This window comes from Rosa rugosa, chromosome 6, assembly GCF_958449725.1.
Source record: "Rosa rugosa chromosome 6, drRosRugo1.1, whole genome shotgun sequence".
NCBI classification, from domain to species: domain Eukaryota; kingdom Viridiplantae; phylum Streptophyta; class Magnoliopsida; order Rosales; family Rosaceae; genus Rosa; species Rosa rugosa.
The window spans coordinates 16,356,399-16,644,756 of NC_084825.1; the positions used below are offsets into that span (position 1 = coordinate 16,356,399).

General features: G+C 38.1%; 2 protein-coding genes and 1 non-coding gene across 3 annotated transcripts; 1 reads left to right on the forward strand and 2 right to left on the reverse strand.

Moving 5' to 3' along the window:
• Positions 1 to 42,123: 42,123 nt before the first annotated feature.
• LOC133716298 (uncharacterized) lies at positions 42,124 to 166,766 on the reverse strand. The gene is made up of 7 exons (XM_062143003.1): positions 166,323 to 166,766; positions 165,116 to 165,173; positions 164,661 to 165,016; positions 163,781 to 164,525; positions 142,003 to 142,742; positions 42,203 to 44,361; positions 42,124 to 42,134 (listed from the first exon to the last, which is right to left on the reverse strand). The coding sequence occupies exons 1-7, from the start codon at positions 166,733 to 166,735 to the stop codon at positions 42,124 to 42,126; spliced, it is 4,482 nt and encodes a 1,493-aa protein (XP_061998987.1). The 5' UTR covers positions 166,736 to 166,766.
• LOC133714411 (uncharacterized) lies at positions 56,419 to 79,559 on the forward strand (the record flags this gene model as incomplete). Its single annotated transcript, XM_062140521.1, has 5 exons — positions 56,419 to 56,457; positions 56,557 to 56,912; positions 57,048 to 57,792; positions 67,151 to 67,890; positions 78,680 to 79,559. Coding segments are annotated over exons 1-5 (2,760 nt in total), but the record flags the coding sequence as incomplete, so codon positions are not given.
• Positions 166,767 to 203,815: 37,049 nt separating the features above from the next.
• Positions 203,816 to 203,922, reverse strand: LOC133719092 (small nucleolar RNA R71). The gene has a single exon (XR_009850821.1). It is a non-coding gene; the product is annotated as a small nucleolar RNA R71 (small nucleolar RNA).
• Between the last annotated feature and the right edge of the window lie 84,436 nt (positions 203,923 to 288,358).

A 288,358-nucleotide genomic window follows, 5' to 3' on the forward strand; every position in this document is an offset into this window, starting at 1 on the left:
CAAACCAAAAAACTAAGAAACAAAACAAAACAAAGAACTAACGAAAATAAACTAAGTATGGAAAACGAAAAACACAAAGACACAAGACTCAAGAAAAACGTCAAAAACACTTAAACAAAATCAACACAAAAACATCACAAACAATAACTCCAACGTTGACACACACAATGACTTCTAAGCCCTTTAACATATTGTCTCAGCAATCTCATACTTTCAAGTCACCAAGATTAGCACTTAACCAAGCATCACATCTTCAAGATATTCAAGAGCTAATTACAAATTATAATCCACATATAAGCATGTAAGACTTGGGAGTAAACAATGGTGATGGTTTATCTGATGCGGCTAAAATAGCCTCACAATTTAACCCTGCAAAATGTAGTTGTCAGTATAGGATAAGCAGGGATCGTTCAGTCCGGGGATTGTAGGGTACACCTACACAAAAAGGTCAATTGACAAATAAAAGAATAAAATGGGGGTTTTGGAATTTGGTTCCTAATCTACTTAAAATAAAAACAAAACAAATAAAACTATATACATTGATCGACTTCCCTAACCTAGACCAATACCACTCAGAAATTACTAAGTGTAAAAACAGAAAATTCATTTCAACATGCTACAAGAATGTGCCCATCTTAAACGCTTAGATAAGAGCTCAAATGAAAAGCCTCAGCGGATCAATCCATTTATCTAATTCGTTCTAATGTAGGCTTGGATCGGAAAAGTCCTTACCAAGCCTAATACTACTAATTTTCGAAAACACTCAGCGTAGTTCTCTTAACTAGTAGTATTATCTAACCCTCGAATCAACTCACACGTGCAAATTAACCATTACACATAGAATTTAACACGTAATTTCCAGAATCGTTTAATCATTAAAGCATGATTTTTACCACTTTTTAGAACTAATTACTACTTGTTTAACTCAGCGTCTTAACAAATAACAATTACTCTTGGCAAATTAAGCAAACACACAAGAACTCTCACCGTTATTCTAGCATGCAAACTTATGAACCTAACTCTGAAAATTACCTAAACACATAAAAGGGCACAAGATTGTAACATGCATCATAAAAGAATTCTCGAAATTAACTCAATAATAAACTGAAAATCTCAAAAATATTAATAAAAATATTCTGAAAATTTCATGTCTCCAATTACACAACTCGCAAATCCAAACACACAAAACCGAAACAAAAATTGTGAGTAGAGTCATAGTTACACTTTGAAGCTTTCCTCAGCGGCTTGGCAACAAGGTGATGAACTCGTCTCTGCTATGGTGGTGGAGCGTCCTTGACTCAGCGCCTAAGAACTTCGTAGATTGATGGATGGATGGTGGTCACGGTCTTGTAGGTGATGGAAGTTTAAGGAGTGAATTGGGCAGAGTCTTGGAATAGTTTTTGGCCAGGAAGTGATAGACAAGGAACTGATCTTGGTCAGGAAGTGATAGAAATTCTGTTCTGGACGTTGCCTATTTATAGGGGAGCATTGGTTGGCTTTTGTCGATCATACCCTTCATCATTGGACGGATGGGATTGCATCATAATTCCTTTAATTTTCCAACTGAAAACGTCTCCTTTATGGCCTTAACTCCTCTCATAATGGGGTCTTTTAACAGCTGAAACGTCTTTCTCCTTTATTTATTTTCCAGCTGAAACGTCTTTCTCCTTTATTTCCCTTCTTCATTGCTTGGTCAAACGTCTTAAATTTCCTACAAAAAGGTGGAGAATATCAGATTTTTTTAAGAGAAAATAAAGGGAATTAATGTAAAGACCGCAAAAACGTCGACGGTAAGGAATCCTGATCCCGTTAGGATTTTTTTCATAAATTTTCCATTTTGCGCCTATTTTACGCCAAACACTGTACAAGACTCTTAAACTGACTCGATGACTCAAAACACGAAACTTAAGGGAGAAACAAGTCTAAAATGGGGCATATACTCAATAATATCGTCGCACTTTATGCTCCTATCATTATCTCAACACATTTCAAACAAGTCATGATTCAACCTCACATAGATATATCACTCTTTCTTCTCTCAGATTCAAGGCTCATGCTTAAAAGCTTATCACTCAAGTATATGTGAAAGATTACGAAGTAGATCACATACATAAGAAACGAAAGCACATATATATTTTCTTTTAAAGATCTCATGAAAGATATCAACCACATGCACGAATGAACCCAAGCCATAAGTTCAACAGTTATAACTCATCTCCACATCAAAGGCTGTCCCATCTTAAGGATCAAAGAGGTCTTACAATTAAGGTTGTAATGGGGCCAAGGCTTAAGGTTTAAAGAAACGAAGGGATAGGAAAATCACAAAGTATCCTAAAAACCTAGCAGAGTACTTGCTGATGTAGAGAGACCACTTCGAAATCCACCAAGCTTGCAAAACGTCGTGTATCCTTCTTGGGCTTATAAAAGGGCCAAGTGTCATCATGTTGGGCCCAAACTTCATTCTAACCTTCTGTTGAACAAGTGTGAACAGGACAAAGACCAAATTTTTCAACAATGGGCCTTCAATTCAAAGAAAACTCCAAATCCACTAAGTATAGGGGACTAAAATCCATAGAACTTAAACAATAATAACACATTTTTTCTTTTAATTGCCGAAAACATATTCTTGTTTTTTTTTCGATTTCTTTTTTTTTTTTTTTTCTTTCGGCAATTACTTACAAATATTCATATGGACAAGTCTACCCCCACACTTGAACTTCTTCATGCCTTCAATATTCTTCCTTGACGCCAAAACTCCAAGCAAAGTCTCGAAAATATGCTCCACTAAGTCTTTAGAACAAAGGGTACGGATATAACTATACTAAGGTTAAGGGTTAAGGAATTTTGAGGGTGATGAAAGAAAAGGCTTAATGTAGGCTCAAAATGGTTAAACTAGGGGGGTCCCACGACGGGCACAAATGGGGACACAGGCTATATTTGGCAATGGTGGTGAAAATCCTAAGTAAGTACCTTTATCCTTTCCAGAATCAGGGCCATGTATTGATCATAAACGTCTCAACAAGCATAACAGTGAATTCTAGCATTCTCTAGTTCATTAAAGAGCTATGGCATGTAATCAATCAAGATGAAAGAATAATGAGATCAACAAAATAATCGCCAAGAAAATAAGAGTATAATTCATTTTTTTCATTAATCACTCACAAAGAAAGGGCACATGGCTCAAATTCTCACAAGGGTTTATTTTGAATCATAACTTATCTTCCACATGTTCATATTCTGTACCAAAGTTACGCATGCACCATATCTACTACACATTCATATGCTTTTCATAAATCATAATTAACCAAAGAATATCATCAAACATTATCCCAATTTTGTGATCCTCTTTTAGCCTTAATTTCAGAGATATAAACTCATCTTAGACAGTTAAAAGGGCATCCTATGACTCGATCACAAAACAAAAACAAACATATAAAGAAATAATTTTTTTTTTTTGGGTGAACAGTGACGATTTTTTTTTATTTTTTTAAAAAGTGACGAAAATATTTTTTTATTATTTATTTTTCTAATTTTTTTTTATTTTGTATTTTTTTTTTAGACCACAAAAACTAGCTGATAGGAGCATTTTAATGCGACGTTTTAACTGTTATTTCCCTACATTTCTTGCGTTATTTCCTTAATAAAACTCTGTTTAGGAAAGTTTCCATCCTTTGATTGGGAAAGTTCCTTATTGTAGAAAGTTTCCATTTTGTAGTTTCTATTTTTCATTTTTAGAAAGTTTCCCTTTTTAGTTTAGGAAAGTTTCCGTTTTTCATTTTAGGAAAGTTTCTGTTTTTCATTAACAGTTTCTATTTTCAGGTACTTGGAATAAATGAGCTGAAATGAGCTCATAAATGGAAAGAGGAGCTAGAGAACGTTGGAGGGAAACAAGATGAGATACAAAGGGATGCACAAATGAGCAGAAATGAAGAAAAGAAGTTTTCCTGTTTCAACCAGGAAATCCTGTCCAGGAAAGGAAATGACTCCTTAGGCTGTCCAAGAAGTGTGATCGAAAATATTGAAGTCATGATGTTGAGAAGCTTCTTGAAGACATTAGAAGATGACATGGCTTGAAGGTGACGCATAAAGGCCCAAGAACTCTCAAGAGAAGTTGGATTTTCAGCAAAATGGATAAAGGCCCATGGAAATTAGGGTTTGTGACGTAATGGAGATATTTTTGGAGGAATTAAATCTGATTTTGCCGTGGGAAATCATGAAGATAATGTGAAAAATCAAGAAGAAATCAAGGAAAAACGTTGGAGATATTCTAGGGAGAGTTTCAAGGGATTGTGCAACAAGAAAAAGCTCAAAACAAGTCCAGATTCGTTCCTAAATCCCCTCAATATATTTTGGACGAAAATGAGGAATAAAATCTGTATTTTGTCATGAAAATCAAGAGAAAATCAAGGGGAGACATTAAAGGAAGTCCATGGAGAGATTTAAGGAATAAAAAGTTCAAAAACAAGTCCAGATTCATTCCTACAATTCCTAAAGGAATTTTGGCCGAAAATAAACAAGAAAATCAGAATTAATTCATGGATATTCGGCAATAATATATTTGGGACTTATTTTGAAGGCTTATGATTGGTTGGATGACACACCAGGGCTTACATGGCAATTTGTGATTGGTTGAAGTTATGTGGCATTTTCTGATAATTCCTTGGAAAATAATAGAAGATTCATGAAGACTTGGAGACCAAGGCCAACGTCCCCTATATATACTCCCCCTATGCTAGACGTTTTACACAACCCCATAATTCAGAAATTTACTATATACGCAAAAGCTCTCTCCATCCTCTAGAGCAAGCCACGAAGTTCAAGCAAGGCCGAAGAAGAAGAAGAACCAAGCCGTGAGCATCATCATCCATTCTCCACCTTGAAGCTTGCTTTCGAGATTCAAGACTCCATACGTTTTATCTTTCATCCCCATCTCCATCTCACGGTGTAATTCAACTTTTTTCTTTGTAACCTTGTTTGATTTCGTTGGAATTGTTTCTAGTTGACATATATGTTTGAACAATTGTTAATTTCTGGAATTTTATGATTAATTGAGAATTTTCAGATTCATATATTGTAATTCGAGAGTTGCTTATGTGAGTTTGTTTAATTAAATTTGCTTTACAGAAAACTTTTATATGTTTATCTTATTTGGGTCGACACTTATAGGATTTGCATGTAATTGGTGCTAGGTTTAAGTACATAAATCAACTTTTTGCTTTGTGTGACTTGAATCAAAAGTAGTAAAGGTTTTGGACAAAGATCGAATTTAATTAACGAGGATTGCAATTAGGTGGACTTTTCCATACTAAGTTGTACACTTGAGTTGATAGCCTTTCTCTATGTCTAATGCGTTAAACATGTCATGATTGACTAGCTTTCTAGGGTTTGATTACATGTTTGATAGGATTAATCTAGGTGCTTTCACTTAGGTTAATTAGCATTGAAAAGTAAAATATGGGAAATTGTTTGCTTTCGAACGTTTCACATGATCAACTCCTTTCTCATGACTTAGATGAACAATATTAGGGTTTGAATCGATTTTAATCATGGTTTCGGTTTTGATCTTTGTTCTCTCATTCCATCATTATCTTTATGTTTTTGCATTTTATTTGTTTTACTTATTTAGTTTTATTTTCGAAAATCAAAACCAAAAATCCCCCCTTTTCGTAAATATGTATATATTTTGTTATATCTTTGTAAATATTATACTTTGTTTTAATTTTAATTGTTTAATTGTTTGACAATGACAGGTGTACCCTCAATCCCCGGAATAGAACGATCCCTATTTGCTTATACTACTAACGATATTTTCAGGGTTAAATTATACGCTTCCTTTTAGCGTATCACTAGCTATCTAAAAATAAAGTGAAACGTTATACCCTTCCCCCACACTTAAATCATGCATTGTCCTCAATGTATAAACAATTATAAAGCATGCAAAGCATCAATCAAGCATAGAAGAATAGTTAACGCAACAAATCCTAAAAGAAAAGCAAAGTTGACGAAAATAAAAGAGAAGGGAAGAGTTCAAGAAAGCAAATCTGCGTTGATGGCTCCTCCACAGCTACGGATGAAATGGGTTGCCTCCCATGCAGCGCTTAATGTTTAAAGTCTTTCAGCCTAGACTTGTACCTCCATTTATTCCAATGTATAGAAACAACAAAACAACACAAGTATGAATATATACAAAACCAACGAAATTTTATGTACATATTTACAACTTTTACAATTTTTACAATCTTTAAGTAGTTAACTTCAATAAGGAGTCGTGAATCAAGGTTTAGACACACGGCCCAAAGATTCTAGTTTTAATACAAGTCTCCCTTCCCTTTATCTTTTGGGAACTCTTTTGACACAGAGCCAGGTAGTAGAGGAACGATTTTTGCGGAGCTCAGCTCACTTGATTAGCAGGGGACGAGACCCTTTGCTAGCACCTCTCGTATCCAATCAATCTAGACACCCTATGCTAATAAGGCGCGCCTACTTGATAAAGAAAACTTTGACAAGTATTAACAAGAGAATATTTCACCTAGTCCATTATGACTCACAACTTCTTACCAAACCCAACTATTTCGAAAATTGTCTAAGTATATGACTTCAACAAGACATCATGAACTATTGTTTTGGACGTGCGGCCCAAGTCCTTGCCTCCACACATATTTCTTCTCAAATCCTTTGGGCAACCTTACTGAAATGGCCAGTGCGGGGGAGGACGAGCACGAGAGGTAGAAACCATTTTGGCACAAGCTACTCCCACATAGTGGTTTACGCTCGTTTGTATGCCTTTCTGGATTCAAAACCCATCATGAACGTTGTCCCCTTCCTAGTCACCATCTCACATAGGCTATACTTACTTAGATAAGAGAAAACCTAAGTGCAAGATATTTTTCAAGTGTTAACAAAAGCCGCCCTCAACCTTAAGAGACCTGAATCAGGCACTAATAAGGGGTTAAGGCTAATGCCAACAAAAGAGACTTCACCTATTCCATAATAGTTCATAATCCCTTACCAAAATCATACCTTAGTGGCGTTTTCATCACATGAAGACTTTTCAATCCCCGGCAACGGCGCCAAAAATTGATACGCGCAAAAGCATCGCCAATTTAAACCCTGAAGATGTCGAGCGTTAGTATAGAGAAAGCAGGGATCGTTCTAAACCGGGGATTGATGATACGCTCAAAGCAAGCGCATAATTTAACCCTGAAATGTCATTAGTAGTATAAAGTAAATAGGGATCGTTCTATTCCGGGGATTGAGGGTACACCTGTCATTGTCAAACAATTAAACAATTAAAACTAAAACAAAGTATAATAATCACACATATATACATTATTTACGAAAAAGGGGGGTATTTTTGATTTTGGTTTTTCTGAAAATAAAACTAAGTTAACAAAATAATTAAAATGCTAAAACATAAAAATATAAATGGAATGCAAGAACAAAGATCAAAATCGAAACATATGATTAAAATTAATTCAAGTTCATCATTGTTCATCATAGTCATGCAAGAGGAATTGATCATGTGAAACGTTCAAAGCAAACAATTTCCCATATTTTACTTTCAACGCTAATTAATCTAAGTGAAAGCACATAGACTAATCCTATCAAACATGCATTCAAGCCCTAGAAAGCTAGTCAATCATACATGTTTAACGCAATAAGCATCTAGAAAGGCTATCAATTCAAATGTGCAACTTAGTATGAAAAAGTCCACCTAATTGCAATCTTCTTTGATTAAATTCGGTTTTTGTACAACACCTTTACTACTTATTGATTCAAGAACACAAAACCAAAAAGTTGATTCATGTTCTTAAATTCGTAGCACCAATTATATAAAAACCCTAGGTGTTTGCAACCACATAAGATTAAAATACAAAAGTTATCTATCATGCAAATTTAATCAAACACTCACACAGAAGCAACCATAAATCGCAAAACATGAATCTGAAAATTAACAATTAATCATAGAATTTCAGAATTCGAAACTTGTTCAAACACATGTGTCAACTAGGGCATAACCAACGAAAATTACAAAGCAAAGGTTACAAGGAGAATCGGATTACACCGTGATGAAGATGGGATGAATGGTCTCTTGAATTTCGAAAGCAATCTTCAAGGATGGTGATGGATGATGTGCACGGCTTGTCCTCTTCTTCCTTGGCCTTGCTTGAACTTCGTGGTTGCCCTAGAGGATGGAGAAGAACACGGCTAAGCTAGAGAGAGTTTTCTGATTTTTTCTAAAGTTGTAAAACGCAAAAGTGGGGAACCCTTGACGTTGAGAATGTGTGAGAATATATAGTGGACGCCTCTTTGCTTTCCAAGCCGTGTAAACCTCTTAATATCCCAAGGAATTAATATGAAAATGCCACATAATTTCCTCCAATAATAGCTTGCCAAATAAGCCCTATGACATGGTTCAACCAATCACAAAACTCCATTTTAATTCCCTAATATTTTGGCCGAAATATATAAAGATATATTCTGATTTTGTAGTTCAATTTCGGCCAAACTTCCTTAGAGAATATAGGGAACGAACCTAGACTCCTTTTTGGCCGTTTCTTGGTCTCCACACATTGGCTTTCCTTAAAACTCTCCCCTAGAATCTCTCTTTGCCGAATTCTCTAGGGTTTCTTCATGAATATCACGGCAATTCCTTCTTTTCCTCTTGGTTTGGACGGCAAAAGATCTTCTAGGGTTTATCTCTTGATGTATTTCCATAAAAATAGCCCTAGAAAATCTCCCTAGAATATCTCCTTTTAATTTCTGATTTTTGGACGCCAACTCCTTGTTTCTCTCTTCATTTTGGACGGCAAAACTCTCCTAGGGTTTATTCCATGCGTCACAAACCCTAATCTCTTGGGCCATGATGGGCCATGATCCATTTTGCCGAAAATTCAAAGTGCTCTTGGGCTTCGTTGCTTCATCTTCAAGCCTTCTTATTTTCCAACGCAAAACACTTCATTTTCTTCATTTCTTTTCATAGTTACGTTGGAAACTTCATTGGTAAGCTCTCCTCCATTTCGCAGGGTTTCCTGGTTGCACTAGGAAAGCTTGTTTCTTCATTTCTGCTCAAATGTGTGGGCCGTTATCTCTCATATTTGTTCGTCTTGATGTTCGCAGGCTCCTCTTTCCATTCGTGCGTTCATTTCCACTTTTTAGCTCGGAGGTCCTGAAAATAGAAACTAGTATGAGAAATAGAAACTTTCCTAATTTGAAAAATAGCAACTTACCAAAAATGAAAAATAGAAAGTTACTAAAATGAAAAAAATAGAAACTTGCCAGAAATGAGAAATGAAAACTACAAGAATAGAAACTTTCTAAAAATGGAAAATAGAAACTAAGAAAAATGGAAACTTTCTACAAATAGGAACTTTTCCAATCAAAGAATGGAAACTTTCCTAAACAGAGTTTTACTAAGGAAATGACGCAAGAAATGTAAGGAAATGCAGTTAAAACGTCGCATTAAAATGCTCCTATCAAATTCCCCCACACTTAGCTTTTGCTAGTCCCTTAGCAAAATCAAACAAAGACACACACTAAGACTCAACGAAAATTAAAGACTCAAACAAACAAAGACTCTATTGCCCTTCAACTATTTGTCTCAGCAATCTCTTACTTTCACAACACCAAGATTAGCACTTTACCAAGAATAAATGTTTAGGCATTCGAGAGTTAATTAAAACACATAATTCACATATACACAAGTAGGACTTGGTTGGAACAATGGTGATGGTTTCTGTTAAGCATGCTTCAAACAAGTTTGATTCAATTCCTCACAAGGTATATTCACTCTTTCTTCTCTCAGATCATGGCAATGCTTAAAAGCTTATACACTCAAGTATATGTGAAAGATAGCAAGTATATCACATAATGCAAGAAACGAAAGCACAAGTATAATTTTCTTTAAAGATCTCATGAAGGATATCAACTACTTGCACAGATGGACCCAAGCCATAGGTTCAACTCTTGCAACTCATCTCCACATCAAGGGCTGTCCCATCTTAAGGATCAAGAAGGTCTTCTCAAAGGTTGTAATGGGGCCATGGCTCAAGGTTTAAAGAAACGAAGGGTAAGGAATTTAACAAAGTGTCCTAAAAACCTAGTAGAGCTCATATGAATGTAGAGATCTCGAAAAATCCACCAAGGCATTTCAAAAACGTCACTTCCCCATATAGGTCACATAAAAGGGCCAAATGTCTTCATGTTGGGCCCAATCTTCAATGTAAACTTCCCTTGACTCTAGTGAAATGGACAAAGGCCAAATTTTTCTGTAGTGGGCCTTCAATTCAAAGCAAACTCCAAGATCACTAAGTATGGGGTACTAAAGTCCATAAACATATTCTCTTTTCTTTTTCTTAGCCGTTTACATATTTTCATTTTTTCCTTTTTCTTTTTCTCGGCTTTTTCATATATTTTTCATTCATGGACAAGTTTACCCCCACACTTGAACCTTCACCTCTTTTTATTCTTCAAAATTGACGTCAAAATTCTTCAAGTAAAGTCTCAATTTAGCTCCACTAAGTCCTTAGGACAAAGGGTAGGGTTATAGCTATACTAAGGCTTTAGGTTAAAGATTTTAAGGGTGATGAAAGAAAAGGCTTAACGTAGGCTCAAAGGGGTTTATCTAGGGGAGTCCCACGACGGGCACAATTTGGGACACAGGTTCATTTGGCAATGGTGGTAGTTCCTAGGGTGCCTCTATCCCTTCCAGAATCAGGGCCATGTATTGATATAACGTCTCAACAAGCACAAGAGCGAATTCTAGCATTCTCTAGTCCATCAAACTTAATCTATGGCAAGTAGTCAATCAAGATGAAAGAATAATGAGATCATCAAAACATCGCCAAGAAATTAAGAATATATTTTCATTTTCACTCCAAGAAAAAGGAACATGGTTCAATTATCTCACATGGGTTTATATGAATCAAAACTCATCTTAACATGCTCATATTCTGTACCAAAGTCACGAAATCCATATCCACTACAAGGCACATCTTTTTCATATATCTCAATTAACCAAAGAATACCATTTTAAGTCATCTCAATTTCGTGATCATCTTTTAGTCATGATTTCAGAGATATAGAATCATCCTAGACAGTTGAAAGGGCATCCTAAGACTCAAAACAAAAACAAAAGCAACGAAATTTTTTTATTTTTATGACATTTTTCGATTTTTTTTTTTTTTTTGTATTTTTCAATATATATGACTCAAAACAAAAATGTAAATCCCTTCCCCCACACTTAAATATTGCATTGTCCTCAATGTAATCAATTATAAGCATGCAATGAAACACTTAAGCATATAGAGATGGAATTTACGAAAGTAAAGTGCAAAGAAAAACAGAAGTTACAAAAATAAAGAAGTAGGGAAGAAGAAGAAAATCTGCGTTGAAGGCTCCTCCACAGCTACTTCTGAATTGGTTTGCCTCCCAAGCAGCGCTTAATGTTTATAGTCTTTCAGCCTAGACTTGGTTTCCTCTCGTCCTCAGTTGGGTGGGCCTTCAGAGCCTCCTTTTGGGTTTGGAATTGTGTTGCTCGGAAGCCTACCAGTTTCATGAAACTTGGTCATGAAGTCCACCACTTGTCCCATCTGCTTTTTGAGTTCAGCAATGTCCTTGGTGTGGTTCTGTTGTCCTTGTAGCAAAGCCTGTGTGGCACTAGTCAATGCCTGAGTGGAATTAGTCAATGCCTCAATCGTCTTATCATAGTGGGAATTTGAATTCCCTACGTTCTGTTGAGGAGGCATGTAAGGCCTTTGAAAAGAAGGTCCTTGGAATGAAGGTCCTTGAGGACGTTGGAAACTCCCACCAAGAGGGTTCTGAACATTCTCATTGTTGGTCCACTTGAAGTTGGGGTGGTCCCTCCATCCAGGGTTATAGGTATTCGAATATGATACGTGCAAAAGCATCGTCAATTTAAACCCTGAAAAATATCATCGTTAGTATAGAGCAAATAGGGTATCGTTCAAAACCGGGGATTGAGGGTGCTAACATGTGAGAACAAATTAAAGAGAAAGAATATACACATTTACGAAATTGAAAGAACACTTTACAAGTTTTACAAAAATTAGAATTTACAAGTTACAAGCATGCTTAGAATTAGAACAACAAAGAAAAGAGAGAGAACACTTACATTTAACATACGAAATTAGAAGACAATGAACAAAGAAAGCAACGAAATCACATATATATACTCACACAAATCGAAACAAACAAAGAAAACCAAGTTAGAATGGGTTTTGGAAATCCTACTCCTATTTATACACAATTACAAATCCATATCACATAGGGAATCCATATACAACAAGGAAACAAATTATTGACCAAGTCAAACAAGAAATCCTAGGTCAAAACTAACTCTAACTACTTTTCCTAAAAAACACCAAAGAATCCCTAAAAAAAAATAGGAACACCTAAAAAACACAAAACAAAATCCTAAAAACCTCCAAATTAATTCCTAGAAAACACAAACACATATTTACTATTCACGGAGACACTATTCACGAATTTAAAAACATTTATTTATTTATTTAATTATCTAAGTTAACATGCTACCTAAAAACTCTAAGTTAATTTTAATTATTTACAAATATACAAAAACACATAACATAAAAGATAGGGGGGTTTTTTGAAGATTGAAAACATAAATTTTCAGAAAACAAATAAAAGATTAAAATCGTTTCTATACAAAGATGGGAAAAGAAGAATTTTTGGAAAACAATTCATCAAGAACAATTCAAGATCAATCCATTCATGCATCCCTTAATCTTGTTAATTACCATGGAACGATATCAACCAAGAAACAAAGTTACAAGCGCCCAATGTCCCTTATATGACTTCCCTTTACACAGTTGATCAAGCAACGCACTTAATCCAACATATTTCAAACGCAGGTATCACACAATCGAAACGACTCATAATCTCATGCATTCGAATCATTAAGAGCAAGTGAAAGTTTAGTCAATAAACATGCAAATTCAAGTACTCAACGCAAGCCAATTCATCACATGCATAATCTGATTTCGACCTTTGTACAAAGCCTTTACTACCATATTGAATTAGGGTTACAACGCATAAACCTAATTACTAGCTCCAATTACATGTAATCACTCTAAGTTGGCCACCAAAGAACAAGAACATGCAAAAGTTTTCTATAAAACAAAACCAGATTATCAATCCATATTTCGGCAACCTACAAGCATCAAAGACACACAAACACATCAATCATTAAAAAGAACATCAAAATAGCATCCAAAAATCAGAAAGTTAACTCATGGTTTCGGTTTTACACAAAGAAAATCAAAACAGAAATTTCTATCTAACAAGTCATAAAACCGAGAAGAATACATATGAAAGGTGGTATGAACAACCCTTAGTTACGTCCCAAGGTCCAAAGCAGCTCCTTAGCACGGCAACAAGTGATGAACATGGCTATGGAGGGTGATGGCACGGCTAGGAACTTGCAAGATGCGAAAACCTGAAACTCAAGAGCAAACCGGTGAGAAACGAAATTGTGGAGAATAATATTGTCCTCTGAACGTCTAATACACAAGGTATATATAGGAAGACGTCCAAAGCACTCCCAATTCGTTTCTACTTGGTTTCTCCAAAGTTGTGTTGATTTAGGACTTCTTTGGCACAAAGCAGATTTCCGGCAGACTTGACCTCAGTGCACCAAAACGGCCATAACTTCCTCTAGAAAATAGATATCGACAAGCTGTAAAACGTTCTGGAAACTAGACATCTGTAGCTTTCCAATCATATAAAGATCATAATTTTCTGAGCTCTGAGAAATTTTCTATGCTCCGTTGAAGTTGACTGATCTGCACAAGCAGTAATCCGAATCTGTAATGGATTTGACTTTTAAAGCACAACTTAAGTCCAACTCGGTTTTCCTTCACATCACATGCCTCTCACATGTCTTCCACGCCTTATTGAAGAATGAAACGTCAAGAACTCCCTAGAACCTTCAAGAATCTCACGGCAATTCCAATCCATACTCAACTAGAAATCCAAACTCCACATTGCTTTGAAATCCGAATTCCTTGTTGCTTTCTGTTCCATGTGCACGGCATATGATCTTCTTGAGACTTCTAGATACTTCATGAACGTTCCAAGGCTCTCCTAGTATGAGTAGAACTCCATATGCAAGTAGGTTTCCTAGTTGAATACTGCTTTCTTTTCCGAGATGCTTCTACACTCTTCCGGAACCTTCTTGAGTAATCCTTATCCAACAGGGACTCCTTGTCTTACTAGATTTCCTTATCTGAGTAGAATTGGGTTTCCTTATCCAAGTAGAACTCCTAGTCCAAGTCAGCTTCAGACTCCTACTCCAACTGGGATTCCTTTTCCTAGTCAAACTGGGAGAACTTCCATTTCTTCATTTTTCTTCATTTCTGCGCCACTTGTGCCTTCCTTAGCCATTTTTGGATTTTGAGACTCCATTTACACCTGTAAAACACTAACTAAGTTAAATTGATCAAGATAAAGGAAATAACTTAGCAAAATATAGGGTTTAAACATTATAAACGTCGCATTTTATGCTCCTATCAGAATATGGATCATACCTTGGACGTTGGGGACCCCCTTGGTTCCCTTGATAGCCTCCTATGGCATTCACAGACTCCCAACCACCATTCTCACTTAGTTGAGGACATTGATCCGTAGGATGTCCTTGGGTAAAGCATACCCCACAAGCAGAAGGTCCTCCATGGCCTTGAGTAGTCGCTACCTTGTTCACAAGAAGGGTGAGTTTGCCTAACTGATCTGCAATGGCAGGACTAGTGCTCACCTCATTGACCCTACGAGTGGTCTGTCTCACACCCTCATACTGTTGAGTGTTTAGGGCACGATTTTCAATAAGTTCCTTTCCAGCTGCAGGTGACTTGTCCACAAAAGCTCCTCCAGCTGCAGCATCAAGCATTTGCCTCTCTAAGGGTAAGAGTCCCTCATAAAAGCATGTAAGTAGGGTCTCATCCTTCATCTGATGTTGAGGACATTGGGCAAGTAAGGAATTGAACCTCTCAAAATAGGCAGAATAGGACTCATCTGGGGCTTGTTCAATTCCACTGAGCTTTTTCCTGAGTGTGATGACCTTTGAAGCTGGGAAGTATTTTTCCAAGAAGGCCTTCCTCATTGTTTCCCAAGAGGTGATACGTCCAGCAGGAATCTCATATAGCCAATCTTTGGCTCTGTCAGCTAAGGAGAATGGAAATGCCTTCATCTTCAGAATGTTCTCATCTGCTCCTTGTGGTTGCATGTTAGAACACACAACCTGAAATGCTCTAAGATGCTTGTTGGCGTCCTCCATTGGAAGCCCATGGAACATAGGGAGTTGGTGCAATAGTCCACTCTTCAGCTCAAACTCTGCATTTCTGCCTGCAGCAGGGGCAGGGTACACAATGCCTGTAGGGGGTCCTCCCTCGACTGTTGCTGTGGATAGTTCCCTAATGGATGCCATTCTCTCTTCTTGAACTTCTTCAGGTGGTGGTGAAGGTGGTGGTGTAGAGTTAGACGAAATCACAGGTGAAGGTGAACGTGAAGGAGGAGATGGGGTAGGTGTAGGTGATGTAGATTCCTCAGAAGGATAGATTCTCTTCCCTTGCTCGTTAAACTTGTACTCTTTGAATTGCAAGGAAGAAGGTCTTCTGTACTCAAGTGTAGGAGGATTTTTCAAACGAGCGAGCCTTTCTTCAATCTCTTGTATGGAAGGGATTTTAGAGGACTCGGACATTCATGGAATTCCTTAACAACATTAAGATGTACAAAAGTGAGTAACTTACGAAAATAAACAAAATACAAGTTAATATTTTCATACAAAAACGTCACTATTCACAATGCAACAAAAGAGACTTACAAATTTTGTACAAGTAAGAGAAGTAAGAAAATAGACCAATTTACAATTGAAAGTTATGTACAAGTATTTAATTTTTTTTTGTCATGGAAATGTCATAAACAAGGTTAATAACTCAATTGATTCCAAGTTGTAAGTCGAGCCCAATAGAAACCACTACTATTGGTGAGCTACGATATAGGGATAGTCGCTTAGACATAAGTCACTTTCCTTTGTTTCAGAAGGCCAGATAGCCAGATTAAGAGGTAAGTGAGAGGGAGGACTCATTTTGGTGATACTACGGAGGCTACTCCCTCATTGAGGTTTACGCCCCTATCGGCTACTTCCACATTGTGGTTTACGCACAGTCTGTAGTATCTCTGAGATCCAATTTGAACCCATCACCCAGGGTCTCAACCTAAGACACCATCTGTAATGCCCCTTACTCAGCTTGGAAATTACTCATGTGTTAAACTGTTCTCCAAGTGTTAATAAAGGCCGCCCTCAACCTCATACGACCTTAGAAAGGTACGAATGAAGGGTTAAGGCCAATGTTAACAAAAGGGCCCTTGTCTACTCATACGATTTTACACACTCACAACAATTAAGTAATGAACAAAATTTATAACTCCATTTTATTTTCTTTAATTCTATTTCTTTACAAGTATAATTAGACAAAACACAAAACTTTCACACAAAGTACAAAACGGCACTATTCACATCTAATTAACTTTTTTTTTTTTTTTTTTCTTCTTCTTCGTTTTCTTTTCTTCTTTTTTTTCTTCTTTTTTCTTACAATTATTTTCAACACTTAGGTACGGGAACAGGGAATCTCAGAGTGCAATGGGCTGTAACAGCTTCCTTTCCGAGATTATGTTTAATCCAATATACCTTAAGTGTCACAACAATTTCTTACATTTTCTTTTGTCATAAATATTATTGATATCAAATTTAATTCCAAGCGGTAAATCAAGTGGACGTGCGGCCCAAGTATAATCGTCTAGACACTAAGTCCCTCCTACATCCTTTGGGCAACCTTACTGAAATGGCCAGGTAGGGGAGGGCGAACACAAGAGGTAGGATCCATTTTGGCATAGGCTACTCCCTCATTGAGGTTTACGCCCATTTGTAAGCACTTCTGAGTCCAGAACCCGTTATGAACGTTGTCCCCTTCCTAGACACCACCTCACATAGGCTATACTTACTTGGATATAAAAGGTCCTAAGTGTGAAGACAGTTCAATGAATGTTAATAAAGGCCGCCCTCAACCTTAAGGGACCTGAACTAGGTACCAATAAGGGGTTTAGGCCAATATTAATAAACACGACTTCACCTATTCCTTCTTTAATTTACAACTAACAATTAAACTCGTGTTCAACAATAAAAATAACAACCTAAATAATTAATCTAAGTAAATTTCGACAATTACAAAAAAAAATTTACAAGTAATATTTTTTTTTTTTTTTTTTTTTTTTTTCGGTCACATTATAAACAAAACAAAACAAATATTCACAATATGACAAATGATTTTTTCAATCCCCGGCAACGGCGCCAAAAATTGATACGCTCAAAGCAAGCGCATAATTTAACCCTGAAATGTCATTAGTAGTATAAAGTAAATAGGGATCGTTCTATTCCGGGGATTGAGGGTACACCTGTCATTGTCAAACAATTAAACAATTAAAACTAAAACAAAGTATAATAATCACACATATATACATTATTTACGAAAAAGGGGGGTATTTTTGATTTTGGTTTTTCTGAAAATAAAACTAAGTTAACAAAATAATTAAAATGCTAAAACATAAAAATATAAATGGAATGCAAGAACAAAGATCAAAATCGAAACATATGATTAAAATTAATTCAAGTTCATCATTGTTCATCATAGTCATGCAAGAGGAATTGATCATGTGAAACGTTCAAAGCAAACAATTTCCCATATTTTACTTTCAACGCTAATTAATCTAAGTGAAAGCACATAGACTAATCCTATCAAACATGCATTCAAGCCCTAGAAAGCTAGTCAATCATACATGTTTAACGCAATAAGCATCTAGAAAGGCTATCAATTCAAATGTGCAACTTAGTATGAAAAAGTCCACCTAATTGCAATCTTCTTTGATTAAATTCGGTTTTTGTACAACACCTTTACTACTTATTGATTCAAGAACACAAAACCAAAAAGTTGATTCATGTTCTTAAATTCGTAGCACCAATTATATAAAAACCCTAGGTGTTTGCAACCACATAAGATTAAAATACAAAAGTTATCTATCATGCAAATTTAATCAAACACTCACACAGAAGCAACCATAAATCGCAAAACATGAATCTGAAAATTAACAATTAATCATAGAATTTCAGAATTCGAAACTTGTTCAAACACATGTGTCAACTAGGGCATAACCAACGAAAATTACAAAGCAAAGGTTACAAGGAGAATCGGATTACACCGTGATGAAGATGGGATGAATGGTCTCTTGAATTTCGAAAGCAATCTTCAAGGATGGTGATGGATGATGTGCACGGCTTGTCCTCTTCTTCCTTGGCCTTGCTTGAACTTCGTGGTTGCCCTAGAGGATGGAGAAGAACACGGCTAAGCTAGAGAGAGTTTTCTGATTTTTTCTAAAGTTGTAAAACGCAAAAGTGGGGAACCCTTGACGTTGAGAATGTGTGAGAATATATAGTGGACGCCTCTTTGCTTTCCAAGCCGTGTAAACCTCTTAATATCCCAAGGAATTAATATGAAAATGCCACATAATTTCCTCCAATAATAGCTTGCCAAATAAGCCCTATGACATGGTTCAACCAATCACAAAACTCCATTTTAATTCCCTAATATTTTGGCCGAAATATATAAAGATATATTCTGATTTTGTAGTTCAATTTCGGCCAAACTTCCTTAGAGAATATAGGGAACGAACCTAGACTCCTTTTTGGCCGTTTCTTGGTCTCCACACATTGGCTTTCCTTAAAACTCTCCCCTAGAATCTCTCTTTGCCGAATTCTCTAGGGTTTCTTCATGAATATCACGGCAATTCCTTCTTTTCCTCTTGGTTTGGACGGCAAAAGATCTTCTAGGGTTTATCTCTTGATGTATTTCCATAAAAATAGCCCTAGAAAATCTCCCTAGAATATCTCCTTTTAATTTCTGATTTTTGGACGCCAACTCCTTGTTTCTCTCTTCATTTTGGACGGCAAAACTCTCCTAGGGTTTATTCCATGCGTCACAAACCCTAATCTCTTGGGCCATGATGGGCCATGATCCATTTTGCCGAAAATTCAAAGTGCTCTTGGGCTTCGTTGCTTCATCTTCAAGCCTTCTTATTTTCCAACGCAAAACACTTCATTTTCTTCATTTCTTTTCATAGTTACGTTGGAAACTTCATTGGTAAGCTCTCCTCCATTTCGCAGGGTTTCCTGGTTGCACTAGGAAAGCTTGTTTCTTCATTTCTGCTCAAATGTGTGGGCCGTTATCTCTCATATTTGTTCGTCTTGATGTTCGCAGGCTCCTCTTTCCATTCGTGCGTTCATTTCCACTTTTTAGCTCGGAGGTCCTGAAAATAGAAACTAGTATGAGAAATAGAAACTTTCCTAATTTGAAAAATAGCAACTTACCAAAAATGAAAAATAGAAAGTTACTAAAATGAAAAAAATAGAAACTTGCCAGAAATGAGAAATGAAAACTACAAGAATAGAAACTTTCTAAAAATGGAAAATAGAAACTAAGAAAAATGGAAACTTTCTACAAATAGGAACTTTTCCAATCAAAGAATGGAAACTTTCCTAAACAGAGTTTTACTAAGGAAATGACGCAAGAAATGTAAGGAAATGCAGTTAAAACGTCGCATTAAAATGCTCCTATCAAATTCCCCCACACTTAGCTTTTGCTAGTCCCTTAGCAAAATCAAACAAAGACACACACTAAGACTCAACGAAAATTAAAGACTCAAACAAACAAAGACTCTATTGCCCTTCAACTATTTGTCTCAGCAATCTCTTACTTTCACAACACCAAGATTAGCACTTTACCAAGAATAAATGTTTAGGCATTCGAGAGTTAATTAAAACACATAATTCACATATACACAAGTAGGACTTGGTTGGAACAATGGTGATGGTTTCTGTTAAGCATGCTTCAAACAAGTTTGATTCAATTCCTCACAAGGTATATTCACTCTTTCTTCTCTCAGATCATGGCAATGCTTAAAAGCTTATACACTCAAGTATATGTGAAAGATAGCAAGTATATCACATAATGCAAGAAACGAAAGCACAAGTATAATTTTCTTTAAAGATCTCATGAAGGATATCAACTACTTGCACAGATGGACCCAAGCCATAGGTTCAACTCTTGCAACTCATCTCCACATCAAGGGCTGTCCCATCTTAAGGATCAAGAAGGTCTTCTCAAAGGTTGTAATGGGGCCATGGCTCAAGGTTTAAAGAAACGAAGGGTAAGGAATTTAACAAAGTGTCCTAAAAACCTAGTAGAGCTCATATGAATGTAGAGATCTCGAAAAATCCACCAAGGCATTTCAAAAACGTCACTTCCCCATATAGGTCACATAAAAGGGCCAAATGTCTTCATGTTGGGCCCAATCTTCAATGTAAACTTCCCTTGACTCTAGTGAAATGGACAAAGGCCAAATTTTTCTGTAGTGGGCCTTCAATTCAAAGCAAACTCCAAGATCACTAAGTATGGGGTACTAAAGTCCATAAACATATTCTCTTTTCTTTTTCTTAGCCGTTTACATATTTTCATTTTTTCCTTTTTCTTTTTCTCGGCTTTTTCATATATTTTTCATTCATGGACAAGTTTACCCCCACACTTGAACCTTCACCTCTTTTTATTCTTCAAAATTGACGTCAAAATTCTTCAAGTAAAGTCTCAATTTAGCTCCACTAAGTCCTTAGGACAAAGGGTAGGGTTATAGCTATACTAAGGCTTTAGGTTAAAGATTTTAAGGGTGATGAAAGAAAAGGCTTAACGTAGGCTCAAAGGGGTTTATCTAGGGGAGTCCCACGACGGGCACAATTTGGGACACAGGTTCATTTGGCAATGGTGGTAGTTCCTAGGGTGCCTCTATCCCTTCCAGAATCAGGGCCATGTATTGATATAACGTCTCAACAAGCACAAGAGCGAATTCTAGCATTCTCTAGTCCATCAAACTTAATCTATGGCAAGTAGTCAATCAAGATGAAAGAATAATGAGATCATCAAAACATCGCCAAGAAATTAAGAATATATTTTCATTTTCACTCCAAGAAAAAGGAACATGGTTCAATTATCTCACATGGGTTTATATGAATCAAAACTCATCTTAACATGCTCATATTCTGTACCAAAGTCACGAAATCCATATCCACTACAAGGCACATCTTTTTCATATATCTCAATTAACCAAAGAATACCATTTTAAGTCATCTCAATTTCGTGATCATCTTTTAGTCATGATTTCAGAGATATAGAATCATCCTAGACAGTTGAAAGGGCATCCTAAGACTCAAAACAAAAACAAAAGCAACGAAATTTTTTTATTTTTATGACATTTTTCGATTTTTTTTTTTTTTTTGTATTTTTCAATATATATGACTCAAAACAAAAATGTAAATCCCTTCCCCCACACTTAAATATTGCATTGTCCTCAATGTAATCAATTATAAGCATGCAATGAAACACTTAAGCATATAGAGATGGAATTTACGAAAGTAAAGTGCAAAGAAAAACAGAAGTTACAAAAATAAAGAAGTAGGGAAGAAGAAGAAAATCTGCGTTGAAGGCTCCTCCACAGCTACTTCTGAATTGGTTTGCCTCCCAAGCAGCGCTTAATGTTTATAGTCTTTCAGCCTAGACTTGGTTTCCTCTCGTCCTCAGTTGGGTGGGCCTTCAGAGCCTCCTTTTGGGTTTGGAATTGTGTTGCTCGGAAGCCTACCAGTTTCATGAAACTTGGTCATGAAGTCCACCACTTGTCCCATCTGCTTTTTGAGTTCAGCAATGTCCTTGGTGTGGTTCTGTTGTCCTTGTAGCAAAGCCTGTGTGGCACTAGTCAATGCCTGAGTGGAATTAGTCAATGCCTCAATCGTCTTATCATAGTGGGAATTTGAATTCCCTACGTTCTGTTGAGGAGGCATGTAAGGCCTTTGAAAAGAAGGTCCTTGGAATGAAGGTCCTTGAGGACGTTGGAAACTCCCACCAAGAGGGTTCTGAACATTCTCATTGTTGGTCCACTTGAAGTTGGGGTGGTCCCTCCATCCAGGGTTATAGGTATTCGAATATGATACGTGCAAAAGCATCGTCAATTTAAACCCTGAAAAATATCATCGTTAGTATAGAGCAAATAGGGTATCGTTCAAAACCGGGGATTGAGGGTGCTAACATGTGAGAACAAATTAAAGAGAAAGAATATACACATTTACGAAATTGAAAGAACACTTTACAAGTTTTACAAAAATTAGAATTTACAAGTTACAAGCATGCTTAGAATTAGAACAACAAAGAAAAGAGAGAGAACACTTACATTTAACATACGAAATTAGAAGACAATGAACAAAGAAAGCAACGAAATCACATATATATACTCACACAAATCGAAACAAACAAAGAAAACCAAGTTAGAATGGGTTTTGGAAATCCTACTCCTATTTATACACAATTACAAATCCATATCACATAGGGAATCCATATACAACAAGGAAACAAATTATTGACCAAGTCAAACAAGAAATCCTAGGTCAAAACTAACTCTAACTACTTTTCCTAAAAAACACCAAAGAATCCCTAAAAAAAAATAGGAACACCTAAAAAACACAAAACAAAATCCTAAAAACCTCCAAATTAATTCCTAGAAAACACAAACACATATTTACTATTCACGGAGACACTATTCACGAATTTAAAAACATTTATTTATTTATTTAATTATCTAAGTTAACATGCTACCTAAAAACTCTAAGTTAATTTTAATTATTTACAAATATACAAAAACACATAACATAAAAGATAGGGGGGTTTTTTGAAGATTGAAAACATAAATTTTCAGAAAACAAATAAAAGATTAAAATCGTTTCTATACAAAGATGGGAAAAGAAGAATTTTTGGAAAACAATTCATCAAGAACAATTCAAGATCAATCCATTCATGCATCCCTTAATCTTGTTAATTACCATGGAACGATATCAACCAAGAAACAAAGTTACAAGCGCCCAATGTCCCTTATATGACTTCCCTTTACACAGTTGATCAAGCAACGCACTTAATCCAACATATTTCAAACGCAGGTATCACACAATCGAAACGACTCATAATCTCATGCATTCGAATCATTAAGAGCAAGTGAAAGTTTAGTCAATAAACATGCAAATTCAAGTACTCAACGCAAGCCAATTCATCACATGCATAATCTGATTTCGACCTTTGTACAAAGCCTTTACTACCATATTGAATTAGGGTTACAACGCATAAACCTAATTACTAGCTCCAATTACATGTAATCACTCTAAGTTGGCCACCAAAGAACAAGAACATGCAAAAGTTTTCTATAAAACAAAACCAGATTATCAATCCATATTTCGGCAACCTACAAGCATCAAAGACACACAAACACATCAATCATTAAAAAGAACATCAAAATAGCATCCAAAAATCAGAAAGTTAACTCATGGTTTCGGTTTTACACAAAGAAAATCAAAACAGAAATTTCTATCTAACAAGTCATAAAACCGAGAAGAATACATATGAAAGGTGGTATGAACAACCCTTAGTTACGTCCCAAGGTCCAAAGCAGCTCCTTAGCACGGCAACAAGTGATGAACATGGCTATGGAGGGTGATGGCACGGCTAGGAACTTGCAAGATGCGAAAACCTGAAACTCAAGAGCAAACCGGTGAGAAACGAAATTGTGGAGAATAATATTGTCCTCTGAACGTCTAATACACAAGGTATATATAGGAAGACGTCCAAAGCACTCCCAATTCGTTTCTACTTGGTTTCTCCAAAGTTGTGTTGATTTAGGACTTCTTTGGCACAAAGCAGATTTCCGGCAGACTTGACCTCAGTGCACCAAAACGGCCATAACTTCCTCTAGAAAATAGATATCGACAAGCTGTAAAACGTTCTGGAAACTAGACATCTGTAGCTTTCCAATCATATAAAGATCATAATTTTCTGAGCTCTGAGAAATTTTCTATGCTCCGTTGAAGTTGACTGATCTGCACAAGCAGTAATCCGAATCTGTAATGGATTTGACTTTTAAAGCACAACTTAAGTCCAACTCGGTTTTCCTTCACATCACATGCCTCTCACATGTCTTCCACGCCTTATTGAAGAATGAAACGTCAAGAACTCCCTAGAACCTTCAAGAATCTCACGGCAATTCCAATCCATACTCAACTAGAAATCCAAACTCCACATTGCTTTGAAATCCGAATTCCTTGTTGCTTTCTGTTCCATGTGCACGGCATATGATCTTCTTGAGACTTCTAGATACTTCATGAACGTTCCAAGGCTCTCCTAGTATGAGTAGAACTCCATATGCAAGTAGGTTTCCTAGTTGAATACTGCTTTCTTTTCCGAGATGCTTCTACACTCTTCCTGAACCTTCTTGAGTAATCCTTATCCAACAGGGACTCCTTGTCATACTAGATTTCCTTATCTGAGTAGAATTGGGTTTCCTTGTCCAAGTAGAACTCCTAGTCCAAGTCAGCTTCAGACTCCTACTCCAACTGGGATTCCTTTTCCTAGTCAAACTGGGAGAACTTCCATTTCTTCATTTTTCTTCATTTCTGCGCCACTTGTGCCTTCCTTAGCCATTTTTGGATTTTGAGACTCCATTTACACCTGTAAAACACTAACTAAGTTAAATTGATCAAGATAAAGGAAATAACTTAGCAAAATATAGGGTTTAAACATTATAAACGTCGCATTTTATGCTCCTATCAGAATATGGATCATACCTTGGACGTTGGGGACCCCCTTGGTTCCCTTGATAGCCTCCTATGGCATTCACAGACTCCCAACCACCATTCTCACTTAGTTGAGGACATTGATCCGTAGGATGTCCTTGGGTAAAGCATACCCCACAAGCAGAAGGTCCTCCATGGCCTTGAGTAGTCGCTACCTTGTTCACAAGAAGGGTGAGTTTGCCTAACTGATCTGCAATGGCAGGACTAGTGCTCACCTCATTGACCCTACGAGTGGTCTGTCTCACACCCTCATACTGTTGAGTGTTTAGGGCACGATTTTCAATAAGTTCCTTTCCAGCTGCAGGTGACTTGTCCACAAAAGCTCCTCCAGCTGCAGCATCAAGCATTTGCCTCTCTAAGGGTAAGAGTCCCTCATAAAAGCATGTAAGTAGGGTCTCATCCTTCATCTGATGTTGAGGACATTGGGCAAGTAAGGAATTGAACCTCTCAAAATAGGCAGAATAGGACTCATCTGGGGCTTGTTCAATTCCACTGAGCTTTTTCCTGAGTGTGATGACCTTTGAAGCTGGGAAGTATTTTTCCAAGAAGGCCTTCCTCATTGTTTCCCAAGAGGTGATACGTCCAGCAGGAATCTCATATAGCCAATCTTTGGCTCTGTCAGCTAAGGAGAATGGAAATGCCTTCATCTTCAGAATGTTCTCATCTGCTCCTTGTGGTTGCATGTTAGAACACACAACCTGAAATGCTCTAAGATGCTTGTTGGCGTCCTCCATTGGAAGCCCATGGAACATAGGGAGTTGGTGCAATAGTCCACTCTTCAGCTCAAACTCTGCATTTCTGCCTGCAGCAGGGGCAGGGTACACAATGCCTGTAGGGGGTCCTCCCTCGACTGTTGCTGTGGATAGTTCCCTAATGGATGCCATTCTCTCTTCTTGAACTTCTTCAGGTGGTGGTGAAGGTGGTGGTGTAGAGTTAGACGAAATCACAGGTGAAGGTGAACGTGAAGGAGGAGATGGGGTAGGTGTAGGTGATGTAGATTCCTCAGAAGGATAGATTCTCTTCCCTTGCTCGTTAAACTTGTACTCTTTGAATTGCAAGGAAGAAGGTCTTCTGTACTCAAGTGTAGGAGGATTTTTCAAACGAGCGAGCCTTTCTTCAATCTCTTGTATGGAAGGGATTTTAGAGGACTCGGACATTCATGGAATTCCTTAACAACATTAAGATGTACAAAAGTGAGTAACTTACGAAAATAAACAAAATACAAGTTAATATTTTCATACAAAAACGTCACTATTCACAATGCAACAAAAGAGACTTACAAATTTTGTACAAGTAAGAGAAGTAAGAAAATAGACCAATTTACAATTGAAAGTTATGTACAAGTATTTAATTTTTTTTTGTCATGGAAATGTCATAAACAAGGTTAATAACTCAATTGATTCCAAGTTGTAAGTCGAGCCCAATAGAAACCACTACTATTGGTGAGCTACGATATAGGGATAGTCGCTTAGACATAAGTCACTTTCCTTTGTTTCAGAAGGCCAGATAGCCAGATTAAGAGGTAAGTGAGAGGGAGGACTCATTTTGGTGATACTACGGAGGCTACTCCCTCATTGAGGTTTACGCCCCTATCGGCTACTTCCACATTGTGGTTTACGCACAGTCTGTAGTATCTCTGAGATCCAATTTGAACCCATCACCCAGGGTCTCAACCTAAGACACCATCTGTAATGCCCCTTACTCAGCTTGGAAATTACTCATGTGTTAAACTGTTCTCCAAGTGTTAATAAAGGCCGCCCTCAACCTCATACGACCTTAGAAAGGTACGAATGAAGGGTTAAGGCCAATGTTAACAAAAGGGCCCTTGTCTACTCATACGATTTTACACACTCACAACAATTAAGTAATGAACAAAATTTATAACTCCATTTTATTTTCTTTAATTCTATTTCTTTACAAGTATAATTAGACAAAACACAAAACTTTCACACAAAGTACAAAACGGCACTATTCACATCTAATTAACTTTTTTTTTTTTTTTTTTCTTCTTCTTCGTTTTCTTTTCTTCTTTTTTTTCTTCTTTTTTCTTACAATTATTTTCAACACTTAGGTACGGGAACAGGGAATCTCAGAGTGCAATGGGCTGTAACAGCTTCCTTTCCGAGATTATGTTTAATCCAATATACCTTAAGTGTCACAACAATTTCTTACATTTTCTTTTGTCATAAATATTATTGATATCAAATTTAATTCCAAGCGGTAAATCAAGTGGACGTGCGGCCCAAGTATAATCGTCTAGACACTAAGTCCCTCCTACATCCTTTGGGCAACCTTACTGAAATGGCCAGGTAGGGGAGGGCGAACACAAGAGGTAGGATCCATTTTGGCATAGGCTACTCCCTCATTGAGGTTTACGCCCATTTGTAAGCACTTCTGAGTCCAGAACCCGTTATGAACGTTGTCCCCTTCCTAGACACCACCTCACATAGGCTATACTTACTTGGATATAAAAGGTCCTAAGTGTGAAGACAGTTCAATGAATGTTAATAAAGGCCGCCCTCAACCTTAAGGGACCTGAACTAGGTACCAATAAGGGGTTTAGGCCAATATTAATAAACACGACTTCACCTATTCCTTCTTTAATTTACAACTAACAATTAAACTCGTGTTCAACAATAAAAATAACAACCTAAATAATTAATCTAAGTAAATTTCGACAATTACAAAAAAAAATTTACAAGTAATATTTTTTTTTTTTTTTTTTTTTTTTTTTTTCGGTCACATTATAAACAAAACAAAACAAATATTCACAATATGACAAATGATTTTTTCAATCCCCGGCAACGGCGCCAAAAATTGATACGCTCAAAGCAAGCGCATAATTTAACCCTGAAATGTCATTAGTAGTATAAAGTAAATAGGGATCGTTCTATTCCGGGGATTGAGGGTACACCTGTCATTGTCAAACAATTAAACAATTAAAACTAAAACAAAGTATAATAATCACACATATATACATTATTTACGAAAAAGGGGGGTATTTTTGATTTTGGTTTTTCTGAAAATAAAACTAAGTTAACAAAATAATTAAAATGCTAAAACATAAAAATATAAATGGAATGCAAGAACAAAGATCAAAATCGAAACATATGATTAAAATTAATTCAAGTTCATCATTGTTCATCATAGTCATGCAAGAGGAATTGATCATGTGAAACGTTCAAAGCAAACAATTTCCCATATTTTACTTTCAACGCTAATTAATCTAAGTGAAAGCACATAGACTAATCCTATCAAACATGCATTCAAGCCCTAGAAAGCTAGTCAATCATACATGTTTAACGCAATAAGCATCTAGAAAGGCTATCAATTCAAATGTGCAACTTAGTATGAAAAAGTCCACCTAATTGCAATCTTCTTTGATTAAATTCGGTTTTTGTACAACACCTTTACTACTTATTGATTCAAGAACACAAAACCAAAAAGTTGATTCATGTTCTTAAATTCGTAGCACCAATTATATAAAAACCCTAGGTGTTTGCAACCACATAAGATTAAAATACAAAAGTTATCTATCATGCAAATTTAATCAAACACTCACACAGAAGCAACCATAAATCGCAAAACATGAATCTGAAAATTAACAATTAATCATAGAATTTCAGAATTCGAAACTTGTTCAAACACATGTGTCAACTAGGGCATAACCAACGAAAATTACAAAGCAAAGGTTACAAGGAGAATCGGATTACACCGTGATGAAGATGGGATGAATGGTCTCTTGAATTTCGAAAGCAATCTTCAAGGATGGTGATGGATGATGTGCACGGCTTGTCCTCTTCTTCCTTGGCCTTGCTTGAACTTCGTGGTTGCCCTAGAGGATGGAGAAGAACACGGCTAAGCTAGAGAGAGTTTTCTGATTTTTTCTAAAGTTGTAAAACGCAAAAGTGGGGAACCCTTGACGTTGAGAATGTGTGAGAATATATAGTGGACGCCTCTTTGCTTTCCAAGCCGTGTAAACCTCTTAATATCCCAAGGAATTAATATGAAAATGCCACATAATTTCCTCCAATAATAGCTTGCCAAATAAGCCCTATGACATGGTTCAACCAATCACAAAACTCCATTTTAATTCCCTAATATTTTGGCCGAAATATATAAAGATATATTCTGATTTTGTAGTTCAATTTCGGCCAAACTTCCTTAGAGAATATAGGGAACGAACCTAGACTCCTTTTTGGCCGTTTCTTGGTCTCCACACATTGGCTTTCCTTAAAACTCTCCCCTAGAATCTCTCTTTGCCGAATTCTCTAGGGTTTCTTCATGAATATCACGGCAATTCCTTCTTTTCCTCTTGGTTTGGACGGCAAAAGATCTTCTAGGGTTTATCTCTTGATGTATTTCCATAAAAATAGCCCTAGAAAATCTCCCTAGAATATCTCCTTTTAATTTCTGATTTTTGGACGCCAACTCCTTGTTTCTCTCTTCATTTTGGACGGCAAAACTCTCCTAGGGTTTATTCCATGCGTCACAAACCCTAATCTCTTGGGCCATGATGGGCCATGATCCATTTTGCCGAAAATTCAAAGTGCTCTTGGGCTTCGTTGCTTCATCTTCAAGCCTTCTTATTTTCCAACGCAAAACACTTCATTTTCTTCATTTCTTTTCATAGTTACGTTGGAAACTTCATTGGTAAGCTCTCCTCCATTTCGCAGGGTTTCCTGGTTGCACTAGGAAAGCTTGTTTCTTCATTTCTGCTCAAATGTGTGGGCCGTTATCTCTCATATTTGTTCGTCTTGATGTTCGCAGGCTCCTCTTTCCATTCGTGCGTTCATTTCCACTTTTTAGCTCGGAGGTCCTGAAAATAGAAACTAGTATGAGAAATAGAAACTTTCCTAATTTGAAAAATAGCAACTTACCAAAAATGAAAAATAGAAAGTTACTAAAATGAAAAAAATAGAAACTTGCCAGAAATGAGAAATGAAAACTACAAGAATAGAAACTTTCTAAAAATGGAAAATAGAAACTAAGAAAAATGGAAACTTTCTACAAATAGGAACTTTTCCAATCAAAGAATGGAAACTTTCCTAAACAGAGTTTTACTAAGGAAATGACGCAAGAAATGTAAGGAAATGCAGTTAAAACGTCGCATTAAAATGCTCCTATCAATTGAGGGTGCTAACATGTGAGAACAAATTAAAGAAAAGAATATACAAGTCACGAAATTAAAAGAACACTTTACAAGTTTTACAAAAATTAGAATTTTACAAGTTACAAGCATGCATAAAATTAGAACAAACAAAGAAAAGAGAAAGAGCACATACATGTTTACACGAAATTAGAAGACAAAAGAATGAGAGAAACGAAAATATACAAATATATATAAAGGCAAGGACGAAATTAAAGAGAAAACAAAGTTAGAAAAGGTTTTGGAAATCCTACTCCTATTTATACACAATTTACAAATCCATATCACATAAGGAATCCATATACAACAAGGAAACAAAAATCCCTAAGAAACACAATTCCTAAAAAACACCAAAGAAGAGGGCGAACACAAGAGGTAGGATCCATTTTGGCATAGGCTACTCCCTCATTGAGGTTTACGCCCATTTGTAAGCACTTCTGAATCCAGAAACCGTTATGAACGTTGTCCCCTTCCTAGACACCATCTCACATAGGCTATACTTACTTGGATATAAAAGGTCCTAAGTGTGAAGACAGTTCAATGAATGTTAATAAAGGCCGCCCTCAACCTTAAGGGACCTGAACTAGGTACCAATAAGGGGTTTAGGCCAATATTATTAAACACGACTTCACCTATTCCTTCTTTAATTTACAACTAACAATTAAACTCGTGTTCAACAATAAAAATAACAACCTAAGTAATTAATTAACTAATTTTCGACAATTACAAAATAATTAACTAGTAATATTTTTTTTTTTTTCGGTCACATTATAAACAACACAAAACAAATATTCACAATATGACAAATGATTTTTCAATCCCCGGCAACGGCGCCAAAAATTGATACGCTCAAAGCAAGCGCATAATTTAACCCTGAAATGTCATTAGTAGTATAAAGTAAATAGGGATCGTTCTATTCCGGGGATTGAGGGTACACCTGTCATTGTCAAACAATTAAAAAATTAAAATTAAAACAAAGTATAATATTCACATATATACACTATTCACGAAATAGGGGGGTATTTTTGATTTTGGTTTCTTTCGAAAATAAAACTAAGTTAACAAAACAATTAAAATGCAAAAACATAAAAATACAAATGGAATGCAAGAACAAAGATCAAAGTCGAAAGTCATGATTAAAATTGATTCAAGTTCATCATTGTTCATCATAGTCATGCAAGAGGAGTTGATCATGTGAAACGTTAAAAGCAAACAATTCCCCATATTTTACTTTCAATGCTAATTAATCTAAGTGAAAGCACATAGACTAATCCTATCAAACATGCATTCAAGCCCTAGAAAGCTAGTCAATCATACATGTTTAACGCAATAAGCACCTAGAAAGGCTATCAACTCAAATGTGCAACTTAGTATGAAAAAGTCCACCTAATTGCAATCTTCTTTGATTAAATTCGGTTTTTGTACAAAACCTTTACTACTTATTGATTCAAGAACACAAAACCAAAAAGTTGATCCATGTTCTTAAATTCGTAGCAACATTCACATAAAAACCCTAAATGTTTCGAACCATTCAAGATTATCATACAAAAGATTTCTATCATGCAAATTTAATCAAACACTCACACAAAAGCAACCATAAATCGCAATATATGAATCTGAAAATTAACAATTAATCATAAAATTTCAGAAACCAACACTTGTTCAAACATATGTGTCAACTAGGGCAAAACCAACGAAAATACAAACAAAGTTACAAGGAGAATCGGATTACACCGTGATGAAGGTGAGATGAATGAAGTGATGATGTGGTCTCTTGAATTTCGAAAGCAATCTTCAAGGTGGAGGATGGATGATGTTCACGGCTTGTCTTCTTCTTCCTTGGCCTTGCTTGCACTTCGTGGTTGCCCTAGAGGATGGAGAGGAGCACGGCTAGGCTAGAGAGTTTTCTGAATTTTTTTCTCAAGTGTAGAACGCAAAGAAGAGGAACCCTTGACGTTGAGAGGAAGAGAGACTATATAGGGGACGGCAACTTGGTCTCCAAGCCGTGTAAGTCTCTAGGGTTTCTCACGGCAAAGTCTTGATAACTCCACATAATTTCCTCCAATGAAATCTTGCCAAGTAAGCCCTATGATGTGTCTCAACCAATCACATAATTTTCTAGAATATCTTCCTAAATAAACTTGCCGAAATTCCTTAAGATATTTTCTGATTTTGCACTTCCAATTCGGCCAAACTTCCTTTAGGGTTTCAAGGAATGTATCTAGACTTCTTTTGAGAGATTTTCGAGTTCAACATATATTCTCCTTCCTTTTATTTCTCCCTCAAAAATCTCCACCAAATTTCTCTTTAATATTCTGATTTTCTACGGCAATTCCTTGTTTCTCTCATTGCTTTGGACGGCAAACATCTTCTAGGGTTTCTTCCATGCGTCACAAACCCTAGTTGCTTGGGCCTTGATCCATTTTGCCGAAAATTCAAAGTGTTCTTGGGCTTTGTTGCTTCATCTTCAAGCCTTCTTATTTTCCAACGCAAAACACTTCATTTCTTTCATTTCTTTTCATAGTTGCGTTGGAAACTTCATTGGTAAGCTCTCCTCCATTTCGCAGGGTTTCCTGGTTGCACTAGGAAAGCTTGTTTCTTCATTTCTGCTTAAATGTGTGGGCCGTTTTCTCTCATATTTGTTCGTCTTGATGTTCGCAAGCTCCTCTTTCCATTCGTGCGTTCATTTCCACTTTTTAGCTCGGAGGTCCTGAAAATAGAAACTAGTATGAAAAATAGAAACTTACCTAATTTGAAAAATAGAAACTTACTAAAAATGAAAAATAGAAAGTTACTAAAAATGAAAAATAGAAACTTGCCAGAAATGAGAAATGAAAACTACAAAAATAGAAACTTTCTAAAAATGGAAAATAGAAACTAAGAAAAATGGAAACTTTCTACAAATAGGAACTTTCCCAATCAAAGAATGGAAACTTTCCTAAACAGAGTTTTACTAAGGAAATGATGCAAGAAATGTAAGGAAATGCAGTTAAAACGTCGCATTAAAATGCTCCTATCAAATTCCCCCACACTTAGCTTTTGCTAGTCCCTTAGCAAAATCAAACAAAGACACACACTAAGACTCAACGAAAATTAAAGACTCAAACAAACAAAGACTCTATTGCCCTTCAACTATTTGTCTCAGCAATCTCTTACTTTCACAACACCAAGATTAGCACTTTACCAAGAGTCAATGTTTAGGCATTCGAGAGTTAATTAAAACACATAATTCACGTATACACAAGTAGGACTTGGTTGGAACAATGGTGATGGTTTCTGTTAAGCATGCTTCAACAAGTTTGATTCAATTCCTCACAAGGTATATCCACTCTTTCTTCTCTCAGATCATGGCAATGCTTAAAAGCTTATACACTCAATTATATGTGAAAGATAGCAAGTATATCACATAATGCAAGAAACGAAAGCACAAGTATAATTTTCTTTAAAGATCTCATGAAGGATATCAACTACTTGCACAGATGGACCCAAGCCATAGGTTCAACTCTTGCAACTCATCTCCACATCAAGGGCTGTCCCATCTTAAGGATCAAGAAGGTCTTCTCAAGGGTTGTAATGAGGCCATGGCTCAAGGTTTAAGGAAACGAAGGGTAAGGAAATTAACAAAGTGTCCTAAAAACCTAGTAGAGCTCATGTAAATGTAGAGAGACTTCTAGAAATCCACCAAGTATGCAAAAACGTCACAATCCCATGGGGGTGTTATAAAGGGGCCTAATGTCTTCATGTTGGGCCCAATCTTCAATGTAAACTTCCCTTGAACTCTAGTGAAATGGACAAAGGCCAAATTTTTCTGTAGTGGGCCTTCAATTCAAAGCAAACTCCAAGATCACTAAGTATGGGGTACTAAAGTCCATAAACATATTCTCTTTTCTTTTTCTTAGCCGTTTACATATTTTCATTTTTTTTTCTTTTTCTTTTTCTCGGCTTTTTCATACATTTTTCATTTATGGACAAGTTTACCCCCACACTTGAACCTTCACCTCTTCTTATTCTTCAATATTGACGCCAAAAATCTTCAAGTAAAGTCTCAATTTAGCTCCACTAAGTTCTTAGGACAAAGGGTAGGGTTATAGCTATACTAAGGCTTAGGTTAAAGATTTTAAGGGTGATGAAAGAAAAGGCTTAACGTAGGCTCAAAGGGGTTTATCTAGGGGAGTCCCACGACAGGCACAATTAGGGACACAGGTTCATTTGGCAATTGATAGGAGCATTTTAATGCGACGTTTTAACTGCATTTCCTTACATTTCTTGCGTCATTTCCTTAGTAAAACTCTGTTTAGGAAAGTTTCCATTCTTTGATTGGGAAAGTTCCTATTTGTAGAAAGTTTCCATATTTCTTAGTTTCTATTTTCCATTTTTAGAAAGTTTCTATTCTTGTAGTTTTCATTTCTCATTTCTGGCAAGTTTCTATTTTTCATTTTTAGTAACTTTCTATTTTTCATTTTTTGGTAAGTTTCTATTTTTCAAATTAGGAAAGTTTCTATTTTTCTTACTAGTTTCTATTTTCAGGACCTCCGAGCTAAAAAGTGGAAATGAACACACGAATGGAAAGAGGAGCTTGCGAACGTCAAGGGGAACAAAAATGAAGAACATTGGACCACACATTTGAGCAGAAATGAAGAAACAAGCTTTCCTAGTGCAACCAGGAAACCCTGCGAACTTGAGGAGAGCTTACGAATGAAGTTTCCAACGCAACTATGAAAAGAAATGAAGTGTTTTGCGTTGGAAAATATGAAGACTTGAAGATGAAGCAACGTGGCCCAAGAACTCTTAAGAATGAAGTGGGTTTTCGGCAAAATGGACCAAGGCCCATCTAAGCCCATGACACTAGGGTTTGTGACGCATGGAAGAAACCCTAGAAAGGTTTGCCGTCCAAAGCAAGAGAGAAAGAAGGAGTCTTGCCGTGAAAATCAGAAAATAATAAGAAGATTTCGTGGAGATTTTATTGGGAGACTTTTAAGGGAAGAGAATATGTGTTGAACACAAAGAGCTCTCAAAGGAAGTCTAGATACATTCCTATATTCTCTAAAGGAGTTGTTGCCGAATTTCAAGAGATAAAATCAGAATATTATCATGGTATTTCGGCAAGAAAATCAAGGGAAATATTCTAGAAAATTATGTGATTGGTTGATACATGTCATAGGGCTTACTTGGCAAGATTCTATTGGAGGAAATTATGTGGAGTTAGACATGGTTGCCGTGAGTTTCTCTAGGGTTTTGCACGGCCTTGGAGACCAAGTTGCCGTTCCCTATATAGTCTCCCCTCTTCTCAACGTCAAGGGTTCCTCTTCCCACACAATTACACTTGGAGAAAAAAATTCAGAAAACTCTCTAGCCTAGCCGTGCTCCTCTCCATCCTCTAGGGCAACCACGAAGTGCAAGCAAGGCCAAGGAAGAAGAAGACAAGCCGTGAACACCATCCACCCTCCACCTTGAAGATTGCTTTCGAAATTCAAGAGACCACATCACCTTTTCGTTCATCACCATCTCCATCTCTTGGTGTAATTCGATTCTTCCTTGTAACTTTGTTTGTATTTTCGTTGGTTTTGCCTTAGTTGACACATATGTTTGAACAAGTTTTGGTTTCTGAAATTTTATGATTAATTGTTAATTTTCAGATTCATATATTGCGATTTATGGTTGCTTTTGTGTGAGTGTTTGATTAAATTTGCATGATAGAAATCTTTTGTATGATAATCTTGAATGGTTCGAAACTTTTAGGGTTTTTATATAATTGGTGCTACGAATTTAAGAACATGAATCAATTTTTTTGGTTTTGTGTTCTTGAATCAATAAGTAGTAAAGGTTTTGTACAAAAACCGAATTTAATCAAAGAAGATTGCAATTAGGTGGACTTTTTCATACTAAGTTGCACATTTGAATTGATAGCCTTTCTAAATGCTTACTGCGTTGAACATGTATGATTGACTAGCTTTCTAGGGCTTGAATGCATGTTTGATAGGATTAGTCTATGTGCTTTCGCTTAGATTAATTAGCGTTGAAAGTAAAATATGGGAAATTGTTTGCTTTGAACGTTTCACATGATCAATTCCTCTTGCATGACTATGATGAACAATGATGAACTTGAATTAATTTTAATCATATGTTTCGATTTTGATCTTTGTTCTTGCATTCCATTTATATTTTTATGTTTTAGCATTTTAATTATTTTGTTAACTTAGTTTTATTTTCAGAAAAACCAAAATCAAAAATACCCCCTTTTTTCGTAAATATGTATATATGTGTGAATATTATACTTTGTTTTAATTTTAATTGTTTAATTGTTTGACAATGACAGGTGTACCCTCAATCCCCGGAATAGAACGATCCCTATTTACTTTATACTACTAATGACATTTCAGGGTTAAATTATGCGCTTGCTTTTAGCGTATCAATTTTTGGCGCCGTTGCCGGGGATTGAAAAATCATTTGTTATATTGTTAAATGTTTTGTTTATATTGTGACCGAAAAAAAAAAAAAAAAAAAAAAAAAAATATATTTATATATATATTACTTGTTAATTATTTTAATTGTCGAAAATTAGTTAATTAATTATTTAGGTTGTTATTTATATTGTTGAATACTAGTTTAATTGTGAGTTGTAAATTAAAGAAGGAATAGGTGAAGTCGTGTTTATTAATATTGGCCTAAACCCCTTATTGGTACCTAGTTCAGGTCCCTTAAGGTTGAGGGCGGCCTTTATTAACATTCATTGAACTGTCTAACACACTTAGGACCTTTTACATCCTAGTAAGAATATCCTATGTGAGATGGTGTCTAGGAAGGGGACAACGTTCATGACGGGTTCTGGATTCAGAAGTGCTACAAATGGGCGTAAACCTCAATGAGGGAGTAGCCTATGCCAAAATGGATCCTACCTCTTGTGTTCTGATACGTGCAAAAGCATTCGCCAATTTAAACCCTGAAAATGTCGAGCGTTAGTATAGAGCAAATAGGGTATCGTTCAAAACCGGGGATTGAGGGTGCTAACATGTGAGAACAAATTAAAAGAGAAAGAATATACAATTTACGAAAATTAAAGAACAAACATACAAGTTTTACAAAAATTAGAATTTTACAAGTTACAAGCATGCATATAATTGGAACAAACAAAGAATCACAAAGAGTTAGAGAGCACATACATGTCACACGAATTTGAGAGCAAAAGAATGAGAGAAACAACAAAAATATACAAGTATATATAGGCAAGGACGAAATTAGAGAGAAAACTAAGTTAGAAAAGGTTTTGGAATCCCACTCCTATTTATACACAATTTACAAATCCATATCACAAAGGGAATCCATATACAACAAGGATTACTAATTATTATCTACTTAGAATTACTTAATCTACAAGAAAACAAAATCCCTAAAAAACACCAAGAGAATCCCTAAATTTTAGCAATCCCTAAAAAACACAAAACAAATCCCTAAAAACCACTAAATTAATTCCTAGAAAATACTAACACATATTTACTATTCACGGAGACACTATTCACGAATTTAAAAACATTTTTTTATTTTATTTATTATTTATATTAACATGCTACCTAAAAACTCTAAGTTAATTTTAATTATTTACACAAACAAGAAAACATAAAGATGGGGGGTCTTTGAAGATTGAAAAGATAAATTTTCGAAAACATTAAAAGATTAAAAACAAGAAAACATTTTATTTACAAAGGTGGGAAAAGAAGAATTTTCGAAGAATAACTTATCAAGAACCAATCAAGATCCATGTTTCATGCATCCCTTAATCTTTATTAGTTACCAAGAATGCCATCAACCAAGGCACAAAGATCAAAGCAACCAATGTCCCTTTTTACTTTCTTTCTTATGTTAATCGAATTAGCAAAGCACTAAATCAATTTATTTTGAAAACCCGAACACACACATACGTTGCAAATTCGTTTTCAAATCATTAAATTCAAGAAAGAATTGATGAACATGCAAATCCAAGCGCGTCACAACTATTCATCACATGCATAATCTGATTTCGACTCAAAGCAAGCCTTTACTACTTATTCGAATTAGGTTTCACAAAGCATCAAACCTAATTACTAGCAAGTTACATGCAATTCATCCTATTATGTTTGTCAGACCAAGTGAATCGTTGACATGTAATGAAGCACAAAATTCAGATTATCATTCTACACATTCGGCAACTAAGCAAGACCAAGATCACATAAACACATCAATCATGAAAAGAACATCAAAATTATACTTTGAAAACAGTTTTGTCACATCATAGTTTCGGTTTACACAACAGATTTTCCAAAGCAGAAATTCTAACTACAAGAAAGCAAAAACCGTGAAAATACATGATGAGATTATGGTGAGGACAACCCTTGATCACGTCCCAAGGTCCAAAGCAGATCCAAGATGATGCACAAGTGATGATCACGGCTAGGAAGGTGGATGGTCACGGCCTTTCTCCTTGAAGATTGCGAAAACCTGAACACTAGAGAGAACAAGTGAGAATACGAAATTGTGGAGAAAATTCTGAACCTTGAGACGTCTAATACAATAGGTATATATAGGAGAACGTCTCAAAGCACTCCCAATTCGTTTCTACTTGGTTTCTCCAAAGTTTTGTTGATTTAGGACTTGTTTGGCACAAAACAGATTTCCGGCAGGATTGACCTCAGTCCACTAAAACGGCCATAACTTCCTCTAGAAAATAGATATCGACGAGCTGTAAAAATCTCTGGAAACTAGACATCTGTAGCTTTCCAACCATATAAAGATCATAATTTTCTGAGCTCTGAGTGATTTTTTATGCTCCGTTGAAGTTGACTGATCTGCACAGGCAGTAATCCGAATCTGTAATGGATTTGACTTTTAAAGCACAACTTAAGTCTAATTCGAATTTCCTTCACATCACATGCCTCTCACATGTCTTCCACGCCTTATTGAAGAATGAAACGTCAAGAACTCCCTAGAACCTTCAAGAATCTCACGGCAATTCCAATCCATACTCAACAAGAAGTCCAAACTCCACATTGCTTTGAAATCCGAATTCCTTATTGCTTTCTCTTCCATGTGCACGGCATATGATCTTCTTGAGACTTCTAGATACTTCATGAACGTTCCAAGGCTCTCCTAGTATGAGTAGAACTCCATATGCAAGTAGGTTTCCTAGTTGAACACTGCTTCCTTTTCCGAGATGCTTCTACACTCTTCCGGAACCTTCTTGAGTAATCCTTATCCAACAGGGACTCCTTGTCATACTAGTATTCCTTATCTGAGTAGAATTGGGTTTCCTTGTCCAAGTAGAACTCCTAGTCCAAGTCAGCTTCAGACTCCTACTTCAACTGGGATTCTTTTTCCTAGTCAAACAGGGAAAACTTCCATTTCTTCATTTTTCTTCATTTCTGCGCCACTTGTGCCTTCCTTAGCCATTTTTGGACTTTGAGACTCCATTTTACCTGTAAAACACTAACTAAGTTAAATTGATCAAGATAAAGGAAATAACTTAGCAAAATATAGGGTTTAAACATTATTAACGTCGCATTTTATGCTCCTATCAAATTCCCCCACACTTAGCTTTTGCTAGTCCCTTAGCAAAATCAACATAACAAACCAAAAGACTAAGAAACAAAACAAAGAAACTAACGAAAATAAACTAAGTATGGAAAACAAAGACTCAAGACTCAAAAACGAAAAACAAAGACCAAAAACAAAAACGTCACAAACACAATGACTCCAACGTTGACTCACAAAATGACTTCTAAACCCTTTAACATATTGTCTCAGCAATCTCATACTTTCAAGTCACCAAGATTAGCACTTAACCAAGCATCACATCTTCAAGATATTCAAGAGCTAATTACAAAACATAATCCACATATAAGCATGTAAGACTTGGGAGTAAACAGTGGTGATGGTTTAGCTCAACACATTTCAAACAAGTCATGATTCAACCTCACATAGATATATCACTCTTTCTTCTCTCAGATTCAAGGCTCATGCTTAAAAGCTTCATCACTCAAGTATATGTGAAAGATTACGAAGTAGATCACATACATAAGAAACGAAAGCACATATATTTTTTCTTTTAAAGATCTCATGAAAGATATCAACTACATGCACGAATGAACCCAAGCCATAAGTTCAACAGTTATAACTCATCTCCACATCAAAGGCTGTCCCATCTTAAGGATCAAAGAGGTCTCACAATTAAGGGTGTAATGGGGCCAAGGCTTAAGGTTTAAAGAAACGAAGGGATAGGAAAATCACAAAGTATCCTAAAAACCTAGCAGAGCACTTGTTAATGTAGAGAGACCATCTTCGAAATCCACCATGTATAGCAAAACGTCATGTATCCTTCTTGGGCTTATAAAAGGGCCAAGTGTCATCATGTTGGGCCCAAACTTCATTCTAACCTTCTTTTGAACAAGTGTGAACAGGACAAAGACCAAATTTTTCAACAATGGGCCTTCAATTAAAAACAAACTCCAAATCCACTAAGTATAGGGGACTAAAATCCATAGAACTAAACAATAATACACTTTTTTTTCTTTAATTGCCGAAAACATATTCTTTCTTTCTCTTTTTTTTTTTTACGATTTCAATCTTTTTTTTCGGCAATTACATACAATTTTTCTTATGGACAAGTCTACCCCCACACTTGAACTTCTTCATGCCTTCAAAATTCATCCTTGACGCCAAAACTCCAAGCAAAGTCTCGAAAATATGCTCCACTAAGTCTTTAGAACAAAGGGTATGGATATAACTATACTAAGGTTAAGGGTTAAGGAATTTTGAGGGTGATGAAAGAAAAGGCTTAATGTAGGCTCAAAGGGGTTAAACTAGGGGGGTCCCACGACGGGCACAAATGGGGACACAAGATATATTTGGCAATGGTGGTAAAATCCTAAGTAAGTACCTTTATCCTTTCCAGAATCAGGGCCATATATTGATTATAAGTCTCAACAAGCATAACAGTGAATTCTAGCATTCTCTAGTCCATTAAACTTAATCTATGGCATGTAGTCAATCAAGATGAAAGAATAATGAGATCAACAAATCATCGCCAAGAAAATAAGAGTATAATTCATTTTTTCGTTAATCACTCACAAAGAAAGGGCACATGGCTCAAATTCTCACTTAGGGTTATTTTGAATCATAACTTATCTTCCACATGTTCATATTCTGTACCAAAGTTACGCATGCACCATATCTACTACACATTCATATGCTTTTCATAAGTCATAATTAACCAAAGAATATCATCAAACATTATCCCAATCTTGTGATCCTCTTTTAGCCTTAATTTCAGAGATATAAGCACATCCTAGACAGTTAAAAGGGCATCCTAAGACTCGATCACAAAACAAAACAAAAACACACAAAAGTGACGTAACAAACATGACAAAAACGTTTTGGACTTAGGGTTATTTCTCTTCTCCTTTCGGTAACTCCTTTGGAACATGACCAGGTGAAGAGAGGAACGATTTTGGCGGAGCTCAGCTCACTTGATTGACAGGGGACGAGACCCTTTGTCAGCACTTCTCATATCCAAACTAGACCTTAGACATCACATCCCATTGGATGCGCCTACGATGAAGAAGATATTTACCCAAAATTCATTTTGACTCTAACAATAACTAAACAAAACAAACAAACACACAACATATAAAACAAAACCGAAATATGAAACACAAAACCTAAAACAAAGTTAACGCAAATTTTTTTTTTTTTTTATTTTTCTGTATTTTCCGATTTTTTATTTTGTTTTTCTTTTATAACCACAAAACTAGCTAAGTGAAACGTTAAACCCTTCCCCCACACTTAAATCATGCATTGTCCTCAATGTATAAACAAGTTAAAAGCATACAAAGCATCAATCAAGCATGGCATAAAAGATAACGCAACAAATCCTAAAAGGAAAACAAAGTTGACGAAAATAAAAGAGAAAGGAAGAGTTCAAGAAAGCAAATCTGCGTTGATGGCTCCTCCACAGCTACGGATGAAATGGGTTGCCTCCCATGCAGCGCTTAATGTTTAAAGTCTTTCAGCCTAGACTTGCACCTTCAATTATTCTTCTGGTTGTGGCGCCTCTTGGAGGGGTACATCCTCCACATTGTGCTCCACAAACGCCTCATAGTAAGGCTTGAGACGATGGCCATTCACCTTGAACTCAGCTCCAGTAGTGTTACTTCTTATCTGTATAGCACCATGAGGAAAAACATTAGTAACAATAAAAGGACCAACCCATCTAGAACGCAACTTACCAGGAAAAAGTCTTAGTCTAGAATGAAATAAAAGAACTTTTTGACCAACTACAAAGGTCTTTCCACGAATCATCTTATCATGAAAAGCCTTTGTCTTTTCCTTGTAAATCCGTGCACTATCATAGGCTTCATTTCGAATTTCCTCAAGTTCATTGAGTTGCAACTTCCTATGGAGTCCAGCTTCATCCAAGTCCATGTTAAACATCCTCACGGCCCACCAAGCCTTATGCTCTAACTCCACGGGTAAGTGACAAGCTTTCCCATACACCAACCGAAATGGTGACATCCCTATTGGCGTTTTAAAGGCTGTCCTATACGCCCACAATGCATCCTCCAATCGTTTGCTCCAATCCTTCCTTGAAGGTCCCACGGTTTTCTCAAGTATCCTCTTGATCTCCCTGTTTGAAACTTCGGCTTGTCCACTTGTTTGAGGATGATAAGGTGTAGAAACCCTATGGTTAACGTTGTACTTCCTAAGTAAAGCCTCAATGGTCTTGTTGCAAAAGTGAGAACCTCCATCACTAATGATTGCTCGAGGCATGCCAAACCTACTAAATATATTAGATTGTATAAACTCTGCAACAACTTTAGAATCATTAGTCCTGGTGGCTATCGCTTCCACCCACTTAGAAACATAATCAACAGCCAAGAGAATATAAAGACAACCATTAGATGAAGGAAAAGGACCCATAAAATCTATACCCCAAACATCAAAAATTTCGACAATGATTATAGAATTTAAAGGCATTTGATCTTTAGGTCCTAAGTTCCCAGTTCTTTGGCATCTATCACATGTCATACAAAATTCATATGCATCTTTAAACAAGGTAGGCCAATAAAAACCAGATTCCAACACCTTTTTAGCAGTTCTATTAAAGCCAAAGTGACCACCACATTGTTTAGCATGACAAAACTCAAGTATAGCTTTTTGTTCATTATTAGGCACACATCTCCTTATTAACTGATCAGAACAATATTTCCACAAGTAAGGATCATCCCAAACAAATTGTTTAGCTTTAGACTTAAGTCCTTCACGTTGAGCATGCAACATATCACTAGGGAACGTTTTAGATGCCAAATAATTAACAATATCTGCATACCAAGGCTCACTTACCTGAATTCCGAAGAGTTGTTCATCCGGAAACATCTCCACTATAGGTATGGCGTCCTCCTCACTCACAAGTCTGCTCAAGTGGTCCGCCACAACGTTGTCAGAGCCCTTCTTATCCTTGATCTCCACATCAAACTCTTGAAGCAAGAGTATCCAACGAATTAGCCTAGGTTTTGCCTCCTTCTTGGACATTAGGTACCTTAAAGCTGCATGATCAGAATAAATTATAACTTTAGTACCCAATAAATAAGATCGAAATTTTTCTAAGGCAAAAACAACAGCTAAAAGTTCTTTTTCAGTTGTGGAGTAATTCAGTTGAGCATCATTTAGTGTCCTTGACGCATAGTAGATGGCATAGGGCTTCTTGTCCTTCCTTTGGCCTAGCACGGCCCCAATGGCATAATCTGAGGCGTCACACATGATCTCAAAGGGAAGAGACCAATCTGGTGGAAGCATGATAGGAGCAGACGTCAGAAGCTCCTTTAAAGCATTGAATGCATCCTTGCAATCCTCCTTGAATTCAAACGCCACTTCCTTCTGTAGAAGACGACATAAAGGCCTTGAAATCTTGGAGAAGTCCTTGATGAAGCGCCTGTAGAAACCTGCATGTCCAAGAAAAGAGCGGACCTCCCTCACACTTGTGGGGTATGGTAAGTACTTAACAAGATCTACTTTAGCTTTATCAACTTCTATTCCACGTTTTGAAACAATATGCCCTAAGACTATTCCTTGTTTCACCATAAAGTGACACTTTTCCCAATTAAGCACAAGATTAGTCTCTTCACAACGCCTAAGTATTAATTCTAAGTTATTTAAGCAATCATCAAAGTCTTTACCAAAAACCGAAAAGTCATCCATAAATACTTCAATAATTTTCTCAATAAAATCAGAAAATATACTTACCATGCACCTTTGAAACGTACCTGGAGCATTGCAAAGTCCAAAGGGCATCCTTCTGTAGGCAAACGTCCCAAAGGGGCATGTGAATGTCGTTTTCTCTTGATCCTCATTAGCAATGGCGATTTGGTTGTACCCAGAATACCCATCCAGAAAGCAATAGAACTCATGGCCAGCTAACCTCTCAAGCATCTGATCAATGAATGGCAAAGGGAAGTGATCCTTCCTAGTGGTGGCGTTTAGCTTCCTATAATCTATGCAAACTCTATGTCCAGTCACAGTCCTCTGAGGCACTAACTCATTTTCTGCATTCTTCACAACTGTTATCCCAGACTTCTTTGGCACAACTTGAACTGGTGAAACCCACTTAGAATCCGAGATAGGGTAGATGACGCCACAATCAAGAAGCTTGATGACTTCCTTCTTCACAACTTCCATCATAGGTGGGTTCAGACGTCTCTGAGCCTCCCTAGTTGGCTTGGCTCCCTCCTCAAGCAAAATTCGATGCACACAAGTGGTGGGGCTAATTCCTCTGATATCCGCTAAAGTCCAACCAATTGCAGTCTTGTGTTGCTTAAGCATCTCCACTAATCTGTCCTCTTGAGGTGACGTCAAAGATGATGAAATGATGACAGGTAATGTTTCGTTTTCTCCCAAGTAAGCATACTTCAAGTGATCCGGTAATTGCTTAAGTTCTAAAGTAGGTGCCTGAATCACTGAAGGTAGAGGTTTATTAGTAGAGGGAGAAATAAACACAGAAGAAACATCACCTAGCTCGAATGGTGTTGCCTCAAGAAAAGCAACATGTTCCATTATGGAATCACTATGAATGGCCGTGAGCTCCTCCCTAGGGATGGTTGTGTCATCCTTCATGATTCCAACGCCATTGGCAATGGTTGAAACCAAAGTATCCTCATTCATCATCTCCATGAATTTCTGCGCAAGTTCATCAAGAATATCAATAGAAAAACATGATGAAAAATCAACCAAGGGATACCTCATTGCTTCAAAGATGTTGAAGCCAACAATTTCACCATCGAACTCCATTGTTAATGAGCCGGAATAAACATCAATTTTAGTCCTAGCCGTCCTCATGAAGGGGCGGCCTAGCAACAATGGCGTTCCACTCTTTGGGGATTCCTCCATCTCAAGGATATAGAAGTCAGCTGGAAAGATTAACTCACCAACCTGCACAAGTACATCCTCAACTAACCCCTTAGGGTATGCATTAGATCGATCTGCCAACTGAATAATAACATTATCATGTTTAAGCTCACCTAGACCTAGAGTTTCATAAACAGAATAAGGCATGACATTGATGGAAGCACCTAAGTCTAGCATGGCATTTTCGAATCTACTTGTTCCAATAACACAAGGGATAGAGAAACTCCCTGGATCCTTACACTTTTCTGGCATTCTGCGTTGGAGCACAGCTGAGACATTCTCACTTACCTTCACCACTTCTTTCTCACGGTTTTGTCTCCTTGTGGTGCAAAGCTCCTTCAAGAATTTGGCATACTTAGGAATTTGCTTAATGGCCTCAAGGAGAGGGATGTTGATTTGCACCTTCTTAAAAGTTTCCAAGATGGCCTTTTCGGCCTCATCCTTCTTGGAATTAGCATATCTGCTTGGGAAAGGCAAAGGAGAAGAAGATGGATTAGCAATAACCGAATTGAAAGAGTTAGAAACTTGTCCTTGAGGTTTCGGTTTTGCATTGGAAGGTGGAGACGTCACTTGAGCCTTGGACGTTGCAGGGTCCTCTTCCTCCTCTAATGTTGACGTTGAGTTCTTCTTGGGAGGCTTAGGGAGGTCTACAAGGGTCTTACCACTCCTTGTAGTAACGGCTTTTGCTTGCTCAAAGTGAGGATTAGGGATAGTGCCACTTGGAAGCTTTCCTTGCTCATGAAACTTACCCATAAACTCCACAACTTGACTCATTTGCTTCTTCATCTCATTCACATCCGTGGATATGGCATTGATCTGATTCCCATGATGAGTTTGACCTGCAATCAAAGCTTGAGTAGACTTAGTTAGAGTTCTGATCAATTCATCATTAGAAGAAGAAGAAGAAGAATTTGAATTATAATTAGAATTGAAAGGAGTAGGGTTAGGAGGTTGAGGCTTTTGATAAAAGCCTTGAGGACGTGGTTGGAACCCTTGAGGTGCACTTTGAACATTCTCATTGTCCTTCCAACGAAAATTAGGGTGATCCCTCCATCCAGGATTGTAAGTGTTCGAATATGGATCATTCCTAGGACGTTGGAACCCTTGTTGAAAACCTATGGCGTTGACACCTTCTTGTCCTCCTTCCTCCATGAGTTGGGGGCATTGGTTAGATGCATGCCCTTGCATAGAACAAACTCCACACACCATGACTTGTCCTTGTGCTCCCTGAGACACAAGAGTAGTAAGTTTGTTAATTTTTTCTTCCAATTGAGCTAAAGTACTTACCTCATGGACCCTTTCACATGTGGTGGTGGTCTTGGACCTAGAGTTCCCATATTGTTGTTGATTCAAGGCCCTATTCTCAATAAGGATCATTCCAGCCGCAGGCTCCTTGTCAACAAAAGATCCACCAGAAGCAGCATCTAACATATCCCTTTCCAAAGGTGTGAGACCATCATAAAAACAAGTGAGCAAGGTCTCATCCTTCATGCCATGTTGAGGGCACTGAGTGATAAGAGACTTGAACCTCTCATAGTATTCTGCGTAGGACTCATCTTGCCCTTGTTGAATGCCACTTATCTTCTTCCTTAACATGATGATGCGAGATGTAGGAAAGTACTTCTCAAGAAACGCCTTCATCATGTCTCCCCAAGATGTAATTCGTCCACTAGGCAACTCGTAGAGCCACTGTTTTGCCTTGTCAGCCAACGAAAATGGGAAGGCCTTCAACTTCAAAATATGCTCATCAGCTCCTTGAGGCTTCATGCTAGTGCATATGAACTGAAATTCCATCAAGTGGTTGTTTGGATCTTCCATAGGGAGTCCATGGAATGTAGGAAGACGATGAAGCAGCCCAGACTTCAACTCAAAATCAGCTGTTAATCCCTCAGCTGCAGCAGGGTAGGTTATGCAGGTTGGCACTCCCCCAGGTGGGATGACGGATGTAGAGAGTTGCCTTATGGTGAGAGCCATTGGTGGTGGTGGTGGTGGTAAAATCAAAGGGAGAGGGGCGTTGGGTGGTTCTTGATGTGGTGAATGTGGGGTATGTGGTGGTGATTGATCCGATGAAGTGGTTGAAGCTTCTAATCCTCCCTCTATTCTGTTCCCTTCACTATCCAATTCAAGTTCACGAATTTGAAGTGGAGTAGAGACTTGAACGTCAAAGATGTCCGAGTTCTGCTTTAGCTTTGCAATTCGTTCTTGGATGACGTGAAGGGGCGTTTTGGTGTACTTGGGTGGTTCAGACGATCCAGACATTCATTGATCTGTAGTAAAACGAAAGAACAAAGTTAGTAAGGTATAAACATGACGTGGACCAAGGTATACACATTAAAACGTCACATATATGCAAGTACACACAAGGCCAACAAAAATTATATAGTGGTTAGTTACAATCTTTTACAACTTTCGAAATAATCAACTTTAATAAGAGAATTGTAAGTCAAAGTTTAGACGTGCGGCCCAGAGATTCTAATGTTAATACAAGTCTCCCCTCCTAAATCTTTTGGTAACTCTTTTCACACAGAGCCAGGTAGTAGAGGAACGATTTTGGCGGAGCTCAGCTCACTTGATTGACAGGGGACGAGACCCTTTGTCAGCACTTCTCGTATCCAATCAACCTAGACACTCTATGCTACTAAGGTGCGCCTACTTGATAAAGGAGGTTGCTTGACAAGTATTAATAAAAGAACTCTCACCTATTCCGTTATGACTTACTTTCTTCTTACCAAAACCAATTTTCTCGAAAATTGTCTAAGTATATGATTTTAATAAAACATCATGGACTATTGTTTTGGACGTGCGGCCCAAGTCCTTGTCTTTACACATATTTTTTCGCAAATCCTTTGGGCAACCTTACTGAAAATGGCCAGTGCGGGGGAGGACGAGCACGAGAGGTAGAAACCATTTTGGCGTTACCGTTCTGATTTCAAAACCCGTCATGAACGTTGTCCCCTTCCTAGTCACCATCTCACATAGGCTATACTTACTAGGATAAGGGAAAATTTAAGTGCAAGACATTTTTCAAGTGTTAACAAAAGCCGCCCTCAACCTTAAGAGACCTAAATTAGGTACTAATAAGGGGTTAAGGCTAATGTCAACAAAAGAGACTTCACCTATTCCATAATAGTTCATAATCCCTTACCAAAATCATACCTTAGTGGCGTTTTCATCACATGAAGACTTTTCAATCCCCGGCAACGGCGCCAAAAATTGATACGTGCAAAAGCATTCGCCAATTTAAACCCTGAAAATGTCGAGCGTTAGTATAGAGCAAATAGGGTATCGTTCAAAACCGGGGATTGAGGGTGCTAACATGTGAGAACAAATTAAAAGAGAAAGAATATACAATTTACGAAAATTAAAGAACAAACATACAAGTTTTACAAAAATTAGAATTTTACAAGTTACAAGCATGCATATAATTGGAACAAACAAAGAATCACAAAGAGTTAGAGAGCACATACATGTCACACGAATTTGAGAGCAAAAGAATGAGAGAAACAACAAAAATATACAAGTATATATAGGCAAGGACGAAATTAGAGAGAAAACTAAGTTAGAAAAGGTTTTGGAATCCCACTCCTATTTATACACAATTTACAAATCCATATCACAAAGGGAATCCATATACAACAAGGATTACTAATTATTATCTACTTAGAATTACTTAATCTACAAGAAAACAAAATCCCTAAAAAACACCAAGAGAATCCCTAAATTTTAGCAATCCCTAAAAAACACAAAACAAATCCCTAAAAACCACTAAATTAATTCCTAGAAAATACTAACACATATTTACTATTCACGGAGACACTATTCACGAATTTAAAAACATTTTTTTATTTTATTTATTATTTATATTAACATGCTACCTAAAAACTCTAAGTTAATTTTAATTATTTACACAAACAAGAAAACATAAAGATGGGGGGTCTTTGAAGATTGAAAAGATAAATTTTCGAAAACATTAAAAGATTAAAAACAAGAAAACATTTTATTTACAAAGGTGGGAAAAGAAGAATTTTCGAAGAATAACTTATCAAGAACCAATCAAGATCCATGTTTCATGCATCCCTTAATCTTTATTAGTTACCAAGAATGCCATCAACCAAGGCACAAAGATCAAAGCAACCAATGTCCCTTTTTACTTTCTTTCTTATGTTAATCGAATTAGCAAAGCACTAAATCAATTTATTTTGAAAACCCGAACACACACATACGTTGCAAATTCGTTTTCAAATCATTAAATTCAAGAAAGAATTGATGAACATGCAAATCCAAGCGCGTCACAACTATTCATCACATGCATAATCTGATTTCGACTCAAAGCAAGCCTTTACTACTTATTCGAATTAGGTTTCACAAAGCATCAAACCTAATTACTAGCAAGTTACATGCAATTCATCCTATTATGTTTGTCAGACCAAGTGAATCGTTGACATGTAATGAAGCACAAAATTCAGATTATCATTCTACACATTCGGCAACTAAGCAAGACCAAGATCACATAAACACATCAATCATGAAAAGAACATCAAAATTATACTTTGAAAACAGTTTTGTCACATCATAGTTTCGGTTTACACAACAGATTTTCCAAAGCAGAAATTCTAACTACAAGAAAGCAAAAACCGTGAAAATACATGATGAGATTATGGTGAGGACAACCCTTGATCACGTCCCAAGGTCCAAAGCAGATCCAAGATGATGCACAAGTGATGATCACGGCTAGGAAGGTGGATGGTCACGGCCTTTCTCCTTGAAGATTGCGAAAACCTGAACACTAGAGAGAACAAGTGAGAATACGAAATTGTGGAGAAAATTCTGAACCTTGAGACGTCTAATACAATAGGTATATATAGGAGAACGTCTCAAAGCACTCCCAATTCGTTTCTACTTGGTTTCTCCAAAGTTTTGTTGATTTAGGACTTGTTTGGCACAAAACAGATTTCCGGCAGGATTGACCTCAGTCCACTAAAACGGCCATAACTTCCTCTAGAAAATAGATATCGACGAGCTGTAAAAATCTCTGGAAACTAGACATCTGTAGCTTTCCAACCATATAAAGATCATAATTTTCTGAGCTCTGAGTGATTTTTTATGCTCCGTTGAAGTTGACTGATCTGCACAGGCAGTAATCCGAATCTGTAATGGATTTGACTTTTAAAGCACAACTTAAGTCTAATTCGAATTTCCTTCACATCACATGCCTCTCACATGTCTTCCACGCCTTATTGAAGAATGAAACGTCAAGAACTCCCTAGAACCTTCAAGAATCTCACGGCAATTCCAATCCATACTCAACAAGAAGTCCAAACTCCACATTGCTTTGAAATCCGAATTCCTTATTGCTTTCTCTTCCATGTGCACGGCATATGATCTTCTTGAGACTTCTAGATACTTCATGAACGTTCCAAGGCTCTCCTAGTATGAGTAGAACTCCATATGCAAGTAGGTTTCCTAGTTGAACACTGCTTCCTTTTCCGAGATGCTTCTACACTCTTCCGGAACCTTCTTGAGTAATCCTTATCCAACAGGGACTCCTTGTCATACTAGTATTCCTTATCTGAGTAGAATTGGGTTTCCTTGTCCAAGTAGAACTCCTAGTCCAAGTCAGCTTCAGACTCCTACTTCAACTGGGATTCTTTTTCCTAGTCAAACAGGGAAAACTTCCATTTCTTCATTTTTCTTCATTTCTGCGCCACTTGTGCCTTCCTTAGCCATTTTTGGACTTTGAGACTCCATTTTACCTGTAAAACACTAACTAAGTTAAATTGATCAAGATAAAGGAAATAACTTAGCAAAATATAGGGTTTAAACATTATTAACGTCGCATTTTATGCTCCTATCATGTTCGCCCTCCCCTACCTGGCCATTTCAGTAAGGTTGCCCAACGGATGTAGGAGGGACTTTGTGTCTAGACGATTATACTTGGGCCGCACGTCCACTTGATTTACCGCTTGGAATTAAATTCGATATCAATAGTATTTATAGCAAAAAGAAAATGTAAGAAATTGTTGTGGCACTTAAGGTATATTGGATTAAACATAATCTTGGAAGGGTAGCTGTTTCAGCCCCATTGCACAACGAGATTCCCTGTTCCCGTACCTAAGTGTTGAAAATAATTGTAAATAAAAGAAAAAAAAATAATAATAAAAATAAAAAAAAAATAATAATTGTGAATAGTGACGTTTTGTACATGTGTTTTGTGTGAAAGTTTTGTGTGTAATTTGTCTAATATACTTGTAAAGGAAAAGAAAGAAAAAGTAAAAAAAATTTGATTTATAAATGTTGCTAATTATTTGATTGTTATAAGTGTGTAAAATCGTATGAGTAGACAAGGGCCCTTTTGTTAATATTGGCCTTAACCCTTCATTGGTACCTTTCTAAGGTCTTATGAGGTTGAGGGCGGCCTTTATTAGCATTAGGAGAACAGTCTAACACATGAGTACTTTCCAAACTGAGTAAGGGGCATTACAGATGGTGTCTTAGGTTGAGACCCTGGGTGATGGGTTCAAATTGGATCTCAGAGATACTATAGACTGTGCGTAAACCACAATGTGGAAGTAGCCAATAGGGGCGTAAACCTCAATGAGGGAGTAGCCTCCGTAGTATCACCAAAATGAGTCCTCCCTCTCACTTACCTCTTAATCTGGCTATCTGGCCTTCTGAAACCACGGAAAGAGACTTATGTCTAGGCGACTATCCCTATATCGTAGCTCACCAATAGTAGTGGTTTCTATTGGGCTCGACTTACAACTTGGAATCAATTGAGTTATTAATGATGTTTATAAGTTCTAAAAAAAAAAAATAGTAATAAAATACTTGTACATACCCTTCACATATAAAGTGTTTTGTTTTTACTTCTCTTACTTGTACAAAATGTAAGTCTCTTTTGTTGCATTGTGAATAGTGACGTTTTTGTATGAAAATATTAACTTGTTTTTTTTGTTTATTTTCGTAAGTTACTCACTTTTGTACATCTTAATGTTGTTCAGGAATTCCATGAATGTCCGAGTCTTCTAAAATCCCTACCATACAAGAGATTGAAGAAAGGCTCGCTCGTTTGAAAAATCCTCCTACACTTGAGTACAGAAGACCTTCTTCCTTGCAATTCAAAGAGTACAAGTTTAACGAGCAAGGGAAGAGAATCTATCCTTCTGAGGAATCTACATCACCTACACCTACCCCATCTCCTCCTTCACGTTCACCTTCACCTGTGATTTCGTCTAACTCTACACCACCACCTGAAGAAGTTCAAGAAGAGAGAATGGCATCCATTAGGGAACTATCCACAGCAACAGTTGAGGGAGGACCCCCTATAGGTATTGTGTACCCTGCCCCTGCTGCAGGAAGAAATGCAGAGTTTGAGCTGAAGAGTGGATTATTGCACCAACTCCCTAAGTTTCATGGGCTTCCTATGGAGGACGCCAACAAGCATCTTAGGGCATTTCAGGTTGTGTGTTCTAATATGCAACCACAAGGAGCAGATGAGAACATTCTAAGGATGAAAGCATTTCCATTTTCCTTAGCTGACAGAGCCAAAGATTGGCTATATGAGATTCCTGCTGGACGTATCACCTCTTGGGACACTATGAGGAAGGCCTTCTTGGAAAGATATTTCCCAGCTTCCAAGGTCATCACACTCAGGAAGAAGCTTAGTGGAATTGAACAAGCTCCAGATGAATCCTATTCTGCCTATTATGAGAGGTTCAACTCCTTACTTGCTCAATGTCCTCAACATCAGATGAAGGATGAGACCCTACTGACATGCTTCTATGAGGGACTCTTACCCTTAGAGAGGCAGATGCTTGATGCTGCAGCTGGAGGAGCTTTTGTGGACAAGTCACCTGCAGAGGGAAAGGAACTTATTGAGAATCGTGCCCTCAACAGTCAACAATACGAGGGTATAGGGCACTCCATTCGAAAGGTACATGAAGTGGGCAGGAATAATGCCATTGAGGATCAACTGAATAAGCTCACCTTGCTCATGAACCAAGTCATAAGTTCCAAAGGACCTAGTGCATCCATAGCTTGTGGGGTATGCTCTATGCAAGGGCATGTTACTGATCAATGCCCTCAACTCAATGAAAATGGAGGTTGGGAATCTGCCAATGCTATTGGAGGATACCAAGGGGGATTTCAAGGAGGATATCAGGGAGGACCTCAACGCCCTAGACATGACCCTTATTCCAATACTTATAACCCAGGATGGAGGGACCATCCCAACTTCAAGTGGACCAACAATGACAATGTTCAGAATCCTCTTGGTGGGAACTTTCAACGTCCTCAAGGGCCTACTTTTCAACGTCCTCAAGCTCCTTACATGCCTCCTCCTCAACAGAACTCTGGGAATCCCAATTCCCAGTATGATAAGACGTTGGAAGCCTTGACTGCTTCTACACAAGCCTTGACAAACTCTACTCAGGCTTTGATCCAAGGACAACAGACCCATACTAAGGACATTGCAGAACTCAAGAAGCAGATGGGCCAAGTTGTGGATTTCATGAGCAAGATTCATGAGAATGGGAAGCTCCCTAGTGTCACAATACCTAATCCTAAGGGTAATGTGGAGAATGCATCAGTTGTGACTACAAGGAGTGGAAGGCCATTTGTGGATCAACCCAAGCCACCCAAGAAAGCCCAAGTAAGCATAGAGATTGAGGAAGACCATGAACCCACAAAGTTGGGTATTGAAAAGGACCCTGCAACGTCCAAGGAAGAAGTCAAGGCGTCCTCACCACAAAAGGCCAAACCGGATATTCAAGGTATTAATTCTAACTTATCCAATTCGGTTATTACTAACCCTTCTTCTTCTTGCATGCCCTTTCCACGCAGATTTTCTAAATCCAAGAAGGATGAAAGTGACCAAGCTATCTTGGAAACTTTCAAGAAGGTACAAGTAAACTTACCCCTCCTAGAGGCCATCAAACAAGTCCCTAAGTATGCCAAGTTCCTTAAAGAGCTTTGCACTACTAGGAGAGTGAACCATGAAAAGGAGGTGGTAAAGGTAAGTGAGAACGTTTCTGCCTTGATTCAGAGGAAGATTCCTCCAAAGTGTAAGGATCCTGGAAGCTTTACTATTCCATGTACTATTGGTAACTCCAGATTTAAGAATGCCATGCTAGATTTAGGTGCATCTGTTAATGTTATGCCCTACTCTGTTTATGAAACCCTAGGTCTAGGGGAACTTAAATCTGATAATGTTATCATTCAGTTAGCTGACAGATCCAATGCATACCCTAGAGGTTTGTTGGAGGATGTGCTTGTGCAGGTTAACCATCTTATCTTCCCAGCTGATTTTTATGTGTTGGAAATGGAGGACTCCCCTGTGAGTTCCACTCCTTTGCTTTTGGGACGTCCTTTCTTAAGGACAGCTAGGACAAAGATAGATGTGTATGCAGGTTCTCTCACCATGGAGTTTGATGGTGACGTTATTGGCTTCAACATTTTTGAAGCCATGAGGTATCCTCTTGATATAAATGACTGTTATTCTATTGATATTTTGGATGACCTTGCCCAGAAAATGTTTGAGGCCATGAATGAGGATACCCTAGCCACAACCCTCGAACAAGGAGTAGGGTACACAAAAGGTGGTGCCATTATCTCAAAGGAGGAATTGAAGGACACTTGTGAAGGAAAGATAATTGAAAACGTCTCCTTCCTTGAAGCATCCCCTTATGTAGGTAAGTCTAATTCTCCTTTGTCCATTCAGTTATCTACTAACAAGACTTTACCTTCAGTGGTCCAGGCCCCAGAACTTGAGCTTAAACCTCTTCCAGACCATTTGAAGTATGTCTACTTAGGAGACAAGGAGACCTTACCAGTGATAGTGTCCTCTGCGCTTACGACTCCACAAGAAGAGAAGTTGGTGGAGATGCTGAAGCAACACAAGACCGCCATAGGATGGACATTGGCGGACATCAAGGGAATTAGCCCTACAACTTGCGTCCATAGGATACTTCTAGAGGAGGGGTCTAAACCCACTAGAGAGGCTCAACGTCGTCTCAACCCTCCAATGATGGAAGTTGTGAAGAAGGAGGTTATCAAACTCCTAGATTGTGGGGTGATCTACCCCATTTCAGACTCCAAGTGGGTCTCTCCAGTTCAGGTTGTGCCCAAGAAATCTGGGGTAACTGTGGTGAAGAATGCTGAGAACGAACTGGTGCCCCAAAGGACAGTCACAGGTCACCGAGTGTGCATTGATTATAGGAAGCTCAACGCAACAACAAGGAAAGATCACTTTCCTCTTCCATTCATTGATCAGATGCTTGAGCGCCTAGCTGGACATGACTACTACTGCTTCTTGGATGGCTACTCAGGCTACAATCAGATTGCCATAGCCAATGAAGATCAAGAGAAGACAACCTTCACTTGCCCCTTTGGGACGTTTGCCTATAGACGTATGCCCTTTGGCCTTTGCAACGCTCCAGGTACCTTTCAGAGGTGTATGGTAAGTATCTTTTCAGATTATATTGAGAAAATCATAGAGGTATTTATGGATGACTTTTCAGTCTTTGGAAAGAATTTTGATGATTGTCTTAATAATCTGGAAATAATTCTAAAACGTTGCATGGAAACTAACCTTGTACTTAATTGGGAGAAATGCCATTTTATGGTTAAACAAGGAATAGTTTTAGGACATATTGTCTCTGCTAGGGGAATAGAGGTCGATAAGGCCAAGGTTGATATTGTGCGTTACTTACCCTCTCCCACTTCTGTGAGAGAGATTCGTTCTTTCCTTGGCCATGCAGGTTTTTATAGGAGGTTTATCAAGGACTTCTCCAAGATTTCGAGACCTCTATGTCAACTGCTCCAGAAGGATGTGCCCTTTCACTTTGACAAGGAATGTCAAGCTGCTTTTGACAAGCTTAAGGAGTTGTTGACGTCAGCCCCCATCATGCTACCTCCAGATTGGTCCTTGCCCTTTGAGTTGATGTGTGATGCCTCTGACTATGCAGTTGGAGCTGTTTTGGGGCAAAGGAAGGACAAACGACCCTATGCCATCTATTACGCCTCAAGGACTCTAAATGATGCCCAAATGAATTATTCCACTACAGAGAAGGAGCTCCTTGCAGTTGTCTTTGCCCTTGAAAAGTTTCGTTCCTACTTACTTGGTACCAAGGTAATTATTTATACTGACCATGCAGCTTTGAAGTACTTGATGACCAAGAAGGAGGCGAAACCAAGACTTATCAGATGGGTCCTACTCTTACAAGAGTTTGACGTTGAAATCAAGGACAAGAAGGGTAGTGAAAACGTGGTAGCTGACCACTTGAGTCGTTTGGTACATGCAGAAGACCCTCTCCCTCTGGTGGAGACGTTTCCAGATGAGCAGCTTTTTGGACTTCAGGTAAGTGAACCATGGTATGCTGATATTGTGAACTATATTGTTTCTAGGAAGATTCCTGATACCATGTCACGTGCTCATAGAGATAGGCTTAAGAAAACTGTTAAGCAATATGTTTGGGATGAACCTTATTTGTGGAAATATTGCTCTGATCAACTGATTAGGAGATGTGTGCCTGAACATGAACATAATGCCATACTTTCGTTTTGCCATTCTAAAGCATGTGGGGGTCACTTTGGGTCTAAAAAGACTGCTTTTAAGGTGTTAGAGTCTGGGTTCTTTTGGCCAACATTATTTAAGGATGCACATGCATATTGTTTAACTTGTGATAGATGCCAACGAACCGGAAATCTAAGTTCTAGAGATCAAATGCCATTGTCCAATATCATAACTGTTGAAATATTTGATGTCTGGGGCATAGATTTCATGGGACCTTTCCCTTCATCTTTTGGGTTTCTATATATCTTACTTGCAGTGGACTATGTTTCCAAATGGGTGGAAGCAAAGGCCACTAGAACTAATGACTCTAAGGTTGTTGCAGATTTTATCAAGTCTAACATCTTTAGCAGGTTTGGAATGCCTAGAGTTCTCATTAGTGATGGTGGATCCCATTTTTGCAATCGGACGATTGAGGCCTTGTTGAAGAAATATGATGTTACACATAAGGTTTCTACACCTTATCACCCCCAAACTAGTGGGCAGGCTGAGGTCTCAAATCGTCAGATCAAGGGGATATTGGAAAAGACTGTAAACCCCAACAGGAAGGATTGGTCCCTACGCTTGGAGGATGCTTTGTGGGCCTACAGAACTGCATACAAGACTCCCATAGGTATGTCCCCATATCGCATTGTCTATGGCAAACCTTGCCATTTACCTGTGGAGTTAGAGCACAAAGCTTGGTGGGCTATGAAGCAGTTTAACATGGATATTGATGAAGCTGGGCTTCATAGGAAGCTGCAGTTGCAAGAGTTAGAGGAGATTAGGAATGATGCTTTTGAAAGTGCCAACATTTATAAAGAAAAGACTAAGGCATTCCATGATAAAATGATTCGAAGGAAGACTTTTGTTGTGGGCCAAAAAGTTCTTCTCTTCCATTCTCGTCTCAAACTCTTCCCAGGTAAACTTCGTTCTCGTTGGATTGGACCTTTTGTTATCACTAATATGTTTTCTCATGGAGCTGTGCAGATAAAGAGTGAGCAAACAGGTAACGAGTTCAAAGTGAATGGCCATCGCTTGAAGCCTTACTATGAGGCGTTTGTGGAACACGAAGTGGAGGAAGTACCCCTCCAAAACGTTCCACCTCTTGAGGATTAAATGGAGGTACAAGTCTAGGCTGAAAGACTATAAACATTAAGCGCTGCTTGGGAGGCAACCCAATTCAGAAGTAGCTGTGGAGGAGCCTTCAACGCAGATTTGCTCTTTTCCCTCCCTACTTCTTTATTTTATGCTTTTTGTTTGTCTTTGAACTTTATTTTCGTAAATTTCATCCCTATATGCTTAAGTGTTTCATTGCATGCTTATGATTAATTACATTGAGGACAATGCAATATTTAAGTGTGGGAGAAGGGATTTATATTTTGTCTTTTATTATTTTGAGTCATATATATTGAAAAATACAAAAAAATCGAAAAATGTCAGAAAATACAAAATTTCGTTGCTTTTGTTTTTGTTTTGAGTCTTAGGATGCCCTTTCAACTGTCTAGGATGATTCTATATCTCTGAAATCATGACTAAAAGAGGATCAAAAATTGAGATGACTTAAAATGGTATTCTTTGGTTAATTGAGATATATGAAAAATATATGCCTTGTAGTGGATATGGATCTCGTAACTTGGTACAGAATATAAGCATGTTAAGATGAGTTTTGATTCATATAAACCCATGTGAGATAATTGAACCATGTTCCTTTTTCTTGGAGTGAAAATGAAAATATATTCTTAATTTCTTGGCGATGTTTTGATGGTCTCATTATTCTTTCATCTTGATTGACTACTTGCCATAGATTAAGTTTGATGGACTAGAGAATGCTAGAATTCACTCTTGTGCTTGTTGAGACGTTATATCAATACATGGCCCTGATTCTGGAAGGGATAGAGGCACCTTAGGAACTACCACCATTGCCAAATGAACCTGTGTCCCTAATTGTGCCCGTCGTGGGACTCCCCTAGATAAACCCCTTTGAGCCTACGTGAAACCTTTTCTTTCATCACCCTTAAAATCTTTAACCTAAGCCTTAGTATAGCTATAACCCTACCCTTTTGTCCTAAGGACTTAGTGGAGCTAAATTGAGATTTTACTTGAAGATTTGACGTCAATATTGAAGAATAAGAAGAGGTGAAGGTTCAAGTGTGGGGGTAAACTTGTCCATGAATGAAAAATGTATGAAAAAGCCGTGAAAAATGGAAAGAAAGAAAAAATATATACGGCTAAAAAGAAATAAAAAGAAAAGAGAATATGTTTATGGACTTTAGTCCCCCATACTTAGTGATCTTGGAGTTTGCTTTGAATTGAAGGCCCACTACAGAAAAATTTGGCCTTTGTCCATTTCACTAGAGTTCAAGGGAAGTTTACAATGAAGATTGGGCCCAACATGAAGACATTTGGCCCTTTTACGTGACCTATATGGGGAAGTGACGTTTTTGAAATGCCTTGGTGGATTTTTCGAGATCTCTGCATTCATATGAGCTCTACTAGGTTTTTAGGACACTTTGTTAATTTCCTTACCCTTCGTTTCTTTAAACCTTGAGCCATGGCCCCATTATAACCCTCGAGAAGACCTTCTTGATCCTTAAGATGGGACAGCCCTTGATGTGGAGATGAGTTGCAAGAGTTGAACCTATGGCTTGGGTCCATCTGTGCAAGTAGTTGATATCCTTCATGAGATCTTTAAAAGAAAATTATACTTGTGCTTTCGTTTCTTGCACTATGTGATATACTTGCTATCCTTCACATATGATTGAGTGTATAAGCTTTTAAGCATTGCCATGATCTGAGAGAAGAAAGAGTGAATATACCTTGTGAGGAATTGAATCAAACTTGTTTGAAGCATGCTTAACAGAAACCATCACCATTGTTCCAACCAAGTCCTACTTGTGTATATGTGAATTATGTGTTTTAATTAACTCTCGAATGCCTAAACATTTATTCTTGGTAAAGTGCTAATCTTGGTGTTGTGAAAGTAAGAGATTGCTGAGACAAATAGTTGAAGGGCAATAGAGTCTTTGTTTGTTTGAGTCTTTAATTTTCGTTGAGTCTTAGTGTGTGACTTTGTTTGATTTTGCTAAGGGACTAGCAAAAGCTAAGTGTGGGGGAATTTGATAGGAGCATTTTAATGCGACGTTTTAACTGCATTTCCTTACATTTCTTGCGTCATTTCCTTAGTAAAACTCTGTTTAGGAAAGTTTCCATTCTTTGATTGGGAAAGTTCCTATTTGTAGAAAGTTTCCATATTTCTTAGTTTCTATTTTCCATTTTTAGAAAGTTTCTATTCTTGTAGTTTTCATTTCTCATTTCTGGCAAGTTTCTATTTTTCATTTTTAGTAACTTTCTATTTTTCATTTTTTGGTAAGTTTCTATTTTTCAAATTAGGAAAGTTTCTATTTTTCTTACTAGTTTCTATTTTCAGGACCTCCGAGCTAAAAAGTGGAAATGAACACACGAATGGAAAGAGGAGCTTGCGAACGTCAAGGGGAACAAAAATGAAGAACATTGGACCACACATTTGAGCAGAAATGAAGAAACAAGCTTTCCTAGTGCAACCAGGAAACCCTGCGAACTTGAGGAGAGCTTACCAATGAAGTTTCCAACGCAACTATGAAAAGAAATGAAGTGTTTTGCGTTGGAAAATATGAAGACTTGAAGATGAAGCAACGTGGCCCAAGAACTCTCAAGAATGAAGTGGGTTTTCGGCAAAATGGACCAAGGCCCATCTAAGCCCATGACACTAGGGTTTGTGACGCATGGAAGAAACCCTAGAAAGGTTTGCCGTCCAAAGCAAGAGAGAAAGAAGGAGTCTTGCCGTGAAAATCAGAAAATAATAAGAAGATTTCGTGGAGATTTTATTGGGAGACTTTTAAGGGAAGAGAATATGTGTTGAACACAAAGAGCTCTCAAAGGAAGTCTAGATACATTCCTATATTCTCTAAAGGAGTTGTTGCCGAATTTCAAGAGATAAAATCAGAATATTATCATGGTATTTCGGCAAGAAAATCAAGGGAAATATTCTAGAAAATTATGTGATTGGTTGATACATGTCATAGGGCTTACTTGGCAAGATTCTATTGGAGGAAATTATGTGGAGTTAGACATGGTTGCCGTGAGTTTCTCTAGGGTTTTGCACGGCCTTGGAGACCAAGTTGCCGTTCCCTATATAGTCTCCCCTCTTCTCAACGTCAAGGGTTCCTCTTCCCACACAATTACACTTGGAGAAAAAAATTCAGAAAACTCTCTAGCCTAGCCGTGCTCCTCTCCATCCTCTAGGGCAACCACGAAGTGCAAGCAAGGCCAAGGAAGAAGAAGACAAGCCGTGAACACCATCCACCCTCCACCTTGAAGATTGCTTTCGAAATTCAAGAGACCACATCACCTTTTCGTTCATCACCATCTCCATCTCTTGGTGTAATTCGATTCTTCCTTGTAACTTTGTTTGTATTTTCGTTGGTTTTGCCTTAGTTGACACATATGTTTGAACAAGTTTTGGTTTCTGAAATTTTATGATTAATTGTTAATTTTCAGATTCATATATTGCGATTTATGGTTGCTTTTGTGTGAGTGTTTGATTAAATTTGCATGATAGAAATCTTTTGTATGATAATCTTGAATGGTTCGAAACTTTTAGGGTTTTTATATAATTGGTGCTACGAATTTAAGAACATGAATCAATTTTTTTGGTTTTGTGTTCTTGAATCAATAAGTAGTAAAGGTTTTGTACAAAAACCGAATTTAATCAAAGAAGATTGCAATTAGGTGGACTTTTTCATACTAAGTTGCACATTTGAATTGATAGCCTTTCTAAATGCTTACTGCGTTGAACATGTATGATTGACTAGCTTTCTAGGGCTTGAATGCATGTTTGATAGGATTAGTCTATGTGCTTTCGCTTAGATTAATTAGCGTTGAAAGTAAAATATGGGAAATTGTTTGCTTTGAACGTTTCACATGATCAATTCCTCTTGCATGACTATGATGAACAATGATGAACTTGAATTAATTTTAATCATATGTTTCGATTTTGATCTTTGTTCTTGCATTCCATTTATATTTTTATGTTTTAGCATTTTAATTATTTTGTTAACTTAGTTTTATTTTCAGAAAAACCAAAATCAAAAATACCCCCTTTTTTCGTAAATATGTATATATGTGTGAATATTATACTTTGTTTTAATTTTAATTGTTTAATTGTTTGACAATGACAGGTGTACCCTCAATCCCCGGAATAGAACGATCCCTATTTACTTTATACTACTAATGACATTTCAGGGTTAAATTATGCGCTTGCTTTTAGCGTATCAATTTTTGGCGCCGTTGCCGGGGATTGAAAAATCATTTGTTATATTGTTAAATGTTTTGTTTATATTGTGACCGAAAAAAAAAAAAAAAAAAAAAAAAAATATATTTATATATATATTACTTGTTAATTATTTTAATTGTCGAAAATTAGTTAATTAATTATTTAGGTTGTTATTTATATTGTTGAATACTAGTTTAATTGTGAGTTGTAAATTAAAGAAGGAATAGGTGAAGTCGTGTTTATTAATATTGGCCTAAACCCCTTATTGGTACCTAGTTCAGGTCCCTTAAGGTTGAGGGCGGCCTTTATTAACATTCATTGAACTGTCTAACACACTTAGGACCTTTTACATCCTAGTAAGAATATCCTATGTGAGATGGTGTCTAGGAAGGGGACAACGTTCATGACGGGTTCTGGATTCAGAAGTGCTACAAATGGGCGTAAACCTCAATGAGGGAGTAGCCTATGCCAAAATGGATCCTACCTCTTGTGTTCGCCCTCCCCTACCTGGCCATTTCAGTAAGGTTGCCCAACGGATGTAGGAGGGACTTTGTGTCTAGACGATTATACTTGGGCCGCACGTCCACTTGATTTACCGCTTGGAATTAAATTCGATATCAATAGTATTTATAGCAAAAAGAAAATGTAAGAAATTGTTGTGGCACTTAAGGTATATTGGATTAAACATAATCTTGGAAGGGTAGCTGTTTCAGCCCCATTGCACAACGAGATTCCCTGTTCCCGTACCTAAGTGTTGAAAATAATTGTAAATAAAAGAAAAAAAAATAATAATAAAAATAAAAAAAAAATAATAATTGTGAATAGTGACGTTTTGTACATGTGTTTTGTGTGAAAGTTTTGTGTGTAATTTGTCTAATATACTTGTAAAGGAAAAGAAAGAAAAAGTAAAAAAAATTTGATTTATAAATGTTGCTAATTATTTGATTGTTATAAGTGTGTAAAATCGTATGAGTAGACAAGGGCCCTTTTGTTAATATTGGCCTTAACCCTTCATTGGTACCTTTCTAAGGTCTTATGAGGTTGAGGGCGGCCTTTATTAGCATTAGGAGAACAGTCTAACACATGAGTACTTTCCAAACTGAGTAAGGGGCATTACAGATGGTGTCTTAGGTTGAGACCCTGGGTGATGGGTTCAAATTGGATCTCAGAGATACTATAGACTGTGCGTAAACCACAATGTGGAAGTAGCCAATAGGGGCGTAAACCTCAATGAGGGAGTAGCCTCCGTAGTATCACCAAAATGAGTCCTCCCTCTCACTTACCTCTTAATCTGGCTATCTGGCCTTCTGAAACCACGGAAAGAGACTTATGTCTAGGCGACTATCCCTATATCGTAGCTCACCAATAGTAGTGGTTTCTATTGGGCTCGACTTACAACTTGGAATCAATTGAGTTATTAATGATGTTTATAAGTTCTAAAAAAAAAAATAGTAATAAAATACTTGTACATACCCTTCACATATAAAGTGTTTTGTTTTTACTTCTCTTACTTGTACAAAATGTAAGTCTCTTTTGTTGCATTGTGAATAGTGACGTTTTTGTATGAAAATATTAACTTGTTTTTTTTGTTTATTTTCGTAAGTTACTCACTTTTGTACATCTTAATGTTGTTCAGGAATTCCATGAATGTCCGAGTCTTCTAAAATCCCTACCATACAAGAGATTGAAGAAAGGCTCGCTCGTTTGAAAAATCCTCCTACACTTGAGTACAGAAGACCTTCTTCCTTGCAATTCAAAGAGTACAAGTTTAACGAGCAAGGGAAGAGAATCTATCCTTCTGAGGAATCTACATCACCTACACCTACCCCATCTCCTCCTTCACGTTCACCTTCACCTGTGATTTCGTCTAACTCTACACCACCACCTGAAGAAGTTCAAGAAGAGAGAATGGCATCCATTAGGGAACTATCCACAGCAACAGTTGAGGGAGGACCCCCTATAGGTATTGTGTACCCTGCCCCTGCTGCAGGAAGAAATGCAGAGTTTGAGCTGAAGAGTGGATTATTGCACCAACTCCCTAAGTTTCATGGGCTTCCTATGGAGGACGCCAACAAGCATCTTAGGGCATTTCAGGTTGTGTGTTCTAATATGCAACCACAAGGAGCAGATGAGAACATTCTAAGGATGAAAGCATTTCCATTTTCCTTAGCTGACAGAGCCAAAGATTGGCTATATGAGATTCCTGCTGGACGTATCACCTCTTGGGACACTATGAGGAAGGCCTTCTTGGAAAGATATTTCCCAGCTTCCAAGGTCATCACACTCAGGAAGAAGCTTAGTGGAATTGAACAAGCTCCAGATGAATCCTATTCTGCCTATTATGAGAGGTTCAACTCCTTACTTGCTCAATGTCCTCAACATCAGATGAAGGATGAGACCCTACTGACATGCTTCTATGAGGGACTCTTACCCTTAGAGAGGCAGATGCTTGATGCTGCAGCTGGAGGAGCTTTTGTGGACAAGTCACCTGCAGAGGGAAAGGAACTTATTGAGAATCGTGCCCTCAACAGTCAACAATACGAGGGTATAGGGCACTCCATTCGAAAGGTACATGAAGTGGGCAGGAATAATGCCATTGAGGATCAACTGAATAAGCTCACCTTGCTCATGAACCAAGTCATAAGTTCCAAAGGACCTAGTGCATCCATAGCTTGTGGGGTATGCTCTATGCAAGGGCATGTTACTGATCAATGCCCTCAACTCAATGAAAATGGAGGTTGGGAATCTGCCAATGCTATTGGAGGATACCAAGGAGGATTTCAAGGAGGATATCAGGGAGGACCTCAACGCCCTAGACATGACCCTTATTCCAATACTTATAACCCAGGATGGAGGGACCATCCCAACTTCAAGTGGACCAACAATGACAATGTTCAGAATCCTCTTGGTGGGAACTTTCAACGTCCTCAAGGGCCTACTTTTCAACGTCCTCAAGCTCCTTACATGCCTCCTCCTCAACAGAACTCTGGGAATCCCAATTCCCAGTATGATAAGACGTTGGAAGCCTTGACTGCTTCTACACAAGCCTTGACAAACTCTACTCAGGCTTTGATCCAAGGACAACAGACCCATACTAAGGACATTGCAGAACTCAAGAAGCAGATGGGCCAAGTTGTGGATTTCATGAGCAAGATTCATGAGAATGGGAAGCTCCCTAGTGTCACAATACCTAATCCTAAGGGTAATGTGGAGAATGCATCAGTTGTGACTACAAGGAGTGGAAGGCCATTTGTGGATCAACCCAAGCCACCCAAGAAAGCCCAAGTAAGCATAGAGATTGAGGAAGACCATGAACCCACAAAGTTGGGTATTGAAAAGGACCCTGCAACGTCCAAGGAAGAAGTCAAGGCGTCCTCACCACAAAAGGCCAAACCGGATATTCAAGGTATTAATTCTAACTTATCCAATTCGGTTATTACTAACCCTTCTTCTTCTTGCATGCCCTTTCCACGCAGATTTTCTAAATCCAAGAAGGATGAAAGTGACCAAGCTATCTTGGAAACTTTCAAGAAGGTACAAGTAAACTTACCCCTCCTAGAGGCCATCAAACAAGTCCCTAAGTATGCCAAGTTCCTTAAAGAGCTTTGCACTACTAGGAGAGTGAACCATGAAAAGGAGGTGGTAAAGGTAAGTGAGAACGTTTCTGCCTTGATTCAGAGGAAGATTCCTCCAAAGTGTAAGGATCCTGGAAGCTTTACTATTCCATGTACTATTGGTAACTCCAGATTTAAGAATGCCATGCTAGATTTAGGTGCATCTGTTAATGTTATGCCCTACTCTGTTTATGAAACCCTAGGTCTAGGGGAACTTAAATCTGATAATGTTATCATTCAGTTAGCTGACAGATCCAATGCATACCCTAGAGGTTTGTTGGAGGATGTGCTTGTGCAGGTTAACCATCTTATCTTCCCAGCTGATTTTTATGTGTTGGAAATGGAGGACTCCCCTGTGAGTTCCACTCCTTTGCTTTTGGGACGTCCTTTCTTAAGGACAGCTAGGACAAAGATAGATGTGTATGCAGGTTCTCTCACCATGGAGTTTGATGGTGACGTTATTGGCTTCAACATTTTTGAAGCCATGAGGTATCCTCTTGATATAAATGACTGTTATTCTATTGATATTTTGGATGACCTTGCCCAGAAAATGTTTGAGGCCATGAATGAGGATACCCTAGCCACAACCCTCGAACAAGGAGTAGGGTACACAAAAGGTGGTGCCATTATCTCAAAGGAGGAATTGAAGGACACTTGTGAAGGAAAGATAATTGAAAACGTCTCCTTCCTTGAAGCATCCCCTTATGTAGGTAAGTCTAATTCTCCTTTGTCCATTCAGTTATCTACTAACAAGACTTTACCTTCAGTGGTCCAGGCCCCAGAACTTGAGCTTAAACCTCTTCCAGACCATTTGAAGTATGTCTACTTAGGAGACAAGGAGACCTTACCAGTGATAGTGTCCTCTGCGCTTACGACTCCACAAGAAGAGAAGTTGGTGGAGATGCTGAAGCAACACAAGACCGCCATAGGATGGACATTGGCGGACATCAAGGGAATTAGCCCTACAACTTGCGTCCATAGGATACTTCTAGAGGAGGGGTCTAAACCCACTAGAGAGGCTCAACGTCGTCTCAACCCTCCAATGATGGAAGTTGTGAAGAAGGAGGTTATCAAACTCCTAGATTGTGGGGTGATCTACCCCATTTCAGACTCCAAGTGGGTCTCTCCAGTTCAGGTTGTGCCCAAGAAATCTGGGGTAACTGTGGTGAAGAATGCTGAGAACGAACTGGTGCCCCAAAGGACAGTCACAGGTCACCGAGTGTGCATTGATTATAGGAAGCTCAACGCAACAACAAGGAAAGATCACTTTCCTCTTCCATTCATTGATCAGATGCTTGAGCGCCTAGCTGGACATGACTACTACTGCTTCTTGGATGGCTACTCAGGCTACAATCAGATTGCCATAGCCAATGAAGATCAAGAGAAGACAACCTTCACTTGCCCCTTTGGGACGTTTGCCTATAGACGTATGCCCTTTGGCCTTTGCAACGCTCCAGGTACCTTTCAGAGGTGTATGGTAAGTATCTTTTCAGATTATATTGAGAAAATCATAGAGGTATTTATGGATGACTTTTCAGTCTTTGGAAAGAATTTTGATGATTGTCTTAATAATCTGGAAATAATTCTAAAACGTTGCATGGAAACTAACCTTGTACTTAATTGGGAGAAATGCCATTTTATGGTTAAACAAGGAATAGTTTTAGGACATATTGTCTCTGCTAGGGGAATAGAGGTCGATAAGGCCAAGGTTGATATTGTGCGTTACTTACCCTCTCCCACTTCTGTGAGAGAGATTCGTTCTTTCCTTGGCCATGCAGGTTTTTATAGGAGGTTTATCAAGGACTTCTCCAAGATTTCGAGACCTCTATGTCAACTGCTCCAGAAGGATGTGCCCTTTCACTTTGACAAGGAATGTCAAGCTGCTTTTGACAAGCTTAAGGAGTTGTTGACGTCAGCCCCCATCATGCTACCTCCAGATTGGTCCTTGCCCTTTGAGTTGATGTGTGATGCCTCTGACTATGCAGTTGGAGCTGTTTTGGGGCAAAGGAAGGACAAACGACCCTATGCCATCTATTACGCCTCAAGGACTCTAAATGATGCCCAAATGAATTATTCCACTACAGAGAAGGAGCTCCTTGCAGTTGTCTTTGCCCTTGAAAAGTTTCGTTCCTACTTACTTGGTACCAAGGTAATTATTTATACTGACCATGCAGCTTTGAAGTACTTGATGACCAAGAAGGAGGCGAAACCAAGACTTATCAGATGGGTCCTACTCTTACAAGAGTTTGACGTTGAAATCAAGGACAAGAAGGGTAGTGAAAACGTGGTAGCTGACCACTTGAGTCGTTTGGTACATGCAGAAGACCCTCTCCCTCTGGTGGAGACGTTTCCAGATGAGCAGCTTTTTGGACTTCAGGTAAGTGAACCATGGTATGCTGATATTGTGAACTATATTGTTTCTAGGAAGATTCCTGATACCATGTCACGTGCTCATAGAGATAGGCTTAAGAAAACTGTTAAGCAATATGTTTGGGATGAACCTTATTTGTGGAAATATTGCTCTGATCAACTGATTAGGAGATGTGTGCCTGAACATGAACATAATGCCATACTTTCGTTTTGCCATTCTAAAGCATGTGGGGGTCACTTTGGGTCTAAAAAGACTGCTTTTAAGGTGTTAGAGTCTGGGTTCTTTTGGCCAACATTATTTAAGGATGCACATGCATATTGTTTAACTTGTGATAGATGCCAACGAACCGGAAATCTAAGTTCTAGAGATCAAATGCCATTGTCCAATATCATAACTGTTGAAATATTTGATGTCTGGGGCATAGATTTCATGGGACCTTTCCCTTCATCTTTTGGGTTTCTATATATCTTACTTGCAGTGGACTATGTTTCCAAATGGGTGGAAGCAAAGGCCACTAGAACTAATGACTCTAAGGTTGTTGCAGATTTTATCAAGTCTAACATCTTTAGCAGGTTTGGAATGCCTAGAGTTCTCATTAGTGATGGTGGATCCCATTTTTGCAATCGGACGATTGAGGCCTTGTTGAAGAAATATGATGTTACACATAAGGTTTCTACACCTTATCACCCCCAAACTAGTGGGCAGGCTGAGGTCTCAAATCGTCAGATCAAGGGGATATTGGAAAAGACTGTAAACCCCAACAGGAAGGATTGGTCCCTACGCTTGGAGGATGCTTTGTGGGCCTACAGAACTGCATACAAGACTCCCATAGGTATGTCCCCATATCGCATTGTCTATGGCAAACCTTGCCATTTACCTGTGGAGTTAGAGCACAAAGCTTGGTGGGCTATGAAGCAGTTTAACATGGATATTGATGAAGCTGGGCTTCATAGGAAGCTGCAGTTGCAAGAGTTAGAGGAGATTAGGAATGATGCTTTTGAAAGTGCCAACATTTATAAAGAAAAGACTAAGGCATTCCATGATAAAATGATTCGAAGGAAGACTTTTGTTGTGGGCCAAAAAGTTCTTCTCTTCCATTCTCGTCTCAAACTCTTCCCAGGTAAACTTCGTTCTCGTTGGATTGGACCTTTTGTTATCACTAATATGTTTTCTCATGGAGCTGTGCAGATAAAGAGTGAGCAAACAGGTAACGAGTTCAAAGTGAATGGCCATCGCTTGAAGCCTTACTATGAGGCGTTTGTGGAACACGAAGTGGAGGAAGTACCCCTCCAAAACGTTCCACCTCTTGAGGATTAAATGGAGGTACAAGTCTAGGCTGAAAGACTATAAACATTAAGCGCTGCTTGGGAGGCAACCCAATTCAGAAGTAGCTGTGGAGGAGCCTTCAACGCAGATTTGCTCTTTTCCCTCCCTACTTCTTTATTTTATGCTTTTTGTTTGTCTTTGAACTTTATTTTCGTAAATTTCATCCCTATATGCTTAAGTGTTTCATTGCATGCTTATGATTAATTACATTGAGGACAATGCAATATTTAAGTGTGGGAGAAGGGATTTATATTTTGTCTTTTATTATTTTGAGTCATATATATTGAAAAATACAAAAAAATCGAAAAATGTCAGAAAATACAAAATTTCGTTGCTTTTGTTTTTGTTTTGAGTCTTAGGATGCCCTTTCAACTGTCTAGGATGATTCTATATCTCTGAAATCATGACTAAAAGAGGATCAAAAATTGAGATGACTTAAAATGGTATTCTTTGGTTAATTGAGATATATGAAAAATATATGCCTTGTAGTGGATATGGATCTCGTAACTTGGTACAGAATATAAGCATGTTAAGATGAGTTTTGATTCATATAAACCCATGTGAGATAATTGAACCATGTTCCTTTTTCTTGGAGTGAAAATGAAAATATATTCTTAATTTCTTGGCGATGTTTTGATGGTCTCATTATTCTTTCATCTTGATTGACTACTTGCCATAGATTAAGTTTGATGGACTAGAGAATGCTAGAATTCACTCTTGTGCTTGTTGAGACGTTATATCAATACATGGCCCTGATTCTGGAAGGGATAGAGGCACCTTAGGAACTACCACCATTGCCAAATGAACCTGTGTCCCTAATTGTGCCCGTCGTGGGACTCCCCTAGATAAACCCCTTTGAGCCTACGTGAAACCTTTTCTTTCATCACCCTTAAAATCTTTAACCTAAGCCTTAGTATAGCTATAACCCTACCCTTTTGTCCTAAGGACTTAGTGGAGCTAAATTGAGATTTTACTTGAAGATTTGACGTCAATATTGAAGAATAAGAAGAGGTGAAGGTTCAAGTGTGGGGGTAAACTTGTCCATGAATGAAAAATGTATGAAAAAGCCGTGAAAAATGGAAAGAAAGAAAAAATATATACGGCTAAAAAGAAATAAAAAGAAAAGAGAATATGTTTATGGACTTTAGTCCCCCATACTTAGTGATCTTGGAGTTTGCTTTGAATTGAAGGCCCACTACAGAAAAATTTGGCCTTTGTCCATTTCACTAGAGTTCAAGGGAAGTTTACAATGAAGATTGGGCCCAACATGAAGACATTTGGCCCTTTTACGTGACCTATATGGGGAAGTGACGTTTTTGAAATGCCTTGGTGGATTTTTCGAGATCTCTGCATTCATATGAGCTCTACTAGGTTTTTAGGACACTTTGTTAATTTCCTTACCCTTCGTTTCTTTAAACCTTGAGCCATGGCCCCATTATAACCCTCGAGAAGACCTTCTTGATCCTTAAGATGGGACAGCCCTTGATGTGGAGATGAGTTGCAAGAGTTGAACCTATGGCTTGGGTCCATCTGTGCAAGTAGTTGATATCCTTCATGAGATCTTTAAAAGAAAATTATACTTGTGCTTTCGTTTCTTGCACTATGTGATATACTTGCTATCCTTCACATATGATTGAGTGTATAAGCTTTTAAGCATTGCCATGATCTGAGAGAAGAAAGAGTGAATATACCTTGTGAGGAATTGAATCAAACTTGTTTGAAGCATGCTTAACAGAAACCATCACCATTGTTCCAACCAAGTCCTACTTGTGTATATGTGAATTATGTGTTTTAATTAACTCTCGAATGCCTAAACATTTATTCTTGGTAAAGTGCTAATCTTGGTGTTGTGAAAGTAAGAGATTGCTGAGACAAATAGTTGAAGGGCAATAGAGTCTTTGTTTGTTTGAGTCTTTAATTTTCGTTGAGTCTTAGTGTGTGACTTTGTTTGATTTTGCTAAGGGACTAGCAAAAGCTAAGTGTGGGGGAATTTGATAGGAGCATTTTAATGCGACGTTTTAACTGCATTTCCTTACATTTCTTGCGTCATTTCCTTAGTAAAACTCTGTTTAGGAAAGTTTCCATTCTTTGATTGGGAAAGTTCCTATTTGTAGAAAGTTTCCATATTTCTTAGTTTCTATTTTCCATTTTTAGAAAGTTTCTATTCTTGTAGTTTTCATTTCTCATTTCTGGCAAGTTTCTATTTTTCATTTTTAGTAACTTTCTATTTTTCATTTTTTGGTAAGTTTCTATTTTTCAAATTAGGAAAGTTTCTATTTTTCTTACTAGTTTCTATTTTCAGGACCTCCGAGCTAAAAAGTGGAAATGAACACACGAATGGAAAGAGGAGCTTGCGAACGTCAAGGGGAACAAAAATGAAGAACATTGGACCACACATTTGAGCAGAAATGAAGAAACAAGCTTTCCTAGTGCAACCAGGAAACCCTGCGAACTTGAGGAGAGCTTACCAATGAAGTTTCCAACGCAACTATGAAAAGAAATGAAGTGTTTTGCGTTGGAAAATATGAAGACTTGAAGATGAAGCAACGTGGCCCAAGAACTCTCAAGAATGAAGTGGGTTTTCGGCAAAATGGACCAAGGCCCATCTAAGCCCATGACACTAGGGTTTGTGACGCATGGAAGAAACCCTAGAAAGGTTTGCCGTCCAAAGCAAGAGAGAAAGAAGGAGTCTTGCCGTGAAAATCAGAAAATAATAAGAAGATTTCGTGGAGATTTTATTGGGAGACTTTTAAGGGAAGAGAATATGTGTTGAACACAAAGAGCTCTCAAAGGAAGTCTAGATACATTCCTATATTCTCTAAAGGAGTTGTTGCCGAATTTCAAGAGATAAAATCAGAATATTATCATGGTATTTCGGCAAGAAAATCAAGGGAAATATTCTAGAAAATTATGTGATTGGTTGATACATGTCATAGGGCTTACTTGGCAAGATTCTATTGGAGGAAATTATGTGGAGTTAGACATGGTTGCCGTGAGTTTCTCTAGGGTTTTGCACGGCCTTGGAGACCAAGTTGCCGTTCCCTATATAGTCTCCCCTCTTCTCAACGTCAAGGGTTCCTCTTCCCACACAATTACACTTGGAGAAAAAAATTCAGAAAACTCTCTAGCCTAGCCGTGCTCCTCTCCATCCTCTAGGGCAACCACGAAGTGCAAGCAAGGCCAAGGAAGAAGAAGACAAGCCGTGAACACCATCCACCCTCCACCTTGAAGATTGCTTTCGAAATTCAAGAGACCACATCACCTTTTCGTTCATCACCATCTCCATCTCTTGGTGTAATTCGATTCTTCCTTGTAACTTTGTTTGTATTTTCGTTGGTTTTGCCTTAGTTGACACATATGTTTGAACAAGTTTTGGTTTCTGAAATTTTATGATTAATTGTTAATTTTCAGATTCATATATTGCGATTTATGGTTGCTTTTGTGTGAGTGTTTGATTAAATTTGCATGATAGAAATCTTTTGTATGATAATCTTGAATGGTTCGAAACTTTTAGGGTTTTTATATAATTGGTGCTACGAATTTAAGAACATGAATCAATTTTTTTGGTTTTGTGTTCTTGAATCAATAAGTAGTAAAGGTTTTGTACAAAAACCGAATTTAATCAAAGAAGATTGCAATTAGGTGGACTTTTTCATACTAAGTTGCACATTTGAATTGATAGCCTTTCTAAATGCTTACTGCGTTGAACATGTATGATTGACTAGCTTTCTAGGGCTTGAATGCATGTTTGATAGGATTAGTCTATGTGCTTTCGCTTAGATTAATTAGCGTTGAAAGTAAAATATGGGAAATTGTTTGCTTTGAACGTTTCACATGATCAATTCCTCTTGCATGACTATGATGAACAATGATGAACTTGAATTAATTTTAATCATATGTTTCGATTTTGATCTTTGTTCTTGCATTCCATTTATATTTTTATGTTTTAGCATTTTAATTATTTTGTTAACTTAGTTTTATTTTCAGAAAAACCAAAATCAAAAATACCCCCTTTTTTCGTAAATATGTATATATGTGTGAATATTATACTTTGTTTTAATTTTAATTGTTTAATTGTTTGACAATGACAGGTGTACCCTCAATCCCCGGAATAGAACGATCCCTATTTACTTTATACTACTAATGACATTTCAGGGTTAAATTATGCGCTTGCTTTTAGCGTATCAATTTTTGGCGCCGTTGCCGGGGATTGAAAAATCATTTGTTATATTGTTAAATGTTTTGTTTATATTGTGACCGAAAAAAAAAAAAAAAAAAAAAAAATATATATTTATATATATATTACTTGTTAATTATTTTAATTGTCGAAAATTAGTTAATTAATTATTTAGGTTGTTATTTATATTGTTGAATACTAGTTTAATTGTGAGTTGTAAATTAAAGAAGGAATAGGTGAAGTCGTGTTTATTAATATTGGCCTAAACCCCTTATTGGTACCTAGTTCAGGTCCCTTAAGGTTGAGGGCGGCCTTTATTAACATTCATTGAACTGTCTAACACACTTAGGACCTTTTACATCCTAGTAAGAATATCCTATGTGAGATGGTGTCTAGGAAGGGGACAACGTTCATGACGGGTTCTGGATTCAGAAGTGCTACAAATGGGCGTAAACCTCAATGAGGGAGTAGCCTATGCCAAAATGGATCCTACCTCTTGTGTTCGCCCTCCCCTACCTGGCCATTTCAGTAAGGTTGCCCAACGGATGTAGGAGGGACTTTGTGTCTAGACGATTATACTTGGGCCGCACGTCCACTTGATTTACCGCTTGGAATTAAATTCGATATCAATAGTATTTATAGCAAAAAGAAAATGTAAGAAATTGTTGTGGCACTTAAGGTATATTGGATTAAACATAATCTTGGAAGGGTAGCTGTTTCAGCCCCATTGCACAACGAGATTCCCTGTTCCCGTACCTAAGTGTTGAAAATAATTGTAAATAAAAGAAAAAAAAATAATAAAAAAAATAAAAAAAAAATAATAATTGTGAATAGTGACGTTTTGTACATGTGTTTTGTGTGAAAGTTTTGTGTGTAATTTGTCTAATATACTTGTAAAGGAAAAGAAAGAAAAAGTAAAAAAAATTTGATTTATAAATGTTGCTAATTATTTGATTGTTATAAGTGTGTAAAATCGTATGAGTAGACAAGGGCCCTTTTGTTAATATTGGCCTTAACCCTTCATTGGTACCTTTCTAAGGTCTTATGAGGTTGAGGGCGGCCTTTATTAGCATTAGGAGAACAGTCTAACACATGAGTACTTTCCAAACTGAGTAAGGGGCATTACAGATGGTGTCTTAGGTTGAGACCCTGGGTGATGGGTTCAAATTGGATCTCAGAGATACTATAGACTGTGCGTAAACCACAATGTGGAAGTAGCCAATAGGGGCGTAAACCTCAATGAGGGAGTAGCCTCCGTAGTATCACCAAAATGAGTCCTCCCTCTCACTTACCTCTTAATCTGGCTATCTGGCCTTCTGAAACCACGGAAAGAGACTTATGTCTAGGCGACTATCCCTATATCGTAGCTCACCAATAGTAGTGGTTTCTATTGGGCTCGACTTACAACTTGGAATCAATTGAGTTATTAATGATGTTTATAAGTTCTAAAAAAAAAAATAGTAATAAAATACTTGTACATACCCTTCACATATAAAGTGTTTTGTTTTTACTTCTCTTACTTGTACAAAATGTAAGTCTCTTTTGTTGCATTGTGAATAGTGACGTTTTTGTATGAAAATATTAACTTGTTTTTTTTGTTTATTTTCGTAAGTTACTCACTTTTGTACATCTTAATGTTGTTCAGGAATTCCATGAATGTCCGAGTCTTCTAAAATCCCTACCATACAAGAGATTGAAGAAAGGCTCGCTCGTTTGAAAAATCCTCCTACACTTGAGTACAGAAGACCTTCTTCCTTGCAATTCAAAGAGTACAAGTTTAACGAGCAAGGGAAGAGAATCTATCCTTCTGAGGAATCTACATCACCTACACCTACCCCATCTCCTCCTTCACGTTCACCTTCACCTGTGATTTCGTCTAACTCTACACCACCACCTGAAGAAGTTCAAGAAGAGAGAATGGCATCCATTAGGGAACTATCCACAGCAACAGTTGAGGGAGGACCCCCTATAGGTATTGTGTACCCTGCCCCTGCTGCAGGAAGAAATGCAGAGTTTGAGCTGAAGAGTGGATTATTGCACCAACTCCCTAAGTTTCATGGGCTTCCTATGGAGGACGCCAACAAGCATCTTAGGGCATTTCAGGTTGTGTGTTCTAATATGCAACCACAAGGAGCAGATGAGAACATTCTAAGGATGAAAGCATTTCCATTTTCCTTAGCTGACAGAGCCAAAGATTGGCTATATGAGATTCCTGCTGGACGTATCACCTCTTGGGACACTATGAGGAAGGCCTTCTTGGAAAGATATTTCCCAGCTTCCAAGGTCATCACACTCAGGAAGAAGCTTAGTGGAATTGAACAAGCTCCAGATGAATCCTATTCTGCCTATTATGAGAGGTTCAACTCCTTACTTGCTCAATGTCCTCAACATCAGATGAAGGATGAGACCCTACTGACATGCTTCTATGAGGGACTCTTACCCTTAGAGAGGCAGATGCTTGATGCTGCAGCTGGAGGAGCTTTTGTGGACAAGTCACCTGCAGAGGGAAAGGAACTTATTGAGAATCGTGCCCTCAACAGTCAACAATACGAGGGTATAGGGCACTCCATTCGAAAGGTACATGAAGTGGGCAGGAATAATGCCATTGAGGATCAACTGAATAAGCTCACCTTGCTCATGAACCAAGTCATAAGTTCCAAAGGACCTAGTGCATCCATAGCTTGTGGGGTATGCTCTATGCAAGGGCATGTTACTGATCAATGCCCTCAACTCAATGAAAATGGAGGTTGGGAATCTGCCAATGCTATTGGAGGATACCAAGGAGGATTTCAAGGAGGATATCAGGGAGGACCTCAACGCCCTAGACATGACCCTTATTCCAATACTTATAACCCAGGATGGAGGGACCATCCCAACTTCAAGTGGACCAACAATGACAATGTTCAGAATCCTCTTGGTGGGAACTTTCAACGTCCTCAAGGGCCTACTTTTCAACGTCCTCAAGCTCCTTACATGCCTCCTCCTCAACAGAACTCTGGGAATCCCAATTCCCAGTATGATAAGACGTTGGAAGCCTTGACTGCTTCTACACAAGCCTTGACAAACTCTACTCAGGCTTTGATCCAAGGACAACAGACCCATACTAAGGACATTGCAGAACTCAAGAAGCAGATGGGCCAAGTTGTGGATTTCATGAGCAAGATTCATGAGAATGGGAAGCTCCCTAGTGTCACAATACCTAATCCTAAGGGTAATGTGGAGAATGCATCAGTTGTGACTACAAGGAGTGGAAGGCCATTTGTGGATCAACCCAAGCCACCCAAGAAAGCCCAAGTAAGCATAGAGATTGAGGAAGACCATGAACCCACAAAGTTGGGTATTGAAAAGGACCCTGCAACGTCCAAGGAAGAAGTCAAGGCGTCCTCACCACAAAAGGCCAAACCGGATATTCAAGGTATTAATTCTAACTTATCCAATTCGGTTATTACTAACCCTTCTTCTTCTTGCATGCCCTTTCCACGCAGATTTTCTAAATCCAAGAAGGATGAAAGTGACCAAGCTATCTTGGAAACTTTCAAGAAGGTACAAGTAAACTTACCCCTCCTAGAGGCCATCAAACAAGTCCCTAAGTATGCCAAGTTCCTTAAAGAGCTTTGCACTACTAGGAGAGTGAACCGTGAAAAGGAGGTGGTAAAGGTAAGTGAGAACGTTTCTGCCTTGATTCAGAGGAAGATTCCTCCAAAGTGTAAGGATCCTGGAAGCTTTACTATTCCATGTACTATTGGTAACTCCAGATTTAAGAATGCCATGCTAGATTTAGGTGCATCTGTTAATGTTATGCCCTACTCTGTTTATGAAACCCTAGGTCTAGGGGAACTTAAATCTGATAATGTTATCATTCAGTTAGCTGACAGATCCAATGCATACCCTAGAGGTTTGTTGGAGGATGTGCTTGTGCAGGTTAACCATCTTATCTTCCCAGCTGATTTTTATGTGTTGGAAATGGAGGACTCCCCTGTGAGTTCCACTCCTTTGCTTTTGGGACGTCCTTTCTTAAGGACAGCTAGGACAAAGATAGATGTGTATGCAGGTTCTCTCACCATGGAGTTTGATGGTGACGTTATTGGCTTCAACATTTTTGAAGCCATGAGGTATCCTCTTGATATAAATGACTGTTATTCTATTGATATTTTGGATGACCTTGCCCAGAAAATGTTTGAGGCCATGAATGAGGATACCCTAGCCACAACCCTCGAACAAGGAGTAGGGTACACAAAAGGTGGTGCCATTATCTCAAAGGAGGAATTGAAGGACACTTGTGAAGGAAAGATAATTGAAAACGTCTCCTTCCTTGAAGCATCCCCTTATGTAGGTAAGTCTAATTCTCCTTTGTCCATTCAGTTATCTACTAACAAGACTTTACCTTCAGTGGTCCAGGCCCCAGAACTTGAGCTTAAACCTCTTCCAGACCATTTGAAGTATGTCTACTTAGGAGACAAGGAGACCTTACCAGTGATAGTGTCCTCTGCGCTTACGACTCCACAAGAAGAGAAGTTGGTGGAGATGCTGAAGCAACACAAGACCGCCATAGGATGGACATTGGCGGACATCAAGGGAATTAGCCCTACAACTTGCGTCCATAGGATACTTCTAGAGGAGGGGTCTAAACCCACTAGAGAGGCTCAACGTCGTCTCAACCCTCCAATGATGGAAGTTGTGAAGAAGGAGGTTATCAAACTCCTAGATTGTGGGGTGATCTACCCCATTTCAGACTCCAAGTGGGTCTCTCCAGTTCAGGTTGTGCCCAAGAAATCTGGGGTAACTGTGGTGAAGAATGCTGAGAACGAACTGGTGCCCCAAAGGACAGTCACAGGTCACCGAGTGTGCATTGATTATAGGAAGCTCAACGCAACAACAAGGAAAGATCACTTTCCTCTTCCATTCATTGATCAGATGCTTGAGCGCCTAGCTGGACATGACTACTACTGCTTCTTGGATGGCTACTCAGGCTACAATCAGATTGCCATAGCCAATGAAGATCAAGAGAAGACAACCTTCACTTGCCCCTTTGGGACGTTTGCCTATAGACGTATGCCCTTTGGCCTTTGCAACGCTCCAGGTACCTTTCAGAGGTGTATGGTAAGTATCTTTTCAGATTATATTGAGAAAATCATAGAGGTATTTATGGATGACTTTTCAGTCTTTGGAAAGAATTTTGATGATTGTCTTAATAATCTGGAAATAATTCTAAAACGTTGCATGGAAACTAACCTTGTACTTAATTGGGAGAAATGCCATTTTATGGTTAAACAAGGAATAGTTTTAGGACATATTGTCTCTGCTAGGGGAATAGAGGTCGATAAGGCCAAGGTTGATATTGTGCGTTACTTACCCTCTCCCACTTCTGTGAGAGAGATTCGTTCTTTCCTTGGCCATGCAGGTTTTTATAGGAGGTTTATCAAGGACTTCTCCAAGATTTCGAGACCTCTATGTCAACTGCTCCAGAAGGATGTGCCCTTTCACTTTGACAAGGAATGTCAAGCTGCTTTTGACAAGCTTAAGGAGTTGTTGACGTCAGCCCCCATCATGCTACCTCCAGATTGGTCCTTGCCCTTTGAGTTGATGTGTGATGCCTCTGACTATGCAGTTGGAGCTGTTTTGGGGCAAAGGAAGGACAAACGACCCTATGCCATCTATTACGCCTCAAGGACTCTAAATGATGCCCAAATGAATTATTCCACTACAGAGAAGGAGCTCCTTGCAGTTGTCTTTGCCCTTGAAAAGTTTCGTTCCTACTTACTTGGTACCAAGGTAATTATTTATACTGACCATGCAGCTTTGAAGTACTTGATGACCAAGAAGGAGGCGAAACCAAGACTTATCAGATGGGTCCTACTCTTACAAGAGTTTGACGTTGAAATCAAGGACAAGAGGGGTAGTGAAAACGTGGTAGCTGACCACTTGAGTCGTTTGGTACATGCAGAAGACCCTCTCCCTCTGGTGGAGACGTTTCCAGATGAGCAGCTTTTTGGACTTCAGGTAAGTGAACCATGGTATGCTGATATTGTGAACTATATTGTTTCTAGGAAGATTCCTGATACCATGTCACGTGCTCATAGAGATAGGCTTAAGAAAACTGTTAAGCAATATGTTTGGGATGAACCTTATTTGTGGAAATATTGCTCTGATCAACTGATTAGGAGATGTGTGCCTGAACATGAACATAATGCCATACTTTCGTTTTGCCATTCTAAAGCATGTGGGGGTCACTTTGGGTCTAAAAAGACTGCTTTTAAGGTGTTAGAGTCTGGGTTCTTTTGGCCAACATTATTTAAGGATGCACATGCATATTGTTTAACTTGTGATAGATGCCAACGAACCGGAAATCTAAGTTCTAGAGATCAAATGCCATTGTCCAATATCATAACTGTTGAAATATTTGATGTCTGGGGCATAGATTTCATGGGACCTTTCCCTTCATCTTTTGGGTTTCTATATATCTTACTTGCAGTGGACTATGTTTCCAAATGGGTGGAAGCAAAGGCCACTAGAACTAATGACTCTAAGGTTGTTGCAGATTTTATCAAGTCTAACATCTTTAGCAGGTTTGGAATGCCTAGAGTTCTCATTAGTGATGGTGGATCCCATTTTTGCAATCGGACGATTGAGGCCTTGTTGAAGAAATATGATGTTACACATAAGGTTTCTACACCTTATCACCCCCAAACTAGTGGGCAGGCTGAGGTCTCAAATCGTCAGATCAAGGGGATATTGGAAAAGACTGTAAACCCCAACAGGAAGGATTGGTCCCTACGCTTGGAGGATGCTTTGTGGGCCTACAGAACTGCATACAAGACTCCCATAGGTATGTCCCCATATCGCATTGTCTATGGCAAACCTTGCCATTTACCTGTGGAGTTAGAGCACAAAGCTTGGTGGGCTGTGAAGCAGTTTAACATGGATATTGATGAAGCTGGGCTTCATAGGAAGCTGCAGTTGCAAGAGTTAGAGGAGATTAGGAATGATGCTTTTGAAAGTGCCAACATTTATAAAGAAAAGACTAAGGCATTCCATGATAAAATGATTCGAAGGAAGACTTTTGTTGTGGGCCAAAAAGTTCTTCTCTTCCATTCTCGTCTCAAACTCTTCCCAGGTAAACTTCGTTCTCGTTGGATTGGACCTTTTGTTATCACTAATATGTTTTCTCATGGAGCTGTGCAGATAAAGAGTGAGCAAACAGGTAACGAGTTCAAAGTGAATGGCCATCGCTTGAAGCCTTACTATGAGGCGTTTGTGGAACACGAAGTGGAGGAAGTACCCCTCCAAAACGTTCCACCTCTTGAGGATTAAATGGAGGTACAAGTCTAGGCTGAAAGACTATAAACATTAAGCGCTGCTTGGGAGGCAACCCAATTCAGAAGTAGCTGTGGAGGAGCCTTCAACGCAGATTTGCTCTTTTCCCTCCCTACTTCTTTATTTTATGCTTTTTGTTTGTCTTTGAACTTTATTTTCGTAAATTTCATCCCTATATGCTTAAGTGTTTCATTGCATGCTTATGATTAATTACATTGAGGACAATGCAATATTTAAGTGTGGGAGAAGGGATTTATATTTTGTCTTTTATTATTTTGAGTCATATATATTGAAAAATACAAAAAAATCGAAAAATGTCAGAAAATACAAAATTTCGTTGCTTTTGTTTTTGTTTTGAGTCTTAGGATGCCCTTTCAACTGTCTAGGATGATTCTATATCTCTGAAATCATGACTAAAAGAGGATCAAAAATTGAGATGACTTAAAATGGTATTCTTTGGTTAATTGAGATATATGAAAAATATATGCCTTGTAGTGGATATGGATCTCGTAACTTGGTACAGAATATAAGCATGTTAAGATGAGTTTTGATTCATATAAACCCATGTGAGATAATTGAACCATGTTCCTTTTTCTTGGAGTGAAAATGAAAATATATTCTTAATTTCTTGGCGATGTTTTGATGGTCTCATTATTCTTTCATCTTGATTGACTACTTGCCATAGATTAAGTTTGATGGACTAGAGAATGCTAGAATTCACTCTTGTGCTTGTTGAGACGTTATATCAATACATGGCCCTGATTCTGGAAGGGATAGAGGCACCTTAGGAACTACCACCATTGCCAAATGAACCTGTGTCCCTAATTGTGCCCGTCGTGGGACTCCCCTAGATAAACCCCTTTGAGCCTACGTGAAACCTTTTCTTTCATCACCCTTAAAATCTTTAACCTAAGCCTTAGTATAGCTATAACCCTAACCTTTTGTCCTAAGGACTTAGTGGAGCTAAATTGAGATTTTACTTGAAGATTTGACGTCAATATTGAAGAATAAGAAGAGGTGAAGGTTCAAGTGTGGGGGTAAACTTGTCCATGAATGAAAAATGTATGAAAAAGCCGTGAAAAATGGAAAGAAAGAAAAAATATATACGGCTAAAAAGAAATAAAAAGAAAAGAGAATATGTTTATGGACTTTAGTCCCCCATACTTAGTGATCTTGGAGTTTGCTTTGAATTGAAGGCCCACTACAGAAAAATTTGGCCTTTGTCCATTTCACTAGAGTTCAAGGGAAGTTTACAATGAAGATTGGGCCCAACATGAAGACATTTGGCCCTTTTACGTGACCTATATGGGGAAGTGACGTTTTTGAAATGCCTTGGTGGATTTTTCGAGATCTCTGCATTCATATGAGCTCTACTAGGTTTTTAGGACACTTTGTTAATTTCCTTACCCTTCGTTTCTTTAAACCTTGAGCCATGGCCCCATTATAACCCTCGAGAAGACCTTCTTGATCCTTAAGATGGGACAGCCCTTGATGTGGAGATGAGTTGCAAGAGTTGAACCTATGGCTTGGGTCCATCTGTGCAAGTAGTTGATATCCTTCATGAGATCTTTAAAAGAAAATTATACTTGTGCTTTCGTTTCTTGCACTATGTGATATACTTGCTATCCTTCACATATGATTGAGTGTATAAGCTTTTAAGCATTGCCATGATCTGAGAGAAGAAAGAGTGAATATACCTTGTGAGGAATTGAATCAAACTTGTTTGAAGCATGCTTAACAGAAACCATCACCATTGTTCCAACCAAGTCCTACTTGTGTATATGTGAATTATGTGTTTTAATTAACTCTCGAATGCCTAAACATTTATTCTTGGTAAAGTGCTAATCTTGGTGTTGTGAAAGTAAGAGATTGCTGAGACAAATAGTTGAAGGGCAATAGAGTCTTTGTTTGTTTGAGTCTTTAATTTTCGTTGAGTCTTAGTGTGTGACTTTGTTTGATTTTGCTAAGGGACTAGCAAAAGCTAAGTGTGGGGGAATTTGATAGGAGCATTTTAATGCGACGTTTTAACTGCATTTCCTTACATTTCTTGCGTCATTTCCTTAGTAAAACTCTGTTTAGGAAAGTTTCCATTCTTTGATTGGGAAAGTTCCTATTTGTAGAAAGTTTCCATATTTCTTAGTTTCTATTTTCCATTTTTAGAAAGTTTCTATTCTTGTAGTTTTCATTTCTCATTTCTGGCAAGTTTCTATTTTTCATTTTTAGTAACTTTCTATTTTTCATTTTTTGGTAAGTTTCTATTTTTCAAATTAGGAAAGTTTCTATTTTTCTTACTAGTTTCTATTTTCAGGACCTCCGAGCTAAAAAGTGGAAATGAACACACGAATGGAAAGAGGAGCTTGCGAACGTCAAGGGGAACAAAAATGAAGAACATTGGACCACACATTTGAGCAGAAATGAAGAAACAAGCTTTCCTAGTGCAACCAGGAAACCCTGCGAACTTGAGGAGAGCTTACCAATGAAGTTTCCAACGCAACTATGAAAAGAAATGAAGTGTTTTGCGTTGGAAAATATGAAGACTTGAAGATGAAGCAACGTGGCCCAAGAACTCTCAAGAATGAAGTGGGTTTTCGGCAAAATGGACCAAGGCCCATCTAAGCCCATGACACTAGGGTTTGTGACGCATGGAAGAAACCCTAGAAAGGTTTGCCGTCCAAAGCAAGAGAGAAAGAAGGAGTCTTGCCGTGAAAATCAGAAAATAATAAGAAGATTTCGTGGAGATTTTATTGGGAGACTTTTAAGGGAAGAGAATATGTGTTGAACACAAAGAGCTCTCAAAGGAAGTCTAGATACATTCCTATATTCTCTAAAGGAGTTGTTGCCGAATTTCAAGAGATAAAATCAGAATATTATCATGGTATTTCGGCAAGAAAATCAAGGGAAATATTCTAGAAAATTATGTGATTGGTTGATACATGTCATAGGGCTTACTTGGCAAGATTCTATTGGAGGAAATTATGTGGAGTTAGACATGGTTGCCGTGAGTTTCTCTAGGGTTTTGCACGGCCTTGGAGACCAAGTTGCCGTTCCCTATATAGTCTCCCCTCTTCTCAACGTCAAGGGTTCCTCTTCCCACACAATTACACTTGGAGAAAAAAATTCAGAAAACTCTCTAGCCTAGCCGTGCTCCTCTCCATCCTCTAGGGCAACCACGAAGTGCAAGCAAGGCCAAGGAAGAAGAAGACAAGCCGTGAACACCATCCACCCTCCACCTTGAAGATTGCTTTCGAAATTCAAGAGACCACATCACCTTTTCGTTCATCACCATCTCCATCTCTTGGTGTAATTCGATTCTTCCTTGTAACTTTGTTTGTATTTTCGTTGGTTTTGCCTTAGTTGACACATATGTTTGAACAAGTTTTGGTTTCTGAAATTTTATGATTAATTGTTAATTTTCAGATTCATATATTGCGATTTATGGTTGCTTTTGTGTGAGTGTTTGATTAAATTTGCATGATAGAAATCTTTTGTATGATAATCTTGAATGGTTCGAAACTTTTAGGGTTTTTATATAATTGGTGCTACGAATTTAAGAACATGAATCAATTTTTTTGGTTTTGTGTTCTTGAATCAATAAGTAGTAAAGGTTTTGTACAAAAACCGAATTTAATCAAAGAAGATTGCAATTAGGTGGACTTTTTCATACTAAGTTGCACATTTGAATTGATAGCCTTTCTAAATGCTTACTGCGTTGAACATGTATGATTGACTAGCTTTCTAGGGCTTGAATGCATGTTTGATAGGATTAGTCTATGTGCTTTCGCTTAGATTAATTAGCGTTGAAAGTAAAATATGGGAAATTGTTTGCTTTGAACGTTTCACATGATCAATTCCTCTTGCATGACTATGATGAACAATGATGAACTTGAATTAATTTTAATCATATGTTTCGATTTTGATCTTTGTTCTTGCATTCCATTTATATTTTTATGTTTTAGCATTTTAATTATTTTGTTAACTTAGTTTTATTTTCAGAAAAACCAAAATCAAAAATACCCCCTTTTTTCGTAAATATGTATATATGTGTGAATATTATACTTTGTTTTAATTTTAATTGTTTAATTGTTTGACAATGACAGGTGTACCCTCAATCCCCGGAATAGAACGATCCCTATTTACTTTATACTACTAATGACATTTCAGGGTTAAATTATGCGCTTGCTTTTAGCGTATCACTAAACAGAGTTTTACTAAGGAAATGACGCAAGAAATGTAAGGAAATGCAGTTAAAACGTCGCATTAAAATGCTCCTATCAATATTAAGAGGTTTACACGGCTTGGAGAGCAAGGAGGCGTCCCCTATATATTCTCACACATTCTCAACGTCAAAGGTTCCTCTTCCCATACAATTTACACTTTGAGAAAAATTCAGAAAACTCTCTAGCCTAGCCGTGCTCCTCTCCATCCTCTAGGGCAACCACGAAGTGCAAGCAAGGCCAAGGAAGAAGAAGACAAGCCGTGAACACCATCCATCCTCCACCTTGAAGATTGCTTTCGAAATTCAAGAGACCACATCACCTTTTCGTTCATCACCATCTCCATCTCTTGGTGTAATTCGATTCTCCCTTGTAACTTTGTTTTGTATTTTCGTTGGTTATGCCCTAGTTGACACATATGTTTGAACAAGTATTGTTTTCTGAAATTTTATGATTAATTGTTAATTTTCAGATTCATGTTTTGCGATTTATGGTTGCTTATGTGTGAGTGTTTGATTAAATTTGCATGATAGAAATCTTTTGTATGTTAATCTTAAAGGGTTCGAAACTTTTAGGGTTTTTATATAATTGGTGCTACGAATTTAAGAACATGAATCAACTTTTTGGTTTTGTGTTCTTGAATCAATAAGTAGTAAAGGTTTTGTACAACAACCGAATTTAATCAAAGAAGATTGCAATTAGGTGGACTTTTTCATACTAAGTTGCACATTTGAATTGATAGCCTTTCTAGATGCTTATTGCGTTAAACATGTATAATTGACTAGCTTTCTAGGGCTTGAATGCATGTTTGATAGGATTAGTCTAGGTGCTTTCACTTAGATTAATTAGCGTTGAAAGTAAAATATGGGAAATTGTTTGCTTTGAACGTTTCACATGATCAATTCCTCTTGCATGACTATGATGAACAATGATGAACTTGAATCAACTTTAATCACGAGTTTCGACTTTGATCTTTGTTCTTGCATTCCATTTGTATTTTTATGTTTTTGCATTTTAATTGTTTTGTTAACTTAGTTTATTTACGAAAAACCAAAATCAAAAACCCCCCTTGAATTCGTAAATAATGTGCATATGTGTGAATATTATACTTTGTTTTAATTTTAATTGTTTAATTGTTTGACAATGACAGGTGTACCCTCAATCCCCGGAATAGAACGATCCCTATTTACTTTATACTACTAATGACATTTCAGGGTTAAATTATGCGCTTGCTTAAAGCGTGTCAATTTTTGGCGCCGTTGCCGGGGATTGAAAAATCACTTGGTTAATTTGTGAATATTTGTTTTATCTTGTTTATATTGTGACCGAAAAAAAAAAAAAAAAAAACAAAAAAAAAAAAAAAATATATATATATATATATATATATATATATATATATTACTTGTTAATTATTTGTAATTGTCGAAATTTAGTTAATTAATTAATTAGGTTGTTATTTATATTGTTGAACACGAGTTTAATTGTTAGTTGTAAATTAAAGAAGGAATAGGTGAAGTCGTGTTTATTAATATTGGCCTAAACCCCTTATTGGTACCTAGTTCAGGTCCCTTAAGGTTGAGGGCGGCCTTTATTAACATTCATTGAACTGTCTTCACACTTAGGACCTTTTATATCCAAGTAAGTATAGCCTATGTGAGGTGGTGTTTAGGAAGGGGACAACGTTCATAACGGGTTTTGGATTCAGAAGTGCTTACAAATGGGCGTAAACCTCAATGAGGGAGTAGCCTATGCCAAAATGGATCCTACCTCTTGTGTTCGTCCTCCCCTACCTGGCCATTTCAGTAAGGTTGCCCAAAGGATGTAGGAGGGACTTAGTGTCTAGACGACTATACTTGGGCCGCACGTCCACTTGATTTACCGCTTGGAATTAAATTTGATATCAATAATATTTATGACAAAAGAAAATGTAAGAAATTGTTGTGACACTTAAGGTATATTGTATTAAACATAATCTCGGAAAGGAAGCTGTTACAGCCCATTGCACTCTGAGATTCCCTGTTCCCGTACCTAAGTGTTGAAAGTAATTTTAAAAAAAAAAAAAAAAAAAGAAAAGGAAGAAAATAAAACGAAAAAAAAAAAAAAAAAGGAAAAAAAAGTTAATTAGATGTGAATAGTGACGTTTTGTACTTTGTGTGAAAGTTTGTGTTTATATTTTGTCTAATTATATTTGTAAAGAATTATACTTAAAGAAAATAAAATGGAGTTATAAATTTTGTTAATTACTTAATTGTTGTGAGTGTGTAAAATCGTATGAGTAGACAAGGGCCCTTTTGTTAATATTGGCCTTAACCCTTCATTCGTACCTTTCTAAGGTCGTATGAGGTTGAGGGCGGCCTTTATTAACACTTGGAGAACAGTTTAACACATGAGTATTTCCAAGCTGAGTAAGGGGCATTACAGATGGTGTCTTAGGTTGAGACCCTGGGTGATGGGTTCAAATTGGATCTCAGAGATACTATAGACTGTGCGTAAACCACAATGTGGAAGTAGCCAATAGGGGCGTAAACCTCAATGAGGGAGTAGCCTCCGTAGTATCACCAAAATGAGTCCTCCCTCTCACTTACCTCTTAATCTGGCTATCTGGCCTTCTGAAACAAAGGAAAGTGACTTATGTCTAAGCGACTATCCCTATATCGTAGCTCACCAATAGTAGTGGTTTCTATTGGGCTCGACTTACAACTTGGAATCAATTGAGTTATTAACTTTGTTTATGACATTTCCATGATAAAAATAAAATACTTGTACATAACTTTCACTTGTAAATTGGTCTGTTTTCTTACTTTTCTTACTTGTACAAAATTTGGAAGTCTCTTTTGTTGCATTGTGAATAGTGATGTTTTTGTATGAAAATATTAACTTGTATTTTTGTTTATTTTCGTAAGTTACTCACTTTTGTACATCTTAATGTTGTTCAGGAATTCCATGAATGTCCGAGTCTTCTAAACTCCCTACCATACAAGAGATTGAAGAAAGGCTCGCTCGTTTGAAAAATCCTCCTACACTTGAGTACAGAAGACCTTCTTCCTTGCAATTCAAAGAGTACAAGTTTAACGAGCAAGGGAAGAGAATCTATTCTTCTGAGGAATCTACATCACCTACACCTACTCCATCTCCTCCTTCACGTTCACCTTCACCTGTGGTTTCGTCTAACTCTACACCACCACCTTCACCACCACCTGAAGAAGTTCAAGAAGAGAGAATGGCATCCATTAGGGAACTATCCACAGCAACAGTTGAGGGAGGACCCCCTATAGGTATTGTGTACCCTGCCCCTGCTGCAGGAAGAAATGCAGAGTTTGAGCTGAAGAGTGGATTATTGCACCAACTCCCTAAGTTTCATGGGCTTCCTATGGAGGACGCCAACAAGCATCTTAGAGCATTTCAGGTTGTGTGTTCTAACATGCAACCACAAGGAGCAGATGAGAACATTCTAAGGATGAAAGCATTTCCATTTTCCTTAGCTGACAGAGCCAAAGATTGGCTATATGAGATTCCTGCTGGACGTATCACCTCTTGGGACACTATGAGGAAGGCCTTCTTGGAAAGATACTTCCCAGCTTCCAAGGTCATCACACTCAGGAAGAAGCTTAGTGGAATTGAACAAGCTCCAGATGAGTCCTATTCTGCCTATTATGAGAGGTTCAACTCCTTACTTGCTCAATGTCCTCAACATCAGATGAAGGATGAGACCCTACTGACATGCTTCTATGAGGGACTCTTACCCTTAGAGAGGCAAATGCTTGATGCTGCAGCTGGAGGAGCTTTTGTGGACAAGTCACCTGCAGATGGAAAGGAACTTATTGAGAATCGTGCCCTCAACAGTCAACAATACGAGGGTATAGGGCACTCCATTCGAAAGGTACATGAAGTGGGCAGGAATAATGCCATTGAGGATCAACTGAATAAGCTCACCTTGCTCATGAACCAAGTCATAAGTTCCAAAGGACCTAGTGCATCCATAGCTTGTGGGGTATGCTCTATGCAAGGGCATGTTACTGATCAATGCCCTCAACTCAATGAAAATGGAGGATGGGAATCTGCCAATGCTATTGGAGGATACCAAGGAGGATTTCAAGGAGGATATCAGGGAGGACCTCAACGTCCTAGACATGACCCTTATTCCAATACTTATAACCCAGGATGGAGGGACCATCCCAACTTCAAGTGGACCAACAATGACAATGTTCAGAATCCTCTTGGTGGGAACTTTCAACGTCCTCAAGGGCCTACTTTTCAACGTCCTCAAGCTCCTTACATGCCTCCTCCTCAACAGAACTCTGGGAATTCCAATTCCCATTATGATAAGACGTTGGAAGCCTTGACTGCTTCTACACAAGCCTTGACAAACTCTACTCAGGCTTTGCTCCAAGGACAACAGACCCATACTAAGGACATTGCAGAACTCAAGAAGCAGATGGGCCAAGTTGTGGATTTCATGAGCAAGATTCATGAGAATGGGAAGCTCCCTAGTGTCACAATACCTAATCCTAAGGGTAATGTGGAGAATGCATCAGTTGTGACTACAAGGAGTGGAAGGCCATTTGTGGATCAACCCAAGCCACCCAAGAAAGCCCAAGTCAGCATAGAGATTGAGGAAGACCATGAACCCACAAAGTTGGGTATTGAAAAGGACCCTGCAACGTCCAAGGAAGAACTCAAGGCGTCTTCACCACTAAAGGCAAAACCGGAAATTCAAGGTATTAATTCTAACTTATCAAATTCGGTTATTGCTAACCCTTCTTCTTCTTGCATGCCCTTTCCACGCAGGTTTGCCAAATCCAAGAAGGACGAAAGTGACCAAGCTATCTTGGAAACTTTCAAGAAAGTACAAGTAAACTTACCCCTCCTAGAGGCCATCAAGCAAGTCCCTAAGTATGCCAAGTTCCTTAAAGAGCTTTGCACTACTAGGAGAGTAAACCGTGAAAAGGAGGTAGTAAAGGTAAGTGAGAACGTTTCTGCCTTGATTCAGAGGAAGATTCCTCCAAAGTGTAAGGATCCTGGAAGCTTTACTATTCCATGTACTATTGGTAACTCTAGATTTAAGAATGCCATGCTAGATCTAGGTGCATCTGTTAATGTTATGCCCTACTCTGTTTATGAAACCCTAGGTCTAGGGGAACTTAAATCTGATAATGTTTTCATTCAGTTAGCTGACAGATCCAATGCATACCCTAGAGGTTTGTTGGAGGATGTGCTTGTGCAGGTTAACCATCTTATCTTCCCAGCTGATTTTTATGTGTTGGAAATGGAGGACTCCCCTGTGAGTTCCACTCCTTTGCTTTTGGGACGTCCTTTCTTAAGGACAGCTAGGACGAAGATAGATGTGTATGCAGGCTCTCTCACCATGGAGTTTGATGGTGACGTTATTGGCTTCAACATTTTTGAAGCCATGAGGTATCCTCTTGATATAAATGATTGTTATTCTATTGATATTTTGGATGACCTTGCCCAGAAAATGTTTGAGGCCATGAATGAGGATACCCTAGCCACAACACTTGAACAAGGAGTAGGGTACACAAAAGGTGGTGCCATTATCTCAGAGGAGGAATTGAAGGACACTTGTGAGGGAAAGATCATTGAAAACGTCTCATTCCTTGAAGCTTCACCCTATATAGGTAAGTCTACTTCACCCTTGTCCATTCAGTTATCTGCTAATAAGACTTTACCTTCAGTGGTTCAGGCACCAGAACTTGAACTTAAACCTCTACCCGACCACTTGAAGTATGTCTACTTAGGAGACAAGGAGACGTTACCAGTGATTGTGTCCTCCTCTCTTACTTCGTCTCAACAGGAGAGATTGGTGGAGATGTTGAAGCAACACAAGACCGCCATAGGATGGACATTGGCGGATATTAAGGGAATAAGCCCTACTACTTGCGTCCATAGAATACTTCTTGAGGAGGGGACAAAACCCACTAGAGAGGCTCAACGTCGTCTCAACCCTCCTATGATGGAAGTTGTGAAGAAGGAGGTCATCAAACTCCTCGATTGTGGGGTGATCTACCCTATTTCAGACTCCAAGTGGGTCTCTCCAGTTCAGGTTGTGCCCAAGAAATCTGGGGTCACTGTGGTGAAGAATGCTGAAAACGAACTGGTGCCCCAAAGGACAGTCACTGGCCACAGAGTTTGCATTGACTACAGGAAGCTCAACGCCACAACAAGGAAAGATCACTTTCCTCTTCCATTCATTGATCAGATGCTTGAACGTTTGGCTGGCCATGATTACTACTGCTTCTTGGATGGCTACTCAGGCTACAATCAGATTGCCATAGCCAATGAAGACCAAGAGAAGACAACCTTCACTTGCCCCTTTGGGACGTTTGCCTATCGACGTATGCCCTTTGGACTTTGCAACGCCCCAGGTACCTTTCAGAGGTGTATGGTAAGTATTTTTTCAGATTATATTGAGAAAATCATAGAGGTATTTATGGATGACTTTTCAGTTTTTGGAAAGAATTTTGATGATTGTCTTAATAATCTGGAAATAATTCTAAAACGTTGCATGGAAACTAACCTTGTACTTAATTGGGAGAAATGCCATTTTATGGTTAAACAAGGAATAGTTCTAGGACATATTGTCTCTGCTAGGGGAATAGAGGTTGATAAAGCCAAGGTGGATATTGTGCGTTACTTACCCTCTCCCACTTCTGTGAGAGAGATTCGTTCTTTCCTTGGCCATGCAGGTTTTTACAGGAGGTTTATCAAGGACTTTTCCAAGATTTCGAGACCTCTATGCCAACTACTCCAAAAGGATGTGCCCTTTCACTTTGACAAGGAGTGTCAAGATGCTTTTGACAAGCTTAAGGAGTTGTTGACGTCAGCCCCCATCATGCTACCTCCAGATTGGTCCTTGCCCTTTGAGTTGATGTGTGATGCCTCTGACTATGCAGTTGGAGCTGTTTTGGGGCAAAGGAAGGACAAACGACCCTATGCCATCTACTACGCCTCAAGGACTCTGAATGATGCACAAATGAATTACTCCACCACAGAGAAAGAGCTCCTTGCAGTTGTCTTTGCCCTTGAAAAGTTTCGTTCCTACTTACTTGGTACCAAGGTGATTATTTATACTGACCATGAAGCTTTGAAGTACTTGATGACCAAGAAGGAGGCGAAACCAAGGCTTATCAGATGGGTCCTACTCTTACAAGAGTTTGACGTTGAAATCAAGGACAAAAAGGGTAGTGAAAACGTGGTAGCTGACCACTTGAGTCGTTTGGTGCATGCAGAAGACCCTCTCCCTCTGGTGGAGACGTTTCCAGATGAGCAGCTCTTTGGACTTCAGGTAAGTGAACCATGGTATGCTGATATTGTGAACTATATTGTTTCTAGGAAGATTCCTGATACCATGTCACGTGCTCATAGAGATAGGCTTAAGAAAACTGTTAGGCAATATGTTTGGGATGAACCTTATTTGTGGAAATATTGCTCTGATCAACTGATTAGGAGATGTGTGCCTGAACATGAACATAATGCCATACTTTCTTTTTGCCATTCTAAAGCATGTGGAGGTCACTTTGGGTCTAAAAAGACTGCGTTTAAGGTGTTAGAGTCTGGGTTCTTTTGGCCAACATTATTTAAGGATGCACATGCTTATTGCTTGACTTGTGATAGATGCCAAAGAACAGGAAATTTAAGCTCTAGAGATCAAATGCCATTGTCTAATATCATAACTGTTGAAATATTTGATGTCTGGGGTATAGATTTCATGGGACCTTTCCCTTCATCTTTTGGGTATTTATATATCTTACTTGCAGTGGATTATGTTTCCAAATGGGTGGAAGCAAAGGCCACTCGAACTAATGACTCTAAGGTTGTTGCAGATTTTATCAAGTCTAACATCTTTAGCAGGTTTGGAATGCCTAGAGTTCTCATTAGTGATGGTGGATCCCACTTTTGCAATAGGACGATTGAGGCCTTGTTGAAGAAATATGATGTTACACATAAGGTTTCTACACCTTATCACCCCCGAACTAGTGGGCAAGCTGAAGTCTCAAATCGTCAGATCAAGGGGATATTGGAAAAGACTGTGAACCCCAACAGGAAGGATTGGTCCCTACGCTTGGAGGATGCTTTGTGGGCCTACAGAACTGCATACAAGACTCCCATAGGTATGTCCCCATATCGAATTGTCTATGGCAAACCTTGCCATTTACCTGTGGAGTTAGAGCACAAAGCTTGGTGGGCTGTGAAGCAGTTCAACATGGATCTTGATGAAGCTGGGCTTCATAGGAAGTTGCAGTTGCAAGAGTTAGAGGAGATTAGGAATGATGCTTTCGAAAGTGCTAACATTTATAAAGAAAAGACTAAGGCATTCCATGATAAAATGATTCGAAGGAAGACTTTTGTTGTGGGTCAAAAAGTTCTTCTCTTCCATTCTCGTCTCAAACTCTTCCCAGGTAAACTTCGTTCTCGTTGGATTGGACCTTTTGTTATCACTAATGTGTTTTCTCATGGAGCTGTGCAGATAAAGAGTGAGCAAACAGGTAACGAGTTCAAAGTGAATGGTCATCGCTTGAAGCCTTACTATGAGGCGTTTGTGGAACACGAAGTGGAGGAAGTACCCCTCCAAAACGTTCCACCTCTTGAGGATTAAATGGAGGTACAAGTCTAGGCTGAAAGACTATAAACATTAAGCGCTGCTTGGGAGGCAACCCAATTCAGAAGTAGCTGTGGAGGAGCCTTCAACGCAGATTTGCTCTTTTTCCTCCCTACTTCTTTATTTTATGCTTTTTGTTTTTCTTTGAACTTTATTTTCGTCCATTTCATCCCTATATGCTTAAGTGTTTCATTGCATGCTTATGATTGATTACATTGAGGACAATGCAATATTTAAGTGTGGGGGAAGGGATTTACATTTTTGTTTTGAGTCATATATATTGGAAAATACAAAACAAAAAAAAATCGAAAAATGTCAAAAATAACAAAAAAATTTTCGTTGCTTTTATTGAGTCTTAGCCTTTTGTTTTTTTTTTCGAGTCTTAGGATGCCCTTTCAACTGTCTAGGATGATTCTATATCTCTAAAATCATGACTAAAAGAGGATCACGAAATTGAGATAACTTAAAATGGTATTCTTTGGTTAATTGAGATATATGAAAAATATGTGCCTTGTAGTGGATATGGATTTCGTAACTTTGGTACAGAATATGAGCATGTTAAGATGAGTTTTGATTTAATAAGCCAATGTGAGATATTTGTGCCCATGTCCCTTTTTCTTGGAGTGAATGAAAAATATATTCTTAATTTCTTGGCGATGTTTTGATGATCTCATTATTCTTTCATCTTGATTGACTACTTGCCATAGATTAAGTTTGATGGACTAGAGAATGCTAGAATTCGCTCTTGTGCTTGTTGAGACGTATATCAATACATGGCCCTGATTCTGGAAAGGATAGAGGCACCCTAGGAATTACCACCATTGCCAAATGAACCTGTGTCCCTAATTGTGCCCGTCGTGGGACTCCCCTAGATAAACCCCTTTGAGCCTACGTTAAGCCTTTTCTTTCATCACCCTTAAAAGTCTTTAACCTAAGCCTTAGTATAGCTATAACCCTACCCTTTGTCCTAAGGACTTAGTGGAGCTAAATTGAGACTTTATTTGAAGATTTCTGGCGTTAACAATGAAAGATAAGAAGAGGTGAAAGTTCAAGTGTGGGGGAATCTTGTCCATATAGAAAACATATGTGAAAGCCGTGAAAAATGGAAAAGAAAAAAAAAAAAAAAAAAAAAAAAAATGTGTACGGCTAAAAAGAAAGAAAAGAAAGAAATATCTATGGATTTTAGTCCCCCATACTTAGTGATTTCGGAGTTTACCTTAAATTGAAGGCCCACTACTGAAAAATTTGGCCTTTGTCCATTTCACTAGAGTTCAAGGGAAGTTTACAATGAAGATTGGGCCCAACATGAAGACAATAGGCCCCTTTATAACACCCCCATGGGATTGTGACGTTTTTGGCATACTTGGAGGATTTCGAGAAGTCTCTCTACACCAACAGGAGCTCTACTAGGTTTTTAGGACACTTTGTTAATTTCCTTACCCTTCGTTTCTTTAACCCTTGAGCCCTAGCCCCATTACAGCCTTTGAGGGGACCTTCTTGATCCTTAAGATGGGACAGCCTTTGATGTGGAGATGAGTTGCAAGAGTTGAACCTATGGCTTGGGTCCATCTGTGCAAGTAGTTGATATCCTTCATGAGATCTTTAAAGAAAATTATACTTGTGCTTTCGTTTCTTGCATTATGTGATATACTTGCTATCTTTCACATATACTTGAGTGTATAAGCTTTTAAGCATTACCATAATCTGAGAGAAGAAAGAGTGGATATACCTTGTGAGGAATTGAATCAAACTTGTTTGAAGCATGCTTAACAGAAACCATCACCATTGTTCCAACCAAGTCCTACTTGTGTATATGTGAATTATGTGTTTTAATTAACTCTCGAATGCCTAAACATTGATTCTTGGTAAAGTGCTAATCTTGGTGTTGTGAAAGTAAGAGATTGCTGAGACAAATAGTTGAAGGGCAATAGAGTCATTGTATTTGTTTGAGTCTTTAATTTTCGTTGAGTCTTAGTGTGTGTCTTTGTTGATTTTGCTAAGGGACTAGCAAAAGCTAAGTGTGGGGGAATTTGATAGGAGCATTTTAATGCGACGTTTTAACTGCATTTCCTTACATTTCTTGCGTCATTTCCTTAGTAAAACTCTGTTTAGGAAAGTTTCCATTCTTTGAATGGGAAAGTTCCTATTTGTAGAAAGTTTCCATTTTTCTTAGTTTCTATTTTCCATTTTTAGAAAGTTTCTATTCTTGTAGTTTTCATTTCTCCTTTCTGGCAAGTTTCTATTTTTCATTTTTAGTAACTTTCTATTTTTCATTTTTGGTAAGTTGCTATTTTTCAAATTAGGAAAGTTTCTATTTCTCATACTAGTTTCTATTTTCAGGACCTCCGAGCTAAAAAGTGGAAATGAACGCACGAATGGAAAGAGGAGCCTGCGAACATCAAGATGAACAAATATGAGAGAAAACGGCCCACACATTTGAGCAGAAATGAAGAAACAAGCTTTCCTAGTGCAACCAGGAAACCCTGCGAAATGGAGGAGAGCTTACCAATGAAGTTTCCAACGCAACTATGAAAAGAAATGAAGAAAATGAAGTGTTTTGCGTTGGAAAATAAGAAGGCTTGAAGATGAAGCAACGAAGCCCAAGAACACTTTGAATTTTCGGCAAAATGGATCATGGCCCATCAAGGCCCAAGGGATTAGGGTTTGTGACGCATGGAATAAACCCTAGGAGAGTTTTGCCGTCCAAAATGAAGAGAGAAACAAGGAGTTGGCGTCCAAAAATCAGAAATTAAAAGGAGATATTCTAGGGAGATTTTCTAGGGCTATTTTTATGGAAATACATCAAGAGATAAACCCTAGAAGATCTTTTGCCGTCCAAGCCAAGAGGAAAAGAAGGAATTGCCGTGATATTCATGAAGAAACCCTAGAGAATTCGGCAAAGAGAGATTCTAGGGGAGAGTTTTAAGGAAAGCCAAAGTGTGGAGACCAAGAAACGGCCAAAAAGGAGTCTAGGTTCGTTCCCTAAATTCTCTAAGGAAGTTTGGTCGAAATTGAACTACAAAATCAAAATATATCTTTATATATTTCGGCCAAAATATTAGGGAATTAAAATGGAGTTTTGTGATTGGTTGAACCATGTCATAGGGCATATTTGGCAAGCTATTATTGGAGGAAATTATGTGGCATTTTCAGATTAATTCCTTGGGATATTAAGAGGTTTACACGGCTTGGAGAGCAAGGAGGCGTCCCCTATATATTCTCACACATTCTCAACGTCAAAGGTTCCTCTTCCCATACAATTTACACTTTGAGAAAAATTCAGAAAACTCTCTAGCCTAGCCGTGCTCCTCTCCATCCTCTAGGGCAACCACGAAGTGCAAGCAAGGCCAAGGAAGAAGAAGACAAGCCGTGAACACCATCCATCCTCCACCTTGAAGATTGCTTTCGAAATTCAAGAGACCACATCACCTTTTCGTTCATCACCATCTCCATCTCTTGGTGTAATTCGATTCTCCCTTGTAACTTTGTTTTGTATTTTCGTTGGTTATGCCCTAGTTGACACATATGTTTGAACAAGTATTGTTTTCTGAAATTTTATGATTAATTGTTAATTTTCAGATTCATGTTTTGCGATTTATGGTTGCATGATAGAAATCTTTTGTATGTTAATCTTAAAGGGTTCGAAACTTTTAGGGTTTTTATATAATTGGTGCTACGAATTTAAGAACATGAATCAACTTTTTGGTTTTGTGTTCTTGAATCAATAAGTAGTAAAGGTTTTGTACAAAAACCGAATTTAATCAAAGAAGATTGCAATTAGGTGGACTTTTTCATACTAAGTTGCACATTTGAATTGATAGCCTTTCTAGATGCTTATTGCGTTAAACATGTATAATTGACTAGCTTTCTAGGGCTTGAATGCATGTTTGATAGGATTAGTCTAGGTGCTTTCACTTAGATTAATTAGCGTTGAAAGTAAAATATGGGAAATTGTTTGCTTTGAACGTTTCACATGATCAATTCCTCTTGCATGACTATGATGAACAATGATGAACTTGAATCAACTTTAATCACGAGTTTCGACTTTGATCTTTGTTCTTGCATTCCATTTGTATTTTTATGTTTTTGCATTTTAATTGTTTTGTTAACTTAGTTTATTTTCGAAAAACCAAAATCAAAAACCCCCCTTGAATTCGTAAATAATGTGCATATGTGTGAATATTATACTTTGTTTTAATTTTAATTGTTTAATTGTTTGACAATGACAGGTGTACCCTCAATCCCCGGAATAGAACGATCCCTATTTACTTTATACTACTAATGACATTTCAGGGTTAAATTATGCGCTTGCTTAAAGCGTGTCAATTATGCGCTTGCTTTTATTGTGTGATACTTGCATTTAAAGTATATTGGTTAGGCGCTTGTTCTAGTCAATTGCGTAAAGGGAAGTCATATAAGGGACATTGGGCGCTTGTAACTTTGTTTCTTGGTTGATATCTTTCCATGGTAATTAACAAGATTAAGGGATGCATTAATATGTTGTTCTTGAAAGGTTCTTGATGAATTGTTTTCCAAAAATTCTTCTTTTCCCACCTTTGTATAGAAACGATTTTAATCTTTTATTTGTTTTCGAAAATTTATGTTTTCAATCTTCAAAAACCCCCCATCTTTATGTTATGTGTTTTTGTATATTTGTAAATAATTAAAATTAACTTAGAGTTTTTAGGTAGCATGTTCATATAAATAATAAATAAAATAAAAAAATGTTTTTAAATTCGTGAATAGTGATCCGTGAATAGTAAATATGTGTTAGTGTTTTCTAGGAATTAATTTAGTGGTTTTTAGGAAATTGTTTTGTGTTTTTTAGGGATTGCTAAAAAATAGGGATTTCTTTGGTGTTTTTTAGGAATTGTGTTTCTTAGGGATTTTTGGTGGTGTTCTTTAGGGATTTTTGTTTCCTTGTTGTATATGGATTCCCTATGTGATATGGACTTGTAAATTGTGTATAAATAGGAGTCGGATTTCCAAAACCCATTCTAACTTGGTTTTCTTTGTTTGTTTCGATTTGTGTGAGTATATATATGTGATTTCGTTGCTTTCTTTGTTCATTGTTGTCTTCTAATTTCGTATGTTAAATGTAAGTGTTCTCTCTCTAACTCTTGTTGTTCTAATTCTAAGCATGCTTGTAACTTGTAAATTCTAATTTTTGTAAAACTTGTAAAGTGTTCTTTCAATTTCGTAAATGTGTATATTCTTTCTCTTTAATTTGTTCTCACATGTTAGCACCCTCAATCCCCGGTTTTGAACGATACCCTATTTGCTCTATACTAACGATGATATTTTTCAGGGTTTAAATTGACGATGCTTTTGCACGTATCATTCTTCACACGTGCTTGGGAGGCTTCAGAGATTCTGAGAGTATTTTCTTCTCTATTTTTGGCTGAAGTCCTTCTCTTGATTTGAGAGGTGGTATTTATAGTGTCGGCGTCTCTCTCAATTTGGAATGTCTTGATGACACGTAATTAATTGTATTTTCCTTAATTACGTAATCAAATTAATCAGCGTTAATTAACTGATTTAATCACGATCATTAAGGAATTAGCCAATCAATTTAATGGCTGATTTTAATCACATTTTCCTTAATAAGATAATCAAATCAATCAGCGTTAATTAGCTGATTTAATCACGACTATTTAAGGAATCAGCAAATTAATTTGATGACTGATTGTCGTCTTGATTATAAATTGATATCTAATCAGCAGACGAGATTTAATACTTGATTTGACTTGGAATCAATTTATTTAATTTGATTGATCCGCTTTAATATCAATTGATTTAGCTGGAGAAAATTCATTTATTGCCATCGGGCCTTTCATGTGTCGCCAAGTGTCATTCTCTGAGTCTGTGTGATTTTGCTGACTCACAAGCCACGTGGACATTTTGTGGGACCCACATGCCGACTAAATTTGTTCAGTCATAATTTTGAGTGTTGACCGAATTATTTAATGAATTTATTTTCATTAAATTTTTGGTGTCTACAATTTTCTCAATATAATCTGAAAATATACTTACCATACACCTTTGAAAGGTACCTGGGGCGTTGCATAGTCCAAAAGGCATACGACGATAAGCAAAAGTTCCAAATGGGCAAGTGAATGTCGTCTTCTCTTGGTCTTCATTGGCTATGGCAATCTGATTGTAGCCTGAGTAGCTATCCAAGAAGCAGTAGTAATCATGGCCAGCCAACCGCTCAAGCATCTGATCAATGAATGGAAGAGGAAAGTGATCTTTCCTTGTTGTTGCGTTGAGCTTTCTGTAGTCAATGCAAACTCTGTGGCCAGTAACTGTCCTTTGAGGCACCAGTTCGTTCTCTGCATTCTTTACAACAGTCACTCCTGACTTCTTAGGTACAACTTGAACTGGGGACACCCATTTGGAGTCTGAAATGGGGTATATGACGCCACAATCTAGGAGTTTGATGACCTCCTTCTTCACAACTTCCATCATAGGAGGGTTGAGACGACGTTGAGCCTCTCTAGTGGGTTTTGTCCCCTCCTCAAGAAGTATTCTATGGACTCAAGTAGTAGGGCTTATTCCCTTGATATCCGCCAATGTCCATCCTATGGCGGTCTTGTGTTACTTCAACATCTCCACCAATCTCTCCTCTTGAGACGAAGTAAGAGAGGAGGACACAATCACTGGTAAAGTCTCCTTGTCTCCTAAGTAGACATACTTCAAGTGGTTTGGTAGAGGTTTAAGTTCAAGTTCTGGTGCCTGAACCACTGAAGGTAAAGTCTTATTAGCAGATAACTGAATGGACAAGGGTGAAGTAGACTTACCTACATAGGGTGAAGCTTCAAGGAATGAGACGTTTTCAATGATCTTTCCTTCACAAGTGTCCTTCAATTCCTCCTCTGAGATAATGGCACCACCTTTTGTGTACCCTACTCCTTGTTCGAGTGTTGTGGCTAGGTGATAGGAGCATTTTAATGCGACGTTTTAACTGCATTTCCCTACATTTCTTGCGTTATTCCCTTAATAAAACTCTGTTTAGGAAAGTTTCCATTCTTCGATTGGGAAAGTTCCTATTTGTAGAAAGTTTCTATTTTTGTAGTTTCTATTTATCATTTTTAGAAAGTTTCCATTTTCGGTAGTTTTTATTTTTCATTTTTTAGAAAGTTTCCCATTTTCAATTTAGGAAAGTTGCCATTTTTCATTTTAGGAAAGTTTCTATTTTTATTGATAGTTTCTATTTTCAGGACCTCAGAGCTAAAAAGTGGAAATGAACTCACAAATGGAAAGAGGAGCTTGCGAAAGTCAAGATGAGCAAAAATGAGGAACAATGAGCCACAGAAATGAGCAGAAATGAAGTAAAGAAGTTTTCCTGCCTCAACCAGGAAACCCTGCGAAAAGGAGGAAAGCTTACCAATGAAGTTTCCAACGTTACTATGAAAAAGAAATGGAAAAATAAAGTGTTATGACGTTGGAAGGTGACAAGGCTTGAATAAGAAGCAACAAGGCCCAAGAACTCTCAAGACTTGTGATAGGAGCATAAAATGCGACGTTAATAATGTTTAAACCCTATATTTTGCTAAGTTATTTCCTTTATCTTGATCAATTTAACTTAGTTAGTGTTTTTACAGGTAAAATGGAGTCTCAAAGTCCAAAAATGGCTAAGGAAGGCACAAGTGGCGCAGAAATGGAAAGAAATGAAGAAATGGAAGTTTTCCCAGTTTGACTAGGAAAAGGAATCCCAGTTGAAGTAGGAGTCTGAAGCTGACTTGGACTAGGAGTTCTACTTGGACAAGGAAACCCAATTCTACTCAGATAAGGAAATCTAGTATGATAAGGAGTCCCTGCTGGATAAGGATTACTCAAGAAGGTTCCGGAAGAGTGTAGAAGTATCTCGGAAAAGAAAGCAGTATTCAACTAGGAAACCTACTTGCATATGGAGTTCTACTCATACTAGGAGAGCCTTGGAACGTTCATGAAGTATCTAGAAGTCTCAAGAAGATCATATGCCGTGCACATGGAAGAGAAAGCAACAAGGAATTCGGATTTCAAAGCATTATGGAGTTTGGATTTCTAGTTGAGTATGGATTGGAATTGCCGTGAGATTCTTGAAGGTTCTAGGGAGTTCTTGACGTTTCATTCTTCAATAAGGCGTGGAAGACATGTGAAAGGCATGTGATGTGAAGGGAAATCGAATTAGACTTAAGTTGTGCTTTAAAAGTCAAATCCATTACAGATTCGGATTACTGCCTGTGCAGATCAGTCAACTTCAACGGAGCATAGAAAATCGCTCAGAGCTCAGAAAATTATGATCTTTATATGGTTGGAAAGCTACAGATGTCTAGTTTCCAGAACATTTTACAGCTCGTCTATATCTATTTTCTAGAGGAAGTTATGGCTGTTTTAGTACACTGAGGTCAAGACTGCCGGAAATCTGTTTTGTGCCAAACAAGTCCTAGATCAACACAACTTTGGAGAAGTCAAGTAGAAACGAATTGGGAGTGCCTTGGGACGTTCTACTATATATACCTTGTGTATTAGACGTTCAGGGGACACATATTATTCTCCACAATTTCGTTTCTCACCGGTTTACTCTTGAGTTTCAGGTTTTTGCATCTACAAGTTCCTAGCCGTGACCATCCACCTTCCTAGCCATGATCTTCACTTCTGCATCATCTTGGATCTGCTTTGGACCTTGGGACGTAGTCAAGGGTTGTTCATACCATCTTCCCTATGTGTTCTTCACGGTTTAGTGTTCTTGTATTTGTATTTTCTGTTTTGATTTCTTTATGTGTAAAACCGAAACCATGAGATAACTTTCTGATTTTTGGATGCGATTTTGATATGCTTTTCTATGTGTGATGTGTTTATGTGTTCTTGATCTTGATTAATTGCCGAAATATGGAATGATAATCTGGTTTTGTTTTATAGATAACTTTTATGTGTTCTTGTTCTTTGGTGGCCAACTTAGGATGATTGCATGTAATTGGAGCTAGTAATTAGGTAAAACGCTTCGGGACCCTAATTCGATATAGTAGTAAAGGCTTTGTACAAAGGTCGAGATCAGATTATGCATGTAATGAAAAGATTCGCTTCGAGTACTTGAATTTGCATGTTTATTGACTAAACTTTCACTTGCTCTTAATGATTTGAATGCATGAGATTATGAGTCGCTTCGATTGTGTGATACTTGCATTTGAAATATGTTGGTTTGGCGCTTCGTCGATCAATTGCGTAAAGGGAAGTCATATAAGGGACATTGGGCGCTTGTAACTTTGTTTCTTGGTTGATATCTTTCCATGGTAATTAACAAGATTAAGGGATGCATGAATATGTTGTTCTTGAAAGGTTCTTGATAAATTGTTTTCCAAAAATTCTTCTTTTCCCACCTATGTAAATAAAATGTTTTTAATCTTTTATTTGTTTTCGAAAATTTATGTTTTCAATCTTCAAAAACCCCCCCTTGTTTCGTTTGTTATGTGTTTTTGTATATGTGTAAATAATTAAAATTAACTTAGAGTTTTTAGGTAGCATGTTAACTTAGATAATTAAATAAATAAAAAATGTTTTTAAAATTCGTGAATAGTGTCTCCGTGAATAGTAAATATGTGTTAGTGTTTTCTAGGAATTAATTTAGTGGTTTTTAGGGATTCTCTTGGTGTTTTTTAGGGATTTTGTTTTCTTGTAGATTAAGTAATTCTAAGTAGATAATAACTAGTAATCCTTGTTGTATATGGATTCCCTATGTGATATGGACTTGTAAATTGTGTATAAATAGGAGTGGGATTTCCAAAACCTTTTCTAACTTGTTTTCTCTCTTTCCTTCGAATTCTTTGTGTATATATATGTGATTTTCGTTGCTCTCTATTGTTCATTGTTCTCTAGATTCGTGTGAATGTATGTATGCTCTCTCTCTTTTCTTTTGTTGTTCGAAATTTATGCATGCTTGTTCTTGTAAACTTGTAATATTTTCGTGAACTTGTATATGTTTGTTATTTGATTTCGTAAATTGTATATTTTATTCTTTAATTTGTTTCTCACATGTTAGCACCCTCAATCCCCGGTTTGTTCGATACCCTATTTGCTCTATACTAATGATGATATTTTTCAGGGTTTAAATTGGCGATGCTTTGCACGTATCAATTTTTGGCGCCGTTGCCGGGGATTGAAAAGTCTTCATGTGATGAAAACGCCACTAAGGTATGATTTTGGTAAGGGATTATGAACTATTATGGAATAGGTGAAGTCTCTTTTGTTGACATTAACCTTATCCCCTTATTAGTACCTAATTTAGGTCTCTTAAGGTTGAGGGCGGCTTTTGTTAACACTTGAAAAATGTTTTGCACTTAAATTTTCCCTTATCCTAGTAAGTATAGCCTATGTGAGATGGTGACTAGGAAGGGGACAACGTTCATGACGGGTTTTGAAATCAGAAAGGCAATGCCAAAATGGTTTCTACCTCTCGTGCTCGTCCTCCCCCGCACTGGCCATTTTCAGTAAGGTTGCCCAAAGGATTTGCGAAAGAATATGTGTAAAAACAAGGACTTGGGCCGCACGTCCAAAACAATAGTCCATGATGTTTTATTAAAATCATATACTTAGACAATTTTCGAGAAAATTGGTTTTGGTAAGAAGAAAGTGAGTCATAACGGAATAGGTGAGAGTTCTTTTATTAATACTTGTCAAGCAACCTTCTTTATCAAGTAGGCGCACCTTAGTAGCATAGAGTGTCTAGGTTGATTGGATACGAGAAGTGCTGACAAAGGGTCTCGTCCCCTGTCAATCAAGTGAGCTGAGCTCCGCCAAAATCGTTCCTCTACTACCTGGCTCTGTGTGAAAAGAGTTACCAAAAGATTTAGGAGGGGAGACTTGTATTAACATTGGAATCTCTGGGCCGCACGTCTAAACTTTGACTTACAAATCTCTTATTGAAGTTGATTAATTCAAAAATTGTAGAAGATTGTAACTAATCACTAAAATTTTCGTTGGCCATGTGTATGAATGTATATATATGATGTTTTAAGCCTTACTATGAGGCGTTTGTGGGGCACAATGTGGAGGATGTACCCCTCCAAGAGGCGCCACAACCAGAGGAGTAAATGGAGGTACAAGTCTAGGCTGAAAGACTTTAAACATTAAGCGCTGCATGGGAGGCAACCCATTTCATCCGTAGCTGTGGAGGAGCCATCAACGCAGATTTGCTTTCTTGAACTCTTCCCTTCTTTTTATTTTCGTAAATTTTGTTTTTGTTTTAGGGTTTGTTGCGTTATCTCTTATGCCATGCTTGATTGATGCTATGTATGCTTTATACTTGTTTATACATTGAGGACAATGCATGATTTAAGTGTGGGGGAAGGGTTTAACGTTTCACTTTGTTTTTAGATAGCTAGTTTTGTGGTCTTAAAAAAAAAAAAAAAAAAACAAAAAATTATTTTCGTCACTTTAATAATAAATCGTCACTGTTCACAAAAAATTAAAAAAAAAATTAAATAAAAAAAATTTCTTTTGTTTTTGTTTTGTGTTTTGAGTCTTAGGATGCCCTTTTTAATTGTCTAGGATGTGCTTATATCTCTGAAATTAAGGCTAAAAGAGGATCACAAGATTGAGATAATGTTTGATGATATTCTTTGGTTAATCATGATTTATGAAAAGCATATGAATGTGTAGTAGATATGGTGCATGCGTAACTTTGGTACAGAATATGAACATGTGGAAGATAAGTTGTGATTCATAACAACCCTAAGTGAGAATTTGAGCCATGTGCCCTTTCTTTGTGAGTGATTAACGAAAAAAATGATTATACTCTTGTTTTCTTGGCGATGATTTTGTTGATCTCATTATTCTTTCATCTTGATTGATTACATGCCATAGATTAAGTTTAATGGACTAGAGAATGCTAGAATTCACTGTTATGCTTGTTGAGACGTTTATAATCAATATATGGCCCTGATTCTGGAAAGGATAAAGGTACTTACTTAGGATTATACCACCATTGCCAAATATAGCCTGTGTCCCTATTTGTGCCCGTCGTGGGACCCCCCTAGTTTAACCCCTTTGAGCCTACATTAAGCCTTTTCTTTCATCACCCTCAAAATTCCTTAACCCTTAACCCTAGTATAGTTATATCTTTACCCTTTGTTCTAAAGACTTAGTGGAGCATATTTTCGAGACTTTGCTTGGAGTTTTGGCGTCAAGGATGAATTTTGAAGGCATGAAGAAGTTCAAGTGTGGGGGTAGACTTGTCCATATGAATATTTGTATGTAATTGCCGAAAGAAAGTTGAAAAAAAAAAAGAAAAAAAAAAAGAAATCGAAAAAAAAAACAAGAATATTTTTCGGCAATTAAAGAAAAAAATGTGTTATTATTGTTTATGTTTATGGATTTTAGTCCCCTATACTTAGTGGATTTGGAGTTTGCTTTGAATTGAAGGCCCATTGTTGAAAAATTTGGTCTTTGTCCTGTTCACACTTGTTCAAAAGAAGGTTAGAATGAAGTTTGGTCCCAACATGATGGCACTTGGCCCTTTTATAAGCCCAAGAAGGAGGATACATGACGTTTTGCTATACATGGTGGATTTCGAAGAAGATAGTCTCTCTACATCAGCAAGTGCTCTGCTAGGTTTTTAGGACACTTTGTGATTTTCCTATCCCTTCGTTTCTTTTAAACCTTAAGCCTTGGCCCCATTACAACCTTAATTGTAAGACCTCTTTGATCCTTAAGATGGGACAGCCTTTGATGTGGAGATGAGTTATAACTGTTGAACTTATGGCTTGGGTTCATTCGTGCATGTGGTTGATATCTTTCATGAGATCTTTAAAAGAAAAATATATATGCTTTCGTTTCTTATGTATGTGATCTACTTCGTAATCTTTCACATATACTTGAGTGATAAGCTTTTAAGCATGAACCTTGAATCTGAGAGAAGAAAGAGTGATATATCCATGTGAGTTTTGAGTCATGACTTGTTCGAAATGTGTTGAGCTAAACCATCACCACTGTTTACTCCCAAGTCTTACATGCTTATATGTGGATTATGTTTTGTAATTAGCTCTTGAATATCTTGAAGATGTGATGCTTGGTTAAGTGCTAATCTTGGTGACTTGAAAGTATGAGATTGCTGAGACAATATGTTAAAGGGTTTAGAAGTCATTTTGTGAGTCAACGTTGGAGTCATTGTGTTTGTGACGTTTTTGTTTTTGGTCTTTGTTTTTCGTTTTTGAGTCTTGAGTCTTTGTTTTCCATACTTAGTTTATTTTCATTAGTTTCTTTGTTTTGTTTCTTAGTCTTTTGGTTTGTTATGTTGATTTTGCTAAGGGACTAGCAAAAGCTAAGTGTGGGGGAATTTGATAGGAGCATAAAATGCGACGTTAATAATGTTTAAACCCTATATTTTGCTAAGTTATTTCCTTTATCTTGATCAATTTAACTTAGTTAGTGTTTTTACAGGTAAAATGGAGTCTCAAAGTCCAAAAATGGCTAAGGAAGGCACAAGTGGCGCAGAAATGGAAAGAAATGAAGAAATGGAAGTTTTCCCAGTTTGACTAGGAAAAGGAATCCCAGTTGAAGTAGGAGTCTGAAGCTGACTTGGACTAGGAGTTCTACTTGGACAAGGAAACCCAATTCTACTCAGATAAGGAAATCTAGTATGATAAGGAGTCCCTGCTGGATAAGGATTACTCAAGAAGGTTCCGGAAGAGTGTAGAAGTATCTCGGAAAAGAAAGCAGTATTCAACTAGGAAACCTACTTGCATATGGAGTTCTACTCATACTAGGAGAGCCTTGGAACGTTCATGAAGTATCTAGAAGTCTCAAGAAGATCATATGCCGTGCACATGGAAGAGAAAGCAACAAGGAATTCGGATTTCAAAGCATTATGGAGTTTGGATTTCTAGTTGAGTATGGATTGGAATTGCCGTGAGATTCTTGAAGGTTCTAGGGAGTTCTTGACGTTTCATTCTTCAATAAGGCGTGGAAGACATGTGAAAGGCATGTGATGTGAAGGGAAATCGAATTAGACTTAAGTTGTGCTTTAAAAGTCAAATCCATTACAGATTCGGATTACTGCCTGTGCAGATCAGTCAACTTCAACGGAGCATAGAAAATCGCTCAGAGCTCAGAAAATTATGATCTTTATATGGTTGGAAAGCTACAGATGTCTAGTTTCCAGAACATTTTACAGCTCGTCTATATCTATTTTCTAGAGGAAGTTATGGCTGTTTTAGTACACTGAGGTCAAGACTGCCGGAAATCTGTTTTGTGCCAAACAAGTCCTAGATCAACACAACTTTGGAGAAGTCAAGTAGAAACGAATTGGGAGTGCCTTGGGACGTTCTACTATATATACCTTGTGTATTAGACGTTCAGGGGACACATATTATTCTCCACAATTTCGTTTCTCACCGGTTTACTCTTGAGTTTCAGGTTTTTGCATCTACAAGTTCCTAGCCGTGACCATCCACCTTCCTAGCCATGATCTTCACTTCTGCATCATCTTGGATCTGCTTTGGACCTTGGGACGTAGTCAAGGGTTGTTCATACCATCTTCCCTATGTGTTCTTCACGGTTTAGTGTTCTTGTATTTGTATTTTCTGTTTTGATTTCTTTATGTGTAAAACCGAAACCATGAGATAACTTTCTGATTTTTGGATGCGATTTTGATATGCTTTTCTATGTGTGATGTGTTTATGTGTTCTTGATCTTGATTAATTGCCGAAATATGGAATGATAATCTGGTTTTGTTTTATAGATAACTTTTATGTGTTCTTGTTCTTTGGTGGCCAACTTAGGATGATTGCATGTAATTGGAGCTAGTAATTAGGTAAAACGCTTCGGGACCCTAATTCGATATAGTAGTAAAGGCTTTGTACAAAGGTCGAGATCAGATTATGCATGTAATGAAAAGATTCGCTTCGAGTACTTGAATTTGCATGTTTATTGACTAAACTTTCACTTGCTCTTAATGATTTGAATGCATGAGATTATGAGTCGCTTCGATTGTGTGATACTTGCATTTGAAATATGTTGGTTTGGCGCTTCGTCGATCAATTGCGTAAAGGGAAGTCATATAAGGGACATTGGGCGCTTGTAACTTTGTTTCTTGGTTGATATCTTTCCATGGTAATTAACAAGATTAAGGGATGCATGAATATGTTGTTCTTGAAAGGTTCTTGATAAATTGTTTTCCAAAAATTCTTCTTTTCCCACCTATGTAAATAAAATGTTTTTAATCTTTTATTTGTTTTCGAAAATTTATGTTTTCAATCTTCAAAAACCCCCCCTTGTTTCGTTTGTTATGTGTTTTTGTATATGTGTAAATAATTAAAATTAACTTAGAGTTTTTAGGTAGCATGTTAACTTAGATAATTAAATAAATAAAAAAATGTTTTTAAATTCGTGAATAGTGTCTCCGTGAATAGTAAATATGTGTTAGTGTTTTCTAGGAATTAATTTGGTGTTTTTTTAGGGATTTGTTTTGTGTTTTTTTAGGGATTGCTAAAATTTAGGGATTCTCTTGGTGTTTTTTAGGGATTTTGTTTTCTTGTAGATTAAGTAATTCTAAGTAGATAATAACTAGTAATCCTTGTTGTATATGGATTCCCTATGTGATATGGACTTGTAAATTGTGTATAAATAGGAGTGGGATTTCCAAAACCTTTTCTAACTTGTTTTCTCTCTTTCCTTCGAATTCTTTGTGTATATATATGTGATTTTCGTTGCTCTCTATTGTTCATTGTTCTCTAGATTCGTGTGAATGTATGTATGCTCTCTCTCTTTTCTTTTGTTGTTCGAAATTTATGCATGCTTGTTCTTGTAAACTTGTAATATTTTCGTGAACTTGTATATGTTTGTTATTTGATTTCGTAAATTGTATATTTTATTCTTTAATTTGTTTCTCACATGTTAGCACCCTCAATCCCCGGTTTGTTCGATACCCTATTTGCTCTATACTAATGATGATATTTTTCAGGGTTTAAATTGGCGATGCTTTGCACGTATCAACTTGGTGGATTTTCGGCAAATTGGATAAAAGCCCACAAGAGCCCATGGAACTAGGGTTGTGACGCAAGAGTAAACCCTAGAGATGTTGTTGCCGTCCAAAGCTAAGAGAGAAACAAGGAGTTTGCCGTGGAAAATCAGAAATATAAAAGAAGATTTCGGTGGAGATTTTCTAGGGAGATTTTCTTGGAATGAAATATTCTTGGAGAATTATTTTGTGTTGTTGCCATGAAGAATTAAGAGAGAAAAGAGGGGGATTAACGTGAAACCCTAGAGGATGACGCCAAGAGAGATTCTAGGGGAGAGTTTTAAGGAAAGCCAAAGTGTGGAGAGCAAGAAACGGCCAAAAAGGAGTCTAGGTTCGTTCCCTATATTCTCTAAGGAAGTTTGGCCGAAATTGAACTACAAAATCAGAATATATCTCTATATATTTCGGCCAACATATTAGGGAATTAAAATGGAGTTTTGTGATTGGTTGAACCATGTCATAGGGCTTATTTGGCAAGATATTATTGGAGGAAATTATGTGGCATTTTCAGATTAATTCCATGGGATATTAAGAAGAATATTACGACTTGGAGACCAAGTTTGCCGTCCCCTATATATTCCCTCTCCATTGTGACGTTTTGTCCTCTCCTCTCCATATAATTTACAACTTAGAAAAAATCAGAAAATCCCTTTAGCATAGCCGTGAGTTTCTCCATCCTAGAGCAAGCCACGAGTTCAAGCAAGGCCAAGGAAGAGAAGAAGAAGCCGTGACCTATTCCTCCACCATCCACCTTTGAAGCTTGCTTTCGAGTTCAAAGAATTCATCTTTATTCACCCATCATCATCGTCCATCTACGGTGTAATTCGACCTCTACTTTGTAACCTTTGCTTTGATTTCGTTGGTTTTGTTCTAGTTGACATATGTGTTTGAATGATTATTAATTTCTGGAATTTTTATATGATTGAATGAAATTTTCAGATTCATATTATTGTTCTTCGAAAGTTGCTTATGTGGGTTTGTTTAATTAAATTTGCGTTATAGATAACTTTTGTATTTTAATCTTATGTGGTTGCAAACACTTAGGGTTTCGATATAATTGATGCTAGGTTCAAGAACATAAAATCAACTTTTTGTTTTGTGTAAACTTGAATCAAAGTAGTAAAGGTTTTGAGCAAAGATCGAATTTAATTAAAGAGAATTGCAATTAGGTGGACTTTTCCATACTAAGTTGTACACTTGAGTTGATAGCCTTTCTATGTGCTTTATGCGTTGAACATGACATGATTGACTAGCTTTCTAGGGTTTGATTGCATGTTTAATAGGATTGATCTAGGTGCTTTCGCTTAGATTAATTAGCATTGAAAAGTAAAAAATGGGAAATTGTTTGCTTTCTAACGTTTCACATGATCAACTACTTTCTCATGACTTAGATGAACAATATTAGGGTTTGAATCGATTTTAATCATATGTTTCGGTTTTTGATCTTTATTCTCTCATTCCATTTGTATTTTTATGTTTTTGTGTTTTAGTTGTTTTCTTTACTTAGTTTAATTTTTGAAAACCAAAAACAAAATCCCCCATTTTCGTGTAAAATGTTTATAGTTGTGAATATCTTTATGAATATTATACTTTGTTTTAATTTTAATTGTTTAATTGTTTGACAATGACAGGTGTACCCTCAATCCCCGGAATAGAACGATCCCTATTTGCTTATACTACTAACGATATTTTCAGGGTTAAATTATGCGCTTGCTTTGAGCGTATCAATTTTTGGCGCCGTTGCCGGGGATTGAAAAATCATTTGTCTTATTGTGATTATGTGTTTTGTTTATATTGTGACCGAAAGAAAAAAAAAAAAATTACTTGTAAATTATTTGTAATTGTCGAATTTTAGTTTAATTACTTAGGTTGTTATTTATATTATTGAACACGAGTTTAATTGTTAGTTGTCAATTAAAGAAGGAATAGGTGAAGTCGTGTTTATTAATATTGGCCTAAACCCCTTATTGGTACCTAGTTCAGGTCCCTTAAGGTTGAGGGCGGCCTTTATTAACATTCATTGAACTGTCTAACACACTTAGGACCTTTTTATATCCTAGTAAGTATAGCCTATGTGAGATGGTGTCTAGGAAGGGGACAACGTTCATAACGGGTTCTGGATTCAGAAGTGCTTACAAATGGGCGGAAACCACTATGTGGGAGTAGCCTATGCCAAAATGGATCCTACCTCTTGTGTTCGTCCTCCCCTACCTGGCCATTTCAGTAAGGTTGCCCAAAGGATGTAGGAGGGACTTAGTGTCTAGACGATTATACTTGGGCCGCACGTCCACATGATTTACCGCTTGTAATTAAATTTGATATCAATAATATTTATGACAAACGAAAATGTAAGAATATGTTGTGATACATTAAGGTATATTGGATTCAACATAATCTTGGAAAGGTAGCTGTTACAGCCCATTGCACTCCGAGATTCCCTGTTCCCGTACCTAAGTGTTGAAAATAATTGTAAAGTAAAAGAGAAAAAAAAGAGAAAAAAAAAAAAAAAAAATTGTGAATAGTGACGTTTTGTACTTGTGTGAAAGCTTTGTGTATATCTTGTCTAATTATATTTGTAAAGAATTATACTTAAAGGAAATACAAATGGAGTTATGAATTTTGTTAAATACTTAATTGTTGTAAGTGTGTAAAATCGTATGAGTAGACAAGGGCCCTTTTGTTAATATTGGCCTTAACCCTTCATTCGTACCTTTCTAAGGTCTTATGAGGTTGAGGGCGGCCTTTATTAGCACTTGGAGAACAGTTTAACACATGAGTAATTTCCAAGCTGAGTAAGGGGCATTACAGATGGTGTCTTAGGTTGAGACCCTGGGTGATGGGTTCAAATTGGATCTCAGAGATACTATAGACTGTGCGTAAACCACAATGTGGAAGTAGCCAATAGGGGCGTAAACCTCAATGAGGGAGTAGCCTCCGTAGTATCACCAAAATGAGTCCTCCCTCTCACTTACTTCTTAATCTGGCTATCTGGCCTTCTGAAACAAAGGAAAGTGACTTAGGTCTAGGCGACTATCCCTATATCGTAGCTCACCAATAGTAGTGGTTTCTATTGGGCTCGACTTACAATTCGGAATCAATTGAGTTATTAACTTTGTTTATGACATTTCCATGTAAAAATAAAATACTTGTACATAACCTTCACATGTAAATTGGTTTGTTTTATACTTCTCTTACTTGTACAAACTTTGTAAGTCTCTTTTGTTGCCTTGTGAATAGTGACGTTTTTGTATAGAGTATTAACTTGTATATCTTGTATTTTGTAATTTACTAGCTTGTGTACTTCTTAATGTTGTTCAGGATATCCATGAATGACCGAGCCTTCTAAAATCCCTAGTGCACGAGAGATTGAAGAAAGACTTGCTCGTTTGAAGAATCCTCCACAACTTGAGTACAGAAGACCTTCCTCTTTGCCATTCAAAGATTACAAATTTAACGAGCAAGGGAAGAGGATCTATTCTTCTGAGGAGTCCACATCACCTACACCTACTCCATCTCCACCTTCACGTACACCTTCACCTTTGGTTTCGTCCAACTCCACACCACCACCTTCACCACCACCTGAAGAAGTCAAGGAAGAGAGAATGGCATCCATTAGGGAACTCTCCACAGCAACAGTCGAAGGAGGACCTCCTTCAAGTATTGTGTACCCTGCCCCTGCTGCAGGAAGACAGGCAGAGTTTGAGCTGAAGATTGGATTATTGCACCAGCTCCCTATTTTCCATGGCCTCAATATGGAGGACGCCAACAAGCATCTTCGAGCATTCCAGGCTGTGTGTGCAAATATGCAACCACAAGGAGCAGATGAGAACATTCTGAAGATGAAGGCATTTCCGTTCTCCTTAGCTGACAGAGCCAAAGATTGGCTATATGAGCTTCCTGCTGGACGTATCACTTCATGGGACACAATGATGAAGGCCTTCTTGGAAAAGTACTTCCCAGCTTCGAAGGTCATCACACTCAGAAAGAAGCTCAGTGGAATCGAGCAAGCCCAAGATGAGTCCTATTCTGCCTACTATGAGAGGTTCAATTCCTTACTTGCGCAATGTCCTCAACATCAGATGAAGGATGAGACCCTCCTTACATGTTTTTATGAAGGACTCCTACCTTTGGAAAGGCAAATGCTTGATGCTGCAGCTGGAGGAGCTTTTGTGGATAAGTCATCTGCTGCTGGGAAAGAATTGATTGCTAATCGTGCCTTGAATACTCAACAGTATGAGGGTGTGAGACAAACCACTCGTAGGGTCAATGAGGTGAGCACTAGTCCTGCCATTGCGGATCAATTGAGCAAACTCACCCTTCTTGTGAACAAAGTGGCGACTACTCAAGGCCAAGGAGGACCTTCTGCTTGTGGGGTATGCTTTACCCAAGGACATCCTACGGATCAATGTCCTCAACTAAGTGAGAATGGTGGTTGGGAGTCTATGAATGCCATAGGAGGATATCAATGAAACCAAGGGGGTCCCCAACGTCCAAGGTATGATCCATATTCGAATACCTGATAGGAGCATTTTAATGCGACGTTTTAACTGCATTTCCCTATGTTTTCTGCGCCATTTCCTTGGAAAAATCCCTGTTTTGGAAAGTTTTCATTCTTTGATTGGGAAAGTTCCCATTTGTATAAAGTTTCTATTTTTGTAGTTTTCATTTCTCATTTCTGGCAAGTTTCCATTTTCAGTTTAGGAAAGTTTCTATTTTTCATTTTTAGTAACTTTCTATTTTTCATTTTTAGTAAGTTTCTATTTTTCAAATTAGGTAAGTTTCTATTTTTCATACTAGTTTCTATTTTCAGGACCTCCGAGCTCAAAAGTGGAAATGAACGCACGAATGGAAAGAGGAGCTTGCGAACGTCAAGGCGAACAAATATGAGAGAAAACGGCCCACACATTTGAGCAGAAATCAAGAAACAAGCTTTCCTAGTGCAACCAGGAAACCCTGCGAAATGGAGGAGAGCTTACCAATGAAGTTTCCAACGCAACTATGAAAAGAAATGAAAGAAATGAAGTGTTTTGCGTTGGAAAATAAGAAGGCTTGAAGATGAAGCAACGAAGCCCAAGAACACTTTGAATTTTCGGCAAATTGGATCAAGGCCCACCAAAGCCCATGACATTAGGGTTTGTGACGCAAAACCCTAACCTTAAAGATGTTTACCGTCCAAAGCAATGAGAGAAACAAGGAAGAGGCGTGGAAAATCAGAATATTAAAGAGAAATTCGGTAGAGATTTTTGAGGGAGAAATAAAAGGAAGGAGAATATATGTTGAACTCGAAAATCTCTCAAAAGAAGTCTAGATACATTCCTTGAAACCCTAAAGGAAGTTTGACCGAATTGGAAGTGCAAAATCAGAAAATATCTCAAGGAATTTCGGCAAGTTTATTTAGGGAGATATTCTAGAAAATTATGTGATTGGTTGAACCATGTCATAGGGCTTATGTGGCAAGCTTACATAGGAGGAAGATATGTGGATTAAACAAGTCATTGCCGTGAGAAACCCTAGAGAATTACACGGCTTGGAGACCAAGTTTGCCGTCCCCTATATAGTCTCTCTTCTTCTCAACGTCAGAGGTTCCCATGCTTTACGTTAGACACTTAAGAAAAAAATCAGAAAACTCTCTAGCCTAGCCGTGCTCCTCTCCATCCTCTAGGGCAACCACGAAGTGCAAGCAAGGCCAAGGAAGAAGAAGACAAGCCGTGAACACCATCCATCCTCCATCTTGAAGATTGCTTTCGAAATTCAAGAGACCACATCATCACTTCATTCATCTCACCTTCATCACGGTGTAATCCGATTCTCCTTGTAACTTTGTTTTGTATTTTCGTTGGTTTTGCCCTAGTTGACATACATGTTTGAACAAGTGTTGATTTCTGAAATTTTATGATTAATTGTTAATTTTCAGATTCATATATTGCGATTTATGGTTGCTTTTGTGTGAGTGTTTGATTAAATTTGCATGATAGAAATCTTTTGTATGATAATCTTGAATGGTTCGAAACATTTAGGGTTTTTATGTGAATGTTGCTACGAATTTGAGAACATGAATCAACTTTTTGGTTTTGTGTTCTTGAATCAATAAGTAGTAAAGGTTTTGTACAAAAACCGAATTTAATCAAAGAAGATTGCAATTAGGTGGACTTTTTCATACTAAGTTGCACATTTGAGTTGATAGCCTTTCTAGGTGCTTATTGCGTTAAACATGTATGATTGACTAGCTTTCTAGGGCTTGAATGCATGTTTGATAGGATTAGTCTATGTGCTTTCACTTAGATTAATTAGCATTGAAAGTAAGATATGGGGAATTGTTTGCTTTTAACGTTTCACATGATCAACTCCTCTTGCATGACTATGATGAACAATGATGAACTTGAATTAATTTTAATCATGATTTTCGACTTTGATCTTTGTTCTCACATCCCATTGATGTTTTTATGTTTTTGCATTCTAATTATTTAGTTAACTTAGTATTTATTTTCGGAAAAAGAAAACCAAAAACAAAATCCCCCCATGTTTTCGTAAATAGTGTTTATAGTTGTAAATAATTCTTCTAAATTTTATACTTTGTTTTAATTTTAATTGTTTAATTGTTTGATAATGACAGGTGTACCCTCAATTCCCGGAATAGAACGATCCCTATTTACTTTATACTACTAATGACATTTCAGGGTTAAATTATACGCTTGCTTTGAGCGTGTCAATTTTTGGCTCCGTTGCCGGGGATTGAAAAATCACTTGTTAAATTTGTGAATATATGTTGTGTTTATAGTGTTATCGAAAAAAAAAAAGAAAAAAAAAAAAATTAGTTGTTAATTGTTTGTAATTGTCGAAATTTAGTTTATTTATTTAGGTTGTTATTTTTATTGTTGAACACGAGTTTAATTGTTAGTTGTAAATTAAAGAAGGAATAGGTGAAGTCGTGTTTATTAATATTGGCCTAAACCCCTTATTGGTACCTAGTTCAGGTCCCTTAAGGTTGAGGGCGGCCTTTATTAACATTCATTGAACTGTCTTCACACTTAGGATCTTTTATATCCAAGTAAGTATAGCCTATGTGATATGGTGTCTAGGAAGGGGACAACGTTCATAACGGGTTTTGGATTCAGAAGTGCTTACAAATGGGCGTAAACCTCAATGAGGTATGCCAAAATGGATCCTACTGATAGGAGCATAAAGTGCGACGATATTATTGAGTATATGCCCCGTTTTAGACTTGTTTCTCCCTTAAGTTTCGTGTTTTGAGTCATCGAGTCAGTTTAAGAGTCTTGTACAGTGTTTGGCGTAAAATAGGCGCAAAATGGAAAATTTATGAAAAAAAATCCTAACGGGATCAGGATTCCTTACCGTCGACGTTTTTGCGGTCTTTACATTAATTTCCTTTATTTTCTCTTAAAAAAAATCTGATATTCTCCACCTTTTTGTAGGAAATTTAAGACGTTTGACCAAGCAATGAAGAAGGGAAATAAAGGAGAAAGACGTTTCAGCTGGAAAATAAATAAAGGAGAAAGACGTTTCAGCTGTTAAAAGACCCCATTATGAGAGGAGTTAAGGCCATAAAGGAGACGTTTTCAGTTGGAAAATTAAAGGAATTATGATGCAATCCCATCCGTCCAATGATGAAGGGTATGATCGACAAAAGCCAACCAATGCTCCCCTATAAATAGGCAACGTCCAGAACAGAATTTCCATCACTTCCTGACCAAGATCAGTTCCTTGTCTATCACTTCCTAGCCAAGATCACTTCCGGGCCTATCACTTCCTGGCCAAAAACTTTTCCAAGACTCTGCCCAATTCACTCCTCAAATCTCCAACACCTACAAGACCGTGACCACCATCCATCCATCATTCTACGAAGTTCTTAGGCGCTGAGTCAAGGACGCTCCACCACCATAGCAGAGACGAGTTCATCACCTTGTTGCCAAGCCGCTGAGGAAAGCTTCAAAGTGTAACTATGACTCTACTTACAATTTTTATTTCGGTTTTGTGTGTTTGGATTTGCGAGTTGTGTAATTGGAGACATGAAATTTTCAGAATATTTTTATTAATATTTTTGAGATTTTCAATTTATTATTGAGTTAATTTCGAGAATTCTTTTATGATGCATTTTACAATCTTGTGCCCTTTTATGTGTTTAGGTAATTTTCAGAGTTAGGTTCATAAGTTTGCATGCTAGAATAATGGTGAGAGTTCTTGTGTGTTTGCTTAATTTGCCAAGGGTAATTGTTATTTGTTAAGGCGCTGAGTTAAACAAGTAGCAATTAGTTCTAAAAAGTGGTAAAAATCATGTTCAATGGTTAGATGATTCTGGAAATTACGTGTTAAATTCTATGTGTAATGGTTAATTTGCACGTATGAGTACGTTGATTCGAGGGTTAGATAATACTACTAGTTAAGAGAATTACGCTGAGTGTTTTCGAAAATTAGTAGTATTAGGCTTGGTAAGGACTTTTCTGATCCAAACCTACATTAGAACGAATCGGATAAATGGATTGATCCGCTGAGGCTTTTCATTTGGGCTCTTATCTAAGCGTTTAAGATGGGCACATTTTTGTAGCATGTTGAAATGAATTTTCTGTTTTTACACTTAGTAATTTCTGAGTGGAATTGGTCTAGGTTAGGGAAGTCGATCATTGTATATAGTTTTATTTGTTTTGTTTTTATTTTAAGTAGATTAGGAACCAAATCTCAAAACCCCCATTTTATTCTTTTATTTGTTAATTGACCTTTTTGTGTAGGTGTACCCTACAATCCCCGGACTGAACGATCCCTGCTTATCCTATACTGACAACTACATTTTGCAGGGTTAAATTGTGAGGCTATTTTAGCCGCATCACCTACCTCTTGTGTTCGCCCTCCCCTACCTGGCCATTTCAGTAAGGTTGCCCAAAGGATGTAGGACGGACTTAGTGTCTAGACGACTATACTTGGGCCGCACGTCCGCTTGATTTACCGCTTGGAATTAGATTTGATATCAATAATATTTATGACAAAAGAAAATGTAAGAAATTGTTGTGACACTTAACGTTTATTGGATTAAACATAATCTCGGAAAGGAAGCTGCAGCCCATTGCACTCTGAGATTCCCTGTTCCCGTACCTAAGTGTTGAAAATAATTTTTAAAAATAAAAGAAGAAAAAAAAAAAAAAAAAAAAAAAAGTTGTTGTAAATAGTGACGTTTTGTATATGTGTTTTGTGTGAAAGTTTTGTGTTTATTTTTGTCTAATTATACTTGTAAAGAAATAGAATTAAAGAAAATAAAATGGAGTTATAAATTTCGTTAATTACTTAATTGTTGTGAGTGTGTAAAATCGTATGAGTAGACAAGGGCCCTTTTGTTAATATTGGCCTTAACCCTTCATTCGTACCTTTCTAAGGTCGTATGAGGTTGAGGGCGGCCTTTATTAGCACTTGGAGAACAGTTTAACACATGAGTAATTTCCAAGCTGAGTAAGGGGCATTACAGATGGTGTCTTAGGTTGAGACCCTGGGTGATGGGTTCAAATTGGATCTCAGAGATGCTACAGACTGTGCGTAAACCACAATGTGGAAGTAGCCGATAGGGGCGTAAACCTCAATGAGGGAGTAGCCTCCGTAGTATCACCAAAATGAGTCCTCCCTCTCACTTACCTCTTAATCTGGCTATCTGGCCTTCTGAAACAAAGGAAAGTGACTTATGTCTAAGCGACTATCCCTATATCGTAGCTCACCAATAGTAGTGGTTTCTATTGGGCTCGACTTACAACTTGGAATCAATTGAGTTATTAACTTTGTTTATGACATTTCCATGACAAAAATAAAATACTTGTACATAACCTTCACGTGTAAATTGGTTTGTTTTATACTTCTCTTACTTGTATAAACTTTGTAAGTCTCTTTTGTTGCATTGTGAATAGTGACGTTTTTGTATGAAAATATTAACTTGTATTTTGTTTATTTTCGTAAGTTACTCACTTTTGTACATCTTAATGTTGTTCAGGAATTCCATGAATGTCCGAGTCCTCTAAAATCCCTACCAAACAAGAGATTGAAGAAAGGCTCGCTCGTTTGAAAAATCCTCCTACACTTGAGTACAGAAGACCTTCCTCCTTGCAATTCAAGGAGTACAAGTTTAACGAGCAAGGGAAGAGAATCTATTCTTCTGAGGAATCTACATCACCTACACCTACTCCATCTCCTCCTTCACGTTCACCTTCACCTGTGGTTTCGTCTAACTCTACACCACCACCTTCACCACCACCTGAAGAAGTTCAAGAAGAGAGAATGGCATCCATTAGGGAACTATCCACAGCAACAGTCGAGGGAGGACCCCCTATAGGCATTGTGTACCCTGCACCTGCAGCAGGAAGACAAGCAGAGTTTGAACTAAAGAGTGGACTATTACATCAACTCCCTATGTTCCATGGGCTTCCTATGGAGGACGCCCACAAGCATCTTAGAGCATTCCAGGTTGTGTGTTCTAACATGCAACCACAAGGAGCAGATGAAAATATTCTGAAGATGAAGGCATTCCCATTCTCCTTAGCTGACAGAGCCAAAGATTGGCTATATGAGATTCCTGCTGGGCGTATCACCTCTTGGGACACAATGAGGAAGGCCTTCTTGGAAAAATACTTCCCAGCTTCAAAGGTCATCGCACTCAGGAAGAAGCTCAGTGGAATTGAACAAGCCCCAGATGAGTCTTATGCTGCCTACTATGAGAGGTTCAATTCCTTACTTGCCCAATGTCCTCAACATCAGATGAAGGATGAGACCCTACTTACATGCTTTTATGAGGGACTCTTACCCTTAGAGAGGCAAATGCTTGATGCTGCAGCTGGAGGAGCTTTTGTGGACAAGTCACCTGCAGCTGGAAAGGAACTTATTGAGAATCGTGCCCTCAACAATCAACAATATGAGGGTATAGGGCACTCCATTCGAAAGGTGCATGAAGTGGGCAGGAATAATGCCATTGAGGATCAACTGAACAAGCTCACTCTCCTAATGAACCAAGTCGTAACTTCTAAGGGAATTGGTGCACCAATAGCTTGTGGGGTATGCTCTATGCAAGGGCATGTTACAGATCAGTGCCCTCAACTCAATGAGAATGGAGGATGGGAATCCGCAAATGCTATTGGAGGATTTCAAGGTGGATATCAGGGAGGACCTCAACGTCCTAAGTATGATCCTTATTCCAATACCTACAACCCTGGATGGAGGGACCATCCCAACTTCAAGTGGACCAACAATGAAAACACTCAGAATCCTCTTGGTGGGAACTTCCAACGTCCTCAAGGGCCTTCATTCCAAGGATCATCTTTTCAAAGGCCTTACATGCCTCCTCCTCCACAGAACTCTGGGAATTCCAATTGATACGCTTTGAGCAAGCGCATAATTTAACCCTGAAATGTCATTAGTAGTATAAAGTAAATAGGGATCGTTCTATTCTGGGGATTGAGGGTACACCTGTCATTGTCAAACAAATAAAAAAAATAAAATTAAAACAAAGTATAATATTCACACATATACACTATTCACGAAATAGGGGGGTATTTTTGATTTTGGTTTCTTTCGAAAATAAAACTAAGTTAACAAAACAATTACAATGCAAAAACATAAAAATACAAATGGAATGCAAGAACAAAGATGAAAGTCGAAAGTCATGATTAAAATTGATTCAAGTTCATCATTGTTCATCATAGTCATGCAAGAGGAGTTGATCATGTGAAACGTTAAAAGCAAACAATTCCCCATATTTTACTTTCAATGCTAATTAATCTAAGTGAAAGCACATAGACTCATCCTATCAAACATGTATTCAAGCCCTAGAAAGCTAGTCAATCATACATGTTTAACGCAATAAGCACCTAGAAAGGCTATCAACTCAAATGTGCAACTTAGTATGAAAAAGTCCACCTAATTGCAATCTTCTTTGATTAAATTCGGTTTTTGTACAAAACCTTTACTACTTATTCGATTCAAGAACACAAAACCAAAAAGTTGATCCATGTTCTTAAATTCGTAGCAACATTCACATAAAAACCCTAAATGTTTCGAACCATTCAAGATTATCATACAAAAGATTTCTATCATGCAAATTTAATCAAACACTCACACAAAAGCAACCATAAATCGCAATATATGAATCTGAAAATTAACAATTAATCATAAAATTTCAGAAACCAACACTTGTTCAAACATATGTGTCAACTAGGGCAAAACCAACGAAAATACAAACAAAGTTACAAGGAGAATCGGATTACACCGTGATGAAGGTGAGATGAATGAAGTGATGATGTGGTCTCTTGAATTTCGAAAGCAATCTTCAAGGTGGAGGATGGATGGTGTTCACGGCTTGTCTTCTTCTTCCTTGGCCTTGCTTGCACTTCGTGGTTGCCCTAGAGGATGGAGAGAAGCACGGCTAGGCTAGAGAGTTTTCTGAATTTTTTTTTCTCAAAGTATAAAACGTCAAGAAGAGGGACCCCCAACGTTGAGAAGAGGGGAGTATATATAGGAGATGCATCCTTGCTCTCCAAGCCGTGTAATTCTCTATAAATTCTCACGGCAATTACTTGTTAATTCTCCATAATTTTCCTCCAATGCTTGCTTTCCACATAAGCCCTATGATGTGTTCCAACCAATCACAAAATTCCAATATTAATTCCCTGAATATATTATTGCCGAAATATAGAGATATTTTCTGATTTTCTTCACCAATTTCGGCAACAATATCTTTAGAGAAAATATTGGATGAATCTAGACTCCTTTTTGGCCGTTTCTTGATCTCCACACTTTGGCTTTCCTTAAAACTCTCTACAGAATATCTCTTTGCCGTCCAAAGCTAGGGTTTACGTTGCCTCCCTTGTTTCTCTCTTCATTCTTCACGGCAAAACCTTCTAGGGTAAGTCTCCAAGTAGATTTCTTCTCATAAAAATAGCCCTAGAAAATCTCAACCGTAATCTTCTAGGTTCTTCTTGATTCTCACGCTACTTTCCCTTGTTTATCTCTTGGGATTTCACGGCAACAACATCCTAGGGTTTCATTCATTGCGTCACAACCCTAATTCCATGGGCTTTGTGGGCCTTTGATCCATTTGCCGAAAATCCACTTCATTCTTGAGAGTTCTTGGGCTTCGTTGCTTCATCTTCAAGCCTTCTTGTTTTCCAACGCAAAACACTTCATTTCTTTCATTTCTTTTCATAGTTGCGTTGGAAACTTCATTGGTAAGCTCTCCTCCATTTCGCAGGGTTTCCTGGTAGCACTAGGAAAGCTTGTTTCTTCATTTCTGCTCAAATGTGTGGGCCGTTTTCTCTCATATTTGTTCGTCTTGACGTTCGCAAGCTCCTCTTTCCATTCGTGCGTTCATTTCCACTTTTGAGCTCGGAGGTCCTGAAAATAGAAACTAGTATGAAAAATAGAAACTTACCTAATTTGAAAAATGGAAACTTACTAAAAATGAAAAATAGAAAGTTACTAAAAATGAAAAATAGAAAGTTACTAAAAATGAAAAATAGAAACTTTCCTAAACTGAAAATGGAAACTTGCCAGAAATGAGAAATGAAAACTACAAAAATAGAAACTTTACACAAATAGGAACTTTCCCAATCAAAGAATGGAAACTTTCCAAAACAGGGATTTTTCCAAGGAAATGGCGCAGAAAATATAGGGAAATGCAGTTAAAACGTCGCATCAAAATGCTCCTATCAAATTCCCCCACACTTAGCTTTTGCTAGTCCCTTAGCAAAATCAAACAAAGACACACTAAGACTCACAAAAATTAAAGACTCAAACAACCAAAATGACTCTATTGCCCTTCAACTATTTGTCTCAGCAATCTCTTACTTTCACAACACCAAGATTAGCACTCAACCAAGAATATATGTTTAGGCATTCGAGAGTTAATTAAAACACATAATTCACGTATACACAAGTAGGACTTGGTTGGAACAATGGTGATGGTTTCTGTTAAGCATGCTTCAACAAGTTTGGTTCAATTCCTCACAAGATATATCCACTCTTTCTTCTCTCAGATCATGACAATGCTTAAAAGCTTATACACTCAATTATATGTGAAAGATAGCAAGTATATCACATAATGCAAGAAACGAAAGCACAAGTATAATTTTCGTTAAAGATCTCATGAAGGATATCAACTACTTGCACAGATGGACCCAAGCCATAGGTTCAACTCTTGCAACTCATCTCCACATCAAGGGCTGTCCCATCTTAAGGATCAAGAAGGTCTTCTCAAGGGTTGTAATGGGGCCATGGCTCAAGGTTTTAAGAAACGAAGGGTAAGGAATTTAACAAAGTGTCCTAAAAACCTAGTAGAGCTCATGTAAATGTAGAGAGACTTCTAGAAATTCACCAAGTATGCCAAAACATCACTATCCCATGGGGGTGTTATAAAGGGGCCTAATGTCTTCATGTTGGGCCCAATCTTCATTGTAAACTTCCCTTGAACTCTCGTGAAATGGACAAAGGCCAAATTTTTCTGTAGTGGGCCTTCAATTCAAAGCAAACTCCAAGATCACTAAGTATGGGGTACTAAAGTCCATAAACATATTCTCTTTTCTTTTTCTTAGCCGTTTACATATTTTCATTTTTTTTCTTTTTCTTTTTCTCGGCTTTTTCATACATTTTTCATTCATGGACAAGTTTACCCCCACACTTGAACCTTCACCTCTTCTTATTCTTCAATATTGACGCCAAAAATCTTCAAGTAAAGTCTCAATTTAGCTCCACTAAGTCCTTAGGACAAAGGGTAGGGTTATAGCTATACTAAGGCTTAGGTTAAAGATTTTAAGGGTGATGAAAGAAAAGGCTTAACGTAGGCTCAAAGGGGTTTATCTAGGGGAGTCCCACGACGGGCACAATTAGGGACACAGGTTCATTTGGCAATGGTGGTAATTCCTAGGGTGCCTCTATCCTTTCCAGAATCAGGGCCATGTATTGATATAACGTCTCAACAAGCACAAGAGCGAATTCTAGCATTCTCTAGTCCATCAAACTTAATCTATGGCAAGTAGTCAATCAAGATGAAAGAATAATGAGATCATCAAAACATCGCCAAGAAATTAAGAATATATATTTTTCATTCACTCCAAGAAAAAGGGACATGGGCACAATTATCTCACATGGGTTTATATGAATCAAAACTCATCTTAACATGCTCATATTCTGTACCAAAGTTACGAGATCCATATCCACTACAAGGCATATATTTTTCATATATCTCAATTAACCAAAGAATACCATTTTAAATCATCTCAATTTCGTGATCCTCTTTTAGTCATGATTTCAGAGATATAGGATTATCCTAGACAGTTGAAAGGGCATCCTAAGACTCAAAACAAAAACAAAAGCAACGAAATTTTTATTTTTATGACATTTTTCGATTTTTTTGTATTTTTCAATATATGACTCAAAAATAAAAGACTCAAAATATAAATCCCTTCCCCCACACTTAAATATTGCATTGTCCTCAATGTAATCAATCATAAGCATGCAATGAACACATAAGTACATAGGGTTGAGATTTACGAAAATAAAGTTCAAAGAAAAACAAAAAGCATAAATGTGATGCCCCGGAATTTCGTATTTATTTTCCGAGGATTTTCCGGAAATTAAATTGTGGTTATCGGACGGTTTTGTGGCTCGTGGATGGAGTGGAAGTATTTCGGACGAATTTTTATTCGGAAAGTATGACTTTAGGGGGTTTGCAAAGGTTGACTTTTGAAGTGTTGAGATTCTCCGAAAACTTCCTTCACGAAAGTTGTAGAGCGCATCGATACGAGTTCGTGGACATGCGGAACGCGAGAATCGGAGTTCGTATGAAAAAGTTATGGGCTTCGGAAAAAACTTTCCATTTTGGTATAAAAGGACAAAAATTTCCGGAAATTGCAAAGAAGGCCAGGTTTCCATTTTGGGAAACCCAGCTCTCCCGAGCCCGGTTTCGCCCCTCCAATTCGCCGGCGTCGTTCTCCCTCCTCCGGCCACCAATCGACGCGATTCCAAAGGGAATCCTGCTCGCCTCAGTCCTCTCTACACGTCTGTGGTGGTAGTTCGTCGTGGGAAGCACCGTAGGCGGCGCTGCAAGGCCGAGAAGAAGCCGCTTCGGGGATGAAATCGCCTTGATCGGAGTCGGAGATTCCGGCCACCTTTGCCGGTGGTTCTTGAGGGCTTTTGGAGCTTGGAGGACGTTGATGCTTCCCACAAGGTGGCTTGCATCGATTCAACTCGTGGAGGCCGAATTTTGGAATTGAAACTCTAGGGTTTCAATCGGTCCGGTTTGTTCTAAGGTAAAATTCGATCGATTGGTTTATAATTGGACTTTGTTGTAGTTATGAAAGTTGAAATTGGGGTTGAGATGAAGAACTTTGGTGTTGGAAGTTTTGTCAAATTCCGAGTTTGGTTTGGCGGCGGTGCCGCCACTGTGGTGGTGTTTTCCGGCGGTTTCCGGCCACCTCAGGGATAGTTTCTGTTCCTGAGTTCGATCTACTCGTCGATACGAGCATTTCGATATATTGTTTGTATTTTTCGGAGATCGTATGAACATGTTGTGATTTTTACGGTTTCGGACCGTTCGATGTTTCGATCCGTGAGGATTTAAGCATCGGATCGACTTGTGGCTTGGACACATCGATCGTGGAAGTGTTCTGGAGACTTTGGGAGGTCTCGGATGTGGTTTCGCCTTGATTGGCGTCACCTTGGGAATTTTGGTTCGATTTAGGGTTTCGAACGTTATTCCTTGTGATTCGTTAACTGAATCAGAGTTGTGTTTCCTTAGGTACTTGACGAAGTATTCTTTGGACGGCTATTGTGATTGGCTGCTTTGTTCTGTATTGAAGACGCAGCGGGAGTTTCGAGGTGAGTAATCTCACAAGGTTCATTTTGGAACGGAACACCTTATCGTTTTGTGAGTTATTGATTTAACTGCAAATTATATGTTTTAGTGGGTTGTGGATTTATGAAAACAATAGGCATGAATGATGCGTTTTATTGTTTTGGGTTGTGGCTTTTGGAAAACAAATGACTTGGAATTGTTGATTCGATTTGTTTTGAAAAGCGTTGAGATTTGTGTATGAAAACAATATGCATGAAATGATGCCTTTTATTGTTTTGTGGCTTTTCGGAAAACAATGATTATGGAAATGTCGATTTCGATTGTTTTGAAAAGCGTGAGATATGTGTAATGTTTTTGAGTCATGTGCGACTGTTTTAATGATTTGCTCCAAGGGACTGTGCGGCCCGAGGAACGAAGGTCTATGACCTTGGGCAGAATATCAGGTAATCACGTCTTTGGCCGGACGAGTGGTTACGTTCAGTTAGAGCTCTAGTCTGTCTGCCATCTAGGTAATTCATGGGGTAACGGGAATTGGTTATTGATAACTCATGACATTACGTGTTTTTAGGGAATAAAGTGTGAGTTGCTCCCTTATTAACGGTTTTTAAGGGGACAAGGTGTAAGTTGTTTTCCTTATTAACGACTTGGTACGAATTGGTACGTTTTGGTACGATTGATAGAAATCAAGGTGTGAGTTGCTTTCTAGGTTATTTTGATAGAATTCAAGTGTGAGTTGTTTTCTATGGTACGTTATGGTACGATTGATAGAAATCAAGGTGTGAGTTGCTTTCTATGTTATTTTGATAGAATTCAAGTGTGAGTTGTTTTCTATGGTACGTTATGGTACGATTGATAGAAATCAAGGTGTGAGTTGCTTTCTATGTTATTTTGATAGAATTCAAGTGTGAGTTGTTTTGAGAATAATGTTTAAACTGAGATTGTTTGTTTTAATGTAATCTCCTGAACTAAATTTCTATGCAGGGATTACTATGATTTTATCGATTGTTTTAATGTGATCTCCTGAACTAAGTTATATGCAGGGATTACTGCTTTTTGGATTGTTGTTCTGATGTGATCTCCTGAACTAAGTTATATGCAGGGATTACTGCTTTTTGGATTGTTGTTTTAATGTGATCTCCTGAACTAAGTTATATGCAGGGATTACTGCTTTTTGGATTGTTGTTCTGATGTGATCTCCTGAACTAAGTTATATGCAGGGATTACTGCTTTTTGGATTGTTGTTCGGATGTGATCTCCTGAACTAAGTTTCAATGCAGGGATTATTGATTTTACTTAATTTGTTTTTTTTTAAGTGTGGTTGTGGTTGTGATTTGGTGTGAGTTGTTTCGAGTTACTCATACGGGCTTGCAAAAGCTTACCGGGTTTGTTGTGTGACAACCCGGTGCACCATTCCAACGGTGTAGGGGTTAATCCTGCAGGGTAGGATAATCGGGGCTGAAGCTGAGGTAGCTTGTTGGCAGCAGAACTGGTAGGAAGCAAACTTGTTTGGTTTTGCCATTGTTATGACTTCCGCTATGTAGTAAACTCTGAGGAGCTTTTGCGTTTTATCTTGTTGTTGACAATTTAATTCGTAAGCTTATGTAATATATGACTCTGTGGGCGGGTCAATATTGACATAGTGGGTTCAGGGCATCAATATGTATGTTGTATAAAGGGAAAAAGTTTTCCAGGTATTTGGTATTGATGGCTGAACGTTCACGCATGTATAATTATGGGGTTATATATCGATTTTTAATTGTGTTAAAAATCAGGGGCGTGACAGAATGGTATCAGAGCGTAAGGTGCATATTTGGTGACAATCAATACTCCTCGAGTGATGGCCCGTCTGCAGCGGATCCCCATCTGATGCTCTTCGGTATTGATATAGTCATTGGGTATGCAGTGAGAGTTGGAATGTGAGTCTTCAGGGCAGTGTTGGCTCAGTGAACAAAGTGTAGGAGCTTAGAGTAGCTTCTAGGAGTTAGAATCTTTTGAGGATTGAGGACCTTTAGATTTAACTCTGGTTTGACATGAGGGATGGGATTGTTTCCCTGACGTGGTGTTGTGGTTGATTTAGTCATAGCGTTGACTTATACTTGCGTTTGGAGATTTTGCAAGTATTAACCAAGTGTGCTATGCTCCTTGGGTGATGGATTACCAGGAGGCAAAGCTAGGGGTCGGGGTAGACCCAGAGGTAGGGGTAGGGCCCGAGGTAGGGGCAGGATTCTTCCTCTTGTTGAGGAGATTTTTAAGGATGAGGTGGAGGCATCGCACGTTGTGCAGCCTACTACACCTATTGTGAATGATCAGTGTGATGACAGCTCGGTAGCGGAGCTGAATTGTTATTAAGTTAACAATAATCGAGATGACTGCTGTGATGGTCGGGGCTACCTACAGACGTCAGAGTGTGGGATTACGATGACTACTTTGACTTGAATTGTTTGACCTAATGTGACTTCCTGAACTAAATTTGCACGCAGGGGTTACTATGAATTGTCTTGCTTGTTTTGAATTGTGATTACCTTGTTTTCTTCTTGATTTGATTGATTGTTGGCTTGACTTATCTTGAAGATCATAGTGATGACGATTGTACTCTGTGCGAGGATAGGAAGGTGATTTATTGTTTTCACCTTTGATGTCATGTTGATGACAAAGGCTCTTAATGGGGAGGAAATGAGCGTGGTTTGGGATTCGCCGTAGGACGTTAGAATGGCATCAAACATTGCTTGAGGAAGTCTTGTTTGATTTAATTTGTGTAATGGAACGCTAGTTGAGAATCTAAGCATGAGGCTGTAGTCACCAGTCGACTTATGTAGGCACGATATGGAAGATTATGGAATTGATGGCCGTAGGTGTGAGCTATGTGTATATCGTGTCTAGGTTGAAGTGACTGATCACAGATGGTGATATATTGAGTCACAGATGGTGACTGATCACAGATGGTGATATATTGAGTCACAGATGGTGACTGATCTCAGATGGTGATATATTGAGTCACAGATGGTGACTGATCACAGATGGTGATATATTGAGTCACAGATGGTGACTGATCACAGATGGTGATTGATATTGAGTCACAGATGGTGACTGATCACAGATGGTGATTGATATTGAGTCACAGATGGTGACTGATCACAGATGGTGATATATTGAGTCACAGATGGTGACTGATCACAGATTGTGATATATTGAGTCACAGATGGTGACTGATCACAGATGGTGATATATTGAGTCACAGATGGTGACTGATCACAGATTGTGATATATTGAGTCACAGATGGTGACTGATCACAGATGGTGATATATTGAGTCACAGATGGTGACTGATCACAGATGGTGATTGATATTGAGTCACAGATGGTGACTGATCACAGATGGTGATTGATATTGAGTCACAGATGGTGACTGATCACAGATGGTGATTGATATTGAGTCACATATGGTGACTGATCACAGATGGTGATCGATATTGAGTCACAGATGGTGACTGATCACAGATGGTGATCGATATTGAGTCACAGATGGTGACTGATCACAGATTGTGATATATTGAGTCACAGATAGTGACTGATCACAGATGGTGATATATTGAGTCATAGACGGTGACTGATCTCAGATGGTGATCGAGATTGAATCACAGATGGTCACAAGTGGTGACAAAGGCATGTTATCGGTAATCACGTCCTTGGCCGGACGAGTGGTTACAATGTCAGTCAGAGTTATTGTCTGTCTGCCATGATAGTTTATGGGAGTAACGGTCGAGGTTGCTGGGGACTCATAAGTATGTAATTATAGGAGAATTCCGAGAGTATTCTTCCTTTATTGTCTAGATGAGACTTGAATTGCTTCTTGATGGTTAAGTTAGCAAATAGAACATTGTCACAGCGGTGACTTATGTTGTCCTTTCGGTGGAAAGGATATGGAGGGTTAGAAGGTACCTTATCTATTTCTACTTGGGTTGCTAGAATGATGTGTGATAGTTGTGTACTTCTTTCCTTGTGTTGGGTTTTCCCTGTTGTCTAGAGTTAGACTTTGAGTGTGGCTTGTGGTGTGATGCATCCTTCATTGTTGTGGTAGTAGAGGGTCTATACCATTTTGATTGTGATTACAATGACAGGCGATGATTTATGTGTGGGTCAGGCGGGGCTAGACCTTAGCTTGATTTTGTGTCCCCAGGTTGGGTAGACACTTATTAAGTTGTGATATGTAGGCTCGATTAGAGTTGAAATGAAAGTTTCATTTTCAATTCTTGTAATGCAAGGTTTGCATTATTAATGATATGATGCAGATACTGTGTGATAACAGGATTCTGGACTCTTGTGTGATCTGTGCGTAGTGCTACAGTCACAGAGTCTTTATTGGATAGTGTACGAGGACGAGATCCATGAAATGATTGGGTTACCACCGAGCGGTGTGGTAAAGATTCCTAGAATTGTGATACTAGGTAGGGTACCTGTATCTATTGTTGATCTAGGTATGTTGAACAATGAGGCAAGAACAGGTTGCTGAGGAATGAGAATTGGATCTTTGGGGATGAGTTTATTCGTACTTGTGGGTGTGGTACGTTTAAATTTCGGGACGAAATTTCTTTAAGGGGGGTGGAATGTGATGCCCCGGAATTTCGTATTTATTTTCCGAGGATTTTCCGGAAATTAAATTGTGGTTATCGGACGGTTTTGTGGCTCGTGGATGGAGTGGAAGTATTTCGGACGAATTTTTATTCGGAAAGTATGACTTTAGGGGGTTTGCAAAGGTTGACTTTTGAAGTGTTGAGATTCTCCGAAAACTTCCTTCACGAAAGTTGTAGAGCGCATCGATACGAGTTCGTGGACATGCGGAACGCGAGAATCGGAGTTCGTATGAAGAAGTTATGGGCTTCGGAAAAAACTTTCCATTTTGGTATAAAAGGACAAAAATTTCCGGAAATTGCAAAGAAGGCCAGGTTTCCATTTTGGGAAACCCAGCTCTCCCGAGCCCGGTTTCGCCCCTCCAATTCGCCGGCGTCGTTCTCCCTCCTCCGGCCACCAATCGACGCGATTCCAAAGGGAATCCTGCTCGCCTCAGTCCTCTCTACACGTCTGTGGTGGTAGTTCGTCGTGGGAAGCACCGTAGGCGGCGCTGCAAGGCCGAGAAGAAGCCGCTTCGGGGATGAAATCGCCTTGATCGGAGTCGGAGATTCCGGCCACCTTTGCCGGTGGTTCTTGAGGGCTTTTGGAGCTTGGAGGACGTTGATGCTTCCCACAAGGTGGCTTGCATCGATTCAACTCGTGGAGGCCGAATTTTGGAATTGAAACTCTAGGGTTTCAATCGGTCCGGTTTGTTCTAAGGTAAAATTCGATCGATTGGTTTATAATTGGACTTTGTTGTAGTTATGAAAGTTGAAATTGGGGTTGAGATGAAGAACTTTGGTGTTGGAAGTTTTGTCAAATTCCGAGTTTGGTTTGGCGGCGGTGCCGCCACTGTGGTGGTGTTTTCCGGCGGTTTCCGGCCACCTCAGGGATAGTTTCTGTTCCTGAGTTCGATCTACTCGTCGATACGAGCATTTCGATATATTGTTTGTAATTTTTGGAGATCGTATGAACATGTTGTGATTTTTACGGTTTCGGACCGTTCGATGTTTCGATCCGTGAGGATTTAAGCATCGGATCGACTTGTGGCTTGGACACATCGATCGTGGAAGTGTTCTGGAGACTTTGGGAGGTCTCGGATGTGGTTTCGCCTTGATTGGCGTCACCTTGGGAATTTTGGTTCGATTTAGGGTTTCGAACGTTATTCCTTGTGATTCGTTAACTGAATCAGAGTTGTGTTTCCTTAGGTACTTGACGAAGTATTCTTTGGACGGCTATTGTGATTGGCTGCTTTGTTCTGTATTGAAGACGCAGCGGGAGTTTCGAGGTGAGTAATCTCACAAGGTTCATTTTGGAACGGAACACCTTATCGTTTTGTGAGTTATTGATTTAACTGCAAATTATATGTTTTAGTGGGTTGTGGATTTATGAAAACAATAGGCATGAATGATGCGTTTTATTGTTTTGGGTTGTGGCTTTTGGAAAACAAATGACTTGGAATTGTTGATTCGATTTGTTTTGAAAAGCGTTGAGATTTGTGTATGAAAACAATATGCATGAAATGATGCCTTTTATTGTTTTGTGGCTTTTCGGAAAACAATGATTATGGAAATGTCGATTTCGATTGTTTTGAAAAGCGTGAGATATGTGTAATGTTTTTGAGTCATGTGCGACTGTTTTAATGATTTGCTCCAAGGGACTGTGCGGCCCGAGGAACGAAGGTCTATGACCTTGGGCAGAATATCAGGTAATCACGTCTTTGGCCGGACGAGTGGTTACGTTCAGTTAGAGCTCTAGTCTGTCTGCCATCTAGGTAATTCATGGGGTAACGGGAATTGGTTATTGATAACTCATGACATTACGTGTTTTTAGGGAATAAAGTGTGAGTTGCTCCCTTATTAACGGTTTTTAAGGGGACAAGGTGTAAGTTGTTTTCCTTATTAACGACTTGGTACGAATTGGTACGTTTTGGTACGATTGATAGAAATCAAGGTGTGAGTTGCTTTCTAGGTTATTTTGATAGAATTCAAGTGTGAGTTGTTTTCTATGGTACGTTATGGTACGATTGATAGAAATCAAGGTGTGAGTTGCTTTCTATGTTATTTTGATAGAATTCAAGTGTGAGTTGTTTTCTATGGTACGTTATGGTACGATTGATAGAAATCAAGGTGTGAGTTGCTTTCTATGTTATTTTGATAGAATTCAAGTGTGAGTTGTTTTGAGAATAATGTTTAAACTGAGATTGTTTGTTTTAATGTAATCTCCTGAACTAAATTTCTATGCAGGGATTACTATGATTTTATCGATTGTTTTAATGTGATCTCCTGAACTAAGTTATATGCAGGGATTACTGCTTTTTGGATTGTTGTTCTGATGTGATCTCCTGAACTAAGTTATATGCAGGGATTACTGCTTTTTGGATTGTTGTTTTAATGTGATCTCCTGAACTAAGTTATATGCAGGGATTACTGCTTTTTGGATTGTTGTTCTGATGTGATCTCCTGAACTAAGTTATATGCAGGGATTACTGCTTTTTGGATTGTTGTTCGGATGTGATCTCCTGAACTAAGTTTCAATGCAGGGATTATTGATTTTACTTAATTTGTTTTTTTTTAAGTGTGGTTGTGGTTGTGATTTGGTGTGAGTTGTTTCGAGTTACTCATACGGGCTTGCAAAAGCTTACCGGGTTTGTTGTGTGACAACCCGGTGCACCATTCCAACGGTGTAGGGGTTAATCCTGCAGGGTAGGATAATCGGGGCTGAAGCTGAGGTAGCTTGTTGGCAGCAGAACTGGTAGGAAGCAAACTTGTTTGGTTTTGCCATTGTTATGACTTCCGCTATGTAGTAAACTCTGAGGAGCTTTTGCGTTTTATCTTGTTGTTGACAATTTAATTCGTAAGCTTATGTAATATATGACTCTGTGGGCGGGTCAATATTGACATAGTGGGTTCAGGGCATCAATATGTATGTTGTATAAAGGGAAAAAGTTTTCCAGGTATTTGGTATTGATGGCTGAACGTTCACGCATGTATAATTATGGGGTTATATATCGATTTTTAATTGTGTTAAAAATCAGGGGCGTGACAGAATGGTATCAGAGCGTAAGGTGCATATTTGGTGACAATCAATACTCCTCGAGTGATGGCCCGTCTGCAGCGGATCCCCATCTGATGCTCTTCGGTATTGATATAGTCATTGGGTATGCAGTGAGAGTTGGAATGTGAGTCTTCAGGGCAGTGTTGGCTCAGTGAACAAAGTGTAGGAGCTTAGAGTAGCTTCTAGGAGTTAGAATCTTTTGAGGATTGAGGACCTTTAGATTTAACTCTGGTTTGACATGAGGGATGGGATTGTTTCCCTGACGTGGTGTTGTGGTTGATTTAGTCATAGCGTTGACTTATACTTGCGTTTGGAGATTTTGCAAGTATTAACCAAGTGTGCTATGCTCCTTGGGTGATGGATTACCAGGAGGCAAAGCTAGGGGTCGGGGTAGACCCAGAGGTAGGGGTAGGGCCCGAGGTAGGGGCAGGATTCTTCCTCTTGTTGAGGAGATTTTTAAGGATGAGGTGGAGGCATCGCACGTTGTGCAGCCTACTACACCTATTGTGAATGATCAGTGTGATGACAGCTCGGTAGCGGAGCTGAATTGTTATTAAGTTAACAATAATCGAGATGACTGCTGTGATGGTCGGGGCTACCTACAGACGTCAGAGTGTGGGATTACGATGACTACTTTGACTTGAATTGTTTGACCTAATGTGACTTCCTGAACTAAATTTGCACGCAGGGGTTACTATGAATTGTCTTGCTTGTTTTGAATTGTGATTACCTTGTTTTCTTCTTGATTTGATTGATTGTTGGCTTGACTTATCTTGAAGATCATAGTGATGACGATTGTACTCTGTGCGAGGATAGGAAGGTGATTTATTGTTTTCACCTTTGATGTCATGTTGATGACAAAGGCTCTTAATGGGGAGGAAATGAGCGTGGTTTGGGATTCGCCGTAGGACGTTAGAATGGCATCAAACATTGCTTGAGGAAGTCTTGTTTGATTTAATTTGTGTAATGGAACGCTAGTTGAGAATCTAAGCATGAGGCTGTAGTCACCAGTCGACTTATGTAGGCACGATATGGAAGATTATGGAATTGATGGCCGTAGGTGTGAGCTATGTGTATATCGTGTCTAGGTTGAAGTGACTGATCACAGATGGTGATATATTGAGTCACAGATGGTGACTGATCACAGATGGTGATATATTGAGTCACAGATGGTGACTGATCTCAGATGGTGATATATTGAGTCACAGATGGTGACTGATCACAGATGGTGATATATTGAGTCACAGATGGTGACTGATCACAGATGGTGATTGATATTGAGTCACAGATGGTGACTGATCACAGATGGTGATTGATATTGAGTCACAGATGGTGACTGATCACAGATGGTGATATATTGAGTCACAGATGGTGACTGATCACAGATTGTGATATATTGAGTCACAGATGGTGACTGATCACAGATGGTGATATATTGAGTCACAGATGGTGACTGATCACAGATTGTGATATATTGAGTCACAGATGGTGACTGATCACAGATGGTGATATATTGAGTCACAGATGGTGACTGATCACAGATGGTGATTGATATTGAGTCACAGATGGTGACTGATCACAGATGGTGATTGATATTGAGTCACAGATGGTGACTGATCACAGATGGTGATTGATATTGAGTCACATATGGTGACTGATCACAGATGGTGATCGATATTGAGTCACAGATGGTGACTGATCACAGATGGTGATCGATATTGAGTCACAGATGGTGACTGATCACAGATTGTGATATATTGAGTCACAGATAGTGACTGATCACAGATGGTGATATATTGAGTCATAGACGGTGACTGATCTCAGATGGTGATCGAGATTGAATCACAGATGGTCACAAGTGGTGACAAAGGCATGTTATCGGTAATCACGTCCTTGGCCGGACGAGTGGTTACAATGTCAGTCAGAGTTATTGTCTGTCTGCCATGATAGTTTATGGGAGTAACGGTCGAGGTTGCTGGGGACTCATAAGTATGTAATTATAGGAGAATTCCGAGAGTATTCTTCCTTTATTGTCTAGATGAGACTTGAATTGCTTCTTGATGGTTAAGTTAGCAAATAGAACATTGTCACAGCGGTGACTTATGTTGTCCTTTCGGTGGAAAGGATATGGAGGGTTAGAAGGTACCTTATCTATTTCTACTTGGGTTGCTAGAATGATGTGTGATAGTTGTGTACTTCTTTCCTTGTGTTGGGTTTTCCCTGTTGTCTAGAGTTAGACTTTGAGTGTGGCTTGTGGTGTGATGCATCCTTCATTGTTGTGGTAGTAGAGGGTCTATACCATTTTGATTGTGATTACAATGACAGGCGATGATTTATGTGTGGGTCAGGCGGGGCTAGACCTTAGCTTGATTTTGTGTCCCCAGGTTGGGTAGACACTTATTAAGTTGTGATATGTAGGCTCGATTAGAGTTGAAATGAAAGTTTCATTTTCAATTCTTGTAATGCAAGGTTTGCATTATTAATGATATGATGCAGATACTGTGTGATAACAGGATTCTGGACTCTTGTGTGATCTGTGCGTAGTGCTACAGTCACAGAGTCTTTATTGGATAGTGTACGAGGACGAGATCCATGAAATGATTGGGTTACCACCGAGCGGTGTGGTAAAGATTCCTAGAATTGTGATACTAGGTAGGGTACCTGTATCTATTGTTGATCTAGGTATGTTGAACAATGAGGCAAGAACAGGTTGCTGAGGAATGAGAATTGGATCTTTGGGGATGAGTTTATTCGTACTTGTGGGTGTGGTACGTTTAAATTTCGGGACGAAATTTCTTTAAGGGGGGTGGAATGTGATGCCCCGGAATTTCGTATTTATTTTCCGAGGATTTTCCGGAAATTAAATTGTGGTTATCGGACGGTTTTGTGGCTCGTGGATGGAGTGGAAGTATTTCGGACGAATTTTTATTCGGAAAGTATGACTTTAGGGGGTTTGCAAAGGTTGACTTTTGAAGTGTTGAGATTCTCCGAAAACTTCCTTCACGAAAGTTGTAGAGCGCATCGATACGAGTTCGTGGACATGCGGAACGCGAGAATCGGAGTTCGTATGAAGAAGTTATGGGCTTCGGAAAAAACTTTCCATTTTGGTATAAAAGGACAAAAATTTCCGGAAATTGCAAAGAAGGCCAGGTTTCCATTTTGGGAAACCCAGCTCTCCCGAGCCCGGTTTCGCCCCTCCAATTCGCCGGCGTCGTTCTCCCTCCTCCGGCCACCAATCGACGCGATTCCAAAGGGAATCCTGCTCGCCTCAGTCCTCTCTACACGTCTGTGGTGGTAGTTCGTCGTGGGAAGCACCGTAGGCGGCGCTGCAAGGCCGAGAAGAAGCCGCTTCGGGGATGAAATCGCCTTGATCGGAGTCGGAGATTCCGGCCACCTTTGCCGGTGGTTCTTGAGGGCTTTTGGAGCTTGGAGGACGTTGATGCTTCCCACAAGGTGGCTTGCATCGATTCAACTCGTGGAGGCCGAATTTTGGAATTGAAACTCTAGGGTTTCAATCGGTCCGGTTTGTTCTAAGGTAAAATTCGATCGATTGGTTTATAATTGGACTTTGTTGTAGTTATGAAAGTTGAAATTGGGGTTGAGATGAAGAACTTTGGTGTTGGAAGTTTTGTCAAATTCCGAGTTTGGTTTGGCGGCGGTGCCGCCACTGTGGTGGTGTTTTCCGGCGGTTTCCGGCCACCTCAGGGATAGTTTCTGTTCCTGAGTTCGATCTACTCGTCGATACGAGCATTTCGATATATTGTTTGTAATTTTTGGAGATCGTATGAACATGTTGTGATTTTTACGGTTTCGGACCGTTCGATGTTTCGATCCGTGAGGATTTAAGCATCGGATCGACTTGTGGCTTGGACACATCGATCGTGGAAGTGTTCTGGAGACTTTGGGAGGTCTCGGATGTGGTTTCGCCTTGATTGGCGTCACCTTGGGAATTTTGGTTCGATTTAGGGTTTCGAACGTTATTCCTTGTGATTCGTTAACTGAATCAGAGTTGTGTTTCCTTAGGTACTTGACGAAGTATTCTTTGGACGGCTATTGTGATTGGCTGCTTTGTTCTGTATTGAAGACGCAGCGGGAGTTTCGAGGTGAGTAATCTCACAAGGTTCATTTTGGAACGGAACACCTTATCGTTTTGTGAGTTATTGATTTAACTGCAAATTATATGTTTTAGTGGGTTGTGGATTTATGAAAACAATAGGCATGAATGATGCGTTTTATTGTTTTGGGTTGTGGCTTTTGGAAAACAAATGACTTGGAATTGTTGATTCGATTTGTTTTGAAAAGCGTTGAGATTTGTGTATGAAAACAATATGCATGAAATGATGCCTTTTATTGTTTTGTGGCTTTTCGGAAAACAATGATTATGGAAATGTCGATTTCGATTGTTTTGAAAAGCGTGAGATATGTGTAATGTTTTTGAGTCATGTGCGACTGTTTTAATGATTTGCTCCAAGGGACTGTGCGGCCCGAGGAACGAAGGTCTATGACCTTGGGCAGAATATCAGGTAATCACGTCTTTGGCCGGACGAGTGGTTACGTTCAGTTAGAGCTCTAGTCTGTCTGCCATCTAGGTAATTCATGGGGTAACGGGAATTGGTTATTGATAACTCATGACATTACGTGTTTTTAGGGAATAAAGTGTGAGTTGCTCCCTTATTAACGGTTTTTAAGGGGACAAGGTGTAAGTTGTTTTCCTTATTAACGACTTGGTACGAATTGGTACGTTTTGGTACGATTGATAGAAATCAAGGTGTGAGTTGCTTTCTAGGTTATTTTGATAGAATTCAAGTGTGAGTTGTTTTCTATGGTACGTTATGGTACGATTGATAGAAATCAAGGTGTGAGTTGCTTTCTATGTTATTTTGATAGAATTCAAGTGTGAGTTGTTTTCTATGGTACGTTATGGTACGATTGATAGAAATCAAGGTGTGAGTTGCTTTCTATGTTATTTTGATAGAATTCAAGTGTGAGTTGTTTTGAGAATAATGTTTAAACTGAGATTGTTTGTTTTAATGTAATCTCCTGAACTAAATTTCTATGCAGGGATTACTATGATTTTATCGATTGTTTTAATGTGATCTCCTGAACTAAGTTATATGCAGGGATTACTGCTTTTTGGATTGTTGTTCTGATGTGATCTCCTGAACTAAGTTATATGCAGGGATTACTGCTTTTTGGATTGTTGTTTTAATGTGATCTCCTGAACTAAGTTATATGCAGGGATTACTGCTTTTTGGATTGTTGTTCTGATGTGATCTCCTGAACTAAGTTATATGCAGGGATTACTGCTTTTTGGATTGTTGTTCGGATGTGATCTCCTGAACTAAGTTTCAATGCAGGGATTATTGATTTTACTTAATTTGTTTTTTTTAAGTGTGGTTGTGGTTGTGATTTGGTGTGAGTTGTTTCGAGTTACTCATACGGGCTTGCAAAAGCTTACCGGGTTTGTTGTGTGACAACCCGGTGCACCATTCCAACGGTGTAGGGGTTAATCCTGCAGGGTAGGATAATCGGGGCTGAAGCTGAGGTAGCTTGTTGGCAGCAGAACTGGTAGGAAGCAAACTTGTTTGGTTTTGCCATTGTTATGACTTCCGCTATGTAGTAAACTCTGAGGAGCTTTTGCGTTTTATCTTGTTGTTGACAATTTAATTCGTAAGCTTATGTAATATATGACTCTGTGGGCGGGTCAATATTGACATAGTGGGTTCAGGGCATCAATATGTATGTTGTATAAAGGGAAAAAGTTTTCCAGGTATTTGGTATTGATGGCTGAACGTTCACGCATGTATAATTATGGGGTTATATATCGATTTTTAATTGTGTTAAAAATCAGGGGCGTGACAATAAAATAAAGAAGTAGGGAGGAAAAAGAGCAAATCTGCGTTGAAGGCTCCTCCACAGCTACTTCTGAATTGGGTTGCCTCCCAAGCAGCGCTTAATGTTTATAGTCTTTCAGCCTAGACTTGTACCTCCATTTAATCCTCAAGAGGTGGAACGTTTTGGAGGGGTACTTCCTCCACTTCGTGTTCCACAAACGCCTCATAGTAAGGCTTCAAGCGATGGCCATTCACTTTGAACTCGTTACCTGTTTGTTCACTCTTTATCTGCACAGCTCCATGAGAAAACACATTAGTGATAACAAAAGGTCCAATCCAACGAGAATGAAGTTTACCTGGGAAGAGTTTGAGACGAGAATGGAAGAGAAGAACTTTTTGACCCACAACAAAAGTCTTCCTTCGAATCATTTTATCATGGAATGCCTTACTCTTTTCTTTATAAATGTTGGCACTTTCGAAAGCATCATTCCTAATCTCCTCTAACTCTTGCAACTGCAGCTTCCTATGAAGCCCAGCTTCATCATGATCCATGTTGAACTGCTTCACAGCCCACCAAGCTTTGTGCTCTAACTCCACAGGTAACTGGCAAGGTTTTCCATAGACAATTCGATATGGGGACATACCTATGGGAGTCTTATATGCAGTTCTGTAGGCCCACAAAGCATCCTCCAGGCGTAGGGACCAATCCTTCCTGTTAGGGTTCACAGTCTTTTCCAATATCCCCTTGATCTGACGATTTGAGACTTCAGCCTGCCCACTAGTTTGGGGGTGATAAGGTGTAGAAACCTTATGTGTAACATCATATTTCTTCAACAAGGCCTCAATCGTCCGATTGCAAAAATGGGATCCTCCATCACTAATGAGAACTCTAGGCATTCCAAACCTGCTAAAGATGTTAGACTTGATAAAATCTGCAACAACCTTAGAGTCATTAGTTCGAGTGGCCTTTGCTTCCACCCATTTGGAAACATAGTCCACTGCAAGTAAGATATATAAATACCCAAAAGATGAAGGGAAGGGTCCCATGAAATCTATACCCCAGACATCAAATATTTCAACAGTTATGATATTAGACAATGGCATTTGATCTCTAGAGCTTAAATTTCCTGTTCTTTGGCATCGATCACAAGTCAAACAATAAGCATGTGCATCCTTAAATAACGTTGGCCAAAAGAACCCAGACTCTAACACCTTAAACGCAGTCTTTTTAGACCCAAAGTGACCCCCACATGCTTTAGAATGGCAAAAAGAAAGTATGGCATTATGTTCATGTTCAGGCACACATCTCCTAATCAGTTGATCAGAGCAATGTTTCCACAAATAAGGTTCATCCCAAACATATTGCTTAACAGTTTTCTTAAGCCTATCTCTATGAGCACGTGACATGGTATCAGGAATCTTCCTAGAAACAATATAGTTCACAATATCAGCATACCATGGTTCACTTACCTGAAGTCCAAAGAGCTGCTCATCTGGAAACGTCTCCACCAAAGGGAGAGGGTCTTCTGCATGCACCAAACGACTCAAGTGGTCAGCTACCACGTTTTCACTACCCTTCTTGTCCTTGATTTCAACGTCAAACTCTTGTAAGAGTAGGACCCATCTGATAAGCCTTGGTTTCGCCTCCTTCTTGGTCATCAAGTACTTCAAAGCTGCATGGTCAGTATAAATAATCACCTTGGTACCAAGTAAGTAGGAACAAAACTTTTCAAGGGCAAAGACAACTGCAAGGAGCTCTTTCTCTGTGGTAGAGTAATTCATTTGTGCATCATTCAGAGTCCTTGAAGCGTAGTAGATGGCATAGGGTCGTTTGTCCTTCCTTTGCCCCAAAACAGCTCCAACTGCATAGTCAGAGGCATCACACATCAACTCAAAGGGCAAGGACCAATCTGGAGGTAGCATGATGGGGGCTGACGTCAACAACTCCTTAAGCTTGTCAAAAGCATCTTGACATTCCTTGTCAAAGTGAAACGGTACATCCTTCTGGAGTAGTTGACATAGAGGTCTCGAAATCTTGGAGAAGTCCTTGATAAACCTCCTATAAAAACCTGCATGGCCAAGGAAAGAACGAATCTCTCTCACAGAAGTGGGAGAGGGTAAGTAACGCACAATATCAACCTTGGCCTTATCAACCTCTATTCCCCTAGCAGAGACAATATGTCCTAGAACTATTCCTTGTTTAACCATAAAATGGCATTTCTCCCAATTAAGCACAAGGTTAGTTTCCATGCAACGTTTTAGAATTATTTCCAGATTATTAAGACAATCATCAAAATTCTTTCCAAAAACTGAAAAGTCATCCATGAATACTTCTATGATTTTCTCAATGTAATCTGAAAAGATACTTACCATACACCTCTGAAAGGTACCTGGGGCGTTGCAAAGTCCAAAGGGCATACGTCGATAGGCAAACGTCCCAAAGGGGCAAGTGAAGGTTGTCTTCTCTTGGTCTTCATTGGCTATGGCAATCTGATTGTAGCCTGAGTAGCCATCCAAGAAGCAGTAGTAATCATGGCCAGCCAAACGCTCAAGCATCTGATCAATGAATGGAAGAGGAAAGTGATCTTTCCTTGTTGTTGCGTTGAGCTTCCTATAATCAATGCAAACTCTGTGGCCTGTGACTGTCCTTTGGGGCACCAGTTCGTTCTCAGCATTTTTCACCACAGTTACCCCAGATTTCTTGGGCACAACCTGAACTGGAGAGACCCACTTGGAGTCTGAGATAGGGTAGATCACCCCACAATCAAGGAGTTTGATGACCTCCTTCTTCACAACTTCCATCATAGGAGGGTTGAGACGACGTTGAGCCTCTCTAGTGGGTTTTGTCCCCTCCTCAAGAAGTATTCTATGGACGCAAGTAGTAGGGCTTATTCCCTTGATATCCGCCAACGTCCATCCTATGGCGGTCTTGTGTTGCTTCAACATCTCCACCAATCTCTCCTCTTGAGACGAAGTAAGAGAGGAGGACACAATCACTGGTAAAGTCTCCTTGTCTCCTAAGTAGACATACTTCAAGTGGTCTGGTAGAGGTTTAAGTTCAAGTTCTGGTGCCTGAACCACTGAAGGTAAAATCTTATTAGCAGATAATGATAGGAGCATTTTAATGCGACGTTTTAACTGCATTTCCTTACATTTCTTGCGTCATTTCCTTAGTAAAACTCTGTTTAGGAAAGTTTCCATTCTTTGATTGGAAAAGTTCCTATTTGTAGAAACTTTCCATTTTTCTTAGTTTCTATTTTCCATTTTTAGAAAGTTTCTATTCTTGTAGTTTTCATTTCTCATTTCTGGCAAGTTTCTATTTTTTTCATTTTAGTAACTTTCTATTTTTCATTTTTGGTAAGTTGCTATTTTTCAAATTAGGAAAGTTTCTATTTCTCATACTAGTTTCTATTTTCAGGACCTCCGAGCTAAAAAGTGGAAATGAACGCACGAATGGAAAGAGGAGCCTGCGAACATCAAGACGAACAAATATGAGAGATAACGGCCCACACATTTGAGCAGAAATGAAGAAACAAGCTTTCCTAGTGCAACCAGGAAACCCTGCGAAATGGAGGAGAGCTTACCAATGAAGTTTCCAACGTAACTATGAAAAGAAATGAAGAAAATGAAGTGTTTTGCGTTGGAAAATAAGAAGGCTTGAAGATGAAGCAACGAAGCCCAAGAGCACTTTGAATTTTCGGCAAAATGGATCATGGCCCATCATGGCCCAAGAGATTAGGGTTTGTGACGCATGGAATAAACCCTAGGAGAGTTTTGCCGTCCAAAATGAAGAGAGAAACAAGGAGTTGGCGTCCAAAAATCAGAAATTAAAAGGAGATATTCTAGGGAGATTTTCTAGGGCTATTTTTATGGAAATACATCAAGAGATAAACCCTAGAAGATCTTTTGCCGTCCAAACCAAGAGGAAAAGAAGGAATTGCCGTGATATTCATGAAGAAACCCTAGAGAATTCGGCAAAGAGAGATTCTAGGGGAGAGTTTTAAGGAAAGCCAATGTGTGGAGACCAAGAAACGGCCAAAAAGGAGTCTAGGTTCGTTCCCTATATTCTCTAAGGAAGTTTGGCCGAAATTGAACTACAAAATCAGAATATATCTTTATATATTTCGGCCAAAATATTAGGGAATTAAAATGGAGTTTTGTGATTGGTTGAACCATGTCATAGGGCTTATTTGGCAAGCTATTATTGGAGGAAATTATGTGGCATTTTCAGATTAATTCCTTGGGATATTAAGAGGTTTACACGGCTTGGAAAGCAAAGAGGCGTCCACTATATATTCTCACACATTCTCAACGTCAAGGGTTCCCCACTTTTGCGTTTTACAACTTTAGAAAAAATCAGAAAACTCTCTCTAGCTTAGCCGTGTTCTTCTCCATCCTCTAGGGCAACCACGAAGTTCAAGCAAGGCCAAGGAAGAAGAAGACAAGCCGTGCACATCATCCATCACCATCCTTGAAGATTGCTTTCGAAATTCAAGAGACCATTCATCCCATCTTCATCACGGTGTAATCCGATTCTCCTTGTAACCTTTGCTTTGTAATTTTCGTTGGTTATGCCCTAGTTGACACATGTGTTTGAACAAGTTTCGAATTCTGAAATTCTATGATTAATTGTTAATTTTCAGATTCACGTTTTGCGATTTATGGTTGCTTATGTGTGAGTGTTTGATTAAATTTGCATGATAGATAACTTTTGTATTTTAATCTTATGTGGTTGCAAACACCTAGGGTTTTTATATAATTGGTGCTACGAATTTAAGAACATGAATCAACTTTTTGGTTTTGTGTTCTTGAATCAATAAGTAGTAAAGGTTTTGTACAAAAACCGAATTTAATCAAAGAAGATTGCAATTAGGTGGACTTTTTCATACTAAGTTGCACATTTGAATTGATAGCCTTTCTAGATGCTTATTGCGTTAAACATGTATGATTGACTAGCTTTCTAGGGCTTGAATGCATGTTTGATAGGATTAGTCTATGTGCTTTCACTTAGATTAATTAGCGTTGAAAGTAAAATATGGGAAATTGTTTGCTTTGAACGTTTCACATGATCAATTCCTCTTGCATGACTATGATGAACAATGATGAACTTGAATTAATTTTAATCATATGTTTCGATTTTGATCTTTGTTCTTGCATTCCATTTATATTTTTATGTTTTAGCATTTTAATTATTTTGTTAACTTAGTTTTATTTTCAGAAAAACCAAAATCAAAAATACCCCCCTTTTTCGTAAATAATGTATATATGTGTGATTATTATACTTTTTTTTAGTTTTAATTGTTTAATTGTTTGACAATGACAGGTGTACCCTCAATCCCCGGAATAGAACGATCCCTATTTACTTTATACTACTAATGACATTTCAGGGTTAAATTATGCGCTTGCTTTGAGCGTATCAGATAACTGAATGGACAAGGGTGAAGTCGACTTACCTACATAGGGTGAAGCTTCAAGGAATGAGACGTTTTCAATGATCTTTCCTTCACAAGTGTCCTTCAATTCCTCCTCTGAGATAATGGCACCACCTTTTGTGTACCCTACTCCTTGTTCGAGTGTTGTGGCTAGGGTATCCTCATTCATGACATCAAACATTTTCTGGGCAAGATCATCCAAAATGTCAATAGAATAACAATCATTTATATCAAGAGGATACCTCAAGGCTTCAAAAATGTTGAAGCCAATAACGTCACCATCAAACTCCATGGTGAGAGAGCCTGCATACACATCTATCTTTGTCCTAGCTGTCCTTAAGAAAGGACGTCCCAAAAGCAAAGGAGTGGAACTCACAGGGGAGTCCTCCATTTCCAACACATAAAAATCAGCTGGGAAGATAAGATGGTTAACCTGCACAAGCACATCCGCCAACAAACCTCTAGGGTAGGCATTGGATCTGTCAGCTAACTGAATCATAACATTATCAGATTTAAGTTCCCCTAGACCTAGGGTTTCATAAACAGAATAGGGCATAACATTAACAGATGCACCTAGATCTAGCATGGCATTCTTAAATCTAGAGTTACCAATAGTACATGGAATAGTAAAGCTTCCAGGATCCTTACACTTTGGAGGAATCTTCCTCTGAATCAAGGCAGAAACGTTCGCACTTACCTTTACCACCTCCTTTTCACGGTTTACTCTCCTAGTAGTGCAAAGCTCTTTAAGGAACTTGGCGTACTTAGGGACTTGTTTGATGGCCTCCAGGAGGGGTAAGTTTACTTGCACCTTCTTGAAAGTTTCCAAGATAGCTTGGTCACTTTCATCCTTCTTTGATTTGGCAAACCTGCGTGGAAAGGGCATGCAAGAAGAAGAAGGGTTAGCAATAACCGAATTTGATAAGTTAGAATTAGTACCTTGAATTTCCGGTTTTGCCTTTAGTGGTGAGGACGCCTTGATTTCTTCCTTGGACGTTGCAGGGTCCTTTTCAATACCCAACCTTGTGGGTTCATGGTCTTCCTCAATCTCTATGCTCACTTGGGCCTTCTTGGGTGGCTTGGGTTGATCCACAAATGGCCTCCCACTCCTTGTAGTCACAACTGATGCATTCTCCACATTACCCTTAGGATTAGGTATTGTGACACTAGGGAGCTTCCCATTCTCATGAATCTTGCTCATGAAGTCCACAACTTGGCCCATCTGCTTCTTGAGTTCTGCAATGTCCTTAGTATGGGTCTGTTGTCCTTGGATCAAAGCCTGAGTGGAGTTTGTCAAGGCTTGTGTAGAGCTAGTCAAGGCTTCCAACGCCTTATCATAATGAGAATTGGAATTCCCAGAGTTCTGTGGAGGAGGAGGCATGTAAGGCCTTTGAAAAGATGATCCTTGAAATGAAGGCCCTTGAGGACGTTGGAAACTCCCACCAAGAGGATTCTGAGTGTTTTCATTGTTGGTCCACTTGAAGTTGGGATGGTCCCTCCATCCAGGGTTGTAGGTATTGGAATAAGGATCATACTTAGGACGTTGAGGTCCTCCCTGATATCCACCTTGAAATCCTCCAATAGCATTAGCGGATTCCCATCCTCCATTCTCATTGAGTTGAGGGCACTGATCTGTAACATGCCCTTGCATAGAGCATACCCCACAAGCTATTGGTGCACCAATTCCCTTAGAAGTGACGACTTGGTTCATTAGGAGAGTGAGCTTGTTCAGTTGATCCTCAATGGCATTATTCCTGCCCACTTCATGCACCTTTCGAATGGAGTGCCCTATACCTTCATATTGTTGATTGTTGAGGGCACGATTCTCAATAAGTTCCTTTCCAGCTGCAGGTGACTTGTCCACAAAAGCTCCTCCAGCTGCAGCATCAAGCATTTGCCTCTCTAAGGGTAAGAGTCCCTCATAAAAGCATGTAAGTAGGGTCTCATCCTTCATTTGATGTTGTGGGCATTCTGCAAGTAATGAATTGAACCTCTCATAGTAGGCAGCATAAGACTCATCTGGGGCTTGTTCAATTCCACTGAGCTTCTTCCTGAGTGCGATGACCTTTGAAGCTGGGAAGTATTTTTCCAAGAAGGCCTTCCTCATTGTGTCCCAAGAGGTGATACGTCCAGCAGGAATCTCATATAGCCAATCTTTGGCTCTGTCAGCTAAGGAGAATGGAAATGCCTTCATCTTCAGAATATTTTCATCTGCTCTAAGATGCATGTTAGAACACACAACCTGGAATGCTCTAAGATGCTTGTGGGCGTCCTCCATAGGAAGCCCATGGAACATAGGGAGTTGGTGCAATAGCCCACTCTTCAGTTCAAACTCTGCTTGTCTTCCTGCTGCACGGGCAGGGTACACAATACCAATAGGGGGTCCTCCTTCGACTGTAGCAGTGGATAGTTCCCTAATGGATGCCATTCTCTCTTCTTGAACTTCCTCAGGTGGTGGTGAAGGTGGTGGTGTAGAGTTAGACGAAACCACAGGTGAAGGTGAACGTGAAGGAGGAGATGGAGTAGGTGTAGGTGATGTAGACTCCTCAGAAGAATAGATTCTCTTCCCTTGCTCGTTAAACTTGTACTCTTTGAATTGCAAGGAGGAAGGTCTTCTGTACTCAAGTGTAGGAGGATTTTTCAAACGAGCGAGCCTTTCTTCAATCTCTTGTTTGGTAGGGATTTTAGAGGACTCGGACATTCATGGAATTCCTGAACAACATTAAGATGTACAAAAGTGAGTAACTTACGAAAATAAACAAAATACAAGTTAATATTTTCATACAAAAACGTCACTATTCACAATGCAACAAAAGAGACTTACAAAGTTTGTACAAGTAAGAGATGTAAGAAAACAGACCAATTTACAATTGAAAGTTATGTATAAGTATTTTATTTTTGTCATGGAACTGTCATAAACAAAGTTAATAACTCAATTGATTCCAAGTTGTAAGTCGAGCCCAATAGAAACCACTACTATTGGTGAGCTACGATATAGGGATAGTCGCTTAGACATAAGTCACTTTCCTTTGTTTCAGAAGGCCAGATAGCCAGATTAAGAGGTAAGTGAGAGGGAGGACTCATTTGGTGATACTACGGAGGCTACTCCCTCATTGAGGTTTACGCCCCTATCGGCTACTTCCACATTGTGGTTTACGCACAGTCTGTAGTATCTCTGAGATCCAATTTGAACCCATCACCCAGGGTCTCAACCTAAGACACCATCTGTAATGCCCCTTACTCAGCTTGGAAATTACTCATGTGTTAAACTGTTCTCCAAGTGCTAATAAAGGCCGCCCTCAACCTCATACGACCTTAGAAAGGTACGAATGAAGGGTTAAGGCCAATATTAACAAAAGGGCCCTTGTCTACTCATACGATTTTACACACTCACAACAATTAAGTAATTAACAAAATTTATAATTCCATTTTTTCTTATGTTTAATTCTATTTCTTTACAAGTATAATAGACACAAAACTTTCACACAAAACATAAACAAAACGTCAATATTTACAACAAATTTTTTTTTTTTTTTTTCTTCGTATTCTTTTCTCTTTTTCTTCTTTTATTTTACAATTATTTTCAACACTTAGATACGGGAACAGGGAATCTCAGAGTGCTATGGGCTGTAACAGCTTCCTTTCCGAGATTATGTTTAATCCAATATACCTTAAGTGTCACAACAATTTCTTACATTTTCTTTTGTCATAAATATTATTGATATCAAATTTAATTCCAAGCGGTAAATCAAGTGGACGTGCGGCCCAAGTATAGTCGTCTAGACACTAAGTCCCTCCTACATCCTTTGGGCAACCTTACTGAAATGGCCAGGTAGGGGAGGGCGAACACAAGAGGTAGGATCCATTTTGGCATACCTCATTGAGGTTTACGCCCATTTGTAAGCACTTCTGAATCCAAAACCCGTTATGAACGTTGTCCCCTTCCTAGACACCATCTCACATAGGCTATACTTACTTGGATATAAAAGGTCCTAAGTGTGAAGACAGTTCAATGAATGTTAATAAAGGCCACCCTCAACCTTAAGGGACCTGAACTAGGTACCAATAAGGGGTTGAGGCCAATATTAATAAACACGACTTCACCTATTCCTTCTTTAATTTACAACTAACAATTAAACTCGTGTTCAACAATAAAAATAACAACCTAAGTAATTAATCTAAAATTCGACAATTACAAAATAATTAACAAGTAATTTTTTTTTTTTTTTTTTTTTTTTTTTTTTTTTTCGGTCACATTATAAACACACAATATATTCACAAAGTGACAAATGATTTTTCAATCCCCGGCAACGGCGCCAAAAATTGATACGCTATGAGCAAGCGCATAATTTAACCCTGAAATGTCATTAGTAGTATAAAGTAAATAGGGATCGTTCTATTTCGGGGATTGAGGGTACACCTGTCATTGTCAAACAAATAAAAAAAATAAAATTAAAACAAAGTATAATATTCACACATATACACTATTCACGAAATAGGGGGGTATTTTTGATTTTGGTTTCTTTCGAAAATAAAACTAAGTTAACAAAACAATTAAAATGCAAAAACATAAAAATACAAATGGAATGCAAGAACAAAGATCAAAGTCGAAACTCATGATTAAAATTGATTCAAGTTCATCATTGTTCATCATAGTCATGCAAGAGGAGTTGATCATGTGAAACGTTAAAAGCAAACAATTCCCCATATTTTACTTTCAACGCTAATTAATCTAAGTGAAAGCACATAGACTAATCCTATCAAACATGCATTAAAGCCCTAAAAAGCTAGTCAATCATGTCATGCTCAACGCAATAAGCACCTAGAAAGGCTATCAACTCAAGTGTGCAACTTAGTATGAAAAAGTCCACCTAATTGCAATCCTCTTTGATTAAATCCGATTTTCGTACAAAACCTTTACTACTTTTCGATTCAAGAACACAAAACCAAAAAGTTGATTCATGTTCTTAAATTCGTAGCCCCACTCATACATAAACCCTAAAAGTTTCGAACCATTTAGAATTAACATACAAGAGTTATCAATTAAACAAATTTAATCAAACAATCACACATAAGCAACTTTGAATCGCAATAAAAGAATCTGAAAATTCCTCAATTAATCATTAAATTTCATTAATAATAACTTGTTCAAACATAAATGTCAACTAGTTCATATCCAACGAAATTCAAAGCAAAGGTTACAAAGGAGAATCGGATTACACCGTGGATGAAGATGATGATGAACGATTGATGTGATGGTCTCTTGAATCTCGAAAGCAAGCTTCAAGGTTGGAGATGGATGATGGATGCTCACGGCTATGCTTCTTCTCCCTTGGCCTCGCTTGAACTCGTGGAGATGACTAGAGGATGGAAGAACTCACGGCTATGCTAAGAAGATTTTCTGATTTTTTTCTCAAGTGTCTAACGTAAAGAATGGGAATCTTGACGTTGAGAAGAGGGGAGTATATATAGGAGCACGGCAAACTTGGTCTCCAAGCCGTGCACTCCTCAAAACTCTCACGGCAATTACTTGTTAATTCTCCATAATTTTCCTCCAATGCTTGCTTGCCACATAAGCCCTATGAGGTGGTTCAACCAATCACAAAATTCCAATTTAATTCCCTAATATCTTGGCCGAAATATATAGAGATATATTCTGATTTTGTAGTTCAATTTCGGCCAAACTTCCTTAGAGAATATAGGGAATGAACCTGGACTCCTTTTTGGCCGTTTCTTGGTCTCCACACTTTGGCTTTCCTTAAAACTCTCCCCTAGAATCTCTCTTGGCGTCATCCTCTAGGGTTTCTTCATGAATATCACGGCAACTTCCTCCTTTTCCTCTTGGCTTGGACGGCAAGAGTCTCCTAGGGTTTATCTTTCCATTAAAATTACCCTAGAAAATCTCTTGCGTAATCTTCTTTTAATTTCTGATTTTCACGCCATCTCCCTTGTTTCTTGACACGCTCAAAGCAAGCGCATAATTTAACCCTGAAATGTCATTAGTAGTATAAAGTAAATAGGGATCGTTCTATTCCGGGGATTGAGGGTACACCTGTCATTGTCAAACAATTAAACAATCAAAATTAAAACAAAGTATAATAATCACAAAGATATTCACACATATACACATTATTTACGAATTCAAAGGGGGGTTTTTGTTTTTGGTTTTCTATTTCCGAAAATAAATACTAAGTTAACTAAATAATTAAAATGCAAAAACATAAAAATACAAATGGAATGCAAGAACAAAGATCAAAGTCGAAACTCATGATTAAAATTGATTCAAGTTCATCATTGTTCATCATAGTCATGCAAGAGGAGTTGATCATGTGAAACGTTAAAAGCAAACAATTCCCCATATTTTACTTTCAATGCTAATTAATCTAAGTGAAAGCACATAGACTAATCCTATCAAACATGCATTCAAGCCCTAGAAAGCTAGTCAATCATACATGTTTAACGCAATAAGCACCTAGAAAGGCTATCAACTCAAATGTGCAACTTAGTATGAAAAAGTCCACCTAATTGCAATCTTCTTTGATTAAATTCGGTTTTTGTACAAAACCTTTACTACTTATTGATTCAAGAACACAAAACCAAAAAGTTGATCCATGTTCTTAAATTCGTAGCAACATTCACATAAAAACCCTAAATGTTTCGAACCATTCAAGATTATCATACAAAAGATTTCTATCATGCAAATTTAATCAAACACTCACACAAAAGCAACCATAAATCGCAATGTATGAATCTGAAAATTAACAATTAATCACAAAATTTCAGAAATCAACACTTGTTCAAACATGTGTGTCAACTAAGGCAAAACCAACGAAAATACAAACAAAGTTACAAGGAGAATCGGATTACACCGTGATGAAGGTGAGATGAATGAAGTGATGATGTGGTCTCTTGAATTTCGAAAGCAATCTTCAAGGTGGAGGATGGATGGTGTTCACGGCTTGTCTTCTTCTTCCTTGGCCTTGCTTGCACTTCGTGGTTGCCCTAGAGGATGAAGAGGAGCACGGCTAGGCTAGAGAGTTTTCTGAATTTTTTCTCAAGTGTAGAACGCAAAGAAGAGGAACCTTTGACGTTGAGAAGAGGGGAGACTATATAGGGGACGGCAACTTGGTCTCCAAGCCGTGTAAGTCTCTAGGGTTTCTCACGGGCAAAGTCTTGATAACTCCACATAATTTCCTCCAATGAAATCTTGCCAAGTAAGCCCTATGATGTGTCTCAACCAATCACATAATTTTCCAGAATATCTTCCTAAATAAACTTGCCGAAATTCCTTAAGATATTTTCTGATTTTGCACTTCCAATTCGGCAAACTTCCTTTAGGGTTCAAGGAATGTATCTAGACTTCTTTTGAGAGATTTTCGAGTTCAACATATATTCTCCTTCCCTTTTATTTCTCCCTCAAAATCTCCACCGAATTTCTCTTAATATTCTGATTTTCTACGGCAATTCCTTGTTTCTCTCAATGCTTTGGACGGCAACCCTTCTAGGGTTTCTTCCATGCGTCACAAACCCTAGTTGCTTGGGCTTGATGGGCCTTGATCCATTTTGCCGAAAATTCAAAGTGTTCTTGGGCTTCGTTGCTTCATCTTCAAGCCTTCTTATTTTCCAACGCAAAACACTCATTTCTTTCATTTCTTTTCATAGTTGCGTTGGAAACTTCATTGGTAAACTCTCCTCCATTTCGCAGGGTTTCCTGGTTGCACTAGGAAAGCTTGTTTCTTCATTTCTGCTCAAATGTGTGGGCCGTTTTCTCTCATATTTGTTCGTCTTGATGTTCGCAAGCTCCTCTTTCCATTCGTGCGTTCATTTCCACTTTTTAGCTCGGAAGTCCTGAAAATAGAAACTAGTATGAAAAATAGAAACTTACTTTTTGCGTTGTGAACATATGTTTGAACAAGTGTTGGTTTCTGAAATTTTATGATTAATTGTTAATTTTCAGATTCATATATTGCGATTTATGGTTGCTTTTGTGTGAGTGTTTGATTAAATTTGCATGATAGAAATCTTTTGTATGATAATCTTGAATGGTTCGAAACATTTAGGGTTTTTATGTGAATGTTGCTACGAATTTAAGAACATGGATCAACTTTTTGGTTTTGTGTTCTTGAATCAATAAGTAGTAAAGGTTTTGTACAAAAACCGAATTTAATCAAAGAAGATTGCAATTAGGTGGACTTTTTCATACTAAGTTGCACATTTGAGTTGATATCCTTTCTAGGTGCTTATTGCGTTAAACATGTATGATTGACTAGCTTTCTAGGGCTTGAATGCATGTTTGATAGGATTAGTCTATGTGCTTTCACTTAGATTAATTAGCATTGAAAGTAAAATATGGGGAATTGTTTGCTTTTAACGTTTCACATGATCAACTCCTCTTGCATGACTATGATGAACAATGATGAACTTGAATCAATTTTAATCATGACTTTCGACTTTGATCTTTGTTCTTGCATTCCATTTGTATTTTTATGTTTTTGCATTTTAATTGTTTTGTTAACTTAGTTTTATTTTCGAAAGAAACCAAAATCAAAAATACCCCCCTATTTCGTGAATAGTGTATATATGTGAATATTATACTTTGTTTTAATTTTAATTTTTTAATTGTTTGACAATGACAGGTGTACCCTCAATCCCCGGAATAGAACGATCCCTATTTACTTTATACTACTAATGACATTTCAGGGTTAAATTATGCGCTTGCTTTGAGCGTATCAATTTTTGGCGCCGTTGCCGGGGATTGAAAAATCATTTGTCATATTGTGAATATTTGTTTTGTGTTGTTTATAATGTGACCGAAAAAAAAAAAAAAATATTACTAGTTAATTATTTTGTAATTGTCGAAAATTAGTTAATTAATTACTTAGGTTGTTATTTTTATTGTTGAACACGAGTTTAATTGTTAGTTGTAAATTAAAGAAGGAATAGGTGAAGTCGTGTTTATTAATATTGGCCTAAACCCCTTATTGGTACCTAGTTCAGGTCCCTTAAGGTTGAGGGCGGCCTTTATTAACATTCATTGAACTGTCTTCACACTTAGGACCTTTTATATCCAAGTAAGTATAGCCTATGTGAGATGGTGTCTAGGAAGGGGACAACGTTCATAACGGGTTCTGGATTCAGAAGTGCTTACAAATGGGCGTAAACCTCAATGAGGGAGTAGCCTATGCCAAAATGGATCCTACCTCTTTGTTCGCCCTCCCCTACCTGGCCATTTCAGTAAGGTTGCCCAAAGGATGTAGGAGGGACTTAGTGTCTAGACGACTATACTTGGGCCGCACGTCCACTTGATTTACCGCTTGGAATTATATTTGATATCAATAATATTTATGACAAAAGAAAATGTAAGAAATTTTTGTGACACTTAAGGTATATTTGATTAAACATAATCTCGGAAAGGAAGCTGTTACAGCCCATTGCACTCTGAGATTCCTTGTTCCCGTACCTAAGTGTTGAAAATAATTTTAAAAATAAAAGAAGAAAAAGAGAAAAAAAAAAAAAAAAAAGTTGTTGTAAATAGTGACGTTTTGTACATGTGTAAAAGTTGTGGTACTTGTTTTGTCTAATTATATTTGTAAAGAATTATACTTAAAGAAAATAAAAATGGAGTTATAAATTTTGTTAATTACTTAATTGTTGTGAGTGTGTAAAATCGTATGAGTAGACAAGGGCCCTTTTGTTAATATTGGCCTTAACCCTTCATTCGTACCTTTCTAAGGTCGTATGAGGTTGAGGGCGGCCTTTATTAGCACTTGGAGAACAGTTTAACACATGAGTAATTTCCAAGCTGAGTAAGGGGCATTACAGATGGTGTCTTAGGTTGAGACCCTGGGTGATGGGTTCAAATTGGATCTCAGAGATACTACAGACTGTGCGTAAACCACAATGTGGAAGTAGCCAATAGGGGCGTAAACCTCAATGAGGGAGTAGCCTCCGTAGTATCACCAAAATGAGTCCTCCCTCTCACTTACCTCTTAATCTGGCTATCTGGCCTTCTGAAACAAAGGAAAGTGACTTATGTCTAAGCGACTATCCCTATATCGTAGCTCACCAATAGTAGTGGTTTCTATTGGGCTCGACTTACAACTTGGAATCAATTGAGTTATTAACTTTGTTTATGACATTTCCATGACAAAAATAAAATGCTTGTACATAACCTTCACGTGTAAATTGGTTTGTTTTATACTTCTCTTACTTGTACAAAATTTGTAAGTCTCTTTTGTTGCATTGTGAATAGTGACGTTTTTGTATGAAAATATCAACTTGTATTTTGTTTATTTTCGTAAGTTACTCACTTTTGTACATCTTAATGTTGTTCAGGAATTCCATGAATGTCTGAGTCCTCTAAAATCCCTACCAAACAAGAGATTGAAGAAAGGCTCGCTCGTTTGAAAAATCCTCCTACACTTGAGTACAGAAGACCTTCCTCCTTGCAATTCAAAGAGTACAAGTTTAACGAACAAGGGAAGAGAATCTATTCTTCTGAGGAATCTACATCACCTACACCTACTCCATCTCCTCCTTCACGTTCACCTTCACCTGTGGTTTCGTCTAACTCTACACCACCACCTTCACCACCACCTGAAGAAGTTCAAGAAGAGAGAATGGCATCCATTAGGGAACTATCCACAGCAACAGTCGAGGGAGGACCCCCTATAGGCATTGTGTACCCTGCCCCTGCAGCAGGAAGACAAGCAGAGTTTGAACTGAAGAGTGGACTATTGCATCAACTCCCTATGTTCCATGGGCTTCCTATGGAGGACGCCCACAAGCATCTTAGAGCATTCCAGGTTGTGTGTTCTAACATGCAACCACAAGGAGCAGATGAAAACATTCTGAAGATGAAGGCATTCCCATTCTCCTTAGCCGACAGAGCCAAAGATTGGCTATATGAGATTCCTGCTGGACGTATCACCTCATGGGAAGCAATGAGGAAGGCCTTCTTGGAAAAATACTTCCCAGCTTCAAAGGTCATCGCACTCAGGAAGAAGCTCAGTGGAATTGAACAAGCCCCAGATGAGTCTTATGCTGCCTACTATGAGAGGTTCAACTCCTTACTTGCACAATGCCCACAACATCAAATGAAGGATGAGACCCTACTTACTTGCTTTTACGAAGGACTCTTACCCTTGGAAAGGCAAATGCTTGATGCTGCAGCTGGAGGAGCTTTTGTGGATAAGTCACCTGCAGCTGGGAGGGAACTTATTGAAAATCGTGCCCTAAACACTCAACAGTATGAGGGTGTGAGACAGACCACTCGTAGGGTCAATGAGGTGAGCACTAGTCCCGCCATTGCGGATCAAATGAGCAAACTCACCCTTCTTGTGAACAAGGTAGCGACTACTCAAGGCCATGGAGGATCTTCTGCTTGTGGGGTATGCTTTACCCAAGGACATCCTACGGATCAATGTCCTCAACTAAGTGAGAATGGTGGTTGGGAGTCTGTGAATGCCCTAGGAGGATATCAAGGGAACCAAGGGGGTCCCCAACGTCCAAGGTATGATCCATATTCGAATACCTATAACCCTGGATGGAGGGATCACCCCAACTTCAAGTGGACCAACAATGAGAATGTTCAGAATCCTCTTGGTGGGAGTTTCCAACGTCCTCAAGGACCTTCCTTTCAAAGGCCTTACATGCCTCCTCCACAGAACGTAGGGAATTCAAATTCCCACTATGATAAGACGATTGAGGCATTGACTAATTCCACTCAGGCATTGACTAGTGCCACACAGACTTTGATGCAAGGACAACAGAACCACACCAAGGACATTGCTGAACTCAAAAAGCAGATGGGACAAGTGGTGGACTTCATGACCAAGTTTCATGAAACTGGTAGGCTTCCGAGCAACACAATTCCAAACCCAAAAGGAGGCCCTGAAGGCCCAACCAGCTGAGGACGAGAGGAAACCAAGTCTAGGCTGAAAGACTATAAACATTAAGCGCTGCTTGGGAGGCAACCCAATTCAGAAGTAGCTGTGGAGGAGCCTTCAACGCAGATTTGCTCTTTTTCCTCCCTACTTCTTTATTTTATGCCTTTTGTTTTTCTTTGAACTTTATTTTCGTAAATTTCATCCCTAAATGCTTAAGTGTTTCATTGCATGCTTATGATTGATTACATTGAGGACAATGCAATATTTAAGTGTGGGGGAAGGGATTTATATTTTGAGTCTTTTATTTTTGAGTCATATATTGAAAAATACAAAAAAAAAAAAATCGAAAAATGTCATAAAAATAAAAATTTCGTTGCTTTTATTTTTGTTTTGAGTTAAGAGGATGCCTTTCAACTGTCTAGGATGATTCTATATCTCTGAAATCATGATTAAAAGAGGATCACAAAATTGAGATGACTTAAAATGGTATTCTTTGGTTAATTGAGATATATGAAAAATGCATGCATGTGTAGTGGATATGGTTTGCATGACCTTGGTACAGAATATGAGCATGTTAAGATGAGTTTTGATTTAATAAGCCAATGTGAGATATTTGTGCCCATGTCCCTTTTTCTTGGAGTGAATGAAAAATATATATTCTTAATTTCTTGGCGATGTTTTGATGATCTCATTATTCTTTCATCTTGATTGACTACTTGCCATAGATTAAGTTTGATGGACTAGAGAATGCTAGAATTCGCTCTTGTGCTTGTTGAGACGTTATATCAATACATGGCCCTGATTCTGGAAAGGATAGAGGCACCCTAGGAATTACCACCATTGCCAAATGAACCTGTGTCCCTAATTGTGCCTGTCGTGGGACTCCCCTAGATAAACCCCTTTGAGCCTACGTTAAGCCTTTTCTTTCATCACCCTTAAAATCTTTAACCTAAGCCTTAGTATAGCTATAACCCTACCCTTTGTCCTAAGAACTTAGTGGAGCTAAATTGAGACTTTACTTGAAGATTTTTGGCGTCAATATTGAAGAATAAGAAGAGGTGAAGGTTCAAGTGTGGGGGTAAACTTGTCCATAAATGAAAAATGTATGAAAAAGCCGAGAAAAAGAAAAAGAAAAAAAAATGAAAATATGTAAACGGCTAAGAAAAAGAAAAGAGAATATGTTTATGGACTTTAGTACCCCATACTTAGTGATCTTGGAGTTTGCTTTGAATTGAAGGCCCACTACAGAAAAATTTGGCCTTTGTCCATTTCACTAGAGTTCAAGGGAAGTTTACATTGAAGATTGGGCCCAACATGAAGACATTAGGCCCCTTTATAACACCCCCATGGGATTGTGACGTTTTTGCATACTTGGTGGATTTCTAGAAGTCTCTCTACATTTACATGAGCTCTACTAGGTTTTTAGGACACTTTGTTAATTTCCTTACCCTTCGTTTCCTTAAACCTTGAGCCATGGCCTCATTACAACCCTTGAGAAGACCTTCTTGATCCTTAAGATGGGACAGCCCTTGATGTGGAGATGAGTTGCAAGAGTTGAACCTATGGCTTGGGTCCATCTGTGCAAGTAGTTGGTATCCTTCATGAGATCTTTAAAGAAAATTATACTTGTGCTTTCGTTTCTTGCATTATGTGATATACTTGCTATCTTTCACATATAATTGAGTGTATAAGCTTTTAAGCATTGCCATGATCTGAGAGAAGAAAGAGTGGATATACCTTGTGAGGAATTGAATCAAACTTGTTGAAGCATGCTTAACAGAAACCATCACCATTGTTCCAACCAAGTCCTACTTGTGTATTGATACGCTAAAAGCAAGCGCATAATTTAACCCTGAAATGTCATTAGTAGTATAAAGTAAATAGGGATCGTTCTATTCCGGGGATTGAGGGTACACCTGTCATTGTCAAACAATTAAACAATTAAAATTAAAACAAAGTATAATATTCACACATATATACATATTTACGAAAAAAGGGGGTATTTTTGATTTTGGTTTTTCTGAAAATAAAACTAAGTTAACAAAATAATTAAAATGCTAAAACATAAAAATATAAATGGAATGCAAGAACAAAGATCAAAATCGAAACATATGATTAAAATTAATTCAAGTTCATCATTGTTCATCATAGTCATGCAAGAGGAATTGATCATGTGAAACGTTCAAAGCAAACAATTTCCCATATTTTACTTTCAACGCTAATTAATCTAAGCGAAAGCACATAGACTAATCCTATCAAACATGCATTCAAGCCCTAGAAAGCTAGTCAATCATACATGTTCAACGCAGTAAGCATTTAGAAAGGCTATCAATTCAAATGTGCAACTTAGTATGAAAAAGTCCACCTAATTGCAATCTTCTTTGATTAAATTCGGTTTTTGTACAAAACCTTTACTACTTATTGATTCAAGAACACAAAACCAAAAAAATTGATTCATGTTCTTAAATTCGTAGCACCAATTATATAAAAACCCTAAAAGTTTCGAACCATTCAAGATTATCATACAAAAGATTTCTATCATGCAAATTTAATCAAACACTCACACAAAAGCAACCATAAATCGCAATATATGAATCTGAAAATTAACAATTAATCATAAAATTTCAGAAACCAAAACTTGTTCAAACATATGTGTCAACTAAGGCAAAACCAACGAAAATACAAACAAAGTTACAAGGAAGAATCGAATTACACCAAGAGATGGAGATGGTGATGAACGAAAAGGTGATGTGGTCTCTTGAATTTCGAAAGCAATCTTCAAGGTGGAGGGTGGATGGTGTTCACGGCTTGTCTTCTTCTTCCTTGGCCTTGCTTGCACTTCGTGGTTGCCCTAGAGGATGGAGAGGAGCACGGCTAGGCTAGAGAGTTTTCTGAATTTTTTTCTCCAAGTGTAATTGTGTGGGAAGAGGAACCCTTGACGTTGAGAAGAGGGGAGACTATATAGGGAACGGCAACTTGGTCTCCAAGGCCGTGCAAAACCCTAGAGAAACTCACGGCAACCATGTCTAACTCCACATAATTTCCTCCAATAGAATCTTGCCAAGTAAGCCCTATGACATGTATCAACCAATCACATAATTTTCTAGAATATTTCCCTTGATTTTCTTGCCGAAATACCATGATAATATTCTGATTTTATCTCTTGAAATTCGGCAACAACTCCTTTAGAGAATATAGGAATGTATCTAGACTTCCTTTGAGAGCTCTTTGTGTTCAACACATATTCTCTTCCCTTAAAAGTCTCCCAATAAAATCTCCACGAAATCTTCTTATTATTTTCTGATTTTCACGGCAAGACTCCTTCTTTCTCTCTTGCTTTGGACGGCAAACCTTTCTAGGGTTTCTTCCATGCGTCACAAACCCTAGTGTCATGGGCTTAGATGGGCCTTGGTCCATTTTGCCGAAAACCCACTTCATTCTTGAGAGTTCTTGGGCCACGTTGCTTCATCTTCAAGTCTTCATATTTTCCAACGCAAAACACTTCATTTCTTTTCATAGTTGCGTTGGAAACTTCATTGGTAAGCTCTCCTCAAGTTCGCAGGGTTTCCTGGTTGCACTAGGAAAGCTTGTTTCTTCATTTCTGCTCAAATGTGTGGTCCAATGTTCTTCATTTTTGTTCCCCTTGACGTTCGCAAGCTCCTCTTTCCATTCGTGTGTTCATTTCCACTTTTTAGCTCGGAGGTCCTGAAAATAGAAACTAGTAAGAAAAATAGAAACTTTCCTAATTTGAAAAATAGAAACTTACCAAAAAATGAAAAATAGAAAGTTACTAAAAATGAAAAATAGAAACTTGCCAGAAATGAGAAATGAAAACTACAAGAATAGAAACTTTCTAAAAATGGAAAATAGAAACTAAGAAATATGGAAACTTTCTACAAATAGGAACTTTCCCAATCAAAGAATGGAAACTTTCCTAAACAGAGTTTTACTAAGGAAATGACGCAAGAAATGTAAGGAAATGCAGTTAAAACGTCGCATTAAAATGCTCCTATCAAATTCCCCCACACTTAGCTTTTGCTAGTCCCTTAGCAAAATCAAACAAAGTCACACACTAAGACTCAACGAAAATTAAAGACTCAAACAAACAAAGACTCTATTGCCCTTCAACTATTTGTCTCAGCAATCTCTTACTTTCACAACACCAAGATTAGCACTTTACCAAGAATAAATGTTTAGGCATTCGAGAGTTAATTAAAACACATAATTCACATATACACAAGTAGGACTTGGTTGGAACAATGGTGATGGTTTCTGTTAAGCATGCTTCAAACAAGTTTGATTCAATTCCTCACAAGGTATATTCACTCTTTCTTCTCTCAGATCATGGCAATGCTTAAAAGCTTATACACTCAATCATATGTGAAGGATAGCAAGTATATCACATAGTGCAAGAAACGAAAGCACAAGTATAATTTTCTTTTAAAGATCTCATGAAGGATATCAACTACTTGCACAGATGGACCCAAGCCATAGGTTCAACTCTTGCAACTCATCTCCACATCAAGGGCTGTCCCATCTTAAGGATCAAGAAGGTCTTCTCGAGGGTTATAATGGGGCCATGGCTCAAGGTTTAAAGAAACGAAGGGTAAGGAAATTAACAAAGTGTCCTAAAAACCTAGTAGAGCTCATATGAATGCAGAGATCTCGAAAAATCCACCAAGGCATTTCAAAAACGTCACTTCCCCATATAGGTCACGTAAAAGGGCCAAATGTCTTCATGTTGGGCCCAATCTTCATTGTAAACTTCCCTTGAACTCTAGTGAAATGGACAAAGGCCAAATTTTTCTGTAGTGGGCCTTCAATTCAAAGCAAACTCCAAGATCACTAAGTATGGGGGACTAAAGTCCATAAACATATTCTCTTTTCTTTTTATTTCTTTTTAGCCGTATATATTTTTTCTTTCTTTCCATTTTTCACGGCTTTTTCATACATTTTTCATTCATGGACAAGTTTACCCCCACACTTGAACCTTCACCTCTTCTTATTCTTCAATATTGACGTCAAATCTTCAAGTAAAATCTCAATTTAGCTCCACTAAGTCCTTAGGACAAAAGGGTAGGGTTATAGCTATACTAAGGCTTAGGTTAAAGATTTTAAGGGTGATGAAAGAAAAGGTTTCACGTAGGCTCAAAGGGGTTTATCTAGGGGAGTCCCACGACGGGCACAATTAGGGACACAGGTTCATTTGGCAATGGTGGTAGTTCCTAAGGTGCCTCTATCCCTTCCAGAATCAGGGCCATGTATTGATATAACGTCTCAACAAGCACAAGAGTGAATTCTAGCATTCTCTAGTCCATCAAACTTAATCTATGGCAAGTAGTCAATCAAGATGAAAGAATAATGAGACCATCAAAACATCGCCAAGAAATTAAGAATATATTTTCATTTTCACTCCAAGAAAAAGGAACATGGTTCAATTATCTCACATGGGTTTATATGAATCAAAACTCATCTTAACATGCTTATATTCTGTACCAAGTTACGAGATCCATATCCACTACAAGGCATATATTTTTCATATATCTCAATTAACCAAAGAATACCATTTTAAGTCATCTCAATTTTTGATCCTCTTTTAGTCATGATTTCAGAGATATAGAATCATCCTAGACAGTTGAAAGGGCATCCTAAGACTCAAAACAAAAACAAAAGCAACGAAATTTTGTATTTTCTGACATTTTTCGATTTTTTTGTATTTTTCAATATATATGACTCAAAATAATAAAAGACAAAATATAAATCCCTTCTCCCACACTTAAATATTGCATTGTCCTCAATGTAATTAATCATAAGCATGCAATGAAACACTTAAGCATATAGGGATGAAATTTACGAAAATAAAGTTCAAAGACAAACAAAAAGCATAAAATAAAGAAGTAGGGAGGGAAAAGAGCAAATCTGCGTTGAAGGCTCCTCCACAGCTACTTCTGAATTGGGTTGCCTCCCAAGCAGCGCTTAATGTTTATAGTCTTTCAGCCTAGACTTGTACCTCCATTTAATCCTCAAGAGGTGGAACGTTTTGGAGGGGTACTTCCTCCACTTCGTGTTCCACAAACGCCTCATAGTAAGGCTTCAAGCGATGGCCATTCACTTTGAACTCGTTACCTGTTTGCTCACTCTTTATCTGCACAGCTCCATGAGAAAACATATTAGTGATAACAAAAGGTCCAATCCAACGAGAACGAAGTTTACCTGGGAAGAGTTTGAGACGAGAATGGAAGAGAAGAACTTTTTGGCCCACAACAAAAGTCTTCCTTCGAATCATTTTATCATGGAATGCCTTAGTCTTTTCTTTATAAATGTTGGCACTTTCAAAAGCATCATTCCTAATCTCCTCTAACTCTTGCAACTGCAGCTTCCTATGAAGCCCAGCTTCATCAATATCCATGTTAAACTGCTTCACAGCCCACCAAGCTTTGTGCTCTAACTCCACAGGTAAATGGCAAGGTTTGCCATAGACAATGCGATATGGGGACATACCTATGGGAGTCTTGTATGCAGTTCTGTAGGCCCACAAAGCATCCTCCAAGCGTAGGGACCAATCCTTCCTGTTGGGGTTTACAGTCTTTTCCAATATCCCCTTGATCTGACGATTTGAGACCTCAGCCTGCCCACTAGTTTGGGGGTGATAAGGTGTAGAAACCTTATGTGTAACATCATATTTCTTCAACAAGGCCTCAATCGTCCGATTGCAAAAATGGGATCCACCATCACTAATGAGAACTCTAGGCATTCCAAACCTGCTAAAGATGTTAGACTTGATAAAATCTGCAACAACCTTAGAGTCATTAGTTCTAGTGGCCTTTGCTTCCACCCATTTGGAAACATAGTCCACTGCAAGTAAGATATATAGAAACCCAAAAGATGAAGGGAAAGGTCCCATGAAATCTATGCCCCAGACATCAAATATTTCAACAGTTATGATATTGGACAATGGCATTTGATCTCTAGAACTTAGATTTCCGGTTCGTTGGCATCTATCACAAGTTAAACAATATGCATGTGCATCCTTAAATAATGTTGGCCAAAAGAACCCAGACTCTAACACCTTAAAAGCAGTCTTTTTAGACCCAAAGTGACCCCCACATGCTTTAGAATGGCAAAACGAAAGTATGGCATTATGTTCATGTTCAGGCACACATCTCCTAATCAGTTGATCAGAGCAATATTTCCACAAATAAGGTTCATCCCAAACATATTGCTTAACAGTTTTCTTAAGCCTATCTCTATGAGCACGTGACATGGTATCAGGAATCTTCCTAGAAACAATATAGTTCACAATATCAGCATACCATGGTTCACTTACCTGAAGTCCAAAAAGCTGCTCATCTGGAAACGTCTCCACCAGAGGGAGAGGGTCTTCTGCATGTACCAAACGACTCAAGTGGTCAGCTACCACGTTTTCACTACCCTTCTTGTCCTTGATTTCAACGTCAAACTCTTGTAAGAGTAGGACCCATCTGATAAGTCTTGGTTTCGCCTCCTTCTTGGTCATCAAGTACTTCAAAGCTGCATGGTCAGTATAAATAATTACCTTGGTACCAAGTAAGTAGGAACGAAACTTTTCAAGGGCAAAGACAACTGCAAGGAGCTCCTTCTCTGTAGTGGAATAATTCATTTGGGCATCATTTAGAGTCCTTGAGGCGTAATAGATGGCATAGGGTCGTTTGTCCTTCCTTTGCCCCAAAACAGCTCCAACTGCATAGTCAGAGGCATCACACATCAACTCAAAGGGCAAGGACCAATCTGGAGGTAGCATGATGGGGGCTGACGTCAACAACTCCTTAAGCTTGTCAAAAGCAGCTTGACATTCCTTGTCAAAGTGAAAGGGCACATCCTTCTGGAGCAGTTGACATAGAGGTCTCGAAATCTTGGAGAAGTCCTTGATAAACCTCCTATAAAAACCTGCATGGCCAAGGAAAGAACGAATCTCTCTCACAGAAGTGGGAGAGGGTAAGTAACGCACAATATCAACCTTGGCCTTATCGACCTCTATTCCCCTAGCAGAGACAATATGTCCTAAAACTATTCCTTGTTTAACCATAAAATGGCATTTCTCCCAATTAAGTACAAGGTTAGTTTCCATGCAACGTTTTAGAATTATTTCCAGATTATTAAGACAATCATCAAAATTCTTTCCAAAGACTGAAAAGTCATCCATAAATACCTCTATGATTTTCTCAATATAATCTGAAAAGATACTTACCATACACCTCTGAAAGGTACCTGGAGCGTTGCAAAGGCCAAAGGGCATACGTCTATAGGCAAACGTCCCAAAGGGGCAAGTGAAGGTTGTCTTCTCTTGATCTTCATTGGCTATGGCAATCTGATTGTAGCCTGAGTAGCCATCCAAGAAGCAGTAGTAGTCATGTCCAGCTAGGCGCTCAAGCATCTGATCAATGAATGGAAGAGGAAAGTGATCTTTCCTTGTTGTTGCGTTGAGCTTCCTATAATCAATGCACACTCGGTGACCTGTGACTGTCCTTTGGGGCACCAGTTCGTTCTCAGCATTCTTCACCACAGTTACCCCAGATTTCTTGGGCACAACCTGAACTGGAGAGACCCACTTGGAGTCTGAAATGGGGTAGATCACCCCACAATCTAGGAGTTTGATAACCTCCTTCTTCACAACTTCCATCATTGGAGGGTTGAGACGACGTTGAGCCTCTCTAGTGGGTTTAGACCCCTCCTCTAGAAGTATCCTATGGACGCAAGTTGTAGGGCTAATTCCCTTGATGTCCGCCAATGTCCATCCTATGGCGGTCTTGTGTTGCTTCAGCATCTCCACCAACTTCTCTTCTTGTGGAGTCGTAAGCGCAGAGGACACTATCACTGGTAAGGTCTCCTTGTCTCCTAAGTAGACATACTTCAAATGGTCTGGAAGAGGTTTAAGCTCAAGTTCTGGGGCCTGGACCACTGAAGGTAAAGTCTTGTTAGTAGATAACTGAATGGACAAAGGAGAATTAGACTTACCTACATAAGGGGATGCTTCAAGGAAGGAGACGTTTTCAATTATCTTTCCTTCACAAGTGTCCTTCAATTCCTCCTTTGAGATAATGGCACCACCTTTTGTGTACCCTACTCCTTGTTCGAGGGTTGTGGCTAGGGTATCCTCATTCATGGCCTCAAACATTTTCTGGGCAAGGTCATCCAAAATATCAATAGAATAACAGTCATTTATATCAAGAGGATACCTCATGGCTTCAAAAATGTTGAAGCCAATAACGTCACCATCAAACTCCATGGTGAGAGAACCTGCATACACATCTATCTTTGTCCTAGCTGTCCTTAAGAAAGGACGTCCCAAAAGCAAAGGAGTGGAACTCACAGGGGAGTCCTCCATTTCCAACACATAAAAATCAGCTGGGAAGATAAGATGGTTAACCTGCACAAGCACATCCTCCAACAAACCTCTAGGGTATGCATTGGATCTGTCAGCTAACTGAATGATAACATTATCAGATTTAAGTTCCCCTAGACCTAGGGTTTCATAAACAGAGTAGGGCATAACATTAACAGATGCACCTAAATCTAGCATGGCATTCTTAAATCTGGAGTTACCAATAGTACATGGAATAGTAAAGCTTCCAGGATCCTTACACTTTGGAGGAATCTTCCTCTGAATCAAGGCAGAAACGTTCTCACTTACCTTTACCACCTCCTTTTCACGGTTCACTCTCCTAGTAGTGCAAAGCTCTTTAAGGAACTTGGCATACTTAGGGACTTGTTTGATGGCCTCTAGGAGGGGTAAGTTTACTTGTACCTTCTTGAAAGTTTCCAAGATAGCTTGGTCACTTTCATCCTTCTTGGATTTAGCAAATCTGCGTGGAAAGGGCATGCAAGAAGAAGAAGGGTTAGTAATAACCGAATTGGATAAGTTAGAATTAATACCTTGAATATCCGGTTTGGCCTTTTGTGGTGAGGACGCCTTGACTTCTTCCTTGGACGTTGCAGGGTCCTTTTCAATACCCAACTTTGTGGGTTCATGGTCTTCCTCAATCTCTATGCTTACTTGGGCTTTCTTGGGTGGCTTGGGTTGATCCACAAATGGCCTTCCACTCCTTGTAGTCACAACTGATGCATTCTCCACATTACCCTTAGGATTAGGTATTGTGACACTAGGGAGCTTCCCATTCTCATGAATCTTGCTCATGAAATCCACAACTTGGCCCATCTGCTTCTTGAGTTCTGCAATGTCCTTAGTATGGGTCTGTTGTCCTTGGATCAAAGCCTGAGTAGAGTTTGTCAAGGCTTGTGTAGAAGCAGTCAAGGCTTCCAACGTCTTATCATACTGGGAATTGGGATTCCCAGAGTTCTGTTGAGGAGGAGGCATGTAAGGAGCTTGAGGACGTTGAAAAGTAGGCCCTTGAGGACGTTGAAAGTTCCCACCAAGAGGATTCTGAACATTGTCATTGTTGGTCCACTTGAAGTTGGGATGGTCCCTCCATCCTGGGTTATAAGTATTGGAATAAGGGTCATGTCTAGGGCGTTGAGGTCCTCCCTGATATCCTCCTTGAAATCCCCCTTGGTATCCTCCAATAGCATTGGCAGATTCCCAACCTCCATTTTCATTGAGTTGAGGGCATTGATCAGTAACATGCCCTTGCATAGAGCATACCCCACAAGCTATGGATGCACTAGGTCCTTTGGAACTTATGACTTGGTTCATGAGCAAGGTGAGCTTATTCAGTTGATCCTCAATGGCATTATTCCTGCCCACTTCATGTACCTTTCGAATGGAGTGCCCTATACCCTCGTATTGTTGACTGTTGAGGGCACGATTCTCAATAAGTTCCTTTCCCTCTGCAGGTGACTTGTCCACAAAAGCTCCTCCAGCTGCAGCATCAAGCATCTGCCTCTCTAAGGGTAAGAGTCCCTCATAGAAGCATGTCAGTAGGGTCTCATCCTTCATCTGATGTTGAGGACATTGAGCAAGTAAGGAGTTGAACCTCTCATAATAGGCAGAATAGGATTCATCTGGAGCTTGTTCAATTCCACTAAGCTTCTTCCTGAGTGTGATGACCTTGGAAGCTGGGAAATATCTTTCCAAGAAGGCCTTCCTCATAGTGTCCCAAGAGGTGATACGTCCAGCAGGAATCTCATATAGCCAATCTTTGGCTCTGTCAGCTAAGGAAAATGGAAATGCTTTCATCCTTAGAATGTTCTCATCTGCTCCTTGTGGTTGCATATTAGAACACACAACCTGAAATGCCCTAAGATGCTTGTTGGCGTCCTCCATAGGAAGCCCATGAAACTTAGGGAGTTGGTGCAATAATCCACTCTTCAGCTCAAACTCTGCATTTCTTCCTGCAGCAGGGGCAGGGTACACAATACCTATAGGGGGTCCTCCCTCAACTGTTGCTGTGGATAGTTCCCTAATGGATGCCATTCTCTCTTCTTGAACTTCTTCAGGTGGTGGTGTAGAGTTAGACGAAATCACAGGTGAAGGTGAACGTGAAGGAGGAGATGGGGTAGGTGTAGGTGATGTAGATTCCTCAGAAGGATAGATTCTCTTCCCTTGCTCGTTAAACTTGTACTCTTTGAATTGCAAGGAAGAAGGTCTTCTGTACTCAAGTGTAGGAGGATTTTTCAAACGAGCGAGCCTTTCTTCAATCTCTTGTATGGTAGGGATTTTAGAAGACTCGGACATTCATGGAATTCCTGAACAACATTAAGATGTACAAAAGTGAGTAACTTACGAAAATAAACAAAAAAAACAAGTTAATATTTTCATACAAAAACGTCACTATTCACAATGCAACAAAAGAGACTTACATTTTGTACAAGTAAGAGAAGTAAAAACAAAACACTTTATATGTGAAGGGTATGTACAAGTATTTTATTACTATTTTTTTTTTTAGAACTTATAAACATCATTAATAACTCAATTGATTCCAAGTTGTAAGTCGAGCCCAATAGAAACCACTACTATTGGTGAGCTACGATATAGGGATAGTCGCCTAGACATAAGTCTCTTTCCGTGGTTTCAGAAGGCCAGATAGCCAGATTAAGAGGTAAGTGAGAGGGAGGACTCATTTTGGTGATACTACGGAGGCTACTCCCTCATTGAGGTTTACGCCCCTATTGGCTACTTCCACATTGTGGTTTACGCACAGTCTATAGTATCTCTGAGATCCAATTTGAACCCATCACCCAGGGTCTCAACCTAAGACACCATCTGTAATGCCCCTTACTCAGTTTGGAAAGTACTCATGTGTTAGACTGTTCTCCTAATGCTAATAAAGGCCGCCCTCAACCTCATAAGACCTTAGAAAGGTACCAATGAAGGGTTAAGGCCAATATTAACAAAAGGGCCCTTGTCTACTCATACGATTTTACACACTTATAACAATCAAATAATTAGCAACATTTATAAATCAAATTTTTTTTACTTTTTCTTTCTTTTCCTTTACAAGTATATTAGACAAATTACACACAAAACTTTCACACAAAACACATGTACAAAACGTCACTATTCACAATTATTATTTTTTTTTTATTTTTATTATTATTTTTTTTTCTTTTATTTACAATTATTTTCAACACTTAGGTACGGGAACAGGGAATCTCGTTGTGCAATGGGGCTGAAACAGCTACCCTTCCAAGATTATGTTTAATCCAATATACCTTAAGTGCCACAACAATTTCTTACATTTTCTTTTTGCTATAAATACTATTGATATCGAATTTAATTCCAAGCGGTAAATCAAGTGGACGTGCGGCCCAAGTATAATCGTCTAGACACAAAGTCCCTCCTACATCCGTTGGGCAACCTTACTGAAATGGCCAGGTAGGGGAGGGCGAACACAAGAGGTAGGATCCATTTTGGCATAGGCTACTCCCTCATTGAGGTTTACGCCCATTTGTAGCACTTCTGAATCCAGAACCCGTCATGAACGTTGTCCCCTTCCTAGACACCATCTCACATAGGATATTCTTACTAGGATGTAAAAGGTCCTAAGTGTGTTAGACAGTTCAATGAATGTTAATAAAGGCCGCCCTCAACCTTAAGGGACCTGAACTAGGTACCAATAAGGGGTTTAGGCCAATATTAATAAACACGACTTCACCTATTCCTTCTTTAATTTACAACTCACAATTAAACTAGTATTCAACAATATAAATAACAACCTAAATAATTAATTAACTAATTTTCGACAATTAAAATAATTAACAAGTAATATATATATAAATATATTTTTTTTTTTTTTTTTTTTTTTTTTTTCGGTCACAATATAAACAAAACATTTAACAATATAACAAATGATTTTTCAATCCCCGGCAACGGCGCCAAAAATTGATACGCTAAAAGCAAGCGCATAATTTAACCCTGAAATGTCATTAGTAGTATAAAGTAAATAGGGATCGTTCTATTCCGGGGATTGAGGGTACACCTGTCATTGTCAAACAATTAAACAATTAAAATTAAAACAAAGTATAATATTCACACATATATACATATTTACGAAAAAAGGGGGTATTTTTGATTTTGGTTTTTCTGAAAATAAAACTAAGTTAACAAAATAATTAAAATGCTAAAACATAAAAATATAAATGGAATGCAAGAACAAAGATCAAAATCGAAACATATGATTAAAATTAATTCAAGTTCATCATTGTTCATCATAGTCATGCAAGAGGAATTGATCATGTGAAACGTTCAAAGCAAACAATTTCCCATATTTTACTTTCAACGCTAATTAATCTAAGCGAAAGCACATAGACTAATCCTATCAAACATGCATTCAAGCCCTAGAAAGCTAGTCAATCATACATGTTCAACGCAGTAAGCATTTAGAAAGGCTATCAATTCAAATGTGCAACTTAGTATGAAAAAGTCCACCTAATTGCAATCTTCTTTGATTAAATTCGGTTTTTGTACAAAACCTTTACTACTTATTGATTCAAGAACACAAAACCAAAAAAATTGATTCATGTTCTTAAATTCGTAGCACCAATTATATAAAAACCCTAAAAGTTTCGAACCATTCAAGATTATCATACAAAAGATTTCTATCATGCAAATTTAATCAAACACTCACACAAAAGCAACCATAAATCGCAATATATGAATCTGAAAATTAACAATTAATCATAAAATTTCAGAAACCAAAACTTGTTCAAACATATATGTCAACTAAGGCAAAACCAACGAAAATACAAACAAAGTTACAAGGAAGAATCGAATTACACCAAGAGATGGAGATGGTGATGAACGAAAAGGTGATGTGGTCTCTTGAATTTCGAAAGCAATCTTCAAGGTGGAGGGTGGATGGTGTTCACGGCTTGTCTTCTTCTTCCTTGGCCTTGCTTGCACTTCGTGGTTGCCCTAGAGGATGGAGAGGAGCACGGCTAGGCTAGAGAGTTTTCTGAATTTTTTTCTCCAAGTGTAATTGTGTGGGAAGAGGAACCCTTGACGTTGAGAAGAGGGGAGACTATATAGGGAACGGCAACTTGGTCTCCAAGGCCGTGCAAAACCCTAGAGAAACTCACGGCAACCATGTCTAACTCCACATAATTTCCTCCAATAGAATCTTGCCAAGTAAGCCCTATGACATGTATCAACCAATCACATAATTTTCTAGAATATTTCCCTTGATTTTCTTGCCGAAATACCATGATAATATTCTGATTTTATCTCTTGAAATTCGGCAACAACTCCTTTAGAGAATATAGGAATGTATCTAGACTTCCTTTGAGAGCTCTTTGTGTTCAACACATATTCTCTTCCCTTAAAAGTCTCCCAATAAAATCTCCACGAAATCTTCTTATTATTTTCTGATTTTCACGGCAAGACTCCTTCTTTCTCTCTTGCTTTGGACGGCAAACCTTTCTAGGGTTTCTTCCATGCGTCACAAACCCTAGTGTCATGGGCTTAGATGGGCCTTGGTCCATTTTGCCGAAAACCCACTTCATTCTTGAGAGTTCTTGGGCCACGTTGCTTCATCTTCAAGTCTTCATATTTTCCAACGCAAAACACTTCATTTCTTTTCATAGTTGCGTTGGAAACTTCATTGGTAAGCTCTCCTCAAGTTCGCAGGGTTTCCTGGTTGCACTAGGAAAGCTTGTTTCTTCATTTCTGCTCAAATGTGTGGTCCAATGTTCTTCATTTTTGTTCCCCTTGACGTTCGCAAGCTCCTCTTTCCATTCGTGTGTTCATTTCCACTTTTTAGCTCGGAGGTCCTGAAAATAGAAACTAGTAAGAAAAATAGAAACTTTCCTAATTTGAAAAATAGAAACTTACCAAAAAATGAAAAATAGAAAGTTACTAAAAATGAAAAATAGAAACTTGCCAGAAATGAGAAATGAAAACTACAAGAATAGAAACTTTCTAAAAATGGAAAATAGAAACTAAGAAATATGGAAACTTTCTACAAATAGGAACTTTCCCAATCAAAGAATGGAAACTTTCCTAAACAGAGTTTTACTAAGGAAATGACGCAAGAAATGTAAGGAAATGCAGTTAAAACGTCGCATTAAAATGCTCCTATCAAATTCCCCCACACTTAGCTTTTGCTAGTCCCTTAGCAAAATCAAACAAAGTCACACACTAAGACTCAACGAAAATTAAAGACTCAAACAAACAAAGACTCTATTGCCCTTCAACTATTTGTCTCAGCAATCTCTTACTTTCACAACACCAAGATTAGCACTTTACCAAGAATAAATGTTTAGGCATTCGAGAGTTAATTAAAACACATAATTCACATATACACAAGTAGGACTTGGTTGGAACAATGGTGATGGTTTCTGTTAAGCATGCTTCAAACAAGTTTGATTCAATTCCTCACAAGGTATATTCACTCTTTCTTCTCTCAGATCATGGCAATGCTTAAAAGCTTATACACTCAATCATATGTGAAGGATAGCAAGTATATCACATAGTGCAAGAAACGAAAGCACAAGTATAATTTTCTTTTAAAGATCTCATGAAGGATATCAACTACTTGCACAGATGGACCCAAGCCATAGGTTCAACTCTTGCAACTCATCTCCACATCAAGGGCTGTCCCATCTTAAGGATCAAGAAGGTCTTCTCGAGGGTTATAATGGGGCCATGGCTCAAGGTTTAAAGAAACGAAGGGTAAGGAAATTAACAAAGTGTCCTAAAAACCTAGTAGAGCTCATATGAATGCAGAGATCTCGAAAAATCCACCAAGGCATTTCAAAAACGTCACTTCCCCATATAGGTCACGTAAAAGGGCCAAATGTCTTCATGTTGGGCCCAATCTTCATTGTAAACTTCCCTTGAACTCTAGTGAAATGGACAAAGGCCAAATTTTTCTGTAGTGGGCCTTCAATTCAAAGCAAACTCCAAGATCACTAAGTATGGGGGACTAAAGTCCATAAACATATTCTCTTTTCTTTTTATTTCTTTTTAGCCGTATATATTTTTTCTTTCTTTCCATTTTTCACGGCTTTTTCATACATTTTTCATTCATGGACAAGTTTACCCCCACACTTGAACCTTCACCTCTTCTTATTCTTCAATATTGACGTCAAATCTTCAAGTAAAATCTCAATTTAGCTCCACTAAGTCCTTAGGACAAAAGGGTAGGGTTATAGCTATACTAAGGCTTAGGTTAAAGATTTTAAGGGTGATGAAAGAAAAGGTTTCACGTAGGCTCAAAGGGGTTTATCTAGGGGAGTCCCACGACGGGCACAATTAGGGACACAGGTTCATTTGGCAATGGTGGTAGTTCCTAAGGTGCCTCTATCCCTTCCAGAATCAGGGCCATGTATTGATATAACGTCTCAACAAGCACAAGAGTGAATTCTAGCATTCTCTAGTCCATCAAACTTAATCTATGGCAAGTAGTCAATCAAGATGAAAGAATAATGAGACCATCAAAACATCGCCAAGAAATTAAGAATATATTTTCATTTTCACTCCAAGAAAAAGGAACATGGTTCAATTATCTCACATGGGTTTATATGAATCAAAACTCATCTTAACATGCTTATATTCTGTACCAAGTTACGAGATCCATATCCACTACAAGGCATATATTTTTCATATATCTCAATTAACCAAAGAATACCATTTTAAGTCATCTCAATTTTTGATCCTCTTTTAGTCATGATTTTAGAGATATAGAATCATCCTAGACAGTTGAAAGGGCATCCTAAGACTCAAAACAAAAACAAAAGCAACGAAATTTTGTATTTTCTGACATTTTTCGATTTTTTTGTATTTTTCAATATATATGACTCAAAATAATAAAAGACAAAATATAAATCCCTTCTCCCACACTTAAATATTGCATTGTCCTCAATGTAATTAATCATAAGCATGCAATGAAACACTTAAGCATATAGGGATGAAATTTACGAAAATAAAGTTCAAAGACAAACAAAAAGCATAAAATAAAGAAGTAGGGAGGGAAAAGAGCAAATCTGCGTTGAAGGCTCCTCCACAGCTACTTCTGAATTGGGTTGCCTCCCAAGCAGCGCTTAATGTTTATAGTCTTTCAGCCTAGACTTGTACCTCCATTTAATCCTCAAGAGGTGGAACGTTTTGGAGGGGTACTTCCTCCACTTCGTGTTCCACAAACGCCTCATAGTAAGTGATAGGAGCATAAAATGCGACGTTAATAATGTTTAAACCCTATATTTTGCTAAGTTATTTCCTTTATCTTGATCAATTTAACTTAGTTAGTGTTTTACAGGTAAAATGGAGTCTCAAAGTCCAAAAATGGCTAAGGAAGGCACAAGTGGCGCAGAAATGAAGAAAAATGAAGAAATGGAAGTTTTCCCTGTTTGACTAGGAAAAAGAATCCCAGTTGAAGTAGGAGTCTGAAGCTGACTTGGACAAGGAGTTCTACTTGGACAAGGGAAACCCAATTCTACTCAGATAAGGAATACTAGTATGACAAGGAGTCCCTGTTGGATAAGGATTACTCAAGAAGGTTCCGGAAGAGTGTAGAAGCATCTCGGAAAAGGAAGCAGTGTTCAACTAGGAAACCTACTTGCATATGGAGTTCTACTCATACTAGGAGAGCCTTGGAACGTTCATGAAGTATCTAGAAGTCTCAAGAAGATCATATGCCGTGCACATGGAAGAGAAAGCAACAAGGAATTCGGATTTCAAAGCAATGTGGAGTTTGGACTTCTTGTTGAGTATGGATTGGAATTGCCGTGAGATTCTTGAAGGTTCTAGGGAGTTCTTGACGTTTCATTCTTCAATAAGGCGTGGAAGACATGTGAGAGGCATGTGATGTGAAGGAAATTCGAATTAGACTTAAGTTGTGCTTTAAAAGTCAAATCCATTACAGATTCGGATTACTGCCTGTGCAGATCAGTCAACTTCAACGGAGCATAAAAAATCACTCAGAGCTCAGAAAATTATGATCTTTATATGGTTGGAAAGCTACAGATGTCTAGTTTCCAGAGATTTTTACAGCTCGTCGATATCTATTTTCTAGAGGAAGTTATGGCCGTTTTAGTGGACTGAGGTCAATCCTGCCGGAAATCTGTTTTGTGCCAAACAAGTCCTGAATCAACACAACTTTGGAGAAACCAAGTAGAAACGAATTGGGAGTGCTTTGAGACGTTCTCCTATATATACCTATTGTATTAGACGTCTCAAGGTTCAGAATTTTCTCCACAATTTCGTATTCTCACTTGTTCTCTCTAGTTTTTCAGGTTTCGCAATCTTCAAGGAGAAAGGCCGTGACCATCCACCTTCCTAGCCGTGATCATCACTTGTGCATCATCTTGGATCTGCTTTGGACCTTGGGACGTGATCAAGGGTTGTCCACACCATAATTTCATCATGAATTTTCACGGTTTTTGCTTTCTTGTAGTTAGAATTTCTGCTTTGGAAAATCTGTTGTGAAAACCGAAACTATGATGTGACAAAACTGTTTTCAAAGTATAATTTTGATGTTCTTTTCATGATTGATGTGTTTATGTGATCTTGGTCTTGCTTAGTTGCCGAATGTGTAGAATGATAATCTGAATTTTGTGCTTCATTACATGTCAACGATTCACTTGGTCTGACAAACATAATAGGATGAATTGCATGTAACTTGCTAGTAATTAGGTTTGATGCTTTGTGAAACCTAATTCGAATAAGTAGTAAAGGCTTGCTTTGAGTCGAAATCAGATTATGCATGTGATGAATAGTTGTGACGCGCTTGGATTTGCATGTTCATCAATTCTTTCTTGAATTTAATGATTTGAAAACGAATTTGCAACGTATGTGTGTGTTCGGGTTTTCAAAATAAATTGATTTAGTGCTTTGCTATTTCGATTAACATAAGAAAGAAAGTAAAAAGGGACATTGGTTGCTTTGATCTTTGTGTCTTGGTTGATGGCATTCTTGGTAACTAATAAAGATTAAGGGATGCATGAAACATGGATCTTGATTGGTTCTTGATAAGTTATTCTTCGAAAATTCTTCTTTTCCCACCTATGTAAATAAAAATGTTTTCTTGTTTTTAATCTTTTAATGTTTTCGAAAATTTATGTTTTTCAATCTTTAAAAACCCCCCCCCCATCTTTATGTTTTCTTGTTTGTGTGAATAATTAAAATTAACTTAGAGTTTTTAGGTAGCATGTTAATATAAATAATAAATAAAATAAAAAAAAATGTTTTTAAATTCATGAATAGTGTCTCCGTGAATAGTAAATATGTGTTAGTGTTTTCTAGGAATTAATTTGGTGGTTTTTAGGGATTTGTTTTGTGTTTTTTAGGGATTGCTAAAATTTAGGGATTCTCTTGGTGTTTTTTTGGGATTTTGTTTTCTTGTAGATTAAGTAATTCTAAGTAGATAATAATTAGTAATCCTTGTTGTATATGGATTCCCTTTGTGATATGGATTTGTAAATTGTGTATAAATAGGAGTGGGATTCCAAAACCTTTTCTAACTTAGTTTTCTCTCTAATTTCGTCCTTGCCTATATATACTTGTATATTTTTGTTGTTTCTCTCATTCTTTTGCTCTCAAATTCGTGTGACATGTATGTGCTCTCTAACTCTTTGTGATTCTTTGTTTGTTCCAATTATATGCATGCTTGTAACTTGTAAAATTCTAATTTTTGTAAAACTTGTATGTTTGTTCTTTAATTTTCGTAAATTGTATATTCTTTCTCTTTTAATTTGTTCTCACATGTTAGCACCCTCAATCCCCGGTTTTGAACGATACCCTATTTGCTCTATACTAACGCTCGACATTTTCAGGGTTTAAATTGGCGAATGCTTTTGCACGTATCAATTTTTGGCGCCGTTGCCGGGGATTGAAAAGTCTTCATGTGATGAAAACGCCACTAAGGTATGATTTTGGTAAGGGATTATGAACTATTATGGAATAGGTGAAGTCTCTTTTGTTGACATTAGCCTTAACCCCTTATTAGCGCCTAATTTAGGTCTCTTAAGGTTGTGGGCGGCTTTTGTTAACACTTGAAAAATGTCTTGCACTTAATTTTTCCCTTATCTTAGTAAGCATAGCCTATGTGAGATGGTGTCTAGAAAGGGGACAACGTTCGTGACGGGTTTTGAATCCAGAAGGCAATCAAACGAGCGTAAACCACAATGTGGGAGTAGCTTGTGCCAAAATGGTTCTTACCTCTCGTGCTCGTCCTCCCCCACCTGGCCATTTCAGTAAGGTTGCCCAACGGATTTGCGAAGAACTATGTGTGGAGACAAGGACTTGGGCCGCACGTCCAAAACAATAGTCCATGATGTTTTATTAAAGTCATATACTTAGACAATTTTCGAGAAATTTGGTTTTGGTAAGACGAAAGTAAGTCATAACGGAATAGGTGAGGGTTCTTTTATTAATACTTGTCAAGCAACTTTCTTTATCAAGTAGGCGCACCTTAGTAGCCAGAGTGTCTAGGTTGATTGGATACGAGAAGTGCTGACAAAGGGTCTCGTCCCCTGTCAATCAAGTGAGCTGAGCTCCGCCAAAATCGTTCCTCTACTACCTGGCTCTGTGTGAAAAGAGTTACCAAAAGATTTAGGAGGGGAGACTTGTATTAACATTAGAATCTCTGGGCCGCACGTCTAAACTTTGACTTACAATTCTCTTATTAAAGTTGATTATTTCGAAAGTTGTAAAAGATTGTAACTAACCACTATATAATTTTCGTTGGCCTTGTGTGTACTTGCATATATGTGACGTTTTAATGTGTATACCTTGGTCCACGTCATGTTTATACCTTACTAACTTTGTTCTTTCGTTTTACTACAGATCAATGAATGTCTGGATCGTCTGAACCACCCAAGTACACCAAAACGCCCCTTCACGTCATCCAAGAACGAATTGCAAAGCTAAAGCAGAACTCGGACATCTTTGACGTTCAAGTCTCTACTCCACTTCAAATTCGTGAACTTGAATTGGATAGTGAAGGGAACAGAATAGAGGGAGGATTAGAAGCTTCAACCACTTCATCGGATCAATCACCACCACATACCCCACATTCACCACATCAAGAACCACCCAACGCCCCTCTCCCTTTGATTTTACCACCACCACCACCACCAATGGCTCTCACCATAAGGCAACTCTCTACATCCGTCATCCCACCTGGGGGAGTGCCAACCTGCATAACCTACCCTGCTGCAGCTGAGGGATTAACAGCTGATTTTGAGTTGAAGTCTGGGTTGCTTCATCGTCTTCCTACATTCCATGGACTCCCTATGGAAGATCCAAACAACCACTTGATGGAATTTCAGTTCATATGCACTAGCATGAAGCCTCAAGGAGCTGATGAGCATATTTTGAAGTTGAAGGCCTTCCCATTTTCGTTGGCTGACAAGGCAAAACAGTGGCTCTACGAGTTGCCTAGTGGACGAATTACATCTTGGGGAGACATGATGAAGGCGTTTCTTGAGAAGTACTTTCCTACATCTCGCATCATCATGTTAAGGAAGAAGATAAGTGGCATCCAACAAGGGCAAGATGAGTCCTACGCAGAATACTATGAGAGGTTCAAGTCTCTTATCACTCAGTGCCCTCAACATGGCATGAAGGATGAGACCTTGCTCACTTGTTTTTATGATGGTCTCACACCTTTGGAAAGAGATATGTTAGATGCTGCTTCTGGTGGATCTTTTGTTGACAAGGAGCCTGCGGCTGGAATGATCCTTATTGAGAATAGGGCCTTGAATCAACAACAATATGGGAACTCTAGGTCCAAGACCACCACCACACGTGAAAGGGTCCATGAGGTAAGTACTTTAGCCCAATTGGAAGAGAAAATTAACAAACTTACTACTCTTGTGTCTCAGGGAGCACAAGGACAAGTCATGGTGTGTGGAGTATGTTCTATGCAAGGGCATGTGTCTGACCAATGCCCTCAACTCATGGAAAGTGGAGGACAAGAAGGTGTCAACGCCATAGGTTTCCAACAAGGGTTCCAACGTCCTAGGAATGATCCATTCTCGAATACTTACAATCCTGGATGGAGGGACCATCCTAACTTTCGTTGGAAGGACAATGACAACGTTCAAAATGCACCTCAAGGCTTCCAACAACGTCCTCAGGGCTTTTATCAAAAGCCCCAACCTCCTAACCCTACTCCTTTTACTTCGAATTTTAATTCAAATGCTTCTTCTTCTTCTAATGATGAATTGATCAGAACTCTAACTAAGTCTACTCAAGCTTTGATTGCAGGTCAAACTCATCATGGGAATCAGATCAATGCCATATCCACGGATGTGAATGAGATGAAGAAGCAAATGAGTCAAGTTGTGGAGTTTATGGGTAAGTTTCATGAGCAAGGAAAGCTTCCAAGTGGCACTATCCCTAATCCTCACTTTGAGCAAGCAAAAGCCGTTACTACAAGGAGTGGTAAGACCCTTGTAGACCTCCCTAAGCCTCCCAAGAAGAACTCAACGTCAACATTAGAGGAGGAAGAGGACCCTGCAACGTCCAAGGCTCAAGTGACGTCTCCACCTTCCAATGCAAAACCGAAACCTCAAGGACAAGTTTCTAACTCTTTCAATTCGGTTATTGCTAATCCATCTTCTTCTCCTTTGCCTTTCCCAAGCAGATATGCTAATTCCAAGAAGGATGAGGCCGAAAAGGCCATCTTGGAAACTTTTAAGAAGGTGCAAATCAACATCCCTCTCCTTGAGGCCATTAAGCAAATTCCTAAGTATGCCAAATTCTTGAAGGAGCTTTGCACCACAAGGAGACAAAACCGTGAGAAAGAAGTGGTGAAGGTAAGTGAGAATGTCTCAGCTGTGCTTCAACGCAGAATGCCAGAAAAGTGTAAGGATCCAGGGAGTTTCTCTATCCCTTGTGTTATTGGAACAAGTAGATTCGAAAATGCCATGCTAGACTTAGGTGCTTCCATCAATGTCATGCCTTATTCTGTTTATGAAACTCTAGGTCTAGGTGAGCTTAAACATGATAATGTTATTATTCAGTTGGCAGATCGATCTAATGCATACCCTAAGGGGTTAGTTGAGGATGTACTTGTGCAGGTTGGTGAGTTAATCTTTCCAGCTGACTTCTATGTCCTTGCGATGGAGGAATCCCCAAAGAGTGGAACGCCATTGTTGCTAGGCCGCCCCTTCATGAGGACGGCTAGGACTAAAATTGATGTTTATTCCGGCTCATTAACAATGGAGTTCGATGGTGAAATTGTTGGCTTCAACATCTTTGAAGCAATGAGGTATCCCTTGGTTGATTTTTCATCATGTTTTTCTATTGATATTCTTGATGAACTTGCGCAGAAATTCATGGAGATGATGAATGAGGATACTTTGGTTTCAACCATTGCCAATGGCGTTGGAATCATGAAGGATGACACAACCATCCCTAGGGAGGAGCTCACGGCCATTCATAGTGATTCCATAATGGAACATGTTGCTTTTCTTGAGGCAACACCATTCGAGCTAGGTGATGTTTCTTCTGTGTTTATTTCTCCCTCTACTAATAAACCTCTACCTTCAGTGATTCAGGCACCTACTTTAGAACTTAAGCAATTACCGGATCACTTGAAGTATGCTTACTTGGGAGAAAACGAAACATTACCTGTCATCATTTCATCATCTTTGACGTCACCTCAAGAGGACAGATTAGTGGAGATGCTTAAGCAACACAAGACTGCAATTGGTTGGACTTTAGCGGATATCAGAGGAATTAGCCCCACCACTTGTGTGCATCGAATTTTGCTTGAGGAGGGAGCCAAGCCAACTAGGGAGGCTCAGAGACGTCTGAACCCACCTATGATGGAAGTTGTGAAGAAGGAAGTCATCAAGCTTCTTGATTGTGGCGTCATCTACCCTATCTCGGATTCTAAGTGGGTTTCACCAGTTCAAGTTGTGCCAAAGAAGTCTGGGATAACAGTTGTGAAGAATGCAGAAAATGAGTTAGTGCCTCAGAGGACTGTGACTGGACATAGAGTTTGCATAGACTATAGGAAGCTAAACGCCACCACTAGGAAGGATCACTTCCCTTTGCCATTCATTGATCAGATGCTTGAGAGGTTAGCTGGCCATGAGTTCTATTGCTTTCTGGATGGGTATTCTGGGTACAACCAAATCGCCATTGCTAATGAGGATCAAGAGAAAACGACATTCACATGCCCCTTTGGGACGTTTGCCTACAGAAGGATGCCCTTTGGACTTTGCAATGCTCCAGGTACGTTTCAAAGGTGCATGGTAAGTATATTTTCTGATTTTATTGAGAAAATTATTGAAGTATTTATGGATGACTTTTCGGTTTTTGGTAAAGACTTTGATGATTGCTTAAATAACTTAGAATTAATACTTAGGCGTTGTGAAGAGACTAATCTTGTGCTTAATTGGGAAAAGTGTCACTTTATGGTGAAACAAGGAATAGTCTTAGGGCATATTGTTTCAAAACGTGGAATAGAAGTTGATAAAGCTAAAGTAGATCTTGTTAAGTACTTACCATACCCCACAAGTGTGAGGGAGGTCCGCTCTTTTCTTGGACATGCAGGTTTCTACAGGCGCTTCATCAAGGACTTCTCCAAGATTTCAAGGCCTTTATGTCGTCTTCTACAGAAGGAAGTGGCGTTTGAATTCATGGAGGATTGCAAGGATGCATTCAATGCTTTAAAGGAGCTTCTGACGTCTGCTCCTATCATGCTTCCACCAGATTGGTCTCTTCCCTTTGAGATCATGTGTGACGCCTCAGATTATGCCATTGGGGCCGTGCTAGGCCAAAGGAAGGACAAGAAGCCCTATGCCATCTACTATGCGTCAAGGACACTAAATGATGCTCAACTGAATTACTCCACAACTGAAAAAGAACTTTTAGCTGTTGTTTTTGCCTTAGAAAAATTTCGATCTTATTTATTGGGTACTAAAGTTATAATTTATTCTGATCATGCAGCTTTAAGGTACCTAATGTCCAAGAAGGAGGCAAAACCTAGGCTAATTCGTTGGATACTCTTGCTTCAAGAGTTTGATGTGGAGATCAAGGATAAGAAGGGCTCTGACAACGTTGTGGCGGACCACTTGAGCAGACTTGTGAGTGAGGAGGACGCCATACCTATAGTGGAGATGTTTCCGGATGAACAACTCTTCGGAATTCAGGTAAGTGAGCCTTGGTATGCAGATATTGTTAATTATTTGGCATCTAAAACGTTCCCTAGTGATATGTTGCATGCTCAACGTGAAGGACTTAAGTCTAAAGCTAAACAATTTGTTTGGGATGATCCTTACTTGTGGAAATATTGTTCTGATCAGTTAATAAGGAGATGTGTGCCTAATAATGAACAAAAAGCTATACTTGAGTTTTGTCATGCTAAACAATGTGGTGGTCACTTTGGCTTTAATAGAACTGCTAAAAAGGTGTTGGAAACTGGTTTTTATTGGCCTACCTTGTTTAAAGATGCATATGAATTTTGTATGACATGTGATAGATGCCAAAGAACTGGGTCCTTTTCCTTCATCTAATGGTTGTCTTTATATTCTCTTGGCTGTTGATTATGTTTCTAAGTGGGTGGAAGCGATAGCCACCAGGACTAATGATTCTAAAGTTGTTGCAGAGTTTATACAATCTAATATATTTAGTAGGTTTGGCATGCCTCGAGCAATCATTAGTGATGGAGGTTCTCACTTTTGCAACAAGACCATTGAGGCTTTACTTAGGAAGTACAACGTTAACCATAGGGTTTCTACACCTTATCATCCTCAAACAAGTGGACAAGCCGAAGTTTCAAACAGGGAGATCAAGAGGATACTTGAGAAAACCGTGGGACCTTCAAGGAAGGATTGGAGCAAACGATTGGAGGATGCATTGTGGGCGTATAGGACAGCTTTTAAAACGCCAATAGGGATGTCACCATTTCGGTTGGTGTATGGGAAAGCTTGTCACTTACCCGTGGAGTTAGAGCATAAGGCTTGGTGGGCCGTGAGGATGTTTAACATGGACTTGGATGAAGCTGGACTCCATAGGAAGTTGCAACTCAATGAACTTGAGGAAATTCGAAATGAAGCCTATGATAGTGCACGGATTTACAAGGAAAAGACAAAGGCTTTTCATGATAAGATGATTCGTGGAAAGACCTTTGTAGTTGGTCAAAAAGTTCTTTTATTTCATTCTAGACTAAGACTTTTTCCTGGTAAGTTGCGTTCTAGATGGGTTGGTCCTTTTATTGTTACTAATGTTTTTCCTCATGGTGCTATACAGATAAGAAGTAACACTACTGGAGCTGAGTTCAAGGTGAATGGCCATCGTCTCAAGCCTTACTATGAGGCGTTTGTGGAGCACAATGTGGAGGATGTACCCCTCCAAGAGGCGCCACAACCAGAAGAATAATTGAAGGTGCAAGTCTAGGCTGAAAGACTTTAAACATTAAGCGCTGCATGGGAGGCAACCCATTTCATCCGTAGCTGTGGAGGAGCCATCAACGCAGATTTGCTTTCTTGAACTCTTCCTTTCTCTTTTATTTTCGTCAACTTTGTTTTCCTTTTAGGATTTGTTGCGTTATCTTTTATGCCATGCTTGATTGATGCTTTGTATGCTTTTAACTTGTTTATACATTGAGGACAATGCATGATTTAAGTGTGGGGGAAGGGTTTAACGTTTCACTTAGCTAGTTTTGTGGTTATAAAAGAAAAACAAAATAAAAAATCGGAAAATACAGAAAAATAAAAAAAAAATTTGCGTTAACTTTGTTTTAGGTTTTGTGTTTCATATTTCGGTTTTGTTTTATATGTTGTGTGTTTGTTTGTTTTGTTTAGTTATTGTTAGAGTCAAAATGAATTTTGGGTAAATATCTTCTTCATCGTAGGCGCATCCAATGGGATGTGATGTCTAAGGTCTAGTTTGGATATGAGAAGTGCTGACAAAGGGTCTCGTCCCCTGTCAATCAAGTGAGCTGAGCTCCGCCAAAATCGTTCCTCTCTTCACCTGGTCATGTTCCAAAGGAGTTACCGAAAGGAGAAGAGAAATAACCCTAAGTCCAAAACGTTTTTGTCATGTTTGTTACGTCACTTTTGTGTGTTTTTGTTTTGTTTTGTGATCGAGTCTTAGGATGCCCTTTTAACTGTCTAGGATGTGCTTATATCTCTGAAATTAAGGCTAAAAGAGGATCACAAGATTGGGATAATGTTTGATGATATTCTTTGGTTAATTATGACTTATGAAAAGCATATGAATGTGTAGTAGATATGGTGCATGCGTAACTTTGGTACAGAATATGAACATGTGGAAGATAAGTTATGATTCAAAATAACCCTAAGTGAGAATTTGAGCCATGTGCCCTTTCTTTGTGAGTGATTAACGAAAAAATGAATTATACTCTTATTTTCTTGGCGATGATTTGTTGATCTCATTATTCTTTCATCTTGATTGACTACATGCCATAGATTAAGTTTAATGGACTAGAGAATGCTAGAATTCACTGTTATGCTTGTTGAGACTTATAATCAATATATGGCCCTGATTCTGGAAAGGATAAAGGTACTTACTTAGGATTTTACCACCATTGCCAAATATATCTTGTGTCCCCATTTGTGCCCGTCGTGGGACCCCCCTAGTTTAACCCCTTTGAGCCTACATTAAGCCTTTTCTTTCATCACCCTCAAAATTCCTTAACCCTTAACCCTAGTATAGTTATATCTTTACCCTTTGTTCTAAAGACTTAGTGGAGCATATTTTCGAGACTTTGCTTGGAGTTTTGGCGTCAAGGATGAATTTTGAAGGCATGAAGAAGTTCAAGTGTGGGGGTAGACTTGTCCATAAGAAAAATTGTATGTAATTGCCGAAAAAAAAGATTGAAATCGTAAAAAAAAAAAAAAGAGAAAGAAAGAATATGTTTTCGGCAATTAAAGAAAAAAAAGTGTATTATTGTTTAGTTCTATGGATTTTAGTCCCCTATACTTAGTGGATTTGGAGTTTGTTTTTAATTGAAGGCCCATTGTTGAAAAATTTGGTCTTTGTCCTGTTCATACTTGTTCAAAAGAAGGTTAGAATGAAGTTTGGGCCCAACATGATGACACTTGGCCCTTTTATAAGCCCAAGAAGGATACATGACGTTTTGCTATACATGGTGGATTTCGAAGATGGTCTCTCTACATTAACAAGTGCTCTGCTAGATTTTTAGGATACTTTGTGATTTTCCTATCCCTTCGTTTCTTTAAACCTTAAGCCTTGGCCCCATTACAACCTTAATTGTAAGACCTCTTTGATCCTTAAGATGGGACAGCCTTTGATGTGGAGATAAGTTATAACTGTTGAACTTATGGCTTGGGTTCATTCGTGCATGTGGTTGATATCTTTCATGAGATCTTTTTTAAAAAAAAATTATATATGCTTTCGTTTCTTATGTATGTGATCTACTTCGTAATCTTTCACATATACTTGAGTGATGAAGCTTTTAAGCATGAGCCTTGAATCTGAGAGAAGAAAGAGTGATATATCTATGTGAGGTTGAATCATGACTTGTTTGAAATGTGTTGAGCTAAACCATCACCACTGTTTACTCCCAAGTCTTACATGCTTATATGTGGATTATGTTTTGTAATTAGCTCTTGAATATCTTGAAGATGTGATGCTTGGTTAAGTGCTAATCTTGGTGACTTGAAAGTATGAGATTGCTGAGACAATATGTTAAAGGGTTTAGAAGTCATTTTGTGAGTCAACGTTGGAGTCATTGTGTTTGTGACGTTTTTGTTTTTGGTCTTTGTTTTTCGTTTTTGAGTCTTGAGTCTTTGTTTTCCATACTTAGTTTATTTTCGTTAGTTTCTTTGTTTTGTTTCTTAGTCTTTTGGTTTGTTATGTTGATTTTGCTAAGGGACTAGCAAAAGCTAAGTGTGGGGGAATTTGATAGGAGCATAAAATGCGACGTTAATAATGTTTAAACCCTATATTTTGCTAAGTTATTTCCTTTATCTTGATCAATTTAACTTAGTTAGTGTTTTACAGGTAAAATGGAGTCTCAAAGTCCAAAAATGGCTAAGGAAGGCACAAGTGGCGCAGAAATGAAGAAAAATGAAGAAATGGAAGTTTTCCCTGTTTGACTAGGAAAAAGAATCCCAGTTGAAGTAGGAGTCTGAAGCTGACTTGGACAAGGAGTTCTACTTGGACAAGGGAAACCCAATTCTACTCAGATAAGGAATACTAGTATGACAAGGAGTCCCTGTTGGATAAGGATTACTCAAGAAGGTTCCGGAAGAGTGTAGAAGCATCTCGGAAAAGGAAGCAGTGTTCAACTAGGAAACCTACTTGCATATGGAGTTCTACTCATACTAGGAGAGCCTTGGAACGTTCATGAAGTATCTAGAAGTCTCAAGAAGATCATATGCCGTGCACATGGAAGAGAAAGCAACAAGGAATTCGGATTTCAAAGCAATGTGGAGTTTGGACTTCTTGTTGAGTATGGATTGGAATTGCCGTGAGATTCTTGAAGGTTCTAGGGAGTTCTTGACGTTTCATTCTTCAATAAGGCGTGGAAGACATGTGAGAGGCATGTGATGTGAAGGAAATTCGAATTAGACTTAAGTTGTGCTTTAAAAGTCAAATCCATTACAGATTCGGATTACTGCCTGTGCAGATCAGTCAACTTCAACGGAGCATAAAAAATCACTCAGAGCTCAGAAAATTATGATCTTTATATGGTTGGAAAGCTACAGATGTCTAGTTTCCAGAGATTTTTACAGCTCGTCGATATCTATTTTCTAGAGGAAGTTATGGCCGTTTTAGTGGACTGAGGTCAATCCTGCCGGAAATCTGTTTTGTGCCAAACAAGTCCTGAATCAACACAACTTTGGAGAAACCAAGTAGAAACGAATTGGGAGTGCTTTGAGACGTTCTCCTATATATACCTATTGTATTAGACGTCTCAAGGTTCAGAATTTTCTCCACAATTTCGTATTCTCACTTGTTCTCTCTAGTTTTTCAGGTTTCGCAATCTTCAAGGAGAAAGGCCGTGACCATCCACCTTCCTAGCCGTGATCATCACTTGTGCATCATCTTGGATCTGCTTTGGACCTTGGGACGTGATCAAGGGTTGTCCACACCATAATTTCATCATGAATTTTCACGGTTTTTGCTTTCTTGTAGTTAGAATTTCTGCTTTGGAAAATCTGTTGTGAAAACCGAAACTATGATGTGACAAAACTGTTTTCAAAGTATAATTTTGATGTTCTTTTCATGATTGATGTGTTTATGTGATCTTGGTCTTGCTTAGTTGCCGAATGTGTAGAATGATAATCTGAATTTTGTGCTTCATTACATGTCAACGATTCACTTGGTCTGACAAACATAATAGGATGAATTGCATGTAACTTGCTAGTAATTAGGTTTGATGCTTTGTGAAACCTAATTCGAATAAGTAGTAAAGGCTTGCTTTGAGTCGAAATCAGATTATGCATGTGATGAATAGTTGTGACGCGCTTGGATTTGCATGTTCATCAATTCTTTCTTGAATTTAATGATTTGAAAACGAATTTGCAACGTATGTGTGTGTTCGGGTTTTCAAAATAAATTGATTTAGTGCTTTGCTATTTCGATTAACATAAGAAAGAAAGTAAAAAGGGACATTGGTTGCTTTGATCTTTGTGTCTTGGTTGATGGCATTCTTGGTAACTAATAAAGATTAAGGGATGCATGAAACATGGATCTTGATTGGTTCTTGATAAGTTATTCTTCGAAAATTCTTCTTTTCCCACCTATGTAAATAAAAATGTTTTCTTGTTTTTAATCTTTTAATGTTTTCGAAAATTTATGTTTTTCAATCTTTAAAAACCCCCCCCCCATCTTTATGTTTTCTTGTTTGTGTGAATAATTAAAATTAACTTAGAGTTTTTAGGTAGCATGTTAATATAAATAATAAATAAAATAAAAAAAAATGTTTTTAAATTCATGAATAGTGTCTCCGTGAATAGTAAATATGTGTTAGTGTTTTCTAGGAATTAATTTGGTGGTTTTTAGGGATTTGTTTTGTGTTTTTTAGGGATTGCTAAAATTTAGGGATTCTCTTGGTGTTTTTTTGGGATTTTGTTTTCTTGTAGATTAAGTAATTCTAAGTAGATAATAATTAGTAATCCTTGTTGTATATGGATTCCCTTTGTGATATGGATTTGTAAATTGTGTATAAATAGGAGTGGGATTCCAAAACCTTTTCTAACTTAGTTTTCTCTCTAATTTCGTCCTTGCCTATATATACTTGTATATTTTTGTTGTTTCTCTCATTCTTTTGCTCTCAAATTCGTGTGACATGTATGTGCTCTCTAACTCTTTGTGATTCTTTGTTTGTTCCAATTATATGCATGCTTGTAACTTGTAAAATTCTAATTTTTGTAAAACTTGTATGTTTGTTCTTTAATTTTCGTAAATTGTATATTCTTTCTCTTTTAATTTGTTCTCACATGTTAGCACCCTCAATCCCCGGTTTTGAACGATACCCTATTTGCTCTATACTAACGCTCGACATTTTCAGGGTTTAAATTGGCGAATGCTTTTGCACGTATCAGTAAGGCTTCAAGCGATGGCCATTCACTTTGAACTCGTTACCTGTTTGCTCACTCTTTATCTGCACAGCTCCATGAGAAAACATATTAGTGATAACAAAAGGTCCAATCCAACGAGAACGAAGTTTACCTGGGAAGAGTTTGAGACGAGAATGGAAGAGAAGAACTTTTTGGCCCACAACAAAAGTCTTCCTTCGAATCATTTTATCATGGAATGCCTTAGTCTTTTCTTTATAAATGTTGGCACTTTCAAAAGCATCATTCCTAATCTCCTCTAACTCTTGCAACTGCAGCTTCCTATGAAGCCCAGCTTCATCAATATCCATGTTAAACTGCTTCACAGCCCACCAAGCTTTGTGCTCTAACTCCACAGGTAAATGGCAAGGTTTGCCATAGACAATGCGATATGGGGACATACCTATGGGAGTCTTGTATGCAGTTCTGTAGGCCCACAAAGCATCCTCCAAGCGTAGGGACCAATCCTTCCTGTTGGGGTTTACAGTCTTTTCCAATATCCCCTTGATCTGACGATTTGAGACCTCAGCCTGCCCACTAGTTTGGGGGTGATAAGGTGTAGAAACCTTATGTGTAACATCATATTTCTTCAACAAGGCCTCAATCGTCCGATTGCAAAAATGGGATCCACCATCACTAATGAGAACTCTAGGCATTCCAAACCTGCTAAAGATGTTAGACTTGATAAAATCTGCAACAACCTTAGAGTCATTAGTTCTAGTGGCCTTTGCTTCCACCCATTTGGAAACATAGTCCACTGCAAGTAAGATATATAGAAACCCAAAAGATGAAGGGAAAGGTCCCATGAAATCTATGCCCCAGACATCAAATATTTCAACAGTTATGATATTGGACAATGGCATTTGATCTCTAGAACTTAGATTTCCGGTTCGTTGGCATCTATCACAAGTTAAACAATATGCATGTGCATCCTTAAATAATGTTGGCCAAAAGAACCCAGACTCTAACACCTTAAAAGCAGTCTTTTTAGACCCAAAGTGACCCCCACATGCTTTAGAATGGCAAAACGAAAGTATGGCATTATGTTCATGTTCAGGCACACATCTCCTAATCAGTTGATCAGAGCAATATTTCCACAAATAAGGTTCATCCCAAACATATTGCTTAACAGTTTTCTTAAGCCTATCTCTATGAGCACGTGACATGGTATCAGGAATCTTCCTAGAAACAATATAGTTCACAATATCAGCATACCATGGTTCACTTACCTGAAGTCCAAAAAGCTGCTCATCTGGAAACGTCTCCACCAGAGGGAGAGGGTCTTCTGCATGTACCAAACGACTCAAGTGGTCAGCTACCACGTTTTCACTACCCTTCTTGTCCTTGATTTCAACGTCAAACTCTTGTAAGAGTAGGACCCATCTGATAAGTCTTGGTTTCGCCTCCTTCTTGGTCATCAAGTACTTCAAAGCTGCATGGTCAGTATAAATAATTACCTTGGTACCAAGTAAGTAGGAACGAAACTTTTCAAGGGCAAAGACAACTGCAAGGAGCTCCTTCTCTGTAGTGGAATAATTCATTTGGGCATCATTTAGAGTCCTTGAGGCGTAATAGATGGCATAGGGTCGTTTGTCCTTCCTTTGCCCCAAAACAGCTCCAACTGCATAGTCAGAGGCATCACACATCAACTCAAAGGGCAAGGACCAATCTGGAGGTAGCATGATAGGGGCTGACGTCAACAACTCCTTAAGCTTGTCAAAAGCAGCTTGACATTCCTTGTCAAAGTGAAAGGGCACATCCTTCTGGAGCAGTTGACATAGAGGTCTCGAAATCTTGGAGAAGTCCTTGATAAACCTCCTATAAAAACCTGCATGGCCAAGGAAAGAACGAATCTCTCTCACAGAAGTGGGAGAGGGTAAGTAACGCACAATATCAACCTTGGCCTTATCGACCTCTATTCCCCTAGCAGAGACAATATGTCCTAAAACTATTCCTTGTTTAACCATAAAATGGCATTTCTCCCAATTAAGTACAAGGTTAGTTTCCATGCAACGTTTTAGAATTATTTCCAGATTATTAAGACAATCATCAAAATTCTTTCCAAAGACTGAAAAGTCATCCATAAATACCTCTATGATTTTCTCAATATAATCTGAAAAGATACTTACCATACACCTCTGAAAGGTACCTGGAGCGTTGCAAAGGCCAAAGGGCATACGTCTATAGGCAAACGTCCCAAAGGGGCAAGTGAAGGTTGTCTTCTCTTGATCTTCATTGGCTATGGCAATCTGATTGTAGCCTGAGTAGCCATCCAAGAAGCAGTAGTAGTCATGTCCAGCTAGGCGCTCAAGCATCTGATCAATGAATGGAAGAGGAAAGTGATCTTTCCTTGTTGTTGCGTTGAGCTTCCTATAATCAATGCACACTCGGTGACCTGTGACTGTCCTTTGGGGCACCAGTTCGTTCTCAGCATTCTTCACCACAGTTACCCCAGATTTCTTGGGCACAACCTGAACTGGAGAGACCCACTTGGAGTCTGAAATGGGGTAGATCACCCCACAATCTAGGAGTTTGATAACCTCCTTCTTCACAACTTCCATCATTGGAGGGTTGAGACGACGTTGAGCCTCTCTAGTGGGTTTAGACCCCTCCTCTAGAAGTATCCTATGGACGCAAGTTGTAGGGCTAATTCCCTTGATGTCCGCCAATGTCCATCCTATGGCGGTCTTGTGTTGCTTCAGCATCTCCACCAACTTCTCTTCTTGTGGAGTCGTAAGCGCAGAGGACACTATCACTGGTAAGGTCTCCTTGTCTCCTAAGTAGACATACTTCAAATGGTCTGGAAGAGGTTTAAGCTCAAGTTCTGGGGCCTGGACCACTGAAGGTAAAGTCTTGTTAGTAGATAACTGAATGGACAAAGGAGAATTAGACTTACCTACATAAGGGGATGCTTCAAGGAAGGAGACGTTTTCAATTATCTTTCCTTCACAAGTGTCCTTCAATTCCTCCTTTGAGATAATGGCACCACCTTTTGTGTACCCTACTCCTTGTTCGAGGGTTGTGGCTAGGGTATCCTCATTCATGGCCTCAAACATTTTCTGGGCAAGGTCATCCAAAATATCAATAGAATAACAGTCATTTATATCAAGAGGATACCTCATGGCTTCAAAAATGTTGAAGCCAATAACGTCACCATCAAACTCCATGGTGAGAGAACCTGCATACACATCTATCTTTGTCCTAGCTGTCCTTAAGAAAGGACGTCCCAAAAGCAAAGGAGTGGAACTCACAGGGGAGTCCTCCATTTCCAACACATAAAAATCAGCTGGGAAGATAAGATGGTTAACCTGCACAAGCACATCCTCCAACAAACCTCTAGGGTATGCATTGGATCTGTCAGCTAACTGAATGATAACATTATCAGATTTAAGTTCCCCTAGACCTAGGGTTTCATAAACAGAGTAGGGCATAACATTAACAGATGCACCTAAATCTAGCATGGCATTCTTAAATCTGGAGTTACCAATAGTACATGGAATAGTAAAGCTTCCAGGATCCTTACACTTTGGAGGAATCTTCCTCTGAATCAAGGCAGAAACGTTCTCACTTACCTTTACCACCTCCTTTTCACGGTTCACTCTCCTAGTAGTGCAAAGCTCTTTAAGGAACTTGGCATACTTAGGGACTTGTTTGATGGCCTCTAGGAGGGGTAAGTTTACTTGTACCTTCTTGAAAGTTTCCAAGATAGCTTGGTCACTTTCATCCTTCTTGGATTTAGCAAATCTGCGTGGAAAGGGCATGCAAGAAGAAGAAGGGTTAGTAATAACCGAATTGGATAAGTTAGAATTAATACCTTGAATATCCGGTTTGGCCTTTTGTGGTGAGGACGCCTTGACTTCTTCCTTGGACGTTGCAGGGTCCTTTTCAATACCCAACTTTGTGGGTTCATGGTCTTCCTCAATCTCTATGCTTACTTGGGCTTTCTTGGGTGGCTTGGGTTGATCCACAAATGGCCTTCCACTCCTTGTAGTCACAACTGATGCATTCTCCACATTACCCTTAGGATTAGGTATTGTGACACTAGGGAGCTTCCCATTCTCATGAATCTTGCTCATGAAATCCACAACTTGGCCCATCTGCTTCTTGAGTTCTGCAATGTCCTTAGTATGGGTCTGTTGTCCTTGGATCAAAGCCTGAGTAGAGTTTGTCAAGGCTTGTGTAGAAGCAGTCAAGGCTTCCAACGTCTTATCATACTGGGAATTGGGATTCCCAGAGTTCTGTTGAGGAGGAGGCATGTAAGGAGCTTGAGGACGTTGAAAAGTAGGCCCTTGAGGACGTTGAAAGTTCCCACCAAGAGGATTCTGAACATTGTCATTGTTGGTCCACTTGAAGTTGGGATGGTCCCTCCATCCTGGGTTATAAGTATTGGAATAAGGGTCATGTCTAGGGCGTTGAGGTCCTCCCTGATATCCTCCTTGAAATCCCCCTTGGTATCCTCCAATAGCATTGGCAGATTCCCAACCTCCATTTTCATTGAGTTGAGGGCATTGATCAGTAACATGCCCTTGCATAGAGCATACCCCACAAGCTATGGATGCACTAGGTCCTTTGGAACTTATGACTTGGTTCATGAGCAAGGTGAGCTTATTCAGTTGATCCTCAATGGCATTATTCCTGCCCACATCATGTACCTTTCGAATGGAGTGCCCTATACCCTTGATAGGAGCATAAAGTGCGACGATATTATTGAGTATATGCCCCATTTTAGACTTGTTTCTCCCTTAAGTTTCGTGTTTTGAGTCATCGAGTCAGTTTAAGAGTCTTGTACAGTGTTTGGCGTAAAATAGGCGCAAAATGCGAAATTTATGAAAAAAATCCTAACAGGATCAGGATTCCTTACCGTCGACGTTTTTGCGGTCTTTACATTAATTCCCTTTATTTTCTCTTAAAAAAATCTGATATTCTCCACCTTTTTGTAGGAAATTTAAGACGTTTGACCAAGCAATGAAGAAGGGAAATAAAGGAGAAAGACGTTTCAGCTGGAAAATAAATAAAGGAGAAAGACGTTTTCAGTTCGGGAATAAAGGAGAAAGACGTTTCAGCTGTTAAAAGACCCCATTATGAGAGGAGTTAAGGCCATAAAGGAGACGTTTTCAGTTGGAAAATTAAAGGAATTATGATGCAATCCCATCCGTCCAATGGTGAAGGGTATGATCGACAAAAGCCAACCAATGCTCCCCTATAAATAGGAAACGTCCAGAACAGAATTTCCATCACTTCCTAGCCAAGATCACTTCCGGGCCTATCACTTCCTGGCCAAAAACTATTCCAAGACTCTGCCCAATTCACTCCTTAAACTTCCATCACCTACAAGACCGTGACCACCATCCATCCATCAATCTACGAAGTTCTTAGGCGCTGAGTCAAGGACGCTCCACCACCATAGCAGAGACGAGTTCATCACCTTGTTGCTAAGCCGCTGAGGAAAGCTTCAAAGTGTAACTATGACTCTACTTACAATTTTTGTTTCGGTTTTGTGTGTTTGGATTTGCGAGTTGTGTAATTGGAGACATGAAATTTTCAGAATATTTGTATTAATATTTTTGAGATTTTCAGTTTATTATTGAGTTAATTTCGAGAATTCTTTTATGATGCATGTTACAATCTTGTGCCCTTTTATGTGTTTAGGTAATTTTCAGAGTTAGATTAATAAGTTTGCATGCTAGAATCACGCTGAGTATTCTTGTGTGTATGCTTAATTTGCCAAGGGTAATTGTTATTTGTTAAGGCGCTGAGTTAAACAAGTAGCAATTAGTTCTAAAAAGTGGTAAAAATCATGCTTTAATGATTAAACGATTCTGGAAATTACGTGTTAAATTCTATGTGTAATGGTTAATTTGCACGTGTGAGTTGATTCGAGGGTTAGATAATACTACTAGTTAAGAGAATTACGCTGAGTGTTTTCGAAAATTAGTAGTATTAGGCTTGGTAAGGACTTTTCCGATCCAAGCCTACATTAGAACGAATCAGATAAATGGATTGATCCGCTGAGGCTTTTCATTTGAGCTCTTATCTATGCATTCAAGATGGGCACAGTTTTGTAGCATGTTGAAATGAATTTTCTGTTTTTACACTTAGTAATTTCTGAGTGGTATTGGTCTAGGTTAGGGAAGTCGATCAATGTATATAGTTTTATTTGTTTTGTTTTTATTTTAAGTAGATTAGGAACCAAATTCCAAAACCCCCATTTTATTCTTTTATTTGTCAATTGACCTTTTTGTGTAGGTGTACCCTACAATCCCCGGACTGAACGATCCCTGCTTATCCTATACTGACAACTACATTTTGCAGGGTTAAATTGTGAGGCTATTTTAGCCGCATCAATTTTTGGCGCCGTTGCCGGGGATTGTTAAAATCCCTAACATATAAAGTGTCATCGATTTTGTTGTATATAGAATGCATGCTAAATTTTTGTACTACACTTGTGGAATGGTGACAAATTGCGATTTATGTTTGGCCAAGCTATAATTGTGATTTAGTTTAAGTTTTATGAGTGTTACGAAATTAAGCATGTCTTTTATAATTGTTGTACAATTTGTAGAAGTTTTTAAGCATATTGTAAATTGTAGAATGAGTTTTTTTTAAAGCATGTTGTAAATTGTATGTGTTTCACTTAGATTAATATACTTAATTGTTGTAAATTGTATGTTGTCATGAATTTAGTTAAATACTTAATTGTTGTAAGTGTGTAAAATCGTATGAGTAGACAAGGGCCCTTTTGTTAATATTGGCCTAAACCCTTCATTAGTACCTTTCTAAGGTCTCTTGAGGTTGAGGGCGGCCTTTATTAGCATTTGGAGAACAGTCTAACACATGAGTTAATTTCCAAACTGAGTAAGGGGCATTACAGATGGTGTCTTAGGTTGAGACCCTGGGTGATGGGTTCAAATTGGATCTCAGAGATACTATAGACTGTGCGTAAACCACAATGTGGAAGTAGCCAATAGGGGCGTAAACCTCAATGAGGGAGTAGCCTCCGTAGTATCACCAAAATGAGTCCTCCCTCTCACTTACCTCTTAATCTGGCTATCTGGCCTTCTGAAACCACGGAAAGAGACTTATGTCTAGGCGACTATCCCTATATCGTATCTCACCAATAGTAGTGGTTTCTATTGGGCTCGACTTACAACTTGGAATCAATTGAGATATTAACTAAGTTTATAACAAACTTAAAAAAAAAAAAAAAAGATAAAAAAAAAATAAAAAATGTTATGTGACATGCTTAAGGTATATTGGATTAAACATGACCTTGTCGAGGGTAGCTGTTCTATAGTCCCATTGCACAAACGAGGTCCTCTGTTCCAATACCTAAGTATGTAAATGTAAAAGTAACTTAGAAAGTAGGAAAGACATAATGTTTGTATTTCGAACCTTGTATATGTTACTAACACTTGATTTGGTCTTAAAGGTCCATGAATGTCCACTGTCTCTGATAAGACTAAGGAGCTCTTTGAGAAATTGGAACGTGCTAAGCAAAGGGCAGAACTCACTTTTTCAGACCGCCCTCTTCTAGAAAGGAGGGATTCTCAGGACTCTAACTATTCAGGTTATAACTCCTCAACTAGATCAACCGAGGAGATCAACAAACCTGACCATTCTGAAGAAGGAGAAGAACAAGTCTTTGAAGAGGAGGAAGAGGAGGTCACTGAAGAGGACGTTGCGAATACAGAAGAGGAAGAAGAGGAAGAGCACGCCCGTGTTGAGCAAGTACAAGCACCAATGGCTGAGACTATTAGGCAACTGTCTAATCCTACAGGTGGGGGTGCTGCGCCCTTATGCATTGCCTATCCAGAACCAGGAGAGGGGCTTAATGATGATTTTGAGTTAAAGAGTGGGTTTCTGCATCACCTACCCAAGTTTCATGGGATGAGTAGTGAAGACACCAATAAGCATCTCAAGGAGTTCGAGTTTGTCTGTGGGAGTATGTGCCCTAAAGGAGCTGATATCAATATCTTGAAGATGAAGGCATTCCCCTTTACTTTGGAGGACAAGGCCAAGACTTGGCTATTTGAGCTGCCTGCTGGGACTATCAACACTTGGGATAGGATGAAGGGCGAGTTCCTTACGAAGTACTTTCCTGCCTCAAAGGTCACTGTTTTGAGGAAGCAGATTAGTGGAATCACGCAAGGACATGAGGAGAATTTCTGCAATTATTGGGACAGGTTTAAGAGCCTTGTAGCATCATGCCCTAACCATGGGATGAGTGAGGGGTCCCTCCTTACCTATTTTTATGAAGGACTCACCGCTAATGAGCGTGGTCTGTTAGATGCTGCTGCTGGAGGGTCCTTTATGGATAAGACACCTGCTGATGCAAGGGAGCTACTTACTAATCGTGCACTAAACTATCAGCAATATGAGGGGGTGCTTTCCACTCAACGGAGGGTACATGAGGTGTCCACTAACTCTGCTCTTGAAGACAAGGTCAACAAGATGTCTACTCTGCTGTCTCAAGTCTTAAACGGTAATGGAGGAGGAGCAATGGCTCAAGTGTGTGGGATGTGCTCGACTCAAGGGCACCCCACTGATAAATGTCCCCAGCTTGCCTCTCCAGAAGGATGGGAATCTGTTAACGCCCTAGGGTATCATGGAGGTCAAGGCGGCCCGAGGTACAACCCTTACTCCAATACGTACAATCCTGGGCTCAGAGATCACCCCAACTTTCGTTGGGCCAACAATGATAACACCTTGAGACCACCTCAAGGCCCAGGTCAGAATTCTCAGCGCCCACCAGGTTTGTTTTTGAGGCCTCAGGTACCTCAAACTTTTGGTATTCCCAATTCTGTCCCTCCACCTCCTGTTTCTAATACTTTGAGTGCCCCTAATTATGATGAACTGTTGAAGTCCCTTGCTGCGGGGCAACAACAACTTAACACGGCTACTCAAGCTTTGGTTGTAGGACAGGCGACCCATTCAAAGGATATTGCAGAGCTCAAGAATCAAATGGGCCAAGTGGTGGATTTCATGGGTCGAATTGCTGAAACAGGGAAGCTACCGAGCAACACAGTGCCTAACCCAAGGAATGAGCACGCCCAAGCCATCATCACTAGGAGTGGACGCGTACTAGTTGACCCTCCCAGAGCCCACAAGAAGATCCAAGCGGCCCATAATGAAGAAGAAGACGTTGTGGAGGTGTCTAAGGAGGATGTTGAGAAGGACCTAGCTACATCAAGGGTGGAAGTTAACGTGCCCCAAGCTGAGGCACCCAAAGGTACAATTCCTAACTCTAGTGGTTTAATTAAGACTAACCCAGTTGTTTCTATACCTTTCCCAAGCAGGTTTGCCAAGACGAAGAAAGATAAATCTGATCAAGAGATCTTGGAAATCTTCAAGAAGGTTCAAGTGAATATGCCCCTGATTGAGTGCATCAAACAAGTGCCTAAATACGCCAAGTTCTTGAAGGAGCTATGCACCACAAGGAGGCAGACAAGATTGAAGGAGGTGGTGAAAATGAGCGAGACGGTATCAGCCGTTATCCAGAGGAAACTACCCCCAAAGTTGAAGGACCCAGGGAGTTTTTCTGTTCCCTGTATCATTGGTGACACCAGGTTTGAAAATGTGATGTTAGACTTAGGGGCATCCATAAATGTTATGCCTTATAATTTGTATGTGTCCCTAGGTCTAGGCCCTCTTAAAAGGGATAATGTTGTCATTCAACTTGCTGATAGGTCTAACAAATACCCTCAAGGGTATGTTGAGGATGTTCTTGTGCAGGTAAACCATCTGATATTCCCTGCGGATTTCTACGTATTGGACATGGAGGAATCACCCCTAAATACCACTCCATTACTTTTAGGGCGTCCCTTTATGAGGACTGCAAGAACGAAGATCGACGTGTACAAAGGGACTCTCACCATGGAGTTTGATGGTGATGTTATACGCTTCAACATTCTTGAAGCCATGAGGTACCCTGTTTCTGACTTGAAACCTTGCTTTGCTATTGATGTAGTTGATTCACTCGCGCAGGTTTTCTCTGAAGTAATGGTTGAGGATGAATTGGCTCTGACCCTAGAGGAGGTTGTCGGATATGATGCAAATGGGGAACCTATCCCCAAGGTTGAGTGGTGATAGGAGCATAAAATGCGACGTTTATAATGTTTAAACCCTATATTTTGCTAAGTTATTTCCTTTATCTTGATCAATTTAACTTAGTTAGTGTTTTACAGGTGTAAATGGAGTCTCAAAGTCCAAAAATGGCTAAGGAAGGTGCAAGTGGCGCAGAAATAAAGAAAAATGAAGAAATGGAAGTTTCCCAGTTTGACTAGGAAAAGGAATCCCAGTTGGAGTAGGAGTCTGAAGCTGAGTTGGACTAGGAGTTCTACTTGGACAAGGAAACCCAATTCTACTCAGATAAGGAATACTAGTATGACAAGGAGTCCCTGTTGGATAAGGATTACTCAAGAAGGTTCCAGAAGAGTGTAGAAGCATCGCGGAAAAGAAAGCAGTATTCAACTAGGAAACCTACTTGCATATGGAGTTCTACTCATACTAGGAGAGCCTTGGAACGTTCATGAAGTATCTAGAAGTCTCAAAAAGATCATATGCCGTGCACATGGAAGAGAAAGCAACAAGGAATTCGGATTTCAAAGCAATGTGGAGTTTGGATTTCTAGTTGAGTAAGGATTGAATTGCCGTGAGATTCTTGAAGGTTCTAGGGTGTTCTTGACGTTTCTACTTCAGAATAGGCGTGGAAGACATGTGAGAGGCATGTGATACAAAGGAAAACCGAATTGGACTCAACTTATGCTTTAAAAGTCAAATCCATTACAGATTCGGATTACTGCTTGTGCAGAACAGTCAACTTCAACGGAGCATAGAAAATCGCTCAGAGCTCAGAAAATTATGATCTTTATATGGTTGGAAAGCTACAGATGTCTAGTTTCCAGAACATTTTACAGCTCGTCGATATCTATTTTCTAGAGGAAGTTATGGCCGTTTTAGTGGACTGAGGTCAATCCTGCCGGAAATCTGTTTTGTGCCAAACAAGTCCTAAATCAACACAACTTTGGAGAAACCAAGTAGAAACGAATTGGGAGTGCTTTGAGACGTTCTCCTATATATACCTAGTGTATTAGACGTCTCAAAGTTCAGAATTTTCTCCACAATTTCGTATTCTCACTTGTGTGCTCTCAAGTTTCAGGTTTGCATAATTCTTCAAGGAGCAAGCCGTGCCATCACCCTCCATAGCCGTGTTCATCACTTGTTGCCGTGCTAAGGAGCTGCTTTGGACCTTGGGACGTAACTAAGGGTTGTTCATAAGCCTTATCATACATCTACTTCACGGTTTTGTGTAATTGTTAGATAGATTTTCTGCTTTGGATTGTCTATGTGTAAACCGAATCTTTTGAGTATGCAAAACTGTTTTCAAGTATAATTTTGATGTTCTATTCAATGATTGATGTGTTTGTGTGTCCTTTGTCTTGATTAATTGCCGAATATATGGATTGATAATCTGATTTTGTGCTTCATTACATGGAACGTTCTTGTGGTCCGGAACATAGGAAGACTTGCATGTAACTTGCTAGTAATTAGGTTTGATGCTTTGTGAAATCTAATTCGAAAAAGTAGTAAAGGCTTGCTTTGAGTCGAAATTAGGTTATGCATGTGATGATAAGTTGACTTGCTTTGAGTGCTTGGATTTGCATGTCTATTGATTCTTTCTTGTACTTAATGATTTGAAAACGGGATTTTTCAACACAGTTGCTTTGAGTGTGTGATATCGAACTTTTCAAAATAAAATTGATTTGGTGTTTTGCTATTTCGATTTAACTTAAGAAAGAAAGTTAAAAGGGGACAATGGTTGCTTTGATCTTTGTGTTCTTGGTTGATAGCTTTCCATGGTAACTAATAAAGATTAAGGGATGCATGAATATGTTGTTCTTGAATGGTTCTTGATAAGTTGTTCTTCGAAAATTCTTCTTTTCCCACCTTTGTATAGAAACGATTTTTACTTTTTATATGTTTTCGAAAATTTCTGTTTTCAATCTTCAAAAAAACCCCCCATTTTTATGTTATGTGTTTTTGTATATTTGTAAATAATTAAAATTAACTTAGAGTTTTTAGGTAGCATGTTCATATAAAATAATAAATAAAATAAAAAATGTTTTTAAATTCGTGAATAGTAACTCCGTGAATAGTAAATATGTGTTAGTGTTTTCTAGGAATTAATTTAGTGGTTTTTAGGGATTTGTTTTGTGTTTTTTAGGGATTGCTAAAATTTAGGGATTCTCTTGGTGTTTTTTAGGGATTTTGTTTTCTTAGAGATTAAGTCTTCCAATTAAATAATAATTAGTAATCCTTGTTGTATATGGATTCCCTATGTGATATAGATTTGTAAATTGTGTATAAATAGGAGTGGGATTCCAAAACCTTTTCTAACTTAGTTTTCTCTCTTAATTTCGTCCTTGCCTATATAAACTTGTATATTTTTGTTGTTTCTCTCATTCTTTTGCTCTCAAATTCGTGTGACATGTATGTGCTCTCTAACTCTTTGTTGTTTCCTTGTTTGTTTGAAAATTGTGTGTATATTTGTAAACTTGTAAAATATTTTCGTGAATTTGTATATGATTGTTCTTTGGTTTCGTGACTTGTATATTCTTTGTTTTATTAATTTGTTCTCACATGTTAGCACCCTCAATCCCCGGTTTGTTCGATACCCTATTTGCTCTATACTAACGCTCGACATTTTCAGGGTTTAAATTGGCGAATGCTTTTGCACGTATCAATTTTTGGCGCCGTTGCCGGGGATTGAAAAGTCTTCATGTGATGAAAAACGCCACTAAGGTATGATTTTGGTAAGGGATTATGAACTATTATGGAATAGGTGAAGTCTCTTTTGTTGACATTAGCCTTAACCCCTTATTAGTACCTAATTTAGGTCTTTTAAGGTTGAGGGCGGCTTTTGTTAACACTTGAAAAATGTCTTGCACTTAAATTTTCCCTTATCCTAGTAAGTATAGCCTATGTGAGATGGTGACTAGGAAGGGGACAACGTTCATGACGGGTTTTGAAATCAGAAAGGCAATGCCAAAATGGTTTCTACCTCTCGTGCTCGTCCTCCCCCGCACTGGCCATTTTCAGTAAGGTTGCCCAAAGGATTTGCGAAAAAATATGTGTAAAGACAAGGACTTGGGCCGCACGTCCAAAACAATAGTCCATGATGTTTTATTAAAATCATATACTTAGACAATTTTCGAGATAATTGGTTTTGGTAAGAAGAAAGTGAGTCATAACGGAATAGGTGAGAGTTCTTTTATTAATACTTGTCAAGCAACCTTCTTTATCAAGTAGGCGCACCTTAGTAGCCAGAGTGTCTAGGTTGATTGGATACGAGAAGTGCTGACAAAGGGTCTCGTCCCCTGTCAATCAAGTGAGCTGAGCTCCGCCAAAATCGTTCCTCTACTACCTGGCTCTGTGTGAAAAGAGTTACCAAAAGATTTAGGAGGGGAGACTTGTATTAACATTAGAATCTCTGGGCCGCACGTCTAAACCTTGACTTACAATTCTCTTATTCAAATTGATTATTTCGAAAGTTGTAAAAGATTGTAACTAACCACTATCAAAATTTTCGTTGGCCTTGTGTATACTTGCATATATGTGACGTTTTTAATGTGTGCACCTTGGTCCACGTCTTGTTTATACCTTACTAACTTTATTCTTTTGTTTTACTACAGATCAATGAATGTCTGGATCGTCTGAACCACCCAAGTACACCAAAACGCCCCTTCACGTCATTCAAGAACGAATTGCAAGGCTAAAGCAGAATTCGGACATCTTTGACGTTCAAGCCTCCACTCCACTTCAAATTCGTGAGCTTGAATTGGATAGTGAAGGGAACAGAATAGAGGGAGGATTAGAAGCTTCAACCACTTCATCGGATCAATCACCACCACATACCCCACATTCACCACATCAAGAACCACCCAACGCCCCTCTCCCTTTGATTTTACCACCACCACCACCACCAATGGCTCTCACCATAAGGCAACTCTCTACATCCGTCATCCCACCTGGGGGAGTGCCAACCTGCATAACCTACCCTGCTGCAGCTGAGGGATTAACAGCTGATTTTGAGTTGAAGTCTGGGTTGCTTCATCGTCTTCCTACCTTCCATGGACTCCCTATGGAAGATCCCAACAACCACTTGATGGAATTCCAGTTCATATGCACTAGTATGAAGCCTCAAGGAGCGGATGAGCATATTTTGAAGTTGAAAGCCTTCCCATTTTCGTTGGCTGACAAGGCAAAGCAATGGCTTTATGAGTTGCCTAGTGGACGGATTACTTCTTGGGCAGACATGATGAAGGCGTTTCTTGAGAAATTCTTTCCTACATCTCGCATCATCATGCTTAGGAAGAAGATAAGTGGCATTCAACAAGGGCAAGATGAGTCCTACGCAGAATACTATGAGAGGTTCAAGTCTCTTATCACTCAATGCCCTCAACATGGCATGAAGGATGAGACCTTGCTCACTTGCTTTTATGATGGTCTCACACCTTTGGAAAGAGACATGTTAGATGCTGCTTCTGGTGGATCTTTTGTTGACAAGGAGCCTGCGGCTGGAATGATCCTTATTGAGAATAGGGCCTTGAATCAACAACAATATGGGAGCTCTAGGTCCAAGACCACCACCACACGTGAAAGGGTCCATGAGGTAAGTGCTTTGGCTAAAATGGAAGATAAAATTAACAAACTTACTTCTCTTATGTCTCAGGGAACTCATGGACAAGTCATGGTGTGTGGAGTATGTTCTATGCAAGGGCATGTGTCTAACCAATGCCCTCAACTCATGGAGGAAGGAGGACTTGAAGGTGTTAACGCCATAGGGTTCCAACAAGGTGGTCAACCTCCAAGAAACGATCCATTCTCAAATACTTACAACCCTGGATGGAGGGATCACCCTAACTTTCGTTGGAGGAACAATGAAAACGTGCAAAATACACATCAAGGCTTCCAACAACGTCCTCAAGGCTTTTATCAAAAGCCTCAAGCTCCTAACTCTACTCCTTTAAATTCAAACTTTAATTCAAATTCTTCTTCTGCTTCTAATGATGAATTGATCAGAACTCTAACTCAATCTACTCAAGCTTTGATTGCAGGTCAAACTCATCATGAGAATCAAATCAATGCCTTATCCACGGATGTAGCAGAGATGAAGAAGCAAATGAGTCAAGTTGTAGAGTTCATGGGTAAGTTTCATGAGCAAGGGAAGCTTCCTAGCAACACAATTCCAAATCCTAAGGGAGGCTTTGGGGGCGCCACCAACTAAGGAGTGAAGGTGCAAGTCTAGGCTGAAAGACTTTAAACATTAAGCGCTGCATGGGAGGCAACCCATTTCAACCGTAGCTGTGGAGGAGCCATCAACGCAGATTTGCTTTCTTGAACTCTTCCTTCTCTTTTATTTTCGTTATTTTGTTTTGTTTTTAGGTTTCTTTGCGTTAACTATTCTTCTATGCTTGATTTATGCTTTGCATGCTTTATACTTGTTTATACATTGAGGACAATGCATGATTTAAGTGTGGGGGAAGGGTATAACGTTTCACTTTATTTTTAGATAGCTAGTTTTTGTGGTCTAAAAAAAATACAAAATAAAAAAAAAAAATTAGAAAAATAAATAATAATAAAATATTTTCGTCACTTTTTAAAAAAATAAAAAAAATTCGTCACTGTTCACCAAAAAAAAAATAAATTTATTTCTTTATATGTGTTGTTTTTGTTTTGTTTTGTGTTTCGAGTCTTAGGATGCCTTTTTAACTGTCTAGGATGAGCTTATATCTCTGAAATTAAGGCTAAAAGAGGATCACAAGATTGAGATAATGTTTGATGATATTCCTTAGTTAATTATGATTTATGAAAAGCATATGAATGTGTAGTAGATATGGTGCATGCGTAACTTTGGTACAGAATATGAACATGTGGAAGATAAGTTATGATTCATAATAACCCTAAGTGAGAATTTGAGCCATGTGCCCTTTCTTTGTGAGTGATTAATGAAAAAAAATGATTATACTCTTATTTTCTTGGCGATGATTTTGTTGATCTCATTATTCTTTCATCTTGATTGACTACATGCCGTAGATTAAGTTTAATGGACTAGAGAATGCTAGAATTCACTGTTATGCTTGTTGAGACGTTTATGATCAATATATGGCCCTGATTCTGGAAAGGATAAAGGTACTTACTTAGGATTTTCACCACCATTGCCAAATAAAGCCTGTGTCCTCATTTGTGCCCGTCGTGGGACCCTCCTAGTTTAACCCCTTTGAGCCTACATTAAGCTTTTTCTTTCATCACCCTCAAAATTCCTTAACCCTTAACCTTAGTATAGTTATATCCATACCCTTTGTTCTAAAGACTTAGTGGAGCATATTTTTGAGACTTTGCTTGGAGTTTTGGCGTCAAGGATGAATTTTGAAGGCATGAAGAAGTTCAAGTGTGGGGGTAGACTTGTCCATAAGAAAAATTGTATGTAATTGCCGAAAGAAAGAAAAAGAAATCGAAAAAAAAAGAGAGAATTTTCGGCAATTAAAAGAAAAAATGTGTATTATTGTTTAAGTTCTATGGATCTTAGTCCCCTATACTTAGTGGATTTGGAGTTTGTTTTGAATTGAAGGCCCATTGTTGAAGAATTTGGTCTTTGTCCAATTCACACTTGTTCAAAAGAAGGTTAGAATGAAGTTTGGGCCCAACATGATGACACTTGGCCCTTTTATAAGCCCAAAGGAGGACATGACGTTTTGCAATACATGGTGGATTTCGAAGTGGTCTCTCTACATCAACAAGTGCTCTGCTAGGTTTTTAGGATAATTTGTGATTTTCCTATCCCTTCGTTTCTTTAAACCTTAAGTCTTGGCCCCATTACAACCTTAATTGTAAGACCTCTTTGATCCTTAAGATGGGACAGCCTTTGATGTGGAGATGAGTTATAACTGTTGAACTTATGGCTTGGGTTCATTCGTGCATGTGGTTGATATCTTTCATGAGATCTTTAAAAGAAAAAATATATATGCTTTCGTTTCTTTTGTATGTGATCTACTTCGTAATCTTTCACATATACTTGAGTGATAAGCTTTTAAGCATGAGCCTTGAATCTGAGAGAAGAAAGAGTGATATATCCAAGTGAGGTTGAATCATGACTTGTTTGAAATGTGTTGAGCTAAACCATCACCATTGTTTACTCCCAAGTCTTACATGCTTATATGTGGATTATGTTTTGTAATTAGCTCTTGAATATCTTGAAGATGTGATGCTTGGTTAAGTGCTAATCTTGGTGACTTGAAAGTATGAGATTGCTGAGACAATATGTTAAAGGGCTTAGAAGTCATTTTGTGAGTCAACGTTGTAGTTATTGTGTTTGTCAACGTTTTGTCTTTGTTCTTGTTTAAGTGTTTTACGTTTTTGTGTCTTTGTGTTTTTGTTTTCTATACTTAGTTTATTTTCGTTAGTTCTTTGTTTTGTTTTGTTTCTTAGTCTTTTTGGTTTGTTATGTTGATTTTGCTAAGGGACTAGCAAAAGCTAAGTGTGGGGGAATTTGATAGGAGCATAAAATGCGACGTTTATAATGTTTAAACCCTATATTTTGCTAAGTTATTTCCTTTATCTTGATCAATTTAACTTAGTTAGTGTTTTACAGGTGTAAATGGAGTCTCAAAGTCCAAAAATGGCTAAGGAAGGTGCAAGTGGCGCAGAAATAAAGAAAAATGAAGAAATGGAAGTTTCCCAGTTTGACTAGGAAAAGGAATCCCAGTTGGAGTAGGAGTCTGAAGCTGAGTTGGACTAGGAGTTCTACTTGGACAAGGAAACCCAATTCTACTCAGATAAGGAATACTAGTATGACAAGGAGTCCCTGTTGGATAAGGATTACTCAAGAAGGTTCCAGAAGAGTGTAGAAGCATCGCGGAAAAGAAAGCAGTATTCAACTAGGAAACCTACTTGCATATGGAGTTCTACTCATACTAGGAGAGCCTTGGAACGTTCATGAAGTATCTAGAAGTCTCAAAAAGATCATATGCCGTGCACATGGAAGAGAAAGCAACAAGGAATTCGGATTTCAAAGCAATGTGGAGTTTGGATTTCTAGTTGAGTAAGGATTGAATTGCCGTGAGATTCTTGAAGGTTCTAGGGTGTTCTTGACGTTTCTACTTCAGAATAGGCGTGGAAGACATGTGAGAGGCATGTGATACAAAGGAAAACCGAATTGGACTCAACTTATGCTTTAAAAGTCAAATCCATTACAGATTCGGATTACTGCTTGTGCAGAACAGTCAACTTCAACGGAGCATAGAAAATCGCTCAGAGCTCAGAAAATTATGATCTTTATATGGTTGGAAAGCTACAGATGTCTAGTTTCCAGAACATTTTACAGCTCGTCGATATCTATTTTCTAGAGGAAGTTATGGCCGTTTTAGTGGACTGAGGTCAATCCTGCCGGAAATCTGTTTTGTGCCAAACAAGTCCTAAATCAACACAACTTTGGAGAAACCAAGTAGAAACGAATTGGGAGTGCTTTGAGACGTTCTCCTATATATACCTAGTGTATTAGACGTCTCAAAGTTCAGAATTTTCTCCACAATTTCGTATTCTCACTTGTGTGCTCTCAAGTTTCAGGTTTGCATAATTCTTCAAGGAGCAAGCCGTGCCATCACCCTCCATAGCCGTGTTCATCACTTGTTGCCGTGCTAAGGAGCTGCTTTGGACCTTGGGACGTAACTAAGGGTTGTTCATAAGCCTTATCATACATCTACTTCACGGTTTTGTGTAATTGTTAGATAGATTTTCTGCTTTGGATTGTCTATGTGTAAACCGAATCTTTTGAGTATGCAAAACTGTTTTCAAGTATAATTTTGATGTTCTATTCAATGATTGATGTGTTTGTGTGTCCTTTGTCTTGATTAATTGCCGAATATATGGATTGATAATCTGATTTTGTGCTTCATTACATGGAACGTTCTTGTGGTCCGGAACATAGGAAGACTTGCATGTAACTTGCTAGTAATTAGGTTTGATGCTTTGTGAAATCTAATTCGAAAAAGTAGTAAAGGCTTGCTTTGAGTCGAAATTAGGTTATGCATGTGATGATAAGTTGACTTGCTTTGAGTGCTTGGATTTGCATGTCTATTGATTCTTTCTTGTACTTAATGATTTGAAAACGGGATTTTTCAACACAGTTGCTTTGAGTGTGTGATATCGAACTTTTCAAAATAAAATTGATTTGGTGTTTTGCTATTTCGATTTAACTTAAGAAAGAAAGTTAAAAGGGGACAATGGTTGCTTTGATCTTTGTGTTCTTGGTTGATAGCTTTCCATGGTAACTAATAAAGATTAAGGGATGCATGAATATGTTGTTCTTGAATGGTTCTTGATAAGTTGTTCTTCGAAAATTCTTCTTTTCCCACCTTTGTATAGAAACGATTTTTACTTTTTATATGTTTTCGAAAATTTCTGTTTTCAATCTTCAAAAAAACCCCCCATTTTTATGTTATGTGTTTTTGTATATTTGTAAATAATTAAAATTAACTTAGAGTTTTTAAGTAGCATGTTCATATAAAATAATAAATAAAATAAAAAATGTTTTTAAATTCGTGAATAGTAACTCCGTGAATAGTAAATATGTGTTAGTGTTTTCTAGGAATTAATTTAGTGGTTTTTAGGGATTTGTTTTGTGTTTTTTAGGGATTGCTAAAATTTAGGGATTCTCTTGGTGTTTTTTAGGGATTTTGTTTTCTTAGAGATTAAGTCTTCCAATTAAATAATAATTAGTAATCCTTGTTGTATATGGATTCCCTATGTGATATAGATTTGTAAATTGTGTATAAATAGGAGTGGGATTCCAAAACCTTTTCTAACTTAGTTTTCTCTCTTAATTTCGTCCTTGCCTATATAAACTTGTATATTTTTGTTGTTTCTCTCATTCTTTTGCTCTCAAATTCGTGTGACATGTATGTGCTCTCTAACTCTTTGTTGTTTCCTTGTTTGTTTGAAAATTGTGTGTATATTTGTAAACTTGTAAAATATTTTCGTGAATTTGTATATGATTGTTCTTTGGTTTCGTGACTTGTATATTCTTTGTTTTATTAATTTGTTCTCACATGTTAGCACCCTCAATCCCCGGTTTGTTCGATACCCTATTTGCTCTATACTAACGCTCGACATTTTCAGGGTTTAAATTGGCGAATGCTTTTGCACGTATCAAGTGGGACGTTGAGGAGCCTAGAGTGATCAAGACTGTGGCCTCACTGGAGGCTCAGCCTATAAAGAGGTCAATTTCCTATTTGTCAATTCCGGTTTCTACTAATAAAATGCTACGCTCTATTGTTCAGGCACCCAAGTTGGAATTGAAGGTACTCCCTGAGCATTTGAAGTACGCGTACCTAGGAGAAAAGGAGACCCTCCCAGTGATCATATCGTCAACGCTGGAGGTAGAGCAAGAAAGGAAGTTGGTGGACGTGTTGAAGAAGCACAAGACTGCCATTGGTTGGACTCTAGCAGATATCAAGGGGATCAGCCCAACCACGTGTGTCCACCGGATCCTGTTAGAAGATGGCGCCAAGCCCACAAGAGAAGCCCAAAGGCGTCTACATCCGCCCATGATGAAGGTGGTCCAAGACGAGGTGATCAAGTTGCTAGATTGTGGGGTGATCTACCCCATTTCTGATAGTAAGTGGGTCTCTCCAGTGCAAGTGGTGCCCAAGAAGTCTGGGGTGACAGTGGTACAGAACGAGGATAATGAGCTAGTGCCCCAGAGATTAGTGACTGGTCATAGGGTATGTATCGACTACCGGAAGCTGAATGCCACAACGAGGAAGGATCATATGCCCTTGCCTTTTATTGACCAGATGTTGGAGCGCTTAGCGGGCCATTCCTACTATTGCTTCATGGACGGATATAGTGGGTACAACCAGATCTGCATAGCCCACGAGGATCAGGAGAAGACGACCTTCACGTGCCCCTTTGGGACCTTTGCTTATAGGCGCATGCCCTTCGGCTTATGCAACGCACCAGCCTTGAGATATCTGATGATCAAGAAGGAGGCCAAGCCCAGATTGATTAGATGGATCTTGCTGCTACAGGAGTTTGACCTAGCGATCAAGGACAAGAAGGGAAGCGAGAATGTGGTGGCGGACCATTTGAGCAGGATAGTACATGAGGAGGACATCCAGCCCCTACAGGAAACTTTCCCAGATGAGCAGCTCTTTGGGATAGAGGTTAGTGTGCCCTGGTATGCGGATATAGTTAACTATTTAGTCACTAGGACATTTCCTGACACACTTTCCAAAGCTAGTAAGGATAAATTGAAGAAAATGGCTAGGCACTTTATTTGGGATGAGCCCTATTTATGGAAACATTGTAGTGACCAAGTCATTAGGAGATGTGTCCCAGAGTCTGAGCATAGGTCAATTCTGTCATTTTGCCATAGTGAGGCTTGTGGAGGCCACTTTGGGCCTCGTAGAACGGCCTTGAAGGTCTTAGACTGTGGATTTTATTGGCCCACTATCTTCAAGGATGCAAACTTGTTTTGTATTTCTTGTGATAGATGCCAACGGACTGGTAATCTTGGCCCAAAAGATCAAATGCCCATGAGCCCAATAATAACTGTAGAAATTTTCGATGTTTGGGGCATTGACTTTATGGGCCCATTTCCTTCGTCTAATGGCTGTTTATATATACTATTGGCTGTGGACTATGTATCAAAGTGGGTGGAAGCAAAAGCCACCAGGACTAACGATTCAAAAGTGGTTGCAGGTTTCTTGAAAACTAACATATTTTCCAGGTTTGGTGTGCCACGTGTGCTGATCAGTGATGGAGGTTCTCATTTTTGCAACCGGACAATCGAGGCTTTGCTGAAGAAGTATGGGGTAACCCATAAGGTGTCCACGCCCTACCACCCTCAGACCAGTGGCCAAGCAGAGGTGTCCAACAGGGAGATCAAGAGGATACTCGAAAAGACAGTGGGCCCAACAAGGAAGGATTGGAGCCAGAGATTAGATGATGCATTGTGGGCCTACAGAACAGCCTACAAGACGCCTATTGGGATGTCTCCCTTTAGGTTGGCCTACGGAAAGGCATGCCACCTTCCAGTGGAGCTAGAGCACAAGGCTTGGTGGGCTGTCCAGAAGTTCAACATGGATTATGATGAAGCGGGCCTACATAGGAAGCTACAGCTAAATGAGCTTGAGGAGATAAGGAATGAGGCCTACGATGCTTCATGGATCTACAAGGAGAAGACAAAGGCCTACCATGACAAAATGATCCGCGGAAAAAGCTTCCAAGTGGGCCAGAAAGTTCTGTTATTCCATTCCAGACTTAAGCTATTCCCTGGTAAACTTCGTTCTCGTTGGGTTGGCCCATTTATAGTTACAAATGTGTTTGCTCATGGTGCTGTAGAGATCAAGAGTGAGAAGACGGGGAAGGAGTTCAAGGTAAATGGGCATCGTCTCAAGCCCTACTATGAGTCCTTCGTGGGGCACACATTGGAAGAGATACCCCTCCAGGAGGCACCCCATGACGTGTGAACAAGGAGAAGAGTCCCGGCTGAAGGACTATAAATATTAAGCGCTGCATGGGAGGCAACCCATTTCAACAGAAGCTGTGGAGGAGCCATCAACGAGAGTTTGACATTTCTATCACTTCATTTGCTTAGGTTGAATTGTACTTGTGTCTTTGTTTGTTTGTTTGTTTATTTTACCCTTCCCATATTTAGGGTCTATATACCATATTTTATTATTATTATTATTTTTTTTTTTTGCCTACATTGAGGACAATGTAGATTCTAAGTATGGGGTGGGTTTACACCTTTATTTTCAGAATTTTTTCAGTTTAAAAAAAAAATAAATAATAATAATTATTTTGTTGGTTTTATAGTCTTTTTGTTTGTTTGAGTCTTAGGATGCTCCTAACGTCTAGGATGAACATGTCTCTGAATTCATGGCTGAAGGTTTTCACAATCGAAATAGGACTTAATTGAATTCTGTGGTTAATCGACGTTGTGATACTTGTATGAAGATTTGAGATAGGATTGTAACTTGGTTCATTAAGCATGCTAGGATTAAGTCTGATTCATTTGACCCTAAGTGAGCTTTTGAGCTAAAATACTTTCTTTTCGAGTGCTTAATTGATAATTCTAGAATTTCGTGGCTGTATTTGCAAAACCTCATCATTCTTTGAAAATCCAATGATCATGTGCCATAGATTTTAATGGACTAGAGAGTACTAGAACTCGGCTGTTGTGACTGTCAAAACTTGTATGCCATAATATGCACTGATCCTGGATAGGATAGAAGGCATTAGGGTAACCACCATAGCCAAACAAGCATGTGTCCCCAATTGTGCCCATCGTGGGACTCCTTAGAGTGAACCCCTTTGAGCCTACGTTTAAAACCTTTGTTTCATCACCCTCACTACCCTACCATGAGCTTAGTACAGGATATCTCTACCCTTGTCCTAGGGACTTAGTAGAGCATGACATAATGTGTAGGGGTGACGATGAAAGACAAGTGTGGGGTGGGGAAAATCCAAGAAAAAAAAAAGAAGAGAAAAAAAAATTTGCCATAAAAAAAAATTGAAAGAAAATGAAAATGAAAAAGAAAGAAAGAAAGAAAAGTGGCAAAAGAGAAGAAAAATTGAAAAGAAAGCTCTTGGGAAATTGTTGAAGTGTGGTTTTGGACTTTCATATTTGTAGAAGGCTCAAAGTTGAAAATTAGGCCTTTGTCCGTTTCCATGTTGGTTAGAGTGAAGGTTGGGTTCAAAACAATGATAATTGGCCTACAAAAATGATGACATAAGGTGGTCCATATATGCTCTGCTAGGTCCTTAGGATTTTTGTATCCTTAATCTTCATTTCGAAAACCCTAGCTTAGCCCCATTACAACCTATTTTAAGTGCTGACTTGATCCTTGAGATGGGCAGTCTTTGGTTAGTGGAGTCAGGTACGCAGTCGAGCTTATGGTTTAGGTCCATTTGTGCACTTAGTCATTTCTTGAGGTCTTTAATAATTCTTCACAAAATGCGTTTATTGATGAAATATTGATAGGAGCATTTTAATGTGGTATTTTAATAGTTAATTCCTCACATTTTGCTTAGTTAATTCCTTAACGAATCGATTTTTAACTCAATTTCTATTTTCTTAGGTACATTGGAGTAAATGATGGTGAAATAAGCATTAGGTCCACACTTACCTATAAATGGTGGAGAAAAATGGAAATGTACTAAAATGTCAATTTTACACATTTTCCTACTCCGGCTAGGAGAAACCAAGCCAAGCAAGGAAGAAGGAGCGGCCGCCGGACCAAATGAACTTCAAATGAGCTGAAACTTTCCAGATCCATTCTAGACAGCCCAAGGATCATTTCTTATGAAGAGTGTAAGAACTTTTGTTGAGTGGAAGGCCTTCAAACAATCAACCCAATTTTCTACAGAAGCAAAACTGGAAAACTGGACCTGTAAGAGGTCCAGCAGCATTTTCGGCCCAACCACATGGAATAAAAATCTGAAATTTTACCAGGGTGATCTACACTCATAATGGAACATTTTTTATGAAGAGGTAATAGTGAAATTGGGAATGCTTGTTGGAGAAATAATTGAAGGAATAAAGGGGCAGAAACTGATCTAAAAAAACAGCTCAACATCACATGTTCATGTTTCCTACCCACATGAAGAAAGCTAGATGCTTTTCTCTTTTTCCTTGGATATATTTTTCTGCTCCAATAGATCATCATCACTTCCATACTTCTACACCTTCATGCCTTGCTTTCATTTCATCATTACTCCATCTTTTCCATATTTTACAAACCACTTTCATTATTTTTCTTCCATTTATCATTTCACTCTTCTTTTTCTTCCCTATATAAACACCTTCTCCTCTCACTCTAAAAACATTCCTTCATCCATTAATCCATCTTCTTTGTCTCTCCATTTCCTTTCCATTTTCCTTTCCATCCTCTAGTTTCAAGTTTAGTCATCTCCATGAGTTCAAGCAAGGCCAAAGAAGAAGAAGAGAAGCCGTGAGCACTTCCATCCATAGCCATCCTTGAAGCTTGCTTTCGAGTTTCAAGAATCCACAACGTGAATCATCCATCTCATCTTCATCCACGGTGTAATCCAATTCTCCTTTGTAACCTTTGCTTTGAATTTCGTTGGTTATGAACTAGTTGACATATATGTTTGAACAAAGTATTATTTCTGGAATTTTTATGATTAATTGAGAATTTTCAGATTCATATATTGCGATTCATTGTTGCTTTTGTGTGAGTGTTTGATTAAATTTGCATGATAGATATCTTTTGTATTTTAATCTTAAATGGTTCGAAACTTTTAGGGTTTTTATATGATTGGTGCTACAAATTTAAGAACATGAATCAACTTTTTGGTTTTGTGTTCTTAAATCGAAAAGTAGTAAAGGTTTTGTGCAAAAATCGGATTTAATCAAAGAGAATTGCAATTAGGTGGACTTTTTCATACTAAGTTGCACACTTGAGTTGATAGCCTTTCTAGATGCTTATTGCGTTGAACATGTTATGATTGACTAGCTTTCTAGGGCTTGAATGCATGTTTGATAGGATTAGTCTTTGTGCTTTCACTTAGATTAATTAGCATTGAAAAGTAAAATATGGGAAATTGTTTGCTTTTAACGTTTCACATGATCAACTCCTCTTGCATGACTTTGATGAACAATGTTAGAGTTTGAATCGATTTTAATCATGATTTTCGGTTTTGATCTTTGTTTTCTCATTCCATTCGTTTACTTATGTTTTATTTGTTTTCTTAACTTAGTTTATTTTTCGAATCCAAAATCCAAAATTCCCCCTTTTTCGTAAATATGTTTATACTTGTGAATATCTTTGTGATTATATTACTTTGTTTTAATTTTAATTGTTTAATTGTTTGACAATGACAGGTGTACCCTCAATCCCCGGAATAGAACGATCCCTATTTGCTTATACTACTAACGATGTTTTCAGGGTTAAATTATGCGCTTGCTTTGAGCGTATCAATTTTTGGCGCCGTTGCCGGGGAATTGAAAAATCACTTGTTTTTGTTTATAATTATTGTATATAAACTGTTTGAAACTTAGTTAATTAATTAACTAGGTTGTTTTTTTTATTGTTGAATACGAGTTTAATTGTGAGTTGTAAATTAAAGAAGGAATAGGTGAAGTCGTGTTTATTAATATTGGCCTAAACCCCTTATTGGTACCTAGTTCAGGTCCCTTAAGGTTGAGGGCGGCCTTTATTAACATTCATTGAACTGTCTAACACACTTAGGACATTTTACATCCTAGTAAGAATATCCTATGTGAGATGGTGTCTAGGAAGGGGATAACGTTCATGACGGGTTTTTGAATCCAGAAGTGCTTATAAATGGGCTTAGCTCATGCCAAAATGGATTTTTCCTCTCGTGTTCACCCTCCCCTACCTGGCCATTTCAGTAAGGTTGCCCAACGGATGTAGGAGGGACTTTGTGTCTAGACGACTATACTTGGGCCGCACGTCCACTTGATTTACCGCTTGGAATTAGATTTGATATCAATAATGTTTATAACAAAAGAAATACTTGTGCATACTCTTTACGTGTAAATTATTTTGTTGTTTCACACTTTATACTTGTAAAAATTTTTTTTTACGTTTTATACTCACTTGTGTACTTAACTTGTGTCTTATGTACAAAATACTTGTTAATTATACTTGTAGTTTGTAATTCATAGTTACTTGTTTTTTTTTTTTTTGTATTTCTTTGTTAATATTAAGTTACTAACTTTATTTAATGTAGGTACCGTCTGGCTGCAAGACGTAAAATACAAGCGCTGCTTGGGAGGCAACCCAATTCAGAATATAATCAGATTTGCTTTCTCTTCCCCTTTTACTCCTCCATTTTCTTTTTGTTTTAGTAGTTATTTTCGTAAATTCCATCACTATATGCTTACTTATTTCATTGCATGCTTTTAATTGATTACATTGAGGATAATGCAATATTTAAGTGTGGGGGAAGGGATTTATATTTTTGTCTTTCATTTTGAATCCTATAAATATTTTTGTCTTTCATTTTTGAGTCCTATAAATATTTTTGAGTCCTATATTTAAAAAAAAAAATAATAATAATAATAATAAAAAATAAAATAAAAAAATAATAAAAAAATAAATAAATAAATAAAAAAAAATAAAAAAAAAATATGCATTCATTCAGTCTTATTAAATTCAGCTATTTACAAAAAAAAAAAAAAAAAAAAAAAAAAATAATAATAATAATAATAATAATAATACTCTATACTAAGCCATGTCTGCATCTCTGTAGGAGTTGAGGCTGAGCTCAAGGGAAATGTGAGAGCCACCGCCATAACCGCTACCTCTCTCGGAAGTAGTCTTCATGATGCCCAAGATGTCCTCACCATGCATGGGGAACAATGGAAGGGTTTCAATCTCCTGGTGATCTCCTCCTCGTTGTTGCAGGGATGTTTGTCCTCCTGTTGTGCCAAAAGAGTTGTACTGGTATTAGTGTTGAAGTGTGAGGAAGAATATGAAACAAAATTTAAATCAAGAAATCCTTCATTACCAGTAGAATCGGTGGAACCAAAGTTGAGATTAATGGATCTACCATCATCAGTAGAACTAGTGGACCCAAAATTGATGTCAATGGATCCACCAGCTGGCCCAAAATTGATGTCGATGGATCCACCAGCACCAGTAGAACCAGCTGGCCCAAAATTGAGATCAATGGATCCACCAGTACCAGGAGAACTAGTTCCCATGGGCACTTGAGCAGCCTGATTGCACCTCTTCATCTGCTTCTCTCGAGCCCTGACATTCTGGAACCAAAAATAAATGTTCTTGCCCTCAACATGTCCATACTGGTTCAGCTGGAGACAGATCTCGTGAATATGCTCTGTAGTTGGGCGCGTAACTCCCTTGTCGTAGTAAAGATCCTTGAGGATCCTTATTTGATCTGGAGTAGGAACCCACCTGGCACGGCTTCGCCAGAAATCTGTGTTGGCACTACTCCCGGCTGCTTGGTTGTTTCCTCCATCCTCGATTTGTTGCTGGGTTTGTAGCTCCATCAGTTGCAGAGTTCGTGGTTCCATGGTGATGGGTTGAGGGGATGTGAAGATCGAAGAGTAAAGTTGTCGAGTGTTTGAAGGAGTTGTTGTTAAAGGGATTAAGGATGATGATGGTGTGTTGGAGATCTGAAAGTTCAGAGGAAAGATGGGATTGAATCAACTAGATGGGAGAGAAGATCAGAAGAGAAGGATTGAATCGAAGAAGAAATATTTTGAGTTTTGAAAGAAGAGGAAAGCTGAAGAGTTGGGAGAGAGGGGCTGGAACTCAGGAGAGATTTTCGTTCCTTTGGAGTGAACAGTTGCGCCCTCAGAATGCACCTATTTATAGAGCGAGGTGAGCAGATCTCCACCGTTGGATGGACGATTCCTGTGATTCATTCTACGCGTTGGATTAAAGTCGCCCTGAAACCCGGAAAAGTTGTTGGCGCGTGGAGAGCGTGTAAGGGGACCGAGGGAATCTCGAGGCGCTGTGGCAGACAGCTGTAGCCGAAAGCAGATTTGACTGCCGTAAATCACGGAAGGGATAAGCCGTGACACAAGTGGGCCTTACTTGGGCCTGTCTCGGATCAAGGCATCACTGTAGCTGTGGGTGGAGGCCTGATGGGCCGAGTTTCAGAAACAGTTTTGGACATGATGGGCCGAGTTTCTGAAACAGTTTTGGATGAGTTGGGCTGGGTTTCTGCAACAGTCTTGGATGTTTTGTGCCGAATTGTTGAAACAGTTGAAACAGTTGGTTTAAATAAAAGGATTGGTATGGATAATAACGTGAGCAGCCGTGCTCGAGTGGTTGAGTGTAAAGTTCGTGTACAAGAGGTCTGAGGTTCGAACCTCGCCTCTCGTTTATTTTTATTATGTTTGTTTATGACATAATAAGTATAAAATTTGTACACATTATATTAAGCACAGCTTGTGCTCCAGTGGTTGGGGACAAAGGTTTCGTGCAGCAGGTTAAGGTTTCGAACCTTGCCTCCCCCGCTTTTTTTTTATTTATGTCACTCCATCAGAACCCTCCTCCGAAGGCTGAAACCAGCAAGAAGGCTGCCACTCGCCCGCATACCGCTCCTCCAAAGGAGTAAATGGAGGTACAAGTCTAGGCTGAAAGACTTTAAACATTAAGCGCTGCATGGGAGGCAACCCATTTCAACCGTAGCTGTGGAGGAGCCATCAACGCAGATTTGCTCTCTTAAACTCTATCTCCTCTATTACTATTTTCTGATTGTATCTTTGTTATTTGCGTTTTTAGTTTTTGTTTTTAGGTTTTCTTGAGTTAATCATTCCATTCACATGATAATTGTTCATTGCATGCTCTAACTTGTTTAACATTGAGGACAATGTATGATTTAAGTGTGGGGGGAAGGATTAATGCTTGTAGTTAGTTTTTGTCATAAAAAGAAAACAAAACAAAAAAATCGAAAAATGTCAGAAAAATAAAAAATTTCGTTGCTTTTGTTTTTGTTTTGAGTCTTAGGATGCCTTTCAACTGTCTGGGATGATTCTATATCTCTGAAATCATGACTAAAAGAGGATCACAACATTGAGATGATTTTAAACATGGTATTCTTTGGTTAATTGAGATATATGAAAAATGTGTGCCTTGTAGTGGATATGGATTGCATGACCTTGGTACAGAATATGAGCATGTTAAGATGAGTTGTGATTCATAAAGCCATGTGAGATAATTGAACCATGTCCCTTTTTCTTGGAGTGAAATGAAAAATATATTCTTAATTTCTTGGCGATGTTTTAATGATCTCATTATTCTTTCATCTTGATTGACTGCTTGCCATAGATTAAGTTTAATGGACTAGAGAATGCTAGAATTCGCTCTTGTGCTTGTTGAGACGTGATATCAATACATGGCCCTGATTCTGGAAGGGATAGAGGTTCTCTAGGAATTACCACCATTGCCAAATAAACTTGTGTCCCCATTTGTGCCCGTTGTGGGACCCCCCTAGATAAGCCCCTTTGAGCCTACATTAAGCCTTTTCGTTCATCACCCTTAAAATCCTTAACCATGAAGCTTAGTATAGTTACAACCCTACCCTTGGTTCTAAGGACTTAGTGGAGCTATCTTTTGAGACATACTACATGAGTTTGGTGCTAAGGATGAAGATTGAGAAGAGGTGAAAGTTCAAGTGTAGGGATAGACTTGTCCATAAAGAAAAAGATATGTTGAAGCCGTGAAAAATGAAAAGAAAAGAGAAAAATTGTGTACGGCTAAAAAGAAAAAGAAAAAAAAATATATATATGTTTATGGACTTTCATCCCCCATACTTAGTGATTTTGGAGTTTGCTTTGAATTGAAGGCCCACTACAGAAAAATTTGGCCTTTGTCCATTTCACTAGAGTTCAAGGGAAGTTTATATTGAAGATTGGGCCCAACATGAAGACATTTGGCCCTCTTATATTACCTCTATGGGGAAGTGACGTTTTTGCAATGCCTTGGTGAAATATTTCGAGATCTCTACATTCATATGAGCTCTACTAGGTTTTTAGGACACTTTGATAATCCTTACCTTTCATTTCTTTAAACCTTGAGCCTTAGCCCCATTACAACCTTTGAGAGGACCTTCTTGATCCTTAAGATGGGACAGCCTTTGATGTGGAGATGAGTTACAAGAGTTGAACCTATGGCTTGGGTCCATTCGTGCAAGTAGTTGATATCCTTCATGAGATCTTTTGAAAAAAAAAATTATATTCACAAAGTGCTTTTCGTTTCTTATATATGTGAGCTATTTGACTGCCTTAAAATATGTTCTCTCACATATAAATGAGTGATTATAAGCTTTTAAGCATTGCCTTGATCTGAGAGAAGAAAAAGTGGATATACCTTGTGAGGATATGAATCATACTTGTCTGAAGCATGCTAAGCTAAACCCCAATCACCATTATTACAACCAAGTCCTACTTGTGTATGTGTGGATCATATGTTTTAATTAACTCTCGAATGCTTAACATTGATTCTTGGTTGAGTGCTAATCTTGGTGTTGTGAAAGTAAGAGATTTCTGAGACAATATGTTAAAGGGCAATAGAGGTCTTTGTGATGTCAACATCTTGGTCTTTGTCTTTGAATTTACTCTTTTATGTGTGACGTTTTTTTTTTTTTTTTTTTTTTTTTTTTTTCTTTGTGTTTTGCTTTGTGTTTTACGTTTTTGGTTTCTTTGAGTCTTTGTGTTTTTGTTTCCATACTTAGTCATTTTTTTCGTTGGTTTCTTTGTTTTGTGTCATAGTCTTTTTGGTTTGTTAGTTTTTGATTTTGCTAAGGGACTAGCAAAAGCTAAGTGTGGGGGAATTTGATAGGAGCATTTTAATGTGGTATTTTAATAGTTAATTCCTCACATTTTGCTTAGTTAATTCCTTAACGAATCGATTTTTAACTCAATTTCTATTTTCTTAGGTACATTGGAGTAAATGATGGTGAAATAAGCATTAGGTCCACACTTACCTATAAATGGTGGAGAAAAATGGAAATGTACTAAAATGTCAATTTTACACATTTTCCTACTCCGGCTAGGAGAAACCAAGCCAAGCAAGGAAGAAGGAGCGGCCGCCGGACCAAATGAACTTCAAATGAGCTGAAACTTTCCAGATCCATTCTAGACAGCCCAAGGATCATTTCTTATGAAGAGTGTAAGAACTTTTGTTGAGTGGAAGGCCTTCAAACAATCAACCCAATTTTCTACAGAAGCAAAACTGGAAAACTGGACCTGTAAGAGGTCCAGCAGCATTTTCGGCCCAACCACATGGAATAAAAATCTGAAATTTTACCAGGGTGATCTACACTCATAATGGAACATTTTTTATGAAGAGGTAATAGTGAAATTGGGAATGCTTGTTGGAGAAATAATTGAAGGAATAAAGGGGCAGAAACTGATCTAAAAAAACAGCTCAACATCACATGTTCATGTTTCCTACCCACATGAAGAAAGCTAGATGCTTTTCTCTTTTTCCTTGGATATATTTTTCTGCTCCAATAGATCATCATCACTTCCATACTTCTACACCTTCATGCCTTGCTTTCATTTCATCATTACTCCATCTTTTCCATATTTTACAAACCACTTTCATTATTTTTCTTCCATTTATCATTTCACTCTTCTTTTTCTTCCCTATATAAACACCTTCTCCTCTCACTCTAAAAACATTCCTTCATCCATTAATCCATCTTCTTTGTCTCTCCATTTCCTTTCCATTTTCCTTTCCATCCTCTAGTTTCAAGTTTAGTCATCTCCATGAGTTCAAGCAAGGCCAAAGAAGAAGAAGAGAAGCCGTGAGCACTTCCATCCATAGCCATCCTTGAAGCTTGCTTTCGAGTTTCAAGAATCCACAACGTGAATCATCCATCTCATCTTCATCCACGGTGTAATCCAATTCTCCTTTGTAACCTTTGCTTTGAATTTCGTTGGTTATGAACTAGTTGACATATATGTTTGAACAAAGTATTATTTCTGGAATTTTTATGATTAATTGAGAATTTTCAGATTCATATATTGCGATTCATTGTTGCTTTTGTGTGAGTGTTTGATTAAATTTGCATGATAGATATCTTTTGTATTTTAATCTTAAATGGTTCGAAACTTTTAGGGTTTTTATATGATTGGTGCTACAAATTTAAGAACATGAATCAACTTTTTGGTTTTGTGTTCTTAAATCGAAAAGTAGTAAAGGTTTTGTGCAAAAATCGGATTTAATCAAAGAGAATTGCAATTAGGTGGACTTTTTCATACTAAGTTGCACACTTGAGTTGATAGCCTTTCTAGATGCTTATTGCGTTGAACATGTTATGATTGACTAGCTTTCTAGGGCTTGAATGCATGTTTGATAGGATTAGTCTTTGTGCTTTCACTTAGATTAATTAGCATTGAAAAGTAAAATATGGGAAATTGTTTGCTTTTAACGTTTCACATGATCAACTCCTCTTGCATGACTTTGATGAACAATGTTAGAGTTTGAATCGATTTTAATCATGATTTTCGGTTTTGATCTTTGTTTTCTCATTCCATTCGTTTACTTATGTTTTATTTGTTTTCTTAACTTAGTTTATTTTTCGAATCCAAAATCCAAAATTCCCCCTTTTTCGTAAATATGTTTATACTTGTGAATATCTTTGTGATTATATTACTTTGTTTTAATTTTAATTGTTTAATTGTTTGACAATGACAGGTGTACCCTCAATCCCCGGAATAGAACGATCCCTATTTGCTTATACTACTAACGATGTTTTCAGGGTTAAATTATGCGCTTGCTTTGAGCGTATCAAATATGCAAGCTGTTTGTTGCCTTACAATTTGTTCTCTTGCATATACTTGAGTGTGAAGCTTTTAAGCATAGCCATTTCTGAGAGAAAAATTGAGAGTATGCCTTGTGAGTTTGGATTGGACTTGTTCGAAACATGCTATCATTCACTGTATAACTTAAGTTCTCCACATCTTACTTAGTCATATGAGCGTTACATGTTTATTAACCATGGAATTATCTATGCGATTTTGATTAAGTGTTTAACGTGAAAGCCATGAGTTTGGAGTCTCTGAGACAACAGTTAGGGGTAGTAGAGTCATTTACTTGCTTTTTGTCGAGTCTTTGTTTTGTTTTGTATTTCTGTTTTGCTAAGGGACTAGCAAAAGCTAAGTGTGGGGTATTTGATAGGAGCATAAAGTGCGACGATATTATTGAGTATATGCCCCATTTTAGACTTGTTTCTCCCTTAAGTTTCGTGTTTTGAGTCATCGAGTCAGTTTAAGAGTCTTGTACAGTGTTGGGCGTAAAATAGGCGGAAAAATGCGAAATTTATGAAAAAAATCCTAACGGGATCAGGATTCCTTACCGTCGACGTTTTTGCGGTCTTTACATTAATTCCCTTTATTTTCTCTTAAAAAAATCTGATATTCTCCACCTTTTTGTAGGAAATTTAAGACGTTTGACCAAGCAATGAAGAAGGGAAATAAAGGAGAAAGACGTTTCAGCTGGAAAATAAATAAAGGAGAAAGACGTTTCAGCTGGAAAATAAATAAAGGAGAAAGACGTTTTCAGTTCGGAAATAAAGGAGAAAGACGTTTCAGCTGGAAAATAAATAAAGGAGAAAGACGTTTCAGCTGGAAAATAAATAAAGGAGAAAGACGTTTTCAGTTCGGGAATAAAGGAGAAAGACGTTTCAGCTGTTAAAAGACCCCATTATGAGAGGAGTTAAGGCCATAAAGGAGACGTTTTCAGTTGGAAAATTAAAGGAATTATGATGCAATCCCATCCGTCCAATGATGAAGGGTATGATCGACAAAAGCCAACCAATGCTCCCCTATAAATAGGCAACGTCCAGAACAGAATTTCCATCACTTCCTGGCCAAAAACTTTTCCGAGACTCTGCCCAATTCACTCCTCAAATCTCCAACACCTACAAGACCGTGACCACCATCCATCCATCAATCTACGAAGTTCTTAGGCGCTGAGTCAAGGACGCTCCACCACCATAGCAGAGACGAGTTCATCACCTTGTTGCTAAGCCGCTGAGGAAAGCTTCAAAGTGTAACTATGACTCTACTTACAATTTTTATTTCGGTTTTGTGCATTTGGATTTGCGAGTTGTGTAATTGGAGACATGAGATTTTCAGAATATTTTTATTAATATTTTTGAGATTTTCAGTTTATTATTGAGTTAATTTCGAGAATTCTTTTATGATGCATGTTACAATCTTGTGCCCTTTTATGTGTTTAGGTAATTTTCAGAGTTAGGTTCATAAGTTTGCATGCAAGAATAATGGTGAGAGTTCTTGTGTGTTTGCTTAATTTGCCAAGAGTAATTATTATTTGTTAAGGCGCTGAGTTAAACAAGTAGCAATTAGTTCTAAAAAGTGGTAAAAATCATGTCTTAATGATTAAACGATTCTGGAAATTACGTGTTAAATTCTATGTGTAATGGTTAATTTGCACGTGTGAGTTGATTTGAGGGTTAGATAATACTACTAGTTAAGAGAATTACGCTGAGTGTTTTCAAAAATTAGTAGTATTAGGCTTGGTAAGGACTTTTCCGATCCAAGCCTACATTAGAACGAATCAGATAAATGGATTGATCCGCTGAGGCTTTTCATTTGGGCTCTTATCTATGCATTCAAGATGGGCACAGTTTTGTAGCATGTTGAAATGAATTTCTGAGTGGTATTGGTCTAGGTTAGGGAAGTCGATCATTGTATATAGTTTTATTTGTTTTGTTTTTATTTTAAGTAGATTAGGAACCAAATTCCAAAACCCCCATTTTATTCTTTTATTTGTCAATTGACCTTTTTGTGTAGGTGTACCCTACAATCCCCGGACTGAACGATCCCTGCTTATCCTATACTGACAACTACATTTTGCAGGGTTAAATTGTGAGGCTATTTTAGCCGCATCACCTTTTGTTTCTTTAAACCTTGAGCCTTAGCCCCATTACAACCTTTAATAAGACCTTTTTGATCCTTAAGATGGGATAGCCTTTGATCTGTGGAGATGAGTTATAAGAGTTGAACCTATGGCTTGGGTCCATTCGTGCAAGTAGTTAATATCTTTCATGAGATCTTGAAAAATTATATTCACAAAGTGCTTTTTGTTTTGTATATATGTGAGCTATTTGATTGCCTCAAAATATTTTCTCTCACATATAATTGAGTGATTATAAGCTTTTAAGCATTGCCTTGATCTGAGAGAAGAAAGAGTGGATATACCTTGTGAGGATATGAATCATACTTGTCTGAAACATGTTGAGCTCCACCCATCACCATTGTTACAACCAAGTCCTACTTATTTATATGTGGATTATATGCTTCAATTAACTCTCGAATATCTAAATATTGATTCTTGATTAAGTGCTAATTTTGATGCCATGAGAGTAAGGATTTATGAGACGAATGTTAAGGGCAATATAGTCTTTGTTGTCACTTGTGTAGAGTCTAGTAGTGACGTGTTTGTTTTTGTTGAGTCTTTTGTTTTGATTTTGCTAAGGGACTAGCAAACGCTAAGTGTGGGGGTATTTGATAAGAGCACAAAGTGTGACATTTTAAATATATATTTTCCCTCATTTGGCTAAGTTATTCTCTTAAAATTAATAATTATAACATAGTTTATGTTTTTAGGTACTTCAAGGACTGAAATGGAGAAAACAAACGAAAAAGAGCAGAAATGAGAGTAAATTAAGGACAAGTCATTTTAGAAACTTTCCTCTTTCATTTTAGGAAATATTTCCTATTTTGTTTTTGGAAACTTTCTTCTTTTAAACGTTCTAATTTCTGATTTTCTTGTTTTAAAGAGAGTCCATCCCATTAAGAACTCTTGAGTGATGAATTCAAGGAAAACTTAAAATAAAAATCAGGAAGAATTCAAGGAGATAAAAGGGAGTGTTTATAATCAATATTTATTCTTGATTATCTTATTTTCTATTGATTAGAACACTAATTAAATTCTGATTTTTCTTGATTGTAGGAGTTCATTATGTGCACAATTGAAAGAAGAAATTAGTGCAATTAAAAGGAGAGGAATAAGGGATGTATCTGGTCACTATTCAAGGAATATACAATGAGTCATTAAGGTGAAAAGAGATCAGAAAAATCAAGACTTTGTCATGAGAAAATCAAGCAAATTTGGAGGAGAAATCACCTCAAGATGATTGGCCATGATTGCATCACAAGACATGAGAATTTCACTATAAATAGTAGCCATTCTCTACTCCAAAATGATCACTTCTACACACAAAATTCAGTTCATTATCCTAGCTCTCTTCTCTCCAAAACCCTCTCCAAATATTCAGAAAAAGCCTCTTGGCGTGAAGAGCTTTAGGACTTCTCCAAGGCTGTTCGTGTTCTTGAAGGCCCAGCCCTGTGTTCTCTTGACGTTCTCCAAGCTTCCTTGAAGATCAAAAAGTGTAATCCATGGCCCTTATTTCTGTTTTCATACTCTTTAGTATTGAATTTCAGATTTCGTTTATGAACTTTATCATTGGAGTTGGATTTTTGTTACGAACGAGTTTATGTTAGTAATTTTCAGATTTGTTTCTTTATGTTCTTGAGTTGTTTATGATATCTTTGCAATCTGATTTTGTGCCATCCTTTTATATCTTTAAGCATATGATTTTGGTTGAACAATGATGTTAATCTGCAGGTTAATAAAGCCAAATTTGTGTTCTAATTCACCTAATCGTTTTAGGGTATAAATTGAAGTGGTAAAGGCTATGTACAATGGTCGAGATTATATGCTACATGTTTGTGCGTTTGTAACTTCTTATGGATGCATACATGTTTGAATTCAGAATTCTAATTGCACTTAATGATTCATATTTAATGTTGACGGATGCTCTTCAGTATTAACGTGATGTTTTATATGAAATATTTTAAGTTATGGACTTTTCCTAACTTAGGAGATTAAAGAAGAATTAAAGTGGTACTCGATCTCTTCAGACTTGTACTTCGAATTCATTTCTGATATTTAGTGTTGGCACGATTTTAGGTTGTTTAGATTGAAATAATTCATTGCATGTTGATATGGTTTGGAAATTCTGATTTGAGTGTGAAGAAGTCGATCACATGTATATATTTATCTTTTTGTTTTATTTCGTAGGAACTGAGAAAGCAAAAGTTGATTCCCTTTTTTTTTATGGTTGTTTCTTGTGTAAATTTGTAGATAAATACTTGTTAATACTTGTTTTATTAATTACTAATTTAAATTGACCTTTTTGTTTAGGTGTACCCTACAATCCCCGGACTGAACGATCCCTGCTTATCCTATACTAACAACTACATTTTGCAGGGTTAAATTGTGAGGCTATTTCAGCCGCATCAGTTCTGTAAGCCCACAAAGCATCCTCCAAGCGTAGGGACCAATCCTTCCTGTTAGGGTTCACAGTCTTTTCCAATATCCCCTTGATCTGACGATTTGAGACTTCAGCTTGCCCACTAGTTTGGGGGTGATAAGGTGTAGAAACCTTATGTGTAACATCATATTTCTTCAACAAGGCCTCAATCGTCCGATTGCAAAAGTGGGATCCACCATCACTAATGAGAACTCTAGGCATTCCAAACCTGCTAAAGATGTTAGACTTGATAAAATCTGCAACAACCTTAGAGTCATTAGTTCGAGTGGCCTTTGCTTCCACCCATTTGGAAACATAGTCCACTGCAAGTAAGATATATAAACACCCAAAAGATGAAGGGAAAGGTCCCATGAAATCGATACCCCAGACATCAAATATTTCAACAGTTATGATATTAGACAATGGCATTTGATCTCTAGAGCTTAAATTTCCTGTTCTTTGGCATCTATCACAAGTCAAACAATAAGCATGTGCATCCTTAAATAACGTTGGCCAAAAGAACCCAGATTCCAATACTTTAAACGCAGTTTTCTTAGACCCAAAGTGACCCCCACATGCTTTAGAATGGCAAAAAGAAAGTATAGCATTATGTTCATGTTCAGGCACACATCTCCTAATCAATTGATCAGAGCAATATTTCCACAGATAAGGTTCATCCCAAACATATTGCTTAACAGTTTTCTTCAGCCTATCTCTATGAGCACGTGACATGGTATCAGGAATCTTTCTAGAAACAATGTAATTCACAATATCTGCATACCATGGTTCACTTACCTGAAGGTAGCATGATAGGGGCTGACGTCAACAATTTCTTAAGATTGTCAAAAGCATCTTGACACTCCTTGTCAAAGTGAAACGGCACATCCTTCTGGAGTAGTTGGCATAGAGGTCTCGAAATCTTGGAGAAGTCCTTGATAAACCTCCTATAAAAACCTGCATGGCCAAGGAAAGAACGAATCTCTCTCACAGAAGTGGGAGAGGGTAAGTAACGCACAATATCCACCTTGGCCTTATCAACCTCTATCCCCCTAGCAGAGACAATATGTCCTAGAACTATTCCTTGTTTAACCATAAAATGGCATTTCTCCCAATTAAGTACAAGGTTAGTTTCCATGCAACGTTTTAGAATTATTTCCAGATTATTAAGACAATCATCAAAATTCTTTCCAAAAACTGAAAAGTCATCCATGAATACCTCTATGATTTTTGTAAACACGAAAATCTGAAAGCAAACAAGATACAGACACGTGTACAAAAATAATAATTTTATTAATTTAAGTGCGGGTTACAATCTTTGGTAATCCTCTGATTCGATCTCCGACGATGAATTTCGCTCAAGGGCTTGACGCTTGATCTTGAGTGGTATGATGATCACGAGAGTTGACACGTGACGAACGCTTTGACTTGAGGTTGGTGAGGAACCGGCTATTTGGCAGCTTGAGGGTTCTTTGATAGGAGCATAAAATGCGACGTTTATAATGTTTAAACCCTATATTTTGCTAAGTTATTTCCTTTATCTTGATCAATTTAACTTAGTTAGTGTTTTACAGGTGTAAATGGAGTCTCAAAGTCCAAAAATGGCTAAGGAAGCACAAGTGGCGCAGAAATGAAGAAAAATGAAGAAATGGAAGTTTTCCCAGTTTAACTTGGAAAAGGAATCCCAGTTGGAGTAGGAGTCTGAAGCTGACTTGGACTAGGAGTTCTACTTGGACAAGGAAACCCAATTCTACTCAGATAAGGAAATCTAGTGTGACAAGGAGTCCCTGTTGGATAAGGATTACTCAAGAAGGTTCCGGAAGAGTGTAGAAGCATATCGGAAAAGAAAGCAGTATTCAACTAGGAAACCTACTTGCATATGGAGTGAAATTAATACTAGGAGAGCCTTGGAACGTTCATGAAGAATCTAGAAGTCTCAAGAAGATCATATGCCGTGCACATGGAAGAGAAAGCAACAAGGAATTCGGATTTCAAAGCAATGTGGAGTTTGGATTTCTAGTTGAGTATGGATTGGAATTGCCGTGAGATTCTTGAAGGTTCTAGGGAGTTTTTGACGTTTCATTCTTCAATAAGGCGTGGAAGACATGTGGGAGGCATGTGATGTGAAGGAAAACCGAATTGGACTCAACTTGTGCTTTAAAAGTCAAATCCATTACAGATTCGGATTACTGCCTGTGCGGATCAGTCAACTTCAACGGAGCATAGAAAATCGTTCAGAGCTCAGAAAATTATGATCTTTATATGGTTGGAAAGCTACAGATGTCTAGTTTCCAGAACATTTTACAGATCGTCGATATCTATTTTCTAGAGGAAGTTATGGCCGTTTTAGTGCACTGAGGTCAAGTCTGCCGGAAATCTGTTTTGAGCCAAACAAGTCCTAGATCAACACAACTTTGGAGAAACCAAGTAGAAACGAATTGGGAGTACCTTGGGACGTTCTACTATATATACCTTGTGTATTAGACGTTCATGGACAACAATCTTTCTCCACAAATTCGTTTCTCACCGGTTTGCTCTTGAGTTTCAGGTTTTTGCATCTACAAGTTCCTAGCCGTGCCATCCTCCATCCTAGCCGTGAATTCTACCTTGTGTTGCTGCCTTGGATCTGCTTTGGACCTTGGGACGTAGTCAAGGGTTGTTCATACCATCTTCCCTATGTTCTCTTTACGGTTTAGTGTTTTTGTAGTTGTATTTTCTGTTTTGTTTTCCTTATGTGTAAAACCGAAACCATGAGATAACTTTCTGATTTTTGGATGCAATTTTGATATGCTTTTCTATGTTTGATGTGTTTGTGTGTTCTTGATTCTTGATTAATTGCCGAAATATGGATTGATAATCTGGTTTTGTTTTATAGATAACTTTTATGTGTTCTTGTTCTTTGGTGGCCAACTTAGGATGATTGCATGTAATTGGAGCTAGTAATTAGGTGAACGCTTGTTGATCCTAATTCAATATGGTAGTAAAGGCTTTGTACAAAGGTCGAAATCAGATTATGCATGTAATGAAAAGACTTTCTTTGAGTACTTGAATTTGCATGTTTATTGACTAAACTTTCACTTGCTCTTAATGATTTGAATGCATGAGATTATGTGTCGCTTTGATTGTGTGATACTTGCATTTAAAGTATATTGGTTAGGCGCTTGTTCTAGTCAATTGCGTAAAGGGAAGTCATATAAGGGACATTGGGCGCTTGTAACTTTGTTTCTTGGTTGATATCTTTCCATGGTAATTAACAAGATTAAGGGATGCATGAATATGTTGTTCTTGAAAGGTTCTTGATGAATTGTTTTCCAAAAATTCTTCTTTTCCCACCTTTGTATAGAAACGATTTTAATCTTTTATTTGTTTTCGAAAATTTATGTTTTCAATCTTCAAAAACCCCCCATCTTTATGTTATGTGTTTTTTTATATTTGTAAATAATTAAAATTAACTTAGAGTTTTTAGGTAGCATGTTCATATAAATAATAAATAAAATAAAAAAATGTTTTTAAATTCGTGAATAGTGATCCGTGAATAGTAAATATGTGTTAGTGTTTTCTAGGAATTAATTTAGTGGTTTTTAGGAAATTGTTTTGTGTTTTTGAGGGATTGCTAAAAAATAGGGATTTCTTTGGTGTTTTTTAGGAATTGTGTTTCTTAGGGATTTTTGGTGGTGTTCTTTAGGGATTTTTGTTTCCTTGTTGTATATGGATTCCCTATGTGATATGGACTTGTAAATTGTGTATAAATAGGAGTCGGATTTCCAAAACCCATTCTAACTTGGTTTTCTTTGTTTGTTTCGATTTGTGTGAGTATATATATGTGATTTCGTTGCTTTCTTTGTTCATTGTTGTCTTCTAATTTCGTATGTTAAATGTAAGTGCTCTCTCTCTAACTCTTATTGTTCTAATTCTAAGCATGCTTGTAACTTGTAAATTCTAATTTTTGTAAAACTTGTAAAGTGTTCTTTCAATTTCGTAAATGTGTATATTCTTTCTCTTTAATTTGTTCTCACATGTTAGCACCCTCAATCCCCGGTTTTGAACGATATCCTATTTGCTCTATACTAACGATGATATTTTTCAGGGTTTAAATTGACGATGCTTTTGCACGTATCAATTTTTGGCGCCGCTGCCGGGGATTGAAAAGTCTTCATGTGATGAAAACGCCACTAAGGTATGATTTTGGTAAGGGATTATGAACTATTATGGAATAGGTGAAGTCTCTTTTGTTAACATTAGCCTTAACCCCTTATTAGTGCCTGATTCAGGTCTCTTAAGGTTGAGGGCGGTTTTTGTTAACACTTGAAAAAATGTCTTGCACTTAGGTTTTCTCTTATCTAAGTAAGTATATCCTATGTGAGATGGTGACTAGGAAGGGGACAACGTTCATGATGGGTTTTGAATCCAGAAAGGCAATCAAACGAGCGTAAAGCACTATGTGGGAGTAGCTTGTGCCAAAATGGTTTCTACCTCTCGTGCTCGTCCTCCCCCGCACTGGCCATTTCAGTAAGGTTGCCCAATGGATTTGAGAAGAAATATGTGTGGAGGCAAGGACTTGGGCCGCACGTCCAAAACAATAGTTCATGATGTCTTGTTGAAGTCATATACTTAGACAATTTTCGAAATAGTTGGGTTTGGTAAGAAGTTGTGAGTCATAATGGACTAGGTGAAATATTCTCTTGTTAATACTTGTCAAAGTTTTCTTTATCAAGTAGGCGCGCCTTATTAGCAAAGGGTGTCTAGGTTGATTGGATACGAGAAGTGCTAGCAAAGGGTCTCGTCCCCTGCTAATCAAGTGAGCTGAGCTCCGCCAAAATCGTTCCTCTACTACCTGGCTCTGTGTGAAAAGAGTTCCCAAAAGATAAAGGGAAGGGAGACTTGTATTAAAACTAGAATCTTTGGGCCGTGTGTCTAAACCTTGATTCACGACTCCTTATTGAAGTTAACTACTTAAAGATTGTAAAAATTGTAAAAGTTGTAAATATGTACATAAAATTTCGTTGGTTTTGTATATATTCATACTTGTGTTGTTTTGTTGTGTCTATACATTGGAATAAATGGAGGTACAAGTCTAGGCTGAAAGACTTTAAACATTAAGCGCTGCATGGGAGGCAACCCATTTCATCCGTAGCTGTGGAGGAGCCATCAACGCAGATTTGCTTTCTTGAACTCTTCCCTTCTCTTTTATTTTCGTCAACTTTGCTTTTCTTTTAGGATTTGTTGCGTTAACTATTCTTCTATGCTTGATTGATGCTTTGTATGCTATATACTTGTTTATACATTGAGGACAATGCATGATTTAAGTGTGGGGGAAGGGTATAACGTTTCACTTTATTTTTAGATAGCTAGTTTTTGTGGTCTAAAAAAAAATAAAAAAATACAAAAAAATTGGAAAATGTCAGAAAAAAAGAAAAATATTTTCGTCACTTTTTTAAAAAATAAAAAAAAATCGTCACTGTTCACCCAAAAAAAAAAAATTATTTCTTTATGTGGTGTTTTTGTTTGTTTTGTGATCGAGTCTTAGGATGCCCTTTTAACTGTCTAGGATGAACTTATATCTCTGAAATTAAGGCTAAAAGAGGATCACAAGATTGAGATAATGTTTGATGATATTCTTTGGTTAATCATGATTTATAAAAAGCATATGAATGTGTAGTAGATATGGTGCATGCGTAACTTTGGTACAGAATATGAACATGTGGAAGATAAGTTGTGATTCATAATAACCCTAAGTGAGAATTTGAGCCATGTGCCCTTTCTTTGTGAGTGATTCATGAAAAAAATGATTATACTCTTATTTTCTTGGCGATGATTTTGTTGATCTCGTTATTCTTTCATCTTGATTGATTACATGCCATAGCTCTTTAATGAACTAGAGAATGCTAGAATTCACTGTTATGCTTGTTGAGACGTTTATGATCAATATATGGCCCTAATTCTGGAAAGGATAAAGGTACTTTCTTAGGATTTTCACCACCATTGCCAAATAAAGCCTGTGTCCCTGTTTGTGCCCGTCGTGGGACCCCCCCTAGTTTAACCCTTTTGAGCCTACATTAAACCTTTTCTTTCATCACCATCAAAATTCCTTAACCCTTAACCTTAGTATAGTTATATCCATACCCTTTGTTCTAAAGACTTAGTGGAGCATATTTTCGAGACTTTGCTTGGAGTTTTGGCGTCAAGGAGACTTTTGAAGGCATGAAGAAGTTCAAGTGTGGGGGTAGACTTGTCCATATGAATATTTGTAAGTAATTGCCGAAAGAAAAAAAAAGAAATCAAAAAAAAAAAAAAACAAGAGAAAGAATTTTCGGCAATTAAAAGAAAAAATGTGTTAATATTGTTTAAGTTCTATGGATTTTAGTCCCCTATACTTAGTGGATTTGGAGTTTACTTTAAATTGAAGGCCCATTGTTGAAGAATTTGGTCTTTGTCCAATTCACACTTGTTCAAAAGAAGGTTAGAATGAAGTTTGGGCCCAACATGATGACACTTGGCCCTTTTATAAAGCCCTAAGGATACATGACGTTTTGCTATACATGGTGGATTTCGAAGACAGTCTCTCTACATCAACAAGTGCTCTGCTAGGTTTTTAGGATACTTTGTGATTTTCTTATCCCTTCGTTTCTTTTAACCTTAAGCCCCCCCATTAAACCCTTAATTGTAAGACCTCTTTGATCCTTAAGATGGGACAGCCTTTGATGTGGAGATGAGTTATAACTGTTGAACTTATGGCTTGGGTTCATTCGTGCATGTGGTCGATATCTTTCATGAGATCTTTAAAAGAAAAAAATTTATATGTGCTTTCGTTTCTTATGTATGTGATCTACTTCGTAATCTTTCACATATACTTGAGTGATGAAGCTTTTAAGCATGAGCCTTGAATCTGAGAGAAGAAAGAGTGATATATCCATGTGAGGTTTGAATCATGACTTGTTTGAAATGTGTTGAGCTAAACCATCACCATTGTTTACTCCCAAGTCTTACATGCTTATATGTGGATTATATTTTGTAATTAGCTTTTGAATATCTTGAAGATGTGATGCTTGGTTAAGTGCTAATCTTGGTGACTTGAAAGTATGAGATTGCTGAGACAATATGTTAAAGGGCTTAGAAGTCATTTTGTGTGTCAACGTTGTGAGTCTTTTGTGTGAAGTTTTGTGTGGATTTTTGTCTAAGTATTTGTGACGTCTTGTTTTGATTTTTGTTTAAATGTTTTACGTTTTTGAGTCTTTGTGTTTTAGTGTTTTTCGTTTTCTATGTTTAGTCTTTTCATTAGTTTCTTTGTTTTGTTTCTTAGTCTTTTGGTTTGTTATGTTGATTTTGCTAAGGGACTAGCAAAAGCTAAGTGTGGGGGAATTTGATAGGAGCATAAAATGCGACGTTTATAATGTTTAAACCCTATATTTTGCTAAGTTATTTCCTTTATCTTGATCAATTTAACTTAGTTAGTGTTTTACAGGTGTAAATGGAGTCTCAAAGTCCAAAAATGGCTAAGGAAGCACAAGTGGCGCAGAAATGAAGAAAAATGAAGAAATGGAAGTTTTCCCAGTTTAACTAGGAAAAGGAATCCCAGTTGGAGTAGGAGTCTGAAGCTGACTTGGACTAGGAGTTCTACTTGGACAAGGAAACCCAATTCTACTCAGATAAGGAAATCTAGTGTGACAAGGAGTCCCTGTTGGATAAGGATTACTCAAGAAGGTTCCGGAAGAGTGTAGAAGCATATCGGAAAAGAAAGCAGTATTCAACTAGGAAACCTACTTGCATATGGAGTGAAATTAATACTAGGAGAGCCTTGGAACGTTCATGAAGAATCTAGAAGTCTCAAGAAGATCATATGCCGTGCACATGGAAGAGAAAGCAACAAGGAATTCGGATTTCAAAGCAATGTGGAGTTTGGATTTCTAGTTGAGTATGGATTGGAATTGCCGTGAGATTCTTGAAGGTTCTAGGGAGTTTTTGACGTTTCATTCTTCAATAAGGCGTGGAAGACATGTGGGAGGCATGTGATGTGAAGGAAAACCGAATTGGACTCAACTTGTGCTTTAAAAGTCAAATCCATTACAGATTCGGATTACTGCCTGTGCGGATCAGTCAACTTCAACGGAGCATAGAAAATCGTTCAGAGCTCAGAAAATTATGATCTTTATATGGTTGGAAAGCTACAGATGTCTAGTTTCCAGACCTTTTTACAGCTCGTCGATATCTATTTTCTAGAGGAAGTTATGGCCGTTTTAGTGCACTGAGGTCAAGTCTGCCGGAAATCTGTTTTGAGCCAAACAAGTCCTAGATCAACACAACTTTGGAGAAACCAAGTAGAAACGAATTGGGAGTACCTTGGGACGTTCTACTATATATACCTTGTGTATTAGACGTTCATGGACAACAATCTTTCTCCACAAATTCGTTTCTCACCGGTTTGCTCTTGAGTTTCAGGTTTTTGCATCTACAAGTTCCTAGCCGTGCCATCCTCCATCCTAGCCGTGAATTTTACCTTGTGTTGCTGCCTTGGATCTGCTTTGGACCTTGGGACGTAGTCAAGGGTTGTTCATACCATCTTCCCTATGTTCTCTTTACGGTTTAGTGTTTTTGTAGTTGTATTTTCTGTTTTGTTTTCCTTATGTGTAAAACCGAAACCATGAGATAACTTTCTGATTTTTGGATGCAATTTTGATATGCTTTTCTATGTTTGATGTGTTTGTGTGTTCTTGATTCTTGATTAATTGCCGAAATATGGATTGATAATCTGGTTTTGTTTTATAGATAACTTTTATGTGTTCTTGTTCTTTGGTGGCCAACTTAGGATGATTGCATGTAATTGGAGCTAGTAATTAGGTGAACGCTTGTTGATCCTAATTCAATATGGTAGTAAAGGCTTTGTACAAAGGTCGAAATCAGATTATGCATGTAATGAAAAGACTTTCTTTGAGTACTTGAATTTGCATGTTTATTGACTAAACTTTCACTTGCTCTTAATGATTTGAATGCATGAGATTATGAGTCGCTTTGATTGTGTGATACTTGATAGGAGCATTTTAATGCGACGTTTTAACTGCATTTCCTTACATTTCTTGCGTCATTTCCTTAGTAAAACTCTGTTTAGGAAAGTTTCCATTTTTCTTAGTTTCTATTTTCCATTTTTAGAAAGTTTCTATTCTTGTAGTTTTCATTTCTCCTTTCTGGCAAGTTTCTATTTTTCATTTTTAGTAACTTTCTATTTTTCATTTTTGGTAAGTTGCTATTTTTCAAATTAGGAAAGTTTCTATTTCTCATACTAGTTTCTATTTTCAGGACCTCCGAGCTAAAAAGTGGAAATGAACGCACGAATGGAAAGAGGAGCCTGCGAACATCAAGATGAACAAATATGAGAGAAAACGGCCCACACATTTGAGCAGAAATGAAGAAACAAGCTTTCCTAGTGCAACCAGGAAACCCTGCGAAATGGAGGAGAGCTTACCAATGAAGTTTCCAACGCAACTATGAAAAGAAATGAAGAAAATGAAGTGTTTTGCGTTGGAAAATAAGAAGGCTTGAAGATGAAGCAACGAAGCCCAAGAACACTTTGAATTTTCGGCAAAATGGATCATGGCCCATCAAGGCCCAAGGGATTAGGGTTTGTGACGCATGGAATAAACCCTAGGAGAGTTTTGCCGTCCAAAATGAAGAGAGAAACAAGGAGTTGGCGTCCAAAAATCAGAAATTAAAAGGAGATATTCTAGGGAGATTTTCTAGGGCTATTTTTATGGAAATACATCAAGAGATAAACCCTAGAAGATCTTTTGCCGTCCAAGCCGAGAGGAAAAGAAGGAATTGCCGTGATATTCATGAAGAAACCCTAGAGAATTCGGCAAAGAGAGATTCTAGGGGAGAGTTTTAAGGAAAGCCAAAGTGTGGAGACCAAGAAACGGCCAAAAAGGAGTCTAGGTTCGTTCCCTAAATTCTCTAAGGAAGTTTGGCCGAAATTGAACTACAAAATCAGAATATATCTTTATATATTTCGGCCAAAATATTAGGGAATTAAAATGGAGTTTTGTGATTGGTTGAACCATGTCATAGGGCTTATTTGGCAAGCTATTATTGGAGGAAATTATGTGGCATTTTCAGATTAATTCCTTGGGATATTTGATACGCTTTTTGCAAGCGCATAATTTAACCCTGAAATGTCATTAGTAGCATAGAATAAATAGGGATCGTTCTATTCCGGGGATTGAGGGTACACCTGTCATTGTCAAACAACTAAACAATTAAAATTAAAACAAAGTATGATATTTACACATATACACATTATTTACGAAATAGGGGGGTATTTTTGATTTTGGTTTTTTTCAAAAATTAAACTAAGTTAACAAAATAATTAAAATGCAAAAACATAAAATCATAAATGGAATGCAAGAACAAAGATCAAAGTCGAAACTCATGATTAAAGTTGATTCAAGTTCATCATTGTTCATCATAGTCATGCAAGAGGAATTGATCATGTGAAACGTTCAAAGCAAACAATTTCCCATATTTTACTTTCAACGCTAATTAATCTAAGTGAAAGCACATAGACTAATCCTATCAAACATGCATTCAAGCCCTAGAAAGCTAGTCAATCATACATGTTTAACGCAATAAGCATCTAGAAAGGCTATCAATTCAAATGTGCAACTTAGTATGAAAAAGTCCACCTAATTGCAATCTTCTTTGATTAAATTCGGTTTTTGTACAAAACCTTTACTACTTATTGATTCAAGAACACAAAACCAAAAAGTTGATTCATGTTCTTAAATTCGTAGCACCAATTATATAAAAACCCTAAAAGTTTCGAACCCTTTAAGATTAACATACAAAAGATTTCTATCATGCAAATTTAATCAAACACTCACACATAAACAACCATAAATCGCAAAACATGAATCTGAAAATTAACTATTAATCATAAAATTTCAGAATTCGAAACTTGTTCAAACACATGTGTCAACTATGGCATAACCAACGAAAATTACAAAGCAAAGGTTACAAGGAGAATCGGATTACACCGTGATGAAGATGGGATGAATGGTCTCTTGAATTTCGAAAGCAATCTTCAAGGATGGTGATGGATGATGTGCACGGCTTGTCCTCTTCTTCCTTGGCCTTGCTTGAACTTCGTGGTTGCCCTAGAGGATGGAGAGGAGCACGGCTAGGCTAGAGAACTTTCTGATTTTTTTCTAAAGTGTAGATTGTATGGGGAGAGGAATATATAGGGGACGGCCCCTAGGTCTCCATGCCGTCCAAAACCCTAGAAAAGCTCACGGCTATTGCTTGCTTCCTCCACATAATTTCCTCCAATGATTTCTTGCCACATAAGCCCTATGAGGTGTCTCAACCAATCACATAATTTCCTAGAATATTTCCCTTGATTTTCTTGCCGAAATTCTTGAGATAATTTCTGATTTTCTGTTTTTAAATTCGGCCAAAACTCTTTAGGGAATGTAGGAATGTATCTAGACTTCATTTGAGCTTTTCTTGGTCTCCACCTTTTTCTCTTTCCTTAAAACTCTCTAGGGAATATCTTTGCCGTCCAAAACCCTAGGATTTTCACGTCCTCCCTTGTTTATCTCTTCCTTTTTCACGGCAAAGCTTCTAGGGTTTATCTCCAAGTATTTTCTTTCCATAAAAATAGCCCTAGATAATCTCCCTAGAAAATCTCTTTTTAATTTCTGATTTTTGGACGCCTCTTCCTTGTTTCTCTCTTGCAAATTCACGGCAAAACATCTTTAGGGCTAGGGTTTGCGTCACAAACCCTAGTTCCATGGGCTTTGGTGGGCTTTTATCCAATTAGCCGAAAATCCAACAAGTCTTGAGAGTTTTTGGGCCTCCATGCGTCACTTCTATGCCATGTCATCTTCCAACGTCACAACATTTTATTTTCTTCATTTCTTTTCATAGTTGCGTTGGAAACTTCATTGGTAAGCTCTCCTCCATTTCGCAGGGTTTCCTGGTTGCACTAGGAAAGCTTGTTTCTTCATTTCTGCTCAAATGTGTGGGCCGTTTCCTCTCATATTTGTTCGTCTTGATGTTCGCAAGCGCCTCTTTCCATTCGTGCGTTCATTTCCACTTTTTAGCTCGGAGGTTCTGAAAATAGAAACTAGTATGAGAAATAGAAACTTTCCTAATTTGAAAAATAGAAACTTACTAAAAATGAAAAATAGAAAGTTACTAAAAATGAAAAATAGAAACTTGCCAGAAATGAGAAATGAAAACTACAAGAATAGAAACTTTCTACAAATAGGAACTTTCCCAATCAAAGAATGGAAACTTTCCTAAACAGAGTTTTACTAAGGAAATGACGCAAGAAATGTAAGGAAATGCAGTTAAAACGTCGCATTAAAATGCTCCTATCAAATTCCCCCACACTTAGCTTTTGCTAGTCCCTTAGCAAAATCAAACAAAGACACACACTAAGACTCAACGAAAATTAAAGACTCAAACAAACAAAGACTCTATTGCCCTTCAACTATTTGTCTCAGCAATCTCTTACTTTCACAACACCAAGATTAGCACTTTACCAAGAATCAATGTTTAGGCATTCGAGAGTTAATTAAAACACATATACAAGTAGGACTTGGTTGGAACAATGGTGATGGTTTCTGTTAAGCATGTTTCAAACAAGTTTGATTCAATTCCTCACAAGGTATATCCACTCTTTCTTCTCTCAGATCATGGTAATGCTTAAAAGCTTATACACTCAATTATATGTGAAAGATAGCAAGTATATCACATAATGCAAGAAACGAAAGCACAAGTATAGTTTTCTTTTAAAGATCTCATGAAGGCTATCAACTACTTGCACAGATGGACCCAAGCCATAGGTTCAACTCTTGCAACTCATCTCCACATCAAGGGCTGTCCCATCTTAAGGATCAAGAAGGTCTTCTCAAGGGTTGTAATGGGGCCATGGCTCACGGTTTAAAGAAATGAAGGGTAAGGAATTTAACAAAGTGTCCTAAAAACCTAGTAGAGCTCATGTAAATGTAGAGAGACTTCTAGAAATCCACCAAGTATGCAAAAACGTCACTATCCCATGGGGGTGTTATAAAGGGGCCTAATGTTTTCATGTTGGGCCCAATCTTCATTGTAAACTTCCCTTGAATCTAGTGAAATGGACAAAGGCCAAATTTTTTTGTAGTGGGCCTTCAATTCAAAGCAAACTCCAAGATCACTAAGTATGGGGTACTAAAGTCCATAAACATATTCTCTTTTCTTTTTCTTAGCCGTTTACATATTTTCATTTTTTCTTTTTCTCTTTCTCGGCTTTTTCATACATTTTTCATTCATGGACAATTTTACCCCCACACTTGAACTTTCACCTCTTCTTATTCTTCAATATTGACGCCAAAAATCTTCAAGTAAAGTCTCAATTTAGCTCCACTAAGTCCTTAGGACAAAGGGTAGGGTTATAGCTATACTAAGGCTTAGGTTAAGGATTTTAAGGGTGATGAAAGAAAAGGCTTAATGTAGCTCAAAGGGTTTATCTAGGGGAGTCCCACGACGGGCTCAATTAGGGACACAGGTTCATTTGGCAATGGTGGTAATTCCTAGGGTGCCTCTATCCTTTCCAGAATCAGGGCCATATATTGATATCACGTTTCAACAAGCACAAGAGCGAATTCTAGCATTCTCTAGTCCATCAAACTTAATCTATGGCAAGTAGTCAATCAAGATGAAAGAATAATGAGATCATCAAAACATCGCCAAGAAATTAAGAATATATATTTTTCATTCACTCCAAGAAAAAGGAACATGGTTCAATTATCTCACATGGGTTTATATGAATCAAAACTCATCTTAACATGCTCATATTCTGTACCAAAGTTTCAAAATCCATATCCACTACAAGGCACATATTTTTCATATATCTCAATTAACCAAAGAATACCATTTTAAGTCATCTCAATTTCGTGATCCTCTTTTAGTCATGATTTTAGAGATATAGAATCATCCTAGACAGTTGAAAGGGCATCCTAAGACTCAAAACAAAAACAAAAGCAACGAAAATTTTTGTTATTTTTATGACATTTTTCGATTTTTGTTTGTATTTTTCAATATATATGACTCAAAATAAAAGACAAAATTGTAAATCCCTTCCCCCACACTTAAATATTGCATTGTCCTCAATGTAATCAATTATAAGCATGCAATGAAACACTTAAGCATATAGAGATGGAATTTACGAAAGTAAAGTGCAAAGAAAAACAAAAGTTACAAAAATAAAGAAGTAGGGAAGAAGAAGAAAATCTGCGTTGAAGGCTCCTCCACAGCTACTTCTGAATTGGGTTGCCTCCCAAGCAGCGCTTAATGTTTATAGTCTTTCAGCCTAGACTTGGTTTCCTCTCGTCCTCAGTTGGGTGGGCCTTCAGAGCCTCCTTTTGGGTTTGGAATTGTGTTGCTCGGAAGCCTACCAGTTTCATGAAACTTGGTCATGAAGTCCACCACTTGTCCCATCTGCTTTTTGAGTTCAGCAATGTCCTTGGTGTGGTTCTGTTGTCCTTGTAGCAAAGTCTGTGTTGCACTAGTCAATGCCTGAGTGGAATTAGTCAATGCCTCAATCGTCTTATCATAGTGGGAATTTGAATTCCCTACGTTCTGTTGAGGAGGCATGTAAGGCCTTTGAAAAGAAGGTCCTTGGAATGAAGGTCCTTGAGGACGTTGGAAACTTGATACGCTCAAAGCAAGCGCATAATTTAACCCTGAAATGTCATTAGTAGCATAGAATAAATAGGGATCGTTCTATTCCGGGGATTGAGGGTACACCTGTCATTGTCAAACAATTAAACAATTAAAATTAAAACAAAGTATAATAATCACACATATATACATTATTTACGAAAAAAGGGGGTATTTTTGATTTTGGTTTTCTTCGAAAATTAAACTAAGTTAACAAAACAATTAAAATGCTAAAACATAAAAATACGAATGGAATGCAAGAACAAAGATCAAAATCGGAACATATGATTAAAATTAATTCAAGTTCATCATTGTTCATCATAGTCATGCAAGAGGAATTGATCATGTGAAACGTTCAAAGCAAACAATTTCCCATATTTTACTTTCAACGCTAATTAATCTAAGTGAAAGCACGTAGACTAATCCTATCAAACATGCATTCAAGCCCTAGAAAGCTAGTCAATCATACATGTTTAACGCAATAAGCATCTAGAAAGGCTATCAATTCAAATGTGCAACTTAGTATGAAAAAGTCCACCTAATTGCAATCTTCTTTGATTAAATTCGGTTTTTGTACAAAACCTTTACTACTTATTGATTCAAGAACACAAAACCAAAAAGTTGATTCATGTTCTCAAATTCGTAGCACCAATTATATAAAAACCCTAAAAGTTTCGAACCCTTTAAGATTAACATACAAGAGATATCTATCATGCAAATTTAATCAAACACTCACACATAAGCAACCATAAATCGCAAAACATGAATCTGAAAATTAACAATTAATCATAAAATTTCAGAAAACAATACTTGTTCAAACATATGTGTCAACTAGGGCATAACCAACGAAAATTACAAAGCAAAGGTTACAAGGAGAATCGAATTACACCAAGAGATGGAGATGGTGATGAACGAAAAGGTGATGTGGTCTCTTGAATTTCGAAAGCAATCTTCAAGGTGGAGGGTGGATGGTGTTCACGGCTTGTCTTCTTCTCCTTGGCCTTGCTTGCACTTCGTGGTTGCCCTAGAGGATGGAGAGGAGCACGGCTAGGCTAGAGAGTTTTCTGAATTTTTCTCAAAGTGTAATTGTGTGGGAAGAGGAACCCCTTGACGTTGAGAGAAGAGAGGAATATATAGGGGACGGCCCCTAGGTCTCCATGCCGTCCAAAACCCTAGAAAAGCTCACGGCTATTGCTTGCTTCCTCCACATAATTTCCTCCAATGATTTCTTGCCACATAAGCCCTATGAGGTGGTGCAACCAATCACAAAATTCCAGAATTAATTCCCTAAATAATCTTGCCGAAATAAAGAGATAAATTCTGATTTTAAGCTTCCCAATTCGGCCAAAATTCTTTAGGGAATGTAGGAATGTATCTAGACTTCATTTGAGCTTTTCTTGGTCTCCACCTTTTTCTCTTTCCTTAAAACTCTCTAGGGAATATCTTTGCCGTCCAAAACCCTAGGGTTTTCACGTCCTCCCTTGTTTATCTCTTCCTTTTTCACGGCAAAGCTTCTAGGGTTTATCTCCAAGTATTTTCTTTCCATAAAAATAGCCCTAGAAAATCTCCCTAGAAAATCTCTTTTTAATTTCTGATTTTTGGACGCCTCTTCCTTGTTTCTCTCTTGCAAATTCACGGCAAAACATCTTTAGGGCTAGGGTTTGCGTCACAAACCCTAGTTCCATGGGCTTTGGTGGGCTTTTATCCAATTAGCCGAAAATCCAACAAGTCTTGAGAGTTTTTGGGCCTCCATGCGTCACTTCTATGCCATGTCATCTTCCAACGTCACAACACTTTATTTTTCCATTTCTTTTTTTCATAGTAACGTTGGAAACTTCATTGGTGGGCTTTCCTCCTTTCCGCAGGGTTTCCTGGTTGGACCAGGAAAACTTCTTTCCTTCATTTCTGCTCATTTCTGTGGCTCATTGTTCTTCATCTTTGCTCCCCTTGGTGATCGCAAGCTCCTCTTTCCATTTGTGAGTTCATTTCCACTTTCTAGCTCGGAGGTCCTGAAAATAGAAACTAGTAAGAAAAATAGAAACTTTCTAAAATGAAAAATGGCAACTTTCCTAAACTGAAAATGGGAAACTTTCTAAAAATGAAAAATAGAAACTACTGAAAATGGAAACTTACTAAAAATGATAAATAGAAACTACAAAAATAGAAACTTTCTACAAATAGGAACTTTCCCAATCAAAGAATGGAAACTTTCCTAAACAGAGTTTTACTAAGGAAATGACGCAAGAAATGTAAGGAAATGCAGTTAAAACGTCGCATTAAAATGCTCCTATCAAAACTCCCACCAAGAGGGTTCTGAACATTCTCATTGTTGGTCCACTTGAAGTTGGGGTGATCCCTCCATCCAGGGTTATAGGTATTCGAATATGGATCATACCTTGGACGTTGGGGACCCCCTTGGTTCCCTTGATAGCCTCCTATGGCATTCACAGACTCCCAACCACCATTCTCACTTAGTTGAGGACATTGATCCGTAGGATGTCCTTGGGTAAAGCATACCCCACAAGCAGAAGGTCCATGGCCTTGAGTAGTCGCTACCTAATTCACAAGAAGGGTGAGTTTGCTCAATTGATCCGCAATGGCCGGACTAGTGCTCACCTCATTGACCCTGCGAGTGGTCTGTCTCACACCCTCATACTGTTGAGTGTTTAGGGCACGATTTTCAATAAGTTCCTTTCCAGCTGCAGGTGACTTGTCCACAAAAGCTCCTCCAGCTGCAGCATCAAGCATTTGCCTCTCTAAGGGTAAGAGTCCCTCATAAAAGCATGTAAGTAGGGTCTCATCCTTCATCTGATGTTGAGGACATTGGGCAAGTAAGGAATTGAACCTCTCAAAATAGGCAGAATAGGACTCATCTGGGGCTTGTTCAATTCCACTGAGCTTTTTCCTGAGTGTGATGATCTTTGAAGCTGGGAAGTATTTTTCCAAGAAGGCCTTCCTCATTGTTTCCCAAGAGGTGATACGTCCAGCAGGAATCTCATATAGCCAATCTTTGGCTCTGTCAGCTAAGGAGAATGGAAATGCCTTCATCTTCAGAATGTTCTCATCTGCTCCCTGTGGTTGCATGTTAGAACACACAACCTGAAATGCTCTAAGATGCTTGTTGGCGTCCTCCATAGGAAGCCCATGGAACATAGGGAGTTGGTGCAATAGTCCACTCTTCAGCTCAAACTCTGCATTTCTTCCTGCAGCAGGGGCAGGGTACACAATACCTGTAGGGGGTCCTCCCTCAACTGTTGCTGTGGATAGTTCCCTAATGGATGCCATTCTCTCTTCTTGAACTTCTTCAGGTGGTGGTGAAGGTGGTGGTGTAGAGTTAGACGAAATCACAGGTGAACGTGAACGTGAAGGAGGAGATGGGGTAGGTGTAGGTGATGTAGATTCCTCAGAAGGATAGATTCTCTTCCCTTGCTCGTTAAACTTGTACTCTTTGAATTGCAAGGCAGAAGGTCTTCTGTACTCAAGTGTAGGAGGATTTTTCAAACGAGCGAGCCTTTCTTCAATCTCTGGTATGGAAGGGATTTTAGAGGACTCGGACATTCATGGAATTCCTGAACAACATTAAGATGTACACAAGTGAGTAACTTACGAAAATAAACAAAATACAAGTTAATATTTTCATACAAAAACGTCACTATTCACAATGCAACAAAAGAGACTTCCAAATTTTGTACAAGTAAGAGAAGTAAGGAAACAGACCAATTTACAAATGAAAGTTATGTACAAGTATTTTATTTTTGTCATGGAAATGTCATAAACAAAGTTAATAACTCAATTGATTCCAAGTTGTAAGTCGAGCCCAATAGAAACCACTACTATTGGTGAGCTACGATATAGGGATAGTCGCTTAGACATAAGTCACTTTCCTTTGTTTCAGAAGGCCAGATAGCCAGATTAAGAGGTAAGTGAGAGGGAGGACTCATTTTGGTGATACTACGGAGGCTACTCCCTCATTGAGGTTTACGCCCCTATCGGCTACTTCCACATTGTGGTTTACGCACAGTCTGTAGTATCTCTGAGATCCAATTTGAACCCATCACCCAGGGTCTCAACCTAAGACACCATCTGTAATGCCCCTTATTACTCAGCTTGGAAATTACTCATGTGTTGAACTGTTCTCCAAGTGCTAATAAAGGCCGCCCTCAACCTCATACGACCTTAGAAAGGTACGAATGAAGGGTTAAGGCCAATATTAACAAAAGGGCCCTTGTCTACTCATACGATTTTACACACTCACAACAATTAAGTAATTAACAAAATTTATAACTCCCTTTTTATTATTTTTTTAATTTTATTTCTTTACAAGTATAATTAGACACAAAACACACAAAACTTTCACACGAAGTACAAAACGTCACTATTCATTTATTTATCTTTTTTTTTTTTTTTTTTTTTTTTTTTTTTTTTTTCGGTTTCTTTTCTCTTTTTCTTCTTTTAATTTTAAAATTATTTTCAACACTTCGGTACGGGAACAGGGAATCTCAGAGTGCAATGGGCTGTAACAGCTTCCTTTCCGAGATTATGTTTAATCCAATATACCTTAAGTGTCACAACAATTTCTTACATTTTCTTTTGTCATAAATATTATTGATATCAAATCTAATTCCAAGCGGTAAATCAAGTGGACGTGCGGCCCAAGTATAGTCGTCTAGACACTAAGTCCCTCCTACATCCTTTGGGCAACCTTACTGAAATGGCCAGGTAGGGGAGGGCGAACACAAGAGGTAGGATCCATTTTGGCATAGGCTACTCCCTCATTGAGGTTTACGCCCATTTGTAAGCACTTCTGAATCCAGAACCCGTTATGAACGTTGTCCCCTTCCTAGACACCATCTCACATAGGCTATACTTACTTGGATATAAAAGGTCCTAAGTGTGAAGACAGTTCAATGAATGTTAATAAAGGCCGCCCTCAACCTTAAGGGACCTGAACTAGGTACCAATAAGGGGTTTAGGCCAATATTAATAAACACGACTTCACCTATTCCTTCTTTAATTTACAACTCACAATTAAACTCGTGTTCAACAATAAAAATAACAACCTAAATAATTAAACTAAATTTCGACAATTACAAAATAATTAACAAGTAAATTTTTTTTTTTTTTTTTTTCGGTCACATTATAAACAAACAATATATTCACAAAGTGACAAATGATTTTTCAATCCCCGGCAACGGCGCCAAAAATTGATACGCTTTTTGCAAGCGCATAATTTAACCCTGAAATGTCATTAGTAGCATAGAATAAATAGGGATCGTTCTATTCCGGGGATTGAGGGTACACCTGTCATTGTCAAACAACTAAACAATTAAAATTAAAACAAAGTATGATATTTACACATATACACATTATTTACGAAATAGGGGGGTATTTTTGATTTTGGTTTTTTTCAAAAATTAAACTAAGTTAACAAAATAATTAAAATGCAAAAACATAAAATCATAAATGGAATGCAAGAACAAAGATCAAAGTCGAAACTCATGATTAAAGTTGATTCAAGTTCATCATTGTTCATCATAGTCATGCAAGAGGAATTGATCATGTGAAACGTTCAAAGCAAACAATTTCCCATATTTTACTTTCAACGCTAATTAATCTAAGTGAAAGCACATAGACTAATCCTATCAAACATGCATTCAAGCCCTAGAAAGCTAGTCAATCATACATGTTTAACGCAATAAGCATCTAGAAAGGCTATCAATTCAAATGTGCAACTTAGTATGAAAAAGTCCACCTAATTGCAATCTTCTTTGATTAAATTCGGTTTTTGTACAAAACCTTTACTACTTATTGATTCAAGAACACAAAACCAAAAAGTTGATTCATGTTCTTAAATTCGTAGCACCAATTATATAAAAACCCTAAAAGTTTCGAACCCTTTAAGATTAACATACAAAAGATTTCTATCATGCAAATTTAATCAAACACTCACACATAAACAACCATAAATCGCAAAACATGAATCTGAAAATTAACTATTAATCATAAAATTTCAGAATTTGAAACTTGTTCAAACACATGTGTCAACTATGGCATAACCAACGAAAATTACAAAGCAAAGGTTACAAGGAGAATCGGATTACACCGTGATGAAGATGGGATGAATGGTCTCTTGAATTTCGAAAGCAATCTTCAAGGATGGTGATGGATGATGTGCACGGCTTGTCCTCTTCTTCCTTGGCCTTGCTTGAACTTCGTGGTTGCCCTAGAGGATGGAGAGGAGCACGGCTAGGCTAGAGAACTTTCTGATTTTTTTCTAAAGTGTAGATTGTATGGGGAGAGGAATATATAGGGGACGGCCCCTAGGTCTCCATGCCGTCCAAAACCCTAGAAAAGCTCACGGCTATTGCTTGCTTCCTCCACATAATTTCCTCCAATGATTTCTTGCCACATAAGCCCTATGAGGTGTCTCAACCAATCACATAATTTCCTAGAATATTTCCCTTGATTTTCTTGCCGAAATTCTTGAGATAATTTCTGATTTTCTGTTTTTAAATTCGGCCAAAACTCTTTAGGGAATGTAGGAATGTATCTAGACTTCATTTGAGCTTTTCTTGGTCTCCACCTTTTTCTCTTTCCTTAAAACTCTCTAGGGAATATCTTTGCCGTCCAAAACCCTAGGATTTTCACGTCCTCCCTTGTTTATCTCTTCCTTTTTCACGGCAAAGCTTCTAGGGTTTATCTCCAAGTATTTTCTTTCCATAAAAATAGCCCTAGATAATCTCCCTAGAAAATCTCTTTTTAATTTCTGATTTTTGGACGCCTCTTCCTTGTTTCTCTCTTGCAAATTCACGGCAAAACATCTTTAGGGCTAGGGTTTGCGTCACAAACCCTAGTTCCATGGGCTTTGGTGGGCTTTTATCCAATTAGCCGAAAATCCAACAAGTCTTGAGAGTTTTTGGGCCTCCATGCGTCACTTCTATGCCATGTCATCTTCCAACGTCACAACATTTTATTTTCTTCATTTCTTTTCATAGTTGCGTTGGAAACTTCATTGGTAAGCTCTCCTCCATTTCGCAGGGTTTCCTGGTTGCACTAGGAAAGCTTGTTTCTTCATTTCTGCTCAAATGTGTGGGCCGTTTCCTCTCATATTTGTTCGTCTTGATGTTCGCAAGCGCCTCTTTCCATTCGTGCGTTCATTTCCACTTTTTAGCTCGGAGGTTCTGAAAATAGAAACTAGTATGAGAAATAGAAACTTTCCTAATTTGAAAAATAGAAACTTACTAAAAATGAAAAATAGAAAGTTACTAAAAATGAAAAATAGAAACTTGCCAGAAATGAGAAATGAAAACTACAAGAATAGAAACTTTCTAAAAATGGAAAATAGAAACTAAGAAAAATGGAAACTTTCTACAAATAGGAACTTTCCCAATCAAAGAATGGAAACTTTCCTAAATGATAGGAGCATTTTAATGCGACGTTTTAACTGCATTTCCTTACATTTCTTGCGTCATTTCCTTAGTAAAACTCTGTTTAGGAAAGTTTCCATTCTTTGATTGGGAAAGTTCCTATTTGTAGAAAGTTTCCATATTTCTTAGTTTCTATTTTCCATTTTTAGAAAGTTTCTATTCTTGTAGTTTTCATTTCTCATTTCTGGCAAGTTTCTATTTTTCATTTTTAGTAACTTTCTATTTTTCATTTTTTGGTAAGTTTCTATTTTTCAAATTAGGAAAGTTTCTATTTTTCTTACTAGTTTCTATTTTCAGGACCTCCGAGCTAAAAAGTGGAAATGAACACACGAATGGAAAGAGGAACTTGCGAACGTCAAGGGGAACAAAAATGAAGAACATTGGACCACACATTTGAGCAGAAATGAAGAAACAAGCTTTCCTAGTGCAACCAGGAAACCCTGCGAACTTGAGGAGAGCTTACCAATGAAGTTTCCAACGCAACTATGAAAAGAAATGAAGTGTTTTGCGTTGGAAAATATGAAGACTTGAAGATGAAGCAACGTGGCCCAAGAACTCTCAAGAATGAAGTGGGTTTTCGGCAAAATGGACCAAGGCCCATCTAAGCCCATGACACTAGGGTTTGTGACGCATGGAAGAAACCCTAGAAAGGTTTGCCGTCCAAAGCAAGAGAGAAAGAAGGAGTCTTGCCGTGAAAATCAGAAAATAATAAGAAGATTTCGTGGAGATTTTATTGGGAGACTTTTAAGGGAAGAGAATATGTGTTGAACACAAAGAGCTCTCAAAGGAAGTCTAGATACATTCCTATATTCTCTAAAGGAGTTGTTGCCGAATTTCAAGAGATAAAATCAGAATATTATCATGGTATTTCGGCAAGAAAATCAAGCGAAATATTCTAGAAAATTATGTGATTGGTTGATACATGTCATAGGGCTTACTTGGCAAGATTCTATTGGAGGAAATTATGTGGAGTTAGACATGGTTGCCGTGAGTTTCTCTAGGGTTTTGCACGGCCTTGGAGACCAAGTTGCCGTTCCCTATATAGTCTCCCCTCTTCTCAACGTCAAGGGTTCCTCTTCCCACACAATTTGATAGGAGCATAAAATGCGACGTTTATAATGTTTAAACCCTATATTTTGCTAAGTTATTTCCTTTATCTTGATCAATTTAACTTAGTTAGTGTTTTTACAGGTGTAAATGGAGTCTCAAAGTCCAAAAATGACTAAGGAAGGCACAAGTGGCGCAGGAATGGGAAGAAATGAAGAAATGGAAGTTTCCCAGTTTGACTAGGAAAAGGAATCCCAGTTGAAGTAGGAGTCTGAAGCTGACTTGGACTAGGAGTTCTACTTGGACAAGGAAACTCAATTCTACTCAGATAAGGAATACTAGTATGACAAGGAGTCCCTGTTGGATAAGGATTACTCAAGAAGGTTCCGGAAGAGTGTAGAAGCATCTCGGAAAAGGAAGCAGTGTTCAACTAGGAAACCTACTTGCATATGGAGTTCTACTCATACTAGGAGAGCCTTGGAACGTTCATGAAGTATCTAGAAGTCTCAAGAAGATCATATGCCGTGCACATGGAAGAGAAAGCAACAAGGAATTCGGATTTCAAAGCAATGTGGAGTTTGGACTTCTTGTTGAGTATGGATTGGAATTGCCGTGAGATTCTTGAAGGTTCTAGGGAGTTCTTGACGTTTCATTCTTCAATAAGGCGTGGAAGACATGTGAGAGGCATGTGATGTGAAGGAAAATCGAATTAGACTTAAGTTGTGCTTTAAAAGTCAAATCCATTACAGATTCGGATTACTGCCTGTGCAGATCAGTCAACTTCAACGGAGCATAGAAAATCTCTCAGAGCTCAGAAAATTATGCTCTTTATATGTTTGGAAAGCTACAGATGTCTAGTTTCCAGAAAATCTTACAGCTCGTCGATATCTATGTTCTAGAGGAAGTTATGGCCGTTTTAGTGGACTGAGGTCAATCCTGCCGGAAATCTGCTTTGTGCCAAACAAGTCCTAGATCAACACAAACTTGGAGAAGTCAAGTAGAAACGAATTGGGAGTGCCTTGGGACGTTCTACTATATATACCTTGTGTATTAGACGTTCATGGGTAACAATATTCTCCACAATTTCGTATTCTCACTTGTTCTCTTTAGTTTTTCAGGTTTTGCAATCTTCAAGGAGAAAGGCCGTGACCATCCACCTTCCTAGCCGTGATCTTCACTTGTGCATCATCTTGGATCTGCTTTGGACCTTGGGACGTGATCAAGGGTTGTCCACACCATAATCTCATCATGAATTTTCACGGTTTTTGCTTTCTTGTAGTTAGAGTTTCTGCTTTGGAAAATCTGTTGTGTAAGCCGAAACTATGATGTGACAAAACTGTTTTCGAAGTATAATTTTGATGTTCTTTTCATGATTGATGTGTTTGTGTGTCCTTTGTCTTGATTAATTGCCGAATATATGGATTGTTGATCTGGTTTTATGCTTCAGTACATGTTAACGATTCTCTAAGTCTGACAAACAATTAGGAAGAATTGCATGTAACTTGCTAGTAATTAGGTTATGCTTTGTAACTCTAATTCGAATAAGTAGTAAAGGCTTGCTTTGAGTCGAAATCAGATTATGCATGTGATGATGAGTTTTGACTTGCTTTGAGTGCTTGGATTTGCATGTCTATTGATTCTTTCTTGTACTTAATGATTTGAAAACGGGATTTTTCATTATTGATATCGAACTTTTCAAAATAAAATTGATTTGGTGCTTTGCTATTTCGATTTGACTTAAGAAAGAAAGTTAAAAGGGGACAATGGTTGCTTTGATCTTTGTGTTTTTGGTTGATAGCTTTCCATGGTAATTAAAAGAAAGATTAAGGGATGCATGAATATGTTGTTCTTGATTGGTTCTTGATAAGTTGTTCTTCGAAAATTCTTCTTTTCCCACCTTTGTATAGAAACGATTTTTACTTTTTATTTGCTTTCGAAAATTTATGTTTTTCAATCTTTAAAAACCCCCCCATCTTTATGTTATGTGTTTTTGTATATTTGTAAATAATTAAAATTAACTTAGAGTTTTTAGGTAGCATGTTCATATAAATAATAAATAAAATAAAAAATGTTTTTAAATTCGTGAATAGTGTCTCCGTGAATAGTAAATATGTGTTAGTGTTTTCTAGGAATTAATTTAGTGGTTTTTAGGAAATTGTCTTGTGTTTTTTTAGGGATTGCTAAAAAATAGGGATTTCTTTGGTGTTTTTTAGGAATTGTGTTTCTTAGGGATTTTTGGTGGTGTTCTTTAGGGATTTTTGTTTCCTTGTTGTATATGGATTCCCTATGTGATATGGATTTGTAAATTGTGTATAAATAGGAGAGTAGGATTTCCAAAACCTTTTCTAACTTAGTTTTCTCTCTAATTTTCGATCTTATATATATGTAGACTTGTATATTTGTTTCTCATTCCTTGCTCTCTAATTCGTGTGAACATGTATGTGTGCTCTCTAACTCTTTGTTGTTTCATAATTCTTTCTTGTAAACTTGTAAAATATTTTCGTAACCTTGTATATGTTTGTTCTTTAATTTCGTGACTTGTAAATTCTTTTCTTTATATGTTTCTCACATGTTAGCACCCTCAATCCCCGGTTTTGAACGATACCCTATTTGCTCTATACTAACGCTCGACATTTTCAGGGTTTAAATTGGCGATGCTTTTGCGCGTATCACAATTACACTTGGAGAAAAAAATTCAGAAAACTCTCTAGCCTAGCCGTGCTCCTCTCCATCCTCTAGGGCAACCACGAAGTGCAAGCAAGGCCAAGGAAGAAGAAGACAAGCCGTGAACACCATCCACCCTCCACCTTGAAGATTGCTTTCGAAATTCAAGAGACCACATCACCTTTTCGTTCATCACCATCTCCATCTCTTGGTGTAATTCGATTCTTCCTTGTAACTTTGTTTGTATTTTCGTTGGTTTTGCCTTAGTTGACACATATGTTTGAACAAGTTTTGGTTTCTGAAATTTTATGATTAATTGTTAATTTTCAGATTCATATATTGCGATTTATGGTTGCTTTTGTGTGAGTGTTTGATTAAATTTGCATGATAGAAATCTTTTGTATGATAATCTTGAATGGTTCGAAACTTTTAGGGTTTTTATATAATTGGTGCTACGAATTTAAGAACATGAATCAATTTTTTTGGTTTTGTGTTCTTGAATCAATAAGTAGTAAAGGTTTTGTACAAAAACCGAATTTAATCAAAGAAGATTGCAATTAGGTGGACTTTTTCATACTAAGTTGCACATTTGAATTGATAGCCTTTCTAAATGCTTACTGCGTTGAACATGTATGATTGACTAGCTTTCTAGGGCTTGAATGCATGTTTGATAGGATTAGTCTATGTGCTTTCGCTTAGATTAATTAGCGTTGAAAGTAAAATATGGGAAATTGTTTGCTTTGAACGTTTCACATGATCAATTCCTCTTGCATGACTATGATGAACAATGATGAACTTGAATTAATTTTAATCATATGTTTCGATTTTGATCTTTGTTCTTGCATTCCATTTATATTTTTATGTTTTAGCATTTTAATTATTTTGTTAACTTAGTTTTATTTTCAGAAAAACCAAAATCAAAAATACCCCCTTTTTTCGTAAATATGTATATATGTGTGAATATTATACTTTGTTTTAATTTTAATTGTTTAATTGTTTGACAATGACAGGTGTACCCTCAATCCCCGGAATAGAACGATCCCTATTTACTTTATACTACTAATGACATTTCAGGGTTAAATTATGCGCTTGCTTTTAGCGTATCAATTTTTGGCGCCGTTGCCGGGGATTGAAAAATCATTTGTTATATTGTTAAATGTTTTGTTTATATTGTGACCGAAAAAAAAAAAAAAAAAAAAAATATATATATTTATATATATATTACTTGTTAATTATTTTAATTGTCGAAAATTAGTTAATTAATTATTTAGGTTGTTATTTATATTGTTGAATACTAGTTTAATTGTGAGTTGTAAATTAAAGAAGGAATAGGTGAAGTCGTGTTTATTAATATTGGCCTAAACCCCTTATTGGTACCTAGTTCAGGTCCCTTAAGGTTGAGGGCGGCCTTTATTAACATTCATTGAACTGTCTAACACACTTAGGACCTTTTACATCCTAGTAAGAATATCCTATGTGAGATGGTGTCTAGGAAGGGGACAACGTTCATGACGGGTTCTGGATTCAGAAGTGCTACAAATGGGCGTAAACCTCAATGAGGGAGTAGCCTATGCCAAAATGGATCCTACCTCTTGTGTTCGCCCTCCCCTACCTGGCCATTTCAGTAAGGTTGCCCAACGGATGTAGGAGGGACTTTGTGTCTAGACGATTATACTTGGGCCGCACGTCCACTTGATTTACCGCTTGGAATTAAATTCGATATCAATAGTATTTATAGCAAAAAGAAAATGTAAGAAATTGTTGTGGCACTTAAGGTATATTGGATTAAACATAATCTTGGAAGGGTAGCTGTTTCAGCCCCATTGCACAACGAGATTCCCTGTTCCCGTACCTAAGTGTTGAAAATAATTGTAAATAAAAGAAAAAAAAATAATAATAAAAAAAAAAAAAATAATAATAATTGTGAATAGTGACGTTTTGTACATGTGTTTTGTGTGAAAGTTTTGTGTGTAATTTGTCTAATATACTTGTAAAGGAAAAGAAAGAAAAAGTAAAAAAAATTTGATTTATAAATGTTGCTAATTATTTGATTGTTATAAGTGTGTAAAATCGTATGAGTAGACAAGGGCCCTTTTGTTAATATTGGCCTTAACCCTTCATTGGTACCTTTCTAAGGTCTTATGAGGTTGAGGGCGGCCTTTATTAGCATTAGGAGAACAGTCTAACACATGAGTACTTTCCAAACTGAGTAAGGGGCATTACAGATGGTGTCTTAGGTTGAGACCCTGGGTGATGGGTTCAAATTGGATCTCAGAGATACTATAGACTGTGCGTAAACCACAATGTGGAAGTAGCCAATAGGGGCGTAAACCTCAATGAGGGAGTAGCCTCCGTAGTATCACCAAAATGAGTCCTCCCTCTCACTTACCTCTTAATCTGGCTATCTGGCCTTCTGAAACCACGGAAAGAGACTTATGTCTAGGCGACTATCCCTATATCGTAGCTCACCAATAGTAGTGGTTTCTATTGGGCTCGACTTACAACTTGGAATCAATTGAGTTATTAATGATGTTTATAAGTTCTAAAAAAAAAAATAGTAATAAAATACTTGTACATACCCTTCACATATAAAGTGTTTTGTTTTTACTTCTCTTACTTGTACAAAATGTAAGTCTCTTTTGTTGCATTGTGAATAGTGACGTTTTTGTATGAAAATATTAACTTGTTTTTTTTGTTTATTTTCGTAAGTTACTCACTTTTGTACATCTTAATGTTGTTCAGGAATTCCATGAATGTCCGAGTCTTCTAAAATCCCTACCATACAAGAGATTGAAGAAAGGCTCGCTCGTTTGAAAAATCCTCCTACACTTGAGTACAGAAGACCTTCTTCCTTGCAATTCAAAGAGTACAAGTTTAACGAGCAAGGGAAGAGAATCTATCCTTCTGAGGAATCTACATCACCTACACCTACCCCATCTCCTCCTTCACGTTCACCTTCACCTGTGATTTCGTCTAACTCTACACCACCACCTGAAGAAGTTCAAGAAGAGAGAATGGCATCCATTAGGGAACTATCCACAGCAACAGTTGAGGGAGGACCCCCTATAGGTATTGTGTACCCTGCCCCTGCTGCAGGAAGAAATGCAGAGTTTGAGCTGAAGAGTGGATTATTGCACCAACTCCCTAAGTTTCATGGGCTTCCTATGGAGGACGCCAACAAGCATCTTAGGGCATTTCAGGTTGTGTGTTCTAATATGCAACCACAAGGAGCAGATGAGAACATTCTAAGGATGAAAGCATTTCCATTTTCCTTAGCTGACAGAGCCAAAGATTGGCTATATGAGATTCCTGCTGGACGTATCACCTCTTGGGACACTATGAGGAAGGCCTTCTTGGAAAGATATTTCCCAGCTTCCAAGGTCATCACACTCAGGAAGAAGCTTAGTGGAATTGAACAAGCTCCAGATGAATCCTATTCTGCCTATTATGAGAGGTTCAACTCCTTACTTGCTCAATGTCCTCAACATCAGATGAAGGATGAGACCCTACTGACATGCTTCTATGAGGGACTCTTACCCTTAGAGAGGCAGATGCTTGATGCTGCAGCTGGAGGAGCTTTTGTGGACAAGTCACCTGCAGAGGGAAAGGAACTTATTGAGAATCGTGCCCTCAACAGTCAACAATACGAGGGTTGATGAGGCTAAAATAGCCTCACAATTTAACCCTGCAAAATGTAGTTGTCAGTATAGGATAAGCAGGGATCGTTCAGTCCGGGGATTGTAGGGTACACCTACACAAAAAGGTCAATTGACAAATAAAAGAATAAAATGGGGGTTTTGGAATTTGGTTCCTAATCTACTTAAAATAAAAACAAAACAAATAAAACTATATACATTGATCGACTTCCCTAACCTAGACCAATACCACTCAGAAATTACTAAGTGTAAAAACAGAAAATTCATTTCAACATGCTACAAAACTGTGCCCATCTTGAATGCATAGATAAGAGCTCAAATGAAAAGCCTCAGCGGATCAATCCATTTATCTGATTCGTTCTAATGTAGGCTTGGATCGGAAAAGTCCTTACCAAGCCTAATACTACTAATTTTCGAAAACACTCAGCGTAATTCTCTTAACTAGTAGTATTATCTAACCCTCGAATCAACTCACACGTGCAAATTAACCATTACACATAGAATTTAACACGTAATTTCCAGAATCGTTTAATCATTAAAGCATGATTTTTACCACTTTTTAGAACTAATTGCTACTTGTTTAACTCAGCGCCTTAACAAATAACAATTACCCTTGGCAAATTAAGCATACACACAAGAATACTCAGCGTGATTCTAGCATGCAAACTTATTAACCTAACTCTGAAAATTACCTAAACACATAAAAGGGCACAAGATTGTAACATGCATCATAAAAGAATTCTCGAAATTAACTCAATAATAAACTGAAAATCTCAAAAATATTAATACAAATATTCTGAAAATTTCATGTCTCCAATTACACAACTCGCAAATCCAAACACACAAAACCGAAACAAAAATTGTAAGTAGAGTCATAGTTACACTTTGAAGCTTTCCTCAGCGGCTTAGCAACAAGGTGATGAACTCGTCTCTGCTATGGTGGTGGAGCGTCCTTGACTCAGCGCCTAAGAACTTCGTAGATTGATGGATGGATGGTGGTCACGGTCTTGTAGGTGATGGAAGTTTAAGGAGTGAATTGGGCAGAGTCTTGGAATAGTTTTTGGCCAGGAAGTGATAGGCCCGGAAGTGATCTTGGCTAGGAAGTGATGGAAATTCTGTTCTGGACGTTTCCTATTTATAGGGGAGCATTGGTTGGCTTTTGTCGATCATACCCTTCACCATTGGACGGATGGGATTGCATCATAATTCCTTTAATTTTCCAACTGAAAACGTCTCCTTTATGGCCTTAACTCCTCTCATAATGGGGTCTTTTAACAGCTGAAACGTCTTTCTCCTTTATTCCCGAACTGAAAACGTCTTTCTCCTTTATTTATTTTCCAGCTGAAACGTCTTTCTCCTTTATTTCCCTTCTTCATTGCTTGGTCAAACGTCTTAAATTTCCTACAAAAAGGTGGAGAATATCAGATTTTTTTAAGAGAAAATAAAGGGAATTAATGTAAAGACCGCAAAAACGTCGACGGTAAGGAATCCTGATCCTGTTAGGATTTTTTTCATAAATTTCGCATTTTGCGCCTATTTTACGCCAAACACTGTACAAGACTCTTAAACTGACTCGATGACTCAAAACACGAAACTTAAGGGAGAAACAAGTCTAAAATGGGGCATATACTCAATAATATCGTCGCACTTTATGCTCCTATCAAATACCCACACTTAGCTTTTGCTAGTCCCTTAGCAAAACAGAAATACAAAACAAAACAAAGACTCGACAAAAAGCAAGTAAATGACTCTACTACCCCTAACTGTTGTCTCAGAGACTCCAAACTCATGGCTTTCACGTTAAACACTTAATCAAAATCGCATAGATAATTCCATGGTTAATAAACATGTAACGCTCATATGACTAAGTAAGATGTGGAGAACTTAAGTTATACAGTGAATGATAGCATGTTTCGAACAAGTCCAATCCAAACTCACAAGGCATACTCTCAATTTTTCTCTCAGAAATGGCTATGCTTAAAAGCTTCACACTCAAGTATATGCAAGAGAACAAATTGTAAGGCAACAAACAACTTGCATATTTCATCAATAAACGCATTTTGTGAAGAATTATTAAAGACCTCAAGAAATGACTAAGTGCACAAATGGACCTAAACCATAAGCTCGACTGCGTACCTGACTCCACTAACCAAAGACTGTCCATCTCAAGGATCAAGTCAGCACTTAAAATAGGTTGTAATGGGGCTAAGCTAGGGTTTTCGAAATGAAGATTAAGGATACAAAAATCCTAAGGACCTAGCAGAGCATATATGGACCACCTTATGTCATCATTTTTGTAGACCAAATATCATTGTTTTGGGCCAAACCTTCACTCTAACCAACATGGGAATGGACAAAGGCATAATTTTCAACTTTGAGCCTTCTACAAATTTGAAAGTCCAAAACCACACTTCAACAATTTCCCAAGAGCTTTCTTTTCAATTTTTCTTCTCTTTTGCCACTTTTCTTTCTTTCTTTCTTTTTCATTTTCATTTTCTTTCAATTTTTTTTTATGGCAAATTTTTTTTTCTCTTCTTTTTTTTTTCTTGGATTTTCCCCACCCCACACTTGTCTTTCATCGTCACCCCTACACATTATGTCATGCTCTACTAAGTCCCTAGGACAAGGGTAGAGATATCCTGTACTAAGCTCATGGTAGGGTAGTGAGGGTGATGAAACAAAGGTTTTAAACGTAGGCTCAAAGGGGTTCACTCTAAGGAGTCCCACGACGGGCACAATTGGGGACACATGCTTGTTTGGCTATGGTGGTTACCCTAATGCCTTCTATCCTATCCAGGATCAGTGCATATTATGGCATACAAGTTTTGACAGTCACAACAGCCGAGTTCTAGTACTCTCTAGTCCATTAAAATCTATGGCACATGATCATTGGATTTTCAAAGAATGATGAGGTTTTGCAAATACAGCCACGAAATTCTAGAATTATCAATTAAGCACTCGAAAAGAAAGTATTTTAGCTCAAAAGCTCACTTAGGGTCAAATGAATCAGACTTAATCCTAGCATGCTTAATGAACCAAGTTACAATCCTATCTCAAATCTTCATACAAGTATCACAACGTCGATTAACCACAGAATTCAATTAAGTCCTATTTCGATTGTGAAAACCTTCAGCCATGAATTCAGAGACATGTTCATCCTAGACGTTAGGAGCATCCTAAGACTCAAACAAACAAAAAGACATAAAACCAACAAATTTTTTTTTAATTTTTTTTTTTTTAAACTGAAAAAATTCTGAAAATAAAGGTGTAAACCCACCCCATACTTAGAATCTACATTGTCCTCAATGTAGGCAAGAAATATGGTATATAGACCCTAAATATGGGAAGGGTAAAATAAACAAACAAACAAACAAAGACACAAGTACAATTCAACCTAAGCAAGTGAAGTGATAGAAATGTCAAACTCTCGTTGATGGCTCCTCCACAGCTTCTGTTGAAATGGGTTGCCTCCCATGCAGCGCTTAATATTTATAGTCCTTCAGCCGGGACTCTTCTCCTTGTTCACACGTCATGGGGTGCCTCCTGGAGGGGTATCTCTTCCAATGTGTGCCCCACGAAGGACTCATAGTAGGGCTTGAGACGATGCCCATTTACCTTGAACTCCTTCCCCGTCTTCTCACTCTTGATCTCTACAGCACCATGAGCAAACACATTTGTAACTATAAATGGGCCAACCCAACGAGAACGAAGTTTACCAGGGAATAGCTTAAGTCTGGAATGGAATAACAGAACTTTCTGGCCCACTTGGAAGCTTTTTCCGCGGATCATTTTGTCATGGTAGGCCTTTGTCTTCTCCTTGTAGATCCATGAAGCATCGTAGGCCTCATTCCTTATCTCCTCAAGCTCATTTAGCTGTAGCTTCCTATGTAGGCCCGCTTCATCATAATCCATGTTGAACTTCTGGACAGCCCACCAAGCCTTGTGCTCTAGCTCCACTGGAAGGTGGCATGCCTTTCCGTAGGCCAACCTAAAGGGAGACATCCCAATAGGCGTCTTGTAGGCTGTTCTGTAGGCCCACAATGCATCATCTAATCTCTGGCTCCAATCCTTCCTTGTTGGGCCCACTGTCTTTTCGAGTATCCTCTTGATCTCCCTGTTGGACACCTCTGCTTGGCCACTGGTCTGAGGGTGGTAGGGCGTGGACACCTTATGGGTTACCCCATACTTCTTCAGCAAAGCCTCGATTGTCCGGTTGCAAAAATGAGAACCTCCATCACTGATCAGCACACGTGGCACACCAAACCTGGAAAATATGTTAGTTTTCAAGAAACCTGCAACCACTTTTGAATCGTTAGTCCTGGTGGCTTTTGCTTCCACCCACTTTGATACATAGTCCACAGCCAATAGTATATATAAACAGCCATTAGACGAAGGAAATGGGCCCATAAAGTCAATGCCCCAAACATCGAAAATTTCTACAGTTATTATTGGGCTCATGGGCATTTGATCTTTTGGGCCAAGATTACCAGTCCGTTGGCATCTATCACAAGAAATACAAAACAAGTTTGCATCCTTGAAGATAGTGGGCCAATAAAATCCACAGTCTAAGACCTTCAAGGCCGTTCTACGAGGCCCAAAGTGGCCTCCACAAGCCTCACTATGGCAAAATGACAGAATTGACCTATGCTCAGACTCTGGGACACATCTCCTAATGACTTGGTCACTACAATGTTTCCATAAATAGGGCTCATCCCAAATAAAGTGCCTAGCCATTTTCTTCAATTTATCCTTACTAGCTTTGGAAAGTGTGTCAGGAAATGTCCTAGTGACTAAATAGTTAACTATATCCGCATACCAGGGCACACTAACCTCTATCCCAAAGAGCTGCTCATCTGGGAAAGTTTCCTGTAGGGGCTGGATGTCCTCCTCATGTACTATCCTGCTCAAATGGTCCGCCACCACATTCTCGCTTCCCTTCTTGTCCTTGATCGCTAGGTCAAACTCCTGCAGCAGCAAGATCCATCTAATCAATCTGGGCTTGGCCTCCTTCTTGATCATCAGATATCTCAAGGCTGCATGGTCAGAGTAAACAATTACTTTAGAGTGCAATAAATAAGAACGAAACTTATCTAAAGCAAAGACTACAGCCAAGAGTTCTTTTTCAGTGGTGGAGTAGTTGAGCTGGGCGTCGTTGAGGGTCCGAGAAGCATAGTAAATAGCATAGGGCTTCTTATCCTTCCTCTGGCCCAACACAGCTCCAACAGCATAGTCTGATGCATCACACATAAGCTCGAAGGGTAGACTTCAATCCGGTGGGCACATGATGGGGGCCGTGGTCAACAACTCCTTGAGCTTTTCAAACGCCTTCTTGCAATCCTCATTGAACACAAAGGGCACGTCCTTTTGCAATAGGGCACACATAGGTCTCGCCACCTTGGAGAAGTCTTTGATGAACCGCCTGTAAAATCCTGCATGGCCAAGAAAAGAGTGTACCTCCCTCACAGTTGTGGGGGAGGGTAAGTGACGTACAAGATCAACCTTAGCCTTATCTACCTCAATGCCCCTAGCAGATATTATGTGTCCTAACACTATCCCTTGTGTCACCATGAAGTGACACTTCTCCCAATTCAGCACAAGGTTAGTTTCTACACACCTCTCAAGTATCAATCCTAGATTCTCTAAACAAGTATCAAAATCTTTACCGAAGACACTAAAGTCGTCCATAAAGACTTCAATAATATTTTCAATGTATTCTGAGAAAATGGAAAGCATACATCTTTGGAAAGTACCTGGTGCGTTGCATAAGCCGAAGGGCATGCGCCTATAAGCAAAGGTCCCAAAGGGGCACGTGAAGGTCGTCTTCTCCTGATCCTCGTGGGCTATGCAGATCTGGTTGTACCCACTATATCCGTCCAAGAAGCAATAGTAGGAATGGCCCGCTAAGCGCTCCAACATCTGGTCAATAAAAGGCAAGGGCATATGATCCTTCCTCGTTGTGGCATTCAGCTTCCGGTAGTCGATACATACCCTATGACCAGTCACTAATCTCTGGGGCACTAGCTCATTATCCTCGTTCTGTACCACTGTCACCCCAGACTTCTTGGGCACCACTTGCACTGGAGAGACCCACTTACTATCAGAAATGGGGTAGATCACCCCACAATCTAGCAACTTGATCACCTCGTCTTGGACCACCTTCATCATGGGCGGATGTAGACGCCTTTGGGCTTCTCTTGTGGGCTTGGCGCCATCTTCTAACAGGATCCGGTGGACACACGTGGTTGGGCTGATCCCCTTGATATCTGCTAGAGTCCAACCAATGGCAGTCTTGTGCTTCTTCAACACGTCCACCAACTTCCTTTCTTGCTCTACCTCCAGCGTTGACGATATGATAACTGGGAGGGTCTCCTTTTCTCCTAGGTACGCGTACTTCAAATGCTCAGGGAGTACCTTCAATTCCAACTTGGGTGCCTGAACAATAGAGCGTAGCATTTTATTAGTAGAAACCGGAATTGACAAATAGGAAATTGACCTCTTTATAGGCTGAGCCTCCAGTGAGGCCACAGTCTTGATCACTCTAGGCTCCTCAACGTCCCACTCAACCTTGGGGATAGGTTCCCCATTTGCATCATATCCGACAACCTCCTCTAGGGTCAGAGCCAATTCATCCTCAACCATTACTTCAGAGAAAACCTGCGCGAGTGAATCAACTACATCAATAGCAAAGCAAGGTTTCAAGTCAGAAACAGGGTACCTCATGGCTTCAAGAATGTTGAAGCGTATAACATCACCATCAAACTCCATGGTGAGAGTCCCTTTGTACACGTCGATCTTCGTTCTTGCAGTCCTCATAAAGGGACGCCCTAAAAGTAATGGAGTGGTATTTAGGGGTGATTCCTCCATGTCCAATACGTAGAAATCCGCAGGGAATATCAGATGGTTTACCTGCACAAGAACATCCTCAACATACCCTTGAGGGTATTTGTTAGACCTATCAGCAAGTTGAATGACAACATTATCCCTTTTAAGAGGGCCTAGACCTAGGGACACATACAAATTATAAGGCATAACATTTATGGATGCCCCTAAGTCTAACATCACATTTTCAAACCTGGTGTCACCAATGATACAGGGAACAGAAAAACTCCCTGGGTCCTTCAACTTTGGGGGTAGTTTCCTCTGGATAACGGCTGATACCGTCTCGCTCATTTTCACCACCTCCTTCAATCTTGTCTGCCTCCTTGTGGTGCAAAGCTCCTTCAAGAACTTGGCGTATTTAGGCACTTGTTTGATGCACTCAATCAGGGGCATATTCACTTGAACCTTCTTGAAGATTTCCAAGATCTCTTGATCAGATTTATCTTTCTTCGTCTTGGCAAACCTGCTTGGGAAAGGTATAGAAACAACTGGGTTAGTCTTAATTAAACCACTAGAGTTAGGAATTGTACCTTTGGGTGCCTCAGCTTGGGGCACGTTAACTTCCACCCTTGATGTAGCTAGGTCCTTCTCAACATCCTCCTTAGACACCTCCACAACGTCTTCTTCTTCATTATGGGCCGCTTGGATCTTCTTGTGGGCTCTGGGAGGGTCAACTAGTACGCGTCCACTCCTAGTGATGATGGCTTGGGCGTGCTCATTCCTTGGGTTAGGCACTGTGTTGCTCGGTAGCTTCCCTGTTTCAGCAATTCGACCCATGAAATCCACCACTTGGCCCATTTGATTCTTGAGCTCTGCAATATCCTTTGAATGGGTCGCCTGTCCTACAACCAAAGCTTGAGTAGCCGTGTTAAGTTGTTGTTGCCCCGCAGCAAGGGACTTCAACAGTTCATCATAATTAGGGGCACTCAAAGTATTAGAAACAGGAGGTGGAGGGACAGAATTGGGAATACCAAAAGTTTGAGGTACCTGAGGCCTCAAAAACAAACCTGGTGGGCGCTGAGAATTCTGACCTGGGCCTTGAGGTGGTCTCAAGGTGTTATCATTGTTGGCCCAACGAAAGTTGGGGTGATCTCTGAGCCCAGGATTGTACGTATTGGAGTAAGGGTTGTACCTCGGGCCGCCTTGACCTCCATGATACCCTAGGGCGTTAACAGATTCCCATCCTTCTGGAGAGGCAAGCTGGGGACATTTATCAGTGGGGTGCCCTTGAGTCGAGCACATCCCACACACTTGAGCCATTGCTCCTCCTCCATTACCGTTTAAGACTTGAGACAGCAGAGTAGACATCTTGTTGACCTTGTCTTCAAGAGCAGAGTTAGTGGACACCTCATGTACCCTCCGTTGAGTGGAAAGCACCCCCTCATATTGCTGATAGTTTAGTGCACGATTAGTAAGTAGCTCCCTTGCATCAGCAGGTGTCTTATCCATAAAGGACCCTCCAGCAGCAGCATCTAACAGACCACGCTCATTAGCGGTGAGTCCTTCATAAAAATAGGTAAGGAGGGACCCCTCACTCATCCCATGGTTAGGGCATGATGCTACAAGGCTCTTAAACCTGTCCCAATAATTGCAGAAATTCTCCTCATGTCCTTGCGTGATTCCACTAATCTGCTTCCTCAAAACAGTGACCTTTGAGGCAGGAAAGTACTTCGTAAGGAACTCGCCCTTCATCCTATCCCAAGTGTTGATAGTCCCAGCAGGCAGCTCAAATAGCCAAGTCTTGGCCTTGTCCTCCAAAGTAAAGGGGAATGCCTTCATCTTCAAGATATTGATATCAGCTCCTTTAGGGCACATACTCCCACAGACAAACTCGAACTCCTTGAGATGCTTATTGGTGTCTTCACTACTCATCCCATGAAACTTGGGTAGGTGATGCAGAAACCCACTCTTTAACTCAAAATCATCATTAAGCCCCTCTCCTGGTTCTGGATAGGCAATGCATAAGGGCGCAGCACCCCCACCTGTAGGATTAGACAGTTGCCTAATAGTCTCAGCCATTGGTGCTTGTACTTGCTCAACACGGGCGTGCTCTTCCTCTTCTTCCTCTTCTGTATTCGCAACGTCCTCTTCAGTGACCTCCTCTTCCTCCTCTTCAAAGACTTGTTCTTCTCCTTCTTCAGAATGGTCAGGTTTGTTGATCTCCTCGGTTGATCTAGTTGAGGAGTTATAACCTGAATAGTTAGAGTCCTGAGAATCCCTCCTTTCTAGAAGAGGGCGGTCTGAAAAAGTGAGTTCTGCCCTTTGCTTAGCACGTTCCAATTTCTCAAAGAGCTCCTTAGTCTTATCAGAGACAGTGGACATTCATGGACCTTTAAGACCAAATCAAGTGTTAGTAACATATACAAGGTTCGAAATACAAACATTATGTCTTTCCTACTTTCTAAGTTACTTTTACATTTACATACTTAGGTACTGGAACAGAGGACCTCGTTTGTGCAATGGGACTATAGAACAGCTACCCTCGACAAGGTCATGTTTAATCCAATATACCTTAAGCATGTCACATAACATTTTTTATTTTTTTTTATCTTTTTTTTTTTTTTAAGTTTAAGTTTGTTATAAACTTAGTTAATATCTCAATTGATTTCAAGTTGTAAGTCGAGCCCAATAGAAACCACTACTATTGGTGAGATACGATATAGGGATAGTCGCCTAGACATAAGTCTCTTTCCTTTGTTTCAGAAGGCCGAATGGCCAGATTAAGAGTTAAGTGAGAGGGAGGACTCATTTTGGTGATACTACGGAGGCTACTCCCTCATTGAGGTTTACGCTCATTCTATAGTATCTCTGAGATCCAATTGAACCCATCACCCAGGGTCTCAACCTTAGACACCATCCGTATGCCCCTTACTCAGCTGGGAAATTAACTTATGTGTTAGACCGTTCTCCAAGTGCTAATAAAGGCCGCCCTCAACCTCAAGAGACCTTAGCAAGGTACTAATGAAGGGTTTAGGCCAATATTAACAAAAGGGCCCTTGTCTACTCATACGATTTTACACACTTAAAACAATTAAGTATTTAACTAAATTAATAACAACCTAAGTATATTAATCTAAGTAAAACACATACAATTTACAACATGCTAAAAAAAACAAACTTCTACAAATTGTACAACAATTATAAAAGACATGCTTAATTTTGAAACACTCATAAAACTTAAACTAAATCACAATTATAGCTTGGCCTAACATAAATCGCAATTTGTCACCATTCCACAAGTGTAGTACAAAAATTAACATGCATTCTATATACAACAAAATCGATGACACTTTAAGTGCAAGGGATTTTAACAATCCCCGGCAACGGCGCCAAAAATTGATGTGGCTAAAATAGCCTCACAATTTAACCCTGCAAAATGTAGTTGTCAGTATAGGATAAGCAGGGATCGTTCAGTCCGGGGATTGTAGGGTACACCTACACAAAAAGGTCAATTGACAAATAAAAGAATAAAATGGGGGTTTTGGAATTTGGTTCCTAATCTACTTAAAATAAAAACAAAACAAATAAAACTATATACAATGATCGACTTCCCTAACCTAGACCAATACCACTCAGAAATTCATTTCAACATGCTACAAAACTGTGCCCATCTTGAATGCATAGATAAGAGCCCAAATGAAAAGCCTCAGCGGATCAATCCATTTATCTGATTCGTTCTAATGTAGGCTTGGATCGGAAAAGTCCTTACCAAGCCTAATACTACTAATTTTTGAAAACACTCAGCGTAATTCTCTTAACTAGTAGTATTATCTAACCCTCAAATCAACTCACACGTGCAAATTAACCATTACACATAGAATTTAACACGTAATTTCCAGAATCGTTTAATCATTAAGACATGATTTTTACCACTTTTTAGAACTAATTGCTACTTGTTTAACTCAGCGCCTTAACAAATAATAATTACTCTTGGCAAATTAAGCAAACACACAAGAACTCTCACCATTATTCTTGCATGCAAACTTATGAACCTAACTCTGAAAATTACCTAAACACATAAAAGGGCACAAGATTGTAACATGCATCATAAAAGAATTCTCGAAATTAACTCAATAATAAACTGAAAATCTCAAAAATATTAATAAAAATATTCTGAAAATCTCATGTCTCCAATTACACAACTCGCAAATCCAAATGCACAAAACCGAAATAAAAATTGTAAGTAGAGTCATAGTTACACTTTGAAGCTTTCCTCAGCGGCTTAGCAACAAGGTGATGAACTCGTCTCTGCTATGGTGGTGGAGCGTCCTTGACTCAGCGCCTAAGAACTTCGTAGATTGATGGATGGATGGTGGTCACGGTCTTGTAGGTGTTGGAGATTTGAGGAGTGAATTGGGCAGAGTCTCGGAAAAGTTTTTGGCCAGGAAGTGATGGAAATTCTGTTCTGGACGTTGCCTATTTATAGGGGAGCATTGGTTGGCTTTTGTCGATCATACCCTTCATCATTGGACGGATGGGATTGCATCATAATTCCTTTAATTTTCCAACTGAAAACGTCTCCTTTATGGCCTTAACTCCTCTCATAATGGGGTCTTTTAACAGCTGAAACGTCTTTCTCCTTTATTCCCGAACTGAAAACGTCTTTCTCCTTTATTTATTTTCCAGCTGAAACGTCTTTCTCCTTTATTTATTTTCCAGCTGAAACGTCTTTCTCCTTTATTTCCGAACTGAAAACGTCTTTCTCCTTTATTTATTTTCCAGCTGAAACGTCTTTCTCCTTTATTTATTTTCCAGCTGAAACGTCTTTCTCCTTTATTTCCCTTCTTCATTGCTTGGTCAAACGTCTTAAATTTCCTACAAAAAGGTGGAGAATATCAGATTTTTTTAAGAGAAAATAAAGGGAATTAATGTAAAGACCGCAAAAACGTCGACGGTAAGGAATCCTGATCCCGTTAGGATTTTTTTCATAAATTTCGCATTTTTCCGCCTATTTTACGCCCAACACTGTACAAGACTCTTAAACTGACTCGATGACTCAAAACACGAAACTTAAGGGAGAAACAAGTCTAAAATGGGGCATATACTCAATAATATCGTCGCACTTTATGCTCCTATCAAAAGGTAAAAGATTTATCAAAGTGTCCTAAAAACCTAGCAGAGCTCATGTAAATGTAGAGACCTCGAAAAATCCACCAAGGCATTGCAAGAACGTTACTTCCCAGAGAGGCTACATAACAGGGCCTAATGTCTTCATTTTAAACTTCCCTTGAACTAGTGAACTGGACAAAGACCAAATTTTCTGCAGTGGGCCTTCAATTCAAAACAAACTCCAAATCCACATAGTATGGGGGACTAAAATCCATAAACATTTTTTTCTTCCCTTTCTTTCTTTATTTTTTTTCATTCTTTTTTTTTTTTTTTTTTTCATGGACAAGTCTACCCCCACACTTGAACTTTCACCTCTTCTCAATCTTCATTCTTGCCACCAAATCCATGTAGTAAGTCTCAAAAGATAGTTCCACTAAGTATTTAGAACAAAGGGTTAGGTTGTTACTATACTAAGGTTCATGGTTAAGGATTTTAAGGGTGATGAAAGAAAAGGCTTAATGTAGGCTCAAAGGGGTGTTTATCTAGGGGGAAGTCCCACGACGGGCACAAATATGGACACAAGTTAATTTGGCTATGGTGGTGATTCCTATGGTGCCTCTATCCTTTCCAGAATCAGGGACATGTATTGATAAAAGTTTCAACAAGCATAAGAGCGAATTCTAGCATTCTCTAGTCCATTAAACTTAATCTATGGCAAGCAATCAATCAAATGAAGAATAATGAGATCATCAAAACATCGCCAAGAAAATAAGAATATTTTTTTCATTTATCACTCCAAGAAAAAGGGACATGGGTTCAAATATCTCACATGGCTTTTATGAATCAAAACTCATCCTAACATGCTCATATTCTGTACCAAGGTCACGAAATCCATATCCACTACTCATGCATATATTTTTCATATATCTCAATTAACCAAAGAATACCATTTAAAATCATCTCAATATTGTGATCCTTTTTTAGCCATAATTTCAGAGATATTGAATCATCCTAGACAGTTAAGGGCATCCTAAGACTCAAAGTTAAAACAAAAGACTCAGACTAACCAAAAAGGTTTTGGACTAGGGTTATTTCCTTTCTCCTTTCGGTAACTCCTTTGGAACATGACCAGGTGAAGAGGGGACCGATTTTGGCGGAGCTCAGCTCACTTGATTGACAGGGGACGAGACCCTTTGTTAGCACTTCTCGGATCCGAACTAGACCTTAGACATCACATCCCATCAGATGCGCCTACGATGAAGAAAGTATTTCACCCAAAAATCATTTTGACTCAATAAAAGCAACGAAATTTTTTTAATTTTTGACATTTTTCAATTTTTTGTATTTTCAATATATATATGACTCAAGACAAAAGTATAAATCCCTTCCCCCACACTTAAATATTGCATTGTCCTCAATGTAATCAATCATAAGCATGCAATGGAACAATTAAGCATATTGGAATGGAATTTATGAAAATAAATACGAAAACAAAGGAGCAAAAACGAAAATAAAAGACACAAGTACAATTCAACCTAAACAAGTGAAGGGATAGAAATGTCAAACTCTCGTTGATGGCTCCTCCACAGCTTCAGTTGAAATGGGTTGCCTCCTATGCAGCGCTTAATATTTATAGTCCTTCAGCCTGGACTCTTCTCCTTGTGTCACAACAATTTTTTTTTTTTTTTTTTGAATTAAATTTTTTTTATCACACTTACAACAATTAAGTATTTAACGAAATTCAAAACAACCTAAGTATATTAATCACATACAATTTACAACATGCTAAAAAAAAAGTTTTTACAAATTGCACAACAATTATAAAAGACATGCTTAATTTGGTAACACTCATAAAACTTAAACTAAATCACAATTATAGCTTGGCCTAGCAAAAATCGCAATTTGTCACCATTCCACAAATGTAGTACAAATATTTAGCATGCATTCTGATACGCTAAAAGCAAGCGCATAATTTAACCCTGAAATGTCATTAGTAGCATAGAATAAATAGGGATCGTTCTATTCCGGGGATTGAGGGTACACCTGTCATTGTCAAACAATTAAACAATTAAAATTAAAACAAAGTATAATATTCACACATATGCACATTATTTACTAATTCAAAGGGGGTTTTTGATTTTGGTTTTTCTGAAAATAAAACTAAGTTAACAAAATAATTAAAATGCAAAAACATAAAAATACAAATGGAATGCAAGAACAAAGATCAAAATCGAAACATATGATTAAAATTAATTCAAGTTCATCATTGTTCATCATAGTCATGCAAGAGGAATTGATCATGTGAAACGTTCAAAGCAAACAATTTCCCATATTTTACTTTCAACGCTAATTAATCTAAGTGAAAGCACATAGACTAATCCTATCAAACATGCATTCAAGCCCTAGAAAGCTAGTCAATTATACATGTTTAACGCAATAAGCATCTAGAAAGGCTATCAATTCAAATGTGCAACTTAGTATGAAAAAGTCCACCTAATTGCAATCTTCTTTGATTAAATTCGGTTTTTGTACAAAACCTTGATAGGAGCATTTTAATGCGACGTTTTAACTGTTATTACCTCATATTTACTTAGTTATTTCCTTAAATAAATCCTTCTTGATTAGGAAAGTTTCCATCTTTAGAAAGTTTCTATTTTTAGTAATTTTAATAAAAGTTTCTATTTTCTAGGTACATTGGAATAAATGACAAGGAAATAAAGCTGAAATGAAGAAATGGAGTTTTCCTGGTCCGACTAGGAATCCCAGTCAACGCAGGAATCCTGATGATGCTAGGAAACCTGAAGGCATTAGGAGACCACATGGCTTGAAGATGACGTGGGAGATATTATGGGAGATTAAATCTGATTTTTGCATGGGAAATCAAGGAGATTACGTTGAGAAAATCAAGGGAGAATTTCAAGGGATTGTGCAACAAGAAAAGGCTCAAAACAAGTCCAGATTCGTTCCTTAATTCCCTCAAGATATGTTGGCTGAAATTAGAGAATAAAATCTGCAATTTTAATGTGAAAATCAGGAGAAAATCAAGGGGAGGATGTTAAGGATAAAGCCATGGAGAGATTTAAGGGAGAAAAGGTCCAAAATGAGTCCGGATACATTGTCTAGGTTCATGCCTAGATATTTGGCCGAAAATTAAGAGAAAAATCAGAAATAATCTTGGGAAAATCAGCAACAATATATTAGGGATTGATTTTGGAGGTTTTTGATTGGTTGGATGACACACAGAGCTGACGTGGCGCTACGTGATTGGTCGAAGCTGTGTGGCAAAGCTTGGCCGTTCCCCTATATAAACCCCCCTATGCTAGACGTTTAAGACACACTTTTTCATTCAGAAAATCCTCCATAACGTCATAAGCTCTCTCTCTCTCCATTCTCTAGTTGCAAAGTTCTGCGTTTTCAAGCAAGGAGAGGAAGAAGAAGAAGGAGCCGTGAAGATCATATCCTCCATCATCCACCTTGAAGGCTTGCTTCCAAGATTCAAGATCCAACCATCTAGCTCTCCATCTCCATCTCCACTCACGGTGTAATTCGTTCCTTTTCCTTGTAACCTTTTTGGTTTCCTTGTTTGATTTCGTATGAACTTGTTTCTAGTTAACCTAACGTTTAGGGCGAAGTTTAAGCCCAATTTCTATGTTTAAATAAAGTTTTTTTAATTCTATAATTGTGATTCGAAGTTGCTTATGTGAGTTTGTTTAATTAAATTTGCTTTATAGATAACTTTTGTATTTTAATCTTATGTGGTTGCAAACACTTAGGGTTTCGATATAATTGGTGCTAGGTTTAAGAACATGAAATCGACTTTTCGTTTTGTGTAAACTTGAATCAAAGTAGTAAAGGTTTTGAGCAAAGACCGAATTTAATTAACGAGGATTGCAATTAGGTGGACTTTTCCATACTAAGTTGTACACTTGAGTTGATAGCCTTTCTTTATGTGTAATGCATTAAACATGACATGATTGACTAGCTTTCTAGGGTTTGATTGCATGTTTGATAGGATTAATCTAGGTGCTTTCGCTTAGATTAATTAGCATTGAAAAGTAAAAAATGGGAATTCATTTGCTTTCGAATGTTTCACATGATCAACTCCTTTCTCATGACTTAGATGAACAATTATAGGGTTTGAATCGAATTTGATTACATGGAATTGGTTTTGATCTTTGTTCCTTGCGTTCCACCCTTGTATATATGTTTTTACGTTTTCTTTATTTGATTTAACTTTTGATTTTATAATTCTTAAACCCCCCTTTTTATTTCGTTATTTGTATATATTCTTTTTGTAAATAATACTTTTTACTTTTACTAATTAATTAATTGTTTTTTGCAATTACAGGTGTACCCTCAATCCCCGGTTAGAACGATCCCTACTTATTCTATACTAACAACTACATGCAGGGTTAAATTGCGCGCTTACTTTTAGCGTATCAATTTTTGGCGCCGTTGCCGGGGATTGAAAAATCACTTGTTTTTGTTTATAATTTTTGTATATAAATTGTTTGAATTTAGTATAAATTAACTAGGATGTTTTTTATATTGTTGAACACGAATTTTAATTGTAAGTTGTAAATTGAATGGAATAGGTGAAGTCTCTTTTGTTAATATTGGCCTAAACCCCTTATTGGTACCCCTTAAGGTTGAGGGCGGCTTTTATTAACATTTGTTGAACTGTCTTCACACTTATGATCTTTTTCATCCTAGTAAGTATAGCCTATGTGGAATGGTGTCTAGGAAGGGGACAACGTTCATAACGGGTTTTGAATCCAGAAGTGCTTACAAATGGGCTTAGCTCATGCCAAAATGGATTCTGCCTCTTGTGGTCGTCCTCCCCTACCTGGCCATTTCAGTAAGGTTGCCTAAAGGATGTAGGAGGGAGTTTGTGTCTAGGCAACTATACGTGGGCCGCACGTCCACTTGATGTACCGCTTGGAATTAGATTTGATATCAATAATATTTAAAAAAAAAAAAAATGTAACAAAATGTTGTGATACACTAAGGTAAAAAAAAAACATTTCTGTAAATATTTTTCATGTTTTTTTTACTCACTTGTGTACCTAACTTGTGTCTTTTGTACAATGTACTTGTTAATTGTAGTTGTAGTTTGTAATTCTTAGTTGTACTTGTTGTTATATTTTGTATTTCTTTGTTAATTATAGTTACTAACTTTCTAATTTCTATTCCGTCTGGCTGAAAGACGTTAAATTCAAGCGCTGCTTGGGAGGCAACCCAATTCAGAAGTAGCTGTGAATGAGTCTACCTACACAGATTTGCTTTCTCTTTCCCTATTTCTTTTTATTTTTCAATTTTTCTCTTTTGTTTTTATTTTAGAATTTATTTTCATAAATGCCTTCTATCTATGCTTACTTGTTTCATTGCATGCTTATGATTGATTACATTGAGGACAATGCAATATTTAAGTGTGGGGGAAGGGATTTATACTTTTATCTTGAGTCATATATATATTGAAAAATACAAAAAAATCAAAAAATGTCAAAAATAAAAAAATTTCGTTGCTTTTATTTATTGAGTCATAGGATGCCTTTCAACTGTCTAGGATGATTCTATATCTCTGAAATTATGGCTAAAAGAGGATCACAATGTTGAGATGATTTTAACATGGTATTCTTTGGTTAATTGAGATATATGAAAAATGTGTGCATGAGTAGTGGATATGGATCTCGTGACCTTGGTACAGAATATGAGCATGTTAAGATGAGTTTTGATTCATAAAAGCCCATGTGAGATAATTGAGCCCATGTCCCTTTTTCTTGGAGTGAAATGAAAAATATATTCTTAATTTCTTGGCGATGTTTTGATGATCTCATTATTCTTCATTTGATTGACTGCTTGCCATAGATTAAGTTTAATGGACTAGAGAATGCTAGAATTCGCTCTTGTGCTTGTTGAGACGTGATATCAATACATGGCCCTGATTCTGGAAAGGATAGAGGCACCTTAGGAATTACCACCATTGCCAAATAAACTTGTGTCCCCATTTGTGCCCGTCGTGGGACCCCCCTAGATAAGCCCCTTTGAGCCTACATTAAGCCTTTTCGTTCATCACCCTTAAAATCCTTAACCATGAAGCTTAGTATAGTTACAACCTTACCCTTTGTTCTAAGAACTTAGTGGAGCTATCTTTTGAGACATGCTACATGGGTTTGGGGCTAAGGATGAAGATTGAGAAGAGGTGAAAGTTCAAGTGTGGGGGTAGACTTGTCCATGAAAAGAAAAATTATGAGAAAGCCGAAAAAATGAAAAGAAAAGAAAAAAAAAATGTACACGGCTAGAAAAGAAAAGAAAGAATATTTATGGATTTTAGTCCCCCATACTTAGTGATTTTGGAGTTTGCTTTGAATTGAAGGCCCACTTAAGAAAATTTGGCCTTTGTCCATTTCACTAGAGTCAAGGGAAGTTTACAATGAAGATTGGGCCCAACATGTAGACATTAGGCCCTTTTATGTTACCTCTAGGGGAAAGTGACGTTTTTGCAATGCCTTGGTGGATTTCTTGAGGTCTCTACACTTATATGAGCTCTGCTAGGTTTTTAGGACACTTTGATAAATCCTTACCTTTCATTTCTTAAAACCTTGAGCCTGAGCCCCATTACAACCTTTGAGAGGACCTTCTTGATCCTTAAGATGGGACAGCCTTTGATGTGGAGATGAGTTACAAGAGTTGAACCTATGGCTTGGGTCCATTCGTGTAAGTAGTTGATATCCTTCATGAGATCTTTTGAAAAAAATTATATTCACAAAGTACTTTTCGTTTCTTATATATGTGAGCTATTTGATTGCCTTAAAATATGTTCTCTCACATATAATTGAGTGATTATAAGCTTTGAAGCATTGCCATGATCTGAGAGAAGAAAGAGTGGATATACCTTGTGAGGATATGAATCATACTTGTCTGAAGCATGCTGAGCTTAACCCCATCACCATTGTTACAACCAAGTCCTACTTGTGTATATGTGGATTATTTGTTTCAATTAACTCTCGAATGCCTAAACATTGATTCTTGGTTGAGTGCTAATCTTAATGCTATGAAAGTAAGAGATTTATGAGACAAATTGTTGGAAGGCATAGTAGTTTTTGAGTTAAGTGTCCTTGAGTCTTTTACATTTTCTATTCTTAGTGTTTTTGTTGAGTCTGAGTCTCTGTTTTTAGTTTCTTTGTTTTGATTTTGCTAAGGGACTAGCAAAAGCTAAGTGTGGGGGAATTTGATAGGAGCATTTTAATGCGACGTTTTAACTGTTATTACCTCATATTTACTTAGTTATTTCCTTAAATAAATCCTTCTTGATTAGGAAAGTTTCCATCTTTAGAAAGTTTCTATTTTTAGTAATTTTAATAAAAGTTTCTATTTTCTAGGTACATTGGAATAAATGACAAGGAAATAAAGCTGAAATGAAGAAATGGAGTTTTCCTGGTCCGACTAGGAATCCCAGTCAACGCAGGAATCCTGATGATGCTAGGAAACCTGAAGGCATTAGGAGACCACATGGCTTGAAGATGACGTGGGAGATATTATGGGAGATTAAATCTGATTTTTGCATGGGAAATCAAGGAGATTACGTTGAGAAAATCAAGGGAGAATTTCAAGGGATTGTGCAACAAGAAAAGGCTCAAAACAAGTCCAGATTCGTTCCTTAATTCCCTCAAGATATGTTGGCTGAAATTAGAGAATAAAATCTGCAATTTTAATGTGAAAATCAGGAGAAAATCAAGGGGAGGATGTTAAGGATAAAGCCATGGAGAGATTTAAGGGAGAAAAGGTCCAAAATGAGTCCGGATACATTGTCTAGGTTCATGCCTAGATATTTGGCCGAAAATTAAGAGAAAAATCAGAAATAATCTTGGGAAAATCAGCAACAATATATTAGGGATTGATTTTGGAGGTTTTTGATTGGTTGGATGACACACAGAGCTGACGTGGCGCTACGTGATTGGTCGAAGCTGTGTGGCAAAGCTTGGCCGTTCCCCTATATAAACCCCCCTATGCTAGACGTTTAAGACACACTTTTTCATTCAGAAAATCCTCCATAACGTCATAAGCTCTCTCTCTCTCCATTCTCTAGTTGCAAAGTTCTGCGTTTTCAAGCAAGGAGAGGAAGAAGAAGAAGGAGCCGTGAAGATCATATCCTCCATCATCCACCTTGAAGGCTTGCTTCCAAGATTCAAGATCCAACCATCTAGCTCTCCATCTCCATCTCCACTCACGGTGTAATTCGTTCCTTTTCCTTGTAACCTTTTTGGTTTCCTTGTTTGATTTCGTATGAACTTGTTTCTAGTTAACCTAACGTTTAGGGCGAAGTTTAAGCCCAATTTCTATGTTTAAATAAAGTTTTTTTAATTCTATAATTGTGATTCGAAGTTGCTTATGTGAGTTTGTTTAATTAAATTTGCTTTATAGATAACTTTTGTATTTTAATCTTATGTGGTTGCAAACACTTAGGGTTTCGATATAATTGGTGCTAGGTTTAAGAACATGAAATCGACTTTTCGTTTTGTGTAAACTTGAATCAAAGTAGTAAAGGTTTTGAGCAAAGACCGAATTTAATTAACGAGGATTGCAATTAGGTGGACTTTTCCATACTAAGTTGTACACTTGAGTTGATAGCCTTTCTTTATGTGTAATGCATTAAACATGACATGATTGACTAGCTTTCTAGGGTTTGATTGCATGTTTGATAGGATTAATCTAGGTGCTTTCGCTTAGATTAATTAGCATTGAAAAGTAAAAAATGGGAATTCATTTGCTTTCGAATGTTTCACATGATCAACTCCTTTCTCATGACTTAGATGAACAATTATAGGGTTTGAATCGAATTTGATTACATGGAATTGGTTTTGATCTTTGTTCCTTGCGTTCCACCCTTGTATATATGTTTTTACGTTTTCTTTATTTGATTTAACTTTTGATTTTATAATTCTTAAACCCCCCTTTTTATTTCGTTATTTGTATATATTCTTTTTGTAAATAATACTTTTTACTTTTACTAATTAATTAAATGTTTTTTGCAATTACAGGTGTACCCTCAATCCCCGGTTAGAACGATCCCTACTTATTCTATACTAACAACTACATGCAGGGTTAAATTGCGCGCTTACTTTTAGCGTATCAAACCTTTACTACTTATTGATTCAAGAACACAAAACCAAAAAGTTGATTCATGTTCTTAAATTCGTAGCACCAATTATATAAAAACCCTAAAAGTTTCGAACCCTTTAAGATTAACATACAAAAGATTTCTATCATGCAAATTTAATCAAACACTCACACATAAGCAACCATAAATCGCAAAACATGAATCTGAAAATTAACAATTAATCATAAAATTTCAGAAAACAATACTTGTTCAAACATATGTGTCAACTAGGGCATAACCAACGAAAATACAAAACAAAGTTACAAGGAAGAATCGAATTACACCAAGAGATGGAGATGGTGATGAACGAAAAGGTGATGTGGTCTCTTGAATTTCGAAAGCAATCTTCAAGGTGGAGAATGGATGATGTTCACGGCTTGTCTTCTTCTTCCTTGGCCTTGCTTGCACTTCGTGGTTGCCCTAGAGGATGGAGAGAAGCACGGCTAGGCTAGAGACTTTTCTGAATTTTTTTTCTCAAGTATAAAACGCCAAGAAGAGGACCTTTTGACGTTGAGAATGTGTGAGAATATATAGGGGACGCCTCCTTGCTCTCCAAACCGTGTAAACCTCTTAATATCCCAAGGAATTAATCTGAAAATGCCACATAATTTCCTCCAATAATAGCTTGCCAAATAAGCCCTATGACATGGTTCAACCAATCACAAAACTCCATTTTAATTCCCTAATATTTTGGCCGAAATATATAAAGATATATTCTGATTTTGTAGTTCAATTTCGGCCAAACTTCCTTAGAGAATTTAGGGAACGAACCTAGACTCCTTTTTGGCCGTTTCTTGGTCTCCACACTTTGGCTTTCCTTAAAACTCTCCCCTAGAATCTCTCTTTGCCGAATTCTCTAGGGTTTCTTCATGAATATCACGGCAATTCCTTCTTTTCCTCTTGGCTTGGACGGCAAAAGATCTTCTAGGGTTTATCTCTTGATGTATTTCCATAAAAATAGCCCTAGAAAATCTCCCTAGAATATCTCCTTTTAATTTCTGATTTTTGGACGCCAACTCCTTGTTTCTCTCTTCATTTTGGACGGCAAAACTCTCCTAGGGTTTATTCCATGCGTCACAAACCCTAATCCCTTGGGCCTTGATGGGCCATGATCCATTTTGCCGAAAATTCAAAGTGTTCTTGGGCTTCGTTGCTTCATCTTCAAGCCTTCTTATTTTCCAACGCAAAACACTTCATTTTCTTCATTTCTTTTCATAGTTGCGTTGGAAACTTCATTGGTAAGCTCTCCTCCATTTCGCAGGGTTTCCTGGTTGCACTAGGAAAGCTTGTTTCTTCATTTCTGCTCAAATGTGTGGGCCGTTTTCTCTCATATTTGTTCATCTTGATGTTCGCAGGCTCCTCTTTCCATTCGTGCGTTCATTTCCACTTTTTAGCTCGGAGGTCCTGAAAATAGAAACTAGTATGAGAAATAGAAACTTTCCTAATTTGAAAAATAGCAACTTACCAAAAATGAAAAATAGAAAGTTGCTAAAAATGAAAAATAGAAACTTGCCAGAAATGAGAAATGAAAACTACAAGAATAGAAACTTTCTAAAAATGGAAAATAGAAACTAAGAAAAATGGAAACTTTCTACAAATAGGAACTTTCCCAATCAAAGAATGGAAACTTTCCTAAACAGAGTTTTACTAAGGAAATGACGCAAGAAATGTAAGGAAATGCAGTTAAAACGTCGCATTAAAATGCTCCTATCAAATTCCCCCACACTTAGCTTTTGCTAGTCCCTTAGCAAAATCAAACAAAGACACACACTAAGACTCAACGAAAATTAAAGACTCAAACAAACAAAGACTCTATTGCCCTTCAACTATTTGTCTCAGCAATCTCTTACTTTCACAACACCAAGATTAGCACTTTACCAAGAATAAATGTTTAGGCATTCGAGAGTTAATTAAAACACATAATTCACATATACACAAGTAGGACTTGGTTGGAACAATGGTGATGGTTTCTGTTAAGCATGCTTCAAACAAGTTTGATTCAATTCCTCACAAGGTATATTCACTCTTTCTTCTCTCAGATCATGGCAATGCTTAAAAGCTTATACACTCAAGTATATGTGAAAGATAGCAAGTATATCACATAATGCAAGAAACGAAAGCACAAGTATAATTTTCTTTAAAGATCTCATGAAGGATATCAACTACTTGCACAGATGGACCCAAGCCATAGGTTCAACTCTTGTAACTCATCTCCACATCAAAGGCTGTCCCATCTTAAGGATCAAGAAGGTCTTCTCAAGGTTTGTAATGGGGCCATGGCTCAAGGTTTAAAGAAACGAAGGGTAAGGAAATTAACAAAGTGTCCTAAAAACCTAGTAGAGCTCCTGTTGGTGTAGAGAGACTTCTAGAAATCCACCAAGTATGCCAAAAACGTCACAATCCCATGGGGGTGTTATAAAGGGGCCTAATGTCTTCATGTTGGGCCCAATCTTCATTGTAAACTTCCCTTGAACTCTAGTGAAATGGACAAAGGCCAAATTTTTCTGTAGTGGGCCTTCAATTCAAAGCAAACTCCAAGATCACTAAGTATGGGGTACTAAAGTCCATAAACATATTCTCTTTTCTTTTTCTTAGCCGTTTCATATTTTCATTTTTTCTTTTTTTTTCTTTTTCTCGGCTTTTTCATACATTTTTCATTCATGGACAAGTTTACCCTCACACTTGAACCTTCACCTCTTCTTATTCTTCAATATTGACGCCAAAAATCTTCAAGTAAAGTCTCAATTTAACTCCACTAAGTCCTTAGGACAAAGGGTAGGGTTATAGCTATACTAAGGCTTAGGTTAAAGACTTTTAAGGGTGATGAAAGAAAAGGCTTAACGTAGGCTCAAAGGGGTTTATCTAGGGGAGTCCCACGACGGGCACAATTAGGGACACAGGTTCATATGGCAATGGTGGTAATTCCTAGGTTGCCCTATCCTTTCCAGAATCAGGGCCATGTATTGATATAATGTCTCAACAAGCACAAGAGCGAATTCTAGCATTCTCTAGTCCATCAAACTTAATCTATGGCAAGCAGTCAATCAAGATGAAGGAATAATGAGATCATCAAAACATCGCCAAGAAATTAAGAATATATATTTTTCATTTTCACTCCAAGAAAAAGGGACATGGCTCAAATATCTCACATTGGCTTATTAAATCAAAACTCATCTTAACATGCTCATATTCTGTACCAAAGTTACGAAATCCATATCCACTACAAGGCACATATTTTTCATATATCTCAATTAACCAAAGAATACCATTTTAAGTCATCTTAATTTCGTGATCCTCTTTTAGTCATGATTTTAGAGATATAGAATCATCCTAGACAGTTGAAAAGGCATCCTAAGACTCAAAACAAAAACAAAAGCAACGAAATTTTTTATTTTTATGACATTTTTCGATTTTTTTGTATTTTCCAATATATATGACTCAAAATGTAAATCCCTTCCCCCACACTTAAATATTGCATTGTCCTCAATGTAATCAATCATAAGCATGCAATGAAACACTTAAGCATATAGGGATAAAATTGACGAAAATAAAGTTCAAAGAAAACAAAAGGCATAAAATAAAGAAGTAGGGAGGAAAAAGAGCAAATCTGCGTTGAAGGCTCCTCCACAGCTACTTCTGGATTGGGTTGCCTCCCAAGCAGCGCTTAATGTTTATAGTCTTTCAGCCTAGACTTGGTTTCCTCTCGTCCTCAGCTGGTTGGGCCTTCAAGGCCTCCCTTTGGGTTTGGAATTGTGTTGCTCGGAAGCCTACCAGTTTCATGAAACTTGGTCATGAAGTCCACCACTTGTCCCATCTGCTTTTTGAGTTCAGCAATGTCCTTGGTGTGGGTCTGTTGTCCTTGCATCAAAGTCTGTGTGGCACTAGTCAATGCCTGAGTGGAATTAGTCAACGCCTCAATCGTCTTATCATAGTGGGAATTTGAATTCCCTATGTTCTGTGGAGGAGGCATGTAAGGCCTTTGAAAGGAAGGTCCTTGGAATGAAGGTCCTTGAGGACGTTGGAAACTCCCACCAAGAGGATTCTGAACATTCTCATTGTTGGTCCACTTGAAGTTGGGGTGATCCCTCCATCCAGGGTTATAGGTATTCGAATATGGATCATACCTTGGACGTTGGGGACCCCCTTGGTTCCCTTGATATCCTCCTAGGGCATTCACAGACTCCCAACCACCATTTTCACTTAGTTGAGGACATTGATCCGTAGGATGTCCTTGGGTAATGCATACCCCACAAGCAGAAGATCCTCCATGGCCTTGAGTAGTCGCTACCTTGTTCACAAGAAGGGTGAGTTTGCTCAATTGATCCGCAATGGCAGGACTAGTGCTTACCTCATTGACCCTACGAGTGGTCTGTCTCACACCCTCATACTGTTGAGTGTTTAGGGCACGATTTTCAATAAGTTCCTTTCCAGCTGCAGGTGACTTGTCCACAAAAGCTCCTCCAGCTGCAGCATCAAGCATTTGCCTCTCTAAGGGTAAGAGTCCCTAATAAAAGCATGTCAGTAGGGTCTCATCCTTCATCTGATGTTGAGGACATTGGGCAAGTAAGGAATTGAACCTCTCATAATAGGCGGAATAGGACTCATCTGGGGCTTGTTCAATTCCACTGAGCTTCTTCCTGAGAGTGATGACCTTTGAGGCTGGGAAGTATTTTTCCAAGAAGGCCTTCCTCAATGTTTCCCAAGAGGTGATACGTCCAACAGGAATCTCATATAGCCATTCTTTGGCTCTGTCAGCTAAGGAGAATGGAAATGCCTTCATCTTCAGAATGTTCTCATCTGCTCCTTGTGGTTGCATGTTAGAACACACAACCTGGAATGCTCTAAGATGCTTATTGGCGTCCTCCATAGGAAGTCCATGAAACTTAGGGAGTTGGTGCAATAATCCACTCTTCAGCTCAAACTCTGCATTTCTTCCTGCAGCAGGGGCAGGGTACACAATACCTATAGGGGGTCCTCCCTCAACTGTTGCTGTGGATAGTTCCCTAATGGATGCCATTCTCTCTTCTTGAACTTCTTCAGGTGGTGGTGAAGGTGGTGGTGTAGAGTTAGACGAAACCACAGGTGAAGGTGAACGTGAAGGAGGAGATGGAGTAGGTGTAGGTGATGTAGATTCCTCAGAAGAATAGATTCTCTTCCCTTGCTCGTTAAACTTGTACTCTTTGAATTGCAAGGAAGAAGGTCTTCTGTACTCAAGTATAGGAGGATTTTTCAAACGAGCGAGCCTTTCTTCAATCTCTTGTATGGTAGGGAGTTTAGAGGACTCGGACATTCATGGAATTCCTGAACAACATTAAGATGTACAAAAGTGAGTAACTTACGAAAATAAACGAAATACAAGTTAATATTTTCATACAAAAACGTCACTATTCACAATGCAACAAAAGAGACTTACAAATTTTGTACAAGAGAAGTAAGAAAACAGGCCAATGTACAATTGAGAGTTATGTACAAGTATTTTATTTTTGTCATGGAAATGTCATAAACAAAGTTAATAACTCAATTGATTCCAAGTTGTAAGTCGAGCCCAATAGAAACCACTACTATTGGTGAGCTACGATATAGGGATAGTCGCTTAGACATAAGTCACTTTCCTTTGTTTCAGAAGGCCAGATAGCCAGATTAAGAGGTAAGTGAGAGGGAGGACTCATTTTGGTGATACTACGGAGGCTACTCCCTCATTGAGGTTTACGCCCCTATTGGCTACTTCCACATTGTGGTTTACGCACAGTCTGTAGTATCTCTGAGATCCAATTTGAACCCATCACCCAGGGTCTCAACCTAAGACACCATCTGTAATGCCCCTTACTCAGCTTGGAAATACTCATGTGTTAAACTGTTCTCCAAGTGTTAATAAAGGCCGCCCTCAACCTCATACGACCTTAGAAAGGTACGAATGAAGGGTTAAGGCCAATATTAACAAAAGGGCCCTTGTCTACTCATACGATTTTACACACTCACAACAATTAAGTAATTAACAAAATTTATAACTCCATTTTATTTTCTTTAAGTATAATTCTTTACAAATATAATTAGACAAAATATAAACACAAAACTTTCACACAAAGTACAAAACGTCACTATTCACATCTAATTAACTTTTTTTTTTTTTTTTTTTTTTTTTTTTCGTTTTCTTTTCTTCCTTTTCTTCTTTTATTTTTTAAAATTATGTTCAACACTTAGGTACGGGAATTGGGAATCTCAGAGTGCAATGGGCTGTAACAGCTTCCTTTCCGAGATTATGTTTAATCCAATATACCTTAAGTGTCACAACAATTTCTTACATTTTCTTTTGTCATAAATATTATTGATATCAAATTTAATTCCAAGCGGTAAATCAAGTGGACGTGCGGCCCAAGTATAGTCGTCTAGACACTAAGTCCCTCCTACATCCTTTGGGCAACCTTACTGAAATGGCCAGGTAGGGGAGGACGAACACAAGAGGTAGGATCCATTTTGGCATAGGCTACTCCCTCATTGAGGTTTACGCCCATTTGTAAGCACTTCTGAATCCAAAACTCGTTATGAACGTTGTCCCCTTCCTAGACACCACCTCACATAGGCTATACTTACTTGGATATAAAAGGTCCTAAGTGTGAAGACAGTTCGATGAATGTTAATAAAGGCCGCCCTCAACCTTAAGGGACCTGAACTAGGTACCAATAAGGGGTTTAGGCCAATATTAATAAACACGACTTCACCTATTCCTTCTTTAATTTACAACTAACAATTAAACTCGTGTTCAACAATATAAATAACAACCTAATTAATTAATTAACTAAATTTCGACAATTACAAATAATTAACAAGTAATATTTTTTTTTTTTTTTTTTTTTTGTTTTTTTTTGTTTTTTTTTTTTTTTCGGTCACAATATAAACAAGATAAAACAAATATTCACAAATTAACCAAGTGATTTTTCAATCCCCGGCAACGGCGCCAAAAATTGATACGCTAAAAGCAAGCGCATAATTTAACCCTGAAATGTCATTAGTAGCATAGAATAAATAGGGATCGTTCTATTCCGGGGATTGAGGGTACACCTGTCATTGTCAAACAATTAAACAATTAAAATTAAAACAAAGTATAATATTCACACATATGCACATTATTTACGAATTCAAAGGGGGTTTTTGATTTTGGTTTTTCTGAAAATAAAACTAAGTTAACAAAATAATTAAAATGCAAAAACATAAAAATACAAATGGAATGCAAGAACAAAGATCAAAATCGAAACATATGATTAAAATTAATTCAAGTTCATCATTGTTCATCATAGTCATGCAAGAGGAATTGATCATGTGAAACGTTCAAAGCAAACAATTTCCCATATTTTACTTTCAACGCTAATTAATCTAAGTGAAAGCACATAGACTAATCCTATCAAACATGCATTCAAGCCCTAGAAAGCTAGTCAATTATACATGTTTAACGCAATAAGCATCTAGAAAGGCTATCAATTCAAATGTGCAACTTAGTATGAAAAAGTCCACCTAATTGCAATCTTCTTTGATTAAATTCGGTTTTTGTACAAAACCTTTACTACTTATTGATTCAAGAACACAAAACCAAAAAGTTGATTCATGTTCTTAAATTCGTAGCACCAATTATATAAAAACCCTAAAAGTTTCGAACCCTTTAAGATTAACATACAAAAGATTTCTATCATGCAAATTTAATCAAACACTCACACATAAGCAACCATAAATCGCAAAACATGAATCTGAAAATTAACAATTAATCATAAAATTTCAGAAAACAATACTTGTTCAAACATATGTGTCAACTAGGGCATAACCAACGAAAATACAAAACAAAGTTACAAGGAAGAATCGAATTACACCAAGAGATGGAGATGGTGATGAACGAAAAGGTGATGTGGTCTCTTGAATTTCGAAAGCAATCTTCAAGGTGGAGAATGGATGATGTTCACGGCTTGTCTTCTTCTTCCTTGGCCTTGCTTGCACTTCGTGGTTGCCCTAGAGGATGGAGAGAAGCACGGCTAGGCTAGAGACTTTTCTGAATTTTTTTTCTCAAGTATAAAACGCCAAGAAGAGGACCTTTTGACGTTGAGAATGTGTGAGAATATATAGGGGACGCCTCCTTGCTCTCCAAACCGTGTAAACCTCTTAATATCCCAAGGAATTAATCTGAAAATGCCACATAATTTCCTCCAATAATAGCTTGCCAAATAAGCCCTATGACATGGTTCAACCAATCACAAAACTCCATTTTAATTCCCTAATATTTTGGCCGAAATATATAAAGATATATTCTGATTTTGTAGTTCAATTTCGGCCAAACTTCCTTAGAGAATTTAGGGAACGAACCTAGACTCCTTTTTGGCCGTTTCTTGGTCTCCACACTTTGGCTTTCCTTAAAACTCTCCCCTAGAATCTCTCTTTGCCGAATTCTCTAGGGTTTCTTCATGAATATCACGGCAATTCCTTCTTTTCCTCTTGGCTTGGACGGCAAAAGATCTTCTAGGGTTTATCTCTTGATGTATTTCCATAAAAATAGCCCTAGAAAATCTCCCTAGAATATCTCCTTTTAATTTCTGATTTTTGGACGCCAACTCCTTGTTTCTCTCTTCATTTTGGACGGCAAAACTCTCCTAGGGTTTATTCCATGCGTCACAAACCCTAATCCCTTGGGCCTTGATGGGCCATGATCCATTTTGCCGAAAATTCAAAGTGTTCTTGGGCTTCGTTGCTTCATCTTCAAGCCTTCTTATTTTCCAACGCAAAACACTTCATTTTCTTCATTTCTTTTCATAGTTGCGTTGGAAACTTCATTGGTAAGCTCTCCTCCATTTCGCAGGGTTTCCTGGTTGCACTAGGAAAGCTTGTTTCTTCATTTCTGCTCAAATGTGTGGGCCGTTTTCTCTCATATTTGTTCATCTTGATGTTCGCAGGCTCCTCTTTCCATTCGTGCGTTCATTTCCACTTTTTAGCTCGGAGGTCCTGAAAATAGAAACTAGTATGAGAAATAGAAACTTTCCTAATTTGAAAAATAGCAACTTACCAAAAATGAAAAATAGAAAGTTGCTAAAAATGAAAAATAGAAACTTGCCAGAAATGAGAAATGAAAACTACAAGAATAGAAACTTTCTAAAAATGGAAAATAGAAACTAAGAAAAATGGAAAATTTCTACAAATAGGAACTTTCCCAATCAAAGAATGGAAACTTTCCTAAACAGAGTTTTACTAAGGAAATGACGCAAGAAATGTAAGGAAATGCAGTTAAAACGTCGCATTAAAATGCTCCTATCACATTCTATATAAACAACAAAATTAATGACACTTTAAGCGTTAGGTATTTTTAACAACCCCCGGCAACGGCGCCAAAAATTGATGCGGCTGAAATAGCCTCACAATTTAACCCGGTTTCACGTTAATCCTCCTCTTTTCTCTCTTAATTCTTCACGGCAACAACACAAAAATAATTCTCCAAGAATACTTCATTCCAAGAAAATCTCCCTAGAAAATCTCCACCGAAATCTTCTTTTATATTTCTGATTTTCCACGGCAAACTCCTTGTTTCTCTCTTAGCTTTGGACGGCAACAACATCTCTAGGGTTTACTCTTGCGTCACAACCCTAGTTCCATGGGCTCTTGTGGGCTTTTATCCAATTTGCCGAAAATCCACCAAGTCTTGAAAGTTCTTGGGCCTTGTTGCTTCTTATTCAAGCCTTGTCACCTTCCAACGTCATAACACTTTATTTTTCCATTTCTTTTTCATAGTAACGTTGGAAACTTCATTGGTAAGCTCTCCTCCTTTTCGCAGGGTTTCCTGGTTGAAGCAGGAAAACTTCTTTTCTTCATTTCTGCTCATTTCTGTGGTCCATTGTTCCTCATTTTTGCTCCCCTTGGTGTTCGCAAGCTCTTCTTTCCATTCGTGAGTTCATTTCCACTTTTTAGCTCGGAGGTCCTGAAAATAGAAACTAATAAGAAAAATAGAAACTTTCCTAAAATGAAAAATAGCAACTTTCCTAAACTGAAAATGGGAAACTTTCTAAAAATGAAAAATAGAAACTACCGAAAAATGGAAACTTACTAAAAATGGTAAATAGAAACTACAAAAATAGAAACTTTCTACAAATAGGAACTTTCCCAATTAAAGAATGGAAACTTTCCTAAACAGGGTTTTAATAAGGAAATAACGCAAGAAATGTAGGGAAAAGCAAGTAAAACGTCGCATTAAAATGCTCCTATCAAATTCCCCCACACTTAGCTTTTGCTAGTCCCTTAGCAAAATCACACAAAGACACACACTAAGACTCAACGAAAATTTTAAAGACTCACACAAATATAAAGACTCTATTGCCCTTCAACTTTTTGTCTCAGCAATCTCTTACTTTCACAACACCAAGATTAGCACTCAACCAAGAATCAATGTTTTTAGCATTCGAGAGTTAATTAAAATATATAATCCACACATACACAAG

Bases quoted from the DNA above. Each gene is read 5' to 3' on its own strand.
- LOC133716298 (XM_062143003.1), bottom strand. From the start codon at position 166,735: ATGAGGTATCCTCTTGATATAAATGACTGTTATTCTATTGATATTTTG. The intron at 142,743-163,780 runs GTTGTGGGCCAA...CAGATGCTTGAG, and splicing joins TGATTCGAAGGAAGACTTTT to CGTTTGGCTGGCCATGATTA. The intron at 44,362-142,002 runs TTCAAGGACTCT...CTATTGCTTTCT, and splicing joins CCCTATGCCATCTACTACGC to GGATGGGTATTCTGGGTACA.